Source organism: Crinia signifera, chromosome 8 (assembly GCF_055691185.1).
Source record: "Crinia signifera chromosome 8, ASM5569118v1, whole genome shotgun sequence".
Lineage (NCBI taxonomy): Eukaryota > Metazoa > Chordata > Amphibia > Anura > Myobatrachidae > Crinia > Crinia signifera.
This window is the reverse complement of record NC_139224.1, coordinates 156,405,707-156,694,064: the sequence shown is the minus strand read 5'-3', so window position 1 is coordinate 156,694,064 and position 288,358 is coordinate 156,405,707. Positions and strand designations below refer to the sequence as shown.

Genomic DNA, 288,358 nt, shown 5'->3' with positions numbered 1-288,358 from the left:
CTGGGAACTCAGGGAATAGACCCCGATACACCTATTAACAAGGCAAGAGCCCTTACAGAACTGAATAAGTTACAGCTTAGGAAGACCTGGAATGAGAAGGGAATAAAATCTGTTGGCCAATTGTACCTCAACCTGGAATTCAGATCCTTTCAGTCATTAAAACTTGAGTTATCCCTCCCAAATAAATATTTGTTTAGCTATATACAGCTGAGACATGCCTGCAATGCTCAATTCGTTCAGGACGGGCCCAGGATAGAATTATCATTAACCAAAAAATTGTTAACGAAATGTTCAAATAAACATGAAGTATCCTATCTATACAAGTCCTTGAGCCAGGAAATCCAAAAGGATAACCTATTAGAATTAAAGACTGCATGGGAGATGGACATTGGACCCATCTCGGCTGAACAATGGCAGGAGGCCCTGGAAAATGTATGTCTAGCAACTAATCAAATCAGCAGGCAACAGTCTCAGCTGTACATAGTTCACAGAACATATATGACAGCCGAACTGCTATATAGGATAGGAGGTAGGGAAGATGCGAAATGTCCAAAATGTACAACTAGCCCAGGAACATTCATGCATTTAATATGGGAATGCCCTAAAATAGCAGAATTCTGGGAATTAGTAATTAAAGAATTGGAGGATAGGGGGATCCCTAAGGAAAGTTGTACACCAGTAGCTTGTCTGCTGGCAATAATCGAGAGAGGATTCATGGACAGATATCTTAGACAGTTTACCATAATTGCTTTGACTCTGGCAAAGATATGTATAGCCAGGAAATGGCTCGCTAAAGAAAGCCCCGAGATAGAGGTCTGGAAAGCCCTGATGGACGCGACCATGCCCCACGAAAAATTCACTTACCTGGCAAGAGGGTCCGTAGCAACATATCATAAGATATGGAGCAACTGGAAGGTGTAAGAGGGATCCATTTATTATGTATAACCCACCACATAAATAGGGTGAAAGGAGGGCAACATAAAGGGTCGCAGGAGATTGAAGTAATTTTTTTTATAGCGCAATCCTCCACAACTTTAGGGTTTTTCTCACCTTTTGAGGAGGAGCCTTATAGATAATTGTTCTTAGTTTGGAACTCCCTCGAAGCTGGAATTCGATAGGAACTGCCGTAATGGATGATAATGGAGGGTAGAGGAATGCCGATCTAAAAAAGTGTGAATCGCATGGTGCGCTCCACGGTTGCCGACCAAAAGGAGGGAAATAAAGGCACACTAAATAACTCACTGCTAAATTAATACACGAGGAAGATATAAGAAGGCAAATATTTAAAGAAGCACATACATATTATAATTTAAACTTGTTTATTATTCAATAACTGCAACACAGGAGAGAAAGAAATAGACACAATACAAGACACTAAAACACTAATATATGTAAATAAAAGCAAAGCACAACGGCGTGTAGTATAGAGAAGTTAAAATAAATACAGAGGACGGATAATGGTGTAGCGCAGCTTGCGATAATGAAAGGGAGGTTTGTTAAGACTTATTATATGGTACTGAATAAAATGTATCTTACTGCTGATCACAGACTAATTTTTTAAAAGGTACATACTCCTGCATCCTATCTATTTTATGATGTATGTTAAAAGTAAAAAATACAATAAAGTTGAAATTAAAAAAAAAAACATCTGTATCCACTGCATCATACTATGTAATGCGACCAATCAGATGTCCCTCCCACCAGCTCCAGTCTCCTCTCATATTTCTGTACAGAATCCCTTTCCCATACACCTAATACAGCATGAAGGGGCTCAGTGAAGGTGGCAGTGTAGGTGTGTAAGTGTCTGATCATGTCACTCACAGAATAAAAGGACAGCTGTCCTGCCTCATAATCCACATACACCCTCACTCTAGCATAGGGAATACTGCCAGGTAACGGGATCTCCTTCCCATCATGTATCACTGAATACTCATCAGTCTCTCTATCCAAGCACCAAGACTTGTTATTACGTCCAATTATTGCCTGATCCCCTCTCCTGTCTATACTGGGATAACACATCCCCACACACCAGCTCTCTGACTTACTGACATCCACATCCCAGTAATGTCGCCCTGAGGAGAATCCCCTGGTGCCCAACACCTGAGGCTCATCCTGGAATCTCTCTGGTGTCTCTGGCTTTTTCTGTTTTATTGAAGACCTGGCTGCAGTTTTCATGTCACCTGATATAATTATATTTTTTCCAGCTGTGTTTACATCCAGTGATATGTCTGCTGGTGCCTGCACATAGAAACATACATTTATTCCTGTTATTAGATCAGATAATGTTTGTAATTTCACTGAGAGGAGACTCACATCCAGATCTCCCACTTGATGGTCATGCTCAATCTCTCCTGTACTCCCTTTCTCAATGCCCTCCTTCTCGCTGTTCTCCTCTGTGTCTCCCTCCACCGCCATCTCCTCCTCGGTCTCTTCACTATCCTGTTTTTGGTCAATAGTCATTGGATCAGTCATGGAACATGGCTCCTCTGTATCATACAAGTCACCTGTGTCTGGTTCCTGTAAGACAGTCATTGGGTCAGACATGTTACACAGCTCCTCAATCTGACACCTCTTCCTGGCAATCTCATCCTTCTTCATTTCCAGCTGCTGAATCAGATCGGAGACTGAGAGTGAAACACTCTCTTCCTGCCTAGAGATCTCATTCAGCACTCTCTTCTCTAGGACCTTCAGCTGTCTCCTGATGTTTCTAAACAGGGCAGTGATTGTCTCTGTTGAACCAGCTGCATTTTTCTGAGCTTCACACTTGCGTTTCTGCAGACTCTGGATACTTTTCTCAGTCTCGTCTCTATTTCTGGTCAGTTTCTGCAGAACATTTCTCAGTTTCTCCTTCTTCTTCTCAGAGGCCTCACCCAGCATCTCCACCACGTGCCCCCGATGCTCTCCGGCCAAACTGCAGGACACACAGATACAGACATTGTCCTCAGTGCAGAAATACTTCAAGATCTCTTTATGGAGGGAACATGTTCTCTTCTCCAAGGAAGTGGTGGGATCAACCAAGACATGTTCTGCTGACTTGTTGTGTGTCCTCCAATGTATATCACAGAGAGAAGCTTCACACTTCAGACAGACTTTAAGAACAGGTACTTGAGAGTGGACACAATAAGTGCAGAACATCCCAGTTCCCTCTTCTGGAATAGAGCGTACACGTTCTGCTATATTGCAGAGCTTTCTGTTTATCTCTAGTGCAGGACGATCCAGATACTCTGCTCTGCATTCTGGACAGGTAAAAACTGTAGTCCCTTCCTGTGTATCCAGCACACGATCAATACAGGCCCGGCAGAAGTTGTGTCCACATCTCAGGGTGACAGGATCTGTATAAATGTTCAGGCAGATGGAACAGTCCAGCTCCCGTCTCAGATCAGCAGACGCCATCGCTGGTAGCAGAAGAGAGAAATGAAAGTGAGTCTCAGACACTCAGAAATTAGAGGTCTCATAGGGGAAAGCCAATTGCCATCCCATTTAGCCCTAATGTTCATCCAAAAGTGCTCTCTACCCTATGGGGTAGTGAACACCTTTGAGCAAGATCCTGCCACCATAAAGTGCAAGATTGAATTCTCCCCATATCCTCAACAGAGGAAGGGAGATGTACCAAGCATTGTAGAGAGATAAAGTGGAGAAGTTTCCCAAAATAACCAATCGGCTTCAGGCATTTCATAGACTGTGCTAGAATTGACAGATGCGGATTGGTGGATTTGGACAACATTTCCACATTACCTCTCTCCAAGGCTAAATATATCTCCACCTGGGTGGGGTAAAACTTCCATATCAGGTAATACCTACAGGCAAAGCTAACCCATAAAGGGACAACATATAGAAGAATCTACTGAACGGGGATTAGGCAAAAGCTACTTAAATCAAAAAAACAGTAAAATAATTTGTTACGATTCTTCAATAATAATTTTTAATAACTAAAAATGGTTTGGTCTATTAAACATGTGGATTTTATGGACCTACTATATTTAGAATATTGGGAAATGAAAGCTATCTTCACATTTTCGTAAAGTTATAAAACAAGTAGCGGGGCTCCGATTAGATCATCGGCTAACGGAATGGATTTCCGGAATGAGCTAAATGAGTTTGAAAGGGGATCAATGTAGGATGGCTGATCGGAGGCATGTGTGTGAGAAGTATTGTGGATGTTATGAAGGTCCCTTAATCCACTGGGACTTTTGTGATTAATACGTGTAAGAGGAGCGGTCATTGCCGGAATGCACTTCGCCCTGGAAGACCTCAGCCAACCGCAACTGCAACCCATGGACCAGGGGTTACCACATGCATACAAGTTCCAAATGGCCACTAATGTGTTGGTTTAGACAAGAACACTTTGTAGGGAGGCCATGTACTTGGATAATATGGGTGAGCAGCTGTTTATAAACCTCCATTCACAAAGAAGAATGCAGCCGGTGTAAAGAACGCAAACACTGGAGAGTGGACCAATGGCAGCGAGTGTTATGGAGTGACAAATCACTTTGCAGATCAGGAGGAGGTGTTTAACGATTACCAGAAGAGTGTACAGTTCCTACAGTATAGAATGGAGGTGGTGGGGTTACGATGTAGGGCATAGGTCCACTAGTTCTACTGCATGGTCACATTTAGTGCTATTTTTGTAGGAAAATAGTTTCAGGAACTGTGGGCGGTGCAGAAGTGGGCGGTGCTGTGGGTGGAGCTACCAAATGGACAGGGTATTAACTTTTTTTTTAACACATAATTCCCTTAGCAGTGCCATAACAATGCCCCACAGCCAGTAGTGCAAGTCTAAAAAAAACAGTCAGCGGTACGGTGTAAGAATTTCCCAGCAGCACTGCAACTCAATGCTGTTGCTGCTGCTGTCGGGGAGTGGAGAGTCCGGTAACCCCCTGCTGTCTGTTTCCTCCGCCACTGCCCTTCTGAGGGGAGCGCATCTGTCCTTCCCCTCACTGTGTCCCTGTGACTGGGCTGTCGGCCAATCAAAGTTTTTGGGCCAGCTCCTGCTTGGCTGCTGGCCCGTGAGCTCTGAGTGGCTGCCTGCCCATGAGCCAATCAGGAGCCAGCCCGCAAGCTTTGATTGGCTGACGGCCCAGTCACAAGGACACAGTGAGGGGAAGCAGAGACATGCAATGCGCTCTCCTCCCATCCCCTCAAAAGGGAAGCGGCAGCCATGTCACTTCACCTGGTGCAGGAGGAGACAGACAGCAGGGCAGGTCGCAGAGGTTCCAGAACGCCGTTCCTGATGATGTAATTTTGGAGAAAAAAAAAAAGGAGTTTCAGGAATGGCATTCCGGGGCTTTCTGACCCAAAAATGTCCCTGGTCACATTACCTCTAAGTAGTATAGAGATGTTCGCTATAACTCTGTGCTCCCTACATTGTGGCAGTTCTATGACAATGTCACCTTTCATGTTTCCATGGTGACGCTGGACTCATATACAGAAAATACGATAACCTGCAAAGAACTGGCCAGCTCAGAATCCAAATTTTAACCCCATTTAGTGGTCAATCCTATTTGGTGCGGATGATTCGCGAGTGCGAATAATAACGGCACCAAGTGCACTGTACAGCGGCTGAATTTGCTTAAAAGCGCTCGCACCTCCATAGGGGTATGAGCAATTGTAAGCGAATTCGGCCCAGTGAAGGGTGTGAGATCGGGCTGAATCGGGTGCCGTTGCCTTGCACCCTTCAGACCTATTAAGATCGACCCATGAGTTTGAATTAAAAAGACAGGTGCGTTCTAGGCCGACTCGACCTTCTTCAATGTTACAGTTAGGCCGGGATGAATCAACGCTTACCGCTGCGCTGACATCCCGTTTTCGAGGCTTTTGTCCTTCTTCCTGATGTATCAATAATGTTTTATGTTTTTAATGTCGGCATTTTTAAAGTCTCGCAGTGGTTCAGCAGCGAAGTATACTTACATTGGTCTGAATGTAACCTGACGTCCTGTGAAATGTATAAAAAGTTGTGATGCCCTTTGTTGTTTCGCCAAGTTTGACTGGCGGTGTTGGTCTGGAGAGGAGGCGGAATCTGGGTGTAAGTTGGGTGTGTGTGGGGGGAAACATATCCCCCGGGTGCCTGAGCCAAGGGACAGCTACTTCGACGTGTGGGTGTCTGACCAGGGGCAGGAGGTCAGGATGCAAGACCTCTGCTGCCGGGAGCCTGAGCGGGTAGTGAGGCGGCATGCTGCGAGAGGTAGGGAGTGTGGGACCGGCGCCGGGTGTCAGACAGGGGTCTGAGCAATCTCCTGAAGGCTGGAGGGAGGAAGCAGTGCACGACTGCTGTCGGGTGTCGAGGGAGAACAGACACAAAAAAAAAATACGTAAAAATATCGGAGGAGGGCACAGTATACGCTGTCCAGAAAAAAAGAATACATAAAGAGGAAAGTCCCGCAAAACGGATGTGATACAGGCACAAAAAAAAACAGGTAACACCCACGAATATTGATACATCCCGGCCTTAGTCGCTGTACTACAAGACAAAACGGCAAAACCTACCACCGGCTGTTGTCCAGGAACTTGTAGGCCGTGTGCATAGAAGGGAGTCTGCAGTGGTCGCTGCACCTGGAGGACCTGCAAAATACATTCATCTATTTACTGTCAATGTCCAATCACTTTGTCTACATAGTGGCCCTTATTCTGGTCTGTGCGCGGAGCAATGTTGAGCATCTGCGCATGTGCAGATTCTTGGTGCGAGCGGGCAAGGCAAACTGCCAGTTGGCTGTCCTGTTCGCACCTAGCAGTGCGGGCGGGGTTCAGTGGTGAGGGGTCGTGCCCATGGGAATGCCCAGCGTTTCTGACCAGGAATCATTTGTTATTGGGAGCCAATTAACTTAACAAGATAATTTTTGGTACTTGTTTCCTAGCACGGCGCCACCGATTTTAATTGTATGCAATGCAAAAATCAGGTCAATCGCATCGCATGCAACCAAATTGCATGCAATGCGATTGACCCGACCGAGCCGATTTTTTACATTGGAACCAATGTTAAATGGTCTCTAAGACCCGATTTTACATTGGCCCCGATGTTAAATGCCCCCCAGACCCCGTTTTACATTGTATTGCCCCCCCCCCCCCCTGTTAACGCCACGATCAACGTGAACCCGAAGCGTGGTTAGCACAGCGAGCCCGCATAGGGGTGGCGAAGCACGTCCTCCAACCTTTTCATACCCCCACTATCCACGTCGGCTTGGAGTTGATTTTATATAGTGTGGCGAGCGCATCGAGCCACCGAGCCCGAAGCGCAGCGAGCCCTGCGAGGGGACGCACATAACTTCAGACGTATTACGCGTCCGCTTGCCACGCTTCACGGAGTGGAAGCTACACGGCCACCTACCCCATCCCCACTTGTCATTTTATTATCTATCTGTTTAATTAATAAAACCTCTTATATCACCCACATCATATTGTCTTCACCATAAGTTTAGATCCTACCTAGGGTTACATCATAGGTCATACTAAGAAGTGCTCCCAGATCACACCGGCTGTGTGAGCACTTCAGAAGGTGAGCGCAGCACCCCCCTGCCTGCATGGTGAGGAGTTTGTATAACCATGGCCTCAGTGCTGAGAGGCAGTAATGCTGTATGTGTATATTCAGAGATACGGGGCAGCACGGTGACATAAGGTGCCCACACACGGTGCTATTTTATCTTACCATGTGGCTCCCATGTACATCATATTGCAAATAGCATGTGCAGCAGGTACTTTGATCATAGCTCCCAACATGTTCCATGCCAGGAGGGGCACAATGCTCTGCCCCTGGGCTTCCCTCGGAATGTTTGAATGCCATCACCAGGTGGGTGTGGATCGCATTGTCGACAGCACTTAGGTCAACAGGTGTCTAGGTCAACATGTTTTTTTTTCTTTCTGTTTTTTGACCCAAATGTCGACAGTCGACATGGACACAGTTGGAAGTCAACCGCAGCCGCTCGCTATGCTAGTGATGCTTCGGGTACACTATTTTATTCTCCAACCACGCCCTAGTGGATGGTAGGGCATGAAATACGGCCTGTCGGCACATGTCGGCTCAAAAAAAACCAGTAAAAATAACCATGTCGACCTAGACACCTGTCGACCTAAGTGCGGTTGACAATACGACCATATTGGTGATGGTGACCACGCAGGTGATGGTAATCATGTATTTAGAGGGAAGTCCAGAAACAGAGCATTGTGTCCCTCCTGGAGAGGGTCATGTTGGGGGTATGCTTTTGAGATCTAGTCCAAAATGCACGTATGGGCAGCAATAGTGCTTAGTATTAGCAGTAAGGTCATGAGTTTAAGTCCTTGGACTATCGGTGACAAGTTTGTATGTTATCCCTGTGTTTGTGTCAGTTTCTATTGGGCACTACAGTTACCTCAGGGTTGCCTACCTGGCCCTCTCCATGAGGAAGAAAATACTCTGTTCCTGGTCTTCCCTGGTAATATATGATTACCAGCACATGTGGTGAAACACCGTTCTTATAGCTCCCCACAGGTGATGGCAATCATACATTACCAGGGAAGTCCAGGAACAGAGCATGTTCTCCCTCATGGAGAGGGTCAGGTAGGAAACACTGAGGTAACTGTACAGCACAGCAGCAGTGTGGAGGCTCCCACATTGCAGAGTACACATCACACCCACCCCCCGATTACTCCTGTCCCTGCTTTCTTCAACCCTTGGTGCAAGTGACCTCCATAAATAAAGACACCTACCTGTACTTATGTTACATATTATTTATATGGCACCCTCAGATTACAGGGAACCCCTCCCCCCTAATCACCACTCTCATGTGATACCTGTTCCCCAAGTCACCCCACTAATTTCTGTAAGCCAGCACCAGTCTCCCTGACCTCCATGAGCCAATTCTCCCACCTGCTTCTTTATTCCTGCTTCCACCATTTTTTTTTTAAATTCAATAATTTTTATTCACTTTTTTACATAGCAAACAATACGCCCCTCCCCCCCCCCCCCCCCCCACATGCATATATATGTCATAGGTAGTGACATAACAAACAAATTGGCAAAGTAAGGCATAGTCAACGTTTACATCGTGATGGCAATTATCAAATGAAAGCTAAGACAGTGTATTCTAAACATTCGCATTTCTCTGGCATAGTACAGGGTGTGTGGATACCCGAGGGCGCCTACTCGGGTAAAGTTGGTAAGAGCATCCCAGAGAAAATAAAGAAATGTTCACATACAAGGAGCATAATCGCCATTCACTTACGTGGTTTGTAACATTATATTAATATGCCAATAATGACTATGACAGCCAAATAGTTCAGCCCAATACTAATAAAGTAAATCAAAATAAACCTCCCCCCCCAAAAACCAAACCTCCCTTATAACCCCCCACCCTGTACTACCCAACCCCAACTAAGGTGTACTTGGATCCCTGAACTATACCCCCCCATCTAACTATGCTATCTTATGCTACCTAACTATTCTAACTGTTCCAAGTATGTTTGGCATGTGTTCCATATACGTAAAGCAATTTTGAGCATGCCGCAGGATGTATAAGATGGCAAGACAGGATTCTAGACATATTTACATGGTTATGCAAGTAGTTGTCCTGACAATATAATGGTGCATAGACCTCATAGGTTGTAGGGACATTACATGTGTACACATCGTTTACACATACATCAGCAGGTGCAACAGGTGTATCGTTGTCACAGGGGGGACCAATATTATCCCACTGTAAGCCAGTAAGTTTATTAAGAAGCCTGTCTGTAGCGGAGGTAATGACCTGCAGGATATGCTTCAATGAGGCTTCCATCTCAAGCCTAATACCAGGAGGGGACAGGGATGTAAAAGCAGTCCCACAGTCACAAGTTATCTCTGCAGTGATATATGGAGGCAAGCACGTTCCAGGGTTATAGGCAGATATCAGCAGAAAGCCGCCCCTCTCCTCCTTCAGCGATATCAGGATTTTTCAAGGGAAACAGTATATAGATATGGGTCTTAAAGGCACCAGTATAATGATCCCGGGCACCCCAGGCAGGCAGTCAATGGAGTGTGAACCGACCGTATCCACAGCTGACCCCCACTATAATATCAGGAGTTAATGCACTCACATATGGTCCATAGCGTTGACCACCAGTAGTGTCCAGGATTAGTAACAGCCAGGCACAGGAGAGACACTACAGATGTATTAAGGCGCCCCAGCCCGATCTCCACGCGGGCAAGATGGCGCCCGCCCTCCCTGCGCGGCCCGCAGCAGCACCCCCAAGACGGGAGCACTCCCTGCTCTCTCCGCTCCAATAACAGGGAGCAGCCGGCGTCAGCACCTCTCACCCGCCGTATCACCCGGGCAGGCAGCGCCGTCACAGTATCCCGGCGGTGAATGGAAAAGGACCAACGGCGTCTGACTCTCTGCTGTTGTGCAGGCCGCGGGCAGCGTCGTCCCCCGTCCAGCGGCCGGATAAGCCTTGAAGGTCACTGGCGGTACTGCTGGGCACAAGGCACTGTATCTTGCTCCCTGTGTGAGGGTCAGGGTCCCCGGCGGCAGCGAAAAAGGATATTATACAGGATCTATTGTTGGAGCTCAGGATATCTGCTGCCTACTCCATCGGCGTCCAGGCCACGCCCCCTCCCAGGCCACGCCCCCTCCTGCTTCCACCATTAGGGGCGCATTTATCATTCTATAGCGATCCCGGCGTGATGACAATGCCGGGCATTGCATTGCGGTATCATCTGATACCGCAGGAATTTATCATTCTGGGGGCGCAGGGACAGGGCTCCGATAGGAGCCCTTCCCTGCGAAGCCCTAACCCGGAAGCCGGAGAGTCAGCGCATGCACGGTTATGCGCTGACCCCCGCCGACCTTTCTGACCGCATTGCCCTGCTCGGGCAGTGCGAAGTGTAGCCATAGGCTACAATGGGCTATCGCCACATTAGAATGGCGATAGCCCAGGGGTGCGATGCCGGGCTGCCCGATGTTGATGCATCGGGCAGCTTCGCATCCCCCATAGAAACCTATGGGGGATGCGGCCGGCGTCGCTGCAGGGGGGCTGCAGCTGCGGTCCCCTTTAATACATTTCAGGGATACATAATATTACATTTCATAGACTTTAGTAGAATTGACAGAAGCGGATTGGTGGATTTGGACAACATTTCCACATTCCCTCTCTCCAAAGCTAGATATATCTCCACCTGGGTGGGGTAAAACTTCCATATCAGGTAATACCTACAGGCACAGTAACCCATAAAGGGACAACATATAGAAGAATGTACTGAACGGGGATTAGGCAAAAGCTACTTAATCAAATTACAGTAAAATCATTTGTTAAGTTCTTCAATAATTATTTTTGATAACTAAAAGGGGATTTTTGTAAGAACTTACCATTCAAACCCCTTTCTCTGAGTCCAGTCCGGTGACACAGCTCCACCTTGGGATGTAGAAGGGTCCGCAGGAGCCAAGGCACCTATAGCTGAAACCTTTCCTCTGGCTGCAGGCTCCTCCCCTTCTGCATCCCATCATGCTTCAGTTCATCTTAAAAAGCACAACTCAGTACAATGCCCGACATCTTATATGCACAATCATCTTACCATAACATGACACACATGCACGGCATGACTTACTTAGCGTAGGGGAGGGATCGCTGTGTCACCGGACTGGACTCAGAGAAAGGGGTTCGAACGGTAAGTTCTTACAAAAATCTCCTTTTCTCTTTCATAAAGTCCGGTGACAAGGCTCCACCTTGGGACGTTCACGAGCCGATATTATGGAAGGGTACACTCAGACTGCCAGTGCTGAAGAGTCTTCCAAACTGCACGAAGCTCAAATATATTTATTGGAAGTCTGGATTCCTGCTTGGACCAGAGACCCTGCCACCGATGGTGAAGGGAAACTGCCCCCCCCGCCCCAACCCCTGAGACTGGCGTTGGTCGTTATGACCACCCAGTCCCAAGCGCAAAGCAACCGCCCCAGCTGCAACGTCTCTATGTCTGTCCACCAAAATAAGGACTCCTTTGTCTCCTGAGAGAGAAGCAAACTTTCCTGTTTCATGGTCTTTGCATTTCCTGACCAGCAGGATAGAATGTTCCATTGAAAAATTCTGGAATGAAACCTGCCAAATTGAAGCATCTCGAAAGTTGCTACCATCTTGCCCAGGAGTTTCACTCCCTGCCAAACTGTAGGCCTGTGAGTCTGCAGTAACAGTAGGACTAACTGACGGATGTCCTTTGCTTTGGATTCTGGTAGGAAAAGTGGATTTTGGTCTTACCTGGAAAATCCTTTTTTCTGAATCCATGGTGGACACTGGGCCAGTGGGGTGTGGGTGGAGCTACAGCGACAGGCACCAAGGAGATTAAATTTCTTTGGGTGCAGCCCAGGCTCCTCCTCCTCCACGCCCCCCCTAGGCTTCAGTTGTTATAAAGCTAGCCCGGTAGGGACAGGAAGAGAAAGAGTAGAAACCATACATACTGAAGAGAATTCTTGCGATCAAGAAAAAAAAAGACAGAAAAAAACCCCTCTCATTGTCAGCCTTGTGCGTGAGGTGGGTGCCCAGTGTCCACCATGGATTCAGAAAAAAGGATTTTCCAGGTAAGACCAAAATCCACTTTTTTCTTTCATACTCATGGTGGACACTGGGACAGTGGGACGTCCCAAAGCTGTCCCCTCAAAGGGTGGGACGCACCTGAGCTGCACTGAGGACACGACGGCCAAAAGCAGAATCTGCTGTGGCAAACGTGTCGAATTGATAGAACTTTAGGAATGTGTGAGGCGAAGACCACGTAGCCGCTCGACACAATTGCTCTGCTGATGCCCCCTGACTGGCCGCCCAGGAGGATCCCACTGAACGAGTAGAGTGGGCCCTAATCGCAACCGGAACAGGCTTGTTTGCACTCAAATAAGCCTGCTTAATAGTTAGGCGCAGCCAGCGGGCCAGAGTCTGCTTCGAAGCCGGCCAACCACGCTTTGCCGGGTCATACAGCACGAACAGAGCTTCTGATTTGCGTAACTCTCTAGTACGACTGACATAAATCCGAAGAGCTCGAACTACATCTAGCGAGCATAACTCCGAGGAGTCCTCCGATGGAGAAAAGGCAGGAACAACAATATCCTGGTTTAAATGGAATCGTGTAACTACTTTAGGGAGAAAATCCTTCCGAGTCCTTAGAACAGCCCTATCCCTGTGAAAAATCAGGTAGGGTGAAACATGTGACAGTGCGGACAACTCCGACACACGTCGAGCAGAAGCAATTGCCAGCAAAAACAAAGTTTTCCAGGATAACCACCTTATGTCTACTGCATCTAAGGGTTCGAACGGTGCACCCTGAAGAGCTGACAGTACTAACGGTAAATCCCACGGTTGTGTGGGGGCAGAAACTGGGGGCTGAACATGTAAGACCCCCTGTAAGAACGTTTGAACAGCCATTCGTTTGGCGAGGCGTCTTTGGAAGAGTACCGAAAGCGCCGACACCTGCACCTTTAGGGATGCCAGACGCAATCCCAATTCCAGGCCCGATTGTAGAAAAGCTAAGACCCTGGAGAGCCGAAACTCCTGAGGCGACCAATTTTTCTGGTTGCACCAGGAGTAAAAAGCCCTCCACACTCTATGGTAAACCCGTGAGGATGAAGGCTTGCGTGCAGCCAACATGGTCTGAACTACTCCTGGAGCAAACCCTTTCTTCCTTAGGATCTGCTTTTCAATAGCCACGCCGTCAAAGCCAACGTCTGTAAGTCTGGATGTACGCACGGGCCTTGAGACAGCAAGTCCGACCTCTGAGGAAGAGGCCATGGAGGTTCCAGGGATAGTGCCAGCAGATCCGTGAACCAGCCTCTCCTCGGCCAGTATGGTGCCAGAAGTATAAACGTTGCTGGTTCCTGTTTGATTCTCCGGATGAGCCGCGGCAGGAGAGCCACTGGTGGAAAAACATATATCAGGGAGAAAGGCCAAGGGGCTGACAGGGCGTCTGTTAATGCTGCTCCTGGATCCCTTGAGCGAGCCCCGTACCGAGGTACCTTGTGGTTGTACCTGGACGCCATGAGGTCTATCTGGGGAAGGCCCCAGCGACCCACTATCTGATTGAATACCTCCTCGTGAAGGCTCCACTCTCCTGAATGTATGTCCTGCCTGCTTAGGAAATCGGCCTCCCAGTTTTCTATTCCTGGAATGTGAACTGCTGCTAATGCCAGAAGATGATCCTCTGCCCACTGAAGTAGAGGGAGTACCTCCCGTATTGCTGCTGCACTCCTGGTCCCGCCTTGGTGATTTATATATGCCACCGCCGTGGCGTTGTCCGACTGGACCTTCACCGCTTTGGACTGGACTAAGTGCTCTGCCTCCTCGAGGGCTCGGGAGATGGCCCTTATCTCCAAGATGTTTATGGGAAGCTTTGCTTTTCCCTTTGACCACCGACCCTGAAAAGAGTGTGGACCCAGGACCGCTCCCCAGCCCCTGAGGCTTGCATCTGTGGTCAGAATTTCCCACCTGTGGGCTGAGAACTGGCGACCCCTTCGCAGGTTTTCTGGGCGTAGCCACCAAGTAAGAGAGAGCCTTGTCCGAGTGGACAAGGGAAAAGTCTGAGTCTTGAGAGTCTGCTGTGAGCGGTTCCATCTCCGAAGCAGTTCCAGTTGTAGCTGCCTTGAGTGCAGCTGGCCGAACTCTACCATCTCGAAACAGGATACCAGCTTCCCCAGAATCTTCATACTGTGGTGCACTGATACCCTGTGAAGCTTCAAGAATGCTTTCAACATTACATGAAGGGAAGTGATCTTTTCTTCTGGTAGATAGACTCTTTCTGCTACTGTGTCTATCCGCGCTCCCAGGTGGATCATGTCCTGGACCGGGGTCACACTGGACTTTTTCCAATTGATGAGCCACCCGTGTGACTCCAGGAAGTTCACTGTGATCTGGAGGTGAGTCAGGAGAACTTCTTGAGACTGTGCAATGATGAGTAGGTCGTCGAGATAAGGGAGGATTCGAATCCCCTGGGACCTCAGGGCCCCCGCCATCACGGCCATGATCTTTGTAAAGACCCGTGGTGCCGTGGAAAGGCCAAACGGCAACGCCGTGAACTGATAATGGCAGTTCTGGATTGCAAATCTTAGGAAAGACTGGGATTCCTCCCTTATCGGGACATGCAGATATGCATCCCTGATGTCCAGGGATGTCATAAAGTCTCCCGGTTCTAGGGCCTGGAGAATTGACCTCAGGGACTCCATCCTGAACCTGGGTACCTTTATGGACTTGTTGAGGCTTTTCAGATTGAGGATGGGCCTGTAGGAACCATCCGGTTTCCCTACCAGGAAAAGTTTCGAGTAAAACCCTTTTCCCTGCTGACTGGTGGGTACCGGCACTATGACATTCCTGTCCAGGAGGGACCGAATGGACTCGGAGAGAGCTTGTGCTCTGTCCTGGTCCTGTGGCAGGCCTGTTTTGAAAAAGCGAGCTGGGGGTCGCCCCTGGAAGGGTAGTGAATACCCCTGCAGAATTATGGTATTGACCCATCTGTCTGATGAGGTCTTCTACCATATGTTGGAGAAATGCAGGAGGCGACCGCCCACTCGGAGATCCTGGTGGGCCGCCCCACCCTCATGCCGCGGGCTTTTCAGCCTGCTTGGGAGCCTGCCGGCGTCCTGTCCAGGACTGCCTTCCCCTTGTACTGGGGGCTCTCTTCTGCTGGGACGGTCTGGCCGAAGGCTGACCTCTACCCCTCCCCTGGGGTCGAAAGGAGCGAAAATTTACTGCCCTGCCTTTTGGAGGTGCAGATGGGAGGAACGCTGTTTTTGAAGTGGCCACTGTGGTCACTATCTTGTCCAGCTCTGGACCGAACAACACGCTCCCTGAAAATGGTAAGGCCTCTAAGGCTCTTTTAGAGTCTGCATCGGCATTCCATGTACGCAGCCAGAGGGCCCTGCGAGCCGCCACTGAGGAGGCCGAGATTCTAGAAGAGAGTGAGACAGCGTCCACTGCTGACTCCTCTAGATAAGTAGCCGCCTCTCTAATCAGGTCCACTGAGGACAGTAGTTCAGAGCGGCGTGTACCAGAAATTATGGCCTCCTGTAACTCATCAGCCCAGGAGGCTATGGCCCTCGATACCCAAGCTGAAGCCATTGCCGGGCGTGCAGAGACCCCTGCATTTATGAAAATGCCCTTTAAGCAATTTTCTATTTTTCTATCCATGGGGTCCTTCAAAGAGGCCACTGTGGGGATAGGTAACGTGGTGGTTTTTACCAACCTAGCCACATGGGCATCCACCTGGGGAGCCAATTCCCACTTACTGCGGTCAGCCGCATTAAAGGGGAAAAAAGACAGAAGGCGCTTGGAGACTAAAAACTTTTTGTTTGGATGAGCCCAGGCCTCTGACAAAACCCCATCCAAATCAGAACTGGGAGGAAATGATGCTAACTCCTTTTTCTTCTTTTTGAAGACCGGAGCATCCGATGATGCAGGCTGATCCTCCTGTATTTTAAGAGAGGAGCGGACAGCTTTTATAAGGGCATCAACCCTTGACTGAGTCATACGGTCCTCCTTAGAGGAATCTGGCTCATCTTCATCATCATCATCCACATCATTGTCATCGGTGCCAGCCCCACCTTCCTCATCTGTATCTCCATCGTCAGTATCATGAGAAACAGGCAGAGTCCTGCGCCTACCCGGTGCCTTCAGAATAGACTGAAGGGAGTTAGACACCTGTACTAAACCTTGTACAGAAGAAGATAAACCCTGAATCCAGGTAGGTTCTGGGGCAGGTACTGAGGACCCAGCCTGTGGTGTGGTCACTTCAGAAACAGACTTGTGCGGCCTGACTGCAGCTAACTGCGTGGCTAAGTCCCTCATTGCTGTGGACAGAGTTAATGCCCAAGCTGGCTCAGTAGCTTCCTGTACAGGATGCCTGGGAGGCGAGGGTGCATTTACAGAGCAACGGTCACACAAGCCCGGGTCTGTCTGCCTCTCTGAGGAGAAATTCTCCTTGCAATTGCCACATGTGTAAGCATGCAAAACAGGAGCAGTACCCTTAGAGGGTTTTGCTGTGGGCTTCCCCTTTTGTGACATTATTATAAGTCACCAGCCCCAACACAAATCTGACAATGACAGGCTGTCTATTCACAGACACACTGAAAAACACTCAAGCCCTAACCAATAAGCTAGGGTTAAGTGAAAAAATACAAGCACACAATATAACCGCTGTATCAGTGCTAAGAATAGCTTGATATCAGCGTTAGGGGAAAGATAAAGAAGAAAACCTGATCCCAGTGTCGCGGAGCAGGAGTCTGGGTGCACTTCTCCGTCTCAGCGCTGTGCCTGTAATGGCGCACAGACGCTGCGAAGGCGGGGAGAAGCAGAGCTGAGCGCGGGAAGCGTGATTGACAGCTCTGTATATCGGAGGCGGACGCTGGGGACGTAACCGCCTCCCCCTGGAACCCCAGTGCTATGCGCCTTAAAAAATGGCGTTCCCCATAAAACAAACACTGGTGGTCTAGCGGCCCACGGAAACGACCGGGTGCCTGCTGCCAGGACCAGCCGGGGGATGCACCCTTCCCCCGGCGGTATCGCCGCACGGCGTCCCGCTCATGCTGAGACAGGACCCGCTTACCTTCTGACTGTACGCGGCGCCCTCCGTGTGCTGTGAGGCGTCCGGTATCACGTCATAAGACTGGTGTGCCGGACTCAGTCAGGCAGGAGCAGCTGCTAAGTGGCGCTGTCTCCTGTAGGTAAAAATAATAAAACTAATAAAAATTAAAAACAAGGGCACGGAGCCCTCTCCTTAAGTACCTGTGCCTACCGGCACCAAGGAACAACTGAAGCCTAGGGGGGGCGTGGAGGAGGAGGAGCCTGGGCTGCACCCAAAGAAATTTAATCTCCTTGGTGCCTGTCGCTGTAGCTCCACCCACACCCCACTGGCCCAGTGTCCACCATGAGTATGAAAGAAAAAACCCTGTGTAAATGTCCAGTATTACCCCCAGAAAAAGTAATCTCTGAGATGGAATTAAATGGTATTTGGACATGTTTAGAACCCATCCCATGTCCTGCAAAAACTGTGTTGCTATGGACAGGTTTTCCACCAACTTATACTCCGACTCTGCTTTGAATAGCAGGTTGTCTAAGTATGGGATGATCACAATCCCCCTGAGTCTCAGTGACGCAGCAATTGCTGCCATCACCTTTGTGAATACCCTTGGCGCTGTGGCCAGACCAAAGGGTAGGGCCTGGAATTGTAAATGAGTCTCTCCTATCGCGAAGCGAAGAAGAGACTGATGTTCCTTGCATATTGGTATATGTAGCTATATCCTGGATGTCCACGGATGCTAAAAATTCCCCAGGCTCTATGCTGCCAAGCACTGAGCGGAGAGACTCCATTCAGAAATGATCCACCCATAGGTGTTGATTTAGGGATTTAAAATTTAAAATGGGTCTGACTGACCCGTCTGGTTTGGGTACCAAGAAGAGTATCGAATAAAAACCCTTCTTGTGTTCCTCCTGAGGGACCGGGACCACAACGCCTTTCTCCCAGAGAGCCGAGGCCGCTTCCAAAAGAACCGTGCGTGCCCTGGCGTCTTGTGGTAAAGGGGTTGGCAGAAATCTCTTTGGAGGACTCCCCGATATATATCCGATAACCTGTTGAGACAATGGACAGAACCCAATGGTCGGTTGTTGGAAGGTTCCACTTGTCCCGATACTGCAGGAGGCGACCCCCCACTCTGAGACCAGAACGGGGAGCCTGTACCCCGTCATGCGGAGGATTTATCCTCTCCTTTTGATCCTTGCTTCTTACTGAAGGCCCCAAATCTGGATTTGACAGCCCTACCTTTACCTGCCGGGAATCTATCTCTTCCCATCTGTCCTCTGTTGGAAGCACCGCCACGGAAGGAGGAGCGAAAAGTAGGTTTAAATGCTCCAAACTTAGAACCTAAGGCCTTAGCGGTGGTAGGCAAGAAGGTACTTTTACCCACCGTGGCCTGTTTAATAATGGCTTCCAGTTCAGAGCCAAAAAGCAATTCCCCTTTAAACTCTAGCATTTCCAGGGCTTTCTTAGATTCACTGTCAGCATCCCAGGCCTTCAGCCAAAGGGCTCGCCTTGATGACACAGAACTGGCGGAAACCTTGGATGCCATCTTGGCACCTTTCTCCCCAGCCTCAGTGATGTACTCTGCAGCACACCTGAGCTTTTCTGTCAGGAGATATGCCTTAGAAACAGGCCGCAGCTGATCAGCCAAAGCCTCAGCCCACTTAATCATAGCCTTCGCTACCCAATCTGAGGCAATAATGGGGCGGAGTGTAAATCCCACTCCCTCAAAAACAGCTTTTAGGCATCCTTCCACTTTCTTATCCACCGGATCTTTAAAGGCTGCACTACCTTGGACTGGTAATGCTGTGGCATTGGACAGTCTAGCCACCGGTGCATCCACCGCTCTTCGGGCATGGGATACATATTTGCATATCTCTTGGACATAGACACCTTTTTGTCAGGTACTTTCCAAGCCTCCCCTAACAAGAGACCATACCAGGGTCTGAAGGGAAAGTAAAAGCTTCTCTGCGCATTCTCTTAAAAATGCACTGAGCCTGAATCCTATCTTCCTCTGACAAGTCCAAAGCCTGTCTAACAACCAGGATAAGATCCTCAATGCCCGGGACTGATGCCTCAGCCTCTTCCCTATGGTCACCAGACAAATCATCTGCACACACTCCATCATCATCTGAATCAGCTGCTAACAGAGGTGTAACTGAAGGCCGTCTAGAGGAACTATCGGGGGTTTTTGAAATTTTTTCCATGAGTGCATTCATTTTATGCACCCCTTGCGCAGTGTCCTGAATGACTTGCAATAATACAGGGTCCCCTTGCGCGGGAGCAATGGACCCCCTAGAATTTTGGTAAGAAAAACTGGGGCCAGGAGACCTGATTGAATTGTCCCTCTGTCTATTTTGTGCCTCAACTGGGGGGCTGCAGCCCACGCTGGCTCTTGCTCAGACCCCTGGGTATGTGTATTGCCAGGCACAGACTTACAAGCAGGGCAAGGTTCCCCTTGGTTCATCTGTTCACATGCATATTTAACCCTGCAAAAACTGCAGTTTAAAGACATGTCCTGTGCCCCCCCTCTACAGCAGCAGCATCATCACCTGTGTCAGTCATGATTAACCCACAGTGCAAAATGTCAGGCAATGTACAAGACAGTATATACTGTTGTACTTAGCTGTCTGCTTGCTGTTCTGTACTTCTCAGCGTCAGCAGGGGTAGCGCTTCCAGGAGACTCCAAACTTGTGCGCAGCAACAGGTTCAGCCAGCTTCAGCTCACACAGAAAATGGCGCCAACACATGTGGGAAGGGACCAAGTCCCTGCTTCAGCGGGGTGGGAAGCCTGAATTGGCACCCTTTTCACCCTTTAGCCGCTCCCACAATCAAGTCTCCTCACCTCCTTGTGCCTCCCCTCTGCCGGGAAGACTTGGAGCCGTCCGGCTCCGCCGGACACCTGTGACAGCCTTCACTTCCCCGGAGGGATTTCGGGCTGTAAACCCTTCAAAGATGGCGGCCGCCATCGTGGCAGGTCCTTTCCCAACGATCCCCTTCTGCAAGGACCCGGATTCGGAGCGCTCCCAGGGCCCAGGCAAACCCCAGCAATGCTGGGGTTAAGCGCTGTGCAGCGGGTGCAGACAGACACCCCTGCACAAAGAGCGCTGACAGGACGCGCTTCTGACAGCCTCTGCTGCGCTGTCAGTGTGATTTGCATCTATTAGAAGCAACACACTGGCGTTAAAAACCTGCACTAACACAATTGTTAATAAAATAAGAAAAACCTAACTATCTTAGTGAAAAGCCATAATAAAAAAGCCGGCTACCACAGCAGCCGATCAGCCAAGCACCCACTCCTGTGGGCACCTAAAACTAACTGAAGCATGATGGGATGCAGAAGGGGAGGAGCCTGCAGCCAGAGGAAAAGTTTCAGCTATAGGTGCCTTGGCTCCTGCGGACCCTCCTACATCCCAAGGTGGAGCGGTGTCACCGGACTGGACGAAAGAGAAAAATGGTTTGGTCTATTAAACATTTGTGGATTATATGGATCTATTTAGAATATTGGGAAATGAAAGCTATCTTCACATTTTCGTCAAGTTATAAACGGGTAGCGGGACTCCGATTAGATCAACTGCTAACGGAATGGCTTTCCGGAATGAGCTAAATGAGTTTGAAAGGGGATCAATGTAGGATGGCTGATCGGAGGCATGTGTGTGAGATGTATTGTGGATGTTATGAAGGTCCCTTAATCCACTGGGGGTTTTGTGATTAATACGTGTGTCACGCTAGGGGTACCTTGTGGATCTGTCTGAGGCCTGGAGGTTGGGTGTTTGCGGCTTGAAGGAGACTGGAGAATAGCAGGTTTGATATAACTCTTTATTGTAGCACCAACATAAGAAGGCAAGACCATAAATGACACTGTAGATCAGAAAGCCCAGTGGAATACCTGGGTAACAACTGAGAGTCCAGAATGATGGGATTGATCCCAGAGTCTCTGTTAGCTTACTGGGGAAACAATGACTGACTGTGGGAGCCAACGGCAATGGGCAGTAGGAGACGGAAGTCAGCGACCTCCGATGACTGGCTGTAGACGCGGGTGCCGACAGCAGGGTGGAACCGCGTCAGCGGGCTGAAGGACTGACAGCAGGTGCAGATGCAGACAGCAGGATGGAGAAGCGTCAGCGGGCACGGAGGGCTGGCAGTAGATGCGAATGCATGCAGCAAGCTGGTGAGGCGTCAGCAGGCACAGAAGACTGGCAGTAGGTGCGGATGCAGACAGCAAGATGGTGAGGCGTCAGCAGGCACGGAAGACTGGCAGTAGGTGGAACTGGACCACAGGCAGACGTGATGGTGTGTCAATAGACACGCAGGACTGACGACAGGTGCAGCGGGCCAACAGCGGGAGTGGAGATGTGGCACGCAGGGCTGGCAGCAGGTGCAACTGGTTGACAGCAGGAGTGTAGATGCGTCAACAGGCACGCAGGGCTGGCAGCAGGTGCAGCTGGTCGACAGCAGAAGTGGAGATGTGTCAACAGACACGCAGAGCTGGTCAGCAGGTGCAGCTGGTCGACAACAGGAATGGAGATGTGTCAACAGACACGCAGGGCTGGCAGCAGGTGCAGCTGGTCGACAGCAGAAGTGGAGATGTGTCAACAGACACGCAGAGCTGGTCCGCAGGTGCAGCTGGTCGACAACAGGAATGGAGATGTGTCAACAGACACGCAGGGCTGGCAGCAGGTGCAGCTGGTCGACAGTAGAAGTGGAGATGTGTCAACAGACACGCAGGGCTGGAGAGACTGTAGCAAACCTGAAAGGGCTGGAGGCAGAATGCAATTTGCAAAGTCCAGGAAACAGGTGTGACGCTGTAAGGGCTGGGAGCAGAATGCAAATGCAGGTATCCAGGTATCAGGTGTTGAACTGTAGGTAACGAAGACAGGGATCAGGGATATCACAGGGCAAGGGCAGGAGCACAGGCTGAAGCTTCTTCCACAGGGATTGACAACAAAGCACTGGCGCTTGTATGCCCCAGAGGGCTCTGCTTTATCCCCCAGGGTAGATCTTGATTGGAGGAGTTGAACTGGAGCTCTGAACCATTGGCTGGCTACAACAACATGGCGGCGCCCGGACTGGAGACAAACAACCTTGGCTGGCTGTCATGCTGCATGCGCGTGCTGCAGGCCCCAGGAAGATGGTCGCGGCCGGGAGACCTAGACGCCGCGCTCCCCGTCCTGCACCCAGACGGATGGCCCGCAGGCCCCGCCGCCGGAGATGAACAGGTGAGCGGCGCGTCCTAACAGCGGCCGTGACAGCACCCCCCCCTTTTGAAGTGGACTCTGGACACTTCCATGGTTTTCTTGGATATTGTTGATGAAACTTACGGACCAAAGTGGGAGCATCGACGCGAGCAGCATCCACCCAGGATCGTTCCTCTGGACCGAAGCCTTTCCAGTCTACCAGATATTGGACTTGCCCTGAACGAACTCTTGAGTCCACAATTTTTTTAATTTCAAAAGCAACATCATGATGAGCCTGAGGCTGAGGAGACTTGGGTACTTTATTCTGGAATCGGTTTAATATCAATGGTCTCAATAACGAGATGTGGAATGTATTTGAAATTTTCAAAGAACGAGGCAACTGTAGCTTATAAGCCAAAGGCGAGATCACAGTAGTCACTGTATATGGCCCAATGAATCGAGGTGCAAACTTCATAGACGGGACTTTGAGTCTAATATTTTTGGTGGAGAGCCAAACTCTGTCTCCTACCTTGAGTTTCGGAGCTGCCCGTCTGTGCCGATCGGAGAATTTCTTGTAACGTTGGGAGGCTTTCTCTAATGAAGCATGAACATTCCTCCAGATGTTTGAGAAAAACCGGACAGACGAGTTAACTGCTGGTATGTCAAAAACAGGAAGATTTTGGAATTCTGGAACACGTGGGTTACGACCATAGACAATGAAGAAGGGAGTCTTTTCGGTGGAGGAATGATAAGAGTTGTTATGTGCAAATTCGGCCCAAGGCAGAAGCTCCTTCCAATTGTCTTGCGAGGAGGACAGATACAGATGTAAAAAGGCCTCCAAATCTTGATTTACTCTTTCTGTTTGGCCAATGGATTGCGGATGATAGGATGAGGAAAAGTTCAGCTTTACCTGTAAAGCACTACACAACGCTCTCCAAAACTTTGATACAAATTGTACCCCTCTGTCAGATACAATTTCTCTCGGAAGACCATGTAGACGGAATATTTCAGCTATGAATATTTGAGCCAATTTAGGAGCAGACGGAAGGCCTTTTAGTGGGACGAAATGTGCCATCTTGGAGAAACGGTCGATGACGACCCAGATCGTGTTGAACCCTTGTGACAGAGGCAGATCGGTGACAAAGTCCATCGATATGTGTGACCAGGGTGCCTCAGGTATGGATAATGGTTGAAGAAGACCAGCTGGTGCTTGACGAGAAGATTTGTGACGAGAACACTGGGTACAGGAAGCTATGAAGTCAGTGACATCTTTCCTCATGGACGGCCACCAGTATGCTCTTTTAATGAATTCTAACATTTTCTTTATACCGCAGTGACCAGAAAAACGAGAGGAGTGTGCCCACTGTAGCAAAGATGATCTGAGTCCAGTATCAACAAAAGTCTTTCCTCTAGGAATGGATACCACAGTAGTCTTGGCAAACACTGTGGGGCTTAAAACTGGGCTTATGGTACGATCTTCTGTGGAGGACGTGAAAGATCTAGAGAGTGCGTCCGCTTTGCCATTTTGAGACCCAGGACGGAAAGATAACACAAATTCGAATCTCGTAAAAAATAAGGCCCATCGGGCCAATCTGGGGTTCAGACACTGGGCGTTCTGTAAATATAACAAATTTTTGTGGTCCGTGATAACGGATATAGGAAACTTAGCCCCCTCCAACAGGTACCGCCATTCTTCAAAGGCCAATTTAATGGCTAGTAATTCTTGTTCACCAATGGGGTAGTTCATCTCGGCTGGCAAAAACTTCCTGGAGAAGAACCCACATGGGTGTAGGAGCCCGTCCTCAGACTTCTGTGAAAGTACAGCTCCAACCCCAACAGAAGAGGCATCTACCTCCAGGATAAACGGGCGAGAACAATCAGGCTGCAGAAGAATTGGAGCTGAAGTAAATACACTTTTTAGTTGTTGAAATGCTGCCACTGCTTCGGGAGACCACTTGGCAGGATTGGCTCCTTTGTGAGTCAACGCTGTGATGGGACAAATGATGGAAGAAAAATTTTTGATGAATTTCCTATAATAATTGGAAAAGCCAATGAAGCGTTGAACCGCCTTTAGGGTATGCGGTTGTGGCCAATCAAGGACTGCTTGCACTTTAGAAGGATCCATGCTTAACCCGGTACCTGAAATGATGTAACCCAGAAAAGGGACTGAAGATTTCTCAAATTCACATTTCTCCAATTTACAGTATAGCTGGTTGGATCGTAGTCGCTTTAACACTTCCTTCACGTGCTGACGGTGTTCCGGAATATTCTGAGAAAAAATAAGAATGTCATCGAGATAAACAACCACGGAATAATACAGTAAATCACGGAATAATTAATTCATGAATTCTTGGAATACTGCTGGGGCATTGCTGAGACCAAAAGGCATAACAAGGTACTCGTAGTGACCGTCTCTAGTATTAAAAGCTGTCTTCCACTCATCGCCTGCTCGGATACGGATAAGGTTATAGGCTCCTCTGAGATCCAATTTAGTGAAGACTTTAGCCCCTTTGATTCGGTCAAACAACTCAGTCACCAAGGGTAACGGGTACTTATTTTTGACTGTAATGTTATTCAGTCCCCTATAATCAATACAGGGCCTCAGACCTCCATCTTTCTTTTTAACGAAAAAGAATCCGGCTCCTGCTGGAGACGTGGAAGGCCGGATGAAGCCTTTTAATAAGTTCTCTTTAATATACTGGGACATGGCTTCCGTCTCTGGCAAAGAGAGTGGATAGGTTCGGCCCTTTGGAGGCATTTTACCTGGAATAAGGTCAATGGGACAATCCCAGCGCCGATGCGGAGGTAATTTGTCGGCTGAACCTTTACAGAAGACGTCGGAGAAAGCTTGATAGGCTTGAGGAAGAAGATCAGGAGACGTAGGCGAGGTGGACTGGATGCGCACTAATTCAGGAAGACAGGTATGACGGCAGTTCGTACCCCAGGACAGGACCTCCATAGTATTCCAATTGATTTTCGGAGAATGCTGCTGGAGCCATGGAAACCCCAACACTACAGGGTGATTCGCTTTTGGAATAATGAAAAAAGATAATTCTTCCTGATGCAATGCTCCAACTTGAATCTTGATAGGCAGAGTCCGATGAGTAATGGAGGCTTGAGGAATAAGACTCCCATCTACGGCAGATAACTGGAGTGGCTGCGAAAGTTTCTGAGAGTCCAGGCCATGATAGGACACAAACTGGGCTGAAATGAAATTGGCGGCTGCCCCAGAGTCCAGTAAAGCAGATACTGCGAGTGACTTGTTGGGTAACACCACCTGTATGGACAGCAAAGAGTCAGACATGATTGGAGAAGTTTCTACTCGTCCTAGGTTGGCCTCTCCGCAACCAACTAGGACCGGGAGTTTAACGGACGACGGGTACATTTGGCTAACAGATGACCAGATTCCCCACAATACAAGCATAAATTCTGTCGCCGTCTTCTTTGGCGTTCTTTGGGAGTTAGGCGAGTATGATTGATCTGCATAGGCTCATCAGAAGAATTTGGGGAAGGAGTAGACCCTAGGCGAGGAGAAACGGAAATAGACTTGCCTCGCTCTTGCCGGGATCTCTCTAGCTGACGCTCACGAAAGCGAAGGTCCAACCTATTGCAGAGCGATATGACCTCACCCAGCGAGGTAGGAAGATCTCGAGTGGCTAACTCGTCCTTCATGCGTTCAGATAATCCTGCCAAGAAAGTGGAAATTAGAGCCTCCTCATTCCATTTCAGTTCAGATGCCACAGTTTGAAAGTGGATAACATATTGAGAAACGGAGCGGGAGCCTTGACGAAGCCGCAGGATTTCTGAAGCAGCAGAGGATACTCGTCCCGGTTCGTCAAAAAATTTTCTGAATTGAGAAATAAAGTCGGAGTACTTGGAGAGCAGAGGGTCATTTCTTTCCCAGAGTGGGGAGACCCAGTCCAATGCAGAATCTGATAATAACGAGACAATGTAAGCCACTTTAACCCGATCAGAAGGAAAGTTCATTGGTTGCAGGGAAAAATGTACTTCACATTGATTGATAAACCCCCGGCAGGTACGAGGGGTACCATTATACTTAGAAGGGGTAGCCAATCGTAAAGACGGGGAGACAGTCTGAGACGGGGGATTTGAGGCTTGCCTTTGAGATATGCCTTGGAGTGCTTGAGTCACTTGCTGCTGGGATTCCTTCAGTGCTCGCAGCCGAGCGACCACATTTTGAAAGAACTCCTGGCTGGCGGACGGATCCATTGGGCCAGTGCTTACTGTCACGCTAGGGGTACCTTGTGGATCTGTCTGAGGCCTGGAGGTTGGGTGTTTGCGGCTTGAAGGAGACTGGAGAATAGCAGGTTTGATATAACTCTTTATTGTAGCACCAACATAAGAAGGCAAGACCATAAATGACACTGTAGATCAGAAAGCCCAGTGGAATACCTGGGTAACAACTGAGAGTCCAGAATGATGGGATTGATCCCAGAGTCTCTGTTAGCTTACTGGGGAAACAATGACTGACTGTGGGAGCCAACGGCAATGGGCAGTAGGAGACGGAAGTCAGCGACCTCCGATGACTGGCTGTAGACGCGGGTGCCGACAGCAGGGTGGAACCGCGTCAGCGGGCTGAAGGACTGACAGCAGGTGCAGATGCAGACAGCAGGATGGAGAAGCGTCAGCGGGCACGGAGGGCTGGCAGTAGATGCGAATGCATGCAGCAAGCTGGTGAGGCGTCAGCAGGCACAGAAGACTGGCAGTAGGTGCGGATGCAGACAGCAAGATGGTGAGGCGTCAGCAGGCACGGAAGACTGGCAGTAGGTGGAACTGGACCACAGGCAGACGTGATGGTGTGTCAATAGACACGCAGGACTGACGACAGGTGCAGCGGGCCAACAGCGGGAGTGGAGATGTGGCACGCAGGGCTGGCAGCAGGTGCAACTGGTTGACAGCAGGAGTGTAGATGCGTCAACAGGCACGCAGGGCTGGCAGCAGGTGCAGCTGGTCGACAGCAGAAGTGGAGATGTGTCAACAGACACGCAGAGCTGGTCAGCAGGTGCAGCTGGTCGACAACAGGAATGGAGATGTGTCAACAGACACGCAGGGCTGGCAGCAGGTGCAGCTGGTCGACAGCAGAAGTGGAGATGTGTCAACAGACACGCAGGGCTGGCAGCAGGTGCAGCTGGTCGACAGCAGAAGTGGAGATGTGTCAACAGACACGCAGAGCTGGTCCGCAGGTGCAGCTGGTCGACAACAGGAATGGAGATGTGTCAACAGACACGCAGGGCTGGCAGCAGGTGCAGCTGGTCGACAGCAGAAGTGGAGATGTGTCAACAGACACGCAGGGCTGGAGAGACTGTAGCAAACCTGAAAGGGCTGGAGGCAGAATGCAATTTGCAAAGTCCAGGAAACAGGTGTGACGCTGTAAGGGCTGGGAGCAGAATGCAAATGCAGGTATCCAGGTATCAGGTGTTGAACTGTAGGTAACGAAGACAGGGATCAGGGATATCACAGGGCAAGGGCAGGAGCACAGGCTGAAGCTTCTTCCACAGGGATTGACAACAAAGCACTGGCGCTTGTATGCCCCAGAGGGCTCTGCTTTATCCCCCAGGGTAGATCTTGATTGGAGGAGTTGAACTGGAGCTCTGAACCATTGGCTGGCTACAACAACATGGCGGCGCCCGGACTGGAGACAAACAACCTTGGCTGGCTGTCATGCTGGATGCGCGTGCTGCAGGCCCCAGGAAGATGGTCGCGGCCGGGAGACCTAGACGCCGCGCTCCCCGTCCTGCACACAGACGGATGGCCCGCAGGCCCCGCCGCCGGAGATGAACAGGTGAGCGGCGTGTCCTAACAGCGGCCGTGACAACGTGTAAGAGGAGCGGTCATTGCCGGAATGCACTTCGCCCTGGAAGACCTCGGCCAACCGCAACCGCAACTCATGGACCATAGAGTGCTAACCAGGGGTTACCACATGCATACAACTTCCAAATGGCCACTAATGTGTTGGTTTAGACAGGAACACTTTGTAGGGAGGCCATGTACTTGGATATTATGGGTGAGCAGCTGCTTATAAACCTCCATTCACATAGAAGAATGCAGCCAGTGGCGTAACAATAGCTCCGCAGACCCCGCGGTGGCTTGGAGGCGCTAGGTCAGTTTGGGCACTGGGGGTCTGTGGAAGCTATTGCCAGGGGTTAATGGGGCCACGGCTGCATCTGTCGCTGCTGCCAGGGTGCACTCTCCCTCCTTCTCTCCTCCTCACCGCTGCCGCCCAGTCCACTGCTGCCCGCAGGGAATTGCACAGCGCCTCCTGTTAGAATTTCACATTAAAAATGGCCGCCCCCTTACAGCAGACGGTTATTAAGGATGCTAGAGGAGGCGGCGACTCCTCTTGCATGCTAAATAACGGTCTGCTTTAAGGTGGTGGCCTTAGCAGGAGGAGTGCCGGGACTGCAAACAGGAGGATCTGCTGGTCCCAGCGGGCACAATGGAGCAGGGGTGAAGTGGTGAGGGGGGGGGGGGGGGGGTTAGTGGACCAATGGCAGCGAGTGTTATGGAGTCTATAACCAAAAATGTTGGCCCTGCGCTCACTTAAGGGAGTACCTGAATGATGAATGTTGTAATAAAGTTAGACTGTGATGCTAAAATCAGTTTGATACTGTCTATTATCACTAGGTGGCAGTACTGGTAAACATGTAGTGGCTGAAACATGTAAAAATCAAATATTTTATTTTATAATATTGGGTGATGTAAAACATACAAGAGCAATTAGTGATAGGGAGGGCCAGTGGGGATATGAGACAAGCAGTCTTTGAACTGAGGATGGTGAAGTGGTAAGGAGTCTTGTGTTGCAGGGAGCTGGCGTCAACAAGACCACGAGTGTTCTGGAGTGACAAATCACTTTGCAAATGGGTGTGGTATGGGACTCCGACAGTCGGGATCCCGACTGCCCGTACTCAGACAGCATGGCGAGCGCTCGCCACGCTGCGGGCACGGTAGCACCTAATCTATTCTCCCTCTATGGGGGTCGTGGACCCCCACGAGGGAGAATAGCGTGTGGCTGTCGGGCACCCGGCTGTCTGCGTTTTGATGTCGGGTAAATGACTGTCGGAATCCCGACTGGGAACCCATCCGGCACCCTTGCAGATCAGGAGGAGGTGTTTGTGGAACTGTGTGTGGGGCAGAAGTGGGTGGTGCTGCAGGTGGAGCTACCAACGGGGCGGGGCATCAACTGTTAGTGCCGGCCAGTTACACAATGCCTCCAATACCCGCAGCTAGATACACATATGACCCCAATAGTACCAGATATACATATGTCCCCAATAGTGCCAGATACACACATGCTCCCATGGTGCCAGGTATGCCCCCACAGTACCAGAAACACATATGCCCCCAATGTGTCAGAATTTCCCAGCATCAGTGCAACTCACTGCTGTTGCTGCTGCTGTTGGGGAGAGGAGAGTCCGCTGACCCCCTGCCGTATGTCTCCTCCTCCGCTGCCACTTCCCTTCGGAGGTGAGCTCATCGTGCTTCTCTCCTTCCCATCACTGTGTCCCTGTGACTGGGCCGTCAGCCAATCAAAGTTCACTGGCTGGCTCCTGATTAGCTGCCGGCCCGTGAGCTCTGATTGGCTTGCGGGCCAGTAGCCAATCAGGAGCTGGCCAGCGAGCTCTTATTGGCTGATGGCCCAGTCATAGGGACACAGTGAGGGGTAGGAGAGCTGCACAAAGCGCTCTCCTCCCATCCCCTCAGAAGGGAAGCAGCAGCCACGTCACTTCGCCAAGTGGAGGAGGAGATAGACAGCAGGGTAGGCCGCAGAGGTCCCGGAGCACTGTGACGTCATTTTGGAAAAGAGCTTCAGGAACGGAGTTCTGACCCAAAAAAGCCCTGGTCACATTACATCTAAGTAGTATACAGATGTTCTCTATAACTCTGTGTTCCCTACATTGTGGCAGTTCTACGACAATGCCACTTTTCATGTTTCCATGGTGACGCAAGACTCATATACAGAAAATGCAATAACTCGGATGAACTGGCCAGCTCAGAATCCAGATTTTAACCCCACTTAGGGGTCGATCCTATTTGTTGCGATTGATTCGCGAGTGAGAATCATCACAGTACCAAGCGCACTATACAGCAGGCTGAATTCACTTAAAAAGTGCTCGCACCTCCATAGGGGTATGAGCAATTGTAAGCAAAGTTGCCGGCATTTAAATACATGAAAATGGCACCCGAATGGCAGCTCGTGCCCTTATAGGACCTAATAGGATCGACCCGTCAGTTTGAATTAAAGAGACAGGTGCGTTCTAGGCCGACTCCACCTTCTTCAATGTCACAGTTAGTCGCTGTACTACAAGACAAAACAGCAAAACCTACCACCGGCTGTTGTCCAGGAACTTGTAGGCCGTGTGCAAAGAAGGGAGTCTGCAGTGGTGGCTGCACCTGGAGGACCTGCAAAATACATTCATCTAATTACTGTGAATGTCCAATCATTCTGTCTACATAGTGGCCCTTATTCTGGTCTGTGCGATCCCCCACGCATTTGCATGCCGCTTGGCACGAACGGGCATGGCGAACTGCCAGATGGCTGTCCTGTTCCCACGTAGCAGTGCGGGTGAGCTGGGGGTTCAGCGGCGAGGGATCGTGCCCATGGGAACGCCCAGTGTTTTATGGGTGTTCCAATGAAAATGTTGGGCGTCCCAAGTAAATGCGCCCGTGACGTGTGTGGGCAGCTGATGTCAGCGGATGTCTGCTGCCCGCCCGCTTCCCGAAGTATGATAGCGGGCGGGGGATGCCGGCTATAGAGCCAAGCAGGGGGAGGCTGCATAGGGAGCCGGGCAGGAGGAGGTTGACAGCGGGAGCAGCGTGCCGGCCAGGGAGGATGACGCTGGCTGCCGGGCAGCGGCAGGAGCCGGGAGGAACACAGATAACTTGAAAAAAAGCCCATACAGAATGACTAGCAAGCCATTGATTGGCTGAGACCTCTCTCAGCCAATCAGCGATTGGCTGAGAGAGGTCTCAGCCAATTAATGGCTTGCTAGTCATTCTGTATGGGCTTTTTTTTTTTTTCAAGTTATCTGTGTTCCTCCCAGCTCCTGCTGCTGCCCGGCAGCCAGCGTCATCCTCCCTGGCCGGCACGCTGCTCCCGCTGTCACCCTCCTCCTGCCCGGCTCCCTATGCAGCCTCCCCCTGCTCAGCTCTCTATTAGCCGGCATCCCCCGCCCGCTGATGACCCCCCCGCATGGCTCCCTCCTCCTGCAGCTCCCCGGGGACCGCATATGATAAATCCATGCGATTTATCATATGCAAACCTTGGCACATCAAGTGCCTAATCGTGTGTCCCCCTCCCGGGGAGCTGCAGGGTAAAATCAGGTCCGACTTGTCCTTAAGACAAGTCGGACTAATGTATGGGGGCCTTAAGTGTCAGGCTGCCCCATGACTCAACATTTTAGCCCCCCCCCCTTTAAAAAAAAAGAGAGGGAGCACAGGGAGAGATGGAGTGCAGAGAGTGTGAGAGAGAGGGATCACAGAGAGAGAGAGGGATTGCAGAGAGAGAGAGGGGGGGATCACAGAGAGAGGGGGGGGATCGCAGAGAGAGAGAGAGAGGTCCACATTTATCAACTAATATTTGCGGCGAAATCCCCGAAAATGGGTGTTTTGGGGGATTTAGCTGCAAATATTAAGTAACCCCCTAATGTATAAAAGGGGGACCGCTGCAGGAATCTCTGATCCCTGCTGCGACCCCCCCCCTGAAGCGCCGCCGGACGCATCCCCCATAGGTTTCAATGGGGGATGCAAAGCTGCCCGATGTATCAACATCGGTCAGCCCGGCTTCGCATCCCTGGGCTATCACCATACCGGGATGGCAATAGCCCATTGTAGCCCGGCAGCAGCGCGGTCAACTGGGCATGCACAGACCCCTCGGCTTCCGGTGCCATGCATCACAGGGACGGGCTCTTTTCGGAGCCCTGTCCCTGCGCCTCGCAGATGATACATTAATGCTGCTCAGACCAGGTATTTAAAACGTTTTTTGAAACGGGTCAGAACAAGTTTAACCCCTTTCACACCGCATGTAAATACCTGGTCTAAAGCAGGTTTGCGGTGTGAAAGCTACAGTGAAAAGCGGTAAAGCCCCCCCACCCCTCCCCCCCCCCGGCGCTGAGACACAGGCAGCAGCAGCACAGGGTGTGCTGATGATGAGAGGGACAGAAAGCAGGCAGCCATGGGGGGCATCACCTTACCATGTGCCCCCCTGCCCGCTCTCCATCAGCTGCACCGCTGGCTGCTCTCCATCCCTCTCATCATCAGCACACCCTGCGCTGCTGCTGCTGCCAATGTCGGACTGTCAGCCTTGTCTCTCCCACCACCACCCCACCGCAGAGGCAGCGGGACATCCACATCGTGCTCCCGCTGCCCGCACTCCGCTGCTGCCCCGCTCCGGAACTGGTAAGTCAGAGCAGACAGCCACCCGCACCTCAGCCAGAGCCGCCCGTCCTCCTCACCTCCTCGGCGCAGTGCAGCAGCCCCCCGCTCTCACCCTGGGCAGGGCAGGACACAGTGCCCCAGAGTTGCAGGGACCCCCTGCCCCCAGCGCGAACATTCCATTCCCTGCGTTGGGGTGGGGGCTGGGGGGAGAGGAGAATACCGTTTCAGTCCCGTTCTAGGCACCAAATAAACGGGTCTGACACAGGTAGGACCCTCCATATTTACCGTTTCCAAAAAACGGTAAAAAAAACGGCAATAAAACGGTATATATGTGCGGTCTGAAAGGGGCATAAGATGATTAAGATTTTACAATGCGATCCTGGGCGGTAATATTCCACCCAGATAGCATTGTAAATGATAAATGTGCCCCTGAGAGAGGGATCGCAGAGAAAGATTGAGAAAGAGAAGGAAAAAAAGGGGTCGCAGAGAGAGGGAGAGAGAATCCCCGAGTCATACTCTCCACATGCCCTATTCTATATTACAGACAGGGCAATTCGCGGCCATACCCCCAGAATCCGCGGGAACACCCGCGACGACGACAAACCCCCCCCCCCCCCCCCCCCCCGAAACTCGCGGGCTTTTCAATCCCCCCACAGAAGTACTTACTGTTGATGTCTGGGCTGGAACCACTGTTAAGGGAGGAAGGTGCTGCCAGGAGGAGAGGACAGAGGGAGGACAGTCCTGTCTGCGGAGCTTTCACTCAGGCTTCCAGCCGCTGCCAAAGGCCTGTGCTGGGTCACGTGTGTTATTCAGTCAGTGTGGTGGAGGGGGCGTGGCCACTGCTCTTCAGGCCAGTAGTAGGCATGACCGTCTTGTCTGGTTTATAGTGACAGGCTGCAACTGCTCTGTCTGACGGTAGGGGGAGCTGCAGCTACAGGGACTGTCTCCTGCAGGAACAAGAAAGGTGGATGTGTTATGGGCTGTGGGTTATAATAATTATGCTGGTGTACAAGATGTGTGTATGTTTGCTGTGTGTGTATATGCTGTATGTTATATATGTATAGTGTGCATGTATATTTGTGTACATGATGTGCGTGTCTCTATATCTCTCGAATATATGCGTGTATCTATCTATCTATCGATTCCAGGCGGTGCGGCACTCAGAAATAAATAGACAAACTCTGCATCATAGCTTTCAACGTTTTAATCTTAATTAGATTTTCGTCAGGATACAAATGAAATGTAACAATTGCTTACCTTATAACCCTCTGCCCCACGTGCAACGCCCATCTTCAGCCTAAAGGCCCCTATACATCGAGGCGATTTGGTCTGATTTCGGCCGATTGCGACCAATCGGGCCGTTAAGTCGGAACAAATCGCCTCTCCCTGACATGCAGTCGGGTCCTATGCGCGGTCCCATCCGTTCTGGGGCGGGCGGGAAGCAGGGACGCATGCGATCCATCACAACGGATCGCATGCGTCCCTGCCGCCGGGAAGGTCCCAGCGGCTCGCACGCTGACGGGTGTCCGTACACTGCTGCGAGACGTCGCAGGCAGTGTATGGGCACCTTAAGTATTGGCTTCCGATGTGGCGCAGAAAGGTGATGTCACCGTGGAGTTCCACGGCGCACGTCAATAGTGCAAGTTAAAACCATATAAATAATCTATCGGAGTTCTAGTAACAAATGTACAATGTTAACTGTATGTTAGGAAACAATACAATATAGATACAAATAATTAAAAGGCATACAGTACACGGATTAACCACAGCAGCCAATTATTAAACATAGATAGTGAGAATGTCTCGTTTAGACCCCGTGGAGTCACCACGTCTAAAGATCCATTCCACCTATCTGAGACTGGCCATCGGATGTTTGGCCTCGTCAATATGCCGGGCCACAGGATGCTCGCTTTTACCACTATTGATGGCTGCTCTAATAGTATTGCGATGTGCCGCCATCCTCTATAGATTTCCTCTGCGTTTTGCCTATGTAGCTCAATCCACAGGGGCATATAATGTGATATACAGTATAGGTACTTTCACAAGTCAGGTGGTGCCTAATAGTATATTTTTAAGTAAAAAATAGCGAGCATCCTGTGGCCCGGCATTTTGCCGAGGCCAAACATCCGCACTATGTCACCGTGCTGCCCCATATCTCTGTCTCTGTATATACACACGGACAGCATTACTGCCTCTCAGCACTGAGGCCATGGGTACACAAACTCCACACCATGGCAAAAACTGTGTAAAGTTTGTATATTCTCCCCATGCTTGTGTGGGATTCCACCGGGTACTCCCGTTTCCCCCCACAATCCAAAATTATACTGTTAAGTTAATTGGTTTAATAACAAATTTTATCAGTGAGCAACATGAAGATCAGAGTTTGGAATACAGTCCAAGTGATACTTTCCATAGTGTTACATATCACATATCCAAAGTATTTCTCAGATCAGTGTCCTAGCGATATGTTATCGGAGAGATGTGCATTGGCGTGAGTTAGCGTTCCTGATGCCCCATTGTCCGAGGAATGCCATTGGGATGTCGCAAGTGCTCCAAACTGGGTGTGAAGTAGACATTCAGACTATGGGCAGGTTCTAAATGTACAGTCAGAGGGGGATATTTACTAAGGCGGCTGATCCGCAGCACGAACGGGATCGGCTGAAAATACGCCCTGAGAACCCGTCAAATTTACGAAGCTGCCAATTTCTCAGGATTCGTATTTTCCGATGACAGGGCCGGCGCCACCACTAGGCAGTGTTAGGCATTTGCCTAGGGCGCCGGCCAGTGGGGGGCGGTAGTTGGGAGCAGGGCAGGAGGGAGAGCTGGAGGTCTGGCTTAGCGGGCAGGAGGGAGGCCTCGCAGTTCAGTCCTGGTGCATGTTAACTGACATCTTCCTCCACCCGCACCGCGTACAGCCGCTCAGCCGGGCAGCATCTGAGGGTGAGCCAAGTGCTCAGCGCTGCCCGGCTGAGCGGCTGTACACAGTGCTGGTGGAGGAAGTCAGGAAGATGTCAGTCACACTGCGCCGGGACTGAATTGCGAACCCCCCCGGAGCAGCACGGCGGCCTTACTCCTCCCCACCCCCCACCCGTGGAGCGCCTTGCACCGGCACTGTCCGATGGTGAAATCATTCATATTTTGCTGAGTTCCCAGCAGCCAAGTACGGGTGACCCTGAAGCATCAATCGGATCCGTGCGACGCGTCTGTGTAAAAAGAAATAAATAATTTAAAAATAAATGTTTTTACACACAGCAACGCGCATGGATCTGACCGTGCTGCTTCAGCCAAATATGCCTGGAAAATGTGCTCTATTTTTTCCATTCGTATTTTGAGCTGAATTCGCCGACTTTAACCAGATTAATCCTGCAAACTGTATATTTAGCAGCGCAAATACACCAACCTCCCTCTTTTTTGTCCTATTGACTTTAACCAGATTGTAAAGAAGACGATCTGATAGAACTCTATGGCCATTTGTGGATGAGTTCTATTGATGTTCTATTCATTTGTGAGGACGAATTCGGGGAGCTTCTGTGGCCAGGTGTGAGTGCTGGGTAGGAGATTGCATCCTTACAACCCCCGGGTGTAAAAATAACACCCAAAAATTCAGTGCTTGAAGTGTGCGTGTGTGGGCTTTGTGTGTATTAAGCTTTGTGCTTTGGATGTATTAAAGTTTTATTTTTCTTGTGTCTGTGTGTGTTTATTTGACTATTTTTCATACTGTGGAACTACAAGTGCCAGCGGGCCCTTTAATGCGCTGCATGCTGGGACTTGTGGTTCTCCAAGTCCCAGCTTGCGGGGGAGGCTTGCTGGGACTCATAGTTCCACAGTATTAAACAATGGTTTATTCTTTTTTTTTACACAAAGATCAGCCCGGTGGCCACCTCTCCAGGGCCATCGGGGACAGCACCAGGCTTCAGCCTGGTCAGGTAAGTCCTGGAGGGGGGGGACCCCTTTATTGGGGGGTCCCTACTCCCCCAGGGCCCCTGGCCAGGCTGACTGGTCAGAGGGCTGAATGCTTTGGCCGGGGGGACTTGTATAAAAAGTCTCCCCCCGGCTGTGGCATTACCCTGCTGGCTGGTTTGGCCTGGGGCTGGCTCCTAAAATACGGGGGACCCCTAGTCATTTTGTCCCCCATATTTTGGGAACCAGCCCCGGACCTGGAGCCCGGGGCTGGTTTTAAAAAAATATCGGGGAACCCCTATTTGCCGGGTTTCCTAATTTTTCAATACCAGCCCTGGCTCTTTCAGCCTGGTGCTGGTTACGGCTGTGGGTGGGGTATAACACACTGACAGTCGGGATTCCAACGGTCATTACTCCGACGTCGGAATCCTGACTGCACAGCGGGGGGAGCGCAATGAAGCCTCTTGCGGGCTCGCTGTGCTCGCCACCTATTTTATTCTCCCTCTATGGGGGTCGTGGACCCCCACGAGGGAGCAGTCGGGATTCCGACGTCGGAGTAATGACTGTCGGAATCTCGACTGTCGGGGAGCCGTCCGGCACCCACGGCTGCAGGGGGGGACCCCACGCCATTTTTTTTCCATTTATTTATTGATTTTTCGATTTTTTTTTAACACTGAATCCTGCACGGATCTGACTGATTCGTGCAGGCTAAAGCCAAATACGACAGGAAAATAAAGTGTATTTTCCTGCCATATTTGGCCAGCCATTCGTGGCCATTTCACGCCAATTAGCGGCCGTATTTTAAATATGGCCGCTTAGTAATCAGGAATCACGATTCTTTTGAATGGTGATTTCTGTCGTATTCTATCGATGGTGTAATCATTCGTATTTGTAAATACAAATACGAATGTCCCATCAATACGAATACGAAAATTCGTATTTTTTTACCAAAAATACAAATACGCCCCCAAAAAATCGTATTTTCGTATGAGAATACGATTTTTTTCCCCACAAATTTATCTTAGTAAATTTCCCCCATTGTGTCCACTCTCAAGTACCTGTTCTTAAAGCCTGTCTGAAGTGTGAAGCTTCTCTCTGTGATATACATTGGAGGACACACAACAAGTCAGCAGAACATGTCTTGGTTGATCCCACCACTTCCTTGGAGAAGAGAACATGTTCCCTCCATAAAGAGATCTTGAAGTATTTCTGCACTGAGGACAATGTCTGTATCTGTGTGTCCTGCAGTTTGGCCGGAGAGCATCGGGGACACGTGGTGGAGATGCTGGGTGAGGCCTCTGAGAAGAAGAAGGAGAAACTGAGAAATGTTCTGCAGAAACTGACCACCAAGAGAAAAGGGACTGATCTGAGTATCCAGAGTCTGCAGAAACGCAGGAGAGAATATCCAAAAAAAGCAGCTGGTTTACCAGAGACAGTCACTGCTCTGTTTAGAGACATCAGGAGACAGCTGGAGGACCTAGAGAAGAATGTTCTCAATGAGATCTCTAGGCAGGAAGAGAGTGTTTCACTCTCATGGTGTGTACACACGGCAGGATATGTCGTGAGATGCGAGTCCCGATGCGATCAAAACGCATCGGGACTCGCATCGCACGGCATGCATGCAGAGGGACAATTTAGACCAGTGGTCGCCAACCCATCGCTCGCGAGCTACTCTGCACCCGCCTGCCCGTCCCTCCATCGCCCACTGCCGCCTTCACCTGAGACAGACGCTATCACCTCTAGCACCTGACAGGGTGCACAGCGCTAGGCGCTCCCGGCACTTCCGGGTAGCGCTGCAGCGCTATGCTCACTATCAGATGCTAGAGGTGAAATATTACCTCTAGCGTCTGTCCCCCCCGCTCAGCCGCCCGTCCAGTCATCTCTGCTCCCCGGACACTACGCTTCCCCACAGCTACTCTGCTCCCCCCACAGGCTACGGTGCCCGGACACTCCGCTCCCCCGCAGCAAGAGGCAAGATGCTTAAAGGTTAAAACAGCCGCTGCCCAGACCAACAGACAGGCATCAATGACAGCTGCAGGGCATCCTCCCTCTGTCACTGTAAGCGTGTGCACTACATGTTTGGTGTCACATGTTTAGTCTGTCTTCTATATATGTGTGTGCATTTATGCATTTATATATGTATGTATTCTATGTGTGTGTATGCATGTGGTGTGTGTGTATATATATATATATATATATATATATATATGTATGTGTGTAGTACCATAAAAGTTAAATACGTTTTGAGGAGCATTTATTTTATGTTTTTAGAATTTAGATAATGAAAGGTGCAAGGTTGGTGAGGGGGATGGAAAGGTACAGGGGGGACAGAGAGGTGCAGGGGGGACAAAAAGGTGCAGGAGGTACAGAGAGGTGAAGGAGTTATGGGGGGACAGAGACATGCAAGGGTTACTAGGGGATGGAGAGGTGATGGAGAAGTGCAGGGGGGAAAGAGAGGTGCAAGGGGGATGGGGGCTGAAGGGGTGCAGGGTGGACGGAGATGTGCAAGGGTGATGGGAGTACGGAGAGGTGATGGGACGACATAGTTGTGCCACCTCGACATGCGGTAATCTGATCAATACTGTATTGTTTTGAAAAATGTCTCTATGGTCCTTAGAGAAGTTTTTCAACACAATGAAGTACCACGGTAGTAGGTCATGCCCCCCTTATTTCGGGCAGCTGTCCCTTCTCTAACTCCAGTGTTGGGAGGTATGTATGCGGCATATTGGACATTGCAGTGTGTGGCATATTGTGTCTGGGGCATTGCGGTATGTGGCATAATGTGTCGGGCATTACACTGGGCGGCATAATGTGTAAAGGGCATTTTTCGTTTATTAGGCAGATTTCTTTTTTTTTTTTTACTTTAGTAGCTCTTCAGGCAGATTATGTTGTCTCGAGTAGCTCACGCCCCAAAAAATGTTGGAGACAGATCACTGATTTAGACTATATAGTGCAGATCTGTATAGTGTAGTCTTGCCAGCTCTCTCTATTTCACTGATGATTTGCGACTCTTCTTCTAGGGGGGGCGGTTTGCTTTTTAATCTTGAACCTCTCCAGTCCTGGCCCCTCCTCTTCCCAGTCCTGACCCCTCCTCTTCCCAGTCCTGACCCCTCCCCTTGCACTCTATATTATATGGTGCAATAAGTAGGCACATTGGGGCAGATGTATTAAACCTGGCGAAGAGATAACCTGGAAAAAAAGTGGAAGGAGTTAACGTACCAGCCAATCAACTTCCAACTGTCATATTTCAAGCACTGCTGATTGGCTGGTGGGTTATCTCCTTCCACTTTTTCTCCAGTTTATCTCTTCGCCAGGCTTAATACATCTGCCCCATTGTGAGATTTGTCACCACCAGGCATGCCACATACTGAGTGCCCATGCCAGTGGTGGAGGGGTTAAGTGAGGGTCTGTGAGAAGTACGGCAGAGAAAGAGGAGAAACTGTGGGATAAAGTTTTACTATACCTGCTATGGTTGGAGAGAGAGGAGGCTGTGGTAGCGATGGAGTCATCTGACACCACAGAGCCCAGCTGCGCTTTGTCTGCAACTTCCCTACGTCACCTGCACGGGCTGTGTATATATGCATTGGGCTCCCCTGGTATACTCACCCCACCCTCAGCCTCCAGCTCCCGTGATACAGTGCAGTCAGAGTGGCCGCCCACCACAGTGACCACTATGAAGTCAGAACGCAGCCACTGGTGTGCGCGCTTCTGTCCCGCCCCCGGCCGCATTTCACCATTGTCACCTCCTGACCCGGTCACCGCTACCTCCGCCAACCTTGCACCCTACAGCCCTTAAATCCGCCCCTGCCCTCAGACGGCTACTGCAGCAATACTAATCGCATATTCTCTAACATATATGCGATTCCCCCTCCTTCTACCCGGCTGCTGCTCCGCCTACTCCTCCCTGCACCTGGAAGGGGATGTATAGTGCAGGGAGGAGGAGATCACTGGTCTGGGCAGCACAGCACTGTGCTGCCCAGACACAGGTGAGGGGGTGTTGGCGGGGGTCCATGCGGGGTAGCGGGGGTCCGTGTGGTGTGGCGGCGGGCCGTGATAAGAAGCCCATAGGCTTTTATGGGGTATCGACAGCTTTTGCTGGTGATACCCCCGCAACGAAAACCCGGCGTGCCAGTTTTCCTGCAAACCAAAATGCCAGTGCAGCCCTGAGAACCATACTACACATTTGCCAGTACCATGGCGGTGGCAGTGTAAGGGATTGCCATCCTTGCCATTGCCATCAATGGTTGCCATTGATGGCAATAGTGCAACTGCTCATCGATAGTAGCATACTGTGCAATGGTTGACCACCATTTTTTTTTTTTAACCTGTCAATGGTTGTCTATTTTTTTTTTGACTGATTGGCCTGTGGGCCAATTAAAACATGGGGTGGGGCTTCATGGGTATCAGGGATGGAGCTATGCTTCATGTCCAGGTCCCCTCTTTGGGGAACCCCCCCCCCCAAAAAAAAAAAACATATTTGTTTATGCTTGTCATTGATGCAGGGAAACCATCAGGGTTTCCAGCGCAGTTATAGAAAACCAGACACTGATCTCTATGGTAAATGGATCAGTCACATATATCAGCATTTGTTTAAAATAGGTTTTAAGCTGTTAGATAAATTACAACATTAGATTTAATATAAAGTTAAAGTTAAATGAAAGTCATATGACAAGGATGATACTGGTATATTAGTGATGTCACAGGGAAGGTACAGACAATATTAGTGATGTAACAGGGATGGTACTGTTAGCGTTAGTGATGTCACTGTGGATGATACATGTAACCTTAGTAATGTCACAGTGATGCTACAGGTAACATTAGTGATGTTACAAGGAAGGTACAGGTAACATTAGTGATGTCACAGGGAAGGTACAGGTAATATTAGTGATGTCACAGGGAAGGTACAGGTAACATTAGTGATGTCACAGGGAAGGTACAGGTAATATTAGTGATGTCACTGGGATGATACTGTTAGCATTAGGGATGTCACTGGGGATGATACTGGTAACGTTAGTTATGTCACAGGGATTGTACTGGTAACATGAGTGATGTCACAGGGAAGGTACAGGTAATATTAATGATGTCACCAGGATGTTTCAGGGAACAGTAGTGAATTCCTCAGGATAATACATGTAAAAGTAGTGATGTCATGGGGATGGTAGAGGCAAAATAAGTGTCATGGGACTGGTACTGTTATTATCTGTCGCAGACGCATCTTCTGCTTGGCCATGCTGCAGGGTCATCCAGAAGATATTATGTACAATACCATGTTGCTGACTACACCATTGTCCCCTGCATCATGCAAGTGTGTACTCCCCACATAATGCAGCGCTCAGTGCACTGTTGGATTGGCCGGCTACACATTGGGCCCAATTCAGAGGGGCTGTGAATTTGCAGCATGTCTGACAATCGAACGGCCGCGCATGCGCACTGTACGCTCTGTGCATGCGCGAGTCATCTGCCCAAAGGCAGCAATTAGAGGCTAGCCTGCCCTCGCTATTCGCAGGGTGGCTGACACCCTGCTGGGTTTTGGACGAGTACACGGGCGTTTGGAATGCCCAGAAAATGCTGGTGTTCCCCAGCTGTCAGGAGGTGGTCCGCTGATTTAATCAGCAGCCTTCGCAGTGCTTACTCAGCGCTACGAGTAGGGGAAATTATTCAATGGTGAATGATGTACCCCCTGTGTGCACAGCTACCTACACGTTTGCACCCGTGCACAGTGGTGGGGAAGTGCAGTGGATGTGTGTTTGGCAGAGCAGCGGCTACCTGCTCTGAATCAGGCCCATTGTTCAGGTTTTAAGGATATCCATGCTTGAGCACAGGTGACATAATTAGTACCTCAGCTTATTTTATTTAATCTGGACACATGCATGGATATCCTTAAAACCTGGACTGTAAAACAGTTTATTAAACTGCTGTAACTGCATTCACTGTCAGGGCTGAACAAAGCGGGAGCTAGGACCCAGGGAGTGTCAGCTCATCCCAGTGATCAGGAACACATGAGATGATTGGATAAATCAGATACAACCACTGACTGGTGCTGCCAGATAGAGCACTGCAGATTACTGAGCAGCTGTCCAGGTAAGAGCATACTGGTGTAATGTCAGACTATAGCCGTGTACACACGGGGGCGATAGGGGCTGATATCGCTGGGAATATGGTCGCTGACGACCATTTTGCCAGTGATGGGAGTGTGCCCCGGCGATAAATCGCCGTGTGCGCGCTCCCGTTTTCAGACCCATTCTAATCGCTGGTCGCAGGAGCTTGCTCCTGCGACCAGTTGATTACCTCTGCGGCTTCCCCGGCAGAGGTTCCTTCTCATCAGCGACCATCTCTGGTCGCTGATGAAAAGAAGACACTCAGCAATATATCTCCCCCCGTGTGTACACGGCTTTATGGTGGAAGCAGGAATAAAGAAGCAGGTGGGAGAATTGGCTCATGGAGGGCAGGGAGACTGGTGCGGGTTTACAGAAGTGGGGTGACTTGGGGAACATGTGTCACCTGAGAGCGTAGGTTTGGGAGGAGGGGTTCCCGCAATATGAGGGTGCCATATAATATGTAACATAAGTACAGATTGGTGTCTTTATTTATGGAGGTCACCAAAGGTTAAAGAAAACAGGGACAGGAGTAACCTGGGGGTGGGTTTGGTGTGTACTCTGCAATGTGGGAGCCTCCACACTGCTGCTGTGCTGTACTGTTACCTCAGGGTTGCCTACCTGACCCTCTCCATGAGGTAGAAAATGCTCTGTCCCTGGACTTCCCTGGTAATGTAGGATTGCCATCACCTGTGGGGAGCTAGGTCATTGATAAGAAAGGTGTTTCACCATAGGTGCTGGCAATCATACATTACCAGGGAAGACCAGGAACAGAGTATTTTGTCCCTCATGGAGAGGGTCAGGTAGGCAACGCTGAGGTAACTGTAGTGCCCGGTGGAAACCAGCACAAACACAAGGATAACATACAAACTTGTCACCGATAGGCCAAGGAATTAAACTCATGACCTTACTGCTAATACTACTGTAAGTGCTATTGCTGCCCATACGTGCGTTTTGGACTAGATCTCAAAAGCATATCCCCAACCTGACCCTCTCCAGGAGGGCCACATTGCTCTGCTCCTAAACTTACCTCTGAATGTATGATTACTATCACCTGCCAGGAAACACCTTTCTTATCACGTAACCCAGGCATGTCCAAATTATGGCCCTTCAGCTGTTGTGAAACTACAAGTCCCATCATGCCTTGTCGCAGTTTTGCTATTAGGGAATGCTAAAACTATGGCAAGGCATGCTAGGATGTGTAGTTTCACAACAGCTGGAGGGCCACAGTTTGGGCATGACTCACGTAACCTGTTCAAAACAGGTGATGGCAATCAAACATTCAGAGGGAAGCCCAGGAGCAGAGCATTGTGTCCCTCCTGGCATGGATCATGTTGGTATGATAACAGTACCTGCTGCACCCAAAAATGATCTTGTGAAGCTAATTGGCTCCCAATAACAAAAGATTCCTGGTCAGAAACGCTGGGCGTTCCCATGGGCACTGCCGAACCACGCCTTCACTGAAAGGTGCAAACAGGACAGCCAACTAGCAGTTTGCCGTTCCCGCTCGCACCAAGTGTCTGCACATGTGAAGACGCTTAACATTGCTCCCCCCTGCGAACACACGGGGGAGCGTACAGACCAGAATGAGGGCCACTATGTAGACAGAATGATTGGACATTGACAGTAAATAGATGAATGTATTTTGCAGGTCCTCCAGGTGCAGCCACCACTGCAGACTCCCTTCTTTGCAAACGGTCTACAAGTTCCTGGACAACAGCCGGTGGTAGGTTTTGCCATTTTGTCTTGTAGTACAGCGTCTAACTGTCACATTGAAGAAGGTCGAGTCAGTGTTGAACGCACCCTTTAATTCAAACTCACGGGTCGATCCTATTAGGTCTGAAGGGTGCAAGGTGCCATTCAGGTGCCGGTTTCATGTGTGTAAATGTGGGCAACGGCACCCGATCCAGCCCGATCTCGCCGATCTGGGGGGCATTGTTCATCTGGCACTGCTGGGGGCATTGTGTTTCTGACATTACTGTGGGTATTGGGGGCATTGTGTAACTGGCACTGCTGGTGGCATGTGTATATATGTTATTACTGGTGGCATAATGTGTGTATATAGGGCACTGCTGGGGGCATTGTGTATATATGGCACTGCTAAGGGAATTATGTTTTTTTTTTTATGCAACAGTTGGTAGCTCCACCCACAGCACCGCCCACTTCTGCTCTGCCCACAGTTCCTGAAACTATTTTCATACAAATATAGCACTAAATGTGACCTCATGCCTTGCCAAAGTTTTGCTATAAGGGAGTGTTAAAACTGTGGCAAGGCATGCTGGGATTTGTAGTTTCACAACATCTGGAGAGCCACAGGTTGGCCTGGCCTGCCCTACAGCATAACCCCACCACCTCCATGCTGTACTGTACACTCTCCTGGTAATCGTCAAACACCTCCTCCTGATCTGCAAAGTGATTTGTCACTCATAACACTCGCTGCCATTGGTCCACTATCCAGTGTTTGCGCTCTTTACACCATCTGCATTCTTCTTTGTGAATGGAGGTTTATAAGCAGCTGCTCACCCATAATATCCAAGTACATGGCCTCCCTACAAAGTGTTCTTGTTGAAACCAACACATTAGTGGCCATTTGGAACTTGTATGCATGTGGTAACCCCTGGTCCATGGGTTGCAGTTGCGGTTGGCCGAGGTCTTCCAGGGCGAAGTGCATTCCAGCAATGACCGCTCCTCTTACACGTATTAATCACAAAAGTCCCAGTGGATTAAGGGACCTTCATAACCTCCACAATACATCTCACACACATGCCTCCGATCAGCCATCCTACATCGATCCCCTTGCAAACTCATTTAGCTCATTCCAGAAATCCATTCTGTTAGCAGTTGATCTAATCGGAGCCCCGCTACCAGTTTTATAACTATATACAAAAATGTGAAGATCGCTGTCATTTTCACAATATTTTTAAACACCTAAATAGGTCCATATAATCCGCAAATAGACAAAACCATTTTAATTATTACAAATAATTATTGAAGAATGATTTTACTGTAATTTGGTTAAGTAGCTTTTGCCTAATCCCCTTTATGTACATTCTTCTATATGTTGTCCCTTTCTGGGTTAGCTGTGCCTGTAGGTATTACCTGATATGGAAGTTTTACCACACCCAGGTGGAGATATATCAAGCCTTGGAGAGGGCTAATGTGGAAATGTTGTCCAAATCCAGCAATCCTCTTCTGTCAATTCTAGTACAGTCTATGAAATGCCTGAAGCTGATTGGTTATTTTGGGAAACTTCTCCACTTTATCTTTCTACAATGCTTGGTACATCTCCCTTCCTGAGTTGAGAATTCAATCTTGCACTTTATGGCGGCAGGATCTCGCTCAAAGGTGTTCACTACCCCATAGGGTAGAGAGCACTTTTGGATGAACATTAGGGCTAAATGGGATGGCAATTGGCTTTCCCCTATGAGACCTCTAATTTCTGAGTGTCTGAGACTCACTTTCATTTCTCTCTTCTGCTACCAGCGATGGCGTCGTCTGATCTGAGACAGGAGCTGGACTGTTCCATCTGCCTGAACATTTATACAGATCCTGTCACCCTTAGATGTGGACACAACTTCTGCCGGGCCTGTATTGATCGTGTGCTGGATACACAGGAGGGGACTACAGTATTTACCTGTCCAGAATGCAGAGCAGAGTATCTGGATCGTCCTGCACTAGAGATAAACAGAAAGCTCTGCAATATAGCAGAACGTGTACGCTCTATTCCAGAAGAGGGAACTGGGATGTTCTGCACTGATTGTGTCCACTCTCAAGTACCTGTTCTTAAAGCCTGTCTGAAATGTGAAGCTTCTCTCTGTGATATACATTGGAGGACACACAACAAGTCAGCAGAACATGTCTTGGTTGATCCCACCACTTCCTTGGAGAAAAGAACATGTTCCCTCCACAAAGAGATCTTGAAGTATTTCTGCACTGAGGACAATGTCTGTATCTGTGTGTCCTGCCTTTTGGTTGGAGAGCATCGGGGGCACATGGGGGAGATGCTGGATGAGGCCTCTGAGAAGAAGAAGGAGAAATTGAGAAATGTTCTGCAGAAACTGACCACAAATAGAGACGAGACTGATAAAAGTATCCAGAGTCTGCAGAAACGCAGGTGTGAAGATCAGAAAAATGCAGCTGGTTTAACAGAGACAATCGTTACCATGTTTAGAGACATCAGGAGACAGTTGGAGGACCTAGAGAAGAGAGTGCTGAATGAGATCTCTAGGCAGGAAGAGAGTGTTTCACTCTCAGTCTCCGATCTGATTCAGCAGCTGGAAAAGAAGAAGAATGAGATTGCCGGGAAGATGTGTCAGATTGAGGAGCTGTGTAACATGTCTGATCCAATGACTGTCTTACAGGAACCAGACACTGGTGACTTGTATAATACAGAGGAGCCATGTTCCATGACTGATCCAATGGCTATTGACCAAAAACAGGATAGTGAAGAGGAGAAGGAGGGGAATACTCAGCAGAATGAGGAGGGGGAGGAGATCACTGGGAAGGATAATAGAGAGGAGAGTCAGAAAAATAATGAGCATGTCCATAAAGTAGGAGATCTGGATGTGGGTCTCGTATCAGCGAAATTACAAACATTATCTGATATAATAACAGGAATAAATGTATGTTTCTATGTGCAGACACCAGCAGACATATCACTGGATGTAAACACAGTGGGTGATTATATACTTATATCAAGTGACCTGAAAACTGTATCCTCATCTTCAATAGAACATAGTCAGCCAGAGACACCAGAGAGATTCCAGGATTATCCCCAGGTGTTGAGCACCAGGGGATTCTCCTCAGGGCGACATTACTGGGATGTGGATATCCATAAGTCAGAAGGCTGGATTGTGGGGATGTGTTATCCCAGTGCAGACAGGAGAGGGGATCAGGCACAAACTGGATGTAATAACAAGTCTTGGTGCTTGGATAGGACTTATGATGAGTATTCAGTGAAACATGATGGTGATGCAATCCCATTACCTGCCAGTATTCCCTATGATAGAGTGAGGGTGTATCTGGATTATGAGGCAGGACAGCTGTCCTTTTATTCTGTGTGTGACCTGATCAGACACTTACACACCTACACTGCCACCTTCACTGAGCCCCTACATGCTGTATTAGGTGTATGGGAAGAGGGTTCTGTACAGATATGTGTGGATAGTCTGGAGCAGTCAGGGAGAGGAATCTGATTGGTGGGACATTAGTGCGTAGAATGATGCAGCGGATACAGATGTATATATGTATATACAGACAGTGAGTCTGGTGCAGGGAATTGGTGTATAATTGTGTGGGCACTGCAAGTTGTGTATTCAGTGTTCCAGCAGCTGTGTGTCATGTCCAATGTTACCTGTTGTTCTATTCCTGACAGGGCATATATGTATCAGTCATACAGTCATGTGTATCAAACAGCGTAATATTTATATGTAACTGTAAATCCCAATGAGTATTCTTCAGTTATTTTTTAGTAATGTAGTTAATAAAGGTTCCAAAACTTTTCTGATATCTTGCATTTAATGTCTAAAGGCCCCCATACACTAGTCCAACTTGTCTGAAGGGCATGTCGGACCTGATTTCCCTTTAACTTCCCCGACAGGTTCCTGGGGGTCCCTTCATCTGATTTGGCATTTGAGCTGACATTTTTTGGGCAGTATTCAATGCTCCCGACTCTCCTCGTTTTTTTTTCCGGCTGTTTTCACTCCTGGCGGTGAATCTTTTTCACTGAAAATCTGATTTACCCTATTCAATGTTCACTGTTCGCCGAAAGCGAACAGTGAATGCCGGCCAGTTCTCCGTATCATGCTCGCTGCAATTCGCTGGTGTATTTCAATGGGGTTTTCACTGGGATTTGCAGAGAGTGTATTCAATGCTAGGATGGAGAACTGCTTTCAGCATGATTTTCGCCATGATGCACCGTTTTGCATTCGACATCTTTTTAAGGTGAACTGGAAAGTAATCTTACATGAATATATATTTAATTAATTTTTTACAATTTTTTTTCGCGTTCGCCGCAGGGGATAAAATTTGCCATCAGGGGCAGCGAGCCCCTGCGGCGTTGAAATCGCATTAGGGACACTGCCAGTGGCTGAACCACTTATGAATACTCCGGGTACTTACTGTAGTTTTTTTTATTTTTGCTTTGTATGAAACCTCACAAATGTTGTTTATGTCATCATGTATGTAATTACAAATGGGGCTGCTCCTGGCGATTCTATCACCGCTCCCGCCAGCTGCCATTGTCCGACAGAAGGGGGAGCGTGCACACTAGACTCTCTTGCCCCATTCTTTGGGAGCCTGTAGCAGCTCTCTGCCCCTCCCTGCCACTCTCCCTAGACGGGCAGGGAAGCTGCTCCTCACCGCGTTGCTGATGGGGACGTGCAAGCTGTCTGACATAGAGGGGTGTGGTATAGCTCACAGACAATGCGGCAAATGTATGAACTAGCTTTAAGTGCAAATACTGCACTTACTGCTACTTAACTAGGGGGATAACTTTTTTTTTTTCTTTTTTAAGGAATTACCAGCAGACCTAATATGCGCTAGCGGCAGCCCACCAATTACCGCTCAGCGCGGCTGTCCCCTTCAATCCTCCAGTAATTAGCAGCGCAGGTGACATATTGCCCATTAAGCCGCCTGGCTTCTACAGTGGCCCAGGGCTAGCATGTCCTATTCCCACGATACAAGTCATTATTTGGTACTTGTTTCCTAGCACGGCGCCACCGATTTTAATTGTAAGCCATCGGGTCGATCAAATCGCATGCGATGCGACGCGACCAACCCGATTTTTACATTGGAACCAATGTAAAATGGTCCCTGAGACCCAATTTTACATTGGACCCAATGTTAAATGCCCCCAGACCCCAATTTTCATTGTATACCCACCCTAATGGGTCAAATGCCCCTCCATTGTTAATGCCACCCCACGATCAACGCAAACCCGAAGCGTGGCGACCTTTTCATACCCCCACTATCCACGTCGGCGTGGAGTTGACTTTATATAGTGTGGCAAGCGCAGCGAGCCACCGAGCCCGAAGCATGGCGAGCGGACGCGCATTACTTCACAGGTATTACGCGTTCCCTCGCGGGGCACGCCACGCTTCGGGCTCGGTGGCTCGCCACACTACATAGTCAACTCCACGCCGACGTGGATAGTGGGGGTATGAAAAGGTCGTAGGACACGTACCGCTGCGCTCGCCACGCTTCGGGTTGGCGTTCATCGTGGGGTGGCGTTAACAATGGGGGGGCATTTGACATACAAATTACCCATCAGGGTGGGTATACAATCAAAAATCGGGTATGGTGGGCCATTTAACATTGGTTCCTATGTAAAATCGGGTCCATTGCATTGGTCGCATTGTATGCCATTATAATGGCATGCGATGGATCCGATTTTACAATTGTCGGGAAAGCCGCAAAAAAGCCCGAAATCGGGTTGGACGGGTCCCGTATGCGATGGGACCCGATGGGCGCCGTGCTAGGAAACAAGTACCCATTATTTTAATACATCTACTTCAATGTCTATTCAGATAGTCACTAGATATCGACACCAAAAGTTAGACCTGCAATAGTTAGACAGTGACAAAATATAAGGCCCCCATACACAATGCGATTTGGGCATGATTTCACCTGATTTGAATGAATCAGGCCGTGAAATTGGCCCAAATTGCACATATAGACATCCCGTCCGACCTGATGCACATTGGATTGGAGTCGGAAGGTCGAACAGGCTGCACGTAAGATTTGCTAAATCTTATGTGCAGCCTGGAGCCGGGCGGGGGACGACAGGGTGGGCGATTGGCTGAGAGAGGTCTCAGCCAATCAGTGGATGCCCATTCATTTGTATGGGCTTTTTTTTCAAGTGCTGCCCAGCAGCGGCTTCCCCTGCCCAGATTCCCTTCGCCAGCCCCCTTGCTCCCTCCGCCTGGCTCTCTGGTCATGGACATCCTCTGCCCACTGCCGTGCCCCGCTCCCTCCGCCTGCGGCTCCCCAGGAGTTGCATGTCTAATCACGTGTGACCCCTCCTGGGGGAGTTGCCGGGTCAAGTCGTACTAATGTATAGGGACCTTAAGACATGCATTAGTTAGACCGTGACAAAAGTAACAACACAAGTAAAATGTTGACATGGAAAATCAATATGTGTACATGTGTAAGTAGGGAAGCCAATCCTGGGACATTTTTTTTTTAATCCCGGGATTCGGGAATGAAAAATGCTCAATCCCTAAGGGATTGGCTTCCCTAAAAAAAAAAGGCCCCGCATGTTTACTTACATGGAGCCCGGTGGGTGGCTGGGCATGGTGATGTTGCCGGTGGGCGGGGAGCCGGGAGGGGTCGCCGGGAGCAGGGAGCCGGTGGTTTGGCAGGGTCTCCGGGAGCTAGCCAGCATGTCCAGGAGTCAGGACAGGAGCAGGCAGGAAGCCGGGTGGGGGAGAGAGTTCTCCGTGAGCCGGGTGGGTAGGCGGGGTCTCCAGGAGCCAGCCAGCAGTGCACGTTCAGGACACTTAGTGGGGCAGATGTATCAAGCCTGGAGAAGAGATGAACTGGAGATAACATAGAAGAAGTTAAAGCACCAGCCAATCAGCTGTGTTTGAAATATGACAGTTGGGATTTGATTGGCTGGTGTGTTATCTCCTTCCACTTTATCTCCACTTTATCTCTATTTTATCTCTTCTTCAGGCTTAATACATCTGCCCCAGTGTGTCTGTGCGTCCTGCGCAGCGTGACCTATGACCTCATCACGCTGCGCAGGGCCATGCTGCTGGGTACAGGGGAAGACGGGCAGCGTCTGAGCGATGCTCAGACACTGCCCGGCATTAGACTGCACATGCACAGTCTAATCCCGAAATCCTGGGATTGGATATATCAATCCCGGGATTGAAATCCCGGTGTTTTGGGGGCCAAATCCCGGGGTCCCGCCAATCCCGGGATTGGCCACCCTATGTATAAGGATACATGGCCTGATGTGCTCACCATACTTCGGGCACAGTGCGCTCAGCACACTAATCTATTCTCCCTCTATGCCCACTGGGATGGTAACACCCCAGAATGCCAGACCGGACACTACAAGCTGCAGAAAGCAGAGTCTGGCTTTCCGGGGGTGTCTTGTTCAGGCAGGAGGCTGCTGCAGAGTTTAAAATAAATAAATGTGGTGGCCGGGACACGACGGGAGAGATCTCCCCTTACCTTGTATCTTCGGAGGCAATTCAGGTTCGGCGGGCCTCCAGTCTCCGGTGGGCAGGAGATAGACGCTTCAATGAAAGAGACATATGTGGGTAGAATAACTCAGATTTATTGCAGGTTAGTTTCGGATCCAGACCACTGACCCCCTCGGCTGGGCAATAAGTGAAAGAATAAGGCACAATAATGACACAACAAATAATCACGCGACCTAATGTCGGCACATAGATATAAGAGGATTCGATACCATAAATACAATACTGCCTTCTACGGTTAACACGGTGAGTCGCTGGCTAACAGTGGCGAAACATCAATAGATCAGATTATACAGGTTTCCGCTGACCTAGATTGGCCGCAATAGCTTCCTGTGTTCTTAGTACCAGGTGGCCTGTAATGGGGTCAAACGCCCCCGCTTAAATATTATCACTGAACCGCTGGGTGCCACCGGTACTACCAACACTGAAGTTCTCTTCCGGATTCACGCCCCATGTCATGCATGAATTCTCCACATTAAGTACATACCATCACATATAACCAACACAGTAAAGAATAACTTTGGTTAACTGGTGCACCAGGGTACCCCCCTTCTATCAACAACCTGAGGTGATGTCACCATTTATATATCATTCAGTTTCGGCCGACCGGTGTACAGGGCGAATAGGAATGTCAATCCCGGGGTTTACTCGGTAATACGTGGGGTCTCTATGATTCCTTTTGAGCAGGACTGCAGAATTACTGAATCCGGCCACAGGGTGGCACTGTCCCATCACACATGTGGAAGTCTCTGTACCACCTGTACTTTGTACAGGGTACGGACTGTGAGGCAGGATGAAATTCCAAAAGGGCTGTGCTGTGCAACCTGCTAGTTCCTCCTAATGAACGGGATGTCCCTTTTGTCCAGCGCTTAGGTGAGACCGGGTTTAGGGTCTGAGGGAATGCTGGGTAGTGGCTTTGGACAGTGGGGGTACTCCGGGTAGGTCTTGCTGTGGGGAGCTAGTCGCGCGGGCACCAGGGGCTGGGTAATGGCTACCTGTCAGTATGGGGAGTGACAGTCGGTACCTGGAGGCTGGTCACTGGCGCAGGCTCCCGCCCGTCACGACCTCCAGCTCCAGGCGTCAGGTCCCCTCTTAGCTCTCTCCGACGGGCGACTTCTCTCTTGGCGGGGCTCACTAGTGGGGGCGCCACAGCCGCAGCGTTGCCCCACTCAGTGCGTCGCCGTCCGCCTTGCTGGTCTCCCTGTAGCGCTGGCGCTTCACTGGCGCCGGGACTTCACTCGGCAGGTGCCGGGGCTTCTCCTTCCCTCCGGGCGTTGGGACTCCTCTCCTCACGTCACACAACGGCTGCCGACTCTATCAGAGTTCTCCGGCGCTCTCCTCTCTCCGCTTACTCCTTCCCTCTGTTGCTCTCTCGGTCCTTCCCCCACACTCGTCCCTCCAATCAGGCCTCTCCTAGGCCTGTCAGTCACTTCAAAGGCGCGAAACCCCGGGGAGAAATTAACCCCGTGCATGCTGCTCCAGGGGCGCTGTTGGCATTAACCCCCTCACGTCCGTAGAAGGGGGATGTGGGGTTTGGACAGTTCTGGGGCACCACATTCACCCCCGGTTTAACGGATGCGTGTCCCCGCGCATCATAACACAACAGTTAATGTCTTTTTACGCTCACATGACGTTTACAACGGTAACACTGACGGTATTTTATAGTTGACAAAACATACAACAGGTTATGGAGAGGTATCTAATCCTGATACCGCCGGGGAAGTGTACCCCGAGTACTCCTTTCGGAGCGCCTTAGCTCGGGGGCCACCTCCTCGGCCGCGCGAGGCGCGATTAATTCAACTGGCGGCCTAGGCTGGGCTTGCCGCGGCATAATGGACCAGCCCACCATCATCAATAGCTCGAGAGGGTCAGTGGGCAGTGGAGGCGAGAGGACCGCTTCACCCTTCGGCTCTTCATCCCCATCATCCTTTGGTGCTTCCTTTAGCTTTTGGTCCGGTCTTAGGCGGAGCCTGCGCTGACTTCTGTGGGCCGATGCTGGAGGGGCACCGTCGAACTTCGAGGTCTGGCCACCAGCCACTATCAACATGGGTTCGGCTGCGTGCGAGTTCAGTCCCCGCTTGGGGTTCGCTTCGGTATGTGGCCGCTTCTTCCTCATTGGTTCACTCTGTACTCGAACCAGAGAGCTCTGTTGGCCCCATCCGTACGCTTTCCCATTACTTCCTTCTACCCCATCTTCTGTTTCTTCGGGGTACACACCACTCCATCGGGGTGGATCTTTTGGGGAGTAGTACCGTGGATGACTTCTGTGACTCGGGTAATTCCAACGGCGCTCTCTTCTTGTGGCATGTTGGGTACCTCTGACTGGAACGCCACCAGGGCCAGTGACGTCGGCTGCCCGGAGGCCCTTTCTTCCCCTGATGATGTTGAATTCCACCGGCTCTCCGGCCCCAAGACTTCGATAGGAATCTGTTGCATTCTTCTTCTCGATAGCTGTGAAGTGGACGAAGATATCCTTTGCTGCGTCAGCACAATTAATGAAACCGTATCCCCGTTGTACGTGAAACCAAACCACTCTTCCCTGGTTCTTCATGCGGGTTGGAGGGTGACGATCCGGGGTGGCAGATAACTTGCTTGCACCTATATAGCATTGTCTGCCGTAACAAGCCTGCCCATCTTCGGGAGCTGGACCTACGCTTCCTGGCCTCCCCGAGGCTCGGCCCTTGACCTCGGGGCGTTGGGGTTTAAAGCTTCATCCTGGTCGCAACCTCTCTCCGTGCTTCCGACCTCCTGGCTTCGGTAGTACGTCGGACGTCTCTGCCCATCCAACCGGTCGGGAGGCTGCCGTCCATACTCTCGGGGCGGTTCCCACCTTCTTCGGGCCGGACTTTGTCTTTCAGTTCTCCATCTCGGTTCTGCATAGCTCGGTGGCGGTGCGCTTGCCATCCGACGCATTTCTCTCTGCATCTCCGCCATCCCAACGGCCAGTTCCTCCATTTGTCTCTGGAGCGCCTGCATCGCGTCCCCGTCAGGCTGTTGGCCACCCTGTACCGCCAAGTCGTAGGGCCATTTCGCCTTCTCCGTGGCGCTGGCTGTGGCTCCGGTTGAGTTTGCTCCTTCTTTGAAGCCGATCAGTTCTGGATACTCCTCTTCCCTATTTTTGGGGTTACCAATGATAGCGAGGGCAGCCGTCTTGAAGTCCCGGAAGGTCTTGCCAGGTATCTGCGACCTCAGCAGCCGTAACTGGACCTTGACATTTTCTTGGGCCACCCCTTCTACAAATTGAACTGTTAGGGCCTCGTCGGCGTTTCGCACCTCTTCCGGGTCCACTGCCTGGATAGCCTTTAACGTCTCCTGTAGGCTCAGGGCATAGTCCCGTAGGGACTCATTTGGCTGTTGTTTGCGAGCATATAATTTCATCTTCAGCTCAGGGACGGTCTTTGTTTCAAATGTTGTGAAGATTTTCTTTAGCATGTCTGTCGCACTTTTTCTATCTTCCATTGGCCATGAGGCCACTTCTCTGCGCGCCGACCCAGTCAACTGCCCCATCAGCATTTCCACCTTCTGCTGTTCGCTAGGCTTATACATCCGGAACGTGGATTCTATGTTGTTCCTGAAGTCCGCAAATGGGGTTTTCTGTAGCTGATCCTCGTCTCCGCTATAGGTCGGAAGCCACGGGGCTCCGAAATAGTACGGCAGGGTGATGGCCGCGGCCGGTGTTGCATCCTCTGCGTCCTGTTCTTGATTCTGTGGGTTTGGCGGCTGTGCCGCCCCTCCGCCTTGTTGCTGCTCCATCTTTCACCGAGTTGTCGCTCTCCTGATGCACCCGGATCCTGTTCGGTGTGATGCCAAAAGAGATGTGGTGGCCGGGACACGACAGGGGAGAGATCTCCCCTTACCTTGTATCTTCGGAGGCAATTCAGGTTCGGCGGGCCTCCAGTCTCCGGTGGGCAGGAGATAGACGCTTCAATGAAAGAGACATATGTGGGTAGAATAACTCAGATTTATTGCAGGTTAGTTTCGGATCCAGACCACTGCCCCCCTCGGCTGGGCAATAAGTGAAAGAATAAGGCACAATAATGACACAACAAATAATCACGCGACCTAATGTCGGCACATAGATATAAGAGGATTCGATACCATAAATACAATACTGCCTTCTACGGTTAACACGGTGAGTCACTGGCTAACAGTGGCGAAACATCAATAGATCAGATTATACAGGTTTCCGCTGACCTAGATTGGCCGCAATAGCTTCCTGTGTTCCTAGTACCGGGTGGCCTGTAATGGGGTCAAACGCCCCCGCTTAAATATTATCACTGAACCGCTGGGTGCCACCGGTACTACCAACACTGAAGTTCTCTTCCGGATTCACGCCCCATGTCATGCATGAATTCTCCACATTAAGTACATACCATCACATATAACCAACACAGTAAAGAATAACTTTGATTAACTGGTGCACCAGGGTACCCCCCTTCTATCAACAACCTGAGGTGATGTCACCATTTATATATCATTCAGTTTCGGCCGACCGGTGTACAGGGCGAATAGGAATGTCAATCCCGGGGTTTACTCGGTAATACGTGGGGTCTCTATGATTCCTTTTGAGCAGGACTGCAGAATTACTGAATCCGGCCACAGGGTGGCACTGTCCCCTCACACATGTGGAAGTCTCTGTACCACCTGTACTTTGTACAGGGTACGGACTGTGAGGCAGGATGAAATTCCAAAAGGGCTGTGCTGTGCAACCTGCTAGTTCCTCCTAATGAACGGGATGTCCCTTTTGTCCAGCGCTTAGGTGAGACCGGGTTTAGGGTCTGAGGGAATGCTGGGTAGTGGCTTTGGACAGTGGGGGTACTCCGGGTAGGTCTTGCTGTGGGGAGCTAGTCGCGCAGGCACCAGGGGCTGGGTAATGGCTACCTGTCAGTATGGGGAGTGACAGTCGGTACCTGGAGGCTGGTCACTGGCGCAGGCTCCCGCCCGTCACGACCTCCAGCTCCAGGCGTCAGGTCCCCTCTTAGCTCTCTCCGACGGGCGACTTCTCTCTTGGCAGGGCTCACTAGTGGGGGCGCCACAGCCGCAGCGTTGCCCCACTCAGTGCGTCGCCGTCCGCCTTGCTGGTCTCCCTGTAGCGCTGGCGCTTCACTGGCGCCGGGACTTCACTCGGCAGGTGCCGGGGCTTCTCCTTCCCTCCGGGCGTCGGGACTCCTCTCCTCACGTCACACAACGGCTGCCGGCTCTATCAGAGTTCTCCGGCGCTCTCCTCTCTCCGCTTACTCCTTCCCTCTGTTGCTCTCTCGGTCCTTCCCCCACACTCGTCCCTCCAATCAGGCCTCTCCTAGGCCTGTCAGTCACTTCAAAGGCGCAAAACCCCGGGGAGAAATTAACCCCGTGCATGCTGCTCCAGGGGCGCTGTTGGCATTAACCCCCTCACGTCCGTAGAAGGGGGATGTGGGGTTTGGACAGTTCTGGGGCACCACATAAACCTGTCAGCAGCACGTGCGTGTATGGTGGCCGCGGTGCAAAATATGCTGAAACCCCCACCCCGCTGATAATTCCGGTCTTAATTGTATTTAACCCTTGGTGCAAGTGACCTCCATAAATAAAGACACCTATCTGTACTTTTGTTACATATTATTTATATGGCACCATCAGATTACAGGGAACTCCTCCCCCTAATCACCACTCTCATGTGACCCCTGTTCCCCAAGTCACCCCACTTATTTCTGTAAGCCAGTACCAGTCTTCCTGACCTCCATGAGCCAATGCTTCTTTATTCCTGCTTCCACCATTAGTCTGACATTACACCAGTATGCTCTTACCTGGACAGCTGCTCAGTACTCTGCAGTGCTCTATCTGGCAGCACCAGTCAGTGTGCAGTGGTTGTATCTGATTTATCCAATCACCTCATGTGTTCCTGATCACTGGGAAGAGCTGACTCTCCCTGGGTCCTAGCTCCCGCTTTGTTCAGCCATGGCAGTGAATGCAGTTACAGCAGTTTCCTAAACTCCTCTATTACAGTCCAGGTTTTAAGGATATCCATCCATGAGTCCAGATGGTTCAATAAAATTGACTGAGGTACTAATTATGTCACCTGTGCTCAAGCATGGACATCCTTTAAATCAGAACAATTGGGCTCATTCAGACCCGCTCAGTGCACTGTGAGTGTTTGGAGCTCAGCGAGCAGGTCGCCGCCGCCCTGGCAAACACACGCCCCCTGCACTTCCCCGCCACTGTGCACAGGTGCGAACGCATATGCAGCCTTGCACACAGTGGGGGGGACATCATTCACCATCAAATTATTTCGGCACTGCGAAGACCGTGGGGAGGAGACTGTTGATGACATCAGCGGCCCTCCCTCGAGATGACCGCGGAACGCAGGTGTTTTCTGGGCGTTTGAAAAATGGCCGCAGGGTGTACGCTCCCCAAACACCCACAGGGTGTCAATCGTCCTGCGATCAGCGAGCGAGCACTAGCCATCGCTTGCTGTCTTTGAGCAGATGACTCGATCATAAAGTGCGCATGTGTGGTCGTTTGATTATCAGACAGGCTGCAAGTTTGCAGCCCTTCTGAATTGGGCCCAATGTGTAGCCGGCTGATCCAATTGTGCTCTGAACTTTGTGTAGTGAATACACACTTGCACGATGCAGGGGACAATGTCGATGACGATGTCATGCTGTAGTCAGCAACATGGTATCGTACATAATATCTTCTGGATGAGCCTGCAGCATGGCCAACCAGAAGATGGCGTCTGCGACCGCAGAAGTGTACAATCGGGCTAACGCATTTTAAAGTATACACAATTTGTTGTTTCATTGTGCCTGGGAACAACAAATGAAGCACATGTATAGGGTTGGAGCATTGTTACCTGTACCTTTCACGTGACATCACTGTTATTACCTGTAGCGGGTTGGGGGATATGGAAGGGATACTGTCAGTGGCGTAGTGCCAAATTTGCGCCCCCCCCCCCCCCCCCTCATCCGTCCGTCCCTGTTCGTCTCCCCCTCCCCCCCTCTCTTACCTGTCCACGTTCCTGGCCGGGTGTAGGGGCCGCAGATCTACTTTGCACTCCTAGCCTCCTTCGGGCTCCGAGTTTTTATGACAAAATGGCCGCCCCCTTACAGCAGACCGTTTTGAAGGATGCTAGAGGAGGCCACTGCTGCCCCCTCTAGCATCTAAATACTGGGGCGGCCATTTTTTGAGGGACATTTTGTCATAAGGAGCTAGGAGGAGGCTAGGAGCGCCGATCCCGGCTGCTGGCTACAAATGGGGCATAGCTCCCGCATACCCCGGCGCCCACATCACTTAATTTTCCGCACGGTGGCTACGCCACTGGATACTGTTTACATTGTTCTGTGCATGCTCAAGGCTCCCAGGGCAGCTGCTGAGGGGGACATGTGTTTGTATAGTGAGCTGCTGCTGAGGGAAAGATTTATTTGGGTGTGGTAAGACTTGTTGACAGTCGGGATTACGACGGTAATCAACCCGACATCGGATCAACTGCTGGTAGGCCAACAGGAGGGCGAGCGCTACGAAGCCCCTTGTGGGCTTGCCACGCTGCGCTCACCACAGGTTCTATTCTCCCCCTATGTGGGTCGTGGACCCCCGTTGGGATCACAGCTGTCAGGCATTTAACAGTCGGGATTCCGATGTCAGACAAATGAAGATTGGAATGCTGACTGTAGGAGTGTCACCCGGCACCCATTTATTGTCCCTGTCCCAATATTAACAATACTAGTCCCGTGACACTTATGTTACCGCTACCATCACTATGACATCACTACTTTTACATGTACTATCCTGAGGAAATCATGACATGATGGGCTCGTGCAGGCGCACTATAATCTGCATCCATGCACAGTCCCTCGATAATCGATTGCCCAGTGAAATTGCAGCTGGGCAATCAGGTCTGAATAACCCCCAGCTTTACTGTGCGCTTTCCTCATTATCTGCTATACAGAAGTAGCCTTCGCTCAGCTATCCTGAGATGTGTATGCTGGGCTGCTTCAGGGCATCACTATATAACACTTAATTAGAGCTGTGTAACATTCCTATTGTTTGTCCCAACGCTCCTGACACCTGCAGTAGCTGCGCTGATCTATCCAACACTCCTGACACCTGCAGTAGCTGATCTGATCTATCCAACACTCCTGACACCTGCAGTAGCTGCTCTGATCTATAACACTCCTGACACCTGCAGTAGTTGCTCTGATCTATAACACTCCTGACACCTGCAGTAGCTGCTCTGATCTATCCAACACACCTGACACCTGCAGTAGCTGCGCTGATCTATCCAACACACCTGACACCTGCAGTAGCTGATCTGATCTATCCAACACTCCTGACACCTGCAGTAGCTGCGCTGATCTATCCAACACACCTGACACCTGCAGTAGCTGCTCTGATCTATCCAACACACCTGACACCTGCAGTAGCTGCGCTGATCTATCCAACACTCCTGACACCTGCAGTAGCTGCTCTGATCTATCCAACACTCCTGACACCTGCAGTAGCTGCTCTGATCTATCCAACACACCTGACACCTGCAGTAGCTGCTCTGATCTGTCCAACACACCTGACACCTGCAGTAGCTGCTCTGATCTATAACACTCAGGGCCGGCGCCACCACTAGGCAAATCTAGGCATTTGCCTAGGGCGCCGGCCACTGGAGGGTGGCATTTTGTGCCGCCCGGGTACCTGTCCTACGGCGCTGTCTATTTAAATCTGGCGGCGGAGGCAGCGGGGGTCCCTGCAGTCCATTAAAAATCTGGTCCACCCAACGTTTCTGACACCTGCAGTAGCTGCTCTGATCTCTCCAACACTCCTGACACCTGCAGTAGCTGCTCTGATCTATCAAACACTCCTGACACCTGCAGTAGCTGCTCTGATCTATCCAACACTCCTGACACCTGCAGTAGCTGCTCTCATCTATCCAACACTCCTGACACCTGCAGTAGCTGCTCTCATCTATCCAACACTCCTGACACCTGCAGTAGCTGCTCTGATCCATCCAACACTCCTGACACCTGCAGTAGCTGCTCTGATCCATCCAACACTCCTGACACCTGCAGTAGCTGCTCTTATCCACCCAACACTCCTGACACCTGCAGTAGCTGCTCTTATTTATCCAACACTCCTGACACCGGCAGTAGCTGCTCTGATCCACCCAACGCTCCTGACACCTGCAGTAGCTGCTCTCATCCATCCAACACTCCTGACACCTGCAGTAGCTGCTCTGATCTATCAAACACTCCTGACACCTGCAGTAGCTGCTCTGATCTATCCAACACTCCTGACACCTGCAGTAGCTGCTCTCATCTATCCAACACTCCTGACACCTGCAGTAGCTGCTCTCATCTATCCAACACTCCTGACACCTGCAGTAGCTGCTCTGATCCATCCAACACTCCTGACACCTGCAGTAGCTGCTCTGATCCATCCAACACTCCTGACACCTGCAGTAGCTGCTCTCATCTATCCAACACTCCTGACACCTGCAGTAGCTGCTCTGATCTATCCAACACTCCTGACACCTGCAGTAGCTGCTCTGATCCATCCAACACTCCTGACACCTGCAGTAGCTGCTCTGATCCATCCAACACTCCTGACACCTGCAGTAGCTGCTCTGATCCATCCAACACTCCTGACACCTGCAGTAGCTGCTCTCATCTATCCAACACTCCTGACACCTGCAGTAGCTGCTCTGATCTATCCAACACTCCTGACACCTGCAGTAGCTGCTCTGCTCCATCCAACACTCCTGCCACCTGCAGTACCGTGTTTCCCTGTTAATAAGACACTGTCTTATTTTTTTTTTCAACAAAAAACACTATAGGGCTTATTTTCGGGGTAGGGCTTATTTTAGTTAACATTGACCCTCCTTGTTTTATCCCCATCATGCCCCCAGTCCTGCTTTCACAGCCCCCAGTCCTCCTTTTCCACAACCATGCCCCCAGTCCTGCTCCTCACCTACGGGTACAGCACTTTCCAGTTCCAGTTCTTCTTGTTTTTCGCCTGCGCCGCTGCTCCCGCCGTGTACAGAAGCCGCATGATGTGTGCGGTGACATGATGCGCAGGGCACAATGCATCCCTGGGACCAGTAGCTTCTACGGTACAGTACTGTACAAGCAAGGCGGCGGTGAAGGGGGTTAGCGGGGTGGAGATGGGGTCATAAAAGTTAGTGCACGCACTCGGCTAAGGGAAATTTTGATAGGGCTTATTTTCGGTGTAGGGCTTATTTGGAGCAGTGTCTAAAATCAAGGGTAGGGCTTATTTTCGGGGAAACACAACACAGTAGCTGCTTTTATCCACCCAACACTCCTGACACCTGCAGTAGCTGCTCTGATCCATCCAACACTCCTGACACCTGCAGTAGCTGCTCTGATCTATAACACTCCTGACACCGGCAGTAGCTGCTCTGATCCATCCAACACTCCTGGCACCTGCAGTAGCTGCTCTGATCCATCCAACACTCCTGGCACCTGCAGTAGCTGCTCTGATCCATCCAACACTCCTGACACCTGCAGTCGCTGCTCTGATCTATCCAACACTCCTGACACCTGCAGTCGCTGCTCTGATCTATCCAACACTCCTGACACCTGCAGTAGCTGCTCTGATCTATCCAACACACTTTACCACTTCACTAGCTCTACTAGTGCGATGCCTTGGAGTGGTTTCTCTGAGCTGTTTTTTGGGAAATACCACAACCTAGACCTGAATCCTTAAGGCCCCCATACACTATGGGACTTCTCCTAGGTCAGAGGTGGCCAAAAGGTCGATCGCGATCATCTTCTAATGTGTAAAGCCCCCAGAAGTTTCAAATTTCTTCTGAAGCCTCTTCTGGCTTCTGCGTTCCCAGTAGTGCATTGCGCTGGTGCCACGGATGCACGGGTGACGTCACCGAGCACCAGTGCAGTACATCAGCAGGAACAAGGAGCTTTCATCAGGCCGGGCGGAAAGCTCTGCAGCAGGATGTCAGAGCGGCGGACACGGGAACTGGAAGTCAAAGTGGCGGCGGTGGTGGCTGAAGGCAAAGGGCATATCAGTCGACTCTACACAAAAGTGATTGAGGATTTTTTTAAAGGCGCTTTTTTTGTAATATGCCTAGTATGGTGGGGGTTAGGGGGGAGGGTGGGGTGGCAAGAGAGGAACAACTATTGATCCCAGCTGAATGTACTGTTGTTTTATGGCCCTTATATTTTCTATAAAAAGAAAAAAAAGTAACATTGCTGTTTTTTATTTTTTTTGGGGGGAGGGGGTTTAAGACACGATATACTGCCCCAGGGAATGGGGTTTTATTTAAAAGTGTAAGTTTGTGGGTAATTTGTCTGATATTTTTACATTATGTATAATACTGTCTCTGCACTGGGTGCATGAGAGCAGGAGGCTGTATAATAGTGGTATGTGGGCAAGACATTGATAAAAGTTGTGGCGCTGGTGCAGAGGACCATGGGGATACTTCTGGCTTCTGCCAGTGGGGGAACCTGCAGCGCGGCAGCCAGGGCCGGATTTCCCACCTAGGGGCAGCACCTTCTTGTGGCGGTACAGGATCCCCCATTCGCACGGGGGTCCGTGAAATGCGGGAGCGGGGTCACGGGGGTCCGCTGGGGGGAGGATTGCGGGAAGGGGGCCGGCTGGGTCCACAAATTGTGGGATGGGGGGGGCGCAGGGGTCCGGGAATCATAGGGGGGGGAGGTCCGCAAATCACAAGAGGTTGGGGGGGCGCGTGAATCGCGGGAAGGGGGGTCCGCAAATTGTGGGAGGTCTATGAATCGAGGGAGGGGGGGTTGCCGTGAATCGCGGGAGGGGGGGCGCGGGGATGCCGTGAATCAAGGGAGGGGGTGCGGGGGGCGTGAATTGTGGGAAGGGGGGGTCGCGGAGGGGTCTCAAATCGTGAGAGGGGGGAGGGCGTGGGGGAGTGCCGTGAATCACAGGGGGGGGGGGGGCGCGAATCTCGGGAGGGGGTGTCGTGGGGGTCAGAACCCGTGTCTGATGCTTTCACACGCTCCCCCATTATAAAATGAGTGACCCAACATTAACCTTTCTTTTAACCCCGGGTCGAATTGCCAGGTTGATTGACCCGGGTTATAAGCTTTGCCATGTCATAAACCCAGTAATTAACCAGGTCCGAGGTGCGATGTGAAAGGGGTATAAGTAAAGCAAAAACATAATGTAACTGTCTGGAAGAAACCATGCTGCCCTGCAGGGGGAGCAAGTACATTTATATGTGTTCTGTGCAGGGTAAATACTGTCTGGTTTTGCATGCAGCCCACAAATGTTAGACAGCTTTTTGTCTCTGCACAACACACCTTCCTCACCTGCAGTGACGCATGGGTTTGCCTGGTTGCTAACAAACATGAATCAGGCCCATAAGCCCTGTAAACACTAAATAAATCATAGTCACTCATGTTGGTCCTTCTGAACTATATAGTTTATAATATAGTCTATGCACAGGTCTTCAACCTGTGGCCCTCCAGATGTTGTGAAACTACATTTCCCAGCATGCCCTGACCGTTTTGGCATGCTGTTGTAGGAAAAAATGTGGCAATGCATGTTGGAACATGTAGTTTCACAACATCTGGAGGGCCATAGGTTGAAGACCCATGGGTGTATGCTCAATATCGTTAACGGCCTGCACATAGACAATGATACCCCACCCACCCCGTGATGCAGGCACATGGCAGGAAGGATGGTAAAGTCCTATTCCAATGCAGCCTATATAATCCAGTCCAGTCTCACTTCATTTCAGTCTGTTACCAGGGGACACGGTTTAAAGGTCGAAAGTCAATATGTCGACAGTAATTTGACTTTTGACCTAGATACTGTAGACCCTTTGAGTCACACCCATTACCAGCATGTCATTGGTTCCTCGGTCCTGTGCCCACAACACATGCCGATCCTTCTCTAGGTGACCGCTTTACCATAGAGATGTTTTATGTCTTCATACAGAAAAACCAGGACTGTCGCACCACAACAGCTACTGAGACAATAATGCAAGACACCAGAAACATTCCGGAACCTTTATTAGTTACATCACTAATAAATAACTGAAGTACACTCATTTATTAACTGAAGAATACTCATAACTTTCCAGCTACATAGAAATATTACGCTGTTTGATACACATGACTATGACTGATACATATTTGCCCTGTCAGAAATAGAACAACAGATAACGTTAGACATGACACACAGATGCTGGAACACTGAATACACAACTTGCAGTGCCCACACAATTATACACCAATTCCCTGCACCTAACTCACTGTCTGTATATACATATATACTGAACTTCTGTATCATTCTGTGTACTAATGTCCCACCAATCAGATTCCTCTCCCTGACTGGCCCAGGCTATCCACACATACATGTACAGAACCCTCTTCCCATACAGCATGCAGGGGCTCAGTGAAGGTGGCAGTGTAGGTGTGTAAGTGTCTGGTCAGGTCACACACAGAATTAAAGGACATAGAATAAAAGGACAGTTGTCCTGCCTCATAATCCAGATAAATCCTCACTCTATCATATTGAAGACTATCAGGTAATGTGATCGTCTTACTGTCATGTATCACTGAATCCCTATTATCACAAGTCCTATTCAAGCTCCAAGACTTGTTATTACATCCAATTTGTGACTGCTCCCCTCTCCTGTCCACACTAGGATAACACATCCCCACACGCCAGGTGTCTGCGTTACCGACGTCCACATCCCAGTAATGTCGCCCTGAGGAGAATCCCCTGGTGCTTAACACCTGAGGATAATCTTGGAATCTCTCTGAAGACGTGAATACAGTTTTCGTGTCTTCTGAGATAAGTATATCATTACCCGCTGTGTTTGCATCCACTGATATGTCTGCTGGTGCCTGCACATCGAAGCATACATTTATTCCTGTTATTATATCAGATAATATTTCTAATTTCATTGATATAAAACCCACATACAAATCTCCTACTTTATCGGCATCCTCCTTAAGTCTTTCACCCACCTCTCTATTCAACTTCTCAGTATCTCCCTCCTCCTTCTTAGTGCCCCTGTCTTCCTCCACCTGTTTTTGGCCAGTAGTCATTGGATCAGTCATGGAACATGGCTCCTCTGTATCAGACAAGTCACCTGTGTCTGGTTCCTGTAAGACAGTCATTGGATCAGACATGTTACCCAGCTCCTCAATCTGACACATCTTCCCGGCAATCTCATCCTTCTTCATTTCCAGCTGCTGAATCAGATCGGAGACTGAGAGTGAAACACTCTCTTCCTGCCTAGAGATCTCATTCAGCACTCTCTTCTCTAGGACCTCCAGCTGTCTCCTGAGGTCTCCAACGAGAGAAGTGACTGTCTCTGGTAAACCAGCTGCTTTTTTCGGATTTTTTCTCCTGCGTTTCTGCAGACTCTGGATACTCAGATCAGTCCCTTTTCTTTTTCTGGTCTGTTTCTGCAGACTCTGGATACTTTTCTCAATCTCGTCTCTATTTCTGGTCAGTTTCTGCAGAACATTTCTCAGTTTCTCCTTCTTCTTCTCAGAGGCCTCACCCAGCATCTCCACCACGTGCCCCCGATGCTCTCCGGCCAAACTGCAGGACACACAGATACAGACATTGTCCTCAGTGCAGAAATACTTCAAGATCTCTTTATGGAGGGAACATGTTCTTTTCTCCAAGGAAGTGGTGGGATCAACCAAGACATGTTCTGCTGACTTGTTGTGTGTCCTCCAATGTATATCACAGAGAGAAGCTTCACACTTCAGACAAGTTTTAAGAGCAGGTACTTGAGAGTGGACACAATAAGAGCAGAACATCCCAGTTCCTTCCTGTGGAATAGAGCGTACACGTTCTGCTATATTGCAGAGCTTTCTGTTTATCTCTAGTGCAGGACGATCCAGATACTCTGCTCTGCATTCTGGACAGGTAAAAACTATAGTCCCTTCCTGTGTATCCAGCACACGATCAATACAGGCCCGGCAGAAGTTGTGTCCACATCTCAGGGTGACAGGATCTGTATAAATGTTCAGGCAGATGGAACAGTCCAGCTCCCGTCTCAGATCAGCAGACGCCATCGCTGGTAGCAGAAGAGAGAAATGAAAATTAAAGTCTAAGGGTGGGATGTACTAAAGGGAAAATGTGGTAAAACTGGAGTTTTATTGCATTTTCCTATGTACCATTACCCGTCCGCCCCGTCTCCGCCGGGCAGGGTATCGCCACCTTTTGGTGGCGATACCCTATAGAAGCCTATGGGCTTCTGTTACCGCCCGCAGCCCGCCATCCGTGCGAGCCCCCCTCCCGTCCTCGATCGATCTCCTCCCCCGGCAGGTGTCACAGCCGGGAGGACATCCGACTGCAGGGGGAGGAGGAGACGCCGGGGACACTGACAGCCACCGGGATGTGACGGAGACCCCCGCAAACCACATTACAGGTATCGCGGGGGTCTCAGTCACCACACTCCGATGCTAGCCACATATGTTAGTACATATGCGGTAGTATTGCAGCGGCTGGGCGGAGATGTATATTAATACATCCCGCCCCAAGACACTCAGAAATCAGAAGTCTCATAGGCGAAAGCCAATTGCCATTCCATTTTGCCTCCCTGTTCACCCAAAAGTGCTCTCTACCCTATGGGGTAGTGAACAACTTTGAGCGAGATCCTGCCACCATAAAGTGCAAGATTGGATTCCCCCCATATTCTCAAAACAGGAAGGGAGATGTACCAAGCATTGTAGAGAGATGAAGTGTAGAAGTTTCCCAAAATAACCAATCGGCTTAAGGCATTTCATACAGTGTACTAGAATTGACAGAAGCGGATTGGTGGATTTGGACAACATTTCCACATTCCCTCTCTCCAAAGCTTAATATATCTCCACCTGGGTCCTTCCTTTACAAAAAACTTAATGTGTAACAGCCACTGCGGTGTATGGCGTAACATGTAATGGGCATCACGGTGTGTGGCATAACGTGTAATGGGCATTACTGTGTGTGATGTAACATGTAACTGGCATTATGGTGTGCACAAACAAGAATGATTTCACAAAAGGTTAAAAAAAAAAACAAAAAAAAAAAAACACATGAGGTGGTTGAAGGTGCGGGGCAGTGTCCGGGAATCTCTCAACACAAAAGTGGTAACCCATAAAGGGACAACCTATAGAAACATGTACTTTAGGGGGATTATGCAAAAGCTTCTTAACCAAATTACAGTAAAATCATTCTTCAATAATTATTTAATAATTAAACATTTATGGATTATATGGACCTATTTAGGAGTTTAAAAATATTGTGAAAATGACAGCTATCGTCACATTTTCGTAAAGTTATAAACGGGTAGCTGGGCTCCGATTAGATCAACTGCTAACGGAATGGATTTCTGGAAGAAGCTAAATGAGTTTGAAAGGGGATCGATGTAGGATGGCTGATCGGAGGCATGTGTGTGAGATGTATTGTGGATGTTATGAAGGTCCCTTAATCCACTGGGGCTTTTGTGATTAATATGTGTAAGAGGAGCGGTCATTGCCGGAATGCACTTCGCCCTGGAAGACCTCGGCCAACCGCAACCGCAACCCATGGACCAGAGAGTGCTAACCAGGGGTTACCACATGCATACAAGTTCCAAATGGCCACTAATGTGTTGGTTTCGACAAGAACATTTTGTAGGGAGGCCATGTACTTGGATATTATGGGTGAGCAGCTGCTTATAAACCTCCATTCACAAAGAAGAATGCAGATGGTGTAAAGAACGCAGACACTGGATAGTGGACCAATGGCAGCGAGTGTTATGGAGTGACAAATCACTTTGCAGATCAGGAGGAGGTGTTTGACGATTACCAGAAGAGTGTACAGTGCCTACAGTATAGAATGGAGGTGGTGGGGTTACGATGTGGGGCATACTGTAGGTCCACTAGTTCTACTGCATGGTCACATTCAGTGCTATTTTTGTAAGAAAGTAGGTTCAGGAACTGTGGGTGGGGCAGAAGTGGGCAGAGCTACCAAGGCAGGGCATCAACTGTTGCATAAACTACTTTATTTTTTAAACATAATGCCCTCAGCAGTGCCATATATACACATTATGCCACAAGTAATGCCATATATACACATGACACCTGTAGTGCCAGTTACACAATGCCCCAATACCCGCAGTAATGCCAGAAACGTAATGCCCCCAGCAGTGCCAGAAGAACAATGCCCCCCCCCCCCAAGCCACTGGTGCAAGTCTAAAAAAAAAAAAAACTCAGCGGTGCTGTGTGTGACCAAAAAATGGGTGTAGCCACATGGGGTGCGGCCAATGAAAATGGGGGTGTTATACACATATGCCCCCAATAGTGCCAGATACACATATGCCCCCACGGTGCCATGTATGCCCCCACAGTGCCAGAAACACATATGCCCCCAATGTGTAAGAATTTCCCAGCAGCAGTGCAACTCACTGCTGCTGCTGTTGGGGAGTGGACCCCCTGCTGTCTGTCTCCTCCGCCGCATCACGCGTCTGTCCTTCCCCTCACTGTGTCCCTGTGACTGGACCGTCAGCCAATCAAAGTTCGCAGGCCGGCTCCTGCTTGGCTGACAGCCCGTGAGCTCTGATTGACTGATGGCCCAGTCACAAGGACACAGTGTGCTCTCCTCCCATTCCCTCAAAAGGGAATCGGCAGCCGTCACTTCGCCCGGCAGAGGAGACAGACAGCAGGGCAGGTTGCAGAGGTCCCAGAAGCCGTTACTGATGATGTCATTTTGAAAAGAGCTTCAGTAATGGTGTTCCGGGGCTTTCTGGTCCACAAATATCCCTGGTCACATTACGTCTAAGTAGTATAGAGATGTTCTCCATAACTCTGTGCTCCCTACATTGCGGTAGTTCTAAGACAATGCCACCTTTCATGTTTCCATGGTGACGCTGGACTCATATACAGAAAATGCGATAACCCGCAAAGAACTGGCCAGCTCAGAATCCAGATTTTAACCCCACTGTGGGGTCGATCCTATTTGGTGCGGATGATTCGCAAGTGCGAATCATCACGGCACTGGGCGTACTATACAGCGGGCTGAATTCCCTTAAAAGTGCTCGTACCTCCATCGGGTTATAAGCAATTGTAAGCGAATTCGGCCCAGCGAAGGGTGCGAGATCGGGCTATATCAGGTGCCGTTGCCGACATTTACACACATGAAAATGGCACCTGAATGGCACCTCGCACCCTTCGGACCTAATAGGATCGACCCATGAGTTTGAATTAAAGAGACAGGTGCGTTCTAGGCCGACTCGACCTTCTTCAATGTCACAGTTAGTCGCTGTACTAAAAGACAAAACGGCAAAACCTACCACCGGCTGTTGTCCAGGAACTTGTAGGCCGTGTGCAAAGAAGGGAGTCTGCAGTGGTGGCTGCACCTGGAGGACCTGCAAAATACATTCATCTATTTACCGTCAATGTCCAATAATTTTGTCTACACAGTGGCCCTCATTCTGGTCTGTACGCTCCCCCGTGTGTTCGCACGGTTGAGCAATGTTGAGCATCTGCGCATGTGCAGACACTTGGTGCGAGCAGGCATGGTGAACTGCCAGTTGGCTGTCCTATTCGCACCTAGCAGTGCGGGCGGGGTTCGGCAGTGAGGGTTCGTGCCCATGGGAATGCCCAGCGTTTTTGCCCAGGAATCTTTTGTTATTGGGAGCCAATTAGCTTAACAAGATAATTTTTTGGATTGTGGGAGGAAACTCCACACAAGCACGGGGAGAATATACAAACTCCACAGAGTTATTGCCATGGTGAGGAGTTTGTATACCCATGGCCTCAGTGCTGAGAGGCAGTAATGCTGTACGTGTGTATATACAGAGATACGGGGACATAAGGTGCCCACACACGGTGCTATTTTACCTTGTGATGTGGCTCCCATGTACATCATATCGCAAGGTACAAAAAGTATGTGCAGCAGGTACTGTTATCATACCAACATGATCCATGCCAGGAGGGACACAATGCTCTGCTCCTGGGCTTCCCTCGGAATGTTTGATTGACATCACCAGTGGATGCGGATCGTACTGTCGACAGCACTTAGGGCAACAGTCATTAGGTTGACATGTGTCTAGGTCAACATGGTTTTTTTTTTACTGATTTTTTTTTACCTGAATGTCGACATGGACACAGTTGGAAGTCAACTGCAGCCGCTCACTACGCTAGCGATGCTTCGAGCACACTATTTTATTCTCCAACCACGCCCTAGTGCAGGGCTGGGCAACACCGGCCCTCCAGATGTTGATGAACTACACATCCCAGCATGCCTTGCATCAGTTTCAGCATGGCCACATAGCCAAACTAATGCAAAGCATCCTGGGATGTGTAGTTCACTAACATCTGGAGGGCCGGTGTTGCCCAGCCCTGCCCTAGTGGATGGTAGGGCATGAAAAACGGCCTGTCGGCTCAAAAACAGTACAAATAACCATGTTGACCTTCCGACCTAACTATGTGTACATACCCCCCAACATTTCCTTCTCCAGTAGGGACACATTGCTCTGCTCCTGCACTTCCCTCCTAATGTATGATTGCCATCACCTGTGTTAAAGCACCTTTCTTATCAATTAACCTGTTCAACACAGACGGCGGTAATCCTACATTAAGAAGTGCAGGAGCAGAGCATTGTGTCCCTCCAGGAGAGGGTCATGTTGGGAGGTATGTATGTCGACCTAAGTGCTGTTGACAATACGACCGTATCCCCACGCAGGTGATGGTAATCATACATTTAGATGGAAGTCCAGAAACAGAGCATTGTGTCCCTCCTGGAGAGGGTCATTTTGGGGGTATGCTTTTGAGATCTCGTCCAAAATGCACGTATGGGCATCAATAGTGCTTAGTATTAGCAGTAAGGTCATGAGTTTAAGTCCTTGGTCTATCGGTGACAAGTTTGTACGTTATCCTTGTGTTTGTGTCGGTTTCCATTGGGCACTACAGTTACCTCAGGGTTGCCTACCTGACCCTCTCCATGAGGTAGAAAATACTCTGTTCCTGGTCTTCACTGGTAATATATGATTACCAGCACCTGTGGTGAAACACCTTTCTTATAAGTTACCTAGCTCCCCACAGGTGATGGCAATCATACATTACCAGGGAAGACCAGGAACAGAGCATTTTCTCCCTCATGGAGAGGGTCAGGTAGGAAACCCTGAGGAGGCTCCCACATTGCAGAGTACACACCAAACCCACCCCCAGATTACTCCTGTCCCTGCTTTCTTTAACCTTTGGTGCAAGTGACCTCCATAAATAAAGACACCTACCTGTACTTTTGTTACATATTATTTATATGGCACCATCAGATTACAGGGAACCCCTCCCCCCTAATCACCGCTCTCATGTGACCCCTGTTCCCCAAGTCACCCCACTTATTCCTGTAAGCCAGCACCAGTCTCCCTGACCTCCATGAGCCAATTCTCCCACCAGCTTCTTTATTCCTGCTTCCACCATTAGTCTGACATTACACCAGTATGCTCTTACCTGGACAGCTGCTCAGTACTCTGCAGTGCTCTATCTGGCAGCACCAGTCAGTGTGCAGTGGTTGTATCTGATTTATCCAATCATCTCATGTGTTCCTGATCACTGGGAAGAGCTGACTCTCCCTGGGTCCTAGCTCCCGCTTTGTTCTTCCCTGGCAGTGAATGCAGTTACAGCAGTTTCCTAAATTACAGTCCAGGTTTTAACGATATTGATGAATGAGTCCAGATGTTTAAATTAAATTGACCAAGGTACTAATTATGTCACCTGTGCTCAAGCATGGATATCCTCAAAATCTGAATAATGGGCCTGATTCAGACCTGCTCCAAACACTCGCAGCCCAGCGAGCAGGTAGCCGCCCTCCCTGACAAACACACGCTCCCTGCACTTCCCCGTCACTGTGCACGGGTGCGAAAGCATATGCAGCCGAGCACACAGGGGGGACATCATTCACCATCTAATTATTTTCGCCTGTTCGTAGCACTAAGTGAGCCAGGACTGCAAAGGCCGTGGGAAGAAGGAGTCCACTGATGACATTAGCTGCCCTCCCTCTCGACGGCCAGGGTAAATAAGCATTTTCTGGCCGTTCCAAATGCCCGCAGGGTGCGTGGGACGCGTTAAGAAACCAAAAGGCTTCTATGCGGTTATTGCGGCTAGAGCTGACATAACTCCCCGTGGTGAAACCCTCGCAGGGGGACTTTATTGCATATCAAAATAACAGGGTTTTCACTGCATTTCCAGTTTAGTACATCCAGTGTGTGGTACTACAAGTCTCAGCAAGGCAGCACCACACATTACATAGGGAGTGCAGTATAGGGCCTCTCCCTATATCTCCTGTGTGTATCCTGCTTCCCCTGCATCTCTCCAGCCACCATATAACAGTAAGGGCCTGATTCATGTTTGTGATACCCCTTTCAGATCACAGTGTCGGGTCGGACCTGGGATCTTGATCTCTGGTCCAACCCAGAACCAACCCGGGTCCAATGCTTTCACATTAAAGCCATGTCCACCCATTATAAAATGGGCGACCCTGGTTGTAAACTTTGGTGCTCTCACACCACACCTCAGTCTGGGTCATCACTTCATTAAACCAGTAATTACCCGGGTCCAAGGTGCGATGTGAAAGGGGTGTACAGAAAGCAAAAACCATGCTGCCCTGCAGGGGGAGCAAGTACATTTATATTTGTTCTGTGCAGGGTAAATACTGGCTAGTTTTGCATGCAGCACAGAAATGTTAGACAGCTTTATCTCTCTGCACAACACACCTTCCCCACCTGCAGTGCATCATGGGTTTGCCCAGATGCTTGCTAACAAACATGAATCAGGCCCATAAGTCTCATACACACTATTCAGATCTGATACACAAATTTTTCTGAAAATGGACAAAACCATGTGCACTGCAGGTGGGGCAGATGTAACATGTGATGCAGGCACATGGCAGCAAGGATGGTAACGTCCCATTCCAATGCAGCCTATTTACTCCTATATACTCCAGTCTCACTTTATTTCAGTCTGTTACCAGGGGATACGGATGATAGGTCAACAGTCAATATTTCCACAGTAATTTGACTGTTGACCTAGATACTGTTGACCCTTTGAGCCACACCCGTTACCAGCATGCCATTGGTTCCCCGGTCCTGTGCCCACAACACATGCTGATCCCTGACAGAAGCGGGGTAGGTCTTCTCTAGGTGACCGCTTTACCATAGAGATGTTTTATGTCTTCATACAGAAAAACCAGGACTGTCGCACCACAACAGCTACTGAGACAATAATGCAAGATACCAGAAACATTCCGGAACCTTTATTAGTTACATCACTGATAAATAACTGAAGAACACTCATTTATTAACTGAAGAATACTCATAACAGTTACATAGAAATATTACGCTGATTGGTACAAATTACTTTATGAAAGATATATATTTGCCCTGTCAGGAATAGAACAACAGATAACGTTAGACATGACACACAGATGCTGAAACACTGAATACACAACTTGCAGTGCCCACACAATTACAGTATACACCAATTCCCCGCACCATCATTGTCTGTATAAATATACATAAAAACTTCTGTATCCACTACATCATTCTGTGCACTAATGTCCCACCAATCAGATTCCTCTCCCTGACTGCTCCAGACTATCCACACATATCTGTACAGAATCCCCTTCCCATACACCTAATACAGCATACAGGGGCTCAGTGAAGGTGGCAGTGTAGGTGTGTAAGTGTCTGATCATGTCACTCACAGAATAAAAGGACAGCTGTCCTGCCTCATAATCCAGATACACCCTCACTCTATCATAGGGAATACTGCCAGGTAATGGGATCATCTCACTGTCATATACCACTGAATACTCATCAGTCTCTCTATCCACGCACCAAGATGTGTTATTATATCCAATTAGTGACTCATCCCCTCTCCTGTCTATACTAGAATAACACACCCCCACACACCAGGTGTCTGCGTTACTGACGTCCACATCCCAGTAATGTCGCCCTGAGGAGAATCCCCTGGTGCTTAACACCTGAGGCTCATCCTGGAATCTCTCTGGTGTCTCTGGCGTTTTCTGTTTTATTGAAGACCTGGATGCAGTTTTCATGTCACCTGATATCATTATATTTTTACCCGCTGTGTTTATATCCAGTGATATGTCTTCTGGTGGATAAATGAGAAAATGAAGTAGCGCTTAACAATGAGGAATAATCAATGTAAAAAACATTTATTATGCATAGAACCATAAAAAATTAATTATAATAACATATACATATACATATAAATAAAAATAGGGGAATGGAATTTAATACCATTCCCCTATTTTTATTTATATGTATATGTTATTATAATTAATTTTTTATTGTTCTATGCATAATAAATGTTTTTTACATTGATTATTCCTCATTGTTAAGCGATACTTCATTTTCTCATTTATCCTCCTTTTTCAGGGACCTACTCAGTCCCTTAAAGTAGCAGCTTTCACTTGACATACACCCCATTGACAGCGCCCTCGGACTACCCTAGGGCAGTCCCCTTCTTGCATATGTCTTCTGGTGTCTGCACATAGAAGCATACATTTATTCCTGTTATTATATCAGATAATGTTTGTAATTTCCCTGAGATAAGGCCCACATCCAGGTCTCCTACTTGGCCATGCTCAGCCTCCTCTATATCCCCCTCCTCAATGCCCTCCTTCTCGTTGTTCTCCTCTATGTCTCCCTCCACCACCTTCTCCTCCTCTCTCTCTTCACTAGCCTGTTTTTGGACAATAGTCATTGGATCAGTCATGGAACATGGCTCCTCTGTATCATACAAGTCACCTGTGTCTGGTTCCTGTAAGACAGTCATTGGATCAGACATGTTACACAGCTCCTCAATCTGACACATCTTCACGGCAATCTCATCCTTCTTCATTTCCAGCTGCTGAATCAGATCGGAGACTGCGAGTGAAACACTCTCTTCCTGCCTAGAGATCTCATTCAGCACTCTCTTCTCTAGGTCCTCCAGCTGTCTCCTGATGTCTCTAAACAGAGCAGTGACTGTCTCAGTTGAACCAGCTGCATTTTTCTGAGCTTCACCCCTGCGTTTCTGCAGACTCTGGATACTTTTCTCAGTCACTTTTCTCTTGGTGGTCAGTTTCTGCAGAACATTTCTCAGTTTCTCCTTCTTCTTCTCAGAGGCCTCACCCAGCATCTCCACCACGTGTCCCCGATGCTCTCCGGCCAAACTGCAGGACACACAGGTACAGACATTGTCCTCAGTGCAGAAATACTTCAAGATCTCTTTATGGAGGGAACATGTTCTCTTCTCCAAGGAAGTGGTGGGATCGACCAAGACATGTTCTGCTGACTTGTTGTGTGTCCTCCAATGTATATCACAGAGAGAAGCTTCACATTTCAGACAGGTTTTAAGAACAGGTACTTGAGAGTGGACACAATCAGTGCAGAACATCCCAGTTCCCTCCTCTGGAAAAGAGCGTACACGTTCTGCTATATTGCAGAGCTTTCTGTTTATCTCTAGTGCAGGACGATCCAGATACTCTGCTCTGCATTCTGGACAGGTAAATACTGTAGTCCCCTCCTGGGTATCCAGCACACGATCAATACAGGCCCGGCAGAAGCTGTGTCCACATCTCAGGGTGACAGGATCTGTATAAATGTTCAGGCAGATAGAACAGTCCAGCTCCCGTCTCAGATCAGCAGACGCCATCGCTGGAAGCAGAAGAGAGAAATGAAAGTGAAAGTTTCTGACTCTCAGATATCAGTGGACTGGACTCATATTCTCCACACAGGGTGGGGCTGAGCTTATATTTCAGCTAGGGATGGCCATCGTTGCAATTGCCATCGATGGCAATTCTGCAACTGGCCATCTATAGTGCTAAACTATGCAATGGCTGACCATCGATATTTTTACATATTGATGGTCAGCCATTGTGTTTGATTGCTTGCCCAGTGGGTCAATCAAAACACAGGGGCGGGGCTTTGGATGGTTGCTGTTCCATCGATGGAGGGAAACCATCTGGTTCTCCCCCATCGATGGCAAAAGTATTCGACATCGGGCATGAACCATCAATGATTTTGAATCATCGATGCTCGATGGCCATCCCTAATTTCAGCTAATACTCATAGGTACAAGACAGTATTATGGACACAGCTAATCCATAAAGGAACAACATGCTAAAATATATTTGTTTGTTGGGAGGCTTGCCACCTAGCATCAGCACTGTAGGTTAGGTGCAAGCCTCCCAACAGAAAGTAGGGGCAAACACAGGATTTTTGTGAGGGGGTTACCTCCCACAATCCAAAAATATACTGGTAGGCCAATTGGTTCCCAACAAGCACTGCAGAATATGTGTGCACTATATAAAACACTGGTAATAAATAAATAATACTCCGAAAACAACTGAGATGACAGCCAGTGTGGTGCCGTCAAGAGAATTCTGTATGGTAGATGTAAATTGGCTACACTCACATGCTCCTGGTATGCAGTGGTTAGTGCCTACCAAACGTTGTCCATGAAAGGACAACTGATGATAGTTGACCCAGCGTCCGGGTAGCCCCACAGGAGAGCTACTACAACACAAATACCTCCCGGTAATACACAAGTTAATGCTAATCTCACAGATCTTTCAACACCTATTGATGAAGAGGGAAGGTCCATCATTAGGTCAAGATTTGTTGAAACTTCTACAAGCATGGTCAAAAGAGAGACATCCTACTACGAGGTATATTCAAGATGGTACTTGGTGGCGTTGCATTGCCATGGAAATTATGGGGGTGCCGGGGGTGGGCAGCTGATGTCAGCAGATGCAGTCGGCATTTAAATGTCTTGCAAAGCTGAGAAATTTGCAGCTTTGCAAGTCAACCAGAATAAGGTCCCATATTCCCAACATCTCCAGCTACTGTTGAAGTAATTGTGATGGGGAAGGTTCATTCCTACACACTCTATGGCCTTGTCCAACTATAAAAGTGTTTTGGAGCTAGGTCAGTGCAATGTTGTCTAGTATACTAGGCCTACCTCTGTCCAGTGATACTTCTGTGGCGATACTTTGTGCCCCGGTTACTGTATATCTGTTAGTCAGTTTATAGTCCATGTATGCAATGCAGACAAATCTTTGATTGACAAAAATTGGAAATGTTTGGTGGCTCCTTCACTGAATGTCCTGCATGCTCGTATCGTGTGTGGCCTCCATGGATTACATGATTACATCTCCTGACTGCAAAATAACGCCGTGAACACTTCTCACAACATATGGTTCTCAATCTTCCCCCCTCCCCTCCCCCCGGCCTGTTAGTATTTCCTTATTTTTTTACTTTTTTATTTTTATTATTTTTCAATATATGAGACCAGGCGGCCCTGTGGTTTTTGTGTCACCAAGGGACCTTTAGCTGGGTTTTTGTCTGTTTGTCTTTAAAAAAGTTTTTATTACTTATGTTCTCTGTACCAGGCGTCTACTGTTTTTGTAAATGCTGTATCTTTATAGTATTGTGGGCCTGATTCAGTACCGCTTAGCAAGCAGCTTAACCCAACCCATCGCACGTCCGAATGCCCAAACTGACCCCCCCCCCTGCCACTGAATCCCCGCGGTAACATGCCTGGGGATGTATGCGACCACATCCCCTCTCATGCAGCCAAAGGGGAGAGAAATCATTCGATGGTCACCGATCATCGAATGATTTCTCTCTCCATCAGAAATAAGTCACTCTAAACTGACGGAGTCCGATGAAAAGGGGGCGGGCGCTCACGTCATGTGATATCAGCCACCTGCCCCCAGCAGGCAATGGTCTGCCTGCATCCCCAGGGGAATGCCTAGCGTTTTCATGGGGACGCCTGTTTTTTAATTTCCAAAAATGTATTAATAATAATAAATTAAAAAAATGAATGCCTTTTTTTTAAATGTAATGCAATAATATAACAATAATAATAATAATAGTAATAATAATAATAATAATAATAAAACTGCACGTGACACATGACCCTCCGTCGCAGGTGGCAGAACAGCTCATTAATCCCTTTGGAGAAGACGATGATGACTTTGAAACCAACAGACTGATTGATAGGAATCTGCAAGTAAGAACATTAATGAATCGCAAAAATGTGACAGGAAATCAGGAGGGGTAAATTTACTAAGGTGAGAGTTTTTAGAAGTGAGATGTTGCCCCTAGCAACCAATCAGATTCTAGATATTATCCAAAAGGTGCTGGATACATGGTAAGTATCTGACTGGTTGCAACATCTCTCACTTCTAAAATCTCTCATCTTAGTAAATGTGCCCCAGAGTATCTGTGGGTGGGTGGGGGGGGGGGACTATTCATGAAGCCGTAAGTAACCACAAGTAACTGAACACAGGGCTTCTTACTAATTTGTTCTATTCAGGAAGTGGGTTACCATGGAGACGGTACTGACTTCTCCAGCGCCGGCCCACTCCATATTCCATACTGCTGCAGCTGGCAGGATGGGGAGGTAGTCACCTGAGGCGGGTGGGTATAAATGTACAAACTGCACCATGTCAGCCCCATCTCCTGCCCCTGGACCCATGGATAGTTGTATTTCCAATTATGGGGGTGAGGCAGTGGTCAAAGTGGGCCAGTATACAACGGTATGGTATACCGGCACTTCTCCACTGTGAGACTTTTTTTTTTTTAAAGTAATAGGAGTGTGCAGACTAGTGTCTGCACACTGCTATTACTATATGTAGCGTCGTGGGGGGTGTGGCCAAGACCGGCATGCAGTAGGAGCCAACATCGCACCCTCCGTCTGCCTGTCAGGCTCCGCTCCCGTCCTCCCAAAGGCCCGGACCACACGGCGCACCGGATCTGGCTCTCCTGACCCCGCTGCAGCGTCTGAACAAGACACAACACCCGCTGCTGCTCTCCCAGGACAGTGCTGTCCACAACAAGCTCAGTGAGCCGCCATTTTGGGCCTTCCACCGGACCCTATTACTTAGGTACCTGTGTAATACTAGGGGAGGTCCTGATCCCACCAGTCTCCCAGGGACAGTATATATAAGTCTGATACCCGCATGACCACAGCAGTGGCTGTATGCTGCATGATGTATGCTCTCCCTGGCGCTGTCCCTCCTTTTCTCATTCTCCTTGTCGCTGTCCCTCCTCTCTCGCTCTCCATCGCTGTCCCTCTTTGACTCTCTCCCCATCGCTGTCTCCCTCTCTCCCCATCATTGTCCGTCATTCTCTCTCCCCATCGCTGTCACCTCACCCCATCGCTGTCCCTCCTATCTCTTCCCATCCCTATCCCTCCTTCTTTCTCTTCCTGATGCTGTCTCTCCTTCTTTAGCTCCCCGACATTGTCCCTGGGTGGGGCCCTTTAAGTATTTTGCTATGGAGCCCATGTTCTAGTTACGCCCCTGGTGGTAGCTTCAGCTGTGTTTTAGCAGCCGTAAGCACCATAGAAGTGGCAGCTCGGCACAGCGGCCTGTGATGTCCACATTCTCATGGCTCTGCCCCTTATGCCTTATACACTAAAGGACAAGCCCCTTTTAAAGTGGTCACGCCCCTTTATATGTGACCACACCCCTTTTAAAATAGCCACGCCCCTTGCCCAGAGCGCGCACGCACCTTCGGCGCACGCATAATTACATCCTTATTTTTTGCCTACCCCCACTTCTAAATTTCCACTTCAAGCACTGGGGTGGGGCCTAATGATGTGACCTGTGTCCTGAGAGTGGGGGCAGTAGGACTGTCCATATTACATGTGTTCCTGGAATGAGTGGACACTGGGACTGTCTGTATTACAAGTAATGATAATGAGTGGACATCTAGATAGTCTGTAACACATGTGTCATTAGAGAGGGGATGCTGAGACCAGGAACGATAACGTATAGTCACACTGGGCAGCTGCCAACGGCCCCCCGATTTTAGGGGCCTTAGTTGAGCAGGGGTGACCTTGTGTATCCAGAACCTCTTTTGGGAGGGTGGTAGAGAATGCTGTCCAACCATTGTTAGTGTGAATTGCACATACTCAGAACCTCTCACTCTGCTGCCAGACAGTGAATGGCTGTCAGCATGCTGATTGGTGGATGGCTAGCACTATCTACCAATCAGAGTGCAGCATTCTCTACCTACCTCTCATCCTGCTGCCAGACAGTGAGAGGCTATCAGCATGCTGATTGGTGGATGACTGGACCTATCACAGTGCTGACAGCCAGTCACTGTTCGGAAGCATTAGGAGAGAAGGTGCAGGACTGCAGGAGGGGTAATTTATGGTGTTTTATGTATTTCCATGAATACGTTTGTAGGGACCCCAGTACATATCTTTGCCCAGAGTCTTCAATGCTGATAAGACGGCCCTGATTGAGACTGTCTGTATTACATGAATCCTGAAAGTGAGGGGACATGGTTACTGTAACAGGAGGTTAGTGTACTATTGGAATACAATAGATACATCATTAATTTTTGGGAAAGAAATCCACACAAACACAGGGAGAACATACAAACTCCACACAATTAGGGCCTTGTGGGAATCAAACCCAAGACCTCAAGAATGTGTAATAAAGTAATAATAACCATTACACCATCCATGCTGCAAGGAACTAAACCAGATGTTATCAGCATTGATTTGTATAAGGTCTTATGTGAATGCAGCAGCACACATTCATGGGGTACAGTACGCAAACCATTATTAACCCCAAGGTGTGCTAAAATATACCTACAGCTAATTAATTGGACTAAAAGGGTAAACATACTAGTTAAATCCATGCTTCCCACAGAACATCCAGAAAACCTGTACTGTTCAGAGGGCAGGTTTCATCCTTTGTTCTCTTCCAATAGGTCTCTCTCTTATCTGTGGATGACATGTACCAAAACCTGCCACCAATGGTAAAAGACAAGTACTGGGACGAGCAGAGTGCACTACCTCCCTATACCGTGGCAACAGCATCCGAAACCCTGAAACCATCCTTCATGGGCTCCACCTTCGACATGCGGTATGGACTCACTCTGTATCTGTATATTATACCCCTTTTACACCGCCGAAAAATCCGGGTCAGCAGCGGGTCAGACCCGGATCTTCGGCGGTGTAAATCCCTAACGCCGTGTCCCTTTACACGGGACTTCTACCCAAGTCCTGACCTGGGTAGAACACGGCTAGGACCTGGGTACATGAATGGGGAACGTCCAACCTGCAGACCACAGCGTCCGCAGGTTGGACGGGTTGTCAGCCTGACACTGACAGCCGGCGCTGCTGTCTGCTATACCCTGCAGACAGCAGCAGCGGCGGGGGAGGGAGGTGAGCGGATGCCTGTGTGCGGCATCCATTCACCTCCTGTGCGACAGCGGGGGGGGGGGGGGTGCGCGCGGGGACTGGGGGCAGCCCAGCAGCTTACCTTAGTGCTGGGATGCCCCCAGCAGCGTTGGGCGGTGATTGGCGCTTGGAGATGACATCATCCTGTCATCTCCAAACACCGGGGGCGGGGGCGCGGGGGGCGGGGGCGGGGGCGGGGGCGCGGGCCGTCCGCCCGGTGTAAATTGCACTAAACGCCGGGTCGCACCCGGCGTTTTGGTGTAAAAGGGGTATTAGGTAGAATGGAGAAGACAATGGCCCTTATTCTGGTTAACTCGCAAAGACAAATTCCTTTTCAAATGGACAAAACCATGTGCACTGCAGGTGGGGCAGATGTAACATGTGTAGAGTTAGATTTGGGTGAGGTATTTTGTTTCTGTGCAGGGAAAATACTGACTGCTTTATTTTTACACTGCAATATAGATCTCACTTTGAAGTAAAACCCCACCCAAATCTAATTCCAAATGTAAAGCGCAACGGAATATGCTGCGCCATATAATAAACTGTAAATAAATAATTATCTCTGCATAAGTTACATCTGCCCCTCCTGCAGTGCACATGGTTTTTTCCATTTGAGTAGGAATTTGCCGTTGCGAGTGAACCAGAATAAGGGCCAATTAGTAAAAGGCAATGAGTACTGGTTAATGATCCACATAATAATATGAAGTCTGAATACAGATTGGATATAATGATGAACATGCAGAATAGGGGTTATGTTATAAATTAGAGTTTGCTGCATCTTTCAGAAACTTTTGGGCATTCATTTTTATATTACTTTATAACTTAATTTTCTTATAAAAAACTGAGGCGTGCTGTATAGTCAAATCCTAGTTCATCTGTGATTGATACTTTGGGTCTTTCCCAAAAATGAAAAGGTGACCCAATAGTGGGGCTTTCGTTTTTAGTTCCTCCTTCCCCAAAGTTAGGGGAGTCTCTTTAATTCAGAACTCCCATAGGCCCATTTCCACCACAAGGCTCTTCTGGGACCACTTCCCTAGAGGTCTAGTCATCAGCCCCTCCTTGTGGCCACTCTTCTTACAATAATATCAGGAGATTATAATAAAATATGGTATGATAGGGATTGTAGTCTTTCAGGAACTACCGATAAATATCTTGGCCACTTAGTATTAAGGTCAGTAACAGAAACAGTTGTAGATTCAGCCTGGTCTAGGCGAGGGGCGACCCTAACCTTCTAATACAGGATACAGCCTGAGAGAGCACCCTCTGTAGGTCGGAGGCTGATACTGTAGCAACAGGGAATTAATAAACTGGGCAAAACTAAGAATGCAAAGGGTTCATGTGCAATTACTGGAAGGGCCACTATTTCATTCATGGAAGGGCCACTATTTAATTCATTGCACACACCGTATCAGTACCTACATTGGCAGGTATTCAATGCGGCCGGCGAGGGGGTTAAACAGCGAGGATTGCAGAAAACCAGCGATCCTCGCTGTTTAACCCCCTCGCCGGCCACTCGCCCTATTCAACCTTCTGGGGAAATCCTCATCGTCACAGGACGGCGAGGATTCCCACAAACAGCGAGACCCGCGGCTAATGCAGCGAACCCGCTGTATTTAGCCACGAGTCTCGCTGCTTCTGGAGCCGCATACGCCGGTTCCCCCTTGCTCAAAAAATGGAGCGAGGGGGAATTGGCGTATGAGGAGGGGTGCGTTGAATACTGACAGGGTGAGTGGTGACAGCGAGCAGGAAGCCTGCTCGCTGATGCCGCTCGTCCACGGCATTGAATACCCATTATCTCCTTCATATATTACTAATAAAATCTGCTTTGCAAATTTTCAGTCATGCATATATATATATATATATATATATATTGAAAAAGTCACATTTGTACCGAGATTAAGTTTTCATTGAATGTGTGTCCATTCTTTTCAGCATTGTTGGGGACTCCGAGCAGAGTCAGCAAGTGTCAGCCACTCCCAACCTCCCCCGAGCTCGCACTCCTATGCTCAGCCGCTTTCTGTCCTCCGCCGCTTCCCCTGCAGTGAGCATGAAAAACTTCATGGGCCGGGGTGCGCGGAACCACCACCTTGTCCGCTTCAGAGGGGATGGGTTCCCGTCTCCCAATCCAAATGCCCGTTACAGCGATCTTGACCCAGATGGACGCATTGATGAGGAGGAGAACACAGAGGATGAGAGTAGGGCCAGTGAGCCACCAACCCCTCAAGTCATGCCCAGGATTCCTCGAAGGCTTGAGGCCTCTGAGAAGCAGAAGAAGATGGAGCAGCCCAAGGTCCCTCTTATTCTAATCACTGTTGAGGAACCTTCTGAGGAGAACTTGGATCCAGACCAGACGGAAGAGTAAAGAGAGATGTCTACAGTGGTCATTAAACCTCTAGTAGAGATAGGAAACCTGTGGATCGCCTGGAAACAAACTGCGCAGCTATATACTATCTTTATTGAGTCGTTCAAATATTATTTACTGACAGTGACAAAATTCCCCTTCCAGGGAGGTAGACGTAGCTCAACGTTCTCTTCCGAATTGTCTAACTAGAGATTGTGAATGTAGAGTTGCCTGCAGGGTACCTGGGTGTGTAGTAACGGTCCCCTGCAATCTGTAGCCATTTGCACACTGGTGACTCATCTACTGGATACATTAGTGCACCTCATGTTTTTACCCCAATGTATTCAATCTATAGAAGTTTTATTACAAATCCATTGCTTCAATTGTTTGTTTCAGCAGACCCGTTATCTGTCCGAATCCAAATCACTTTCATACAGCAGTATCATGTTAGACCACATAGATTGTAAGCTTGCGAGCAGGGCCCTCCTACCTTTTGACTGTCTGTAAATACCGTTTGTTGTATCACTGTCGCCTTTTGTAAAGCGCAACGGAATATGCTGCGCTATATATGAAACTGTTAATAAAGTTACTTGTCTTGGACAGGAAACAGTTAATGACCCTTATATTAGATAAAACGTTTAATTACCCAAATTGTTATATCATATCCAGCAACAGGATTAACCATTGTTTTTACTACATTAATGACTGAGCTCTGAGATCTAATGGAGTAATTATAGGTGAAGTTCATTTTAACTAATTATTCCCGACAGCTGTAGTGGAAGAGCTATCAGCCAATGGAAATATGGAAGGGTGCTACACCCGGCCTCATCAGACTAAGGGGCGCATTTATCATTATAAAGCGATGCCGGCGTGATGACACCGCCGGCCATCGCATTGTGGTATCATCTGATACCGCCAGGATTTATCAAATTGAGGGCGCAGGGACAGGGCTCCGAAAGGAGCCCGTCCCTGCGAAGCCCTGACCCGGAAGCCGGGAGGTCAGCGCATGCGCGGTTATGCGCTGACCCCAGCCATAGGCTACAATGGGCTATCGCCATATCAGAATGACAATAGCCCAGGGGTGCGATACCGGGCTGCCCGAAGTTGATACATCGGGCAGCTTCGCATCCCCCATAGAAACCTATGGGGGATGCGGCCGGCGGCGGTGAAGGGGGGGATCGCAGCAGGGATCGGAGATTTGGGGATACTAAATATTTGCGGTAATCCGTTTTCGGGGATTTAACCGCAAATATTGCTTGATAAATGCGGCCCCAAGAGGCAAATGGGTATGGGTCGACACATGCAAGGGGTCGACCACTAAAGATCGGCACAGCTAAGGTCGGCAGGGTTGGAAGATTGATACAAGCATTAGGTGGACAATGGCTAGTCGACAGTCAAAAGGTCAAGATGAGTCTTTCACATTATTTTTGGCCCGAATGTCGACATAGTCGACATGGACACCGTTAAAGTGTACAGTGTCCCCTTGCATGCCTCGCTAGTCTCCTTCCACACCCCAGTGGATGGGTAGACACAGAGGCGTAGCGAGGGCGGTGCCGGTGGAGCACCAGCTCCAGGCGCAGGAAGCAATCATGGCGCCGCAGCCGTGCCAGCACCGCCATCTCGCCCGCTCAGGTGCCCAACTCAGTGCGGCTCCCCCGCCGGCTCCCCACTGCCCGCTGCATCCAGGAGACGTGGTATATTTAAAAGTCACTCACATCTCCCGCTGGACCGCGCTCGCGGTCCAGCAGCCACCAGTTGATTGGCTGCTGGACCGCGAGCGCCTATTGGCTAGCGCGGTCCAGCGAGAGATGTGAGTGACTTTTAAATAGCAGCACCGTGCACAGCGGGGAGCCGGGAGCGGGCAAGCCCGGCAACAGGGGGAGGGGGAGCGCGGAAAGCACCGCTGCTGCTTTGCCGGCTGTGGGTGGGGTGCACTAATCTCTGCACTATCCTCTCCCACCCGTGCACTATCCTCACCCACCCACCCTGCTGTGCACTATCCTCACCCACCCACCCTGCTATGCACTATCCTCACCCACCCACCTGTGCACTATCCTCACCCACCCACCCTGCTGTGCACTATCCTCACTCACCCACCCTGCTGTGCACTATCCTCACCCGCCCACCCTGCTGTGCACTATCACTCCCACCTTCCCTCCCTCCTCTGCACTATCATTTACTCACACCTTCCCTCCCTGTGAGCAAATTTCAGTCCCCCTTGGCATCGAGCATGAAGCCCCTGGCATTGAGCATGTAGGTAAGTGGCACTTACCCAAATGTTAAATGTGTAATGGGCATTACGGTTTGTTAAATAGTGTGCGATGGGCGTTGCGGTGTGTTAGTATGTGATTGGCGTTGCGGTGTGTTAGTATGTGATGGGCATTGCGGTGCGTTAGTATGTGATGGGCATTGCGGTGTGTTAGTATGTGATGGGCATTGCGGTGTTAGTATGTGATGGGCATTGCGGTGTGTTAGTATGTGATTGGCGTTGCGGTGTGTTAGTATGTGATGGGCATTGCGGTGTGTTAGTATGTGATGGGCATTGCGGTGTGTTAGTATGTGATGGGCGTTGTGGTGTGTTAGTATGTGATGGGCATTGCGGTGTGTTAGTATGTGATGGGCATTGCGGTGTGTTAGTATGCGACGGGCATTGCGGTGTGTTAGTATGTGATGGGCATTGCGGTGTGTTAGTATGCGACGGGCATTACGGTGTGTTATATAGTATGTAATGGGCATCATGTGTGGCCTTATGTGTAATTGGCATTATGGCTGTGGCTTTATGTGTAATTGGTATTACAAAGTTTGCTAAAATGTGCAATGGGCATTACGGTGTGTGGTATAATGTTGGGCCGTGCCCACTTTTCACGGAGCAGGAGCCTCACCTACTACAAATGGGGGGGGGGGCAAACATGCCCTTGCTCCGGGCGCCGTGGCACCGAGCTACACCACTGGGTAGGCATGAAATATCGCCTACCAGCGCAGAAAGCAATGAAAAGCTCATGTCGAACTAATACTTGTGCCGACCTCCCAATCATGTCAACCTATTTCATGTGTCGACCTAAGCCATGTAGACCTTCAGTGGTTGACCCAATGCAGGTCAACCTTGGGGGTAAATTTACTAAAGCTTCAAAAAACATAAATAGTTGATGTTGCCCATAGCAACCAATCAGATTAAGTCATTTTCTAAGATGCAATAGAGAAATGATAGACACAATCTTATTGGTTGCTATGGGCAACATCACCTTTTTTTCATTTTTAGAAGCTTTAAGAAATTTTAAGCCATTCGCAAAGGGGGGGGGGGCTGCACATGCGCATAATAGACCATGCGCAGTCCCCAAAACATCGATGATGAATGAATGAGAATCACCCCCGCGGTGAGTTATACCCCTTTCACATTGCAGCTAATTACCGGGTACAAGGTACCGGCTAGAGCTGGCGAAGCCCCGGCGGTGGGGCTTTAATGCCTATGAAAATGCGGTAAAAACCCCAATAATGGGGTTTTAACCGTATTTTTAGTTTAGTAAATCCAGTGTGTGGCACTATAAGTCTCAGCAAGGCAGCACCTCTCATTACATAGGGAGTGCAGTATAGGGCCTCTCCCTATGGCCCTTATTCTGGTTGGTGCGGTAATATCCGCGTGCGTTCGTGTCTGCGCATGTGCGAGCGGGACACACGGCCAAATTCTGCATGAAATGTGTACACTACGAACAGGGGGTGGAGAGGGGCGTGAAGGGCTATTTGGGCTCATTACCATATGTTTACACCCCGCGTTTCATGGGCGTTCCCATGAAAACGCTGGGCGTCCGTATGGTAATGCAGCCATGACGCACGTGTAGGGGGCGGACATATGACATTACAGGATGTCAGCTGCCCGCCCAGATCCCTTCTTTAGCACGGAGAAATGCCCGTGTGGTCTGAGGTTGCGGGAGCTGCCTGGCCACTCGGTCCTGCATTTGATGGTCTACGACCATCGAATGATGGGGGAGGTTCCAAGAGATGGAGGAGGTGTATCCGTAAGAAATACACACGTGCTCCGTGCGGTCAGCGGATTACCGCATTCGGACGGAGTGAGCGATCCGTACGAAAGGCGGGGTTTAGGACGCACGGTCCTGGCCGCATATTCGGCTCCGATCAGAATAAGGGCCTATATCTCCTGTGTGTATACTGCTTCCCCTGCATCTCTCCAGCCACCATATAACAGTAAGGGCCTGATTCAGGTTTGTGATACCCCTTTCACATGGCAATGCCGGGTCGGACCTGGGATCTTGATGTCGGGTCCATCCCAGAACCAACCCGGGCCGATGCTTTCACGTTAAACCCAGATCCGCCCATTATAAAAAGTACGACCTGGGTAGTAAGCTCTAGCGCCACACCTCGACCCGAGTCGTCACGTCATCAATCCAGTAATTACCAGGGTCCGAGGTGCGATGTGAAAGGGGTGTACAGAAAGCAAAAACATAAAGTAACTTTGTGTCTGGAAGAAACCATGTTGCCCTGCAGGGGGAGCAAGAACATTTATATTTGTTCTGTGCAGGGTAAATACTGGCTGGTTTTGCATGCAGCCCACAAATGTTAGACAGCTTTATCGTTCTGCACAACACACCTTCCCCACCTGCAGTGCCGCCCCCGATAATGCAGGCACATGGCAGCAAGGATGGTAAAGTCCCATCCAATACAGCCTATAATCTCCAGTCCAATAATGCAAGTTACCAAAAACATTTCAGAACCTTTATTAGTTACATCACTAATAAATAACTGAAGAACACTCATTTATTAACTGAAGAATACTCATAACTATAGAGTTACATAGAAATATTATGCTGTTTGATACACATGACTGTATGACTGATACATATTTGCCCTGTCAGTAATAGAACAGATAACATTGGACACGACACACAACTACTGTAACACTGAATACACAACTTGCAGTGCCCACACAATTATACACCAATTCCCTGCACCAGACTCACTGTCTGTATATACATATACTTCTGTATCCACTGCATCATATTATGTAATGGGACCAATCAGATTCCCCTCCCACCAGCTCCAGTCTCCTCTCATATTTCTGTACAGAATCCCTTTCCCATACACCTAATACAGCATGAAGGGGCTCAGTGAAGGTGGCAGTGTAGGTGTGTAAGTGTCTGATCATGTCACTCACAGAATAAAAGGTCATAGAAAAAAAGGACATCTGTCCTGCCTCATAATCCAAATAAATCCTCACTCTCTCATAGGAATCACTGACAGGTAACGGGATCGTCTCACCGTCATGTATCACTGAATGCGCCTTATCAGAAGTCCTATCCAAGCACCAAGACTTGTTATTCCATCCAATTTTTGACTGCTCCCCTCTCCTGTCTGCACTGGGATAACACATCCCCACACGCCAGGTGTCTGCGTTACCGACGTCCACATCCCAATAATGTCGCCCTGAGGAGAACCCCCTGGTGCTTAACACCTGAGGATAATCCCAGAATCTCTCTGGTGTCTCTGGCTGATTCTGTTCTATTGAAGACGTGAATACAGTTTTCATGTCTTCTGAGGTAACTATATTATTACCCGCTGTGTTTGCATCCAGTGATAGGTCTTCTGAAGCCTGCACATAGAAACATACATTTATTCCTGTTATTATATCAGATAATATTAGTAATTTCATTGATATAAGACCCACATCCAGGTCCCCTACTTTATTGGCATGCTCATTAGGTCTTCCACTTTCCTCTCTATTCAACTTCTCAATGACCGCCTCTTCATTCTTCTCAGTATCTCCCTCCTCCTTCTTAGTGCCCCCCTCTTCCTCCACCTGTTTTTGGCCAATAGTCATTGGATCAGTCATACAACATGGCTCCTCTGTATCAGACAAGTCACATGTGTCTGGTTCCTGTAAGACAGTCATTGGATCAGACATGTTACCCAGCTCCTTAATCTGACACATCTTCCTGGCAATCTCATCCTTCTTCATTTCCAGCTGCTGAATCAGATCGGAGACTGAGAGTGAAACACTCTCTTCCTGCCTAGAGATCTCATTCAGCACTCTCTTCTCTAGGTCATCCAGCTGTCTCTTGAGGTCTCTAAACAGGGCAGTGACTGTCTCTGTTAAACCAGCTGCTTTTTTAGGATTATTTCTCCTGCGTTTCTGCAGACTCTGGATACTTTTCTCAGTCCCCTTTCTCTTGGTGGTCAATTTCTGCAGAACATTTCTCAGTTTCTCCTTCTTCTTCTTAAAGGCCTCACCCAGCATCTCCACCACGTGTCCCCGATGCTCTCCGGCCAAACTGCAGGACACACAGATACAGACATTGTCCTCAGTGCAGAAATACTTCAAGATCTCTTTATGCAGGGAACATGTTCTCTTCTCCAAGGAAGTGGTGGGATCAACCAAGACATGTTCTGCTGACTTGTTGTGTGTCCTCCAATGTATATCACAGAGAGAAGCTTCACATTTCAGACAGATTTTAAGAACAGGTACTTGAGAGTGGACACAATAAGTGCAGAACATCCCAGTTCCCTCCTCTGGAATAGAGCGTACACATTCTGCAATATTGCAGAGCTTTCTGTTTATCTCTAGTGCAGGACGATCCAGATACTCTGCTCTGCATTCTGGACAGGTAAATACTGTAGTCCCCTCCTGGGTATCCAGCAGACGATCAACACAGGCCCGGCAGAAGCTGTGTCCACATCTCAGGGTGACAGGATCTGTATAAATGTTCAGGCAGATGGAACAGTTCAGCTCCTGTCTCAGATCAGCAGACGCCATCGCTGGTAGCAGAAGAGAGAAATGAAAGTGAGTTTCAGACACTCAGAAATTAGAGGTCTCATAGGGGAAAGCCAATTGCCATCCCATTTAGCCCTCCTGTTCACCCAAAACTGCTCTCTACCCTATGGGATCGTGAACACTTTTGAGTGAGATCTTGCAGTCATAAAGTGCAAGACTGAATTCCCCCCAAATTCTCAACTCAGGAAGGGAGATGTACCAAGCATTGTAAAGAGATGAAGTGGAGAAGTTTCCCAAAATAACCAATCAGCTTCAGCCATTTCATAGACTTTAGTAGAATTGACAGAAGCGGATTGGTGGATTTGCACAACATTTCCACATTCCCTCTCTCCAAAGCTTGATATATCTCCACCTGGGTGGGGTAAAACTTCCATATCAGGTAATACCTACAGGCACAGCTAACCCAGAAAGGGACAACATATAGGAGATTCTACTGAACGGGGATTAGGCAAAAGCTACTTAATCAAATTACAGTAAATTCATTTGTTACGATTCTTCAATAATTATTTTTAATAACTAAAAGGGTTTTTTTTGTAAGAACTTACCATTCAAACCCCTAAGTCCAGTCCGGTGACACAGCTCCACCTTGGGATGTAGGAGGGTCCGCAGGAGCCAAGGCACCTATAGCTGAAAATTTTCCTCTGGCTGCAGGCTCCTCCCCTTCTGCATCCCATCATGCTTCAGTTCATCTTAAAAAGCACAACTCAGTACAATGCCCGACATCTTATATGCACAATCATCTTACCATAACATGACACACATGCACGGCATGACTTACTGAGCGTAGGGGAGGGATCGCTGTGTCACCGGACTGGACTCAGAGAAAGGGGTTTAAACGGTAAGTTCTTACAAAAATCCCCTTTTCTCTTTCGTCCAGGCCGGTGACACAGCTCCACCTTGGGACGTTCACGAGCCGATATTATGGGAGGCTACGCTCAGACCGCCAGTTCTCATTACTGCCCGTCCAAATGAAGCGTCCTCCGACGCATACTCATGAAACCTGTAAAATTTGGTAAAGGTGTGAACAGAGGACCAAGTGGCAGCCCTGCACAACTGCTCCGCTGTAGCCCCATGACGCACAGCCCAAGAGGAAGCTACTGACCTGGTATTATGTGCATTAATCCGAGAAGGAACCGGTCTACCCACCTTGGTATAAGCAAAGGCAATCACTGACCTAAGCCACCTTGCAATGGTCTGCTTAGAAGCAGACTAGTAAAGAAAGAGAAGAATGTCCTTTTGTTAGGTGCACCTCAAAGAATAAGACTCTAAAATATAACTTTTAATTGTTCATTTATAAAAGGCTGCAAACATTTTAAAACCATATAACAAACAGGGGTGGGTACACACACATAAAAAATGGGGTGGCAGGCAGGTGTTTGCTGACAATACTCTTTAATAATACTGTGTGGGGTGACAGTACAGTGTGCGGGGCTACCACAGTATGTCCAATAGATCACTGTTTCATGCGGAAGCAAGTATAACTCCGCTGACAGAGTCTAGGTTGGTGCCCTCTTACAGGTAACTCGTTCTACCTTTTATGTAAAATAGGCCCTGAGGGAGCTTAACTGCGAAGCGCGTGCCGGCTAGCGGTGCGCAGGCAGTCCTGTTTTGCTGATTTATTATTTTTCATACAATGCATTTTGATTTATGTCTGAGCAGTGTGGAGACTCTATAGCCCTTATTAGGGCTTCTACCCACTGATGTGCTGATAGCAGAGACACCCCATACTGGGTCTCTATCATCTTATATAGTGAGGAAATCTCTTGGAGGTTTATATGCCCCTGCAGCATATATAGGGCGAATGATTAACCCCAGAGACACCACCAGTTGTACTACCTGCTGACCACACACTGACTCACCGGTGCCGAGATCTCTCTGATATTGATACGGAGTAGACACACCGTGCGAGCCAGTAGCGATACAGCTGATGCATTGCTTGTGATCAGAATAAACACAGCATTCTCAGCAGGTTTACACCACCTAAGCACATCGTGTTATTTTACATAAAAGTTAGAACGAGTTACCTGTCAGAGGGCACCAACCTAGACTCTGTCAGCGGAGTTATACTTGCTTCTGCATGAAATAGTGATCTATTGGACATACTGTGGTAGCCCCGCACACTGTACTGTCACCCCACACAGTATTATTAAAGAGTATTGTCAGCAAACACCTGCCTGCCACCCCATTTTTTATGTGTGTGTACCCACCTCTGTTATATGGTTTTAAAATGTTCGCAGCCTTTTATAAATGAACAATTAAAAGTTATATTTTAGAGTCTTATTCTTTGAGGTGCACCTAACAAAAAGGACATTCTTCTCTTTCTTTACATGTCCATAAGCCATGTCCTGTGGTAGCACACCCCTACAGTACGTACCCAAAATTGTTACACAGGGGTCCTCTCCATATTTCAGTCTTGTGCGATTACCCCAAACCCCCCCCCTTCCTTAGAAGCAGACTAACCTCTCTTATGCACATCATAGGGAACCAACAACAGATCTGTTTTTCGGATATCCTTTATCCTGTCCACGTAAATTCGCAAGTTGCGAACTACGGCCAACTTTCTTAATTTGGCCCTATTTTTGGCCCCTTCAGAAGGGGAAAATACCGGGAGCACAATCTCCTGGTTCAGATGAAAGGAGGACACTACTTTCGGCAAAAACGTAGGTACTGTTCGAAGCACAGCCCTATCCTCATGAAAAATTAAATGCGGAGATTTACAGGACAACGCTCCTAACTCCGAAAGCAATGGATAACAAAAACGTAAGTTTCCAAGACACATATTTAAGGTCAGCTGACATTAATGGTTCAAAAGGAGGACTCTGAAGTACAGACAGAACCAAAGATAAGTCCCACGGCTGAACCTCAGGCAGAAAAGCTATCCTTTTCTGGAAAAAGATGGATAAAGCAGGAAGCTGTACTTTCAGAGACTGTAAACCCAGTCCGATGAGAAACCATACTGTAGGAACTCCAATAATCTGGATACCTTGAATCTGGAGGTGTGACGCTTACACCACCTGATGTAAATCTTCCATACTCGGTGATAATTTGCAGCTGAGACTGGCTTACGAGCCCTAAGCATAGTCTGAATCACCGCATCAGAGAGACCCTTCTTTTTCAATAAGGTGGTCTCATAAGCCAGGCCGTCAAACTGAGCCAAGCAAGGTCCTGGTGAAGAAACGACCCTTGTCTCAGCAGGTCCTGACGAAGAGCAAGAGGCCAAGACTCCACTGATAACCTCAGAATGTCCGAGTACCACGACCTCTTGGGCCATTTTGGTGCTATCAGAATAGCTTGCACCTGCTGAGACCTCACTCGTTTCAACACCCTCTGTATCATTGGAAACGGAGGGAAGATATATACCAGGTGAAACTGCCAGGCGGTTGGGTCCCTGGTCCTGGAACAGAACTTCGGAACCTGACAGTTGTTCCTGGATGCCATTAGGTCCACCTCTGGGAGCCCCCAGTGACTCACAATTTCCTGGAATACCTCCGGATGCAAGCGCCATTCCCCCTACAGCAGATCCTCCCTGCTGAAGAAATCCGCCTCTACATTCCGGATCCCCGGAATGAAGACAGCAGACAGAACCGGAGTGTTGTTTTCTGCCCAGGTAAGGATCCGTGAGACTTCCTGCATTGCCATCTTGCTGCGAGTCCCGCCCTGATGATTCAGGTAAGCCACTGCCGTGGCATTGTGCGACTGTACTCAGATTGGAAGGCCTTTCAAACCATCCTCGGCCTGCTGAAGAGTCTTCCAAACTGCACAAAGCTCAAATATATTTATTGGAAGTCTGGATTCCTGCTTGGACCAAAGACCCTGCAACCGATGGTGAAGGGCAATTCCCCCCCAACCCCTGAGACTGGCGTCGGTCGTTATCACCACCCTGTCCCAAGAGCGAAGCGACCGCCCCAGCTGCAACGTCTCTATGTCCGTCCACCAAAGTAAGGACTCCTTTGTTTCCTGAGAGAGAAGCAAACTTTCCTGTTTCAAGGTCTTTGCATTTCCTGACCAGCAAGATAGAATGTTCCATTGAAAAATTCTGGAATGCTACCTGGCAAATTGAAGCGTCTCGAAAGTCGCTACCATCTTGCCCAGGAGTTTCACTCCCTGCCAAACTGTAGGCCTGTGAGCCTGCAGTAACAGTAGGATTAACTGACGGATGTTCTTTGCTTTGGATTCTGGTAGGAAAACCCTGTGTAAATGGGTGTCCAGTATTACCCCCAGAAAAAGTAATCTCTGAGATGGAATTAAATGGGATTTGGACATGTTTATAACCCATCCCATGTCCTGCAAGAACTGTGTTGCTATGGACAGGTTTTCCACCAACTTGTACTCTGGCTCTGCTTTGAATAGCAGGTTGTCTAAGTATGGGATGATCACAATCCCCCTGAGTCTCAGTGATGCAGCCATTGCTGCCATCACCTGTGTGAATACCCTTGGCGCTGTGGCCAGACCAAAGGGTAGGGCCTGGAACTGTAAATGAGTCTCTCCTATCGCGAAGCCAAGAAGAGACTGATGTTCCTTGCATATTGGTATATGTAGCTATATCCTGGATGTCCACGGATGCTAAAAATTCCCCAGGCTCTATGCTGACAAGCACTGAGCGGAGAGACTCCATTCAGAAATGATCCACCCATAGGTGTTGATTTAGAGATTTCAGATTTAAAATGGGTCTGACTGACCCATCTGGTTTGGGTACCAAGAAGAGTATCGAATAAAAACCCTTCTTGTGTTCCTCCTGAGGGACCGGGGCCATAACGTCTTTCTCCCTGAGAGCCGAGGCCGCTTCCAAAAGAACCGTGCGTGCCCTGGCGTCTCGTGGTAAAGGGGTTGGCAGAAATCTCTTTGGATGATTCCCCCTGAGATTTATCCAATAACCTGTTGAGACAATGGACAGAACCCAATGGTCGGTTGTTGGAAGGTTCCACTTGTCCCGATACTGCAGGAGGTGACCCCCCACACTGAGACCAGAACGGTGAGCCTGTACCCAGTCATGCGGAGGATTTATCCTCTCCTTTTGATCCTTGCTTCTTACTGAAGGCCCCAAATCTGGATTTGGCAGCCCTACCTTTACCTGCCGGGAATCTACCTCTTCCCGCCTGTCCTCTGTTGGAAGCACCGCCACAAAAAGGAGGAGCGAAAAGTAGGTTTAAATGCTCCAAACTTAGAACCTGAGGCCTTAACGGTGGTAGGCAAGAAGGTACTTTTACCCCCCGTGGCCTGTTTAATAATGGCTTCCAGTTCAGTGCCAAAAAGCAATTCCCCTTTAAACTCTAGAGTTTCCAGAGCTTTCTTAGATTCACTGTCAGCATCCCAGGACTTCAGCTAAAGGGCTCGCCTTGCTGACACAGAAGTGGCGGAAACCTTGGATGCCATCTTGGCACCTTCCTCCCCAGCCTCAGTGATGTACTCTGCAGCACACCTGAGTTTCTCTGCCAGGAAAAATGCCTCAGAAACAGGCCGCAGCTGATCAGCCAAAGCCTCAGCCCACTTAATCATAGCCTTCGCTACCCAAGCTGAGGCAATAATGGGGCGGAGTGTAAATCCCACTCCCTCAAAAACAGCTTTTAGGCATCCTTCCACTTTCTTATCCACCGGATCTTTAAAGGCTGCACTACCTTGGACTGGTAATGCTGTGGCCTTGGACAGTCTAGCCACCGGTGCATCCACCAACGGGACTCGCTCACACATATTTACATGCTCTTCGGGCATGGGATACATATTTGCATATCTCTTGGACATAGACACCTTTTTGTCAGGTACTTTCCAAGCCTCCACTAACAATGCGACCATACCAGGGTATGAAGGGAAAGTAAAAGCTTCTCTGTGCATTCTCTTAAAAATGCACTGAGCCTGAATCCTATCTTCCTCTGACAAGTCCAAAGCCTGTCTAACAACCAGGATAAGATCCTCAATGCCCGGGACTGATGCCTCAGCCTCTTCCCTATGGTCACCAGACAAATCATCACACTAGCAGAGGAGGTGCAACTGAAGGCCGTCTAGAGCAGTGGTTCCCAACCTGGGGTACTAGTACCCCTGGGGGTACTCTGCAGACCAGCTGGGGGTACTTGAAAATAATATTGGTAATGGCGGACAATGAAAAGGTCTTTTGATGGCTGAAGACCCATTGCCATGGAGACAAACCATGTTGTGTCATATGCCTGACCAGCAATCCACTGGGAGCTTCCCATGCTGCCCTCAGACATCAGCAGTTAACTGCTCAGCACTGACAAAAGGTAGAGGAAGCAGCGGCATTAATCCTACTGGTGTTAGTGGGAATCCTGGAGATAATACACAACCAGTGTCTAGACACAGAAGGGCATGATTCCTTGCTGTATACTACTCCTCCGCTCCTCCTTAATATAAGGACATGCATAAGGATCCGCATATCACTAAGTACTGTCCATATTTCAAAATGAGAGGGGGTACTTATCAATGAAAAGCCTAATCAAGGGGTACGGGAGAGAAAAAAAGGTTGGGAAGGACTATCAGGGTTTTTTTTGCAAACTTTTCCATGAGTGCATTCATTTTATGCACCCCCCTGCGCAGTTTCCTGAATGACCTGCAATAATATGGGGTCCCCTTGCGCGGGAGAAATGGACCCCATAGAATTTCGGGAGGAAAAACTGGGGCCAGGAGACCTGATTAAATTGTCCCTCTGTCTATTTTGTGCCTCAACAAGGGCATTCATAGACCTCCCCAATGATGCAGCCCACGCTGGCTCTTGCTCAGACCCCTGGGCATGTGTATTGCCAGGCACAGACTTACAAGCAGGGCAAGGTTCCCCTTGGTTCATCTGTTCACATGAATATTTAACCCCACAAAAACTGCAGTTTAAAGACATGTCCTCCGCCCCCCCCCCCCCCCTCTACAGCAGCAGCATCATCACCTGTGTCAGTCATGATTAACCCACAGAGCAAAATGTCAGGCAATGTACAAGACAGAATATACTGTTGTACTTAGCTGTCTGCTTGCTGTTCTGTACTTCTCAGCGTCAGCGGGGGTAGCGCTTCCAGGAGACTCCAAACTTGTGCGCAGCAACAAGTTCAGCCAGCTTCAGCTTACACTGCAGAGAGAGAAAATGGCGCCCGCACACAAGTGGGAAGGGACCAAGTCCCTGCTTCAGCGGGGTAGGAAGCCTGAATGGGCGCCCTTTTCCCCCCATTAGCCGCTCCCACAATCAAGACTCCTCACCTCCTTGTGCCTCCCCTCTGCCGGGATCACTTGGAGTTGTCCGGCACCACCAGACACCTGTGACAGCCTTCACTTCCCCGGAGGGATTTCAGGCTGTAATCCCTTCGAATATGGCATCCGCCATCGCGGGAGGTCCTTCCCCTTCTGCAAGGAGCCGGATCCGGAGCGCTCCCAGACAAACCCTGGGGTTAAGCGCTGTGCAGCGGGTGCAGACAGACACCCCAGCACACAGAGCGCTGACAGGACGCGCTTCTGTCAGCCTCTGCTGCGCTGTCAGTGTGATTTGCATCTATTAGAAGCAACACACTGGCGTTAAAAACCTGCACTAACACTATTGTTAATAAAATAAGAAAAACCTAACTATCTTAGTGAAAAGCCAGAATAAAAAAGCCGGCTGCCACAGCAGCCGATCAGCCAAGCACCCACTCCTGTATGCACCTAAAACGAACTGAAGCATGATGGGATGCAGAAGGGGAGGAGCCTGCAGCCAGAGGAAAAGTTTCAGCTATAGGTGCCTTGGCTCCTGCGGACCCTCCTACATCCCAAGGTGGAGCTGTGTCACCGGACTGGACGAAAGAGAAAAATGGTTTGGTCTATTAAACATTTGTGGATTATATGGATCTATTTAGAATATTGGGAAATGAAAGCTATCTTCACATTTTCGTAAACTTATAAACTGGTAGCGGGGCTCCGATAAGATCGACTACTAATGGAATGGATTTCCGGAATGAGCTAAATGTTTAAAAGGGGATTAATGTAGGATGGTTGATCGGAGGCATGTGTGTGAGATGTATTGTGGATGTTATGAAGGTCCCTTAATCCACTCTGCTTTCGTGATTAATACGTGTAAAAGGAGCGGTCATTGCCGGAATGCACTTCGCCCTGGAAGACCTCAGCCAACCGCAACTGCAACCCATGGACCAGAGTGCTACATCTGTCGCTGCTGCCAGGGAGCACTCTCCCTCCTTCTCTCCTCCTCACCGCTGCCGCCCAATCCACTGCTGCCCGCAGGGAATTGCACAGCGCCTCCTGTTAGAATTTCACATAAAAAATGGCCGCCCCCTCACAGCAGACGGTTATTAAGGATGCTAGAGGAGGCGGCGACCTCCTCTTGCATCCTAAATAACGGTCTGCTTTAAGGTGGTGGCCATTTTGCAAGTGATATTCTAGCAGGAGGAGTGCCGGTACTGCAAACAGGAGGATCTGCTGGTCCTTGCGGGCAGCAATGGAGCAGGGGTGAAGTGGGGAGGGGGGGGGGGGGGGATAGTGGACCAATGGCAGCGAGTGTTATGGAGTCTATAACCAAAAATGTTGGCCCTGCGCTCACTTAAGGGAGTACCTGAATGATGAATGTTGTAATAAAGTTAGACTGTGATGCTAAAATCAGTTTGATACTGTCTATTATCACTAGGTGGCAGTACTGGTAAACATGTAGTGGCTGAAACAGTGATGTAAAAAATCAAATATTTTATTTTATAATGTTGGGTGATGTAAAACATACAAGAGCAATTAGTGATAGGGAGGGCCAGTGGGGATATGAGACAAGCAGTCTTTGAACTGAGGATGGTGAAGTGGTAAGGAGTCTTGTGTTGCAGGGAGCTGGCGTCAACAAGACCACGAGTGTTCTGGAGTGACATATCACTTTGCAAATGGGTGTGGTATGGGACTCCGACAGTCGGGATCCTGACTGCCCATACTCAGACAGCATGGTGAGCGCTCGCCACGCTGCGGGCACGGTAGCACCTATTCTTTGTCCCTCTATGGGGGTCGTGGATGAAGTGCCAGATGAACAATGCCCCCCAGCCAGTGGCGCAAGTCTAAAAAAATACTCAGTGGTACTGTGTGTGACCAAAAAATGGGTGTAGCCCCATGTCACATGGGGTGTGGCCAATGAAAATGGGGGTGTGATACACATATGCCCCCAATAGTGCAGCACTAGATACACATATAACCGCAATAGTGCCAGATATACATATGTCCCCAATAGTGCCAGATACACATATACCCCCATGGTGCCAGGTATGCCCCCACAGTACCAGAAACACATATGCCCCCAATGTGTCAGAATTTCCCAGCATCAGTGCAACTCACTGCTGTTGCTGCTGCTGTCGGGAGAGTCCGGTGACCCCCTGCCGTATGTCTCCTCCTCCGCTGCCACTTCCCTTCGGAGGTGAGCTCATCGTGCTTCTCTCCTACCCATCACTGTGTCCCTATGACTGGGCCGTCAGCCAATCAAAGTTCCCGGGCCGGCTCCTGATTAGCTGCTGGCCCGTGAGCTCTGATTGGCTTGTGGGCCAGTAGCCAATCAGGAGCTGGCCAGCGAGCTCTTATTGGCTGATGGTCCAGTCACAGGGACACAGTGAGGGGTAGGAGAGCTGCACAAAGCGCTCTCCTCCCATCCCCTCAGAAGGGAAGCAGCAGCCACGTCACTTCGCCCAGTGGAGGAGACAGACAGCAGGGTAGGCCGCAGAGGTCCCGGAGCACTGTGACGTAATTTTGGAAAGGAGCTTCAGGAACGGCGTTCTGGCCCAAAAAAGCCCTGGTCACATTACATCTAAGTAGTATAGAGATGTTCTCTATAACTCTGTGCTCCCTACATTGTGGCAGTTCTACAACAATGCCACCTTTAATGTTTCCATGGTGACGCTAGACTCATATACAGAAAATGCAATAACTCGGATGAACTGGCCAGCTCAGAATCCAGATTTTAACCCCACTTAGGGGTCGATCCTATTTGTTGTGGTTGATTCGCGAGTGAGAATCATCACGGCACCAAGCGCACTATACTAAAGGCTGAATTCACTTAAAAAGTGCTCGCACCTCCATAGGGGTATGAGCAATTGTAAGCGAATTCGGCCTAGCAAAGGGTGCGAGATCGGGCTGAATCGAGTGCCGTTGCCGGCATTTAAATACATGGCAAAACAGAACCCGAATGGCACCTCGCGCCCTTATAGGATCGACCCGTGAGTTTGAATTAAGAGACAGGTGCGTTCTAGGCCGACTCCACCTTCTTCAATGTGACAGTTAGTCGCTGTACTACAAGACAAAACGGCAAAACCTACCACCGGCTGTTGTCCAGGAACTTGTAGGCCGTGTGCAAAGAAGGGAGTCTGCAGTGGTGGCTGCACCTGGAGGACCTGCAAAATACATTCATCTATTTACTGTCAATGTCCAATCACTTTGTCTACATAGTGGCCCTTATTCTGTTCTGTGCGATCCCCCGTGCATTTGCATGGGGGAGCAATGTTGAGTGTCTGCGCATGTGCAGACGCTTGGTGCGAGCGGGCATGGCGAACTGCCAGATGGCTGTCCTGTTCGCACCTAGCAGTGCGGGTGGGCTGGGGGTTCGGCGGCGAGGGGTCGTGCCCATGGGAACGCCCAGCATTTCATGGGCATTCCCACGTAAATGCCCCCGTGACGTGTGTGGGCAGCTGGCGTCAGCGGATGTCTGCTGCCCGTCCGCTTCCCGAAGTAGAGATGAGTTTCCCACCCCTTTGGGTCCCCGCTTCCCACCGCCTTGCTGATGGGGGCGCGCAAGCGAGTGACGGCGGGAGCCAATTAACTTAACAGTATAATGTTTGGGTTGTGGGGGAAACGGGAGCACCCGGTGAAACTCCACACAAGCATGGGGAGAATATACAAACTCCACACAGATATTGCCATGGTGTGGAGTTTGTGTACCCATGGCCTCAGTGCTGAGAGGCAGTAATGCTGTCAGTGTGTATATACAGAGACACGGGGCAGCACGGTGACATAAGGTGCCCACACACGGTGCTATTTTACCTTGCAATGTGGCTACTTTTGGACTAGATTGCAATGAGATGTAGTGGAAAACGCATGTATGGGCAGCAATAGTGCTTAGTATCGCTGCCTCACAGCAGTCAGGTCAGGAGTTTAATTCCTTGGACGAGAGAGAGAGAGGGGGAGATTCTCTAAGCTAGAAATGCGGTAAAAACCCCGTTATCGGGGGTTTTACCGCATTTTGGGATGCTGTACCGCGGCGGGGGGGCATCGCCAGAAAAATCTGGCGATGCCCCATAAAAGCCAATGGGCTTCTACCGCAACCTTCCGCCGCCCCGACCCGCACGGACCACCGCCGCCCCGCATCGCCCCCTCACCTGTGTCCGGGCAGCACAGAGCTGTGCTGCCCGGACCGGTGACCTCCTCCCTGCACTGATCCTCTTCCGGGCGGAGGAGGAGAGCCCCGCGCAGCAGCAGCAGCGCCGGGTGTGGGAGAGAGAGGTGAAATGAAATCGAGTTGAGCTGTTGCGCGTGTTATTGAAATAAGGCGTTTAACTCTATATGGATATTTAAGACAGCTGGATTAAGCGTATTTAATTCATAAATCCATTTGGTTTCGGTTTTCTTTAGTTCCGTACTAAGTCGCCTCCAAGCCAATGTCTCTGATTATTTTTTAAAGATTCATAATAACACACACAACAGCTCAACTCGATATCCTTTCATTTCACTACCTAACAAAAAACATGTGCTTGCCGCCTTTTATAATGACCACTTCCGAGAAAAAAAACTGTGTTTTTACAATTTTTAAATAAAGTTTTTCTAGTATAAATTATACAACCCCCCCGTAAGTGGCCAAAACATCCTTGACAAAGAGTTAGGGCTGTTTCACACAGTACGGTTCCTGCCGCACGGTGAAATCCCGTACGGTCAGGGAGCCGCGCTGCACTCAGAATTTTATAATGGCAGGGATGGCCACAGCCCGGCAGCCGTCCCTTCCAGTGGGGGGATCCGGCTGCAGCCGTGCGGCCGGGCCGTGGCCGTCCCGTGTGAATGGACACAATAGTGTCCATTCACAACTGCTGAGTGCGGCACGGCTCCCTGGCCGTACGGGATTTCACCGTGCGGCAGGAACCGTACTGTGTGAAACAGCCCTTATGGTGTGTACACAGTCGACATGCTGCCGTGCGATGCGAGTCCCGATGCGATCTGATGGCATCGGGACTTGCATCGCACGGCAGCATGTCGACGGTGTGTGGGAAAATGAAGGAGAGCATAGTATAGTACCTGCTGTCACCACTGGGTGCCGGGATGTCAGCGTGCTGCGACACCCGGGGCCGCGGCACATCAAACAGTCTTGTTGCCTGCCCTCACTATGTCGCTGCCGATTTGCGCTCACTCGGGAGCGCGCATAGGCAGCGCATCGGGCTCGCAAGCCCTCAATAGTACACAATCGGTATGCGATATGGCTTCCGATGTGCACTATATCGGCAACATCGGAAGCCATGTCGCACCCGTGTGTACACACCTTAAATCTTGAAACACATTGGTGGTTAGCCGGGAGCACCGATACCCTAACTCCGCTATCCGACCACAATTACTCAAAAAGAGTGTAAACATTTATGCAATTTGTTTTCAAATAAAAAAAAAAACCTTTTTTACAGGCAAAGCACAAATACCCATTGTTACATTTCATAGCGCTCCAATCTCTATATTTAACTACCCTATTACACGGAGCAGCTCAATACAAGCGCAATTGCACATATCCCATCCCTAGAGCATGTATCAACTAATATTTGGGGCAAAATAGTAAGTAACCCTGCTGCGATCCCCCCAGCAGCACCGCCAGACGCATCTCGGATGGCGATAGCCCATTGTAGCCTACTATGGGCTACACACAGCGGCAGTGCGGTCAGAGGGATCACACTCTCCACATGCCCTATTCTCTATTACAGAGAGAAGCAAATTGCGTCCCCCCACCACCCTGAAATTCGTGTGTACCCCTCCCCCACCCACGACCCCCCGAAATTCGCGGGTACCCCTCCCCCACCCACGACCCCCCGAAATTCGCGGGTACCCCTCCCCCACCCGCGAAATTCGCGGGTATTTCAACCCCCCACAGAAGTACTCACGGTTGAAGTCTGGGCTGGAACCACTGTGGGAGGAAGGTGCTGGCAGGAGGAGAGGACCGAGGAGCCACTGCACACAGTCCTGTCTGCGGAGTTTTCACTCTGGCTTCCAGCCGCTGCCAAAGGCCTCTGCTGGGTCACGTGTGTTATTCAGTCAGTGTGCTGGGTCACGGGTGTTATTCAGTCAGTGTGCTCTGGTGGAGGGGGCGTGGCTACTGCTCTTCAGGCCAGTAGGCAGGATAGTCTAGGAATGGCTATCGTTGCCTTTGCCATCGATGGTTGCCATCGATGGCAAAAGACCAACTAGCCATCGATGGTGTAATACCATTCATGGGATGACCATCGATGTTTTTACATATCGATGGTCATCCATTTTCTTTGATTGATTGATCTGTGGACCAATCAAAATATGGGGGGTGGGTGTCGGGGGCAGTGCTATGCTCCGTGTCCCGACACCTTGGGGAAACCGCAAAAACTGTGACATCGATGGTGGGAAACATTCTGGTTCTCCCCCATCAAGCATGGAAAACGGCCCAAAAGAGGAGGGTTTGAAATGGCCCGGTGTCCCAGTGGGCCAATCCGCCCCTGAATCATCTCATGTGTTCATGATCACTGGGAAGAGCTGACTCTCCCTGGGTCCTAGCTCCCGCTTTGTTCTGCCCTGACAGTGAATGTAGTTACAGCAGTTTTTTAAACTCTATTACAGTCCAGGTTTTAAGGATATCCATGCATGAGTCCAGATGGTTAAATCAAATTGACTGAGGTACTAATTATGTCACCTGTGCTCAAGCATGACTATCCTTAAAACCTGAACAATGGGCCTGATTCAGAGCAGGCAGGGTTGCATTTCCCACTAGGCACGTGCCTATGGGCGGCATCTGCTGGGGGCAGCATGGCATCCCCCCTTCTTGCGGGGGTCTGCGAAACACTGGAGGGGGGGGGGGGTCATGGAGGTCCGTGAAATGCGCAGGCAGGGTCACGAATCGCGGGAGGGGCGGTCGTGGGGGTCCACGGCTCCATATCCAGCAGTGACATCTCCTCCAGCACTGTGGAGGAGGAGAGGACAGGATGCCGCCTCCAGACCTGGGACTGTGACTGCTACATCAGCAGGTAGGGGGGTAGGGCATCAGCCTGTTACTTAAATCTGGCCCTGAGAGCAGGTAGAAGGACTTCCTCGCCACTGTGCATGGGTGCAAATGTGTATGTAGCTGTGCACACAGGGGGTACATCATTCACCATCAAATTATTTCCCCTGCTCGCCAGGACTCACTCGGCACTGCAAAGGCCATTGATGACATCAGTGGACTACCTCCTGGCGGCCGGGAACACCAGCATTTTCCTGTGTACTCCTCCAAACGCCAGCAGGGTGTCAATCACCCTGCGAGCAGCGAAAGTAAGCTAGCCTTCAGAGCACAGAGCCTACAGTCAAGGCCGCCGAGAGGGGAGGGGGCGGGTACATTTTACCTGGGCCCGGGCCTGTCAGTGGGGCCCGGGTCCAGACACACACACACACACACTTTAAAAAAATATATATATTTGGTGCGGGGTGGCCGGATCTGAAGGACTAGGAGCATGGGCCCGGGGTCAGCTGTGTTCGTGCGGCAGGGCGGCTGTGCCTCACACCAACTCACAGTGCGGAATATTCAGTGGTGGCTGGGGTGGGGGATGGTACAGGCTGCCCGCAGCCACACTGCCTGCCGGAAGCAAGCACAAGAATAGTGGCAGAGGATGGGCGGGCAGGTGCCAAACAGAATGGCAGGTGCTGCCGATTCTCTCACCCACAAAGCTATCTACAATTAAAGCTCCGTCAGATCCGCCTCTATGAGTGCTCCTCAGGCTGCAGACAGCAATGTGCACAATCACAAAGGTAATTTGCTGGGGGGCGGGGGGGGGGACAAGGAGACAAGTGTTAAGCCCCGTACACACGGGGGGAGATATATTGCTCAGCAATATATTCCTGAGCAATATATTGCCCAGTGTCTCCTTTGCATCAGCGACCTGAGATGGTCGCTGATGAAAAGGATCCTCTGCTGGGGGAGCCGCAGAGGTAATTAGCTGGTCGCAGGAGGAGCAGAAAACTGGAGCGCGCACCCGGCGATTTATCGCTGGTGCACACTCCAATCACTGGCAATATGGTCGCCTGCGACCATATTCGCAGCGATTATAGCCCCTATCGCCCCCATGTGTACACAGCATTATTGTTCTTTTATTTACCCCTAAAGGCCCCCATACACTACACAATTTGGGCCCGATTTCACCTGATTCTGGAGGATCAGGATGAGACATCGGGTGAAATTGCCCAAATCGTGTAGGGTATGACATCCAATCTGATCCGATGCGCGGTCCCGTGCGCATCGGATCAGATCTGGATGTCGGACGGTCTGCACATAAGATAAATCTTATGTGCAGCCGGCATTGAGCTGGTCTGTGGGCGTGGGGACCGGAGAGCAGGGTCCAGTCCATGTGTGATGAGAGAGGGTAGTCACCTAGCGGCAGGATAGGTGGCGGGGAGCGGGGTCCGGTCCAGCTCCAGGAGTGGTAGTGGGCTAGTGTGTGGACTGGAGACTAGGTAGCGGCAGCTGCAGGCGGGGAACACGGAGCGCACGGCGCATAATAACAGAGTCCGGGTAGCGGCGAGCGAGAGAATAGGAAACATCCTATTCAAAAGACCAATCAGCGTCCGCCCTGCCCGCCCAGTCTTTTGAATAGGATGTTTCCTTTTCTCCCGCTCGCCGCTACCCGGACTCTGTTATGCGCCGTGCGATCCGTGCTCCCTGCCGGCAGCTGCCGCTACCTAGTCTCAGCAGGACGTGCTCCCCTCCCGCAGCTGGACTGGACCCCACTCCCCGCCACCTTTCCTGCCGCTAGGTGACTACCCTCTCTCATCACACATGGACCGGACCGGGCCCTGCTCTCCGGTCTCTGGTCCCCGCTCCCCCAGACGGACCCTGACGCCCCCCCCCCCCCTGCAAGCTCCCCCAGACCCTGCTCTCCCACAGCTCCCCCCGGATTTACATGTGATCCGATTTATCACATGTAAAAAATGGCACATCAAGTGCCAAATCATATCAGGAGCTGCCGGGGGAGCTCAGGGGAAGTCGGGGCCGACATTAGGCCGACTTGTCCTTAGGACAAGTCGGCGTAGTGTATAGGGGCCTTAAGTAGTGCTGCAGACTAGGATGGATAGATAGATAGATAGATAGATAGATAGATGGCGCCAGTCCCTCCTACACTGACCCCGTCAGCTGGTTCCACCAGCGGGTTCAGCGGTGACTGACAGCCGCGATAGCGGGGCCGCCGTCATCAGAGCTGACGTCAACAGGGGATTCCCCTGTGTCTCTATCTGTATGCGATCAGCTGCCTAGTGCAGTGTGTACGTGGGCGGCAGACTGCTTGCTCCTATGGCAACAAGCCTTCTGCGCAGACACGGGGCAAGATAGATCACGGGTATGTGGAATGTGGGACATGGAGACAAGTGGTGAACTGACAAGAGTGTGAGCGCTGCCCTGTCTTAGCGGCAGCTGACTCGTGCATAGTGGGATGTGTGGAACTTAAACGGTTGCTGTCAGTTTGTTATAAAGGTGTTTAAAGCAACTGATGTCAACGAGGGGCTAAATATGGCACTGTTCACAGTGCAACCTCAGTCAAGTACTTAACTTATATGGGCTCCAAAGGCTGGTAGAGACTGTGGATCCCAATCAGGTCAGAACAGGATACCTAAGCCATAATTTTATCATGTACATATTAGGCTGGTACATGGAGTCATGCTCACCTTTAAAGTACACAGCGGTACTGTTTGTGCGCATAGATGTAGCAAGCCTGTATACAAACATTCCACACGAGATAGGCTTGCTACATCTACATCTATGTTTGTTTTATAATGTTTGTATACAGGCTTGCTACATCTATGTTCGTTTTATAATGTTTGTATACAGGCTTGCTTCTCGTGTGGAATGTTTGTATACAGGCTTGCTACATCTATGTTCGTTTTATAATGTTTGTATAAAGGCTTGCTACATCTATGTTCGTATACAGGCTTGCTTCTTGTGTGGAATGTTTGTATACAGGCTTGCTACATCTATGTTCGTTTTATAATGTTTGTATACAGGCTTGCTTCTTGTGTGGAATGTTTGTATACAGGCTTGCTACATCTATGTTCGTTTTATAGACGACTTGTTCCTCCTGTGGACGGGTGGTGAAGAGAAACTTCTGCAGTGCGTCTTCCACATCAGATTTTTGGTACCCTCTGTCAAGGAATTTCTTAGCCATTGTTGATAGGGCTTGTTCCAATTCATTGGGATCAGTGGTGATTCTTAGTACCCGTAATAATTGTGAGAACGGGAGACCACGCTTAAGTGGATCTGGGTGAAAGCTGCTGGCATGCAGTAGCGTGTTCTTATCAGATGATTTGTTATAGACGCTGGTGCTGAGTTTCCCCACTGCGAGCTTGATCATGACGTCTATAAAAATAATTGAAGTTCTGCTGAAGTTCAGGGTCAGCCTGATGGTTCCAGGGATGGTGTTTAGGTAATGAGTAAACGCCAGAAGGTTAACCTCCTCAAGCGCGAAGATCTACTGTCCACAGTACCAAAAAGAGGAGAACCTAAAGAAGCCAGGCTAAACTTCTGTAGCACCTATACCTTAGCCTCGAAGCATATAAAACAAAGATACAGGAACACTGGCATTTGATTTCCAGCGACCCGACCTTGGGACCTATGTTGCCTTCACCACCTCAATTTGCGTACAGAAGGGGCCCCAACCTTAAGGACAAGCTGGTCGTCACAGATAGGACACGGTCCATTGACAAAACCAACAGCTGGCTTATGAGAAAACCAGGGGTCTTTAGATGCACGGGATGCGTCAATTGTCCTTTTCTAACCCTGGGAAACAGCTTTACCAACCCCTTTGACCAAAAGGAATACAAATACATATATATGCTGGACTGCAACAGCAGATTCGTTATTTACATCTTAATGTGCCCTTGCAAAATGCTCTACGTGGGGAAAACCTCCAGAATGATGAAGGAACACTTGGGACAACACCGTTCCTCCATAAAAAAGAGCCTTGGCAGCTGCTGGAAGCCAGAGTGAAAGCTCCGCAGACAGGACTGTATGCAGTGGCTCCTCTGTCCTCTCCTCCTGCCAGCATCTTCCTCCCACAGTGGTTTCAGCCCAGACATCAACGGTGAGTACTTCTGTGGGGGGTTGAAATACCCGCGAATTTCGCGGGTGGGGGAGGGAGTACCCGCAATTTCGGGGGGGGGGGGGGGGTCGTGGGTGGGGGAGGGGTACACACAAATTTCAGGGTGGTGGGGGGTCACAGGGGTGCCCGCGAATTGGGGGGGTCGCGGGGGACGCAATTTGCTTCTCTCTGTAATAGAGAATAATAGGGCATGTGGAGAGTGTGATCCCTCTCTCTCTCTCTGACCCCTCTTTTTCCTTCTCTCTCTCTCTCTTGATCTCTCTCTCTGCGGTCCCTATCTCAGGGGCCCATTTATCATTGAATCTGCCAGGGACAGGGCACCGAAAAGAGCCTGTCCCTGTGATGCACGGAGCCGAAAATTGGGGGGGGGGTCTGCGCATGCTGACCGCACTGCCGCCGTGCAGTGTGGTGTGTAGCCCATAGGCTACAATGGGCTATCGCCATCCGAGATGCGTCTGGCGGTGCTGCAGGGGGGATCGCAGCAGGGTTACTTACTATTTTGCCGCAAATATTAGTTGACACATGCTCTAGGGATGAGATATGTGCAATTGCGCTTGTATTGAGCTGCTCCTTGTAATAGGGTAGTTAAATATAGAGATTGGAGCGCTATGAAATGTAACAATGGGTATTTGTGCTTTGCCTGTAAAAAAAGTTTTTTTTTTTTTTTGATAAAACAAATTGCATAAATGTTTACACTCTTTTTGAGTAATTGTGGTTGGTGCTCCTGGCTAACCACCAATGCGTTTCAAGATTTAAGGTGTGTACACACGGGTGCAATATGGCTTCCGATGTTGCCGATATAGTGCACATTGGAAGCCATATCGCATACCGATTGTGTAATATTGAGGGCTTGCGAGCCCGATGCGCTGCCGATGCGCGCTCCCGAGTGAGCGCAAATCGGCAGCGACATAGTGAGGCAAGACTATATAGTGCAGATCTGCACTATATAGAGTCTTTGTGCCTGAATACTCACTCACTATAGCTCCGGCGGCCAGAGGGAGAGGGGCTTCTCCTAGGGCTGCGCTGCAGGGCTGATGACCCGGCCGGAAGAAGTCCGCCTAAAGAGGAGGGCGGGGGGTGTGGCCTGATGTCTGCACGGCGGGGGGGGAAGCTGTTTGATGTGCCGCGGCCCCGGGTGTCGCAGCACGCTGACATCCCGGCACCCAGTGGTGACAGCAGGTACTATACTATGATCTCCTTCATATTCCCACACACGGTCGACATGCTGCCGTGTGATGCAAGTCCCGAGACATTGGCGTGGAGGCGACTTAGTACGGAACTAAAGAAAACCGAAACCAAATGGATTTATGAATTAAATATGCTTAATCCAGCGGTCTTAAATATTGATATAGAGTTAAACGCCTTATTTCAATAACACGCACAACAGCTCAACTCGATATCCTTTCATCTCTCTCTCATCCAAGGTATTAATCTCCTGACCCGATTGCTGTGAGGCAGCGATACTAAGCACTATTGCTGCCCATACATGCGTTTTCTACTACATCTCATTGCAATCTAGTCCAAAAGTAGCCACATCGCAAGGTAAAATAGCACCGTGTGTGGGCACCTTATGTCACCGTGCTGCCCCGTATCTCTGTATATACACACTGACAGCATTACTGCCTCTTAGCACTGAGGCCATGGGTACACAAACTCCACACCATGGTAGTAACTGTGTGGAGTTTGTATATTCTCCCCATGCTTGTGTGGAGTTTCACCGGGTGCTCCCGTTTCCCCCCACAATCCAAACATTATACTGTTAAGTTAATTGGCTCCCAATAACAAATGATTCCTGGGCAGACTACAGATGGAGCCGCCGTCACTCGCTCGCGCGCCCCCATCAGCAAGGCGGTGGGAAGCGGGGACCAAAGGCCGCCCACCCATCTCTACTTCGGGAAGCGGACAGGCAGCAGACATCCGCTGACGCCAGCTGCCCACACACGTCATGGCCGCATTTACGTGGGAATGCCCATGAATGCTGGGCGTTCCCATGGGCACGATCCCTTGCCGCTGAACCCCCAGCTCACCCGCACTGCTAGGTGGGAACAGGACAGCCAACTGGCAGTTCGCCATGCCCGCTCGCACCAAGTGTCTGCACATTCGGGTTCTGTTTTGCCATGTATTTAACCCCTTCCCGACTTTTGACGTACATTTACGTCATGGTCGGGATGTACTTCCCGACGCATGGCATAAATGTACGTCATGCATTTAAAGTGTCACCGCGTCTATAGACGCGGTGACAGAGGGGAGATGGCTGCTGTCCCTGACAGCAGACATCTTCCCTCATTGCCCAGGGGGGGCAGAGATGCCCCCCCCCCCCCCATCGGCGATCGCTGCGATTGGCTGTTCAAATGTGAACAGCCAATTGCAGCGTTTTCTGTGTTCTGTGTATAATTTTGTCTCTGCTGCCCCCTAGTGTCCAAAAAAATTAAAAGGAGGTTGAAATATTGATGGCAACATAAATTAGACATATGGTCTTTGTTAGTTATTAACTATTTTGAGTGGTATGATTATTTGTCTCACAAGCAGAAAATTTAACATTTTGCAAATCGCAAAATTTTCCATTTTTTTACGACATTTTGGTATTTTTCACAAATAAACACAGACTGTATCGACCAAAATTTACCACTAACTTAAAGTACAATGTGTCACGAGAAAACAATCTCAAAATCACTGGGATAAGTAAAAGCAATAAAAAGTTATCCCCACATAAAGTGATACATGTCAGATTTGAAAAAAAGGGCTCTGTCAGGAAGGCAAAAACAGGCTGCGGCGGTAAGGGGTTAAATGCCGGCAACGGCACCCGATTCAGCCCGATCTCGCACCCTTTGCTAGGCCGAATTCGCTTACAATTGCTCATACCCCTATGGAGGAGCAAGCACTTTTTAAGTGAATTCAGCCTGCTGTATAGTGCGCTTGGTGCCGTGATGATTCTCACTCGCGAATCAACCGCAACAAATAGGATCGACACATTGGGGGCATGTGTGTATCTGGCACTATTGGGGACATATGTATATCTGGCACTATTGGGGGCATATGTGTATCACACCCCCATTTTCATTGGCCGCACCCCATGTGGTATGTGGCTACACCCATTTTTTGGTCGCACACAGTACCACTGAGTATTTTTTTAGACTTGCACCACTGGCTGGGGGGCATTGTTCATCTGGCACTGCTGGGGGCATAATGTGTCTGGCATTACTGTGGGTATTGGGGGCATTGTGTAACTGTCCGGCACTGCTGGTGTCATGTATATATGGTACTGCTGGGGGCATTGTGTATATATGGCATTACTGGTGGCATAATCTGTGTGTGTATGGCACTGCTGGGGGCATTATGTTTAAAAAAAAAAGTTAATGTAACAGTTAATGCCCCGCCCCTTTGGTAGCTCCACCTGCAGCACCACCCACTTCTGCCCCACACACAGTTCCACAAACACCTCCTCCTGATCTGCAAGGGTGCCGGATGGGTTCCCAACAGTCGGGATCCCGACAGTCATTTACCCGACATCAAAACGCTGACAGCCGGGTGCCCGACAGCCACTCGCTATTTTCCCTCGTGGGGGTCCACGACCCCCATAGAGGGAGAATAGAATAGGTGCTACCGTGCCCGCAGCGTGGCGAGCGCTCGCCATGCTGTCTGAGTACGGGCAGTCGGGATCCCGACTGTCGGAGTCCCATACCACACCCATTTGCAAAGTGATTTGTCACTCCAGAACACTCGTGGTCTTGTTGACGCCAGCTCCCTGCAACACAAGACTCCTTACCACTTCACCATCCTCAGTTCAAAGACTGCTTGTCTCATATCCCCACTGGCCCTCCCTATCACTAATTGTTCTTGTATGTTTTACATCACCCAATATTATAAAATAAAATATTAGATTTTTTACATCACTGTTTCAGCCACTACATGTTTACCAGTACTGCCACCTAGTGTTATAGACAGTAACAAACTGATTTTAGCATCACAGTCTAACTTCATTCAGGTACTCTCTTAAGTGAGCGCAGGGCAGCGGCGTAACTACATTTTGGGCGCCCCCCGCCGTTAAAGGGAGGGCGCCCAGCCACTCACCCGCCCCTCTGCCCGCCGCACCAACCCCCGCAGTCTTACCTAGGTTCAGTACCCGCTGGTCCCGGCTCCCTTCTTCTGCTATGAGGACCCCAACAAAATGTCCGCCCCCATACAGCAGACAGTTTCAGAGAACTCTGTGCTATATGGGGGCGGCCATTTTGTGGTGGTCCTCAGCAGAAGAAGGGAGCCGGGACCAGCGCGTACTGAACACAGGTAAAGACTGGGGATGGGGGGGTTTGCGGGGGTTGGTGTGGCGGGCGGCGGGGTGTAACTATAGCACTGCAGCCCCCGGCGCCCGCACATGCATAGCGCCCCCCCGCGGTCGCGGGGGCTGCGGTGCTATAGTTACGCCACTGGCGCAGGGCCAACATTTTTGGTTATAGACTCCATAACACTCGCTGCCATTGGTCCACTATCCCCCCCCCCCTCCCCACTTCACCCCTGCTCCATTGCTGCCCGCAAGGACCAGCAGATCCTCCTGTTTGCAGTACCGGCACTCCTCCTGCTAGAATATCACTTGCAAAATGGCCACCACCTTAAAGCAGACCGTTATTCAGGATGCAAGAGGAGGTCGCCGCCTGAGGCAGCGGTGAGGAGGAGAGAAGGAGGGAGAGGGCGCCCTGGCAGCAGCAACACATGTAGCCGCTGCCCCATTAACCCCCGGCAATAGCTTCCACAGACCCCCAGTGCCCAAACTGACCTACCGCCTCCAAGCCACCGCGGGGTCTGCGGAGCTATTGTTACGCCACTAGCTGCATTCTTCTTTGTGAATGGAGGTTTATAAGCAGCTGCTCACCCATAATATCCAAGTACATGGGCCTCCCTACAAAGTGTTCCTGTCAAAACCAACACATTAGTGGCCATTTGGAAGTTGTATGCATGTGGTCCATGGGTTGCAGTTGCGGTTGGCCGAGGTCTTCCAGGGCGAAGTGCATTCCAGCAATGACCGCTCCTCTTACACGTATTAATCACAAAAGTCCCAGTGGATTAAGGGACCTTCATAACATCCACAATACATCTCACACACATGCCTCCGATCAGCCATCCTACATCGATCCCCTTTCAAACTCATTTAGCTCATTCCGGAAATCCATTACGTTAGCAGTTGATCAAATCGGAATCCTGCTACCCGTTTATAACTTTACGAAAATGTGAAGATACAGTAGCTTTCATTTTCACAATATTCTAAATAGATCCATATAATCCACAAATGTTTGTTAAACCAAACCATTTTTAGTTATTACAAATAATTATTAAAGATTGATTGTACTGTAATTTGGTTAAGTAGCTTTTGCCTAATCCCCGTTCAGTACATTCTTCTATATGTTGTCCCTTTATGGGTTAGCTGTGCCTGTAGGTATTACCTGATATGGAAGGTTAGCACCACCCAGGTGGAGATAGATCAAGCTTTGGAGAGAGGGAATGTGGAAATGTCCAAATCCACCAATCCGCTTCTGTCAATTCTAGTACAGTCTATGAAATGCCTGAAGCTGATTGGTTATTTTGGGAAACTTCTCCACTTTATCTCTCTACAATGCTTGGTACATCTCCCTTCCTGTGTTGAGAATATGGGGGGAATTCAATCTTTCACTTTATGCGGCAGGATCTCGCTCAAAGGTGTTCACTACCCCATAGGGTGGAGAGCACTTTTGGGTGAACAGGCGGGCTAAATGGGATGGCAATTGGCTTTCCCCTGTGAGACATCTAATTTCTGAGTGTCTGAGACTCACTTTCATTTCTCTCTTCTGCTACCAGCGATGGCTTCTGCTGATCTGAGACGGGAGCTGGACTGTTCCATCTGCCTGAACATTTATACAGATCCTGTCACCCTGAGATGTGGACACCGCTATTGCCGGGCCTGTATTGATCGTGTGCTGGATACACAGGAGGGGACTACAGTATTTACCTGTCCAGAATGCAGAGCAGAGTATCTGGATCGTCCTGCACTAGAGATAAACAGAAAGCTCTGCAATATAGCAGAACGTGTGCGCTCTATTCCAGAGGAGGGAACTGGGATGTTCTGCACTTATTGGGGGAAATTTACCAATATGAAAAACCTAGTTTTTGTATTGGTATTTCCCCTACGACTGCATACGACTGTTTCAGTCGTATGCAAAGTCGTGTTCCGGAGGGGAAATTACAAAGCAGTTATATATACGACTGCTTTGTAACCCTCCGATGTCGTATTCATTCGTATTAGCTGGCCATATATACGGCCGCTAATACGAATGTTTCTGGCAGTCTGCACGGATCAGTCAGATCCGTGCAGGCTGCAGAGTGTAAAAAAAAATAAATAGAAAAATAAATAAATATTTTAAAAAAAAACCGGCGTGGGGTCCCCCCCACAGCCGAAACCAGCACCAGGCTGACAAGAGCCGGGCCGGTAATTAAAAATCAGGGAACCCGACAAATAGGGGTTCCCCGATTTTTAACAACCAGCCCCAGGCTCCTGCTCTGGGGCTGGTTCCCAAAATACGGGGGACAAAATGAGTAGGGGTCCCCCGTATTTTAAGAACCAGCCCCAGGCAAAACCAGCCAGCAGGGTAATGCCACAGCCGGGGGGAGACTTTTTATGCAAGTACCCCCGGCCAAAGCATTCAGCCCTACCGACCAGTCAGCCTGGCCAGGGGCCCTGGGGGAGTGGGGACCCCCCAAATGAAGGGGTCCCCCCCCCTACAGGACTTACCTGACCAGGCTGAAGCCTGGTACTGTCCCCGATGCCCCTGGGCGGTGGGCATCGGGCTGATTTAAGTGTAAAAAAAAAGATTAAACTATTGTTTTTTACTGTGGCACTACAAGTGCCAGCAAGCCTCCCCAGCAAGCTGGGACTTGGGAGAACCACAAGTCCCAGCCTGCTGGACATTAAAGGGCCCGCTGGCACTTGTAGTTCCACAGTTAAAAAAATAGTACACAAAACACACTGACACAAATTTTAAATAAAAGTTTAATACAGACATCGCACACACACACACACTGATACTTACCTATCTTGATCCCGTCGGTAGGTCGCTGGCTCCGACGTCGGCATCCTGTCTGAAGAAAATCCATGGTGGACCTGTGGAAGGAAATCCTACTCACCAGGTCCTCCATGGATGGTCTTGTGTCTTCTGTCTTCTTTAACTGGGCTTATTTCTGTATCTTCTTTCTTCTTCTTTACGCTGCCGGCAGCACCCGGGACTTTCAGAGCTTCAGAGATGTTTCCTCCTCGACGTCTGGACTAAGAATGAATTCTAGCCAATCAGGAGACGACTTTACTGGCTCCTGATTGGCTAGAATTCATTCTTAGTCTAGACGTCGAGGAGGAAACATCTCTGAAGCTCTGAAAGTCCCGGGTGCTGCCGGCAGTGTAAAGAAGAAGAAGAAAGAAGATACAGAAATAAGCCCAGTAAAAGAAGACAGAAGACACAAGACCATCCATGGAGGACCTGGTGAGTAGGATTTCCTTCCACAGGTCCACCATGGATTTTCTTCAGACAGGACGCCGTCCCCGGAGCCGCTGACACCGGAGCCAGCGACCTACCGACGGGATCAAGATAGGTAAGTATCAGTGTGTGTGATGTGTGTATTAAACTTTTATTTAAAATTTGTGTCTGTGTTTTGTGTACTATTTTTTTAACTGTGGAACTACAAGTGCCAGCGGGCCCTTTAATGCCCAGCAGGCTGGGACTTGTGGTTCTCCAAGTCCCAGCTTGCTGGGGAGGCTTGCTGGCACTTGTAGTGCCACAGTAAAAAACAATAGTTTAATCTTTTTTTTGACACTTGAATCAGCCCGATGCCCACCGCCCAGGGGCATCGGGGACAGTACCAGGCTTCAGCCTGGTCAGGTAAGTCCTGGAGGGGGGGACCCCTTCATTGGGGGGGTCCCCACTCCCCCAGGGCCCCTGGCCAGGCTGACTGGTCGGTAGGGCTGAATGCTTTGGCCGGGGGTACTTGCATAAAAATTCTCCCCCCGGCTGTGGCATTACCCTGCTGGCTGGTTTTGCCTGGGGCTGGTTCTTAAAATACGGGGGACCCCTACTCATTTTGTCCCCCGTATTTTGGGAACCAGCCCCAGAGCAGGAGCCTGGGGCTGGTTGTTAAAAATCAGGGAACCCCTATTTGTCGGGTTCCCTGATTTTTAATTACCAGCTCCAGGCTCTGTCAGCCTGGTGCTGGTTTCGGCTGTGGGGGGGACCCCACGCCGTTTTTTTAATTAATTTATTTTATTTTATTTATTTTTACACCGCAGCCTGCACGGATCTGACTGATCCATGCAGGCTAAAACAAGAATACGACAGGAAAATGGGGTTCTATTTTTCTGCCGTATTTTCGTGGACAAAAGCAGCCGTATTTTCTGTACGGCTGCTTAGTAAATCAGGAACCACCATTCTTTTGAATGGTGATTTCGGTCGTATCCTAACGATGGTGTAGACATTCGTATTTGTAAATACAAATACGAATGTTCCATACCTAGGACTACGAATTGTTGTATTTTGGGGATAGAAAATCCCGAAAATACAAATTCGTAAAAAAAATGGTGTATTTCTCCCTACGAATACACCTTTTTTCTACGAATCCATATTAGTAAAGGTCCCCCATTGTGTCCACTCTCAAGTACCTGTTCTTAAAACCTGTCTGAAATGTGAAGCTTCTCTCTGTGATATACATTGGAGGACACACAACAAGTCAGCAGAACATGTCTTGGTTGATCCCACCACTTCCTTGGAGAAAAGAACATGTTCCCTCCATAAAGAGATCTTGAAGTATTTCTGCACTGAGGACAATGTCTGTATCTGTGTGTCCTGCAGTTTGGCCGGAGAGCATCGGGGGCACGTGGTGGAGATGCTGGGTGAGGCCTCTGAGAAGGAGAAACTGAGAAATGTTCTGCAGAAACTGACCGCCAAGAGAAAAGGGACTGAGAAAAGTATCCAGAGTCTGCAGAAACGCAGGAGAAAAAAATCCGAAAAAAGCAGCTGGTTTACCAGAGACAGTCACTGCTCTCGTTGGAGACCTCAAGAGACAGCTGGAGGACCTAGAGAAGAGAGTGCTGAATGAGATCTCTAAGCAGGAAGAGAGTTTTCACTCTCAGTCTCCGATCTGATTCAGCAGCTGGAAATGAAGAAGGGTGAGATTGCCAGGAAGAGGTGTCAGATTGAGGAGCTGTGTAACATGTCTGATCCAATGACTGTCTTACAGGAACCAGATACAGGTGTCTTGTCTGATACAGGGAAGCCATGTTCCATGACTGATCCAATGACTATTGTCCACAAACAGGTGGAGGAAGACGGGGGGGGGGGGGGGGGGGGCACTAAGAAGGAGGAGGGAGATCCTGAGAAGTTGAATAGAGAGGTGGGTGAGAGACTTAAGGAGGATGCCGATAAAGTAGGAGATTTGTATGTGGGTTTTATATCAGTGAAATTAGAAATATTATCTGATATAATAAAAGGAATAAATGTATGTTTCGATGTGCAGGCACCAGAAGACATATCACTGGATGCAAACACAGCGGGTAATAATATAGTTATCTCAGAAGACACGAAAACTGTATTCACGTCTTGAATAGAACAGAATCAGCCAGAGACAGCAGAGAGATTCCAGGATTATCCTCAGGTGTTAAGCACCAGGGCGTTCTCCTCAGGGCGAGATTATTGGGATGTGGACGTCTGTAACACAGACACCTGGCGTGTGGGGAGGTGTTATCCCAGTATAGACAGGAGAGGGGAGCAGTCACAAATTGGATGTAATAACAAGTCTTGGTGCTTGAATAGGACTCGTGATAATAGGGATTCAGTGATACATGACAGTAATGCCCCTTTCAGACCGCACTTTGGAAACGGTATATTGCCGTTTTTTTACCGTTTTAAAAAGGTAATCTGTGCGGTCTGAAAGGTGCAGATCCAATTAACCGGTTTAAAAATACCGTTTTTTCAAACCGGTTAAAATGGAGGGTCCTACCCGTTTCAGACCCGGTATTTTGTCATCAAAATCGGGTCTGAAACGGTATTTGTGACCCAGCGCAGTGAATATTTAATGAGTGCTCATTAAATATTCACTGCGCTTCACCCCCGCTCCGCCCCCCCGCACGCCGGTTAAATCCCCCCTCCTCCCGCCGGTTAACGTCCCCCCCCCCGGGTAACGTCCCGTCGTCGTTCCCCCCCCCCAGCGCTAACAAACCCCCCCGTGCAGCCGGTACCTCCTGCGACGCGTTGAGGATCCCGGCAGTATGGACGGATGCATTGCACTTGTAAAAAATAAAAGTGTCTTTTGGAAAATGGCTGCCCCATAGGAAAGCCCGTTTAAAAAAACTGTCTTTTGTATGGGGGCAGCCATTTTCCGAAAGTCACTTTTCTTATAAGAAAAGTGACTTTCGGAAAATGGCTGCCCCCATAGGAAAGACAGTTTTTTTAAACGGGCTTTCCTATGCAGCTATTTTCCGAAAGACACTTTTTTTTTACAAGTGCAATGCATCCGTCCATACTGCCGGGATCCTCAACGCGTCGCAGGAGGTACCGGCTGAACGGGGGGGGGGGGGGGGTCCTTTAACACATGGGGGTTGTGTGTGTGTTAACCCGTGGAGGGGGTGCCCGTGCCCGGTTGTGTTGTGTGTGTGTGTTAACGGGGGGGGTGCGGTTGTGTGTGTGTTAACCGGGGGGGGGGGGGCACTGAAGACCGCACTGGCTTTGACCCGGTTTTTGGAAAGCTTCCAAAAGCGGGGTCTGCCAGTGTAAAAAAAACGCCACTTAAACAGTAATATACCGGTTAAGAGATGCGGTGTGAAAGGGGTTTTACCTGGCAGACCCGTTTTTGGAAACGTTTTCAAATACAGGGTCAAAGCCAGTTATGCGGTCTGAAAGCAGCATAATACGATCACATTACCTGATAGTCTTGAATATGAAAGAGTGAGGATTTATCGGGATTATGAGGCAGGACAACTTTCCTTTTAGTCTATGTCCTTTAATTCTGCGTGTGACCTCACCAGACACTTACACACCTACACTGCCACCTTCACTGAGCCCCTGCATGCTGTATGGGAAGAGGGTTCTGTACATGTATGTGTGGATAGCCTGGGCCAGTCAGGGAGAGGAATCTGATTGGTGGGACATTAGTACACAGAATGATACAGAAGTTCAGTATATATATATATATATATATATATATATATATATATATATATATATATATATATACTCTTTACCTAGAAGGGCGCCCGCGATTGGAATCGCGGGTAAAAAAAATCGCAGTCATCGCGGGTAAATCGCGGGTACATAAAAATCTGCTGCCCGCGATTTTCCCATAGGGAACAATGTTAAAAAGGATGATTGACCGCGATTTTAATGTAAAATGCCTCAATGCCCGCGATTTTACCATAGGAATCAATGTTAAATGGGCTACAGAGCCCAAATAGGCACAATTAACCCTTAAATGTCCCCCCAAATTTTTAACGCCACCCCACGATCCACGCCAACCCGAAGCGTGGCGAGCGCAGCGAGCCCGCGAGGGGCGGCGGTACGCGTCCTCCGACCTTTTCATGCCCTACTATCCACGTCGGCGTGGAGTTGAGAATAGAATAGTGTGGCGAGCGCGGCGAGCGCAGCGAGCCCCGCGAGGGGACGCGGATACCTTCACAGGTAAACGCGTCCCTTCGCGGACTTCACAGGTGTCCGCGTCGCCACGGACACCTGTGAAGCCCGCGAGGGGACGCGTATAGCTGTGAAGGTATCCGCGTCCGCTCGCCACGCTTCGGGCTCGGTGGCTCACCACACTATTCTATTCTCAACTCCACGCCGACGTGGATAGTAGGGCATGAAAAGGTCGGAGGACGCAGGGAATTGGTGTATAATTGTGTGGGCACTGCAAGTTGTGTATTCAGTGTTACAGTAGTTGTGTGTCATGTCCAACATTGTTGTTCTATTTCTGACAGTGCAAATATACAGTATATCATTCATAGTCATTAGTACCAAACAGCGTAATATTTCAATAGTTATGAGTATTATTCAGTTATTTATTAGTGATGTAACTAATAAAGGTTCCGGAATCTTTCTGGGGTCTTGCATTATTGTCTCAGTAGCTGTTGTGGTGCGACAGTCCTGGTTTTTCTGTATGAAGACATAAAACATCTCTATGGTAAAGCGATCACCTAGAGAAGACCTACCCCACTTCTGTCAGGGGTCAGCATGTGTTGTGGGCACAGGACTGGGAAACCAATGACATGCTGGTAACGGGTGTGGCTCATAGCAGTGGCGTAACTATAGAGGGTGCAGGGGATGCAGCTGCTATGGGGCCCGGCGGCTTGGGGGGCCCGAGGACTTAGCAGCCCATCCCCTGCACCCTCTTGATGTTTTTTTTTTCTTATTTTTTTTAATCAAACTATCTGATTATTAAGCCGGGCAAGCCGCGGCAGCAGCTGGGGAGCAGGATATGCGTGGGACTCGGCAGCGTCTGTATGCAGGGGGGTGGGGGCAGGAGATGCCACCACCTGTGAGCTGTGGAGCAGGAGGCCATCATCCGACAGTGACTGCCGCTGTACACAGGGGAACAGCGAGGAGGCGGTATGTTGGGGAGCAGGAGGTTCCGTGGAACCAGTGTGCTGGGATTCAGAGTCCCGGCGGTGCCTCAATGCAGGCTGCGGGGATACAGGAGACCTGGCGGTGGCAATGGAGCGGGAGGCCTGATGGTAGCGGTGATACAGGAGACCCGGCGGCGACTGTGGAGTGGGAAGCCCGGCAGCGTTGGTGAGCAGGTCTCTTTGGGAGAAGCTGCTTATGAGACCCGGCACTGAAGTTACTGTCCCAGCCTGGCTCTCTCTAATCTCTCCCTCCCTCTATCTCCTGTGCTCCCTCCTCCTCTCTCAGCCCAGTGTACCCCTGTGGCTTTTCTCCCTCTCATGCTCGCCTACCCCCTTCCTCTTTCCTGTGCTTGCTCCCCGTCTCCTCTTTTAATCCCTCCCATGCTGCTATCTCCTCTTTCCCCATCCTGTGCTCCCCCCCTTCCTTTCTCCTCTGTGCTCCCTCCCTCTCCCTTCTGTGCTCTGCTCCCTCTATCCCCTGCAATCCCTCCAATGCTTCCCAACCGCTCCCTCTTTCCCCTGCTCTTTCTCTCTGTCCCCTCTGAAACCTCTCTCACTTCCCTTCCATGTATCTCATCTACAGAACATCCGGCGGTGAGCTGCACAGTAGGAGGCATGGCGGCAGTGGTGAGCAAGGAAGCAGGTCTCATCATGAGGCACTGATGAAGAGACCCGATACTAAAGAGAGGTGGTAACGGCTGGCTCATTAAATGCGTTCAAGGCAAAGTTGGACAAACATTTACTGGAGAAAAACATCCATGGGTACAAATAAGAAATATAATTTGTCTGTAAAATACCAGAACCTACCAAATCAGCAATGGATATCTATACCAGGTTGAACTAGATGGACGCAAGTCTTTTTTCAGCCTTACCTACTATGTAACTATGTAAAGGTGCACAGCCCTAACTGTAGGTGGAGGACAAGGGCCAGAACATGGTACCCTGTGGTGTAGGGGGGTTAAATAGGAAGTAAAAGATACCTGTCACAGCCTGACTCTCCCTATCTCATCTTTCTCTCCTGTGCTCCCGCTTTCCTCCTTTTCTCCCTCCCACGCTCCCTTACCTCATACATCTATTCCCTGACCTATATCTCTCCTCGTTCTCCCTCCAATTCTCCCCATCTCTGTCCCCACATATCCCCATGTCTCTCTTTCTATACTCTCTCTCCCTGGCACTGTCTCTATCTCTCTCCCTGATGCCTTCTCAATCCCCCTGACACTCTTAATTTATCTTGATACACTCTTTATTTCATTCTCCCGGACATTCTCTTGTGCGCTTGCTTTCACTCCTCCCTTTCTCCCTTGCAGTTTATCTTCTCTTTTTCTTCCTCACATGCTCCATCCCCTCTCACTCCTCTCTCATTTTTACTCATTCCCATGAAGCACTCTCTCTCTCTTTTCCATGCCCTCTTTGTTGCTCACTCTTTCTTCAGCCCCCTAAATCGCATAGTGACAATGGTAGTAGTGGGGGGGGGGGGGGGCCTTTCAAGATTTTGCTATGGGGCCCACATAGATGTAGTTATGCCCCTGGCTCAAAGGGTCAACTGTATCTAGGTCGACAGTCAAATTACTGTCGACATATTGACTTTCGACCTATCATCCGTATCCCCTGGTAACAGACTGAAAGTGAGACCGGACTGGAGTATATAGGCTGCATTGGAATGGGACTTCACCGTCCTTGCTGCCATGTGCCTGCATCACGGGGTGGTGGTGGTATCATTGTCTATGTGCAGGCCTCTAACCATATTGAGCATACACACTAGACTATATTATAAACTATATCGTTCAGAAGGACCAACATGAGTGACTATGATTTATTATATTACTTAGTGTTTACGGGGCTTATGGGCCTGATTCATGTTTGTTAGCGACCAGGCAAACCCAGCATGCACTGCAGGTGAGGAAGGTGTGTTGTGCAGAGAGACAAAGCTGTCTAACATTTGTGGGCTGCATGCAAAACCAGACAGTATTTACCCTGCACAGAACACATATAAATGTACTTGCTCCCCCTGCAGGGCAACATGGTTTCTTCCAGACAGTTACATTATGTTTTTGCTTTACTTATACCCCTTTCACATCGCACCTCGGACCTGGTTAATTACTGGGTTTATGACGTGGCAAAGCTTATAACCCGGGTCGATCAACCCGGCAATTCGACCCGGGTTAAAGAAAAAAGGTTAATGTTGGGTCACTCATTTTATAATGGGGGAGCGTGTAAAAGCATCAGACACGGGTCTGTTCTGGGTCGGACCCGGGACCAAGATACCAGGTCTGACCCACAGGGCCGGCGCCACCACTAGGCAAATCTAGGCATTTGCCTAGGGCACCGGCCACTGGAGGGCGGCATTTCGCCCCCCCCCCCCCTGTTCAAAAATGTTCATTTTTTACAGTTTTTCAGCACATTTTAATTTTTCCACAAAGCTGTAGGTGGTTCTGAGGACGAGAGCTCGCTCTCGAAAGTACTAAACCCTCAATACAGAATGTTTGTTTGACTATACAGTCTCTGAGTGCCTCCTTATTTGGAATACTACACTATACTATGGACTGGGCACCGGAGCAGCTGCGAATTTAGAGTGCCGGCATACAACCAAGAATATATATATATATATATATATATATATATATATATATATATATATATATATACATACATATATATATATATATACATACATATATATATACATATATATATATATATATACATATACACACACACATACACACCTCTGCATAACCCCCCCCCCCCCCACACACACACACCCTTCATAATTATTATAGCCCACAGCCCATAACACACCTACCTGCCTGTTGCTGCAGGAGACAGTCCCTGTATCACCCCCGGCCCACAGCTACACGTAAATAGGGTGACCAACTCATCCCTTTAACCCGGGACACATATTAATGACACAGGTTCTGTGGCAGTTTAAAACCAGGTGAAAGCCAGCCACAGAACCTGTATAATTAATATGTGTCCCGGATTAAAGGGATGAGTTGGTCACCCTACACGTAGACATGCCCGGGAGGAGCTGCTGCACGCGGCCTCTGCCCCTACCTTCAGACAGAGCAGCGGCAGCTGCCAACTGCTGAGGCTCAGTTTCAAATAAATAAAACTCAGGTAATCAGAAACTCCCCTGTGTGCGCATATGCCATACTTGCCTACCTGACCCTCTCCATGCAGGAGAAAATGCTCTGTTCCTGGACTTCCCTGGTAATGTAGGATTGCCATCACCTGTGGGGAGCTAGGTAAAGGTGTTTCACCACAGGTGATGGCAATCATACATTACCAGGGAAGCCCAGGAACAGAGCATTTTCTCCCGCATGGAGAGGGTCAGGTAGGCAAGTATGGCATATGGAGGCTGAGGTACAAAATATGCTTTGAAACCTCCACCCCTCTGATAATTCCGGTCTTAATTGTATTTAACCCTTGGTGCAAGTGACCATAAATAAAGACACCTATCTGTACTTTTGTTACATATTATTTATATGGCACCCTCAGATTACAGGGAACCCCTCCCCCCTAATCACCGCTCTCATGTGACCCCTGTTCCCCAAGTCACCCCACTTATTCCTGTAAGCCAGCACCAGTCACCCTGACCTCCATGAGCCAATTCTTCCACCAGCTTCTCCATTCCTGCTTCCACCATTAGTCTGACATTACACCAGTATGCTCTTACCTGGACAGCTGCTCAGTACTCTGCAGTGCTCTATCTGGCAGCACCAGTCAGTGTGCAGTGGTTGTATCTGATTTATCCAATCATCTCATGTGTTCCTGATCACTGGGAAGAGCTGACTCTCCCTGGGTCCTAGCTCCTGCTTTGTTCAGCCGTGACAGTGAATCCAGTTACAGCAGTTTACAGACCTGTGGCCCCTGCATTCTGCCTTGAAACATGTTCAGGGGATTAAACGGGTTGACTGATGTGAATGGTATTTAAACGGTATTTAAAATGGTAATCTACTGCAATGTGAAGGCTCAGACCCGTTTTAAATACTGTTTCAAAATACCGGTTTTTAAAACGTTTAGGCAGTGTGAAAGCGGTATAAGAGTATTGTTACCTGTACCTTCCATGTGACATCACTGTTATTATCTGTAGCGAGTTGGGGGGTATGGAGGGGGTACTGCTGTTTACATCGGCCTGTGCATGCTCAAGGGTTTCACGGCAGCTGCTGAGGGGGACATGTGTTCCCTGCAGTAATGCTGAAGCGGGTGTTTGGTGAGCTGCTGCTAAGGGAAAGATTTATTGGGGTGTGGTATGATTCCGAAGGTCATTAACCGAACATCGGAATCCCAACTGCCGGTAGTCCAACAGGAGGGCGACTGCTACAAAGTCCCTTGCAGGCTTACATTGCTGCGCTTGCCACAGGTTTTATTCTCCCCCTATGTGGGTCGTGGACCCCCACGAGGGAGAATAGCCTGTCAGTCAGGATCCCAACTGTCGGGCATTGAACAGTAGGGATTCCGCTGTCAGATAAATGACTGTCGGAGCGTCATCCAGCACCCATTTATTGTCAGTGTCCCAATATTAACAGTACCAGTCCCGTGACTCTTATGTTACCACTACCATCACCATGACATCACTACTTTTACACTATCCTGAGGAAATCACTACTGTTCCGTGAATCATCCCTGTGACATCACTAATGTTACCTGTACATACTCTGTGACATCACGTACGCTAAATAAGGTTAATGGTATCATCCCTGTCATATGACTGATGTTACATTTATCTTTATATTACAATGAATGTCATTTATTTGACAGCTTATAACCTATTTTAAACAAATGCTGATTTATGTGACTGATCCATTCACCATCGAGATCAGTGTCTGGTTTTCTATACAAAAACGTTCTCTCCTGGTGATTTGTGTAGGAAGAGAGAGTCTGGGTGAAGTTTTTTGACTCTCTCTTCCTACACAAATCACCAGAAGAGACCGTAAGTCCTGGGCTCAGGACCCACGGGACATCTCCCCTGGTGACACTTGTCAAGGAAGATCCCCTACTTTGGGGACCCCCTATAGGTGTAATTAAAACACCACTTACCACCGCACAAGGTACCCATTTTACCCCTAGGGTAATTAGGCGCCATTCTCCATTCCTTCCACGACACCAGAGTCTGGTGTTCATCCAAACACTTTTTATTTTGATTTAATAAACCTATATATTTTACTCATTCACTCTGCTTTCCTCTAATTTCTTTACATACCAACACTACTCACATTATCAACACAAGCAGGATAGCGCTTTCCCACTCCAAACATTTTTGTATTAAGCCTAAAAAAAGGGACTGGGATACCCTTAAGGGATAAGCAGCTCCTGTGACTAGGTTAGTAAAGCATACAGGCTGAGCGCAGTGTTAAAATCCTCACCTACGAACTTATCTGGTTTTCTATGGCTGAGCTGGAAACCCCGAACTCTATGGTAATGACAATGTCAAAAAACAATTGTGGTTACATTATGAGGGGTATTCAATGCCTCAGTGAGCGGCCGGCGAGGAGGGTTAAACAGCGAGGATTGCTGAAAACAAGCGATCCTCGCTGTTTAACCCCCGCGCCAGCCGCTCGCTCTATTCAACGTACTGGGGAAATCCTCGCCATCACAGGACGGCGAGAATTCCCCAAAACAGCGAGACCCGCGGCTACTGCAGAAAACTCGCAGTTTTTAGCCGCGGGTCTCGCTGCTTCTGGAGCCGCATCCGCCAATTCTCCCTCGCTCAAAAAACGGAGCGAGGGGGAATTGGCGGATGCGGAGGCTGTGTTGAATGCTGTCAGGGTGAGTGTTGACAGCGAGCAGGAAGCCCTGCTCGCTGTCACCACTCGCAAACAGCATTGAATACCTGCTTATGAGAGTGCGGTAGAGGGTCTGCAGAGACATAATGCACCACCGGGGTAGATGCAGATATGGTTACACACCATACTTGCCTACTTTTGAAAACTAGTTTCAGGGAGATTATAGTTGGTAGTATAATTTTGCACAGTGCCCCATTGAGGGGGCCTGTCACGCTTCGCCCAAAGAGCACGTCTAGTTCCAGAAATGGTGAGATTGTGAACGTGGCACCTAGAAGCGTGGGTGTGTTCTGCTACATCTGGGAGGAATCTTTTAAAATGACTTATATACAAATGTAGGTGAGCCCCAAAGCATTTAGTAAGAGCTACTATACTTGCTATAGTGCTGGGAAATGGTGCTGATGATTCAATCTAAATGTATCTGTCTCTCATTCCTTTTTTCCCCAAAAAATGTAACGGTGTAATGTGGGCTAGGTGACATGAGGGAGATTGCTAGGCTAATAAGGGAGAGAGGGAGATTGCTGCTATTTCAGGGAGTCTCCTGCAGAATGCAGGAGGGGAGGTATCTATGATGTAAGAGTGTAATGTGGGCTAGGTGACATGAGGGAGATTGCTAGACTAATGAGGGAGAGAGGGAGATTGCTGCTATTTCAGGGAGTCTCCTGCAGAATGCAGGAGGGAAGACAACTATGTTACACATTTGCCTTTTCTCTTTTTTATCACCTGTGTAGACTGATACATTTAAGGACCCCCAGGGGCAGTAGGCACCTCCCTTGATCCTGGGCCCTTCCCCACTAATCTTGGTAAGACCTTGATGATATAGGGGCCCATTTATAATGAATCTAATTTACAATGCAATCTGGGTAGAATGTTACTGCCCAGGATCGCATTGTAAAATGTGATCCCATCGGAGGTATGTATCATACCTGAGGGCGCAGGGACAGGGCACCGAAAAGAGTCCGTCCCTGCAAAGTCTCGAGGCGTGCGCATGCACGGTCATCGCTGACCCCCCGCCATCCGCACTGCTGCCGGAGTAGTGTGGTGTAGGGTTTTAACATAGTACAGGTGGGAAATTTTCTTCAAAGGAAAACAAGTAATAAAACACGAGGACATGCACTGAAACTGGAGGGAGGTAGGTTCAGGGGAAATGTTAGAAAGAATTACTTCACAGAAAGGGTAGTGGATAAGTGGAATAGCCTCCCATCAGAGGTGGTAGAGGCTAAGACAGTAGAACAATTTAAACATGCTTGGGATAGGCATATGAATATCATTACAAAGAAATAAGGATTAAAAAGGGTTGAGTTTACCTGAAGGGTAAAAAAAGGGGCAGACTAGATGGGCCAAATGGTTCTTATCTGCCGTCAAATTCTATGTTTCTATGTGTGTAGCCCATAGGCTACAATGGGCTATTGCCATGTCTGAATGGTGATAGCCCAGGGATGCAAAGCCAGGCTGCCCGATGTACAGACCTATTGGGGAGGCGGCCGGCGGCGGCGATGCAGGAAGGATCCCCCTTTGATACATTAGTGGGATACTGAATATTTGCAGCTAATTCCCTAAAACGTGTGTTTTTGGGGATTTAGCTGCAAATATAGTTCAATAAATGTGCCCCATAGTTATAAATAAAATACTCCAGAGGGGTCTCTATACTGGTTCGAAAAGGAGTTCCCTTCACGGCTGAAAATATTGTATCTGATCAGCGGGGGAGATATGTTTTCCTTAAATGCCGGTTAGGATCCTCGACCCTAGTAATAATGGCAGTATATGTGCCACCACCCTGGGATCCCTGTCATAATGATTTTAATAATATCCTGGATCCGATGATTGACAGGAAAAATGGGGGAGGCATAATCAGTTCAGCACGTAAAACAGGGTTTACTGACATGATCAAGGAGATGGGGCTGAGAGATGTCTGGAGGGAAAAATTCCCAGATAGACAACAATTCTCCTGTTTCTCCAGCTCCTATAGCACCTTCTCGAGGATTGATCTAGCCCTTGTTTCAGAAGAGTTGATCCCCAATATACAAGAAGTTGAATATTTGACGAGGGGAATATCAGACCACTCCCCGATTCTGCTTAAAATAGATATAGAAGACAAAAGGGGTTACTCATTCTGAAAATTAAACACCTTCTGGCTGACCCAGACTCAGTTTGGGGGGGATTAGAGATTGGGTGGAGTTTTTCGAAAAAAATATAGGATCGGCCCCGACAGAAGTAATCTGGGACACCTTCAAAGCAAACGTCAGGGGCACCCTAAATAAGGGAAATAGCCGGACTTAAGGCCTCATTTAGAGCCAAGGAGAGAGAACTATAGGTAAAAAGTCAAGATCTGGAAATAGAATATCTCCAGAACTCCAATGAGGAAAATAGGCAGAAATGGAGGGAGGCCCAGGAAGCATGGTTGCAATGCCTGACAGAGAAAGAAAAGTACCGAGAGCTATATGCTGGACATGTGAGGTACTTAGAGGGCGATAGGCCAGGAAGTTTTTGGCGGGCATTGCAAGACATGATAGAACTACTAATGTAGTAACAGAAATCAAGACAAGGGAGGGGAATTGTGTACACCAGACCCCAGAGGTAGTCGAAGAATTTCGACAGTTCTATTATCAATTATACCAGTCCCGTCAAAAACATACATTAATAGAAATACGGAATTATTTGGCCAGTATAAAACGACCAACTCTATAATTAAACTCAAGGGAATTACTGGAAGCCCCGATTAACTTGGGAGAGATACAAGAGGCAATCGCATCCATCCCGGCAGGCAAAGCCCCCGGGATGGATGGGATACCTCAGGAAATATATAAAAAATATAGCAATTTTTTTCTCTCCAAGGTTTTTGACTTTATTTAATGATATCTATACTCACAAATTGCCAGCATCCATGTCAGAGGCACTGATAACGGTAATTTTGAAGAAGGAAAAAGACCCTGGGGAGGTCGAATCTTACAGACCTATCTCCCTACTCACTAATGATGTCAAAATTCTGTCGAAGGTGCTATCAAAAAGATTGAATCAAGTACTGGGCGAGGTTATACACAGCGATCAAGCGGGGTTCATGCCGGGTAGATCCACAACCACTAATTTAAGGCGGATGTTTTTACATCTACAGGCCCATCGAGATGAGATGCAGGATGCGGCCGTAATCTCACTGGATGCGGCCAAAGCTTTTGATACAATAGAGTGGAGCTACCTGTGGGAAACCCTGGAATGGATAGGGGTCGGCCCAGTCTTTATTAATTGGATAAAATTATTATATCAATCCCCAGTTGCCAGAGTCTCCGTAAATAACTACATTTCCCCCCAATTCAAAATAGGCAGAGGCACACGGCAGGGATGCCCGCTGTCCCCTGGTCTCTTTGCCATTGCCGTAGAGCCCCTGGCATGCCTGATGAGAGAAAACCCAGACATTCGAGGGCTTACAATTGGCGAGAAGGAGGACCGGGTCGCCTTATATGCCGATGACATCCTCCTTTTTGTACAAAACCAGGTGGAGGCAATACCGGTGGTGGTAGGGATGGTAGAGAGATTCGGGGGATATTCGGGCCTCAGAATAAATTGGGCAAAGTCATGTATCTTGCCTTTACAGAGCCAGCGTCCACTGTCGAGCACGGCTGTGGCACCTTTGAGAAGGGTCCAGGAATTTAAGTATCTAGGCATACTGGGAACTCAGGGAATAGACCCCGATACACCTATTAACAAGGCAAGAGCCCTTACAGAACTGAATAAGTTACAGCTTAGGAAGACCTGGAATGAGAAGGGAATAAAATCTGTTGGCCAATTGTACCTCAACCTGGAATTCAGATCCTTTCAGTCATTAAAACTTGAGTTATCCCTCCCAAATAAATATTTGTTTAGCTATATACAGCTGAGACATGCCTGCAATGCTCAATTCGTTCAGGACGGGCCCAGGATAGAATTATCATTAACCAAAAAATTGTTAACGAAATGTTCAAATAAACATGAAGTATCCTATCTATACAAGTCCTTGAGCCAGGAAATCCAAAAGGATAACCTATTAGAATTAAAGACTGCATGGGAGATGGACATTGGACCCATCTCGGCTGAACAATGGCAGGAGGCCCTGGAAAATGTATGTCTAGCAACTAATCAAATCAGCAGGCAACAGTCTCAGCTGTACATAGTTCACAGAACATATATGACAGCCGAACTGCTATATAGGATAGGAGGTAGGGAAGATGCGAAATGTCCAAAATGTACAACTAGCCCAGGAACATTCATGCATTTAATACGGGAATGCCCTAAAATAGCAGAATTCTGGGAATTAGTAATTAAAGAATTGGAGGATAGGGGGATCCCTAAGGAAAGTTGTACACCAGTAGCTTGTCTGCTGGCAATAATCGAGAGAGGATTCATGGACAGTTAATAATTGCTTTGACTCTGGCAAAGATATGTATAGCCAGGAAATGGCTCGCTAAAGAAAGCCCCGAGATAGAGGTCTGGAAAGCCCTGATGGACGCGACCATGTCCCACGAAAAATTCACTTACCTGGCAAGAGGGTCCGTAGCAACATATCATAAGATATGGAGCAACTGGAAGGTGTAAGAGGGATCCATTTATTATGTATAGCCCACCACATAAATAGGGTGAAAGGAGGGCAACATAAAGGGTCGCAGGAGATTGAAGTAATTTTTTTTATAGCGCAATCCTCCACAACTTTAGGGTTTTTCTCACCTTTTGAGGAGGAGCCTTATAGATAATTGTTCTTAGTTTGGAACTCCCTCGAAGCTGGAATTCGATAGGAACTGCCGTAATGGATGATAATCGAGGGTAGAGGAATGCCGATCTAAAAAAGTGTGAATCGCATGGTGCGCTCCACGGTTGCCGACCAAAAGGAGGGAAATAAAGGCACACTAAATAACTCACTGCTAAATTAATACACGAGGAAGATATAAGAAGGCAAATATTTAAAGAAGCACATACATATTATAATTTAAACTTGTTTATTATTCAATAACTGCAACACAGGAGAGAAAGAAATAGACACAATACAAGACACTAAAACACTAATATATGTAAATAAAAGCAAAGCACAACGGCGTGTAGTATAGAGAAGTTAAAATAAATACAGAGGACGGATAATGGTGTAGCGCAGCTTGCGATAATGAAAGGGAGGATTGTTAAGACTTATTATATGGTACTGAATAAAATGTATCTTACTGCTGATCACAGACTATTTTTTTAAAAGGTACATACTCCTGCATCCTATCTATTTTATGATGTATGTTAAAAGTAAAAAAATAAAATAAAGTTGAAATTAAAAAAAAAAACATCTGTATCCACTGCATCATACTATGTAATGCGACCAATCAGATGTCCCTCCCACCAGCTCCAGTCTCCTCTCATATTTCTGTACAGAATCCCTTTCCCATACACCTAATACAGCATGAAGGGGCTCAGTGAAGGTGGCAGTGTAGGTGTGTAAGTGTCTGATCATGTCACTCACAGAATAAAAGGACAGCTGTCCTGCCTCATAATCCACATACACCCTCACTCTATCATAGGGAATACTGCCAGGTAACGGGATCTCCTTCCCATCATGTATCACTGAATACTCATCAGTCTCTCTATCCAAGCACCAAGACTTGTTATTACGTCCAATTATTGCCTGATCCCCTCTCCTGTCTATACTGGGATAACACATCCCCACACACCAGCTCTCTGACTTACTGACATCCACATCCCAGTAATGTCGCCCTGAGGAGAATCCCATGGTGCCCAACACCTGAGGCTCATCCTGGAATCTCTCTGGTGTCTCTGGCTTTTTCTGTTTTATTGAAGACCTGGCTGCAGTTTTCATGTCACCTGATATAATTATATTTTTTCCAGCTGTGTTTATATCCAGTGATAGGTCTTCTGGTGTCTGCACATAGAAGCATACATTTATTCCTGTTATTATATCAGATAATGTTTGTAATTTCACTGAGAGGAGACCCACATCCAGATCTCCCACTTGATGGTCATGCTCAATCTCTCCTGTACTCCCTTTCTCAATGCCCTCCTTCTCATTGTTCTCCTCTGTGCCTCCCTCCACCGCCATCTCCTCCTCGGTCTCTTCACTATCCTGTTTTTGGTCAATAGTCATTGGATCAGTCATGGAACATGGCTCCTCTGTATCATACAAGTCACCTGTGTCTGGTTCCTGTAAGACAGTCATTGGATCAGACATGTTACACAGCTCCTCAATCTGACACATCTTCCCGGCAATCTCATCCTTCTTCATTTCCAGCTGCTGAATCAGATCGGAGACTGAGAGTGAAACATTCTCTTCCTGCCTAGAGATCTCATTCAGCACTCTCTTCTCTAGGACCTTCAGCTGTCTCCTGATGTTTCTAAACAGGGCAGTGATTGTCTCTGTTGAACCAGCTGCATTTTTCTGAGCTTCACACTTGCGTTTCTGCAGACTCTGGATACTTTTCTCAGTCTCGTCTCTATTTCTGGTCAGTTTCTGCAGAACATTTCTCAGTTTCTCCTTCTTCTTCTCAGAGGCCTCACCCAGCATCTCCACCACGTGCCCCCGATGCTCTCCGGCCAAACTGCAGGACACACAGATACAGACATTGTCCTCAGTGCAGAAATACTTCAAGATCTCTTTATGGAGGGAACATGTTCTCTTCTCCAAGGAAGTGGTGGGATCAACCAAGACATGTTCTGCTGACTTGTTGTGTGTCCTCCAATGTATATCACAGAGAGAAGCTTCACACTTCAGACAGACTTTAAGAACAGGTACTTGAGAGTGGACACAATAAGTGCAGAACATCCCAGTTCCCTCTTCTGGAATAGAGCGTACACGTTCTGCTATATTGCAGAGCTTTCTGTTTATCTCTAGTGCAGGACGATCCAGATACTCTGCTCTGCATTCTGGACAGGTAAAAACTGTAGTCCCTTCCTGTGTATCCAGCACACGATCAATACAGGCCCGGCAGAAGTTGTGTCCACATCTCAGGGTGACAGGATCTGTATAAATGTTCAGGCAGATGGAACAGTCCAGCTCCCGTCTCAGATCAGCAGACGCCATCGCTGGTAGCAGAAGAGAGAAATGAAAGTGAGTCTCAGACACTCAGAAATTAGAGGTCTCATAGGGGAAAGCCAATTGCCATCCCATTTAGCCCTAATGTTCATCCAAAAGTGCTCTCTACCCTATGGGGTAGTGAACACCTTTGAGCAAGATCCTGCCACCATAAAGTGCAAGATTGAATTCTCCCCATATCCTCAACAGAGGAAGGGAGATGTACCAAGCATTGTAGAGAGATAAAGTGGAGAAGTTTCCCAAAATAACCAATCGGCTTCAGGCATTTCATAGACTGTGCTAGAATTGACAGATGCGGATTGGTGGATTTGGACAACATTTCCACATTACCTCTCTCCAAGGCTAAATATATCTCCACCTGGGTGGGGTAAAACTTCCATATCAGGTAATACCTACAAGCAAAGCTAACCCATAAAGGGACAACATATAGAAGAATCTACTGAACGGGGATTAGGCAAAAGCTACTTAAATCAAAAAAACAGTAAAATAATTTGTTACGATTCTTCAATAATAATTTTTAATAACTAAAAATGGTTTGGTCTATTAAACATGTGGATTTTATGGACCTACTATATTTAGAATATTGGGAAATGAAAGCTATCTTCACATTTTCGTAAAGTTATAAAACAAGTAGCGGGGCTCCGATTAGATCATCGGCTAACGGAATGGATTTCCGGAATGAGCTAAATGAGTTTGAAAGGGGATCAATGTAGGATGGCTGATCGGAGGCATGTGTGTGAGAAGTATTGTGGATGTTATGAAGGTCCCTTAATCCTCTGGGACTTTTGTGATTAATACGTGTAAGAGGAGCGGTCATTGCCGGAATGCACTTCGCCCTGGAAGACCTCAGCCAACCGCAACTGCAACCCATGGACCAGGGGTTACCACATGCATACAAGTTCCAAATGGCCACTAATGTGTTGGTTTAGACAAGAACACTTTGTAGGGAGGCCATGTACTTGGATATTATGGGTGAGCAGCTGTTTATAAACCTCCATTCACAAAGAAGAATGCAGCCGGTGTAAAGAACGCAAACACTGGAGAGTGGACCAATGGCAGCGAGTGTTATGGAGTGACAAATCACTTTGCAGATCAGGAGGAGGTGTTTAACGATTACCAGAAGAGTGTACAGTTCCTACAGTATAGAATGGAGGTGGTGGGGTTACGATGTAGGGCATAGGTCCACTAGTTCTACTGCATGGTCACATTTAGTGCTATTTTTGTAGGAAAATAGTTTCAGGAACTGTGGGCGGTGCAGAAGTGGGCGGTGCTGTGGGTGGAGCTACCAAATGGACAGGGTATTAACTTTTTTTTTAACACATAATTCCCTTAGCAGTGCCATAACAATGCCCCACAGCCAGTAGTGCAAGTCTAAAAAAAACAGTCAGCGGTACGGTGTAAGAATTTCCCAGCAGCACTGCAACTCAATGCTGTTGCTGCTGCTGTCGGGGAGTGGAGAGTCCGGTAACCCCCTGCTGTCTGTTTCCTCCGCCACTGCCCTTCTGAGGGGAGCGCATCTGTCCTTCCCCTCACTGTGTCCCTGTGACTGGGCTGTCGGCCAATCAAAGTTTTTGGGCCAGCTCCTGCTTGGCTGCTGGCCCGTGAGCTCTGAGTGGCTGCCTGCCCATGAGCCAATCAGGAGCCAGCCCGCAAGCTTTGATTGGCTGACGGCCCAGTCACAAGGACACAGTGAGGGGAAGCAGAGACATGCAATGCGCTCTCCTCCCATCCCCTCAAAAGGGAAGCGGCAGCCATGTCACTTCACCTGGTGCAGGAGGAGACAGACAGCAGGGCAGGTCGCAGAGGTTCCAGAACGCCGTTCCTGATGATGTAATTTTGGAGAAAAAAAAAAGGAGTTTCAGGAATGGCATTCCGGGGCTTTCTGACCCAAAAATGTCCCTGGTCACATTACCTCTAAGTAGTATAGAGATGTTCGCTATAACTCTGTGCTCCCTACATTGTGGCAGTTCTATGACAATGTCACCTTTCATGTTTCCATGGTGACGCTGGACTCATATACAGAAAATACGATAACCTGCAAAGAACTGGCCAGCTCAGAATCCAAATTTTAACCCCATTTAGTGGTCAATCCTATTTGGTGCGGATGATTCGCGAGTGCGAATAATAACGGCACCAAGTGCACTGTACAGCGGCTGAATTTGCTTAAAAGCGCTCGCACCTCCATAGGGGTATGAGCAATTGTAAGCGAATTCGGCCCAGTGAAGGGTGTGAGATCGGGCTGAATCGGGTGCCGTTGCCTTGCACCCTTCAGACCTATTAAGATCGACCCATGAGTTTGAATTAAAAAGACAGGTGCGTTCTAGGCCGACTCGACCTTCTTCAATGTTACAGTTAGGCCGGGATGAATCAACGCTTACCGCTGCGCTGACATCCCGTTTTCGAGGCTTTTGTCCTTCTTCCTGATGTATCAATAATGTTTTATGTTTTTAATGTCGGCATTTTTAAAGTCTCGCAGTGGTTCAGCAGCGAAGTATACTTACATTGGTCTGAATGTAACCTGACGTCCTGTGAAATGTATAAAAAGTTGTGATGCCCTTTGTTGTTTCGCCAAGTTTGACTGGCGGTGTTGGTCTGGAGAGGAGGCGGAATCTGGGTGTAAGTTGGGTGTGTGTGGGGGGAAACATATCCCCCGGGTGCCTGAGCCAAGGGACAGCTACTTCGACGTGTGGGTGTCTGACCAGGGGCAGGAGGTCAGGATGCAAGACCTCTGCTGCCGGGAGCCTGAGCGGGTAGTGAGGCGGCATGCTGCGAGAGGTAGGGAGTGTGGGACCGGCGCCGGGTGTCAGACAGGGGTCTGAGCAATCTCCTGAAGGCTGGAGGGAGGAAGCAGTGCACGACTGCTGTCGGGTGTCGAGGGAGAACAGACACACAAAAAAAAAAATACGTAAAAATATCGGAGGAGGGTACAGTATACGCAGCCCAGAAAAAAAGAATACATAAAGAGGAAAGTCCCGCAAAACGGATGTGATACAGGCACAAAAAAAAAACAGGTAACACCCACGAATATTGATACATCCCGGCCTTAGTCGCTGTACTACAAGACAAAATGGCAAAACCTACCACCGGCTGTTGTCCAGGAACTTGTAGGCCGTGTGCAAAGAAGGGAGTCTGCAGTGGTGGCTGCACCTGGAGGACCTGCAAAATACATTCATCTATTTACTGTGCCGTAAACTCATTTTGTCTACATAGTGCCCCTTATTCTGGTCTGTGCAGTCTGCAGTGGTGGCTGCACCTGGAGGACCTGCAAAATACATTCATCTATTTACTGTGCCGTAAACTCATTTTGTCTACATAGTGCCCCTTATTCTGGTCTGTGCGCTCCCCCGTGTGTTCGCACGGGGGAGCAATGTTGAGCATCTGCGCATGTGCAGACACTTGGTGCGAGCGGGAACGGCAAACTGCCAGTTGGCTGTCCTGTTCGCACCTAGCAGTGCAGGCGGGGTTCAGTGGTGAGGGGTCGTGCCCATGGGAACGCCCAGCGTTTCTGACCAGGAATCGTTTGTTATTGGGAGCCAATTAACTTAACAAGATCATTTTTGGTACTTGTTTCCTAGCACGGCGCCACCGATTTTAATTGTATGCAATTGGGTTGCAAAAATCAGGTCAATCGCATCGCATGCAACCAAATTGCATGCAATGCGATTGACCCAACCAAGCCGATTTTTTACATTGGAACCAATGTTAAATGGTCTCTGAGACCCGATTTTACATTGTATTGCCCCCCCCCCCCCCCCTGTTAACGCCACGATCAACTTGAACCCGAAGCGTGGCGAGCACAGCGAGCCCGCATAGGGGTGGCGATACGCGTCCTCCGACCTTTTCATACCCCCACTATCCACGTCGGCTTGGAGTTGTTTTTATATAGTGTGGCAAGCGCAGCGAGCCACCGAGCCCGAATCGTGGCGAGCGCAGCGAGCCCTGCGAGGGGACGCACATAACTTCAGACGTATTACACGTCCGTTCGCCACGCTTCGGGCTCGGGAACTCGCTGCACTCGCCACACTATATAAAATCAACTCCACGCCGACGTGGATAGTGGGGGTATGAAAAGGTCGGAGGACGCATACCGCTGCACTCGCCACGTTTCGGCGTTCATCGTGGGGAGGCGTTAACAATGAGGGTGCATTTGACATAAAAATTACCCATCAGGGTGGGTATACAATAAAAAATTGGGTATGGGGGGCCATTTAACATTGGTTCCTATGTTAAATCGGGTCCATCGCATTGGTCGCATCGCATGCCATTAAAATGGCATACAATGGATCCGATTTTACATAGGAATGTAACATTACATACAATGCTTACAATGTAAAATCGGGTCGGTCGCGTCAGTCGCATCGCATGCCATTATAATGGCATGCGATGGACCCGATTTTACATTTGTCGGGAAACTTAAAAAAAAGCCCGAAATCGGGTCCGTCGGGTCCCATCGCATATCTTAAGTTAAGGTATGCGATGGGACCCGATGGGCACCATGCTAGGAAACAAGTACCTAATTTTTGGATTGTGGGAGGAAACTCCACACAAGCACAGGGAGAATATACAAACTCCACACAGTTATTGCCATGGTGTGGAGTTTGTATACCCATGGCCTCAGTGCTGAGAGGCAGTAATGCTGTACGTGTGTATATACAGAGATACGGGGACATAAGGTGCCCACACACGGTGCTATTTTATCTTGCCATGTGGCTCCCATGTACATCATATTGCAAATAGCATGTGCAGCAGGTACTTTGATCATAGCTCCCAACATGATCCATGCCAGGAGGGGCACAATGCTCTGCCCTTGGGCTTCCCTCGGAATGTTTGATTGCCATCACCAGGTGGGTGTGGATCGTATTGTCGACAGCACTTAGGTCAACAGGTGTCTAGGTCGACATGGGTTTTTTTTTACTGTTTTTTTACCCAAATGTCGACAGTCGACATGGACACAGTTGGAAGTCAACCGCAGCCGCTCGCTATGCTAGTGATGCTTCGGGTACACTATTTTATTCTCCAACAACGCCCTAGTGGATGGTAGGGCATGAAATACGGCCTGTCGGCACATGTCGGCTCAAAAAAAACCCAGTAAAAATAACCTAGACAGCTGTCGACCTAAGTGCGGTTGACAATATGACCATATCCCCACGCAGGTGATGGTAATCATGTATTTAGAGGGAAGTCCAGAAACAGAGCATTGTGTCCCTCCTGGAGAGGGTCATGTTGGGGGTATGCTTTTGAGATCTAGTCCAAAATGCACGTATGGGCAGCAATAGTGCTTAGTATTAGCAGTAAGGTCATGACTTTAATTCCTTGGCCTATCGGTGACAAGTTTGTATGTTATCCCTGTGTTTGTGTTGGTTTCCACTGGGTACTACAGTTACCTCAGGGTTGCCTACCTGACCCTCTCCATGAGGGACAAAATACTCTGTTCCTGGTCTTCCCTGGTAATGTATGATTGCCAGCACCTGTGGTGAAACACCTTTCTTATCAATGACCTAGCTCCCCACAGGTGCTGGCAATCATACATTACCAGGGAAGTCCAGGAACAGAGCATTTTCTCCCTCATGGAGAGGGTCAGGTAGGCAACCCTGAGGTAACTGTACAGCACAGCAGCAGTGTGGAGGCTCCCACATTGCAGAGTACACACCAAACCCACCCCCAGATTACTCCTGTCCCTGTTTTCTTTAACCTTTGGTGCAAGTGACCTCCATAAATAAAGACACCTACCTGTACTTGTGTTACATATTATTTATATGGCACCATCAGATTACAGGGAACCCCTCCCCCCTAATCACCACTCTCATGTGACCCCTGTTCCCCAAGTCACCCCACTTATTTCTGTAAGCCAGCACCAGTCTCCCTGACCTCCATGAGCCAATTCTCCCACCTGCTTCTTTATTCCTGCTTCCACCATTAGGGGCGCATTTATCATTCTATAGTGATCCCGGCGTGATGACAACGCCGGGCATCGCATTGCGGTATCATCCGATACCGCAGGAATTTATCATTCTGGGGGCGCAGGGACAGGGCTCCGCTAGGAGCCCTTCCCTGCGAAGCCCTAACCCGGAATCCGGGGAGTCAGCGCATGCGCGGTTATACGCTGACCCCCTCCGACCTTTCTGACCGCACTGCCGCTCGGGCAATGCGAAGTGTAGCCATAGGCTACAATGAGCTATCGCCACATTAGAATGGCGATAGCCCAGGGGTGCGATGCCGGGCTGCCCGATGTTGATACATCGGCAGCTTCGCATCCCCCATAGAAACCTATGGGGGATGCGGCCGGCTGCAGGGGGGGATCGCAGTAGGGATCGGAGATTCCTGCTGCGGTCCCCTTTAATACATTTCAGGGATACATAATATTACATTTCATAGACTTTAGTATAATTGACAGAAGCGGATTGGTGGATTTGGACAACATTTCCACATTCCCTCTCTCCAAAGCTAGATATATCTCCACCTGGGTGGGGTAAAACTTCCATATCAGGTAATACCTACAGGCACAGCTAACCCATAAAGGGACAACATATATAAGAATGTACTGAACGGGGATTAGGCAAAAGCTACTTAATCAAATTACAGTAAAATCATTTGTTAAGTTCTTCAATAATTATTTTTGATAACTAAAAGGTTTTTTTTGTAAGAACTTACCATTCAAACCCCTTTCTCTGAGTCCAGTCGGGTGACACAGCTCCACCTTGGGATGTAGGAGGGTCCGCAGGAGCCAAGGCACCTATAGCTGAAACTTTTCCTCTGACTGCAGGCTCCTCCCCTTCTGCATCCCATCATGCTTCAGTTCATCTTAAAAAGCACAACTCAGTACAACATCACATATGCACAATCATATTACCATAACATGACACACATGCAGGGCATGACTTACTGAGCGTAGGGGAGGGATCGCTGTGTCACCGGACTGGACTCAGAGAAAGGGGTTCGAACGGTAAGTTCTTACAAATCTCCTTTTCTCTTTCGTCCAGTCCGGTGACACAGCTCCACCTTGGGACGATCACGAGCCGGTATTATGGGAGGGTACGCTCAGACCGCCAGTTCTCAACACTGTCCGTCCGAATGAAGCGTCCTCCGACGCGAACTCATGGAACCTGTAAAATTTGGTAAAGGTGTGAACAGAGGACCAAGTGGCAGCCCTGCACAACTGCTCCGCTGTAGCCCCATGACGCACAGCCCAAGAGGAAGCTACTGACCTGGTGGTATGTGCATTAATCCGAGAAGGAACCGGTCTACCCACCTTGGTATAAGCAAAGGCAATCACTGACCTAAGCCACCTGGCAATGGTTTGCTTAGAAGCAGGCCAACCTCTCTTATGCCCATCATAGGGAACCAACAACAGATCTGCTTTACGGATATCATTTATCCTGTCCACGTAAATTCGCAAGGCGCAAACTACGTCCAACTTTCTTAATTTGTCCCTATTTTTGGCCCCTTCGGGAGGGGAAAATACCGGAAGCACAATCTCCTGGTTCAGATGAAAGGAGGAAACTACTTTCGGCAAAAAGTAGGTACTGTTCGAAGCACAGCCCTATCCCCATGAAAAATGAAATGCAGAAATTTACAGGACAACGCTCCTAACTCCGAAAGCAATGGATAACAAAAACGTAAGTTTCCAAGACACATATTTAAGGTCAGCTGACATTAATGGTTCAAAAGGAGGACTCTGAAGTACGGACAGAACCAAAGATAAGTCCCACGGCTAAACCTCAGGCAGAAAAGCTATCCTTTTCTGGAAAAAGATGGATAAAGCAGGAAGCTGTACTTTCAGAGACTGTAAACCCAGTCCGATGAGAAACCATCCTGTAAGAACTCCAATAATCTGGATACCTTGAATCTGGAGGTGTGACGCTTACACCACCTGATGTAAATCTTCCATACTCGGTGATAATTTGCAGCTGAGACTGGCTTTCGAGCCCTATGCATAGTCTGAATCACCGCATCAGAGAGACCCTTCTTTTTCAATAAGGTGGTCTCATAAGCCAGGCCGTCAAACTGAGCCGAGCAAGGTCCTGGTGAAGAAATTACCCTTGTCTCAGCAGGTCCTGACGAAGAGGAAGAGGCCAAGACTCCACTGATAACCTCAGAATGTCCGAGTACCATGACCTCTTGGGCCAGTTCGGTGCTATCAGAATGGCTTGCACCTGCTGAGACCTCACTCGTTTCAACACCCTCGGTATCATTGGGAACTGAGGGAAACTGCCACTGAACCGTCATGGCATCCACCGCCCAGGCGGTTGGGTCCCTGGTCCTCAAACAGAACTTAGGAATCTGACAGTTGTTCCTGGATGCCATTAGGTCCTCCTCTGGGAGCCCCCAGCGACTTACAATTTCCTGGAATACCTCCGGATGCAAGCACCATTCCCCCTCCAGAAGATCCTCCCTGCTGAGGAAATCCGCCTCTACATTCTGGATCCCCGGAATGAAGAAAGCAGACAGAACCGGAATGTTGTTTTCTGCCCAGGTAAGGATCCGTGAGACTTCCTGCATTGCCATCCTGCTGCGAGTCCCACCCTGATGATTCAGGTAAGCCATAGCCGTGGCATTGTCCGACTGTACTCGGATTGGAAGGCCTTTCAAACCATCCTCGGCCTGCTGAAGAGTCTTCCAAACTGCACGAAGCTCCAATATATTTATTGGAAGTCTGGATTCCTGCTTGGACCAGAGACCCTGCCACCGATGGTGAAGGGAAACTGTCCCCCCCCCCCCCCAACCCCTGAGACTGGCGTTGGTCGTTATGACCACCCAGTCCCAAGAGCAAAGCGACCGCCCAAGCTGCAACGTCTCTATGTCTGTCCACCAAAGTAAGGACTCCTTTGTCTCCTGAGAGAGAAGCAAACTTTCCTGTTTCATGGTCTTTGCATTTCCCGAGCAGCAAGATAGAATGTTCCATTGAAAAATTCTAGAATGAAACCTGGCAAATTGAAGCATCTCGAAAGTCGCTACCATCTTGCCCAGGAGTTTCACTCCCTGCCAAACTGTAGGCCTGTGAGCCTGTAGTAACAGTAGGACTGGATTCTGGTAGGAAAACCCTATGTAAATGGGTGTCCAGTATTACCCCCAGAAAAAGTAATCTCTGAGATGGAATTAAATGGGATTTGGACATGTTTAGAACCCATCCCATGTCCTGCAAAAACTGTGTTGCGATGGACAGGTTTTCCACCAACTTGTACTCCGACTCTGCTTTGAATAGCAGGTTGTCTAAGTATGGGATAATCACAATCCCCCTGAGTCTCAGTGACGCAGCCATTGCTGCCATCACCTGTGTGAATACCCTTGGCGCTGTGGCCAGACCAAAGGGTAGGGCCTGGAATTGTAAATGAGTCTCTCCTATCGCGAAGCGAAGAAGAGACTGATGTTCCTTGCATATTGGTATATGTAGCTATATCCTGGATGTCCACGGATGCTAAAAATTCCCCAGGCTCTATGCTGCCAAGCACTGAGCGCAGAGACTCCATTCAGAAATGATCCACCCATAGGTGTTGATTTAGGGATTTCAGATTTAAAATGGGTCTGACTGACCCATCTGGTTTGGGTACCAAGAAGAGTATCAAATAAAAACCCTTCTTGTGTTCCTCCTGAGGGACCAGGACCACAACGCCTTTCTCCCAGAGAGCCGAGGCCGCTTCCAAAAGAACCGTGCGTGCCCTGGCGTCTCGTGGTAAAGGGGTTGGCAGAAATCTCTTTGGAGGACTCCCTGAGATATATCCGATAACCTGTTGAGACAATGGACAGAACCCAATGGTCGGTTGTTGGAAGGTTTCACTTGTCCCGATACTGCAGGAGGCGACCCCCCACTCTGAGACCAGAACGGGGAGCCTGTACCCCGTCATGAGGAGGATTTATCCTCTCCTTTTAATCCTTGCTTCTTACTGAACGCCCCAAATCTGGATTTGGCAGCCTTACCTTTACCTGCCGGGAATCTCTCTTCCCATCTGTCCTCTTTTGGAAGCACCCCCACGGTACTTTTAACCCCCCCCCCCCCCCCTCCGTGGCCTGTTTAATAATGGCTTCCAGTTCAGAGCCAAAAAGCAATTCCCCTTTAAACTCTAGCGTTTCCAGGGCTTTCTTAGATTCACTGTCAGCATCCCAGGCCTTCAGCCAAAGGGCTCGCCTTGCTGACACAGAACTGGCGGAAACCTTGGATGCCATCTTGGCACCTTCCTCCCCAGCCTCAGTGATGTACTCTGCAGCACACCTGAGCTTTTCTGTCAGGAGATATGCCTTAGAAACAGGCCGCAGCTGATCAGCCAAAGCCTCAGCCCACTTAATCATAGCCTTCGCTACCCAAGCTGAGGCAATAATGGGGCGGAGTGTAAATCCCACTCCCTCAAAAACAGCTTTTAGGCATCCTTCCACTTTCTTATCCACCGGATCTTTAAAGGCTGCACTACCTTGGACTGGTAATGCTGTGGCCTTGGACAGTCTAGCCACCGGTGCATCCACCAACGGGACTTTCTCCCACATTTTTACATGCTCTTCAGGCATGGGATACATATTTGCATATCTCTTGGACATAGACACCTTTTTGTCAGGTACTTTCCAAGCCTCCCCTAACAAGAGACCATACCAGGGTCTGAGGGGAAAGTAAAAGCTTCTCTGCACATTCTCTTAAAAATGCACTGAGCCTGAATCCTATCTTCCTCTGACAAGTCCAAAGCCTATCTAACAGCCAGGATAAGATCCTCAGAGACAGATGCCTCAGCCTCTTCCCTATGGTCACCAGACAAATCATCTGCACACACTCCATCATCATCTGAATCAGCCGCTAACAGAGGTGTATCTGAAGGCCGTCTAGAGGAACTAGGACTATCAGGGGTTTTTGAAAATTTTTCCATGAGTGAATGGAATTTTATGAACCCCCTGTGTAGTGTCCTGAATGACTAGCAATAATACGGGGTCCCCTTGCGCGGGAGCAATGGACTCCCTAGAATTTTGGGAGGAAAAACTGGGGCCAGGAGACCTGATTAAATTGTCCCTCTGTCTATTTTGTGCCACAACAAGGGCATTCATAGACCTCCCCAATGATGCAGCCCACGATGGCTCTTGCTCAGACCCCTGGGCATGTGTATTGCCAGACACAGACTTACAAGCAGGGCAAGGTTCCCCTTGGTTCTTCTGTTCACATGAATATTTAACCCTGCAAAAACTGCAGTTTAAAGACATGTCCTCCGCCCCCCCCCCCCCCCCCTCTACAGCAGCAGCAGCATCACCCGTGTCAGTCATGATTAACCCATAGTGCAAAATGTCAGGCAATGTACAAGACAGTATATACTGTTGTACTTAGCTGTCTGCTTGCTGTTCTGTACTTCTCAGCATCAGCGGGGGTAGCGCTTCCAGGAGACTCCAAACTTCAGCCAGCTTCAGCTCACACAGAAAATGGCGCCAACACATGTGGGAAGGGACCAAGTCCCTGCTTCAGCGGGGTGGGAAGCCTGAATTGGCACCCTTTTCACCCTTTAGCCGCTCCCACAATCAAGTCTCCTCACCTCCTTGTGCCTCTGCCGGGAAGACTTGGAGCCGTCCGGCTCTGCCGGACACCTGTGACAGCCTTCACTTCCCCGGAGGGATTTCGGGCCGTAAACCCTTCAAAGATGGTGCCGCCATCGCGGGAGGTCCTTCCCCCACGATCACCTTCTGCAAGGACCTGGATCCGGAGCGCTCCCATGGCCCAGGCAAACCCCAGCAATGCTGGGGTTAAGCGCTGTGCAGCGGGTGCAGACAGACACCCCTGCACAAAGAGCGCTGACAGGACGCGCTTCTGTCAGCCTCTGCTGCGCTGTCAGTGTGATTTGCATCTATTAGAAGCAACACACTGGCGTTAAAAACCTGCACTAACACAATTGTTAATAAAATAAGAAAAACCTAACTATCTTAGTGAAAAGCCAGAATAAAAAAGCCGGCTACCACAGCAGCCGATCAGCCAAGCACCCACTCCTGTGGGCACCTAAAACGAACTGAAGCATGATGGGATGCAGAAGGGGAGGAGCTTGCAGCCAGAGGAAAAGTTTCAGCTATAGGTGCCTTGGCTCCTGCGGACCCTCCTACATCCCAAGGTGGAGCTGTGTCACCGGACTGGACGAAAGTGAAAAATGGTTTGGTCTATTAAACATTTGTGGATTATTATTATTATTATAATTTTATTTATAAGGCGCCACAAGTGTTTCGCAGCGCCGTACAAAGAAAAAATACAAGGAGACAAAGCTTGGCATAACATTGAATAAATAACAAGAATACAGTACAAATAAAGAGCGCCACAGTTCAATACACATTACAGCTTGGATATAAGTAGTGAGGACTCAATCAACATACAACTAGAGGCTAGATGCCAATGATGGAGATGAGTATGCGGACAAAGATGGTCACTGAGTGTTGGAGTATAGGAGAGCTGTGAGTGACATGTGAAGAGAAGAGGGCTTTGACAACAGGAGGGAAGAGGGCCCTGCTCAGAGGAGCTTACAATCTAGTAGGAAGGGGAGACAGACAGATTACAAGAGGTGCAAGTAAGTGGGTGGTGGTTAGATAGCAGGATTTAAACAGGCAAGGGGTCGGAGAACCATCTGGTTTATGCAGTGGAAGGGTATGCTTTGATGAATAGGTGAGTTTTCAGTGCCCGTTTGAAGCTTTGCAAGGTCGGGGAGAGTCTAATGGAGTGAGGGAGTGCGTTCCACTGAAGGGGTGCAGTACGGGCAAAGTCCTGTACTCTAGCATGGGAAGCAGTGATCAGGGTGGAGGAGAGACGACAGTCGTCAGCCGACCGTAGAGGGCGGGAGGGTGTATGAATGGAGATGAGGTTAGAGATATATGGAGCAATGGAATTAGAGATGGCCCTGTATGTGAGTGTGAGGTGTTTGAAGAGGATTCTGTAGGGGAATGGAAGCCAGTGCAGAAGGGGAGTGGCAGAATTAGAGCGGCGGGAGAGGAAGATAAGCCTGGCTGCAGCATTGAGGACAGATTGGAGAGGAGCCAGTTGGGATTGAGCGAGGCCGGTGAGGAGAACATTGCAGTAGTCGGATTATATGGACCTATTTAGAATATTGGGAAATGAAAGCTATCTTCACATTTTCGTCAAGTTATAAACGGGTAGCGGGACTCCGATTAGATCAACTGCTAACGGAATGGCTTTCCGGAATGAGCTAAATGAGTTTGAAAGGGGATCGATGTAGGATGGCTGATCGGAGGCATGTGTGTGAGATGTATTGTGGATGTTAAGAAGGTCCCTTAATCCACTGGGGCTTTTGTAATTAATACGTGTAAGAGCAGCGGTCATTGCCAGAATGCACTTCGCCCTGGAAGACCTCAGCCAACCGCAACTGCAACTCATGGACCAGAGAGTGCTAACCAGGGGTTACCACATGCATACAACTTCCAAATGGCCACTAATGTGTTGGTTTAGACAAGAGCACTTTGTAGGGAGGCCCATGTACTTGGATATTATGGGTGAGCAGCTGCTTATAAACCTCCATTCACATAGAAGAATGCAGCCAGTGGCGTAACAATAGCTCCGCAGACCCCGCGGTGGCTTGGAGGCGCTAGGTCAGTTTGGGCACTGGGGGTCTGTGGAAGCTATTGCCAGGGGTTAATGGGGCGACGGCTGCATCTGTCACTGCTGCCAGGGTGGACTCTCCCTCCTTCTCTCCTCCTCACCGCTGCCGCCCAGTCCACTGCTGGCCGCAGGGAATGGCACAGCGCCTCCTGTTAGAATTTCACATTAAAAATGGCCGCCCCCTCACAGCAGACGGTTATTAAGGATGCTAGAGGAGGCGGCGACCTCCTCTTGCATGCTAAATAACGGTCTGCCTTAAGGTGGTGGCCTTAGCAGGAGGAGTGCCGGGACTGTAAACAGGAGGATCTGCTGGTCCCAGCGGGCAGCAATGGAGCAGGGGTGGAGTGGTGAGGGGGGGGGATAGTGGACCAATGGCAGCGAGTGTTATGGAGTCTATAACCAAAAATGTTGGCCCTGCGCTCACTTAAGGGAGTACCTGAATGATGAATGTTGTAATAAAGTTAGACTGTGATGCTAAAATCAGTTTGATACTGTCTATTATCACTAGGTGGCAGTACTGGTAAACATGTAGTGGCTGAAACATGTAAAAAATCAAATATTTTATTTTATAATATTGGGTGATGTAAAACATACAAGAGCAATTAGTGATAGGGAGGGCCAGTGGGGATATGAGACAAGCAGTCTTTGAACTGAGGATGGTGAAGTGGTAAGGAGTCTTGTGTTGCAGGGAGCTGGCGTCAACAAGACCACAAGTGTTCTGGAGTGACAAATCACTTTGCAAATAGGTGTGGTATGGGACTCCGACAGTCGGGATCCCGACTGCCCGTACTCAGACAGCATGGCGAGCGCTCGCCACGCTGCGGGCACGGTAGCACCTAATCTATTCTCCCTCTATGGGGTCGTGGACCCCCACGAGGGAGAATAGCGAGTGGCTGTCGGGCACCCGGCTGTCTGCGTTTTGATGTCGGGTAAATGACTGTCGGAATCCCGACTGGGAACCCATCCGGCACCCTTGCAGATAAGGAGGAGGTGTTTGTGGAACTGTGTGTGGGGCAGAAGTGGGTGGTGCTGCAGGTGGAGCTACCAACGGGGCGGGGCATCAACTGTTAGTGTCGGCCAGTTACACAATGCCTCCAATACCCGCAGCTAGATACACATATGACCCCAATAGTACCAGATATACATATGTCCCCAATAGTGCCAGATACACACATGCTCCCATGGTGCCAGGTATGCCCCCACAGTACCAGAAACACATATGCCCCCAATGTGTCAGAATTTCCCAGCAGCAGTGCAACTCACTGCTGTTGCTGCTGCTGTTGGGGAGAGGAGAGTCCGGTGACCCCCTGCCGTATGTCTCCTCCTCCGCTGCCACTTCCCTTCGGAGGTGAGCTCATCGTGCTTCTCTCCTTCCCATCACTGTGTCCCTGTGACTGGGCCGTCAGCGAATCAAAGTTCACGGGCCGGCTCCTGATTAGCTGCCGGCCCGTGACCTCTGATTGGCTTGCGGGCCAGTAGCCAATCAGGAGCTGGCCAGCAAGCTCTTATTGGCTGATGGCCCAGTCACAGGGACACAGTGAGGAGTAGGAGAGCTGCACAAAGCACTCTCCTCCCATCCCCTCAGAAGGGAAGCAGCAGCCACGTCACTTCGCCCAGTGGAGGAGACAGACAGCAGGGTAGGCCGCAGAGGTCCCGGAGCACTGTGACGTCATTTTGGAAAAGAGCTTCAGGAACGGCTTCATACACGGTCCGTTTAACGGATCCGTTTGGGACTTAAACAGCACACATCGGATCGCATCCCTTGTGCATGCACTGCGATCCGATACGATGTGTACCTAGTACAAAAAGTATGTGCAGCACATACTTTTTGTACCGTACAATGTGATGCGCGGGAGCGCGCATCGCATAGTACAGAACGGATGCCGGCGAATGGCTCCGTGTATGGGCACCTTAACTCTGTGCTCCCTACATTGTGGCAGTTCTACGACAATGCCACTTTTCATGTTTCCATGGTGACGCTAGACTCATATACAGAAAATGCAATAACTAGGATGAACTGGCCAGCTCAGAATCCAGATTTTAACCCCACTTAGGGGTCGATCCTATTTGTTGCCGTTGGTTCGCGAGTGAGAATCATCACGGCACCAAGCGCACTATACAGCCGGCTGAATTCACTTAAAAAGTGCTCGCACCTCCATAGGGGTATGAGCAATTGTAAGCAAAGTTGCCGGCATTTAAATACATGAAAATGGCACCCGAATGGCAGCTCGCGCCCTTATAGGACCTAATAGGATCGACCCGTCAGTTTGAATTAAAGAGACAGCTGCGTTCTAGGCCGACTCCACCTTCTTCAATGTGACAGTTAGCCGCTGTACTACAAGTCAAAACAGCAAAACCTACCACCGGCTGTTGTCCAGGAACTTGTAGGCCGTGTGCAAAGGGAGTCTGCAGTGGTCGCTGCACCTGGAGGACCTGCAAAATACATTCATCTATTTACTGTCAATGTCCAAACATTCTGTCTACATAGTGGTCCTTATTCTGGTCTGTGCGATCCCCTGCGCATGTGCATGGGGGAGCAATGTTGAGTGTCTGTGCATGTGCAGATGCTTGGTGCGAGCGGGCATGGCAAACTGCCAGATGGCTGTCCTGTTCCCACCTAGCAGTGCGGGTGAGCTGGGGGTTCAGCGGCGAGGAATCGTGCCCATGGGAACGCCCAGTGTTTTATGGGCGTTCCACGTAAATGCGCCCGTGACGTGTGTGGGCAGCTGATGTCAGCGGATGTCTGCTGCCCGTCCGCTTCCCGAAGTAGAGATGGGTGGGAGGCCTTTGGTCCCCGCTTCCCACCGCCTTGCTGATGGGGGCGAGCGAGCGAGTGACGGCGGCTCCATCTGTAGTCTGCCCAGGAATCATTTGTTATTGGGAGCCAAGTAACTTAACAGTATCATTTTTGGGTTGTGGGGGGAAACGGGAGCACCCAGTGAAACTCCACACAAGCATGGGGAGAATATACAAACTCCACACAGTTACTACCATGGTGAGGAGTTTGTATACCCATGGCCTCAGTGCTGAGAGGCAGTAATACTGTACGTGTGTATATACAGAGATACGGGGCAGCACGGTGACATAAGGTGCGGTGGTTGTATCTGATTTATCCAATCATCCAGGGGCGGATTGGGATGGAAAACCAGCCCGGGAAATCTGGGAAAGCAGAGCCGTGTTTTGAGGCTGGCAACAGGGGTGATCATTATGGGCAGTACCAGATTTAAGTGTCAGGCTGCCCCATGACTCAACATTTTAGCCCCCTCCCCCCCTTTTAAAAAAAAGAGAGGGAGCACAGGGAGAGATGGATTGCAGAGAGTGAGAGAGAGAGGGATTGCAGAAAGAGAGAGGGGGGGGCACAGAGAGAGAGAGAGAGAGATCCACATTTATCAACTAATATTTGCGGCAAAATCCTCGAAAATGGGTGTTTTTGGGGATTTAGCTGCAAATATTAAGTAACCCCCTAATGTATAAAAGGGGGACCTCCCTGAAGCACCGCCGGACGCATCCCCCATAGGTTTCAATGGGGGATGCAAAGCTGCCCGATGTATCAACATCGGTCAGCCCGGCATCGCATCCCTGGGCTATCACCATACCGGGATGGCAATAGCCCATTGTAGCCCGGCAGCAGCACGGTCAACTGGGCATGCACAGACCCCCCCGGCTTCTGGTGCCATGCATCGCAGGGACGGGCTCTTTTCGGAGTCCTGTCCCTGCGCCTCGCAGATGATACATTAATGCTGCTCAGACCAGGTATTTAAAACGGTTTTTGAAACGGGTCAGAACAAGTTTAACCCCTTTCACACCGCATGTAAATACCTGGTCTAAAGCAGGTTTGCGGTGTGAAAGCTACAGTGAAAAGCGGTAAAGCCCCCCCACCCCTCCCCCCGGCGCTGAGACTCAGGCAGCAGCAGCACAGGGTGTGCTGATGATGAGAGGGACAGAGAGCAGGCAGCCATGGGGGCATCACCTCACCATGCGCCCCCCTGCCCGCTCTCCATCAGCTGCACCGCTGGCTGCTCTCCATCCCTCTCATCATCAGCAAACCCTGCGCTGCTGCTGCTGCCAATGTCGGACTGTCAGCACCGTCTCTCCCACCACCACCCCACCACAGAGGCAGTGGGACATCGTGCTCCTGCTGCCCGCACTCCGCTGCTGCCCCGCTCCGGAACTGGTGAGTCAGGGCAGACAGCCACCCGCACCTCAGCCAGAGCCGCCCGTCCCCCTCACCTCCTCGGCGCAGTGCAGCAGCCCCCGCTCTCACCCCGGGCAGGGCAGGACACAGTGCCCCGGAGTTGCAGGGACCCCCTGCCCCCAGCGCGAACATTCCATTCCCTGCGTTGGGGTGGGGGCTGGGGGGAGAGGAGAATACCGTTTCAGTCCCGTTCTAGGCACCAAATAAACGGGTCTGACACGGGTAGGACCCTCCATATTTACCGTTTCCAAAAAACGGTAAAAAAAACGGCAATAAAACGGTTTATATGTGCGGTCTGAAAGGGGCATAAGGTGATTAAGATTTTACAATGCGATCCTGGGCGGTAATATTCCACCCAGATAGCATTGTAAATGATAAATGTGCCCCTGAGAGAGGGATCGCAGAGAAAGATTGAGAAAGAGAAGGAGGAAAAGGGGTCGCAGAGAGAGGGAGAGAGAATCCCCGAGTCATACTCTCCACATGCCCTATTCTATATGACAGAGAGAAGCAATTCGCGGCCATACCCCCAGAATCCGCGGGAACACCCGCGACGACCCCCACCCCCCCCCCGAAACTCGCGGGTTTTTCAATCCCCCCACAGAAGTACTTACTGTTGATGTCTGGGCTGGAACCACTGTTAAGGGTGGAAGGTGCTGCCAGGAGGAGAGGACAGAGGAGCCACTGCACACACACAGTCCTCCTGTCTGCGGAGCTTTCACAAAGGCCTGTGCTGGGTCACGTGTGTTATTCAGTCAGTGTGGTGGAGGGGGCGTGGCCACTGCTCTTCAGGCCAGTAGTAGGCAGGATCGTCTTGTCTGGTTTATAGTGACAGGCTGCAACTGCTCTGTCTGACGGTAGGGGGAGCTGCAGCTACAGGGACTGTCCCCTGCAGGAACAAGAAAGGTGGATGTGTTATGGGCTGTGGGTTATAATAATTATGCTGGTGTACAAGATGTGTGTATGTTTGCTGTGTGTGTATATGCTGTATGTTATATGTATAGTGTGCATGTATATTTGTGTACATGATGTGCGTTTCTCTATATCTCTCGAATATATGTATCTATCTATCTATTGATTCCAGGCGGTGCGGCACTCAGAAATAAATAGACAAACTCTGCATCATAGCTTTCAACGTTTTAATCTTAATTCGATTTTCGTCAGGATACAAATGAAATGTAACAATTGCTTACATTATAACCCTCTAACCCACGTGCAACGCCCATCTTCAGCCTAAAGGCCCCTATACATCGAGGCGATTTGGTCCGATTTCGGCCGATTGCGACCAATCGGGCCGTTAAATCGGACCAAATCGCCTCTCCCTGACATGCAGTCGGGTCCTATGCGCGGTCCCATCCGTTCTGGGGCGGGCGGGAAGCAGGGACGCATGCGATCAATCACAACGGATCGCATGTGTCCCTGCCGCCGGGAAGGTCCCAGCGGCTCGCACGCTGTCGGGTGTCCATACACTGCTGCGAGACGTCGCAGGCAGTGTATGGGCACCCTAAGTATTGGCTTCCGATGTGGCGCAGAAAGGTGATGTCACCGTGGAGTTCCACGGCGCACGTCAATAGTGCAAGTTAATACCATGGTAACAGATAAATAATCTATCAGAGTTATAGTAACAAATGAATGTACAATGTTAACTGTATGTTAAGAAACAATACAATATAGATACAAATAATTAAAGGCATACAGTACACGGATTAACCACTGCAGCCAATTATTAAACATAGATAGTGAGAATGTCTCGTTTAGACCCCGTGGAGTCACCACGTCTAAAGATCCATTCCACCTATCTGAGACTGGCCATCGGATGTTTGGCCTTGTCAAAATGCCGGGCCACAGGAAGCTCGCCAGTGGCGTAACTAGCTTTTGTGCGCCCCCCGCCATTAAAGGGAGGGCGCCCACCCACGCACCCCGCCGCACCACCCACCCACGCACCCCGCCGCACCAACCCCCGCCCGCCCCGCCGCACCAACCCCCGCCCACCCACCCCGCCGCACCAACCCTCGCCCGCCCCGCCGCACCAACCCTCGCCCGCCCTGCCGCAGCAACCCCCGCCTCACCGCCCATTCAATCCCCCCCAGTCTTACCTGGCTACGCTCAGTACGCGCAGGTCCCGGCTCCCTTCTTCTGCTATGAGGACCACCACAAAATGTCTGCCCCCATGCAGCAGACAGTTTCAGAGAACTATCTGCTACATGGGGGCGGACATTTTGTTGTGTCGCGGGGGCTGCGGTGCTATAGTTACGCCCCTGATGCTCGCTTTTACCACTATTGATGGCTGCTCTAATAGTATTGCGATGTGCTGCCATCCTCTCTTTAGATTTCTTCAACGTTTTGCCTATGTAGCTCAATCCACAGGGGCATATAATTTGATATACAGTTTAGGTACTTTCACAAGTCAGGTGGTGCCTAATAGTATATTTTTTAGTAAAAAATAGCGAGCATCCTGTGGCCCGGCATCGGGACTCGCATCGCACGGCATGCATGCAGAGGGACAATTTAGACCAGTGGTCGCCAACCCGTCGCTCGCGAGCTACTGGTAGCTCGCGGTAGCGATCCGGGTGGCTCGACCCCTCTGCGCCTGCCTGCCCGTCTCTCCATCGCCCACCGCCGCCTTCACCTGAGACAGACGCTATCACCTCTAGCACCTGACAGGGTGCACAGCGCTAGGCGCTCCCGGCACTTCCGGGTAGCGCTGCAGCGCTATGTTCACTATCAGATGCTAGAGGTGAAATATTACCTCTAGCGTCTGTCCCCCCCGCTCAGCCGCCCGTCCAGTCATCTCTGCTCCCCGGACCCTACGCTACCCCACAGCTACTCTGCTCCCCCCACAGGCTACGGTGCCCGGACACTCAGCTCACCCGCAGCAAGAGGCGAGATGTTTAAAGGTTAAAACAGCCGCTGCCCAGACCAACAGACAGGCATCAATGACAGCTGCAGGGCATCCTCCCTCTGTCACTGTAAGTGTGTGCGCTACATGTTTGGTGTCACATGTTTAGTCTGTCTTCTATATATGTGTGTGCATTTATGCATGTATATATGTATGTATTCTATGTGTGTGTATGCATGTGCTGTGTGTATATATATATATGTATGTATGTATGTATGTATATATGTGTAGTACCATAAAAGTTAAATACGTTTTGAGGAGCATTTATTTAATGTTTTTAGAATTTAGATAATGAAAGGTGCAAGGTTGGTGAGGGGGATGGAAAGGTACAGGGGGGACAGAGAGGTGCAGGGGGGACAAAAAGGTGCAGGAGGTACAGAGAGGTGAAGGAGTTATGGGGGGACAGAGACATGCAAGGGTTACTAGGGGATGGAGAGGTGATGGAGAAGTGCAGGGGGGAAAGAGAGGTGCAAGGGGGATGGGGGCTGAAGGGGTGCAGGGTGGACGGAGATGTGCAAGGGTGATGGGAGTACGGAGAGGTGATGGGGCGACATAGTTGTGCCACCTCGACATGCCGTAATCTGATTAATACTGTATTCTTTTGAAAAAATGTCTCTATGGTCCTTAGAGAAGTTTTTCAACACAATGAAGTATTGATTTGGTTACACCAGACTCCAGAGATGTATATCCCCCATAGCGGAAAAAATGGGGGACATGACCTCGCAGGAGTACCACGGTAGTAGGTCATGCCCCCTAATTTCGGGCAGATGTCCATTCTCTAACTCCAGTGTTGGGAGGTATGTATGCGGCATATTGGACATTGCAGTGTGTGGCATATTGTGTCTGGGGCATTGCGGTATGTGGCATAATGTGTCGGGCATTACACTGGGCGGCATAATGTGTAAAGGGCATTTTTCGTTTATTAGGCAGATTTCTTTTTTTTTTTTTTACTTTAGTAGCTCTTCAGGCAGATTATGTTGTCTCGAGTAGCTCACGCCCCAAAAAAGGTTGGAGACCACTGATTTAGACTATATTGTGCAGATCTGTATAGTGTAGTCTTGCCAGCTCTCTCTATTTCACTGGTGATTTGCGACTTTTCTTCTAGGGGGGGCGGTTTGCTGTTTAATCTTGAACCTCCCCCCTCCAGTCCTGGCCCCTCCTCTTCCCAGTCCTGACCCCTCCTCTTCCCAGTCCTGACCCCTCCCCTTGCACTCTATATTATATGGTGCAATAAGTAGGCACATTGTGAGATTTGTCACCACCAGGCATGCCACATACTGAGTGCCCATGCCAGCGGTGGAGGGGTTAAGTGAGGGTCTGTGAGAAGTACGGCAGAGAAAGAGGAGAAACTGTGGGATAAAGTTTTACTATACCTGCTATGGTTGGAGAGAGAGGAGGCTGTGGTAGCGATGGAGTCATCTGACACCGCAGAGCCCAGCTGCGCTTTGTCTGCTACTTCCCTACGTCACCTGCACGGGCTGTGTATAGATGCATTGGGCTCCCCTGGTATACTCACCCCACCCTCAGCCTCCAGCTCCCGTGATACAGTGCAGTCAGAGTGGCCGCCCACCACAGTGACCACTATGAAGTCAGAACGCAGCCACGGGTGCGCACGCTTCTGTCCCGCCCCCGGACGCATTTCACCATTGTCACCTCCTGGCCCGGTCACCGCTACCTCCGCCAACCTTGCACCCGACAGCCCTTAAATCCGCCCCTGCCCTCAGACGGCTACCGCAGCAATACTAATCGCATATTCTCTAACATATATGCGATTCCCCCTCCTTCTACCCGGCTGCTGCGGGGAGGGCTCCGCCTACTCCTCCCTGCACCTGGAAGGGGATGTATAGTGCAGGGAGGAGGAGATCACTGGTCTGGGCAGCACAGCACTGTGCTGCCCAGACACAGGTGAGGGGGTGTTGGCGGGGGTCCATGCGGGGCAGCGAGGGTCCGTGTGGTGTGGCGGCGGGCCGTGATAAGAAGCCCATAGGCTTTTATGGGGTATCGACAGCTTTTGCTGGTGATACCCCCGCAACGAAAACCCGGCGTGCCAGTTTTCCTGCAAACCAAAATGCCAGAGCAGCCATGAGAACCATACTACACATTTGCCAGTACCATGGCGGTGGCAGTGTAAGGGATTGCCATCCTGCCATTGCCATCAATGGTTGCCATTGATGGCAATAGTGCAACTGCTCATCGATAGTAGCATACTGTGCAATGGTTGACCACCATTTTTTTTTTCAACCTGTCAATGGTTATCTATTTTTTTTTTGACTGATTGACCTGTGGGCCAATCAAAACATGGGGTGGGGCTTCATGGGTATCAGGGGTGGAGCTATGCTTCATGTCCAGGTCCCTTCTTTGGGGAAACCCCCCAAAAACCATATTAGTTTATGCTTGTCATTGATGCAGGGAAACCATCAGGGTTTCCAGCGCAGTTATAGAAAACCAGACACTGATCTCTATGGTAAATGGATCAGTCACATGAATCAGCATTTGTTTAAAATAGGTTTTAAGCTGTTAGATAAATTACAACATTAGATTTAATATAAAGTTAAATGAAAGTCATATGACAAGGATGATACTGGTATATTAGTGATGTCACAGGGAAGGTACAGACAATATTAGTGATGTAACAGGGATGGTACTGTTAGCGTTAGTGATGTCACTGTGGATGATACATGTAAGGTTAGTAAGGTCACAGTGATGCTACAGGTAACATTAGTGATGTCACAAGGAAGGTACAGGTAACATTAGTGATGTCACAGGGAAGGTACAGGTAATATTAGTGATGTCACTGGGATGATACTGTTAGCATTAGGGATGTCACTGGGGATGATACTGGTAACGTTAGTTATGTCACAGGAATTGTACTGGTAACATGAGTGATGTCACAGGGAAGGTACAGGTAATATTAATGATGTCACCGGGATGTTTCAGGGAACAGTAGTGATTTCCTCAGGATAATACATGTAAAAGTAGTGATGTCATGGGGATGGTAGAGGCAAAATAAGTGTCACGTGTCTGGTACTGTTATTATCTGTCGCAGATGCCATCTTCTGCTTGGCCATGCTGCAGGGTCATCCAGAAGATATTATGTACAATACCATGTTGCCGACTACACCATTGTCCCCTGCATCATGCAAGTGTGTACTCCCCACACAATGCAGCGCTCAGTGCACTGTTGGATTGGCCGGCTACACATTGGGCCCAATTCAGAGGGGCTGTGAATTTGCAGCCTGTCTGACAATCGAACGGGTGCGCATGAGCACTGTACGCTCTGTGCATGCACGAGTCATCTGCCCAAAGGCAGCAATTAGAGGCTAGCCTTCCCTCGCTATTCGCAGGGTGACTGACACCCTGCTGGGTTTTGGATGAGTACAAGGGCGTTTGGAATGCCCAGAAAATGCCGGTGTTCCCCGGCTGCCAGTAGGTGGTCCGCTGATTTAATCAGCAGCCTTCACAGTGCTTACTCAGCGCTACGAGCAGGGGAAATTATTCAATGGTGAATGATGTACCCCCTGTGTGCACAGCTACCTACGCGTTTGCACCCGTGCACAGTGGTGGGAAAGTGCAGTGGATGTGTTTGGCAGAGCAGCGGCTACCTGCTCTGAATCAGGCCCATTGTTCAGGTTTTAAGGATATCCATGCTTGAGCATAGGTGACATAATTAGTACCTCAGCTTATTTTATTTAATCTGGACACATGCATGGATATCCTTAAAACCTGGACTGTAAAACAGTTATGGAAACTGCTGTAACTGCATTCACTGTCAGGGCTGAACAAAGCGGGAGCTAGGACCCAGGGAGGGTCAGCTCATCCCAGTGATCAGGAACACATGAGATGATTGGATAAATCAGATACAACCACTGCACACTGACTGGTGCTGCCAGATAGAGCACTGCAGAGTACTGAGCAGCTGTCCAGGTAAGAGCATACTGGTGTAATGTCAGACTATAGCCGTGTACACACGGGGGCGATAGGGGCTGATATCGCTGGGAATATGGTCGCTGACGACCATTTTGCCAGTGATGGGAGTGTGCCCCGGCGATAAATCGCTGTGTGCGCGCTCCCGTTTTCAGACCCATTCTAATCGCTGGTCGCAGGAGCTTGCTCCTGCGACCAGTTGATTACCTCTGCGGCTCCCCCGGCAGAGGTTCCTTCTCATCAGCGACCATCTCTGGTCGTTGATGAAAAGAAGACACTCAGCAATATATCTCCCCCCGTGTGTACACGGCTTTATGGTGGAAGCAGGAATAAAGAAGCAGGTGGGAGAATTGGCTCATGGAGGGCAGGGAGACTGGTGCGGGCTTACAGAAGTGGGGTGACTTGGGGAACATGTGCCACCTGAGAGCGTAGGTTTGGGAGGAGAGGTTCCCCGCAATATGAGGGTGCCATATAATATGTAACATAAGTACAGATTGGTGTCTTTATTTATGGAGGTCACTTGCACCAAAGGTTAAAGAAAACAGGGACAGGTGTAACCTGGGGGTGGGTGTGATGTGTACGCTGCAATGTGGGAGCCTCCACACTGCTGCTGTGCTACAGTTACCTCAGGGTTGCCTACCTAACCCTCTCCATGAGGGAGAACATGCTCTGTTCCTGGACTTCCCTGGTAATCAGGGCCGGATTAACAATGGGGCTGATGGAGCTACAGCTCCAGGCCCATTCTCCAAATAGGCCCATTCTGTAGCTGAGGACCAGAGCTTTCCAACGAGCCCAGACCCGTGTCGGTAGCCCCCCGGGAACCGGAGATACCGACAGGCAAACCTGGAACGTTTTCCCCATAGGATAACATGGGACCCGCTAATTCCGACCTCCACCCGGTTCCAACGGCTGCCAGTTCCCCCTCCGGCATCACAGAAGCTTGAGGTTGATCTCAGTCGAACCCAAATTGCTGGGCCTTCAATCTGATACCTGGTCCATATGGGTTCATTGGTTCTAGAGATATTGCGGGTAAACCAATTTTTTTTCATTTCTGAAATGTAATTTCATGGCTGTTCATGTTGTTTGACCGATTTCTCTGGAACCAAATGGCCTAGTTTCACGGGACCAACATCATTTGAAGCCTACATGTAAATGGGTCAGTTGGTTCCGAAGATGTAGCTGGTTGTTTAAAGGGGGGCGGGGGTTGTTTTCTCTCCCCCCACACAAAACAATGCAGGGACTAGGCTGGTGTAAAACGGTCCAGTCCGGGAATGTCCCTGCATGATCTTGGGGCCATATTCCCGGGTAAATCCCTGCATTTTCTGGTGTGAAAGGGGTATTATTTCAAATAGCCGGGACATGCAGTGCCCAGCTGTCAATGGCTGTCATTTCTGCCTGGCGGCGGCTATCCCCCAGTTCCCGCAAGCATGTATTCCCCCTTGGCAATGAGCATGTAATCCCACATGGCAATGAGCATGGAACCCCTGGCAATAAGCATGGAACCCCTGGCAATGAACATGTTGGTTAGCAACACTTAAGTAGCATCATTTTTCATAGGCATTATGGTGTTTGGCAAAATACGTAATGGAGAATATGGTGCTTGGCTTAACATGTAATGGGCATTATGGTGTAAATTTTTAATGCGCGCCTTCAGTGCGCAATGCCCCTATTTATGAAGCATATTGTGCATTATTGCTCAATCTGTTTGGTATAATAATGTGTATTTTGGCTCAATCCATGTGGCAAAATGTGTATTTTGCCTTAATCTGTGTGGCATAACGTGAATTTTGACTCAATCTGTGTGCCATAGTGTGAATTTTGGCTCAGTCAGTGTGAATTTTGGCTCATTCCATGTGGCACAATGTGTAAGAGGTAAGTACAGTATAAGGGGGTTACTATTGTGTTGCATGATTTGTATAAGTGGTATATGGTGTGGTAAATTTAGGTAGCCACATAAAAGGTGCTGAAATGTTGTCTACCAAGTTTCGGCTTTCAGTATTTTTTTTATGACTGGAGAGCCGCCTCACCTGCAAGTATTTTAGGACATCACCATCCTGCGGGTGCACCTTTGGAGGGCACCCGCCAATATATCTCCCTGCATTTTTCTTATGCCAGCCCCCTGCCTTTTCCAGGCATATATAATTAGTTGGAAGTATTTACACAAATACAGACACACCCATGAGCAGACCACCCAAACAGAACACTGGTCACGCCACCCCACATTATAAGGTGCTGGCCACAACCCCTATTATTGTGCATAATAGGCCATTGATAATTTTCAGCTCCAGGCCCATTTAGACCTTAATTTGGCTCTGCTGGTAATGTATGATTGCCATCACCTGTGGGGAGCTAGGTCATTGATAAGAAAGGTGTTTCACCACAGGTGCTGGCAATCATACATTACCAGGGAAGACCAGGAACAGAGTATTTTGTCCCTCATGGAGAGGGTCAGGTAGGCAACCCTGAGGTAACTAGTGCCCAGTGGAAACCGACACAAACACAGGGATAACATACAACCTTGTCACCGATAGGCCAAGGAATTAAACTCATGACCTTACTGCTAATACTACTGTAAGTGCTATTGCTGCCCATATGTGCGTTTTGGACTAGATCTCAAAAGCATATCCCCAACATGACCCTCTCCAGGAGGGACACATTGCTCTGCTCCTGAACTTACCTCTGAATGTATGATTACTATCACCTGCCAGGAAACACCTTTCTTATCACGTAACCCAGGCATGTCCAAACTATGGACCTTCAGCTGTTGTGAAACTACAAGTCCCATCATGTCTTGTCGCAGTTTTGCTATTAGGGAATGCTAAAACTATGGCAAGGCATGCTGGGATGTGTAGTTTCACAACAGCTGGAGGGCTGCAGTTTGGGCATGACTCACGTAACCTGTTCAAAACAGGTGATGGCAATCAAACATTCCGAGGGAAGCCCAGGAGCAGAGCATTGTGTCCCTCCTGGCTTGGATCATGTTGGTATGATAACAGTACCTGCTGCACATACTTTTTGTACCTTGCAATATGATATACATGGGAGCCACATTGCAAGGTAAAATAGCACCGTGTGTGGGCACCTTATGCCCCCGTATCTCTGTATATACACACGTACAGCATTACTGCCTCTCAGCACTGAGGCCATGGGTATACAAACTCCACACCATGGAAATAACTGTGTGGAGTTTGTATATTCTCCCTGTGCTTGTGTGGAGTTTCCTCCCACAATCCAAAAATGATCTTGTGAAGCTAATTGGCTCCCAATAACAAAAGATTCTTGGTCAGAAACGCTGGGCGTTCCCATGGGCACTGCCGAACCCCGCCCTCACTGAAAGGTGCAAACAGGACAGCCAACTAGCAGTTTGCCGTTCCCGCTCGCACCAAGTGTCTGCACATGTGCAGACGCTCAACATTGCTCCCCCATGCGAACACACGGGGGAGCGTACAGACCAGAATAAGGGCCACTATGTAGACTAAATGATTGGACATTGACAGTAAATAGATGAATGTATTTTGCAGGTCCTCCAGGTGCAGCCACCACTGCAGACTCCCTTCTTTGCACACGGCCTACAAGTTCCTGGACAACAGCCGGTGGTAGGTTTTGCCATTTTGTCTTGTAGTACAGCGACTAACTGTCACATTGAAGAAGGTTGAGTCAGTGTAGAACGCACTCATCGCTTTAATTCAAACTCACGGGTCGATCCTATTAGGTCTGAAGGGTGCAAGGTGCCATTCGGGTGCCGGTTTCATGTGTGTAAATGTTGGCAACGGCACCCGATCCAGCCCGATCTCGCCGATCTGGGGGGCATTGTTCATCTGGCACTGCTGGGGGCATTGTGTTTCTGGCATTACTGTGGGTATTGGGGGCATTGTGTAACTGGCACTGCTGGTGGCATGTGTATATATGTTATTACTGGTGGCATAATGTGTGTGTATATAGGGCACTGCTGGGGGCATTGTGTATATATGGCACTGCTAAGGGAATTGGTTTTTTTATGCAACAGTTGGTAGCTCCACCCACAGCACCGCCCACTTCTGCTCTGCCCACAGTTCCTGAAACTATTTTCATACAAATATAGCACTAAATGTGACCTCATGCCTTGCCAAAGTTTTGTTATAAGGGAGTGTTAAAACTGTGGCAAGGCATGCTGGGATTTGTAGTTTCACAACATCTGGAGAGCCACAGGTTGGCCTGGCCTGCCCTACAGCATAACCCCACCACCTCCATGCTGTACTGTACACTCTCCTGGTCAATCATCAAACACCTCCTCCTGATCTGCAAAGTGATTTGTCACTCATAACACTCGCTGCCATTGGTCCACTATCCAGTGTTTGCGCTCTTTACACCATCTGCATTCACAACTATCCTGAAGAAGCCCACCTCCGGGCGAAACTAGTTGATGTGAATTCCTGCACTCGCCCAGCGCCGTCCACGCAACGACAGCACCAGCGAGAGTCTGCCGGCAGACACTCACCCCAGCCTAAAGGTAAAGAGACCTGGACTGCCCATTTGGAAGTAGAAACAATTTTTATTGTGTATTGTACCTACATGCAATGATAAATGTCCCAGAATATGTTTTAATTTTGTGACAAATAAATTCTTTATTTATTCATCAATACTGTGCATGTGATATATAAAGCACCGTTTAAACACATAGCACACATAACATTAAGGCTAAGTGATACTGAGCGCAGGGTGGCACCTAAGGGTGCATATCGCATACCATATGGTTTCAGCCTGGTATCAGATTGAAGGCCCAGGGATTTGTGTTAGACTGAGATCAACCTCGAGCTTCAGTGATGCCGAAGGGGGAACTGGCAGCCGTTGAACTGGGTGGGGGTCGGAATTAGCGGGTCCCATGTTATCCTATAGGGAAAATGTCCCAGCTTTGCCTGGCAGTATCTCCGGTTCCCAGGGGACTAGAGACACGGGGCTAGGCTCGTTGGAAAGCCCCATCCCTCAGCTACAAAATGGGCTAATGGGTGGTCCTGTGCACCCCCGCCCCGGACCACCCCCTAGATTCGCCTATGGACACAACTTCTGCCGGGGCTGTATTGATCATGTGCTGGATACCCAGGAGGGGACTACAGTATTTACCTGTCCAGAATGCAGAGCAGAGTATCTGGATCGTCCTGCACTAAAGATAAACAGAAAGCTCTGCAATATAGCAGAACGTGTACGCTCTATTCCAGAAGAGGGAACTGGGATGTTCTGCACTGATTGTGTCCACTCTCAAGTACCTGTTCTTAAAGCCTGTCTGAAATGTGAAGTTCTCTCTGTGATATACATTGGAGGACACACAACAAGTCAGCAGAACATGTCTTGGTCGATCCCACCACTTTCTTGGAGAAGAGAACATGTTCCCTCCATAAAGAGATCTTCAAGTATTTCTGCACTGAGGACAATGTCTGTATCTGTGTGTCCTGCCTTTTGGTTGGAGAGCATCGGGGGCACATGGGGGAGATGCTGGATGAGGCCTTTGAGAAGAAGAAGGAGAAATTGAGAAATGTTCTGCAGAAACTGACCAGAAAAAGAAAAGGGACTGATCTAAATATCCAGAGTCTGCAGAAACGCAGGTGTGAAGATCAGAAAAATGCAGCTGGTTTAACAGAGACAATCGTTACCATGTTTAGAGACATCAGGAGACAGTTGGAGGACCTAGAGAAGAGAGTGCTGACTGAGATCTCTAGGCAGGAAGAGAGTGTTTTACAATCAGTCTCCGATCTGATTCAGCAGCTGGAAATGAAGAAGGATCAGTTTCCCCGGAAGATGTGTCAGATTGAGGAGCTGTGTAACATGTCTGATCTAATGACTGTCTTACAGGAACCAGACACTGGTGACTTGTATAATACAGAGGAGCCATGTTTCATGACTGATCCAATGGCTATTGACCAAAAACAGGATAATGAAGAGGGGAGTAATGAAGAGGAGAAGGAGGGGAATACTCAGCAGAATGAGGAGGGGGAGGAGATCACTAAGAAGGAGAATAGAGAGGAGAGTCAGAAAAATAATGAGCATGTCCATAAAGTAGGAGATCTGGATGTGGGTCTCGTATCAGTGAAATTACAAACATTATCTGATATAATAACAGGAATAAATGTATGTTTCTATGTGCAGACACCAGCAGACATATCACTGGATGTAAACACAGCGGGTGATTATATACTTATATCAGGTGACATGAAAACTGTATCCTCATCTTCGATAGAACATAGTCAGCCAGAGACACCAGAGAGATTCCAGGATTATCCTCAGGTGTTAGGCACGAGGGGATTCTCCTCAGGTCGACATTACTGGGATGTGGATATCCATAAGTCAGAAGGCTGGATTGTGGGGATGTGTTATCCCAGTGCAGACAGGAGAGGGGATCAGGCACAAATTGGATGTAATAACAAGTCTTGGTGCTTGGATAGGACTTATGATGAGTATTCAGTGAAACATGATGGTGATGCAATCCCATTACCTGCCAGTATTCCCTATGCTATAGTGAGGGTGTATCTGGATTATGAGGCAGGACAGATGTCCTTTTATTCTTTGTGTGACATGATCAGACACTTACACACCTACACTGCCACCTTCACTGAGCCCTTACATGCTGCATTAGGTGTATGGGAAGAGGGTTCTGTACAGATATGTGTGGATAGCCTGGAGCAGTCAGGGAGAGGAATCTGATTGGTGGGACATTAGTGCGTAGAATGATGCAGTGGATACAGATGTATATATGTATATACAGACAGTGAGTCTGGTGCAGGGAATTGGTGTATAATTATGTGGGCACTGCAAGTTGTGTATTCAGTGTTCCAGCAGCTGTGTGTCATGTCCAATGTTATCTGTTGTTCTATTCCTGACAGGGCAAATATGCATCAGTCATACAGTCATGTGTATCAAACAGCGTAATATTTCTATGCAACTGTAAATCCCAATGAGTATTCTTCAGTTATTTGTTAGTAATGTAGTTAATAAAGGTTCCAAAACTTTTCTGATATCTTGCATTTAATGTGTAAAGGCCCCCATACACTAGTCCAACTTGTCTGAAGGGCATGCCGAACCTAATTTTTCTTGAACTTCCCCGACAGGTTCCTGGGAGTCCCTTCATCTGATTTGGCTCACCGGATTTTTTACGGCTGTTTTCACTCCTTGCGGTGAATCTTTTTCACTGAAAATCTGATTTACCCTATTTAATGTTCACTGTTCGCCGAAAGCGAACAGTGAATGCCGGCCAGTTCTCCGTTTCATGCTGGCTGCAAATCGCTGGTGTATTTCAATGGGGTTTTCACTGGGATTTGCAGAGAGTGTATTCAATGCTAGGATGGAGAACTGCTTTCAGCATGATTTTCGCCATGATGCACCGTTTTGCATTCGACATCTTTTTAAGGTGAACTGGAAAGTAATCTTACATGAATATATATTAAAAAATTTTTAAAAAAATTTGCATTCGCCATCAGGGGCAGCAAGCCCCTGCGGCGTTGAAATCACATTAGGGACACTGCCAGTGGCTGAACCCCTTATGAATACTCCGGGTACATACTGTATGATAACATTAACTAAATCAAGTTTTTTTTTATTTTTGCTTTGTATGAAACCTCACAAATGTTGTTTATGTCATCATGTATGTAATTACAGAAGCATATACAGATGGGGCTGCTCCTGGCGATTCTATCATCGCTCCTGCCAGCTGCCATTGTCCGACAGAAGGGGGCGCGTGCGCACTAGACTCTCTTGCCCCCATTCTGTCGGAGCCTGTAGCAGCTCTCTGCCCCTCTCCCTACACGGGCAGGGAAGCTGCTCCTCACCGCGTTGCTGATGGGGACGTGCAAGCTGTCTGACAGAGGGGTGTGGTATAGCTCACAGACAATGCGGCTAATGTATGAACTAGCATTAAGTGCAAATACTGCACTTACTGCTACTTAACTAGGGGGATAACTTTTTTTCTTTTTTAAGGAATTACCAGCAGACCTAATATGCGCTAGCGGCAGCCCACCAATTACCGCTCAGCGCGGCTGTCGCCTTCAATCCTCCAGTAATTAGCAGCGCAGGTGACGTATATTGCCCATTAAGCCGCCTGGCTCCTACACTGGCCCAGGGCTAGCATGTCCTATTCCCACTACCAAGACAAGTCATTATTTGTTATTTGTTTCCTAGCACGGCGCCACCGATTTTAATTGTAAGCCATCGGGTCGATCAAATCGCATGCGACGCAACCGACCCGATTTTTTTACATTGGAACCAATGTTAAATGCCCCCAGACCCCAATTTTCATTGTATACCCACCCTGATGGGTCAAATGCCCCTCCATTGTTAACGCCACCCCACGATGAACGTCAACCTGAAGCGTGGCGAGCGCAGCGGTACGTGTCCTACGACCTTTTCATACCCCCACTATCCACGTCGGCGTGGAGTTGATTTTATATAGTGTGGCAAGCGCAGCGAGCCACCGAGCCCGAAGCATGGCGAGCGGACGCGCATTACTTCACAGGTATTACGCGTCCCCTCGCGGGGCACGCCACGCTTCGGGCTCGGTGGCTTGCCACACTACAAAAAGTCAACTCCACGCCGACGTGGATAGTGGGGGTATGAAAAGGTCGTAGGACACGTACCGCTGCGCTCGCCATGCTTCGGGTTGGCGTTCATCGTGGGGTGGCGTTAACAATGGGGGGGCATTTGACATACAAATTACCCATCAGGGTGGGTATACAATAAAAAATCGGGTATGGTGGGCCATTTAACATTGGTTCCTATGTAAAATCGGGTCCATTGCATTGGTCGCATTGTATGCCATTATAATGGCATGCGATGGATCCGATTTTACAATTGTCGGGAAAGCCGCAAAAAAGCCCGAAATCGGGTCGGTCGGGTCCCATCGCATACCTTAACTTAAGGTATGCGATGGGACCCGATGGGCGCCGTGCTAGGAAACAAGTACCCATTATTTTAATACATCTACCTCATTGTCTATTCAGACAGTCACTAGATATCGACACCAAAAGTTAGACATGCAATAGTTAGACAGTGACAAAATATAAGGCCCCCATACGCAATGTGATTTGGGCATGATTTCACCTGATTTGAATGAATCAGGCTGTGAAATCGGCCCAAATTGCACATATAGACATCCTGTCCGACCCGATGCACATTGGATTGGAGTCGGAAGGTCGAACAGGCTGCACATAAGATTTGCTAAATCTTATGTGCAGCCTGGAGCCGGGCGGGGGACGACAGGGTGGGCGATTGGCTGAGAGAGGATGCCCATTCATTTGTATGGGCTTTTTTTTTCAAGTGCTCCCGCTGGTGCTGCCCAGCAGCGGCTTCCCCTGCCCAGATTCCCTTCGCCAGCCCCCCTGCTCCCTCCGCCTGGCTCTCTGGTCATGGACATCCTCTGCCCACTGCCGTGCCCCGCTCCCTCCGCCTGCGGCTCCCCAGGAGTTGCATGTGATAAATCGCATGCAAAACTTGGCACATGAAGTGTCTAATCACGTGTGACCCCTCCTGGGGGAGTTGCCGGGTCAAGTCGTACTAACGTATAGGGACCTTAAGACATGCATTAGTTAGACAGTGACAAAAGTAACAACACAAGTAAAATGTTGACATGGAAAATCAATATGTGTAAGTAGGGAAGCCAATCCCGGGGCATTTTTTTTTTTAATCCTGGGATTTGGGAATGAAAAATGCTCAATCCCGGGATTGGCTTCCCTAAAAAAAAAAAAAGGCCCCGCATGTTTACTTACATGGAGCCCGGTGGGTGGCTGGGCATGGTGATGTTGCCGGTGGGCGGGGTGCCGGGAGGGGTCTCTGGGAGCAGGGAGCCGGGTGGGTAGGCAGGGTCTCCGGGAGACAGCCAGCATGTCCAGGAGTCGGGACAGGAGCAGGCAGGAAGCCAGGTGGGGGAGAGAGTTCTCCGTGAGCCGGGTGGGTAGGCGGGGTCTCCGGGAGCCAGCCAGCAGTGCACGTTCAGGACACTTAGTGTGTCTGTGCGTCCTGCGCAGCGTGACCTATGACCTCATCACGCTGCACAGGGCCGTGCTGCTGGGTACAGGGGAAGACGGGCAGCGTCTGAGCGATGCTCAGACGCTGCCCGGCATTAGACTGCACATGCACAGTCTAATCCCGAAATCCCGGGATTGGATATATCAATCTCGGGATTGAAATCCCGGTGTTTTGCGGGCCAAATCCCGGGATCCCGCCGATCCCGGGATTGGCCACCCTATGTATAAGATACATGGCCTGATGTGCTCACCATACTTCGGGCACAGTGCGCTCAGCACACTAATCTATTCTCCCTCTATGCCCACTGGGATGGTAAGGCCCAGAATGCCAGACCGGACACTACAAGCTGCAGAAAGCAGAGTCTGGCGTTCCGGGGGTGTCTTGTTCAGGCAGGAGGCTGCTGCAGAGTTTAAAATAAATAAACCTGTCAGCAGCACGTGCGTGTATGGTGGCCGCGGTGCAAAATATGCTGAAACCTCCACCCCTCTGATAATTCCGGTCTTAATTGTATTTAACCCTTGGTGCAAGTGACCATAAATAAAGACACCTTTCTGTACTTTTGTTACATATTATTTATTTGGCACCCTCAGATTACAGGTAACTCCTTCCCCCTAATCACCACTCTCATGTGACCCCTGTTCCCCAAGTCACCCCACTTATTTCTGTAAGCCAGCACCGGTCTCCCTGACCTCCATGAGCCAATTCTCCCACCAGCTTCTTTATTCCTGCCTCCACCATTAGTCTGACATTACCCCAGTATGCTCTTACCTGGACAGCTGCTCAGTATAGAGATGGGTCGTCCGCGAACGAACCGGATCTTTTGAACGGATCCCATTAAAGAACGAATGATGCGCCAATCCCAAAAAGGTGATCCGTTTCAGTTTACAATGCATTTTCCTGATCTCAGTGCTGTGGCAGCTAAGATGTACTACCTCTGTAGACTGAGTACAGTGCTGTGACTACAAGTGATAGAAAGATTAGCTGCTGGCTGTTAACACAAGGGGGGACTGGTCCGACACTCCTCTCGCCTTGTAGCAGATATCCGTGAGCCTGGGTAAAACCGAGGGCGAGACAAGGGCAAGGTCAATTCGCGAAAATGAGTGATGTGCTTTAGAAAAAACAAGAGAATTGGGTGGCGTCTGGGTTTTTAATACGCCAAGCATCCCGCAGGCCAAGCGACAAAATATAATTGGCAAAGGTTGAGGGTCGGTCACCTGGAGAGGCAGAGCCGGGAGGCCGCCACCTATCCAGGCGGCCAGGCCACGGTTCATTCGATTGTTGAAGTCCCCGAGACATATGACAGGTGTATCGGGTGACTGAGCTACAAAGGTAGCCGCTTGACTCAAGACCTCGTAGTTGAAGGGAGGAGGGAAAAAGGGCTGTGAATAGAGCCTACAATTTAGAAATACGTATCTGCCCAAGGCGTCTGTTTTAATGGAGATTCACTGATTTTTTAATTAGTATTGAAACCCCCTAGAATGAGTGGTATGGGAAGCATGATAGACCCATGCCACCCAGGGCCTACGCAGTGAAAGTAACCTGTTACCCTCCAAGTGGGTCTCTACCAAGCAAGTGATATCTGAATTATACTTTCTAACCAACCGAAGCACCAGGGAGCACTTGACTCTGTCATTAATCCCACGTATGTTCCAAGTTAGTATAGTAAGGTGCGTCATTTAGAGTAGAAGCAAAACATATAACGTTGAGGATAAACATTTAGTAGGCAGCCGCTCCAGACCGCGTGATACAACATTTCCACCAACCCAGCCAACCATACACATAGCCGTAACATGTTAATACCAGTTGCATGATAGATAGGAGAAAAATAAGGAATTTGGTACTTACCGGTAATTCCCTTTCTCCGAAGCAGCAGGGGACACTGCAGTATTCACGTGTGGGATAGAGTGGGTGCATTGGTGGAGTCGGCACTTTAAGTGAAAATTTGAATGTGGCTGGCTCCTCCCCCCTCTATTCCCACCCGGACCCCAGTCTTAGAAAAACCGTGTCCGAGAGAGTTAGAGGTAGACCACCGAAGGAACCTACTTACAACAAAACCAACATTAATGACAACAATCATTCGATTCACAACACATAAATCTGTCAACAGACTTAAATTTAACAAGCCCGCTAAAAACTGAAATCAAACAGGACTGCTGAACAGCTACGGCAGGAAAAAAACAAAACCCAAACTCAGCGCTGGGAGGGCGTGCAGTGTCCCCTGCTGCTTCGGAGAAAGGGAATTACCGGTAAGTACCAAATTCCTTATTTCTCCTACCAGCAGCAGGGGACACTGCAGTATTCACGTGTGGGATAATACCAAAGCACTACACCCGGGAGGGCGAGCGCTGAGGATCCTGCAAAACAGCTCTGCCAAAAGATGACTCCTCTCTGGCAAACCTGTCAAATCTGTAAAACTTCGCAAAGGTGTTGGAGCCCACCCAGGTGGCAGCTCTGCAAACCTGCGAAATAGATACCCCTCGGGCTGCCGCCCACGAGGTGCTGACCGATCTAGTAGAGTGTGCAGAAATGCGTGACGGAACCTGCATACGAGCCCTCGCGTACGCCTCCTTAATAGTCAAGCACAACCACCTGGCCAAAGATTGTTTAGATGCCGGCCATCCCTTCCTTTCTGCACCATAGAGAACAAACAAACTCTCAGTCTTCCTAAAAGACGCCGTTCTGTCCACATAGACACGTAACGCCCTTACCACGTCCAATGACTCCGCGGAGCCTGACAGAACCGGGACCACAATCGGCTGATTCACATGGAACCTTGAGACCACCTTCGGAAGGAAATTAGGTTTAGTCCTAAGTTCTGCTCGGTCTCTATGAAAAACCAGAAACGGAGGGTGACAAAGCAACGCCCCCAGTTCTGAAACCCTCCTGGCCGAAGCAAGGGCCAGAAGCATAACCGTCTTCAAAGATAAATACTTGAGATCCGCTCCCTCGAGAGGCTCAAATAAGTCAGACTTCAGGAACTTCAAGATCAAATTCAGGTCCCAAGGCTCAAACGGTGGAATGAAAGGGGACTGCAGCCGCAGGACCCCCTTCAAAAAGGTCTGCACTTCTGGAATAAGTGCCAATTTACGGTTAAAGAAAATCGATAATGCCGAAACCTGGACCTTAAGAGAGCTCCAACGCAGCCCCCTGTCCAAACCCGACTGGAGGAACTCCAAAAACCGAGAAAGTCGAAAGACCGCTCTTTCCACCTTCTTCTGTTGGCACCATGCCACATAAGCCCTCCAGATCCTGTGATAATGTGCAGAGGTGACCTCCTTCCTAGCCTTTAGCATGGTGGGAACCACCGACGCCGGGATTCCCCTCCTTTTTAACAGGTCGGCCTCAATAGCCACGCCGTCAAACGCAGCTGCATCAAGCCTGGGTAGGCGAATGGTCCTTGCTGCAACAGATCTTCCCTGAGAGGTAGACGCCACGGAACGTCTGCCTGTAGACCCTTCAGATCCGAGTACCAGGCCCGTCTCGGCCAATCTGGAGCTATCATTATTACAGACGCTGATCCCTTTTTTATCTGCTTGAGAACCCTCGGTATCAAAGGAAACGGGGGAAAAACATAGATCAGCTCGAAATCCCAAGGGATTGATAAGGCGTCCACCGCCACCGCTGCTGGATCCCTCGACCTGGCACAGTAGAGGGGAAGTCTGTGATTCAGCCTGGATGCCATCATGTCCATCTGGGGAGTGCCCCATCTCCGAGTTATCATATCGAAAACCTCCGGATTCAAGGCCCATTCTCCTGGGTGAAAATCCTGGCGACTGAGATAGTCCGCCTGCCAGTTCTCCACCCCCGGAATGAACACTGCTGAGAAATTGAGGGCAAAGGCCTCCGCCCATTCTAGAATTGGCCGAACCTCCTTCATTGCTGCCCTGCTCTTGGTTCCCCCCTGGCGGTTTATATATGCGACAGCCGTCGCATTGTCCGATTGTACCATAATCGAACGGCCCCTGATCAAGCCGTGGGCCTGGAACAACGCCAGTCTGATGGCCCTGAGCTCCAACACATTTATGGACAACTTCGCCTCTTGCATGGACCACCTTCCTTGAAAGGTATGGTTTAGGGTCACCGCCCCCCAACCTGTCAAGCTGGCATCCGTCGATAGAATGGTCCAGTCGCAGGGCTTGAAACTGCGGCCCCTCAACAGATGTTGAGTGGACAGCCACCAATTTAGAGACAGCCGTGCTTCCCTGGACAAAAGAATCTTCTTGTGGATCTGCAAATGGGACCCTGACCACTGGGACAGAAGGTTTCCCTGGAAAGTTCTGGTATGAAACCGACCATAGGGTAGAGCCTCGAACGCGGCCACCATCATGCCCAGTAAACGAGTGCAAACGTGAGCCGACACTCTGCGAGTAGCGAGGACCTGACGAACCATCCTTTGTATGGCTGTGATCTTTTCCATGGGAAGCGAAACAGTCTCGTTCTCTGTATCCAAGATGAGTCCCAGGAACTTTAATCTTTTGGACGGAGTTAAATGTGATTTCCTGAAATTTAGGACCCAACCAAGATCTGTCAAGAATCTGCATGTGACCAAAGCATCCTCGACCAACTTTTCCCGGCTTGTAGCCTTGATCAACAAGTCGTCTAAGTACGGGATAATTGTAATACCCCTGAGTCTGAGAGCTGCAACCATGCACGCCATAATCTTGGTAAACACTCTGGGCGCCGATGACAGGCCAAACGGCAGAGCCCTGAATTGGTAGTGGCAATCGTTTATTGCGAACCTCAAAAACCTCTGGTGCGGGACCCATATGGGAACGTGCAGATATGCGTCCTTTATATCTAGCGACATCAAAAATTCTCCGCCCTCCAGGGACGCCACTACTGACCGAATGGACTCCATCTTGAATCTCTGATAGCAAATGTACAGATTTAGATCTTTTAAATTCAAAATTGGTCGCACCGAGCCGTCCGGCTTGGGCACCACAAAAACGCTTGAGTAGAAACCCCTTCCCTGCTCGTGAGCCGGAACTGGAATAACTACTCCTGAATCCAGAAGACCTTGAACTGCTCCAAAAAGAGCCTGTTTTGTTTCCTCGAGTTTGCAGCTTGTATCCTTGCGATATTATGTCCAATACCCACGCATCTCTGCAATGGGTCTTCCACATTTCGACAAACAGCAGCAGACGCGCACCCACAGTGGGACTCCCCACGTGAGCTGCGAGCCCGTCATGCCACTGGCTTGTCCGTGGGCTTGGGATCCTGTCTTCTAACAGCGGCAGAGGCGGCTGGAGCAACTCTTGCCCCTCTACCCCTGCGCCCTCTGAAAGAGGAAAAACCTCCTCTGGATCTACCTCGACCACTGGAGGAACCACGAAAGGCCCGAAAGGAAGGCCCCATGAACTGCCTCTTTGGAGCCGGAGCAGAGGATGGTAAAAAAGCTGATTTACCCCCTGTGGCCTGAGATATGAGCTTATCCAGCTCAGACCCGAACAACGTCTCCCCTGCAAACGGCAACGCTTCCACTGCTTTCTTGGTCTCCGCTTCTGCTTGCCAAGACCTCAACCAAACTGTACGCCTGGCCACCACAGCTGAGGCAGAAACTCTAGCACCTAGAGACGCCACATCCGAAGATGCCTCTCCGATATACGTCGATGCATCCTTGATGCACTCCGCCAAGGATAACAAATCCTCCCTAGGAGAGTCCTGCTCCAGACCTGAGATAAGCTGAGTAGACCACACCTCCATGGCCCTAGCCACCCAGGCGGAGGCCATCGCCGGTCTCAGTAATACCCCCGCAGTAGTGAAAATAGTTTTTAAAGTAGTGTCCAACCTGCGATCCGGAGCCTCCTTAAGGGAAACCGCCCCTGGAACCGGAAGCGTGGTCTTCTTAGAGAGCCTAGACAGAGAAACATCAGGAGACGGGGGAATCTCCCACCTTCCCCTGGACTCTGGATTAAACGGATACAACGACTTAATCCGAGAAGAAATCTGAAATTTCTTGTCTGGAACTTTCCAAATATCAAGCAACGGGTTGTCCAGCTCCGCAGAATCTGGAAAATACAGAGGCTTCTTTTGAGTCCGTCCAAAGATAGACACCTGGGGAGGGACTTGTGTCTCCTCTAAATTAAGGGTAGTTCTAACAGCCCTAATGAGACCATCCACTCCCTGAGCCTCCTCTTCATCAAGATCAGTCTCTGGAGGGTCCTGAGTTGCAAGCACCTCCCCCTCCTCAAGAAATTCAAAACCTTCATCCTCATCCTCATCCTGAGGCAAATATAAAGCAGCCGGCGCCTTTCTCTTAACCACGGCTGGCGAAGGGATCTTTTTCTGCACAGATTCCGCTAAGGACTGTGACAGAGAATCTACTGAATTGATAAGCGTCTTTGCCCAACTTGGTTCAGACGAAGCAAGCCTAGTGAGCTGAGATTGTAACAACTCCCTATCCTTTCTAGACGCCATCAATTCAGCAGTCAAACCTGCTAATACATTTTGAAAAGGATCCACAGCAATCTGCGGAGGCTGAGGGGACAAAACAGGAGCAGAAGATTTTGCCACAGCATAACACTGCTCACAGAGAGAAACACCCTTCACATGCTGGGTGTATTGCCCCTTGCAGGTTTTACAAGAATACAATTTAACTGCAGCCTTGGAAGAAGTTTTTCCAGCCATAACTGCCCACAGTCCTATAATGTATACCAAATAGTAACAAATTAGGACACTCAAACACACCCACACACCAGTTCAAACAGACACAAGATAGCCCTGAATACCAATTTGCAGCCCAGGGCCCGGGTGTCCACAGGGAGGGAGCAGCCACAACCCTCCCGATATGTGTGTGTGTGTTAAACAACCCTTCCACTACTTACAGTACCCCTGTAGCGTAGGAAGGTAGCGCTCAGTAGCCTCGCAGGAACCAGAGGACCGGGTCTGCAGACTCTCCTCCTTGCAGCCGCACCGCTCACCCGCACGCCGACAGCAATGGCGACTGTGCAGAGAAGTTCCTCCCACAAGCCACTCGCGTCTTCAGCGCGCTGCCGGCGGGGAGCGGTGACGTCATCGCACACGAAAACCCGGCGCGAGCTGCTCAGCCAGCGCGCCAACCTGGCCGCCCCCTCTCCCGGCGCCTAGCGCCTCCAACACCGCTCTGGAACGGGGGGAACTGCCGTGGACCCGTAACGCAAGCCGCAAGCAGCTGCGGCGGGTCCCCGGAGCCGACGCTCCGGTGGCTGAGAACTGGAGGAACACTGCAAGCAGTGTCGACCAGCCTCTCCAGAGCTCCTACTCGACACAGGCAGACCCTATCCGCGGTGCTGCCTGTGCTACACACAAACTTGTAAAAAAACAAAAATAAAATAAACAAAAGCCTAGTCTCCTCAGGAGACAGTGCCTGGAGTACCGACTCCTCCGGCACTTTTTCTAAGACTGGGGTCCGGGTGGGAATAGAGGGGGGAGGAGCCAGCCACATTCAAATTTTCACTTAAAGTGCCGACTCCACCAATGCACCCACTCTATCCCACACGTGAATACTGCAGTGTCCCCTGCTGCTGGTAGGAGAAAGAAAGAAAGGAGAAAAAGAAAGAAAGAAATAGTACAATAAAGACATAAACAACCCATTACAACATACCCCCACCCCGTATACCTTCCCGAACTGCGGCATACAGTACTTATCTCCATAAACCAATTGAACTATAGAAAAAAAACAAAACCAGGGATATAGAGAGAGAGAACCGGAATATCCCTTTAAGAGCTATCAAGTAATAACTACCAATGCTAAGCAGGGGAACTCCCCGGCCATATGTAGTACTATTCGAATCCACAGCAACACACCTACAAAGAGGCCTAACACCCATTCTGGATACATGCCCCGTACATATAGATAGATACAACAGCTATACATTATATAGGAATATGTCACAATGTTAGTGTATCGCTGACAGTACCGGAGTTACTGAGCGATAGACAGATGATATTAAACTATAGGCCAAAGGGATACTGTAGAACTTCCCGGGGTATTAAACACATAGTCGTCACACCAGATAATTGATGGGTCAGTTAGGTGCCAACTGCCTAGCATCAGGTGCGAAGCGGTCCAGCCAGGACGCCGCTTCACGAGGGCTGCTGAAGAACTTTGTTTCACCGTCCACCACCACTCGCAGCCTGGCCGGGAACAGCATAGAGTAAGGTAGATTCAGGTCACGCAGCCTACGCTTCACTGGCACAAACAAGGCCCGTTCCTTTTGCACCTCCATGGTGAAGTCCGGAAATGTAGAGAGACCGTCACACCATTTCTACTCATAGGACCCTTGGTGCGGTTCAGCCTAAGAACCGTGTCCCGATCGTTGTAATGCAGAAATTTAGCAATAAATGTCCTGGGAGGGGCCCCCGGGGGAAGTGGACGAGTGGGAATCCTATGGGCCCGTTACACCACAAACTGAGGAGTAAAGGAGTCTTTCCCAAATAATTCCACAAGCCAGGCCTCCAAAAAGGATTCGGGTGAGGAACCCTCCTCCTTCTCTGGTAGGCCAACAAACCTCATGTTGTTTCTTCTCAAGCGGCCCTCCATGTCCATGAGTTTACTCTGTATATTCACAACTTGTTGTGACAGGGTAGAGACCGTGGTCTTCATGGGGTTAACGCCATCTTCCACTGTAGATACGCGTGTCTCCACTTCCCCCACACGTTCACGGATACGTTGCACATCTTGTCTAAGCAACGATAAATCACACTGTACTTTTTCAATTTTGTCCGACAGCCTCTTTTCGCTGTTAGCAATAGCCTCCAAAACCTGTTGAAAGGGGTCAGAAACAGGTGGAGCAACATTAGTGGGCTCATGCTGACCAACCGGTTCTCCAGGACCAGGCGGGCTGTCCACATTGGAGGCAGACGAGTTCTGTGTTTCGGGGCCCCTTGTGAACTTTGCGAGCTTCACTGCAGCAGTATTGTGGTGGTGTTGTTTCACCATGATTAATAAATTTAGGCGCACAAGGTTGTCTGTGCACGAGCTGGAACACACACTCAGTCACTAGCAGGAAGTGATAGGCCTGAATCTATGAAGAAGTGCAGCCTATGTAAAAGGAGGGAATGTGCACTCCAGTCAGCCCCCACCAGGTCCAGACATGTAACGTGCCACCAGTCACAGGGCCATCCACCACAATATATATATATATATATATATATATATATAGTGATGGGTGTCAAAAGAACACTGCCAGCACAAAACAGTCCACAGGCTATGGAGGTGAGGCAGCTGCGTGTCACAGTGCTGTATTTGTACTATGTGCTTTTTTTTCCACTGAGTGCTGTACTTCCATGCAGCTCCCAAGATGGCCGCCGGAGCTCCAGAGAACCTCCAACCCAGCAGGCCAGGCTCACTATACGGGCACCAGGATCGAGGAGCTGGAGGAGAGGGGACCACCATGCGGCAGCCAGGGATCACAGGCCAACTCTTTCCCCGATCCCCGGCACTCACCCACCCGCTCGGCGTCGGAGACAGGAGGCGCGTCCAGCTGGATGTGCAGAGGCTGAGGCAGAGAACAGGCGGCAGGTATTCGCCAGGTTCCGCCGGCCCCGGGGTCGGTCGTGCAGGGTCACGGGCAGCTTGCGGGATGTAGCAGACACCAAGGCAGCAGCTGGGACGTGATAGGCATCGTTACCCAGACTCAGGATGAGTTATAAGGATGGGTGGCCGGGGAGCTCCAACAGCACACTTCCTACCCGCTTGCCGCCGTAGCCACGCCCCACAAGTATTATTTTTTAATTAAATTAGATATAGCAGCCTAGTATGTACACTTAGGCAGTAGCACTGCCAGTGGCAACAGTGGACTGAGTAACTAAATTATACTGACAGATTTAGTGCAGGCAGCAGCAGTGGACTATATAATATAATGAATGGTACTTGTGTATTTTGGCGGCGCCCATCGCATACCATAAGGCATGCGATGGTATGCGATGCGACGCGAGATCGCGCGATATTGTACAATGTCATACAATTTTAAAATTGTATGACATTGTATATGGCATACAATGCGATGCGATTAAACATTGTATAAGCACCCTAATGGGTGCTTACAATGTTAAATGCACCCCCACGCCACCCCCCACTATAAACATGAACCCGAAGCGTGGCGAGCGCAGAGGGGCGACGGTACACGTCCTCTGACCTTTTCATACCCCCACTATCCACGTCGTCGTGGAGTTGAGAATAGAGAGTATGGCGAGCGCAGCGAGCCACCGAGCCAGAAGCGTGGCGAGCGCATGCGGATACCTGTGAAGCCCGCGAGGGGACTCCGATACCTGTGAAGGTATCCGCGTGCGCTCGCCACGCTTCGGGCTCGCTGCGCTCGCCACACTTTCTATTCTCAACTCCACGCCAACGTGGATAGTGGGGGTATGAAAAGGTCGGAGGACGCGTTGTTGCCGCCCCTCGCGGGCTCGCTGCGCTCGCCACGCTTCGGGTTCACGTTTATAGTGGGGGGTGGCGTGGGGGTGCATTTAACATTGTAAGCACCCATTAGGGTGCTTAACCCCTTCCCGACATTTGACGTACATTTACGTCATGGCCGGGATGTACTTCCCGACACATGGCGTAAATGTACGTCATGGCTTTAAACTGTCACCGCGTCTATAGACGCGGTGACAGTTTAAACATGTCTGCTGTCCCTGACAGCAGACATGTCCCTGCATGCCCAGGGGGGGCTGCGATGCCGCCCCCCCGTCGGCGATCGCTGTGATTGGCTGTTCAGTGTGAACAGCCAATTACAGCGTTTTCTGTGTCACCGGCGAATAACGTTCGCCGGTGACACAGGGATCGGTGGTGATTGGTGCTGTAAAGTACAGCACCAATCACCACGGGGTGTAAGGGTGACACTGGTGTCACCCCACCTCACCCAACCCGCCCCCAAAGGCCGTGATTGGTTCGTCGGACCGACGAACCAATCACAGCCATGGAGGGTGATTTAAACTAACGGTGACTGCACTGCAGACGCCATTCCGGTCTGGAATTGCGTGCAGTGCGGTCACCGTGCCTATCTGCCGCGATATACTGACCTGATCCTTGCAAACACTTACCTGATCACTGCTTGTAGCGTTCCTGGATCTTGTTACTTCTTGTGACTTCCTGTGTTGTGCTGTGCTGTGTTGTGCTGCTGCAGTGTGTTCGAGTTATAGATAGAGAGAGATAGAGAGAGAGAGAGAGATAGAGAGGGCTAGTGACAGAGAGTGCTATATTTTGTGCTGCTGCAGTGTGATAGAGTTATAGATAGAGAGAGATAGAGAGATAGTGACAGATTGTGCTATATATTTTTTATATATATATACAGCTGTACTGCGTGTGCAACTGACTGCTGCCCCCCCCTTTTGTGCGGATCAGTATAAATTAACTGATCAGCAACTTTTTGGGGGCGCAGGTTTTTTTTTTTATATATATACCTGTCAGTGCTGCTGCTGCAGTGTCATAGAGTGATAGATAGTGAGAGATAGAGAGATAGAGAGAGATAGTGATAGAAAGTGCTATATTTTGTGTCTGCTGCCCCCCTTTTGTGCACCCCCAGCAACTTTTTGGGGGTGCAGGGGTTATTTTTTTATACATATAACTGTCAGTGCTGCTGCTGCAGTGTCATAGAGTGATAGATAGAGAGAGATAGTGATAGAGAGTGCTATATTTTGTGTCGGCTGCCCCCCTTTTGTGCACCCCCAGCAACTTTTTGGGGGTGCAGGGGTTATTTTTTATATATATAACTGTCAGTGCTGCTGCTGCAGTGTCAGAGTGATAGATAGTGAGAGATAGAGAGAGATAGAGAGAGATAGTGACAGAGAGTGCTATATTTTGTGTCTGCTGCCCCCCCCTTTTGTGCTGATCACTATATCTGAGGTGATCAGCAACTTTTTGGGGGTGCAGAGGTTTTTTTTTTATATATACCTGCCAGTTGCACTGTCAGTTGCACCAAAGGTTGTGCACCTGCTGCCCCTCACTGGTAATCAGTGTCGCATCACTGATCACCTTTTTTTTTTTTTTTTTTGAGGGTGCTGTGGGGTATTTTTTTAATTTTTTTTGATCAAATTTTTTTGATCAAATTCCTGTTGCCTTTGAGCGCTGTTCAGTGACGGACGTTACTGACCAACATCTGTGCTCAATTTTTGGCGCAGGACCTTTTTTTTTTTTTTTTTTTTTCTGCACTACATACACACTACACACTACATACTACATACTACATTGAAATAAAGTTTGTACCCCCCCTACACTATACACGTGTTGAAACATTTCACTACCAGAAACACAAAAATAAAAATGGCATCCCAAATGTCATCCCAGTCATCCAGAAGAATGTATTCAGCGGAGGAGGCATATGCCATGCTTGCCTCTGACTCTGACACAGCCAGTGAGGCAAGCGGGGAATTTGAAGGATTCATCTTAAGCTCCTCTTCCTCCTCTAGTGATGAGGGACCCCCTCAAAGACGCCCCCGTAGAGCAGCTGAGACCCCCCCCCCCAATAATTGATCTCTTATGGACCCCACCACCAGACAATTTTGAGCCCCAGGTTCCTGAGTTTTTGGCCATCCCAGGAATCCAATTTGATTCCACAGGTCTCAGAGAAATTGACTTTTTCAAATTATTGTTCTCTGATGATTTTATAAATTTAATGGTGGACCAAACTAATTTATATGCCCACCAGTTTATTGCTTAAAACCCCACGTCATCATTTGCTAGGTGGACCCCTGTAGATGCAGTAGAGATGATGACGTTTTGGGGTCTGGTGTTTCATATGGGCATAGTAAAAAAGCCAGAAATTAGGCAATATTGGAGTACAGATGTTCTGTACAGCACCCCACTTTACCGTATGGCCATGACCCGGACTCGTTTTGAGTTAATCCTTAAATTTTTGCATTACAACGATAATGCACAGTGCCCACCCAGAGATGATCCCACCTTTGACCGGCTATTCAAAGTCAGGCCGGTCATTGATCACTTCAGTGCCAAATTTGAAGAGATGTACATCCCAGATAAATTCATTTGCATAGACGAGTCCCTTATACATTTTAAAGGAAGGGTTAAATTCCACCAGTACCTTCCCAGTAAGAGGGCAAGGTATGGCATAAAAATGTATAAGCTGTGTGAAAGCACCTCAGGGTACACCCACAGGTTTAGGGTATATGAAGGGAAGGATTCAAGAATTGAACCGCCTCCCTCGTAGGTGTTAGTGGAAAAATTGTCTGGGATTTAGTGCACCCCTTCCTGGATAAAGGTTATCACCTCTATGTGGATAACTTTTACACCAGCATCCCCCTGTTTAAGGCCCTTGGTTCAAGAGGTACAGCAGCTTGCGGTACTGTGCGCAAGAACCAAAGAGGCCTCCCAAAAACGCACATTGCCCAAGTAATGAGAAGGGGTGAAAGCAGGGGAATATGCACCGAAAATATGTTGTTGGTCAAATATAAGGACAAGAGGGATGTCCTTATACTGACAACAATTCAAGGAGACAGTACCACCTCCGTCCCTGTACGAGGTACCAGTACCCACACCTCAAAACCTAATTGTATCCTGGATTACAATAGGTACATGGGCGGAGTGGATCTTTCAGATCAGGTACTGAAGCCGTACAGTGCCCTGCGGAAAACAAAAATCTGGTACAAGAAGCTGGCCGTGTATATCATCCAGATGGCACTGTATAACGCTTACGTGCTATTCCGTTCTACCAGCCAGAGGGGGACATTTATGCACTTTCAAGAGGAAGTCATAAAGGGCCTAATATTTGGGAACCAGCAGGCAGAGGGCCCCAGTACTTCTAGTACTGGCCCCCGTATTGTACCAGGGCAGCATTTTCCTGATGAAATCCCCTCCACTGGAAAAAAGGGCAGGACACAAAAAAGGTGCAAAGTTTGCTATAAAAAGGGAATAAGAAAGCAAACTATTTTCCAGTGTGACACTTGCCCCGACAAACCCGGCCTATGTATAAAGGAGTGTTTTAAAATATACCGCACATCTATGGATTATTAGGTTCATAATTTCACCGTGCTTCGGGGGTCTTGCGAATGCCACATAGCACCCACCATTCATTCCACCAGAATCTGAGCCGCAAAATCCAAAAATCACTCCTTCCCTTCTGAGTCCTGCCATGCACCCAACTGGTATTTTTTGGTCATATGTGAGGCATTGCCGTACTCGGGAGAAATTGGGGCACAGATTTTGGGGTGCTTTTTCTCCTTCATACCTTCTGAAAATGAAAAATTTTGAGCCAGAACTGCATTTTTATGTAAAAAAAATGTAATTTTTCATTTTCACTGCCCAGTTGTATCAAAATTGGTGAAACCCCTGGGGGTTTGAAATGTACACTATACCCCTAGATGAATTCCCTGAGGGGTGTAGTTTGCAAAATGGGGTCACTTGTGGGGGGTTCCACTGTATTGGTGCTTTGGGGGTCTTGCTAATGCGACATAGCACCCACCAACATTCCACCAGAATCTGTGCTGCAAAATCCAAATATCACTCCTTCCCTTCTGAGTCCTGCCATTTTTTGGTCACACATGAGGCATTGCCGTACTCGGGAGAAATTGGGGCACAGATTTTGGGGTGCTTTGTCTGCTTCATTCCTTGTGAAAATGAAAAATTTTGAGCCAGAACTGCATTTTTGTGTAAAAAAAATGTAATTTTTCATTTTCACTGCCCAGTTGTACCACAATTGGTGAAACCCCTGGGGGTTTGAAATGTACACTATACCCCTAGTTGAATTCCCTGAGGGGTGTAGTTTGCAAAATGGGGTCACTTGTGGGGGGGTTCCACTGTATTGGTGCTTCGGGGGTCTTGCTAATGCGACATAGCACCCACCAAAATTCCACCAGAATCTGAGCTGCAAAATCCAAAAATCACTCCTTCCCTTCTGAGTCCTGCCATGCACCCAACTGGTATTTTTTGGTCACATGTGAGGCATTGCCGTACTCGGGAGAAATTGGGGCACAGATTTTGGGGTGCTTTGTCTCCTTCATTCCTTGTGAAAATGAAAAATTGAGCCAGAACTGCATTTTTGTGTAAAAAATGTAATTTTTCATTTGCACAGCCCAGTTGTATCAAAATTGGTGAAACCCCTGGGGGTTTGAAATGTACACTATACCCCTAGATTAATTCCCTGAGGGGTGTAGTTTGCAAAATGGGGTCACTTGTGGGGGGGTTCCACTGTATTGGTGCTTCGGGGGTCTTGCTAATGCGACATAGCACCCACCAAAATTCCACCAGAATCTGAGCTGCAAAATCCAAAAATCACTCCTTCCCTTCTGAGTCCTGCCATGCACCCAACTGGTATTTTTTGGTCACATGTGAGGCATTGCCATACTCGGGAGAAATTGGGGCACAGATTTTGGGGTGCTTTGTCTCCTTCATTCCTTGTGAAAATGAAAAATTGAGCCAGAACTGCATTTTTGTGTAAAAAATGTAATTTTTCATTTGCACAGCCCAGTTGTATCAAAATTGGTGAAACCCCTGGGGTTTTGAAATGTACACTATACCCCTAGATGAATTCCCTGAGGGGTGTAGTTTGCAAAATGGGGTCACTTGTGGGGGGGTTCCACTGTATTGGTGCTTCGGGGGTCTTGCTAATGCAACATAGCACCCACCAACATTCCACCAGAATCTGAGCTGCAAAATCCAAAAATCACTCCTTCCCTTCTGAGTCCTGCCATGCACCCAAATGGTATTTTTTGGTCACATGTGAGGCATTGCCGTACTCGGGAGAAATTGGGGCACAGATTTTGGGGTGCTTTGTCTCCTTCATTCCTTGTGAAAATGAAAAATTTGGAGCCAGAACTGCATTTTTGTGTAAAAAAATTATTTTCATTTTCACTGCCCAGTTGGACCACAATTGGTGAAACCCCTGGGGGTTTGAAATGTACACTATACCCCTAGATGAATTCCCTGAGGGGTGTAGTTTGCAAAATGGGGTCACTTGTGGGGGGGTTCCTAACTTTTAGCATCTTATGGTGCCTAGAAACCTACATGGTGCCTAAAAAATAATCTCATAAAAAGGAGGCTCCAAAATCAAGTAGGTGCTCCTTCTATTATGAAGCCTGTGGTTTGGTCAACGTGCACACTAGGGCCACAAATAGGATATTTATGAAAACAAAAGAATTGGGGGAATCAATTTTTAGTCACATTTCTCTAGTAAAATCTACTGTGTTCCTTAGAAAAATGTATTAAAATTGCAAATCTGCAAAAAAAATGAAATTTTGAAATTTCACCTACACTTTGTTTTAATTCCTGTGAAACACCTAAAGGGTTAACAAACTTCCAAAATGCTGTTTTGAATACTGTGAGGGGTGCAGTTTTTGAAATGGCATCATTTATGGGGGTGTCTCACATACAAGTCCCTCAAAGTCACATCAGAACTGAACTGGTCCCTAAAAAAAAAAAAATCAGTGTTTGAAATTTTCTTGAAAATTTGCTATTCATATTGTAAGCCTCCTAGTGTCCAAAAAAATTAAAAGGAAGTTGAAATAATGATGGAAACATAAAGTAGACATATGGTCTATGTTAGTTATTAACTATTTTGAGTGGTATGATTATTTGTCTCACAAGCAGAAAATTTAACATTTTGCAAATTGCTAAATTTTCCATTTTTTTACAACATTTTGGTATTTTTCACAAAAAAACACAGACTGTATCGACCCAAATTTACCACTAATTTGAAGTACAATGTGTCACGAGAAAACAATCTCAAAATCACTGGGATAAGTAAAAGCAAAAAAAAAGTTATCCCCACTTAAGTGATACATGTCAGATTTGAAAAAAAGGGCTCTGTCAGGAAGGCAAAAACATGCTGTGTCAGGAAGGGGTTAAAAGCACCCTTTAGGGTGCTTATACAATCTTTCATCGCATAGGGGGCAAAAATCGCGTTGCATTGCATGCCATCGGGTGCATGGCATGCGATGCGATTAAAACATTGCGTGATGGACATCGAGGGCGCCGCCAAAATACACAAGTACCTAATGAATTATTAGATATAATATTACAGCACCAGAGGTAGACCGCACAGAGGAGACAGTAGTACTACAAGTACACAGTTAGACTACACAGCAGCATTGAGAGACAGCCCCAGCGAATAAAAAATATTGCGTTCAAGGTCAAACTCAAGTTTAAGCCCCAGCAGCAGCACCAACACACCCTCTCCCAACCCACTACTAGACTGGAGTGAAGATGGCGGGCACGGCAGCCGCTATTTAAAGCCTCACGAAATCCAGCGCCGGGCGAAGGCGTGCTGCCTTGCTGAGACTTATAGTGCCACACAATGGGAGTGCAGTATAGGGCCTCTCCCTATCTCCTGTGTGTATACTGCTTCCCCTGCAGCTCTCCAGCCACCATATAACAGTAAGGGCCTGATTCATGTTTGGGATACCCCTTTCACATGGCAATGCCGAGTCGGACCAGGGATCTTGATCTCTGGTCCAATCCAGAACCAACCCAGGTCCAATGCTTTAACATTAAACCCAGGTCCGCCCATTATAAAAAGGGTGACCCAGGTTGTAAACTTTGGTGTTTTCACACCACACCTCAACCTGGGTTGTCACGTCATCAACCCAGTAATTACCCGGGTCCGAGGTGCGATGTGAAAGGGGTATACAGAAAGCAAAAACATAATGTAACTGTCTGGAAGAAACCATGTTGCCCTGCAGGGGGAGCAAGTACATTTATATTTGTTCTGTGCAGGGTAAATACTGGCTGGTTTTGCATGCAGCACACAAATGTTAGACCGCTTTATCTCTCTGCACAACACACCTTCCCCACCTGCAGTGCATCATGGGTTTGCCCGGTTGCTAAAAAACATGAATCAGGCCCATAAGCCCCATACACACTAAGTAATATTATAAACCATAATCAATAATGTTGGTCCTTCTGAACGATATTGTTTATAATATCATGTAGTGTGTATGCTCAATATCGTTAACAGCCTGCACATAGATGCCATCGATAACACCATCGATAACACCACCACCCCCCTCCCCTCCCCGTGACGCAGGCAAATGGCAGCAATGATGGTAATGTCCCATTCCAATGCAGCCTATATACTCCAGTCCAGTCTCACTTAATTTCAGTCTGTTACCAGAGGATACAGATAATAGGTCAACAGTCAATATGTCGATGGTAATTTGACGGTCTATTGACTGTCGACCTAGATACTGTAGACCCTTTGAGCCACACCCGTTACCAGCATGTCATTGGTTCCCCAGTCCTGTGCCCACAACACATGCCGATCCCTGACAGAAGCGGGGAAGGTCTTCTCTAGGTGACCGCTTTACCATAGAGATGTTTTATGGCTTCATACAGAAAAACCAGGACTGTCGCACCACAACAGCTACTGAGACAATAATGCAAGATACCAGAAACATTCCGGAACCTTTATTAGTTACATCACTAATAAATAAATGAAGAATACTCATTTATTAACTGAAGAATACTCATAACTATAGAGTTACATAGAAATATTATGCTGTTTGATACACATGGCTGTATGACTGATACATATTTGCCCTGTCAGGAATAGAACAACAGATAATGTTGGACATGACACAGCTGCTGGAACATTGAATACACAACTTGCAGTGCCCACACAATTATACACCAATTCCCTGCACCAGACTCACTGTCTGTATGGATAGATAGATAGATAGATAGATAAGTGGCCCCTATAATGCGCTTAGGAGAGCAGCACCTCTATAGTACCCTGCTGTCAGTGAAGGTACGGGGGGGAAAGAAATAGAAAAAGAAATAGGGGTGCGCTTGATGTACCACTTAGTGGCTATACATACAATAAGTAAAAAACGTATTTTTCATAAAAGCAGAACAGCATTTATTATAGGTTCATCCAACAGTAAAAGAATCTTTCATTTGTTCAGAATTTTTCAGAAGTGTGCCACATACACTGTGAATCGGGGCCGCGGATTCACAGTGTATGTGGCACACTTCTGAAAAATTCTGAACAAATGAAAGATTCTTTTACTGTTGGATGAACCTATAATAAATGCTGTTCTGCTTTTATGAAAAATACGTTTTTTACTTATTGTATGTATAGCCACTAAGTGGTACATCAAGCGCACCCCTATTTCTATATATATATATATATATATATATATATATATATATATATATATATATATATATATATATATATATATATATATATATGGGAAGCGGTCATCTATTAGAATGAACTTAGGTCTACAGTCATTAGGTCAACCCCACTAGGTCAACTGGCAGGAAGGTCGACCTGATTTAAGGTTGACATGGCCCAAGGGCAACATGACTTTAGGTCGAATTTGCATAAAGGTCAACATGAGGAAGGTCGACTGGTCATAAGGTCGGCATGGGGCTTTTCACTGTTTTTTGAGCCAACATGTGCCGACAGGCGGTATTTCATGCCCTACCATCCACTAGGGCGTGGAGGAGGTTATTAAAGCTGTGGCGAGCGAAGCGAGCCACCGTGCCCAATGCATTGCGAGCGAAGCGAGCGATGCGAGGGTCCGATTCTCATTGCCAACTGTGTCCATGTCGACTGTGTCGACATTCGGCTCAAAAAACAAGGAAAAACCCATGTCGACCTTATGACCTGTCGACCTTCCTCATGTCGAACTTTATGCAAATTCGACCTTAAGTCATGTCGACCTTGGCCCATGTCGACCTTAAATCAGGTCGACCTTCCTGCCAGTCGACCTAATGGAGTCGACCTAATGACTGTAGACCTAAGTTCATTCTGACAGATGTACCGATTCCATATATATATATATACACTGTACTTCTGTATCATTCTGTGCACTAATGTCCCACCAATCAGATTCCTCTCCCTGACTACCCCAGGCTATCCACACATATCTGTACAGAACCCTCGTCCCATACACCTAATGCAGCATGAAGGGGCTCAGTGAAGGTGGCAGTGTAGGTGTCTAAGTGTCTGATCATGTCACACAAAGAATAAAAGGACAGCTGTCCTGCCTCATAATCCAGATACACCCTCACTCTAGCATAGGGAATACTGCCAGGTAACGGGATCTCCTTCCCATCATGTATCACTGAATACTCATCATAAGTCCTATCCAAACACCAAGACTTGTTATTCCATCCAATTTGTGACTGCTCCCCTCTCCTGTCTATACTGGGATAACACACCCCCACACACCAGGTGACTGACTTACTGACGTCCACATCCCAATAATGTCGCCCTGAGGAGAATCCCCTGGTGCTTAACACCTGAGGATAATCCTGGAATCTCTCTGCTGTCTCTGGCTGATCATCTTCTATTGAAGATGTGAATACAAATTTCATGTCTTCTGAGATAAGTATATCATTACCTGCTGTGTTTACATCCAGTGATATGTCTGTTGGTGTCTGCAAATAGAAACATACATTTATTCCTGTTATTATATCAGATAATGTTTGTAATTTCCCTGAGAGGAGACCCACATCCAGATCTCCCACTTTATGGTCATGCTCATTATAACTTTCAGCCTCCTCTGCATCGTCCTTCTCAATGCCCTCCTTCTCGTTGTTCTCCTCAGTGGCTCCCTCCACCACCTTCTCCTCCTCGCTCTCTTCACTATCCTGTTTTTGGTTAATAGCCATTGGATCAGTCATACAACATGGCTCCTCTGTATCATACAAGTCACCTGTGGCGGGTTCCTGTAAGACAGTCATTGGGTCAGACATGTTACACAGCTCCTCAATCTGACACATCTTCCTGGCAATCTCATCCTTCTTCATTTCCAGCTGTTGAATCAGATCGGAGACTGAGAGTGAAACATTCTCTTCCTGCCTAGAGATCTCATTCAGCACTCTCTTCTCTAGGTCCTCCAACTGTCGCTTGATGTCTCTAAACAGGGCAGCGATTGTCTCAGTTGAACCAGCTGCTTTTTTCTGAGCTTCACCCCTGCGTTTCTGCAGACTCTGGATACTTTTCTCAGTCTCGTCTCTATTTGTGGTCAGTTTCTGCAGAACATTTCTCAGTTTCTCCTTCTTCTTCTCAGAGGCCTCACCCAGCATCTCCACCATGTGCCCCCGATGCTCTCCGGCCAAACTGCAGGACACACAGATACAGACATTGTCCTCAGTGCAGAAATACTTCAAGATCTCTTTATGCAGGGAACATGTTCTTTTCTCCAAGGAAGTGGTGGGATCAACCAAGACATGTTCTGCTGACTTGTTGTGTGTCCTCCAATGTATATCACAGAGAGAAGCTTCACACTTCAGACAGACTTTAAGAACAGGTACTTGAGAGTGGACACAATAAGAGCAGAACATCCCAGTTCCTTCCTGTGGAATAGAGCGTACACGTTCTGCTATATTGCAGAGCTTTCTGTTTATCTCTAGTGCAGGACGATCCAGATACTCTGCTCTGCATTCTGGACAGGTAAAAACTATAGTCCCTTCCTGTGTATCCAGCACACGATCAATACAGGCCCGGCAGAAGTTGTGTCCACATCTCAGGATGACAGGATCTGTATAAATGTTCAGGCAGATGGAACAGTCCAGCTCCCGTCTCAGATCAGCAGACGCCATCGCTGGTAGCAGAAGAGAGAAATGAAAATTAAAGTCTAAGGGTGGGATGTACTAAAGGGAAAATGCGGTAAAACTGGAGTTTTATTGCATTTTCCTATGTACCATTACACGTCCGCCCCGTCTCCGCCGGGCAGGGTATCGCCACCTTTTGGTGGCGATACCCTATAGAAGCCTATGGGCTTCTGTCACCGCCCGCAGCCCGCCATCCGCGCGAGCCCCCCTCCTGTCCTCGATCGATCTCCTCCCCCGGCAGGTGTCACAGCCGGGAGGACATCCGACTGCAGGGGGAGGAGGAGATGCCGGGGACACTGACAGCCACCGGGATGTGACGGAGACCCCCGCAAACCACATTACAGGTATTGCGGGGGTCTCAGTCACCACACTCCGATGCTAGCCACATATGTTAGTACATATGCGGTAGTATTGCAGCGGCTGGGCGGAGATGTATATTAATACATCCCGCCCCAAGACACTCAGAAATCAGAAGTCTCATAGGCGAAAGCCAATTGCCATTCCATTTTGCCTCCCTGTTCACCCAAAAGTGCTCTCTACCCTATGGGGTAGTGAACAACTTTGAGCGAGATCCTGCCACCATAAAGTGCAAGATTGGATTCCCCCCATATTCTCAAAACAGGAAGGGAGATGTACCAAGCATTGTAGAGAGATGAAGTGTAGAAGTTTCCCAAAATAACCAATCGGCTTAAGGCATTTCATACAGTGTACTAGAATTGACAGAAGCGGATTGGTGGATTTGGACAACATTTCCACATTCCCTCTCTCCAAAGCTTAATATATCTCCACCTGGGTCCTTCATTTACAAAAAACTTAATGTGTAATAGCCACTGCGGTGTATGGCGTAACATGTAATGGGCATCACGGTGTGTAGCAGAACGTGTAATGGGCATTACTGTGTGTGATGTAACATGTAACTGGCATTATGGTGTGCACAAACAAGAATGATTTCACAAAAGGTAAAAAAAAAAAAAAAAAAACACATAAGGTGGGTGAAGGGGCGGGGCAGTGTCCGGGAATCTCTCAACACAAAGGTGGTAACACTAGGCACAGCTAATCCATAAAGGGACAACATATAGAAAAATGTACTTTAGGGGGATTATGCAAAAGCTTCTTAACCAAATTACAGTAAAATCATTCTTCAATAATTATTTTTAATAATTAAACATGTATGGATTATATGGACCTATTTAGGAGTTTAAAAATATTGTGAAAATGACAGCTATCGTCACATTTTCGTAAAGTTATAAACGGGTAGCTGGGCTCCGATTAGATCAACTGCTAACGGAATGGATTTCTGGAAGAAGCTAAATGAGTTTGAAAGGGGATCGATGTAGGATGGCTGATCGGAGGCATGTGTGTGAGAAGTATTGTGGATGTTATGAAGGTCCCTTAATCCACTGGGGCTTTTGTGATTAATATGTGTAAGGGGAGCGGTCATTGCCGGAATGCACTTCGCCCTGGAAGACCTCGGCCAACCACAACTGCAACCCATGGACCAGAGAGTGCTAACCAGGGGTTACCACATGCATACAACTTCCAAATGGCCACTAATGTGTTGGTTTCGACAGGAACATTTTGTAGGGAGGCCATGTACTTGGATATTATGGGTGAGCAGCTGCTCTATTCACAAAGAAGAATGCAGCGCAGCACTTAAGATGGTGTAAAGAGTGCAAACACTGGATAGTGGACCAATGGCAGCCAGTGTTATGAGTGACAAATCACTTTGAAGATCAGGAGGAGGTGTTTGACGATTACCAGAAGAGTGTACAGTTCCTACAGTATAGAATGGAGGTGGTGGGGTTATGCTGTGGGGCATAGGTCCACTAGTTATACTGCATGGTCACATTCAGTGCTATTTTTGTAAGAAAGTAGGTTCAGGAACTGTGGGTGGGGCAGAAGTGGGCAGAGCTACCAAGGCAGGGCATCAACTGTTGCATAAACTACTTTATTTATTTTTTAAACATAATGCCCTCAGCAGTGCCATATATACACATTATGCCACAAGTAATGCCATATATACACACACATGACACCTGTAGTGCCAGTTACACAATGCCCCAATACCCGCAGTAATGCCAGAAACGTAATGCCCCCAGCAGTGCCAGAAGAACAATGCCCCCCCCCCCCCCAAGCCACTGGTGCAAGTCTAAAAAAAAAAAAAACCTCAGCGGTACTGTGTGCGACCAAAAAATGGGTGTAGCCACATGGGGTGCGGCCAATGAAAATGGGGGTGTTATACACATATGCCCCCAATAGTGCCAGATACACATATGCTCCCACGGTGCCATGTATGCCCCCACAGTGCCAGAAACACATATGCCCCCAATGTGTAAGAATTTCCCAGCAGCAGTGCAACTCACTGCTGCTGCTGTTGGGGAGTGGACCCCCTGCTGTCTGTCTCCTCCGCCGCATCACGCGTCTGTCCTTCCCCTCACTGTGTCCCTGTGACTGGACCGTCAGCCAATCAAAGTTCGCGGGCCGGCTCCTGCTTGGCTGACAGCCCGTGAGCTCTGATTGACTGATGGCCCAGTCACAAGGACACAGTGTGCTCTCCTCCCATTCCCTCAAAAGGGAATCGGCAGCCGTCACTTCGCCCGGCAGAGGAGACAGACAGCAGGGCAGGTTGCAGAGGTCCCAGAAGCCGTTACTGATGATGTCATTTTGAAAAGAGCTTCAGTAATGGTGTTCCGGGGCTTTCTGGCCCACAAATATCCCTGGTCACATTACCTCTAAGTAGTATAGAGATGTTCTCTATAACTCTGTGCTCCCTACATTGCGGTAGTTCTACGACAATGCCACCTTTAAAGTTTCCATGGTGACGCTGGACTCATATACAGAAAATGCGATAACTCGCAAAGAACTGGCCAGCTCAGAATCCAGATTTTAACCCCACTGTGGGGTCGATCCTATTTGGTGCGGATGATTCGCGAGTGCGAATCATCACGACACTGGGCGTACTATACAGCGGGCTGAATTCGCTTAAAAGTGCTCGTACCTCCATCGGGTTATAAGCAATGGTAAGCGAATTCGGCCCAGCGAAGAGTGTGAGATCGGGCTGAATCGGGTGCCGTTGCCGACATTTACACAGATGAAAATGGCACCAAAATGGCACCTCGCACCCTTCGGACCTAATAGGATCGACCCATGAGTTTGAATTAAAGAGACAGGTGCGTTCTAGGCCGACTCGACCTTCTTCAATGTCACAGTTAGCAGCTGTACTAAAAGACAAAACGGCAAATCCTACCACCGGCTGTTGTCCAGGAACTTGTAGGCCGTGTGCAAAGAAGGGAGTCTGCAGTGGTGGCTGCACCTGGAGGACCTGCAAAATACATTCATCCATTTACCTTCAATGTCCAATAATTTTGTCTACACAGTCGCCCTCATTCTGGTCTGTGCGATCCCCCGTGTGTTCGCACGGTTGAGCAATGTTGAGCATCTGCGCATGTGCAGACACTTGGTGCGAGCGGGCATGGTGAACTGCCAGTTGGCTGTCCTGTTCGCACACGGTGCTATTTTACCTTGTGATGTGGCTCCCATGTACATCATATCGCAAGGTACAAAAAGTATGTGCAGCAGGTACTGTTATCATACCAACATGATCCATGCCAGGAGGGGCACAATGCTCTGCTCCTGGGCTTCCCTCGGAATGTTTGATTGACATCACCAGGTGGATGCGGATCGTACTGTCGACAGCACTTAGGGCAACAGTCATTAGGTTGACATGTGTCTAGGTCGACATGGTTTTTTTTTTTACCTGAATGTCGACATGGACACAGTTGGAAGTCAACCGCAGCCGCTCACTACGCTAGCGATGCTTTGGGCACACTATTTTATTCTCCAACCACGCCCTAGTGCAGGGCTGGGCAACACCGGCCCTCCAGATGTTGATGAACTACACATCCCAGCATGCCTTGCATCAGTTTCAGCATGGCCACATAGCCAAACTAATGCAAAGCATCCTGGGATGTGTAGTTCACTAACATCTGGAGGGCCGGTGTTGCCCAGCCCTGCCCTAGTGGATGGTAGGGCATGAAAAACGGCCTGTCGGCACATGTCGGCTCAAAAACAGTACAAATAACCATGTTGACCTTCCGACCTAACGATGTGTCCATACCCCCCCAACATTTCCTTCTCCAGTAGGGACACATTGTTCTGCTCCTGCACTTCCCTCCTAATGTATGATTGCCATCACCTGTGTTAAAGCACCTTTCTTATCAATTAACCTGTTCAACACAGATGGCGGTAATCCTACATTAAGAAGAAAGTGCAGGAGCAGAGCATTGTGTCCCTCCAGGAGAGGGTCATGTTGGGAGGTATGTGTGTCGACCTAAGTGCTGTCGACAATACAACCGTATCCCCACGCAGGTGATGATAATCATACATTTAGATGGAAGTCCAGAAACAGAGCATTGTGTCCCTCCTGGAGAGGGTCATTTTGGGGGTATGCTTTTGAGATCTAGTCCAAAATGCACGTATGGGCAGCAATAGTGCTTAGTATTAGCAGTAAGGTCATGAGTTTAAGTCCTTGGTCTATCGGTGACAAGTTTGTATGTTATCCCTGTGTTTGTGCCGGTTTCCATTGGGCACTACAGTTACCTCAGCGTTGCCTACCTGACACTCTCCATGAGGTAGAAAATACTCTGTTCCTGGTCTTCCCTGGTAATATATGGGACCAGCACCTGTGGTGAAACACCTTTCTTATCAATGACCTAGCTCCCCACAGGTGATGGCAATCATACATTACCAGGGAAGACCAGGAACAGAGCATGTTCTCCCTCATGGAGAGGGTCAGGTAGGAAACACTGAGGTAACTGTACAGCACAGCAGCAGTGTGGAGGCTCCCACATTGCAGCGTACACACCAAACCCACCCCCAGGTTACTCCTGTCCCTGCTCTCTTTAACCTTTGGTGCAAGTGACCTCCATAAATAAAGACACCAATCTGTACTTTTGTTACATATTATTTATATGGCACCCTCAGATTACAGGGAACCCCTCCCCCCTAATCACCGCTCTCATGTGACCCCTGTTCCCCAAGTCACCCCACTTATTTCTGTAAGCCAGCGCCAGTCACCCTGACCTCCATGAGCCAATTCTCCCACCAGCTTCTCCATTCCTGCTTCCACCATTAGTCTGACATTACACCAGTATGCTCTTACCTGGACAGCTGCTCAGTACTCTGCAGTGCTCTATCTGGCAGCACCAGTCAGTGTGCAGTGGTTGTATCTGATTTATCCAATCATCTCATGTGTTCCTGATCACTGGAAAGAGCTGACTCTCCCTGGGTCCTAGCTCCCGCTTTGTTCTTCCCTGGCAGTGAATGCAGTTACAGCAGTTTCCTAAATTACAGTCCAGGTTTTAAGGATATGTATCGATGCATGAGTCCAGATGATTAAATCAAATTGACCAAGGTACTAATTATGTCACCTGTGCTCAAGCATGGATATCCTCAAAATCTGAATAATGGGCCTGATTCAGACCTGCTATAAACACTCGCAGCCCAGCGAGCAGGTAGCCGCCCTCCCTGACAAACACACGCTCCCTGCACTTCCCCGCCACTGTGCACGGGTGCGAATGCATATGCAGTCGAGCACACAGGGGGGACATCATTCACCATCAAATTATTTTCGCCTGTTCGTAGCACTGAGTGAGCCAGGACTGCAAAGGCCGCGGGAAGAAGGAATCCACTGATGACATTAGCTGCCCTCCCTCTCGACGGCCAGGGTACATAAGCATTTTCTGGCCGTTCCAAATGCCCGCAGGGAACGTGGGACGCGTTAAGAAACCAAAAGGCCGGTTTCACACACTCCGGCTCCTGCCGGACGGTGAAATCCCGCACGGCCAGGGAGCCGTGCCGCACACAGTAGTTTATCATGGAGGGGATGGCCACAGCCCGGCAGCCGTCCCTTCCAGTGGCGGGATCCAGCTGCAGCCGTGCGGCCGGGCCGTGACCGTCCAGTGTGAATGGACACAATAGTGTCCATTCACAACTACTGTGTGCGGAACGGCTTCCTGGCCGTGCGGGATTTGACCGTCCAGCAGGAGCCGGAGTGTGTGAAACCGGCCAAAGGCTTCTATGCGGTTATTGCGACTAGAGCTGGCATAACTCCCTGTGGTGAAGCCCTCGCAGGGGGTCTTTATTGCATATCAAAATAACAGGGTTTTCACTGTATTTCCAGTTTAGTACATCCAGTGTGTGGTACTATAAGTCTCAGCAAGGCAGCACCACACATTACATAGGGAGTGCAGTATAGGGCCTCTCCCTATATCTCCTGTGTGTATACTGCTTCCCCTGCATCTCTCCAGCCACCATATAACAGTAAGGGCCTGATTCATGTTTGTGATACCCCTTTCAGATCACAGTGCCGGGTCGGACCTGGGATCTTGATCTCTGGTCCAACCCAGAACCAACCCGGGTCCAATGCTTTCACATTAAAGCCAGGTCCACCCATTATAAAATGGGCGACCCTGGTTGTAAACTTTGGTGCTCTTACACCACACCTCAGTCTGGGTCATCACTTCGTTAAACCAGTAATTACCGGGGTCCGAGGTGCGATGTGAAAGGGGTGTACAGAAAGCAAAAACATAAAGTAACTCTGTGTCTGGAAGAAACCATGCTGCCCTGCAGGGGGAGCAAGTACATTTATATTTGTTCTGTGCAGGGTAAATACTGGCTAGTTTTGCATGCAGCACAGAAATGTTAGACAGCTTTATCTCTCTGCACAACACACCTTCCCCACCTGTAGTGCATCATGGGTTTGCCCAGTTGCTTGCTAACAAACATGAATCAGGCCCATAAGTCTCATACACACTATTCAGATCTGATATACAAATTTTTCTGAAAATGGACAAAACCATGTGCACTGCAGGTGGGGCAGATGTAACATGTGATGCAGGCACATGGCAGCAAGGATGGTAACGTCCCATTCCAATGCAGCCTATTTACTCCTATATACTCCAGTCTCACTTTATTTCAGTCTGTTACCAGGGGATACGGATGATAGGTCAACAGTCAATATTTCCACAGTAATTTGACTGTTGTCCTAGATACTGTAGACCCTTTGAGCCACACCCGTTACCAGCATGTCATTGGTTCCCGGTCCTGTGCCCACAACACATGCCGATCCCTGACAGAAGCGGGGTAGGTCTTCTCTAGGTGACCGCTTTACCATAGAGATGTTTTATGTCTTCATACAGAAAAACCAGGACTGTCGCACCACAACAGCTACTGAGACAATAATGCAAGATACCAGAAAAATTCCGGAACCTTTATTAGTTACATCACTAACAAATAACTGAAGAACACTCATTTATTAACTGAAGAATACTCATAACTATAGAGTTACATAGAAATATTACGCTGATTGGTACAAATTACTTTATGAAAGATATATATTTGCCCTGTCAGGAATAGAACAACAGATAACGTTAGACATGACACACAGATGCTGAAACACTGAATACACAACTTGCAGTGCCCACACAATTACAGTATACACCAATTCCATGCACCATCATTGTCTGTATAAATATACATAAAAACTTCTGTATCCACTGCATCATTCTGTGCACTAATGTCCCACCAATCAGATTCCTCTCCCTGACTGCTCCAGGCTATCCACACAAAAAAATGTACATAATCCCCTTCCCATACACCTAATACAGCATACAGGGGCTCAGTGAAGGTGGCAGTGTAGGTGTGTAAGTGTCTGATCGGGATGCGGTCATCTATTAGAATGAACTTAGGTCTACAGTCATTAGGTCGACCCCACTAGGTCGACTGGCAGGAAGGTCGACCTGACTTAAGGTCGACATGGGCCAAGGTCGACATGACTTAAGGTCGAATTTGCATAAAGGTCGACATGAGGAAGGTCGACTGGTCATAAGGTCGACATGGGTTTTTCACTGTTTTTTGAGCCGACATGTGCCGACAGGCGGTATTTCATGCCCTACCATCCACTAGGGCGTGGTGGGAGAATAAAATAGTGTGCCGAGCGCAGCGAGGCACCGTGCCCGAAGCATTGCGAGTGAAGCGAGCGATGCGAGGGTCCGATTCTCATTGCCAACTGTGTCCATGTCGACTGTGTCGACATTCGGATAAAAAAACAGTGAAAAACCCATGTCGACCTTATGACCAGTCGACCTTCCTCATGTCGACCTTTATGCAAATTCGACCTTAAGTCATGTCGACCTTGGCCCATGTCGACCTTAAGTCAGGTCGACCTTCCTGCCAGTCGACCTAGTGGGGTCGACCTAATGACTGTAGACCTAAATGCAGTCTGACGAATGATCCCATTCCGTCTGATCAGGTCACACACAGAATAAAAGGACAGCTGTCCTGCCTCATAATCCAGATACACCCTCACTCTATCATAGGGAATACTGCCAGGTAATGGGATCATCTCACTGTCATATACCACTGAATACTCATGATAAGTCCTATCCACACACCAAGATGTGTTATTATATCCAATTAGTGACTCATCCCCTCTCCTGTCTATACTAGAATAACACACCCCCACACACCAGGTGTCTGACTTACTGTCATCCACATCCCAGTAATGTCGCCCTGAGGAGAATCCCCTGGTGCTTAACACCTGAGGCTCATCCTGGAATCTCTCTGGTGTCTCTGGCTGACTCTGTTTTATTAAAGACCTGGCTGCAGTTTTCATGTCACCTGATATAATTATATGGTACTTGTTTCCTAGCACGGCCACAACGATCATGATCGTGGGCATCGTGAGGAAAAATCGCGGCCATCGCAAGCACTAAAAAATCGGGTGCGATGGCCGCGACGCGATGCCCGCGATTTCCCCATAGGGAACAATGTTAAATGCCTCAATTTAGCCACGATGCCCCCGATTTCCCATAGGAAACAATGTTAAATGGGTCAATTTACCCAAATCATCATAGGGAACAATGTTAAATGGGCCATAAACCCCCCAAAACACCCCTGAACAGTGAAATGTCCCCCCAAAAGTACTTTACGCCACCCCACGATCAACGCGAACCCGAAGCGTGGCGAGCGCAGCGAGCCCGCGAGGGGCGGTGGTACGCGTCCTCCGACCTTTTCATACCCCCACTATCCACGCCGGCGTGGAGTTGAGAATAGAATAGTGTGGCGAGCGCAGCGAGCCACCGAGCCCGAAGCGCGGCGAGCCCCGCGAGGGGACGCGGATACCTGTGAAGCCCGCGAAGGGACGCGTTTACCTGTGAAGGTATCCGCGTCCCCTCGCGGGGCTCGCTGCGCTCGCCACGCTTCGGGCGCGGTGGCTCGCTGCGCTCGCCACACTATTCTATTCTCAACTCCACGCCGACATGGATAGTGGGGGTATGAAAAGGTCGGAGGACGCGTACCGCCGCCCCTCGCAGGCTCGCTGCGCTCGCCACGCTTCGGGTTCGCGTTGATCGTGGGGTGGCGTAAAGTACTTTTGGGGGGACATTTCACTGTTCTGGGGTGTTTTTGGGGCTTTCTGGCCCATTTACCATTGTTCCCTATGATGATTTGGTGAAATTGAGGTATTTAACATTGTTCCCTATGACAAATCGGGGGCATCGCGGGTACATTGAGCCATTTAACATTGTTTCCTATGGGGAAATCGTGGGCATCGCGTCTGGACCATTTAAGCCTTTTTTAGCCACATACGACGCGACCGACGCGATTTTGACTTTTTTCAATGCATTTCAATGGGAAAATCGGGGGCATCGCGTCGGTCGCGTCGTATACCACTAATAATGACACCCGATGCCCGCGATTGTGGCCGTGCTAGGAAACAAGTACCAATTATATTTTTACCCGCTGTGTGATATGTGATATGTCTGCTGGTGTCTGCACATAGAAACATACATTTATTCCTGTTATTATATCAGATAATGTTTGTAAATCCCTGAGATAAGGCCTACATCCAGGTCTCCTACTTGGCCATGCTCAGCCTCCTCTAAATCCCCCTTCTCAATGCCCTCCTTCTCGTTCTCCTCTATGTCTCCCTCCACCACCATCTCCTCCTCTCTCTCTTCACTAGCCTGTTTTTGGACAATAGTGATTGGATCAGTCATGGAACATGGCTCCTCTGTATCATACAAGTCACCAGTGTCTGGTTCCTGTAAGACAGTCACTGGGTCAGACATGTTACCCAGCTCCTCAATCTGACACATCTTCCTGGCAATCTCATCCTTCTTCATTTCCAGCTGCTGAATCAGATCGGAGACTGAGAGTGAAGCACTCTGTTCCTGCTTAGAGATCTCATTCAGCACTCTCTTCTCTAGGTCCTCCAGCTGTTGCCTGATGTCTCTAAACAGGGCAGTAATTGTCTCTGTTGAACCAGCTGCTTTTTTCTGAGCTTCACCCCTGCGTTTCTGCAGACTCTGGATACTTTTCTCAGTCTCGTCTCTATTTGTGGTCAGTTTCTGCAGAACATTTCTCAGTTTCTCCTTCTTCTTCTCAGAGGCCTCACCCAGCATCTCCACCATGTGCCCCCGATGCTCTCCGGCCAAACTGCAGGACACACAGATACAGACATTGTCCTCAGTGCAGAAATACTTCAAGATCTCTTTGTGCAGGGAACATGTTCTTTTCTCCAAGGAAGTGGTGGGATCAACCAAGACATGTTCTGCTGACTTGTTGTGTGTCCTCCAATGTATATCACAGAGAGAAGCTTCACACTTCAGACAGACTTTAAGAACAGGTACTTGAGAGTGGACACAATAAGTGCAGAACATCCCAGTTCCCTCCTCTGGAATAGAGCGTACACGTTCTGCTATATTGCAGAGCTTTCTGTTTATCTCTAGTGCAGGACGATCCAGATACTCTGCTCTGCATTCTGGACAGGTAAATACTGTAGTCCCTTCCTGTGTATCCAGCACACGATCAATACAGGCCCGGCAGAAGTTGTGTCCACATCTCAGGGTGACAGGATCTGTATAAATGTTCAGGCAGATAGAACAGTCCAGCTCCCGTCTCAGATCAGCAGACGCCATAGCTGGTAGCAGAAGAGAGAAATGAAAGTGAAAGTTTCTGACTCTCAGATATCAGTGGGCTGGACTCATATTCTCCACACAGGGTGGGGCTGAGCTTATATTTCAGCTAGGGATGGCCATCGTTGCAATTGCCATCGATGGATGCCATCGATGGCAATTCTGCAACTGGCCATCTATAATGCTAAACTATGCAATGGCTGACCATCGATATTTTTACATATTGATGGTCAGCCATTGTGTTTGATTGCTTGCCCAGTGGGCCAATCAAAACACAGGGGCGGGGCTTCGGGGGTGTCGGGGGGCGAAGTTATGCTCTGTGTCCCGGCACTTTGAAAAAAAAAAAAAGCAAAACATCGTTTTGCTGTTCCATCGATGGAGGGAAACCATCTGGTTCTCCCCCATCGATGGCAAAAGTATTCGACATCGGGCATGAACCATCAATGATTTTGAATCATCGATGCTCGATGGCCATCCCTAATTTCAGCTAATACTCATAGGTACAAGACAGTATTATGGACACAGCTAATCCATAAAGGAACAACATGCTAAAATATATTTGTTTGTTGGGAGGCTTGCCACCTAGCATCAGCACTGTAGGTTAGGTGCAAGTCTCCCAACAGAAAGTAGGGGCAAACACAGAGTTTTTGTAAGGGGGTTACCTCCCACAATCCAAAAATATACTGGTAGGCCAATTGGTTCTCAACAAGCACTGCAGAATATGTGTGCACTATATAAAACACTGGTAATAAATAAATAATACTCCGAAAACAACTGAGATGACAGCCAGTGTGGTGCCGTCAAGAGAATTCTGTATGGTAGCAGTGGTGTAGTTAGGTGCCATGGCGCCCGGAGCAAGGGCATGTTTTGCGCCCCCCCTCCCCCCCAATATGTCATAGGTGAGGCTCCTGCGCAGTGAAAAGTTGGCACAGACCAACATTATACCACACACCGTAAAGCCCATTGCACATTTTAGTGAACTTTGTAATTCCAATTACACATAAGCCCACACATGATGCCCATGACATACTATATAACACTCCGCAATGCCCATGACATACTATATAACACTCCGCAATGCCCATGACATACTATATAACACACCGCAATGCCCATGACATACTATATAACACTACGCAATGCCCATGACATACTATATAACACACCGCAATGCCCATGACATACTATATAACACTACGCAATGCCCATGACATACTATATAACACACCGCAATGCCCATGACATACTATATAACACTACGCAATGCCCATGACATACTAGATAACACTCTGCAATGCCCATGACATACTATATAACACTACGCAATGCCCATGACATACTATATAACACTCCGCAATGCCCATGATATACTATATAACACACCGCAATGCCCATGACATACTATATAACACTCCGCAATGCCCATGACATACTATATAACACACCGCAATGCCCATGACATACTATATAACACTCCGCAATGCCCATGACATACTATATAACACACCGCAATGCCCATGACATACTAGATAACACTCTGCAATGCCCATGACATACTATATAACACTCCGCAATGCCCATTGCATACTATATAACACTCCGCAATGCCCATTACACATTTGACACATAAGTGCCACTTACCTAGATGCTCAATGCCAGGGGCTTCATGCTCAATGCCAAGGGGCTTCATGCTCGATGCCAAGGGGGACTGAATTTGCTCGTTGCCCAGGGGTGCAGAACTGTGCAGCAGCCCGCTCCCGGCCGCTGTGCAGCAAGGTGGGAGGATGGGTGCAGCAGGGTAGTAGGGTCTGTGGGTGGGTGCAGCAGGCTGGGAGGGTTGGTTGGTGCCGCAGGGTGAGTGGGTGCAGCAGGGTGGGATGGTTGGTGGGTGCAGCAGGGTGGGTGGGTGTGTGCTTGCAGCAGGGTGGGTGGGTTAGTGCAGCAGGGTGGGTGGGTGCAGCAGGGTGGGCGGGTTGGTGCCGCAGGGTGGGTGGGTGCAGCAGGGTGGGACGGTTGGTGGGTGGGTGCAGCAGGGTGGGTGGGTGTGTGCTTGCAGCAGGGTGGGTGGGTTTGTGCAGCAGGGTGGGTGGGTGTCTGCTTGCAGCAGGATGGGTGAGTTTGTGCAGCAGGGTGGGTGGTTGCAGCAGGGTGGGTGGGTGGGTTTGTGGAGCATTTGGGTTTGTGCAGCAGGGTGGGTGGGTTTGTGCAGCAGGGTGGGTTTGTGCAGCTGGGTGGGTGTTTGGTTGCAGCAGGGTGGGTGGGTTTGTGCAGCAGGGTGGGTGGGTGCGCGGGTGATGCAGGGTGGATGCAGCAGGGTGGGAGGGTGCACCTTACCTCACCCCTCCCCCTGCTGTGCTGTGCTGCGTCGCGTCCACCCCTCCCTCCCCTCCTCCTGGCTCCCCGCTGTGTCCGGGAGAGAGACGCGCACTGCTGCTATGTAAAATTCATATCTCCCGCTGGACCGCTAGCCAATAGGCGCTCGCGGTCCAGCAGCCACCAGTTGATTGGCTTTTGGACCGCAAGCGCCCATTGGCTAGCGGTCCAGCGTGCGGGAGACGTGTTGTGAATTTTACATAGCCGCCACAGCAGCACGTCTCTCGCGGGGGAGCGGGCGGGCGAGCTGGCAGTGCCGGCACAGCTCCGGCGCCAGGCTAGCTTCCTGCGCCCGGAGCGTGTGCTCCGCCGGCTCCGGGCTCGCTACGCCTCTGTATGGTAGATGTAAATTGGCGACTCTCACATGCTCCAAATGATGGGGTGTTCCTGGTATGCAGCGGTTAGTGCCTACCAAACGTTGTCCATGAAAGGACAACTGATGATAGTTGACCCAGCGTCCGGGTAGCCCCACAGGAGAGCTACTACAACACAAATACCTCACGGTAATACACAAGTTAATACTAATCTCACAGATCTTTCAACACATATTGATGAAGAGGGAAGGTCCATCATTAGGTCAAGATTTGTTAAAACTTCTACAAGCATGGTCATAAGAGAGACGTCCTACTACGAGCTATATTGAAGATGGTACTTGGTGGTGTCGCATTCCCATGGAAATGATGGGGGTGCCGGGGGCGGGCAGCTGATGTCAGCAGATGCAGACGGCATTTAAATGTCTTGCAAAGCTGAGAAATTTGCAGCTTTGCAAGTCAACCAGAAAAAGGTCCCATATTCCCAACATCTCCAGCTACTGTTGAAGTAATTGTGATGAGGAAGGTTCATTCCTACACACTCTATGGCCTTCTCCAACTATAAAAGTGTTTTGGAGCTAGGTCAGTGCAATGTTGTCTAGTATACTAGGTAGGCCTGCCTCTGTCCAGTGATACTTCTGTGGCGATACTTTGTGCCCCGGTTACTGTATATCTGTTAGTCAGTTTATAGTCCATGTATGCAATGCAGACAAATCTTTGATTGACAAAAATTGGAAATGTTTGGTGGTTCCTTCACTGAATGTCCTGCATGCTCGTATCATTTGTGGCTTCCATGAATTACATGATTACATCTCCTGACTGCAAAATAACGCCGTGAACACTTCTCACAACATATGGTTCTCAATCTTCCCCCCTCCCCCCGGCCTGTTAGTATTTCCTTATTTTTTTACTTTTTTATTTTTATTATTTTTCAATATATGAGACCAGGTGGCCCTGTGGTTTTTGTGTCACCAAGGGACCTTTAGCTGGGTTTTTGTCTGTTTGTCTTTAAAAAAGTTTTTATTACTTATGTTCTCTGTACCAGGCGTCTACTGTTTTTGTAAATGCTGTATCTTTATAGTATTGTGGGCCTGATTCAGTACCGCTTAGCAAGCAGCTTAATCCAACCCGTCGCACATCCGAATGCCCAAACTGCCCCCCCCCCTGCCACTGAATCTCCGCGGTAACATGCCTGGGGATGTACAGTATGCGACCACATCCCCTCTCATGCAGCCAAAGGGGAGAGAAATCATTCGATGGTCACCGATCATCGAATGATTTCTCTCTCCATCAGAAATAAGTCAGTCTAAACTGACTTTTATTTCCGACGGAGTCCGATGAAGAGGGGGCGGGCGCTAACGTCATGTGATATCAGCCGCCTGCCCCCAGCAGGCAATGGTCCGCCTGCATCCCCAGGGGAACACCTTTTGTTTTCATGGGGACGCCTGTTTTTTAATTTCCAAAAATGTATTAATAATAATACATTTAAAAAATGAATGCCTTTTTTTTAAATGTAATGGAATAATATAACAATAATAATAATAATAATAATAGTAATAATAATAATAATAATAATAATAATAATAAAACTGCACGTGACACGTGACCCTCTGTCGCAGGTGGCAGAACAGCTCATTAATCCCTTTGGAGAAGACGATGATGACTTTGAAACCAACAGACTGATTGATAGGAATCTGCAAGTAAGAACATTAATGAATCGCAAAAATGTGACAGGAAATCAGGAGGGGTAAATTTACTAAGGTGAGAGTTTTTAGAAGTGAGATGTTGCCCCTAGCAACCAATCAGATTCTAGATATTATCCAAAAGGCGCTGGAAACATGGTAAGTAGGTAAGTACAGGGGCGGATTGGGAAATAAAACCAGCCCGGGAAATATCTCGCAGCAGCCCTAAACGGGGGGGTGGGGGGTGGTGGGGGTGATGTTGCGCGCCGCAGGCGTGCCCAAATTTTTTGGGGGCGTGGCCTATTGGTGTGGGCGTGGCCTATTTCACCATGCCCCATTTTTGCATATACATATACATTATACATATGCCGCACACCGTGATGCCCATTATACATATGCCGCACACCCTGATGCCATTATACATATGCCGCACACCGTGATGCCCATTATACATATGCCGCACACCCTGATGCCCATTATACATATGCTACACACCGTGATGCCCATTATACATATGCCGCACACCGTGATGCCCATTATACATATGCCACACACCCTGATGCCCATTATACATATGCCACACACCCTGATGCCCATTATACATATACCACACAGTGTGATGCTCCATTATACATATGCCGCACACCGTGATGCCCATTATACATATGCCACACACCCTGATGCCCATTATACATATGCCACACACCCTGATGCCCATTATACATATACCACACAGTGTGATGCTCCATTATACATATGCCGCACACCGTGATGCCCATTATACATATGCCACACACCGTGATGCCCATTATACATATGCCGCACACCGTGATGCCCATTATACATATGCCGCACACCGTGATGCCCATTATACATATGCCGCACACCGTGATGCCCATTATACATATGCCGCACACCGTGATGCCCATTATACATATGCCACACCGTGATACTCCATTATACATATGCCACACACCGTGATGCCCATTATACATATGTCACACACCGTGATGCTCCATTATACATATGCCGCACACCCTGATGCCCATTATACATATGCCGCACACCGTTATGCCCATTATACATATGCCGCACACCGTGATGCCCATTATACATATGCCGCACACCCTGATGCCATTATACATATGCCGCACACCGTGATGCCCATTATACATATGCCGCACACCCTGATGCCCATTATACATATGCCACACCGTGATACTCCATTATACATATGCCACACACCGTGATGCCCATTATACATATGTCACACACCGTGATGCTCCATTATACATATGCCGCACATCCTGATGCCCATTATACATATGTCACACACCGTGATGCCCATTATACATATGCCACACACCGTGATGCCCATTATACATATGTCACACACCGTGATGCTCCATTATAATATGCCGCACACCCTGATGCCATTATACATATGCCGCACACCGTGATGCCCATTATACATATGTCGCACACCGTGATGCCCATTATACATATGCCACACCGTGATACTCCATTATACATATGCCACACACCGTGATGCCCATTATACATATGTCACACACCGTGATGCTCCATTATACATATGCTGCTCACCGTGATGCCCATTATACATATGTCACACACCGTGATGCTCCATTATAATATGCCGCACACCCTGATGCCATTATACATATGCCGCACACCGTGATGCCCATTATACATATGCCGCACACTGTGATGCCCATTATACATATGCCACACCGTGATACTCCATTATACATATGCCACACACCGTGATGCCCATTATACATATGTCACACACCGTGATGCTCCATTATACATATGCTGCTCACCGTGATGCCCATTATACATATGTCACACACCGTGATGCTCCATTATACATATGCCACACACCGTGATGCCCATTATACATATGCCACACCGTGATACTCCATTATACATATGCCACACACCGTGATGCCCATTATACATATGTCACACACCGTGATGCTCCATTATACATATGCCGCACACCCTGATGCCCATTATACATATGTCACACACCGTGATGCCCATTATACATATGCCACACACCGTGATGCCCATTATACATATGTCACACACCGTGATGCTCCATTATAATATGCCGCACACCCTGATGCCATTATACATATGCCGCACACCGTGATGCCCATTATACATATGCCGCACACCGTGATGCCCATTATACATATGCCACACCGTGATACTCCATTATACATATGCCACACACCGTGATGCCCATTATACATATGTCACACACCGTGATGCTCCATTATACATATGCTGCTCACCGTGATGCCCATTATACATATGTCACACACCGTGATGCTCCATTATAATATGCCGCACACCCTGATGCCATTATACATATGCCGCACACCGTGATGCCCATTATACATATGCCGCACACTGTGATGCCCATTATACATATGCCACACCGTGATACTCCATTATACATATGTCACACACCGTGATGCTCCATTATAATATGCCGCACACCCTGATGCCATTATACATATGCCGCACACCGTGATGCCCATTATACATATGCCGCACACTGTGATGCCCATTATACATATGCCACACCGTGATACTCCATTATACATATGCCACACACCGTGATGCCCATTATACATATGTCACACACCGTGATGCTCCATTATACATATGCTGCTCACCGTGATGCCCATTATACATATGTCACACACCGTGATGCTCCATTATACATATGCCACACACCGTGATGCCCATTATACATATGCCACACACCCTGATGCCCATTATACATATGCCACACACCCTGATGCCCATTATACATATACCACACAGTGTGATGCTCCATTATACATATGCCGCACACCGTGATGCCCATTATACATATGCCACACACCGTGATGCCCATTATACATATGCCACACACCGTGATGCCCATTATACATATGTCACACACCGTGATGCTCCATTATACATATGCCGCACACCGTGATGCCCATTATACATATGCCGCACACCGTGATGCCCATTATACATATGCCACACACCGTGATGCCCATTATACATATGCCACACACCGTGATGCCCATTATACATATGCCGCACACCGTGATGCCCCTTATACATATACCGCACACTCTGATTCCCATTATACATATGCCGCACACCGTGATGCCCATTATACATATGCCACACACCGTGATGGGTTGCCAGCCAATAGCAGCACACATTTACATGCCAACCCCCCCTCCCTGCACATATGAACATGTCACCCCCCCCCCACACACACACACACACACACACATATTAACATGTTACACAGTACACACACCCCTCCCAAGCACATTAACATATAATGCCCATCCCCAGCCCACATTACATACCTGGCTGGCTTGCTGTAGAACTGCTCCTGGCTCTGCCCATGCCTGGCTGGCTCTTCCAGTGTATGGCTGTGGCTGCCAGGCTGCTGCTGCTGCTATAGGGTGGATAGTAGAAGGGTGGGCGGCGCTGCACACTACTCATTAATTCTGCCGCCCATCCTGTTTTGAAAACTTGCGCTGCCTGCTGGGGAGGGATCAATTCAACAGCATCGCTGATGCTCAGAGGGGCCGCGGGAGCTGCTGCGTGCGGCCGCGCATGCGCACCAGCGCTCCCGCGGCCATCTTAGTTGTAGGCACGGGATGCACGGGATGAGGCTGGCCGCGGCCATCTTAGTTGTGGGCAAAAGTGCTGTGGTCGCGGCCGCTAACCGTGGGGATAGCGGTCGGGTGGTCCGCGGCCCAGCCAGGGGGGACGAGCGGCCGCTACATGGCTGAAATGGGCCGGCCCACCGGGAAATAGCCCGGTTTCCCGGTGGGCCAATCCGCCCATGGGTAAGTATCTGATTGGTTGCAACATCTCTCACTTCTAAAATCTCTCATCTTAGTAAATGTGCCCCAGAGTATCTGTGGGTGGGGGGGGGGGGGGGACTATTCATGAAGCCGTAAGTAACCACAAGTAACTGAACACAGGGCTTTTTACTAATTTGTTCTATTCAGGAAGTGGGTTACCGTGGAGATGGTACTAACTTCTACAGCGCCGGTCCACTCCATATTCCATACTGCTGCAGCTGGCAAGATGGGTAGGTAGTCACCTAAGGCGGGTGGGTATAAATGTACAAACTGCACCATTTCAGCCCCATCTCCTGCCCCAGGACCCATGGATAGTTGCATTTCCAATTATGGGGGTGGGGCAGTGGTCGAAGTGGGCCGGTATACAACGGTATGGTATACTGGCACTTCTCCACTGTGAGACTTTTTTTTTAAGTAATAGGAGTGTGCAGACTAGTGTCTGCACACTGCTATTACTATATGTAGCGTCGTGGGGTGTGTGGCCAAGACCGGCATGCAGTAGGAGCGTCCCGCAGCGGCCCTGCAGCATCGTGTGTGAGCTGCCATCATCCCTCCCTCCGTCTGCCTGTCAGGCTCCACTCCCGTCCTCCCAAAGGCCCGGACCACACGGCGCACCGGATCTGGCTCTCCTGACCCCGCTGCAGCGTCTCAACAAGACACAACTGCTCTCCCAGGACAGTGCTGTCCACAACAAGCTCAGTGAGCCGCCATTTTGGGCCTTCCACCGGACACTGGGCCTTATTTTGGTTCATTCTTTCTGACAAAATCCTTCTTAGATGGACAAAACCATGTGCAGTGCAGGTGGGGCTGATGTAACATGTGCAGAGAGAATTAGATTTGGGTGGGGTTTTACTTCAAAGTGAGATCTATATTGCAGTGTAAAAATAAAGCAGTCAGTATTTACCCTGCACAGAAACAAAATAACTCACCCAAATGTAATTCTCTCTGCACATGTTACATCTGCCCCCCTGCAGTGCACATGGTTTTGTCCATCTAAGAAGGATTTTGTCAGAAAGAATGAACCAAAATAAGGCCCACTATTACTAAGGTACCTGTGTACTACTAGGGGAGGTCCTGATACCACCAGTCTCCCAGGGACAGTATATAAGTCTGAAACCCGCATGACCAGGTCCACAGCAGTGGCTGTATGCTGCATGATGTATGCTCTCCCTGGCGCTGTCCCTCTTTTTCTTATTCTCCTTGTCGCTGTCCCTCCTCTCTCACTCTCCATTGCTGTCCCTCTTTCACTCTCTCCCCATCGCTGTCTCCCTCTCTCCCCATCATTGTCCGTCATTCTCTCTCCCCATTGCTGTCACCTCACCCCATCGCTGTCCCTCCTATCTCTTCCCGCCGCTCTCACCTTCCCCATTGCTGGACCTCCCTCTCTCCCCATCCCTATCCCTCCTTCTTTCTCTTCCTGATGCTGTCTCTCCTTCTTTAGCTCCCCGACATTGTCCCTGGGTGGGGCACTTTAAGTATTTTGCTACGGAGCCCATGTTCTAGTTACACCCTGGTGGTAGCTTCAGCTGTGTTTTAGCAGCAGTAAGCACCAAAGAAGTGGCAGCTCGGCACAGCGGCCTGTGATGTCCACATTCTCATGGCTCTGCCCCTTATACACTACAGGACAAGCCCCTTTTTGAGTGGCCACGCCCCTTTATAGGTGACCACGCAACCTTGCCCCGAGCGCACCTGCACCTTCGGCGCGCGCATAATTACATCCTTATTTTTTGCATACCCCCACTTCTAAATTTCCACTTCAAGCACTGGGGTGGGGCCTAATGATGTGACCTGTGTCCTGAGAGTGGGGGCAGTAGGACTGTCCATATTACATGTGTTCCTGGAATGAGTGGATACTGGGACTGTCTGTATTACAAGTCATGATAATGAGTGGACATCTAGATAGTCTGTAGCACATGTGTAATTAGAGAGGGGATGCTGAGACCAGGAACGATAATGTATAGTCACACTGGGCAGCTGCCAACGGCCCCCCGATTTTAGGGGCCTTACTTGAGCAGGGGTGAGCTTGTGTATCCAGAACCTCTTTTGGGAGGCTGGTAGAGAATGCTGTCAGTCCAACCATTGTGAGTGTGAATTGCACATACTCAGAACCTCTCACTCTGCTGCCAGACAGTGAATGGCTGTCAGCATGCTGATTGGTGGATGGCTAGCACTATCTACCAATCAGAGTGCAGCATTCTCTACCTGCCTCTCATCCTGCTGCCAGACAGTGAGAGGCTATCAGCATGCTGATTGGTGGATGGCTGGACCTATCACGGTGCTGATAGCCAGTCACTGTTCGGAAGCATTAGGAGAGAAGGTGCAGGACTGCAGGAGGGGTAATTTATGGTGTTTTATGTATTTCCATGAAAACGTTTGTAGGGACCCCAGTACATATCTTTGCACAGAGTCTTCAATGCTGATAAGACGGCCCTGATTGAGACTGTCTGTATTACATGAATCCTGAAAGTGAGGGGACATGGTTACTGTAACAGGAGGTTAGTGTACTATTGGAATACAATAGATACATCATTAATTTTTTGGGAAAGAAATCCACACAAACACAGGGAGAACATACAAACTCCACACAATTAGGGCCTTGTGGGAATCAAACCCAAGACCTCAAGAATGTGTAATAAAGTAATAACCATTACACCATCCATGCTGCAAGGAACTAAACCAGATGTTCTCAGCATTGATTTGTATAATGTCTTATGTGAATGCAGCAGCACACATTCATGGGGTACAGTACGCAAACCATTATTAACCCCAAGGTGTGCTAAATATATCTACAGCTAATTAATTGGACTAAAAGGGTAAACATACTAGTTAAATCCATGCTTCCCTCAGAACATCCAGAAAACCTGTACTGTTCAGAGGGCAGGTTTCATCCTTTGTTCTCTTCCAATAGGTCTCTCTCTTATCTGTGGATGACATGTACCAAAACCTGCCACCAATGGTAAAAGACAAGTACTGGGACGAGCAGAGTGCACTACCTCCCTATACCGTGGCAACAGCATCCGAAACCCTGAAACCATCCTTCATGGGCTCCACCTTCGACATGCGGTATGGACTCACTCTGTATCTGTATATTTATTCTGGTTAACTCGCAAAGACAAATTCCTTTTCAAATGGACAAAACCATGTGCACTGCAGGTGGGGCAGATGTAACATGTGTAGAGTTAGATTTGGGTGAGTTATTTTGTTTCTGTGCAGGGAAAATAATGACTGCTTTATTTCTACACTGCAATATAGATCTCACTTTGAAGTAAAACCCCACCCAAAACAAATTCCAATTGTAAAGCGCAACGAAATATGCTGCGCCATATAAGAAACTGTAAATAAATAAATAATTATCTCTGCACAAGTTACATCTGCCCCTCCTGCAGTGCATATATGGTTTTGTCCATTTGAGTAGGAATTTGCCGTTGCGAGTGAACCAGAATAAGGGCCAATTAGTAAAAGGCAATGAGTACTGGTTAATGATCCACATAATAATATGAAGTCTGAATACAGATTGGATATAATAATGAACATGCAGAATAGGGATATGTTATAAATTAGAGTTTGCTGCATCTTTCAGAAACTTTTGAGCATTCATTTTTATATTACTTTATAACTTAATTTTCTTATAAAAAACAGGCGTGCTGTATAGTCAAATCCTAGTTCATCTGGGATTGATACTTTGGGTCTTTACCAAAAATGAAAAGGTGACCCAATAGTGGGGCTTGGGTTTTTAGTTCTTCCTTCCCCAAAGTTAGGGGAGTCTCTAATTCCGAACTCCCATAGGCCCATTTCCACCACAAGGTTCTTCTGGGACCACTTCCCTAGAGGTCTAGTCATCAGCCCCTCCTTGTGGCCACTCTTCTTACAATAATATCAGGAGATTATAATAAAATATGGTATGACAGGGATTGTAGTCTTTCAGGAACTACCGATAAATATCTTGGCCACTTAGTATTAGGGTCAGTAACAGAAACAGTTGTAGATTCAGCCTGGTCTAGGCGAAGGGCGACCCTAACCAGTGGCGTAACTATAGTGGGTGCAGGGGGTGCACTTGCTATGGGGCCCGGCGGCTGGGGGGGCCCGCGGGTCCAGCATGCTACCCCCTGCACCATTCAGATGTTTTATATATATATTTATAATTTTCTAGTGGTGTAGAGCCGGGACTGGCGCCAGTATGACCGGCGGTCACTGACCCTGTGTGTGCGCACACTGCGGGGGGGGGGGGGGGGGGCGGGAGAATGCTGATGCAGGCACAGCAGCCGGCAGGGGTTTCCAGGTGTCTGCAGCATTGATGTCAGGCAACGGCTGTCAGGGAGGGGATGTCCGGTGAGTCCGGGTAGCGGCGGCGGCCGGGGGGGTGATGTCCGGATGACGCTGATGTCTGGCACCGGCCAGCGGAGTGATCCGTGGGACAGCTAATGCCTGCCGGGTAGTTGCGCGAGGGGAGAAGGGAGGTGTCCGCGCCTGGCCAGCAGAGCCTCATGGCCACCTTTACTTAAGCGGCAAATAGGGGACATGACCATGGCCCAGCCAGGACACACAGTGACCGCAAATGGCGGACTGAGGTGGCAATTATCTCCTGGTCTGCCAGCATGACCAGAGAGTCGAGAGCCTCTCTATAGTGGCAGCCTGTCAGCCAGGAGATTTCCGAGGAGCAGCTGCAGGCAGTCTGAGGTAAGGAAAAGTTTTTGTTTATGTCTATGTAAATGTGATTACCCCACTTGTATGTATAATGTAAAATAATTTATTATATGTAAATATGTAATTGGTGATTATTGGTGTTGGTTACTCGAGCGTAATTGCTGTCCAGCGTCTCCGTATCCCCCCAGCCCCTTCCTATCCCCCAGTGTCTTTCTCCCCACCACCTAGGGTCTCTCTACCCGCTCTCCACCACCTAACGTCTCCTTATTCCCTCCCCACTGCCTAGCATCTCACTATCCCCTCCACCTAGGGTCTCTCTATCCCCTCCCTACTGCCCTGTGTCTCACTGTCCCCTCCCTACTGCCCTGCATCTCACTGTCCCCTCCCTACTGACCTGCGTCTCACTGTCCCCTCCCTACTGCCCTGCGTCTCACTGTCCCCTCCCTACTGCCCTGCATCTCACTGTCCCCTCCCTACTGCCCTGCGTCTCACTGTCCCCTCCCTACTGCCCTGCATCTCACTGTCACCTCCCTACTGTCCTGCATCTCACTGTCCTCTCCCTACTGCCCTGCATCTCACTGTCACCTTCGTACTGCCCTGCATCTCACTGTCACCTTCGTACTGCCCTGCGTCTCACTGTCACCTTCCTACTGTCCTGCGTCTCACTGTCACCTCCCTACTGCCATGTGTCTCACTGTCCCCTCCCTACTGCCCTGCGTCTCACTGTCCCCTCCCTACTGCCCTGCGTCTCACTGTCACCTCCCTACTGCCCTGCGTCTCACTGTCACCTCCCTACTGCCCTGCGTCTCACTGTCACCTCCCTACTGCCCTGCGTCTCACTGTCACCTCCCTACTGCCCTGCATCTCACTGTTACCTCCCTATTGCCCTGAATATACCTGTCCCCTCCAGCAGATGAAAACTTGTACTGTACCACATTATGGTGGTAAAGGGGTAAGCCTGCAGTGCAGAGTGAAGGGTTAATCAGCCATCTTGTTTCTCTGTCTTATAGTTTGTGTTCCTGCTTATCTCAAGAAGTTATGTTCTGGCTTGTTTCCAGTACTCGCCTGCTATCATGTACTTTGTAACTTTCCTCAGAAACTGTACAGCCTGTGATTTCTCATAACTAACGAATACTACACACTCCCCTATAAGGCGACGTATAAGCCACCCCACCTAGATGCTGTTATTTCCCTACCTCTGCACCAAATATTAACCAATCATGTAATTGAACCAGCGCCGTATGGCATGTATAAATATGTTGTTTTTGTCATTATTAAATTAGAGTTAAACCTTGTATCTGTGGTCCTCGTTACTGGTCATATCATATGAGGTTACACTCTCACGGAGCTCTAAGGGGTCTTCACACTGAGGTCAAATAAGGTAATGAATATATAAGGAATCGATACATCGGCACATGATCGATCTTCCTTCAAATGGGGGCTCGGCCGCGGGATTCGAAGTTCATTCCTACACGGTCGTCAGCAGACTCCAAAAGTCTACTCTGAGACCGCTGTGAGGTTACGGACAAACTCGATCCTGAACCTATGACTCTATCCCCGGGGGATATCGGATGTCAGTTCATAGAAGTTAAAATCTTCTATCTTTGTTTTGTGTACACACTGATCTAGGATCAGATACCGTACTTGGAGTACGAAGAGACCACGGGTCTTTATCCAAATAGAACCTCATTTTGAACACCCACTATTTCATTGGCCAAATTTCCTTACTATGTTTAGTTTGAAGTATAAGTTTTTCTTATTTCAATATCCTTGTGTGATTGGTAAGTATACACACTTGTGATATCTGTATTTCTTTGTAAACCGTGCGGCTGGTAAGTTCACGCACACTAATCTCACCACTTGTCCCATTTGATTACTGTATGCCAACAGACTTGCGGACTTTATGCTCTCCTTCTTGGAGTAACGCAACGTGAGGCTTCATATACAGTTCTCATAATCAGAACCACTAGACTCTATCCACTGTCACGTAGACAGTCTGTGGTCCCTACTAACAAAATCATTATACATTTAAAACTATATGAGATGTCTAAAGTGAATACATAATTCTGAAAAGTGGGCAGACAAAGACCAACCCTCACAGCCTGCTGCAACAGGTTGTACCTGCCTTTCTGTGATGACGCCCCTGGTCTGCACACTTTCAATTTTTCACGCTCTCATATCATAGTCACATATGTCACATCCTAGACACCCACAAATAGGAACCTGTGAAGATTGTCAGTGTAGTATAGTGCTTTGGTACCACAACCCTGAAAGAGACGATTATTGGCCGAAATTAGTATCTGCCAATAGTGAACTTATAAGGTTCAAATCTACACTCACGTCCTTTTCTAACGGCACTGTTGTAGAGGCGGTCCTTGTATTAGGTTGCCATCTGCGCACGGACGTTATACAAAAATACATTGATCAACCATACCCTTTCTTTGTGACGGATATACCAATTAATCTCTTCAATTATCCAGTTATCTGTCCCAAATCAATAGAGCAGATTCACCAACTACCTGAAAGTAGTCAGATACTATATTTCTTAGACTTCAGTGAAGATTATAGTCACCAACAACAGATAAAGAAGTGGAAACTATTTTCACAGAAACATCAGAAACAAACTCACAATAAACATGGGTTCAAAACAAAGTAAAATGACTGTAACATATCCACCTCCCCTACCTAACGAGACATGTAAAGATTACGTAGCCCGTAACTCACCCACTAATTATTTTTTAATCAACTCATGGATAGATAATCTAGCGGGATGGACTGAAAATTGTGGGAGCGAGGATGCATTTCCCAGAGATGGCAGCAATTACCCCTATTACATGGAAATGGTTAAAGGATTGTGTCTTGGAGACAAACAAGCCTGGCCATGGTATGATGCTGATCCGTCTTGGGACATGAAATACATGTCTGCAGGAGGTGAACAATGGCTCACCATTGCCCCCTTCTGGCATGACACCACAATCACCAAGAAACAAAGACAAATAAAACTCATATCTAAATCTTTACATGACAAAGAGGAGAAGAGAATTAAGAAGGTTGTTAAAATATTATCACCACCCCCTTATAGCCCAGTCTATCCCTCATTGACAGATACTGACCTGATGGCCATTAGTCACCAGGTTCTATACCCCAGTGCACCACCCCCCAATCCTGGTGTACCGGGGTCTGGTACAATACCTTCAGGACAAGTACCACCTGTTAATAACGTCATACCCCCTGTAAACCAACAACTAGGAGAAGAATCTGACACTGACGACGAAACCCCTAAAACAGAACCTACTGAGGAGGAATTGGAGGAATTAATAAAAGATGCCACAGAGATGCTTAAACATAAACAACAACAAAAGACCAGAAAATCAGCTGATGATTCCATTATAAATCCACAGTCACTAAGTAGTATTAGTAGGGCCAGTAGAAAAATCACCAAAATAGAAGTAACTGATAACAGAACCTCCGGAGACGATGATTCTGCCTCCGGAGCCTCTGCCTCACGTTTTCTTGCCCCCTTCATGACCATAGGAGACCAACTCCTCATCAAGGCTATGGACCTTGAGGAATTAAATAAGATAATTAAACATTGTCCCAAACCTCATGTCAGTCCCACTGGCACTGTAGCATACCTCAAAAAGGCTTGTACAGGCCGTAACTATACACATGATGACATCATATTAATTATTGACAACGTCACTGACCACAACTCCAAATGGGATTGGAAAAACGTAAAAACCATCGTCGACTGTCCAGCTAAAATGTCCACTAAGGATTATCCTTTAAACAAAACAGACAGCGTAAAAACCATGTGGGAAGAAATAAGTACAGAAATGACAAAAGTATTTAAAACCAAGTCTTCCCTGCCTGTCGCAGTGGCCTGTAAACACAAGGCAACTGAGACAGTCACTGAATTTTGGAAAAGATTCAAGAAATGTTGGTCTGAGGAGGCTGGTTTAGACCCTGGAATGGATACACTCCTCATCTCCACATTTATTAATAACTTACACTCATCTATTATCACCACTGTCAAACAGAGTGTCTCTACCTGGACCTCTGACAACATCACTCAATTTAGTGATCACTTGTATGAAAAAGAATCAGCAGGATGTTTTGACATGAAGAAGACTCCTGTCACTTCTACTCACAACTTCCAGAACAACAATAGGGGCCCACCCAATGGATCAAATAGGGGACTCCCACAGAACAACCACAGGAGACCTCACAGGCCCCCTCAAGGTCAACCGTTCCGTACACCACCATATAACAGGGATTATAATAACACTGGCACAGTCCCTAAACAGACAACTTGTTTTAACTGTGGCCAAAACACACACTGGGCTAGGGACTGTCCATTCCCTTCCCAGAAACCACAACAACCTTACACACAAAGGCCCCAACAAGGACTGTCCCGATCAGGTTCTACACCAGTTCAAGACCATGTGCGATTCAGAGTGGACTGGTCTGACCCTACCCACTGACGGGGCCCGGAGGAGGGTATCCCATCTTTTGCACAGTTCACTACTCATTGGGAAGATTCACCCCTCATCACATTGTATGTAGATGATAAAAAACTGTCTTTTCTCGTGGACAGCGGGGCCACCACCAGTGTTTTGTGTTCTCTTAACTATGATGGTGAACTGCAAAAGACTACTCCTTCAATGGGAATCAACGGGATACCTACAGACACTTACCTGACTGACCCAGTTATCATACGTTCTGACAAGGGAAAACACTTAGGGATGCACCAATTCAGGATCATCCCAGAATGTCCTGTTAACTTACTAGGCCGTGACTTGTTTAGTAAATTCCACATCTCCATCTCACCCTCTCCACAAGGAAGTGGGCTCCAAGTCACCTCCCCACACTTTGTGTCACTACAAAATACTCTGGATAGCTCACTTGATCAAATTGATGATAGAATTTGGGCCACTGGCCCTTATGACACTGGTTTCGTACCATGCACACCCTACAAAGCCAAACTCAAACCAGACACACAGCCAGTGTTCTGTAGACAGTACCCACTTTCATCTGAAAAGATAGAAGGTCTTAGACCCATGATACAAGAATTCCTTGAACAAGGCATACTCCGATACGTCATCTCACCTTACTCGACACCCATCAACCCCGTTGCCAAGGCTGACGGTGCTGTCAGGTTCGTACAGGACTTGAGAAAAGTAAATGACCTCATTGTCCCTATTGCACCTATAGTACCAGATGTAAACTCACTCATCTCAGCAATCCCTGCAAACGCAACCCACTTTAGTGTCATCGATTTGAAAAACGCATTTTTTAGCATTCCTATAGACACAGAGACCCAATTACTATTTGCCTTTTCATTTGAGGGTAAACAATTAACCTGGTGTCGTTTACCCCAAGGCTATATTGACTCTCCAGTGGTCTATAGCATAGTCCTCCAAGCCACATTGGCTCCCTGGCACCCCCCCCATGGTTCTGTCCTGCTACAGTATGCAGATGATCTGCTTCTCTGTAGTACCACCGAGGAGGCCAGCCGGTTAGATGGAATTTCATTGTTAAACTGGTTATCAGAATGTGGACACAAGGTGTCAAAAGCAAAACTGCAATGGTGCAAAATGAATGTCAATTATCTGGGTTTTGTACTCTCTGAGGGAGAAAGGAAAATCAGTCCACAACGCATACAGTCTGTATTGGGCCTGGTCACCCCAACTACCCAGAAGGATATGCTGTCTTTCTTGGGTATGGTAAATTACTGCAGACAGTGGATTTCTGATTGTTCCTACTATGATAACATCTTGAGACAATGTACACTCAAGGACAAACCCAAGGTTATAGAATGGTCGGATGTAATGTTTTCTGCATTTGCAAAGTTAAGAGAAATGTTGGTAAAGAGTCCCGCGCTCGGCCTCCCGGATTATCTGTTAACATTCCATTTATTTGCAAGGGACACATGTACGACTATGGCGGGTGTGCTCACCCAACTTCACGGAGGCAAAATGCGCCCTGTCGCATTTTTTTCAAAAGTAATGCCTGTCACTGTGCAAGGAATGCCAGCTTGTCTTCGAGCCCTGGCTGCCTGTGCAATGGTTGTTGAGATGTCTACCACATTAACACTAGGACACCCTACTGTGTTACATACCACACATAACGTCCTTTCCATTCTCAATGGCCTACACACACAACACATGTCAGCTCAAAGACTCAGTGGTTATGAAGTACTCCTACTTAGTAACCCTTCTCTCACCATTAAATATGCAACAAATTCTGAAGGTCCGGTCCCCGTACTCAATGCCCTTTTGGGACTAAGAGGCCCTGACGACGAGGCACCTCCTCAACACGATTGTGCATTGACTATTGACTCAGAAACTTCGCCCAGAACAGACATGTACACTATACCTGTCCCGAACGCTGACACGATCTTTGTCGACGGTTCTTGCAGTCGACCAAATGACAACACATACCAAGCAGGCTATGCGGTAGTTAAGCTTCCTGATATCACTCTTGAGGCAAAGGCAGTTCCCTTACAATCAGCACAGGCTGCAGAGCTCATTGCACTCACCAGAGCATGTCACCTATATTCAGGCAAACCTGTAACAATCTACACGGACTCCAAATACGCCTACGGTGTTGTCCATGACCATGGTATGATCTGGCAACGCCGAGGATTCACAGGTGCTGATGGAAAAGGCATATCCCATGCCCAACTCATCACTGACCTGTTGCACGCAATTACCTTGCCATCACAACTCGCCATTCTCCATTGTAAAGCTCACACTGGAGGAAAAGACGACATCAGCAGAGGCAACACCTTGGCTGACGCCGCTGCTAAACGAGCTGCCACTACAGAAACTTACAACCTCATTCTTGCTATCATCTCACCACCATCACTAGATGATACCTATTTACTCACAGAATTACAGGCGGCTGCCTCTAACTCTGATCTTTCAGACTGGACATATCCAATTTTGCAGAAGAATCCACGGACTGGATTAATCTGCAAAGAGGGGAAACCATGCATTCCCCAAACCAGTGCTTCACTGTTCATAGCACATTACCACGGAGTGGGACACCATAGTATAGTCACAACCACCCTACTCCTCTCAAACGATTTCTACATCACAAATGTGAAAGAACTTATTAAACAATACATCAGTAGGTGTATAATATGTCTCAGAAACAACCCAAATAACCCAGACAAAGCAAGACACCAACACTTAGAATACCCAACCACTCCATTCACTCACCTGCAAATAGACTTTACACACATTAACAATGCAGGCAAACAGGAATATGCCCTCGTCATTGTCGACATGTTCTCACGATGGCCCGAGGCATACCCCACAAAGTCAGAAGACGCAAAAACCGTAGCCCGCATACTCACGCGTGAAATCATTCCGCGATGGGGATGCCCGCTCCAAATCAATAGTGACAAAGGCTCAGCCTTTACGGCCAAAATTACTGCAGAATTGGTCAAAGCTTTACAAATAGAATGGAAGTTTCACATTCCATATCACCCTCAAAGTTCTTGTATCGTGGAACGCATGAACCGTACCGTCAAAGACAAATTACGTAAAGCCACGGGAGGTACATTCGCTAAATGGAAACAAATCCTCCCTATTGTATTGGCTGAAATAAGAATGACGCCACAAAAAACTCTAGGATACTCCCCCTTCGAAATACTAATGGGTAGGCCTTTTCCCACACCCTGGGCAAAGAAACCACTGGTTACAACTAAGGGAGATCTAGACGTAATAAGAGAAGAGTACGTTAGATCCCTAATAGAGAAACTTAATGAGTTAGAGCAAAATGTTATCTTTAAGAATCCTTCTCATCCACAGTTACCCACTCACCCATTCAGGGTTGGAGACAAGGTCGTAGTGAAGGTACTGCCGAGAAACAAGCACCCTGGAGACTTCACCTACGGACCAGAGACGGAAGTGGTCGCAGTCACCAGGACGGCTGTCCTCACAGACGAAGGACCAACGTGGATCCATGCATCCAGAGTGAAGAAAATTCCACTCCCACCGCAGATCGACACCGATCCCGACGCTGATCCAGAGAATTACACAGACGGGACGAGAGAGGTGATAACGGGGGCAGACAGCCCTGACCTCCAACAGGACGAGGTACTAACGGGAGTCAGTGACTCTGACTTCCAACCTGGAGAAGACCTGCCGGCTGGAGGTGACGAGGAATCAGGGGTACAACATTCTGAAGCCGAGGACGACGCTACAGGATATGACTCCCCCCACCTTAGCCCTAGTGACTTTACTCGGGCTTGTTCTTTATAATTGTTTTGCTGAAGTTGATATAACCCAAAATGATGGACGCTTTACCTTCTGGTATAATTCTTCTAGCACGACTGTCGCTACTTTTATTTTTTCTTATTGTGATATTGTACCTTGCTCAAACAATCAAGGCGGGAATCGGGGAGAACCACCGCTGCCATGGCTGTGTAATGTCCACCACGCACCACACGCAGTAAGTCACGTGTATATCTGTGTCACCAGCACTTACTGGGGAGATTCTTGCAACTCATGGGGGGCTGTTGGGTGGAACACTAGAGCAGATACCACTGTCTTTGAGAGCAGCCAAGACTGGGGATATCGCCCCGATGTTGGCCTCCAGAAATGGTCCCATGGTCGATCCTTACTAACCCGTATGTCCCTACGAAAAAGGGGCACTTGCAATAGCCAATTTATCATTAACCTAGAAAACCCGGCCCCCGGCGATGCCGGACTATATGTCATGAGTAAATATCAATCAGGAGAAAGCGGGGGCCCAAGGGGAAGATTCCATTTAAAAGACATGTATGATAACCCAGAATACACCGCCCTCAAAGCCACTGTAAAACCTAAAACACCACCATCATTCTTTAAACCACATGTCACTACTTTTAATGAAATGTTAGCCATTAACAACCCCACTTACGAAGACACTATATCCATAGAGACTGGATCATCTGACGTAAACTATTGGTTAGAATGGATGAAGTATAATGCCCGCAAGGTTAATCAAACTGATTGCTATGTATGTGGAAAGTCCAGACCCCATTTAGGTACTGTACCCATACGCATACCTCCCGATCAGGATAAGTGCTTTTTTAGTTTATACACTGATACCATAGTGGAAGAGGCCAAATGTGAACAATGGAAAAAGGAATACCCCATTATGACAAAGAATACCAACCCTGGTAGTACCATAACTATTTACCCCGGTAATTACACTTGTTATTTCTCTAATAGTACTGATCAAAATGTTATACAATTGAAATTATTTCCTGACGGGTATTGTGCTGAACGAAGAAATATCAGCTCACCCACCATGAAGAAATCATTAGGCGATATCTATTTTATCTGTGGAGATATGAAATTAAGGACAAAACTAAATAGCCCTTGGAAAGGAGAATGTGCCCTGGCAAAGATTATCATGCCCATTCACATCCTCCCAGCCAACCTTCCTCAACCTCCTCCCACAGGCAACACAAACACACACTCTAGAGCTAAGAGAGATGCCCCCAAGGAAAGTTTCGATCCACACATATATATCGATACTATTGGTGTCCCTCGGGGAGTTCCAGATGAATTTAAGGCTCGAGATGAAGTCGCTGCCGGCTTTGAGTCTCTAATTCCCCAAGTGACAATCAATAAGAACGTGGACTGGATAAATTATATATATTATAATCAGCAGCGCTTTGTTAATGATACTAGAGATGCTTTAAAGGGTATTGCTGAACAGTTAGAAGCCACTTCTCAAATGACTTTTCAGAATCGTATGGCTTTAGATATGATGCTTGCCGAGAAAGGAGGAACCTGTGTGTACATAGGTAAGGTTGATGGATGCTGTACTTATATCCCAGACAACACAGGTCCTAATGGGAAAACTACCATAGCTATTAAACATCTAGAAGATTTATCCATCGAACTCAAGAAGAACTCAGGTGTCACGGACCCCTGGAGTAGCTGGTTTGGATGGTTAAACGATTGGAAACACGCACTAACACAAATAGGCATGTTTATCCTCATTGTAATTATTGTACTTATGATAGTAGGATATTGTGTCTTTCCCATATGCAAGAAGATTGGTTCCAAGTACCTGGATAATGTAACACCTGCTATGTACACTGATCTCGCCAAAAGCCCTCCCTCACCAGAAGATTATGGTGAATATGTCAAAATTCACCGTACCAAACAAGATGCCATCTACAAGAATCAAATTGTCTAAAAAGGACATTGATTCTAAGAGGGGATTGAAGGGTTAATCAGCCATCTTGTTTCTCTGTCTTATAGTTTGTGTTCCTGCTTATCTCAAGAAGTTATGTTCTGGCTTGTTTCCAGTACTCGCCTGCTATCATGTACTTTGTAACTTTCCTCAGAAACTGTACAGCCTGTGATTTCTCATAACTAACGAATACTACACACTCCCCTATAAGGCGACGTATAAGCCACCCCACCTAGATGCTGTTATTTCCCTACCTCTGCACCAAATATTAACCAATCATGTAATTGAACCAGCGCCGTATGGCATGTATAAATATGTTGTTTTTGTCATTATTAAATTAGAGTTAAACCTTGTATCTGTGGTCCTCGTTACTGGTCATATCATATGAGGTTACACTCTCACGGAGCTCTAAGGGGTCTTCACACTGAGGTCAAATAAGGTAATGAATATATAAGGAATCGATACATCGGCACATGATCGATCTTCCTTCACAGAGTATGTTTTTTTTCTTTTATTTGGAGGCCGATGTGTTTTTTTCATGGGGGGGCCCTTTCAAGATTTTTGCTATGGGGCCCACAAAGCTCTAGTTACGCCCCTGACCCTAACCTTCTAACACAGGATACAACCTGAGAGAGCACCCTCTGTAGGTCGGAGGCTGATACTGTAGCAACAGGGAATTAATAAACTGGGCAAAACTAAGAATGCAAAGGGTTCATGTGCAATTACTGGAAGGGCCACTATTTCATTCATGGAAGGGCCACTATTTCATTCATTGCACACACCGTATCAGTACCTACATTGGCAGGTATTCAATGCGGCCGGCGAGGGGGTTAAACAGCGAGGATTGCAGAAAACCAGCAATCCTCGCTGTTTAACCCCCTCGCCGGCCACTCGCCCTATTCAACCTTCTGGGGAAATCCTCGCCGTCACAGGACGGCGAGGATTCCCCCAAACAGCGAGACCCGCGGCTAATGCAGCGAACCCGCTGTATTTAGCCACGAGCCTCGCTGCTTCTGGAGCCGCATACGCCGGTTCCCCCTCGCTCAAAAAATGGAGCGAGAGGGAATTGGCGTATGAGGAGGGGTGCGTTGAATACTGACAGGGTGAGTGGTGACAGCGAGCAGGAAGCCTGCTCGCTGACGCCGCTCGTCCACGGCATTGAATACCCCCCATTATCTCCTTCATATATTACTAATAAAATCTGCTTTGCAAATTTTCAGTCATGCTTTTATATATATATATATATATATATATATATATATATTGAAAAAGTCACATTTGTACCGAGATTAAGTTTTTATTGAATGTGTGTACTTTCTTTTCAGCATTGTTGGGGACTCCGAGCAGAGTCAGCAAGTGTCAGCCACTCCCAACCTCCCCCGAGCTCGCACTCCTATGCTCAGCCGCTTTCTGTCCTCCGCCGCTTCCCCTGCAGTGAGCATGAAAAACTTCATGGGCCGGGGTGCGCGGAACCACCACCTTGTCCGCTTCAGAGGGGATGGGTTCCCGTCTCCCAATCCAAATGCCCGTTACAGCGATCTTGACCCAGATGGACGCATTGATGAGGAGGAGAACACAGAGGATGAGAGTAGGGCCAGTGAGCCACCAACCCCTCAAGTCATGCCCAGGATTCCTCGAAGGCTTGAGGCCTCTGAGAAGCAGAAGAAGATGGAGCAGCCCAAGGTCCCTCTTATTCTAATCACTGTTGAGGAACCTTCTGAGGAGAACTTGGATCCAGACCAGACGGAAGAGTAAAGAGAGATGTCTACAGTGGTCATTAAACCTCTAGTAGAGATAGGAAACCTGTGGATCGCCTGGAGACAAACTGCGCAGCTATATACTATCTTTATTGAGTCGTTCAAATATTATTTACTGACAGTGAAAAAATTCCCCTTCCAGGGAGGTAGACGTAGCTCAACGTTCTCTTCAGCATTGTCTAACTAGAGATTGTGAATGTAGAGTTGCCTGCAGGGTACCTGGGTGTGTGGTAACGGTCCCCTGCAATCTGTAGCCATTTGCACACCGGTGACTCATCTACTGGATACATTAGTGCACCTCATGTTTTTACCCCAATGTATTCAATCTATAGAAGTTTTATTACAAATCCATTGCTTCAATTGTTTGTTTCAGCAGACCCGTTACCTGTCCGAATCCAAATCTGTCACTTTCATACAGCAGTATCATGTTAGACCACATAGATTGTAAGCTTGCGAGCAGGGCCCTCCTACCTTTTGACTGTCTGTAAATACCGTTTGTTGTATCACTGTCGCCTTTTGTAAAGCGCAACGGAATATGCTGCGCTATATATGAAACTGTTAATAAAGTTACTTGTCTTGGACAGGAAACAGTTAATGACCCTTATATTAGATAAAACGTTTAATTACCCAAATTGTTATATCATATCCAGCAACAGGATTAACCATTGTTTTTACTACATTAATGACTGAGCTCTGAGATCTAATGGAGTAATTATAGGTGAAGTTCATTTTAACTAATTATTCCCCACAGCTGTAGTGGAAGAGCTATCAGCCAATGGAAATATGGAAGGGTGCTACACCCGGCCTCACCAGACTAAGGGGGCGCATTTATCATTATAAAGCGATGCCGGCGTGATGACACCGCCGGCCATCGCATTGTGGTATCATCTGATACCGCCAGGATTTATCAAATTGAGGGCGCAGGGACAGGGCTCCGAAAGGAGCCCGTCCCTGCGAAGCCCTGACCCGGGAGGTCAGCGCATGCGCGGTTATGCGCTGACCCCAGCCATAGGCTACAATGGGCTATCGCCATATCAGAATGGCGATAGCCCAGGGGTGCGATGCCGGGCTGCCCGAAGTTGATACATCGGGCAGCTTCGCATCCCCCATAGAAACCTATGGGGGATGCGGCCGGCGGCGGTGAAGGGGGGGATCGCAGCAGGGATCGGAGATTTGGGGATACTAAATATTTGCGGTAATCCGTTTTCGGGGATTTAACCGCAAATATTGCTTGATAAATGCAGCCCCAAGAGGCAAATGGGTATGGGTCGACACATGCAAGGGGTCGACCACTGAAGATCGACACAGCTAAGGTCGGCAGGGTTGGAAGATTGATACAAGCACTAGGTGGACAATGGCTAGTCGACAGTCAAAAGGTCAAGATGAGTCTTTCACATTATTTTTGGCCCGAATGTCGACATAGTCGACATGGACACCGTTAAAGTGTACAGTGTCCCCTTGCATGCCTCGCTAGTCTCCTTCCACACCCCAGTGGATGGGTAGACACAGAGGCGTAGCGAGGGCGGTGCCGGTGGAGCACCAGCTCCAGGCGCAGGAAGCAATCATGGCGCCGCAGCCGTGCCAGCACCGCCATCTCGCCCGCTCAGGTGCCCAACTCAGTGCGGCTCCCCCGCCGGCTCCCCACTGCCCGCTGCATCCAGGAGACGTGGTATATTTAAAAGTCACTCACATCTCCCGCTGGACCGCGCTCGCGGTCCAGCAGCCACCAGTTGATTGGCTGCTGGACCGCGAGCGCCTATTGGCTAGCGCGGTCCAGCGGGAGATGTGAGTGACTTTTAAATAGCAGCACCGTGCACAGCGGGGAGCCGGGAGCGGGCAAGCCCGGCAACAGGGGGGAGGGGGTGTGCGGAAAGCACCGCTGCTGCTTTGCCGGCTGTGGGTGGGGTGCACTAATCTCTGCACTATCCTCTCCCACCCACCCTGCTGTGCACTATCCTCTAACACCCACCTGTGCACTATCCTCACCCACCCACCCTGCTGTGCACTATCCTCACTCACCCACCCTGCTGTGCACTATCCTCACCCACACACCCTGCTGTGCACTATCCTCACCCACCCACCCTGCTGTGCACTATCACTATCACTCCCACCCTCCCTGCTCTGCACTATCACTCCCACCTTCCCTCCCTCCTCTGCACTATCATTTACTCACACCTTCCCTCCCTGTGAGCAAATTTCAGTCCCCCTTGGCATCGAGCATGAAGCCCCTGGCATTGAGCATGTAGGTAAGTGGCACTTATGTGTTAAATGTGTAATGGGCATTACGGTTTGTTAAATAGTGTGCGATGGGCGTTGCGGTGTGTTAGTATGTGATGGGCATTGCGGTCTGTTAGTATGTGATGGGCATTGCGGTGTGTTAGTATGTGATGGGCATTGCTGTCTGTTAGTATGTGATGGGCATTGCGGTGTGTTAGTATGTGATGGGCATTGCGGTGTTAGTATGTGATGGGCATTGCGGTGTGTAAGTATGTGATGGGCGTTGCGGTGTGTAAGTATGTGATGGGCGTTGCGGTGTGTTAGTATGTGATGGGCATTGCGGTGTGTTATATAGTATGTAATGGGCATCATGTGTGGCCTTATGTGTAATTGGCATTATGGCTGTGGCTTTATGTGTAATGGGTATTACAAAGTTTGCTAAAATGTGCAATGGGCATTACGGTGTGTGTAGTATAATGTTGGCCGTGCCCACTTTTCACGGAGCAGGAGCCTCACCTACTACAAATGGGGGGGGGGCAAACATGCCCTTGCTCCAGGCGCCGTGGCACCTCGCTACAGGCATGAAATATCGCCTACCAGCTCAGAAAGCAATGAAAAGCTCATGTCGAACTAATACTTGTGTCGACCTCCCAATCATGTCAACCTATTTCATGTGTCGACCTAAGCCATGTCGACCTTCAGTGGTCGACCCAATGCAGGTCAACCTTGGGGGTAAATTTACTAAAGCTTCAAAAAACATAAATAGTTGATGTTGCCCATAGCAACCAATCAGATTAAATCATTTTCTAAGATGCAATAGAGAAATGATAGACACAATCTTATTGGTTGCTATGGGCAACATCACCTTTTTTTCATTTTTAAAAGCTTTAAGAAATTTTAAGCCATTCGCAAAGGAGGGGGGGGGGGCTGCACATGCGCATAATAGACCATGTGCAGTCCCCAAAACATCGATGATGAATGAACGAGAATCACCCCCGCGGTGAGTTACCCCCCTTTCACATCGCAGATAATTACGGGTACAAGGTACCGGCTAGAGCTGGCGAAGCCCCGGCGGTGGGGCGTTAATGCCTATGAAAATACGGTAAAAACCCCAATAATGGGGTTTTAACCGCATTTTTAGTTTAGTAAATCCAGTGTGTGGCACTATAAGTCTCAGCAAGGCAGCACCTCTCATTACATAGGGAGTGCAGTATAGGGCCTCTCCCTATGGCCCTTATTCTGGTTGGTGCGGTAATATCTGCGTGCGTTCGTGCTGCCGATGTTTTGTGTCTGCGCATGTGCGAGTGGGACACACGGCCAAATTCCGCATGAAATGTGTACACTACGAACAGGGGGTGGAGAGGGGTGTGAAGGGCTATTTGGGCTCTTTACCATATGTTTACACCCCGCGTTTCATGGGCGTTCCCATGAAAACGCTGGGCGTACGTATGGTAATGCGGCCGTGACGCACGTGTAGGGGGCGGACATATGACATTGCCGGATGTCAGCTGCCCGCCCAGATCCCTGCTTTAGCACGGAAAAATGCCCGTGTGGTCTGAGGTTGCGGGAGCTGCCTGGCCACTCGGTCCTGCATTTGATGGTCTGCGACCATCGAATGATGGGGGAGGTTCCAAGAGATGGAGGAGGTGTATCCGTAAGAAATACACTCGTGCTCCGTGCGGTCAGCGGATTACCGCATTCGGACGGAGTGAGTGATCTGTACGAAAGGCGGGGTTTAGGACGCACGGTCCTGGCCGCATATTCGGCTCCGGCAGCACCGATCAGAATAAGGGCCTATATCTCCTGTGTGTATACTGCTTCCCCTGCATCTCTCCAGCAACCATATAACAGTAAGGGCCTGATTCATGTTTGTAATACCCCTTTCACATGGCAATGCCGGGTCGGACCTGGGATCTTGATGTCGGGTCCATCCCAGAACCCGGGCCGATGCTTTCACGTTAAACCCAGGTCCGCCCATTATAAAAAGGACGACCTGGGTAGTAAGCTCTAGCGCCACACCTCGACCCGAGTCATCAATCCAGTAATTACCAGGGTCCGAGGTGCGATGTGAAAGGGGTGTACAGAAAGCAAAAACATAAAGTAACTTTGTGTCTGGAAGAAACCATGTTGCCCTGCAGGGGGAGCAAGAACATTTATATTTGTTCTGTGCAGGGTAAATACTGGCTGGTTTTGCATGCAGCCCACAAATGTTAGACAGCTTTATGGCTCTGCACAACACACCTTCCCCACCTGCAGTGCCGCCCCCGATGATGCAGGCACATGGCAGCAAGGATGGTAAAGTCCCATCCAATACAGCCTATATTCTCCAGTCAAATAATGCAAGATACCAGAAACATTTCAGAACCTTTATTAGTTACATCACTAATACATAACTGAAGAACACTCATAACTTTACAGTTACATATAAATATTACAAAACACAATGGGTGATCTTTAGGCGCTGTATCTTCCTTTTCTTTTCTTTGCAGTATATTCAATCCCTGCGTCTTGATGTTCAAAATAGGACACTGTCAACTGACCTGTAATCAGTGCCCTATGTGCACATCAAGGTTTCTTTTTGCTTTCGCACGGTATCAGCTGGACATCAATTCACACTCCCACACTTCTGATTACTAATAGGATAGAACTCACCAAGGGTCAGAGCCCTATGTTCATCAAAAGGTTTCTTTTGGGGATAGGGTCCGTATACCACAGGAATCACCGATATCCACTCCAGTTGGTAAGGTAATGCACTTTATTCCATACACCAACACTCCAAATACGATAAAAAAGTCCACACAGAGGAATACACCTGGCACTTTGCAAGTTTAGATGGGTAGCTCTCCAATCCGGATAGAAAGTTTTCCCACAGCCGAAGATGACAAACAGCAGAAAACTGTGCAAGAGTAATCCAGGTGATCCACCTCCTCCCACCAACGCGTTTCAGGCTATTACTAGCCCTTTTTCAACACCTTGAAAAAGGGCTAGTAATAGCCTGAAACGCGTTGGTGGGAGGAGGTGGATCACCTGGATTACTCTTGCACAGTTTTCTGCTGTTTGTCATCTTCGGCTGTGGGAAAACTTTCTATCCGGACTGGAGAGCTACCCATCTAAACTTGCAAAGTGCCAGGTGTATTCCTCTGTGTGGACTTTTTTATCGTATTTGGAGTGTTGGTGTATGGAATAAAGTGCATTACCTTACCAACTGGAGTGGATATCGGTGATTCCTGTGGTATACGGACCCTATCCCCAAAAGAAACCTTTTGATGAACATAGGGCTCTGACCCTTGGTGAGTTCTATCCTATTAGTAATCAGAAGTGTGGGAGTGTGAATTGATGTCCAGCTGATACCGTGCGAAAGCAAAAAGAAACCTTGATGTGCACATAGGGCACTGATTACAGGTCAGTTGACAGTGTCCTATTTTGAACATCAAGACGCAGGGATTGAATATACTGCAAAGAAAAGAAAAGGAAGATACAGCGCCTAAAGATCACCCATTGTGTTTTGCTATATTTGTTCAGGATTTTAGGAGTCTTGGGGTGTATCTAGGGCTGCAGTGTCTGGAGCGCGGTCATTATTCTATAAATTCTGTTATTGTACATATAAATATTATGCTGTTTGATACACATGACTGTATGACTGATACATATTTGCCCTGTCAGTAATAGAACAGATAACATTGGACATGACACACAACTACTGTAACACTAAATACACAACTTGCAGTGCCCACACAATTATACACCAATTCCCTGCACCAGACTCACTGTCTGTATATACATATAAACATCTGTATCCACTGCATCATATTATGTAATGCAACCAATCAGATTCCCCTCCCACCAGCTCCAGTCTCCTCTCATATTTCTGTACAGATTCCCTTTCCCATACACCTAATACAGCATGAAGGGGCTCAGTGAAGGTGGCAGTGTAGGTGTGTAAGTGTCTGATCATGTCACTCACAGAATAAAAGGTCATAGAAAAAAAGGACATCTGTCCTGCCTCATAATCCAAATAAATCCTCACTCTATCATAGGAAGCACTGGCAGGTAACGGGATCGTCTCACTGTCATGTATCACTGAATGCGCCTTATCAGAAGTCCTATCCAAGCACCAAGACTTGTTATTATATCCCATTTGTGACTGCTCCCCTCTCCTGTCTGTACTGGGATAACACATCCCCACACGCCAGGTGTCTGCATTACCGACGTCCACATCCCAATAATGTCGCCCTGAGGAGAATCCCCTGGTGCTTAACACCTGAGGATAATCCCAGAATCTCTCTGCTGTCTCTGGCTGATTCTGTTCTATTGAAGACGTGAATACAGTTTTCATGTCTTCTGAGATAACTATATTATTACCCGCTGTGTTTGCATCCAGTGATAGGTCTTCTGATGCCTGCACATAGAAACATACATTTATTCCTGTTATTATATCAGATAATATTAGTAATTTCATTGATATAAGACCCACATCCAGGTCCCCTACTTTATTGGCATGCTCATTAGGTCTTCCACTTTCCTCTCTATTCAACTTCTCAATGACCGCCTCTTCATTCTTCTCAGTATCTCCCTCCTCCTTCTTAGTGCCCCCCTCTTCCTCCACCTGTTTTTGGCCAATAGCCATTGGATCAGTCATACAACATGGCTCCTCTGTATCAGACAAGTCACCTGTGTCTGGTTCCTGTAAGATAGTCATTGGATCAGACATGTTACCCAGCTCCTCAATCTGACACATCTTCCTGGCAATCTAATCCTTCTTCATTTCCAGCTGCTGAATCAGATCGGAGACTGAGAGTGAAACACTCTCTTCCTGCCTAGAGATCTCATTCAGCACTCTCTTCTCTAGGTCATCCAGCTGTCTCTTGAGGTCTCTAAACAGGGCAGTGATTGTCTCTGTTAAGCCAGCAGATTTTTTCGGATTTTTTCTCCTGCGTTTCTGCAGACTCTGGATACTTTTCTCAGTCTCATCTCTTTTTCTGGTCAGTTTCTGCAGAACATTTCTCAGTTTCTCCTTCTTCTCAGAGGCCTCATCCAGCATCTCCACCATGTGTCCCCGATGCTCTCCTGCCAAACTGCAGGACACACAGATACAGACATTGTCCTCAGTGCAGAAATACTTCAAGATCTCTTTATGGAGGGAACATGTTCTCTTCTCCAAGGAAGTGGTGGGATCAACCAAGACATGTTCTGCTGACTTGTTGTGTGTCCTCCAATGTATTTCACAGAGAGAAGCTTCACATTTCAGACAGATTTTAAGAACAGGTACTTGAGAGTGGACACAATAAGTGCAGAACATCCCAGTTCCCTCCTCTAGAATAGAGCGTACACATTCTGCAATATTGCAGAGCTTTCTGTTTATCTCTAGTGCAGGACGATCCAGATACTCTGCTCTGCATTCTGGACAGGTAAATACTGTAGTCCCCTCCTGTGTATCCAGCAGACGATCAACACAGGCCCAGCAGAAGCTGTGTCCACATCTCAGGGTGACAGGATCTGTATAAATGTTCAGGCAGATGGAACAGTTCAGCTCCTGTCTCAGATCAGATGACGCCATCGCTGGTAGCAGAAGAGAGAAATGAAAGTGAGTTTAAGACACTCAGAAATTAGAGGTCTCATAGGGGAAAGCCAATTGCCATCCCATTTAGCCCTCCTGTTCACCCAAAACTGCTCTCTACCCTATGGGATCGTGAACACTTTTGAGTGAGATCTTGCAGTCATAAAGTGCAAGACTGAATTCCCCCCAAATTCTCAACTCAGTAAGGGAGATGTACCAAGCATTGTAGAGAGATGAAGTGGAGAAGTTTCCCAAAATAACCAATCAGCTTCAGGCATTTCATAGACTTTAGTAGAATTGACAGAAGCGGATTGGTGGATTTGGACAACATTTCCACATTCCCTCTCTCCAAAGCTAGATATATCTCCACCTGGGTGTGGTAAAACTTCCATATCAGGTAATACCTACAGGCACAGCTAACCCAGAAAGGGACAACATATAGAAGAATGTACTGAATGGGGATTAGGCAAAAGCTACTTAATCAAATTACAGTAAAATCATTTGTTACGATTCTTCAATAATTATTTTTAATAACTAAAAGGTTTTTTTTGTAAGAACTTACCATTCAAACCCCTTTCTCTGAGTCCAGTCCGGTGACACAGCTCCACCTTGAGATGTAGGAGGGTCCGCAGGAGCCAAGGCACCTATAGCTGAACATTTTCCTCTGGCTGCAGGCTCCTCCCCTTCTGCATCCCATCATGCTTCAGTTCATCTTAAAAAGCACACTAGGATACACAACTCAGTACAATGCCCGACATCTTATATGCACAATCATCTTACCATAACATGACACACATGCACGGCATGACTTACTGAGCATAGGGGAGGGATCGCTGTGTCACCGGACTGGACTCAGAGAAAGGGGTTTAAACGGTAAGTTCTTACAAAAATTCCATTTTCTCTTTCGTCCAGGCCGGTGACACAGCTTCACCTTGGGACGTTCACGAGCCGGTATTATGGGAGGGTACGCTCAGACCGCCAGTTCTCATTACTGCCCTTCCAAATGAAGCGTCCTCCAACGCGTACTCATGAAACCTGTAAAATTTGGTAAAGGTGTGAACAGAGGACCAAGTGGCAGCCCTGCACAACTGCTCCGCTGTAGCCCCATGACGCACAGCCCAAGCGGAAGCTACTGACCTGGTATTATGTGCATTAATCCGAGAAGGAACCGGTCTACCCACCTTGGTATAAGCAAAGGCAATCACTGACCTAAGCCACCTTGCAATGGTCTGCTTAGAAGCAGACTAACCTCTCTTATGCACATCATAGGGAACCAACAACAGATCTGTTTTTCGGATATCCTTTATCCTGTCCACATAAATTCGCAAGTTGCGAACTACGTCCAACTTTCTTAATTTGGCCCTATTTTTGGCCCCTTCAGAAGAGGAAAATACCGGGAGCACAATCTCCTGGTTCAGATGAAAGGAGGACACTACTTTCGGCAAAAACGTAGGTACTGTTCGAAGCACAGCCCTATCCTCATGAAAAATTAAATGCGGAGATTTACAGGACAACGCTCCTAACTCCGAAAGCAATGGATAACAAAAACGTAAGTTTCCAAGACACATATTTAAGGTCAGCTGACATTAATGGTTCAAAAGGAGGACTCTGAAGTACAGACAGAACCAAGGATAAGTCCCACGGCTGAACCTCAGGCAGAAAAGCTATCCTTTTCTGGAAAAAGATGGATAAAGCAGAAAGCTGTACTTTCAGAGACTGTAAACCCAGTCCGATGAGAAACCATACTGTAGGAACTCCAATAATCTGGATACCTTGAATCTGGAGGTGTGACGCTTACACCACCTGATGTAAATCTTCCATACTCGGTGATAATTTGCAGCTGAGACTGGCTTACGAGCCCTAAGCATAGTCTGAATCACCGCATCAGAGAGACCCTTCTTTTTCAATAAGGTGGTCTCATAAGCCAGGCCGTCAAACTGAGCCGAGCAAGGTCCTGGTGAAGAAACGACCCTTGTCTCAGCAGGTCCTGACGAAGAGCAAGAGGCCAAGACTCCACTGATAACCTCAGAATGTCCGAGTACCACGACCTCTTGGGCCATTTTGGTGCTATCAGAATAGCTTGCACCTGCTGAGACCTCACTCGTTTCAACACCCTCGGTATCATTGGGAACGGAGGGAAGATATATACCAGGTGAAACTGCCAGGCGGTTGGGTCCCTGGTCCTGGAACAGAACTTCGGAACCTGACAGTTGTTCCTGGATGCCATTAGGTCCGCCTCTGGGAGCCCCCAGTGATTCACAATTTCCTGGAATACCTCCGGATGCAAGCACCATTCCCCCTCCAGCAGATCCTCCCTGCTGAAGAAATCCGCCTCTACATTCCGGATCCCCGGAATGAAGACAGCAGACAGAACCGGAGTGTTGTTTTCTGCCCAGGTAAGGATCCGTGAGACTTCCTGCATTGCCATCCTGCTGCGAGTCCCGCCCTGATGATTCAGGCAAGCCACTGCCGTGGCATTGTGCGACTGTACTCAGATTGGAAGGCCTTTCAAACCATCCTCGGCCTGCTGAAGAGTCTTCCAAACTGCACAAAGCTCAAATATATTTATTGGAAGTCTGGATTCCTGCTTGGACCAAAGACCCTGCAACCGATGGTGAAGGGCAATTCCCCCCCAACCCCTGAGACTGGCGTCGGTCGTTATCACCACCCTGTCCCAAGAGCGAAGCGACCGCCCCAGCTGCAACGTCTCTATGTCCGTCCACCAAAGTAAGGACTCCTTTGTTTCCTGAGAGAGAAGCAAACTTTCCTGTTTCAAGGTCTTTGCATTTCCTGACCAGCAAGATAGAATGTTCCATTGAAAAATTCTGGAATGCTACCTGGCAAATTGAAGCGTCTCGAAAGTCGCTACCATCTTGCCCAGGAGTTTCACTCCCTGCCAAACTGTAGGCCTGTGAGCCTGCAGTAACAGTAGGATTAACTGACGGATGTTCTTTGCTTTGGATTCTGGTAGGAAAACCCTGTGTAAATGGGTGTCCAGTATTACCCCCAGAAAAAGTAATCTCTGAGATGGAATTAAATGGGATTTGGACATGTTTATAACCCATCCCATGTCCTGCAAAAACTGTGTTGCTATGGACAGGTTTTTCACCAACTTGTACTCTGGCTTTGCTTTGAATAGCAGGTTGTCTAAGTATGGGATGATTACAATCCCCCTGAGTCTCAGTGATGCAGCCATTGCTGCCATCACCTGTGTGAATACCCTTGGCGCTGTGGCCAGACCAAAGGGTAGGGCCTGGAACTGTAAATGAGTCTCTCCTATCGCGAAGCGAAGAAGAGACTGATGTTCCTTGCATATTGGTATATGTAGCTATATCCTGGATGTCCACGGATGCTAAAAATTCCCCAGGCTCTATGCTGCCAAGCACTGAGCGGAGAGACTCCATTCAGAAATGATCCACCCATAGGTGTTGATTTAGAGATTTCAGATTTAAAATGGGTCTGACTGACCCATCTGGTTTGGGTACCAAGAAGAGTATCGAATAAAAACCCTTCTTGTGTTCCTCCTGAGGGACCGGGGCCATAACGTCTTTCTCCCTGAGAGCCGAGGCCGCTTCCAAAAGAACCGTGCGTGCCCTGGCGTCTCGTGGTAAAGGGGTTGGCAGAAATCTCTTTGGATGATTCCCCCTGAGATTTATCCAATAACCTGTTGAGACAATGGACAGAACCCAATGGTCGGTTGTTGGAAGGTTCCACTTGTCCCGATACTGCAGGAGGCGACCCCCCACACTGAGACCAGAACGGTGAGCCTGTACCCCGTCATGCGGAGGATTTATCCTCTCCTTTTGATCCTTGCTTCTTACTGAAGGCCCCAAATCTGGATTTGGCAGCCTTACCTTTACCTGCCGGGAATCTACCTCTTCCCGCCTGTCCTCTGTTGGAAGCACCGCCACGGAAGGAGGAGCGAAAAGTAGGTTTAAATGCTCCAAACTTAGAACCTGAGGCCTTAGCGGTGGTAGGCAAGAAGGTACTTTTACCCCCCGTGGCCTGTTTAATAATGGCTTCCAGTTCAGTGCCAAAAAGCAATTCCCCTTTAAACTCTAGAGTTTCCAGAGCTTTCTTAGATTCACTGTCAGCATCCCAGGACTTCAGCCAAAGGGCTCGCCTTGCTGACACAGAAGTGGCGGAAACCTTGGATGCCATCTTGGCACCTTTCTCCCCAGCCTCAGTGATGTACTCTGCAGCACACCTGAGTTTCTCTGCCAGGAAAAATGCCTCAGAAACAGGCCGCAGCTGATCAGCCAAAGCCTCAGCCCACTTAATCATAGCCTTCGCTACCCAATCTGAGGCAATAATGGGGCGGAGTGTAAATCAAACTCAAAAACAGCTTTTAGGCATCCTTCCACTTTCTTATCCACCGGATCTTTAAAGGCTGCACTACCTTGGACTGGTAATGCTGTGACCTTGGACAGTCTAGCCACCGGTGCATCCACCAACGGGACTCTCTCACACATTTTTACATGCTCTTCGGGCATGGGATACATATTTGCATATCTCTTGGACATAGACACCTTTTTGTCAGGTACTTTCCAAGCCTCCACTAACAATGCGACCATACCAGGGTCTGAAGGGAAAGTAAAAGATTCTCTGTGCATTCTCTTAAAAATGCACTGAGCCTGAATCCTATCTTCCTCTAAGTCCAAAGCCTATCTAACAGCCAGGATAAGATCCTCAATGCCCGGGACTGATGCCTCAGCCTCTTCCCTATGGTCACCAGACAAATCATCACACTAGCAGAGGAGGTGCAACTGAAGGCCATCTAGAGCAGTGGTTCCCAACCTGGGGTACTAGTACCCCTGGGGGTACTCTGCAGACCAGCTGGGGGTACTTGAAAATAATATTGGTAATGGCGGACAATGAAAAGGTCTTTTGATGGCTGAAGACCCATTGCCATGGAGACAAACCATGTTGTGTCATATGCCTGACCAGCAATCCACTGGGAGCTTCCCATGCTGCTCTCAGACATCAGCAGTTAACTGCTCAGCACTGACAAAAGGTAGAGGAAGCAGCGACATTAATCCTACTGGTGTTAGTGGGAATCCTGGAGATAATACACAACCAGTGTCTAGACACAGAAGGGCACGATTCCTTGCTGTATACTACTCCTCCGCTCCTCCTTAATATAAGGACATGCATAAGGATCCGCATACCACTAAGTACTGTCCATATTTCAAAATGAGAGGGGGTACTTATCAATGAAAAGCCTAATCAAGGGGTACGGGAGAGAAAAAAAGGTTGGGAAGGACTATCAGGGTTTTTTTTGCAAACTTTTCCATGAGTGCATTCATTTTATGCACCCCCTGCGCAGTTTCCTGAATGACCTGCAATAATATGGGGTCCCCTTGCTCGGGAGAAATGGACCCCATAGAATTTCGGGAGGAAAAACTGGGGCCAGGAGACCTGATTAAATTGCCCCTCTGTCTATTTTGTGCCACAACAAGGGCATTCATAGACCTCCCCAATGATGCAGCCCACGCTGGCTCTTGCTCAGACCCCTGGGCATGTGTATTGCCAGGCACAGACTTACAAGCAGGGCAAGGTTCCCTTTGGTTCATCTGTTCACATGAATATTTAACCCCACAAAAACTGCAGTTTAAAGACATGTCCTCCGCCCCCCCCCCCCTCTACAGCAGCAGCATCATCACCTGTGTCAGTCATGATTAACCCACAGAGCAAAATGTCAGGCAATGTACAAGACAGAATATCCTGTTGTACTTAGCTGTCTGCTTGCTGTTCTGTACTTCTCAGCGTCAGCGGGGGTAGCGCTTCCAGGAGACTCCAAACTTGTGCGCAGCAACAAGTTCAGCCAGCTTCAGCTTACACTGCGGAGAGAGAAAATGGCGCCCGCACACAAGTGGGAAGGGACCAAGTCCCTGCTTCAGCGGGGTAGGTAGCCTGAATGGGCGCCCTTTTCCCCCATTAGCCGCTCCCACAATCAAGACTCCTCACCTCCTTGTGCCTCCCCTCTGCCGGGATCACTTGGAGTCGTCCGTCACCACCAGACACCTGTGACAGCCTTCACTTCCCCGGAGGGATTTCAGGCTGTAATCCCTTTGAATATGGCGTCCGCCATCGCGGGAGGTCCTTCCCCTTCTGCAAGGAGCCGGATCCGGAGCGCTCCCAGCCAAACCCTGGGGTTAAGCGCTGTGCAGCGGGTGCAGACAGACACCCCTGCACACAGAGCGCTGACAGGACGCGCTTCTGTCAGCCTCTGTTGTGCTGTCAGTGTGATTTGCATCTATTAGAAGCAACACACTGGCATTAAAAACCTGCACTAACACTATTGTTAATAAAATAAGAAAAACCGAACTATCTTAGTGAAAAGCCAGAATAAAAAAGCCGGCTGCCACAGCAGCCGATCAGCCAAGCACCCACTCCTGTATGCACCTAAAACGAACTGAAGCATGATGGGCTGCAGAAGGGGAGGAGCCTGCAGCCAGAGGAAAAGTTTCAGCTATAGGTGCCTTGGCTCCTGCGGACCCTCCTACATCCCAAGGTGGAGCTGTGTCACCGGACTGGACGAAAGAGAAAAATGGTTTGGTCTATTAAACATTTGTGGATTATATGGATCTATTTAGAATATTGGGAAATGAAAGCTATCTTCACATTTTCGTAAACTTATAAACTGGTAGCGGGGCTCCGATAAGATCAACTGCTAACAGAATGGCTTTCCGGAATGAGCTAAATGAGTTTGAAAGGGGATTAATGTAGGATGGCTGATCGGAGGCATGTGTGTGAGAAGTATTGTGGATGTTATGAAGGTCCCTTAATCCACTGTGCTTTCGTGGTTAATACGTGTAAAAGGAGCGGTCATTGCCGGAATGCACTTCGCCCTGGAAGACCTCAGCCAACCGCAACTGCAACCCATGGACCAGAGTGCTAACCAGGGGTTACCACATGCATACAACTTCCAAATGGCCACTAATGTGTTGGTTTTGACAGGAACACTTTGTAGGGAGGCCCATGTACTTGGATATTATGGGTGAGCAGCTGCTTATAAACCTCCATTCACAAAGAAGAATGCAGCCAGTGGCGTAACAATAGCTCCACAGACCCCACGGTGGCTTGGAAACGCTAGGTCAGTTTGGGCACTGGGGGTCTGTGGAAGCTATTGCCGGGGGTTAATGGGGCCGCGGCTACATCTGTCGCTGCTGCCAGGGAGCACTCTCCCTCCTTCTCTCCTCCTCACCGCTGCCGCCCAGTCCACTGCTGCCCGCAGGGAATTGCACAGCGCCTCCTGTTAGAATTTCACATAAAAAATGGCCGCCCCCTCACAGCAGACGGTTATTAAGGATGCTAGAGGAGGCGGCGACCTCCTCTTGCATCCTAAATAACGGTCTGCTTTAAGGTGGTGGCCATTTTGCAAGTGATATTCTAGCAGGAGGAGTGCCGGGACTGCAGACAGGAGGAAATGCTGGTCCCAGCGGGCAGCAATGGAGCAGGGGTGAAGGGGTGAAGTGGTGAGGGGGGGGGGGGGGGATAGTGGACCAATGGCAGCGAGTGTTATGGAGTCTATAACCAAAAATGTTGGCCCTGCGCTCACTTTAGGGAGTACCTGAATGATGAATGTTGTAATAAAGTTAGACTGTGATGCTAAAATCAGTTTGATACTGTCTATTATCACTAGGTGGCAGTACTGGTTAACATGTAGTGGCTGAAACAGTGATGTAAAAAATCAAATATTTTATTTTATAATATTGGGTGATGTAAAACATACAAGAGCAATTAGTGATAGGAAGGGCCAGTGGGGATATGAGACAAGCAGTCTTTGAACTGAGGATGGTGAAGTGGTAAGGAGTCTTGTGTTGCAGGGAGCTGGCGTCAACAAGACCACGAGTGTAATGGAGTGACAAATCACTTTGCAAATGGGTGTGGTATGGGACTCCGACAGTCGGGATCCTGACTGCCCATACTCAGACAGCATGGTGAGCGCTCGCCACGCTGCGGGAACGGTAGCACCTATTCTTTTGTCCCTCTATGGGGGTCGTGGATGAAGTGCCAGATGAACAATGCCCCCCAGCCAGTGGTGCAAGTCTAAAAAAATACTCAGTGGTACTGTGTGTGACCAAAAAATGGGTGTAGCCCCATGTCACATGGGGTGTGGCCAATGAAAATGGGGGTGTGATACACATATGCCCCCAATAGTGCAGCACTAGATACACATATAACCGCAATAGTGCCAGATATACATATGTCCCCAATAGTGCCAGATACACATATACCCCCATGGTGCCAGGTATGCCCCACAGTACCAGAAACACATATGCCCCCAATGTGTCAGAATTTCCCAGCATCAGTGCAACTCACTGCTGTTGCTGCTGCTGTCGGGAGAGTCCGGTGACCCCCTGCCGTATGTCTCCTCCTCCGCTGCCACTTCCCTTCGGAGGTGAGCTCATCGTGCTTCTCTCCTTCCCATCACTGTGTCCCTATGACTGGGCCGTCAGCCAATCAAAGTTCCCAGGCCGGCTCCTGATTAGCTGCTGGCCCGTGAGCTCTGATTGGCTTGTGGGCCAGTAGCCAATCAGGAGCTGGCCAGCGAGCTCTTATTGGCTGATGGCCCAGTCACAGGGACACAGTGAGGGGTAGGAGAGCTGCACAAAGCGCTCTCCTCCCATCCCCTCAGAAGGGAAGCAGCAGCCACGTCACTTCGCCCAGTGGAGGAGGAGACAGACAGCAGGGTAGGCCGCAGAGGTCCCGGAGCACTGTGACGTAATTTTGGAAAGGAGCTTCAGGAACGGCGTTCTGGCCCAAAAAAGCCCTGGTCACATTACATCTAAGTAGTATAGAGATGTTCTCTATAACTCTATGCTCCCTACATTGTGGCAGTTCTACAACAATGCCACCTTTAATGTTTCCATGGTGACGCTGGACTCATATACAGAAAATGCAATAACTCGGATGAACTGGCCAGCTCAGAATCCAGATTTTAACCCCACTTAGGGGTCGATCCTATTTGTTGTGGTTGATTCGCGAGTGAGAATCATCACGGCACCAAGCGCACTATACTAAAGGCTGAATTCACTTAAAAAGTGCTTGCACCTCCATAGGGGTATGAGCGAATTCGGCCTAGCAAAGGGTGCGAGATCGGGCTGAATCGAGTGCCGTTGCCGGCATTTAAATACATGGCAAAACAGAACCCGAATGGCACCTCACGCCCTTATAGGATCGACCCGTGAGTTTGAATTAAAGAGACAGGTGCGTTCTAGGCCGACTCCACCTTCTTCAATGTGACAGTTAGTCTCTGTACTACAAGACAAAACAGCAAAACCTACCACCGGCTGTTGTCCAGGAACTTGTAGGCCGTGTGCAAAGAAGGGAGTATGCAGTGGTGGCTGCACCTGGAGGACCTGCAAAATACATTCATCTATTTACTGTCAATGTCCAATCAGTTTGTCTACATAGTGGTCCTTATTCTGGTCTGTGCGATCCCCTGCACATTTGCATGGGGGAGCAATGTTGAGTGTCTGCGCATGTGCAGACACTTGGTGCGAGCGGGCATGGCAAACTGCCAGTTGGCTGTCCTGTTCGCACCTAGCAGTGCGGGTGGGCTGGGGGTTCGGCGGTGAGGGGTCGTGCCCATGGGAACGCCCAGCATTTCATGGGCATTCCCACGTAAATGCCCCCGTGACGTGTGTGGGCAGCTGGCGTCAGCGGATGTCTGCTGCCCGTCCGCTTCCCGAAGTAGAGATGGGTTTCCCACCCATTTGGGTCCCCGCTTCCCACCGCCTTGCTGATGGGGGCGCGCGAGCGAGTGACGGCGGGAGCCAATTAACTTAACAGTATAATGTTTGGGTTGTCGGGGAAACGGGAGCACCCGGTGAAACTCCACACAAGCATGGGGAGAATATACAAACTCCACACAGATATTGCCATGGTGTGGAGTTTGTGTACCCATGGCCTCAGTGCCGAGAGGCAGTAATGCTGTCAGTGTGTATATACAGAGATACGGGGCAGCACGGTGACATCAGGGGTGAAATGTAATAGGATGAGAGATTCAGAAAGTTAGAGATTTGGTAAGAAATCTCCAGTTTTTTTAAAGTGGCAATCATTGACACAGCAAAATCACACTGGTTTTGCTGTGTAAATGATTGCCACTTTAAAAAAACTGGAGATTTCTTACCAAATCTCTCACTTTCTGAATCTCTCATCCTATTACATTTCACCCAAGGTGCCCACACACGGTGCTATTTTACCTTGCAATGTGGCTACTTTTGGACTAGATTGCAATGAGATGTAGTGGAAAATGCATGTATGGGCAGCAATAGTGCTTAGTATCGCTGCCTCACAGCAGTCAGGTCAGGAGTGAGAGTGAGAGTGAGTGAGTGAGAGATTCTCTAAGCTAGAAATGCGGTAAAAAGCCCGTTATCGGGGGGTTTTACCGCATTTTGGGATGCTGTACCGCGGCGGGGGGGCATCGCCAGAAAAATCTGGCGATGCCCCATAAAAGCCAATGGGCTTCTACCGCAACCTTCCGCCGCCCCGACCCGCACGGATCACCGCCGCCCCGCATCGCCCCCTCACCTGTGTCCGGGCAGCACAGAGCTGTGCTGCCCGGACCGGTGACCTCCTCCCTGCACTGATCCTCTTCCGGGCGCAGGGAGGAGGAGAGCCCGGCGCAGCAGCAGCGCCGGGTGTGGGAGGGAGGGGGGAGCCGCCGGGACCTGCTGGGACCCGGCTACTCTCACCGCAAAGGAAAGCTCTTAACGCAAGAGCTGTCCTTTGCTATAATTATCGCATATGTTAGAACATATGCGATAATTATAAATGCGATGGGCGGCAAAGGGGGTGGAGATTCTTAGATAATCTCCGAGAGAGAGAGAGAGAGAGAGAGAGAGAGAGAGAGAGAGAGAGAGAGAGAGAGAGAGAGAGAGAGAGAGAGAGAGAGAGAGAGAGAGAGAGAGAGAGAGAGAGGTGAAATGAAAGGATATCGAGTTGAGCTGTTGTGCGTGTTATTGAAATAAGGCGTTTAACTCTATATCAATATTTAAGACAGCTGGATTAAGCGTATTTAATTCATAAATCCATTTGGTTTCGGTTTTCTTTAGTTCCGTAGGGCCTTATTTTGGTTCATTCTTTCTGACAAAATCCTTCTTAGATGGACAAAACCATGAGCACTGCAGGGGGGCAGGTGTAAAATGTGCAGAGATAATTAGATTTGGGTGAGTAATTTTGTTTCTGTGCAGGGAAAATACTGGCTGCTTTATTTTTACACTGCAATATAGATCTCACTTTGAAGTAAAACCCCACCCAAATCTAATTCTCTCTGCACAAGTAACATCTGCCCCACCTGCAGTGCACATGGTTTTGCCCATCTAAGAAGGATTTTGTCAGAAAGAATGAACCAAAATAAGGCCCTAAGTCGCCTCCAAGCCAATGTCTCTGATTATTTTTTAAAGATTCATAATAACACACACACACACACACACACACACACACACACAACAGCTCAACTCGATATCCTTTCATTTCACTACCTAACAAAAAACATGTGCTTGCCGCCTTTTATAATGACCACTTCCTTTTTTAACATGACCACTTCCGAGAAAAAAAACTGTGTTTTTACAATTTTTAAATAAAGTTTTTCTAGTATAAATTAGACTCCCCGGCAGTGGCCAAAACATCCTTGACAAAGAGTTATGGTGTGTACACAGTCGACATGCTGCCGTGCGATGCGAGTCCCGATGCGATCTGATGGCATCGGGCCTTTCATCGCACGGCAGCATGTCGACGGTGTGTGGGAACATGAAGGAGAGCATAGTACTATACCTGCTGTCACCACTGGGTGCCGGGATGTCAGCGTGCTGCGACACCCGGGGCCGCGGCACATCAAACAGCTTCCCCCCCCACCGTGCAGACATCAGGCCACACCCCCCGCCCTCCTCTTTAGGCGGACTTCTTCCGGCCGGGTCATCAGCCCTGCAGCGCAGCCCTAGGAGAAGCCCCTCTCCCTCTGGACGCCGGAGCTATAGTGAGTGAGTATTCAGGTACAAAGACTATATAGTGCAGATCTGCACTATATAGTCTTGCCTGCCCTCACTATGTCGCTGCTGATTTGCGCTCACTCTGGAGCGCGCATAGGCAGCGCATCGGGCTCGCAAGCCCTCAATAGTACACAATCGGTATGCGATATGGCTTCCGATGTGCACTATATCGGCAACATCGGAAGCCATATCGCACCCGTGTGTACACACCTTAAATCTTGAAACGCGTTGGTGGTTAGCCGGGAGCACCGATACCCTAACTCCGCTATCCGACCACAATTACTCAAAAAGAGTGTAAACATTTATGCAATTTGTTTTCAAATTAAAAAAAAAAACCTTTTTTACAGGCAAAGCACAAATACCCATTGTTACATTTCATAGCGCTCCAATCTCTATATTTAACTACCCTATTACACGGAGCAGCTCAATACAAGCGCAATTGCACATATCCCATCCCTAGAGCATGTATCAACTAATATTTGGGGAAAAATAGTAAGTAACCCTGCTGCGATCCCCCTGCAGCACCGCCAGACGCATCTCGGATGTCGATAGCCCATTGTAGCCTACTATGGGCTGAACACAGCGGCAGTGCGGTCAGAGGGATCACACTCTCCACATGCCCTATTCTCTATTACAGAGAGAAGCAAATTGCGTCCCCCGCGACCCCCCCCCATTTCGCGGACGACCCCCCACCACCCTGAAATTCGTGTGTACCCCTCCCCCACCCACGACCCCCCGAAATTCGCGGGTACCCCTCCCCCCGAAATTAGCGGGTACCCCTCCCCCACCCGCGAAATTCGCGGGTATTTCAACCCCCCACAGAAGTACTCACCGTTGAAGTCTGGGCTGGAACCACTGTGGGAGGAAGGTGCTGCCAGGAGGAGAGGACAGAGGAGCCACTGCACACAGTCCTGTCTGCGGAGCTTTCACTCTGGCTTCCAGCCGCTGCCAAAGGCCTGTGCTGGGTCACGGGTGTTATTCAGTCAGTGTGCTGGGTCACGGGTGTTATTCAGTCAGTGTGCTCTGGTGGAGGGGGCGTGGCTACTGCTCTTCAGGCCAGTAGGCAGGATAGTCTAGGAATGGCCATCGTTGCCTTTGCCACCGATGGTTGCCATCGATGGCAAAAGACCAACTGGCCATCGATGGTGTAATACCATTCATGGGATGACCATCGATGTTTTTACATATCGATGGTCATCCATTTTCTTTGATTGATTGATCTGTGGACCAATCAAAATATGGGGGAGTGGGTGTCGGGGGCGGTGCTATGCTCCGTGTCCCGGCACCTTGGGGAAACCGCAAAAACTGTGACATCGATGGTGGGAAACATTCTGGTTCTCCCCCATCAATGTCAAAACTATTCGACATCGCCATAAACCATCGTTGATTTCTAATCATCGATGGTCATCCCTAGGATGGTCTGGCCCGGAAAGCATGGAAAACGGCCCAACAGAGGAGGGTTTGAAATGGCCCGGTGTCCCAGTGGGCCAATCCGCCCCTGAATCATCTCATGTGTTCATGATCACTGGGAAGAGCTGACTCTCCCTGGGTCCTAGCTCCTGCTTTGTTCTGCCCTGACAGTGAATGTAGTTACAGCAGTTTACAGTCCAGGTTTTAAAGATATCCATGCATGAGTCCAGATGGTTAAATCAAATTGACTGAGGTACTAATTATGTCACCTGTGCTCAAGCATGACTATCCTTAAAACCTGAACAATGGGCCTGATTCAGAGCAGGCAGGGTCGAATTTCCCACTAGGCACGTGCCTATGGGCGGCATCTGCTGGGGGCAGCATGGCATCCCCCCTTCTTGCGGGGGTCCGCGAAACACTGGAGGGGGGGGGGGGGGTCGTGGAGGTCCGTGAAATGCGCAGGCAGGGTCACGAATCGCGGGAGGGGCGGTCGTGGGGGTCCACGGCTCCATATCCAGCAGTGACATCTCCTCCAGCACTGTGGAGGAGGAGAGGACAGGATGCCGCCTCCAGACCTGGGACTTCTACATCAGCAGGTAGGGGAGTAGGGCATCAGCCTGTTACTTAAATCTGGCCCTGAGAGCAGGTAGAAGGACTTCCCCGCCACTGTGCATGGGTGCAAATGTGTATGTAGCTGTGCACACAGGGGGTACATCATTCACCATCAAATTATTTCCCCTGCTCTCCAGGACTCACTCGGCACTGCAAAGGCCATTGATGACATCAGCGGACTACCACCTGGCGGCCGGGAACACCAGCAGGATGTCAATCACCCTGCGAGCAGCGAAAGTAAGCTAGCCTTCAGAGCACAGAGCCTACAGTCAGGGCCGCCGAGAGGGGAGGGGGCGGGTACATTTTACCTAGGCCCGGGCCTGTCAGTGGGGCCCGGGTCCAGACACACACACTTTAAAAAAAAAAAATTATTTGGTGCGGGGTGGCCGGATCTGAAGGACTAGGAGCATGGGCCCCGGGGTCAGCTGTGTTCGTGCGGCAGGGTCAGCTGTGTCTATGCAGCTGCGGCTGTGCCTCACACCAACTCACAGTGCGGAATATTCAGTGGTGGCTGGGGTGGGGGATGGTACAGGCTGCCCGCAGCCACACTGCCTGCCGGAAGCAAGCACAAGAATAGTGGCAGAGGATGGGCGGGCAGGTGCCAAACAGAATGGCAGGTGCTGCCGATTCTCTCACCCACAAAGCTATCTACAATTAAAGCTCCCTCAGATCCGCCTCTGAGTGCTCCTCAGGCTGCAGACAGCAATGTGCACAATCACAAAGGTAATTTGCTGGGGGGCGGGTGGAACAAGGAGACAAGTGTTAAGCCCCGTACACACGGGGGGAGATATATTGCTCAGCAATATATTGCTGAGCAATATATTGCCCAGTGTCTCCTTTGCATCAGCGACCTGAGATGGTCGCTGATGAAAAGGAACCTCTGCTGGGGGAGCCGCAGAGGTAATTAGCTGGTCGCAGGAGCAAGCTCCTGCGACCAGCGATTACAATGGAGCAGAAAACGGGAGCGCGCACCCGGCGATTTATCGCTGGTGCGCACTCCAATCACTGCCAATATGGTCGCCTGCGACCATATTCCCAGCGATTATAGCCCCTATCGCCCCCATGTGTACACACCATTATTGTTCTTTTATTTACCCCTAAAGGCCCCCATACACTACACAATTTGGGCCCGATTTCACCTGATTCTGGAGGATCAGGCTGAGAAATCGGGTGAAATTGCCCAAATCGTGTAGGGTATGACATCCAATCTGATCCGATGCGCGGTCCCCGTGCGCATCGGATCAGATCTGGATGTCGGACGGTCTGCACATAAGATAAATCTTATGTGCAGCCGGCATTGAGCTGGTCTGTGGGCGTGGGGACCGGAGAGCAGGGTCCAGTCCATGTGTGATGAGAGAGGGTAGTCACCTAGCGGCAGGAGAGGTGGTGGGGAGCGGGGTCCGGTCCAGCTCCAGGAGTGGTAGTGAGCTAGTGTGTGGACTGGAGACTAGGTAGCGGCAGCTGCAGGTGGGGAGCACGGAGCGCACGGCGCATAATAACAGAGTCCGGGGTAGCGGCGAGCGGGAGAATAGGAAACATCCTATTCAAAAGACCAATCAGCGTCCGCCCTGCCCGCCCAGTCTTTTGAATAGGATGTTTCCTATTCTCCCGCTCGCCGCTACCTGGACTCTGTTATGCGCCGTGCGATCCGTGCTCCCTGCCTGCAGCTGCCGCTACCTAGTCTCAGCAGGACGTGCTCCCCTCCTGCAGCTGGACCGGACCCCGCTCCCCGCCACCTCTCCTGCCGCTAGGTGACTACCCTCTCTCATCACACATGGACCGGACCCTGCTCTCCGGTCTCTGGTCCCCGCTCCCCCTGATGCCCCCCCCGCCTGCAAGCTCCCCCAGACCCTGCTCTCCCACAGCTCCCCCCGGATTTACATGTGATCCGATTTATCACATGTAAGAAATGGCACATCAAGTGCCAAATCATATCAGGAGCTGCCGGGGGAGCTCAGGGGAAGTCGGGGCCGACATTAGGCCGACTTGTCCTTAGGACAAGTCGGCGTAGTGTATGGGGGCCTTAAGTAGTGCTGCAGACTAGGATAGATAGATAGATAGATAGATACTCACTCACCCAATCTCCGTAGCAGGCAGACAAAGCAAGTAGGGACCAGCACTCGTTTGTGGATGAAAAATTAATATTGTATTCACAATGCAGGCATCTTTATACAAACATTGCGTACAGCTGACCCAACAGCCGTTTCAACCAGGGGTTCTGGTTTTCGTCAGGGGTGACACATACTGAAAGTAGTGGACATATAAATACGTGAAAAAAGGGCGCCAGTCCCTCCTACACTGACCCCGTCAGCTGGTTCCACCAGCGGGCTCAGCGGTGACTGACAGCCGCGATAGCGGGGCCGCCGTCATCAGAGCTGACGTCAACAGGGGATTCCCCTGTGTCTCTATCCATATGCGATCAGCTGCCTAGTGCAGTGTGTACGTGGGCGGCGGACTGCTTGCTCCTATGGCAACAAGCCTTCTGCGCAGACACGGGGCAAGATAGATCACGGGTATGTGGAATGTGGGACATGGAGACAAGTGGTGAACTGACAAGAGTGTGAGCGCTGCCCTGTCTTAGCGGCAGCTGACTCGTGCATAGTGGGATGTGTGGAACTTAAACGGTTGCTGTCAGTTTGATATAAAGGTGTTTAAAGCAACTGATGTCAACAAGGGGCTAAATATGGCACTGTTCACAGTGCAACCTCAGTCAAGTACTTAACTTATATGGGCTCCAAAGGCTGGTAGAGACTGTGGATCCCAATCAGGTCAGAACAGCAGGGCCGGATTTGTGCCTAGGCCCGTGAGGCACCGGCCTCAGGGCGGCACCAATTAAGGGCGGCAGGCAGGCTGACATTCTGTTAAATAGCAGCATGGCACAGCGGGTGGGCAGCGGCAAGTGACAAGCGTCGCCGCCGCAGACACAAATTATCATATGTTGGCGGCAGCGCCGCTCGTCACCCGCCACTGCCCACCCACTCTGCCATGCACATTACATCACCACTTAGTGGCTGGGTCCGTTGGTCCCCCTGCGCGTCCGGAAATGGCTCAGGCTCACTGCTGCCGGCTCCCGCCCATTGGCTACTCTATACACACACACAGTCTATTGGCTGCTGTGTATCCAGCAGCTGAGCAGAGCGGCGCGCAGATCCTCCCTGCGCTCAGTCAGTCACAGTGTGAGAGAGACTGACAGAGACACTATACTAATAAGTGCCTCCCTCCCTCCGGGTCCTCCATACAGTGAGCAGTCCAGAGTGCTTAAGAAAATATTGAGGTGGGCTACACTCAGTTAAATTTTTATGAAATATATAAATAACAATGTATATACATATATGATTACATTAAAATAGAAGGGGAGGGGGGGGGGCACAAAAATGTTGTGCCTAGGGGCGGCCTGACCCCTAAATTTGCCCCTGCAGAACAGGATACCTAAGCCATAATTTTATCATGTACATATTAGGCTGGTACATGGAGTCATGCTCACCTTAAAAGTACACAGCGGTACTGTTTGTGCGCATAACTGTAGCAAGCCTGTATACAAACATTCCACACGAGATAGGCTTGTCTGCACGAGATAGGCTTGCTACATCTATGTTCGTTTTATAATGTTTGTATACAGGCTTGCTACATCTATGTTCGTTTTATAATGTTTGTATACAGGCTTGCTTCTCGTGTGGAATGTTTGTATACAGGCTTGCTACATCTATGTTCGTTTTATAGACGACTTGTTCCTCCTCATCTGATAAGAACACGCTACTGCATGCCAGCAGCTTTCACCCAGATCCACTTAAGCATGGTCTCCCGTTCTCACAATTATTACGGGTACTAAGAATCACCACTGATCCCAATGAATTGGAACAAGCCCTATCAACAATGGCAGAAATTCCTTGACAGAGGGTACCAAAAATCTGATGTGGAAGACGCACTGCAGAAGGTTAACCTCCTCAAGCGCGAAGATCTACTGTCCACAGTACCAAAAAGAGGAGAACCTAAAGAAGCCAGGCTAAACTTCTGTAGCACCTATACCTTAGCCTCGAAGCATATAAAACAAAAGATACAGGAACACTGGCATTTGATTTCCAGCGACCCGACCTTGGGACCTTTGTTCCCTTCACCACCTCGATTTGCGTACAGAAGGGGCCCCAACCTTAAGGACAAGCTGGTCGTCACAGATCGGACACGGTCCATTGACAAAACCAACAGCTGGCTTATGAGAAAACCAGGGGTCTTTAGATGCACGGGATGCGTCAATTGTCCTTTTCTAACCCTGGGAAACAGCTTTACCAACCCCTTTGACCAAAAGGAATACAAATGCAGATATAGGCTGGACTGCGACAGCAGATTCGTTATTTACATCTTAATGTGCCCTTGCAAAATGCTCTACGTGGGGAAAACCTCCAGAATGATGAAGGAACACTTGGGACGGTGTTGTTCCTCCATAAAAAAGAGCCGTGGCAGCTACTGGAAGCCAGAGTGAAAGCTCCGCAGACAGGACTGTATGCAGTGGCTCCTCTGTCCTCTCCTCCTGCCAGCACCTTCCTCCCACAGTGGTTTCAGCCCAGACATCAACGGTGAGTCTGTGGGGGGTTGAAATACCCGCGAATTTCGCAGGTGGGGGAGGAGTACCCGCGAATTTCGGGGGGTCGTGGGTGGGGGAGGGGTACACACGAATTTCAGGGTGGTGGGGGGTCACGGGGGTGCCCGCGAATTGGGGGGGGTCGCGGGGGACGCAATTTGCTTCTCTCTGTAATAGAGAATAATAGGGCATGTGGAGAGTGTGATCCCTCTCTCTCTCTCTCTCTGACCCCTCTTTTTCCTTCTCTCTCTCTCTCTTGATCTCTCTCTCTCTCTGCGGTCCCTATCTCAGGGGCCCATTTATCATTGAATCTGCCAGGCCCAGGGCTCCGAAAAGAGCCTGTCCCTGTGATGCACGGAGCCGAAAATCGGGGGGGGGGGAGGTCTGCGCATGCTGACCGCACTGCCGCCGTGCAGTGTGGTGTGTAGCCCATAGGCTACAATGGGCTATCGCCATCCGAGATGCGTCTGGCGGTGCTGCAGGGGGGATCGCAGCAGGATTACTTACTATTTTGCCGCAAATATTAGTTGATACATGCTCTAGGGATGGGATATGTGCAATTGCGCTTGTATTGAGCTGCTCCGTGTAATAGGGTAGTTAAATATAGAGATTGGAGCGCTATGAAATGTAACAATGGGTATTTGTGCTTTGCCTGTAAAAAAAGTTTTTTTTTTTTGATAAAACAAATTGCATAAAGGTTTACACTCTTTTTGAGTAATTGTGGTCGGTGCTCCTGGCTAACCACCAACGCGTTTCAAGATTTAAGGTGTGTACACACGGGTGTGATATGGCATTCCGATGTTGCCGATATAGTGCACATCGGAAGCCATATCACATACCGATTGTGTACTATTGAGGGCTTGCGAGCCCGATGCGCTGGCGATGCGCGCTCCCGAGTGAGCGCAAATCGGCAGCGACATAGTGAGGGCAGGCAAGACTATATAGTGCAGATCTGCACTATATAGTCTTTGTGCCTGAATACTCACTCACTATAGCTCCGGCGGCCAGAGGGAGAGGGGCTTCTCCTAGGGCTGCGCTGCAGGGCTGATGACCCGGCCGGAAGAAGTCCGCCTAAAGAGGAGGGCGGGGGGTGTGGCCTGATGTCTGCACGGCGGGGGGGGGGGAGCTGTTTGATGTGCCGCGGCCCCGGGTGTCGCAGCACGCTGACATCCCGGCACCCAGTGGTGACAGCAGGTACTATACTATGCTCTCCTTCATGTTCCCACACACGGTCGACATGCTGCCGTGCGATGCAAGTCCCGATGCCATCAGATCGCATCGGGACTCGCATCGCACGGCAGCATGTCGACCGTGTGTACACACCATTACTCTTTGTCGAGGATGTTTTGCCCACTGCCGGGGAGTCTAATTTATACTAGAAAAACTTTATTAAAAAATTGTAAAAACACAGTTTTTTTCCTCAGAAGTGGTCATGTTAAAAAAGGAAGTGGTCATTATAAAAGGCGGCAAGCACATGTTTTTTGTTAGGTAGTGAAATGAAAGGATATCGAGTTGAGCTGTTGTGTGTGTTATTATGAATCTTTAAAAAATAATCAGAGACATTGGCGTGAAGGCGACTTAGTACGGAACTAAAGAAAACCGAAACCAAATGGATTTATGAATTAAATACGCTTAATCCAGCTGTCTTAAATATTGATATAGAGTTAAACGCCTTATTTCAATAACACGCACAACAGCTCAACTCGATATCCTTTCATTTCACCTCTCACACCTCTCTCTCTGCGATCCCTCTCTCTCTCTCATCCAAGGTATTAATCTCCTGACCTGACTGCTGTGAGGCAGCGATACTAAGCACTATTGCTGCCCATACATGCGTTTTCCATTACATCTCATTGCAATCTAGTCCAAAAGTAGCCACATTGCAAGGTAAAATAGCACCGTGTGTGGGCACCTTATGTCACCGTGCTGCCCCGTATCTCTGTATATACACACTGACAGCATTACTGCCTCTTAGCACTGAGGCCATGGGTACACAAACTCCACACCATGGCAATATATGTGTGGAGTTTGTATATTCTCCCCATGCTTGTGTGGAGTTTCACCGGGTGCTTCCGTTTCCCCCCACAATCCAAACATTATACTGTTAAGTTAATTGGCTCCCAATAACAAATGATTCCTGGGCAGACTACAGATGGAGCCGCCGTCACTCGCTCGCGCGCCCCCATCAGCAAGGCGGTGGGAAGCGGGGACCCAAAGGGGTGGGAAACCCATCTCTACTTCGGGAAGCGGACGGGCAGCAGACATCCGCTGACGCCAGCTGCCCACATACGTCACGGGGGCATTTACGTGGGAATGCCCATGAATGCTGGGCGTTCCCATGGGCACGATCCCTCGCCGCCGAAACCCCAGCCCACCTGCACTGCTAGGTGGGAACAGGACAGCCAACTGGCAGTTCGCCATGCCCGCTCGCACCAAGTGTCTGCACATGCGCAGACACTCAACATTGCTCCCCCATGCAAATGCACGGGGGATCGCACAGACCAGAATAAGGGCCACTATGTAGACAAAGTGATTGGACATTGACAGTAAATAGATGAATGTATTTTGCAGGTCCTCCAGGTGCAGCCACCACTGCAGACTCCCTTCTTTGCACACGGCCTACAAGTTCCTGGACAACAGCCGGTGGTAGGTTTTGCCATTTTGTCTTGTAGTACAGCGACTAACTGTGACATTGAAGAAGGTGGAGTCGGCCTAGAACGCACCTGTCTCTTTAATTCAAACTCACGGGTCGATCCTATTAGGTCCTATAAGGGCGCGAGGTGCCATTCGGGTTCTGTTTTGCCCTGTATTTAAATGCCGGCAACGGCACTCGATTCAGCCCGATCTCGCACCCTTTGCTGGGCCGAATTCGCTTACAATTGCTCATACCCCTATGGAGGTGCGAGCACTTTTTAAGTGAATTCAGCCTGCTGTATAGAGCGCTTGGTGCCGTGATGATTCTCACTCGTGAATCAACCGCAACAAATAGGATCGACCCCTAAGTGGGGTTAAAATCTGGATTCTGAGCTGGCCAGTTCATCTGAGTTATTGCATTTTCTGTATATGAGTCCAGCGTCACCATGGAAACATGAAAGGTGGCATTGTCGTAGAACTGCCACAATGTAGGGAGCACAGAGTTATAGAGAACATCTCTATACTACTTAGATGTAATGTGACCAGGGCTTTTTTGGGCCAGAACGCCGTTCCTTAAGCTCTTTTCCAAAATTACGTCACAGTGCTCCGGGACCTCTGCGGCCTACCCTGCTGTCTGTCTCCTCCTCCACTTGGCGAAGTGACGTGGCTGCTGCTTTCCTTCTGATGGGATGGGAGGAGAGCGCTTTGTGCAGCTCTCCTACCCCTCACTGTGGGCCTTATTTTGGTTCACTCCTTCTGGCAAATTCCTTCTTAGATGGACAAAACCATGTGCACTGCAGGGGGGCAGATGTAACATGTGCAGAGAGAATTAGATTTGGGTGAGTTATTTTGTTTCTGTGCAGGGTAAATACTGGCTGCTTTATTTTTACACTGCAATATAGATCTCACTTTGAAGTAAAACCCCACCCAAATCTAATTCTCTCTGCACATTTTACATCTGCCCCGCTGCAGTGCACATGGTTTTGTCCATCTAAGAAGGAATTTGCCAGAAGGAGTGAACCAGAATAAGGCCCCGTGTCCCTGTGACTGGGCCATCAGCCAATCAGAGCTCACGGGCCGGCAGCTAATCAGGAGCCGGCCCGGGAACTTTGATTGGCTGACGGCCCAGTCATAGGGACACAGTGATGGGAAGGAGAGAAGCACGATGAGCTCACCTCCGGGAAGGGAGGCAACGGAGGAGGAGACATACGGCAGGGGGTCACCGGACTCTCCTCTCCCGACATCAGCAGCAACAGCAGTGAGTTGCACTGATGCTGGGAAATTCTGACACATTGGGGGCATATGTGTTTCTGGTACTGTGGGGGGCATACCTGGCACCATGGGAGCATGTGTGTATCTGGCACTATTGGAGACATATGTATATCTGGTACTATTGGGGTCATATGTGTATCTAGCTGCGGGTATTGGAGGCATTGTGTAACTGGCCGGCACTAACAGTTGATGCCCCGCCCCTTTGGTAGCTCCACCTGCAGCACCACCCACTTCTGCCCCACACACAGTTCCACAAACACCTCCTCCTGATCTGCAAGGGTGCCGGATGGGTTCCCGCAGTCATTTACCAGACATCAAAACGCTGACAGCCGGGTGCCCGACAGCCACTCGCTATTTTCCCTCATGGGGGTCCGAATAGAATAGGTGCTAGCGTGGCGAGCGCTCGCCATGCTGTCTGAGTACGGGCAGTCGGGATCCCGACTGTCGGAGTCCCATACCACACCCATTTGCAAAGTGATTTGTCACTCCAGAACACTCGTGGTCTTGTTGATGCCAGCTCCCTGCAACACAAGACTCCTTACCACTTCACCATCCTCAGTTCAAAGACTGCTTGTCTCATATCCCCACTGGCCCTCCCTATCACTAATTGTTCTTGTATGTTTTACATCACCCAATATTATAAAATAAAATATTTGATTTTTTACATCACTGTTTCAGCCACTACATGTTTACCAGTACTGCCACCTAGTGTTATAGACAGTAACAAACTGATTTTAGCATCACAGTCTACCTTTATTACAACATTCATCATTCAGGTACTCTCTTAAGTGAGCGCAGGGCAGCGGCGTAACTACATTTTGGGTGCCCCCCGCGCCGTTAAAGGGAGGGCGCCCAGCCACTCACCCGCCCCTCCGCCCGCCGCACCAACCCCCGCAGTCTTACCTAGGGTTCAGTACCCGCTGGTCCCGGCTCCCTTCTTCTGCTATGAGGACCACATCAAAATGTCCGCCCCCATACAGCAGACAGTTTCAGAGAACTCTGTGCTATATGGGGGCGGCCATTTTGTGGTGGTCCTCAGCAGAAGAAGGGAGCCGGGACCAGCGCGTACTGAAAGACTGGGGATGGGGGGGGGTTTGCGGGGGTTGGTGTGGCGGGCGTCGGGTGTAACTATAGCACTGCAGCCCCCGGCGCCCGCACATGCATAGCCCCCCCCCCCCCCGCGGTAGCGGGGGCTGGGGTTCTATAGTTACACCACTGGCGCAGGGCCAACATTTTTGGTTATAGACTCCATAACACTCGCTGCCATTGGTCCACTATCCCCCCCCCCCCCCCCCCCTCACCACTTCACCCCTGCTCCATTGCTGCCCGCTAGGACCAGCAGATCCTCCTGTTTGCAGTACCGGCACTCCTCCTGCTAGAATATCACTTGCAAAATGGCAACCACCTTAAAGCAGACCGTTATTTAGGATGCAAGAGGAGGTGGCCGCCTGAGGCAGCGGTGAGGAGGAGAGGAGAAGGAGGGAGAGGGCGCCCTGGCAGCAGCAACAGATGTAGCCGCTGCCCCATTAACCCCCGGCAATAGCTTCCACAGACCCCCAGTGCCCAAACTGACCTAGCGTTTCCAAGCCACCGCGGGGTCTGCGGAGCTATTGTTACGCCACTAGCTGCATTCTTCTTTGTGAATGGAGGTTTATAAGCAGCTGCTCACCCATAGCAGCTGCTCACCCATAATATCCAAGTACATGGGCCTCCCTACAAAGTGTTCCTGTCAAAACCAACACATTAGTGGCCATTTGGAAGTTGTATGCATTTGGTCCATGGGTTGCGGTTGGCCGAGGTCTTCCAGGGCGAAGTGCATTCCGGCAATGACCGCTCCTCTTACTCGTATTAATCACAAAAGCCCCAGTGGATTAAGGGACCTTCTTAACATCCACAATACATCTCACACACATGCCTCCGATCAGCCATCCTACATCGATCCCCTTGCAAACTCATTTAGCTCATTCCGGAAATCCATTACGTTAGCAGTTGATCAAATCGGAGTCCTGCTACCTGTTTATAACTTTACGAAAATGTGAAGATACAGTAGCTTTCATTTTCACAATATTCTAAATAGATCCATATAATCCACAAATGTTTGTTAAACCAAACCATTTTTAGTTATTACAAATAATTATTGAAGATTGATTGTACTGTAATTTGGTTAAGTAGCTTTTGCTTAATCCCCGTTCAGTACATTCTTCTATATGTTGTCCCTTTATGGGTTAGCTGTGCCTGTAGGTATTACCTGATATGGAAGGTTAGCACCACCCAGGTGGAGATAGATCAAGCTTTGGAGAGAGGGAATGTGGAAATGTCCAAATCCACCAATCCGCTTCTGTCAATTATAGTACAGTCTATGAAATGCCTGAAGCTGATTGGTTATTTTGGGAAACTTCTCCACTTTATCTCTCTACAATGCTTGGTACATCTCCCTTCCTGTGTTGAGAATATGGGGGGAATTCAATCTTTCACTTTATGGCGGCATCATCTCGCTCAAAGGTGTTCACTACCCCATAGGGTGGAGAGCACTTTTGGGTGAACAGGCGGGCTAAATGGGATGGCAATTGGCTTTCCCCTGTGAGACATCTCATTTCTGAGTGTCTGATGCCCCTTTCAGACCGCACTTTTAAAACGGTAAATTGCCGTTTTTTTACCGTTTTAAAACGGTAATGTGTGCGGTCTGAAAGGTCCAGTCCCTCTTAACCGGTTAGAAAAAAAATGCCGTTTTTTCGTTTTTTTTCTGAACCGGTATTTTAGCGCAAAAATCGGCTCAGAAACGGTATTTAGGACCCAGCCAATGAGCTGGGTCCTAAATTCAGCACAGTGAATACTTAATGAGCGCTCATTAAGTATTCACAGCACTGGAGCCCCCCCCGCGCGTGTCGACACCCCCCGCGCGCGTGTCGACGGCCCCCCGCGCGTGTCGGCGCCCCCCCCCCCCCCCGTGTCGACTTACCCCGTGCCGGTATCTCCGTTGTGGTTCCCGGCACTGCAGCTCAGTATGCTCGGAAAGCACTTATGAAAAAAGTGTCTTTCAGAAAATGGCTGCCCCCCATACGGAAGACAGTTTTTTTAAACAGGGTTTCCTATGGGGCAGCCATTTTCTGGAAGACACTTTTTTCATAAGTGCTTTCCGAGCATACTGAGCTGCAGTCCACAACGGAGGTACCGGCACGGGGTAAGTCGACACGGGGGGGGGGGCGCCGACACGCGGGGTGGGGTGGGGGGGCGTCGACATGCGCGGGGGGCGTCGACATGCGCGGGGGGCGTCGACATGCTCTCGGTCGACACGCGAGGGGGGGGGGAGCTGCACGGAGGGGAGGGCTGAAGGCTGCACTGGCTTTGACCCTGTATTTGGAAAGTTTCCAAAAACGGGTCTGCCAGTGTCAAAAAATCGGCACTTAAACGGTAATATACCGTTTAAGTGCTGCGGTGTGAAAGGGGTTTTATCTGGCAGACCCGTTTTTGGAAACGTTTCCAAATACAGGGTCAAAGCCAGTTATGCAGTCTGAAAGCAGCATGAGACTCACTTTCATTTCTCTCTTCTGCTACCAGCGATGGCGTCTGCTGATCTGAGACCGGAGATGGACTGAACTGCACATTTATACAGATCCTGTCACCCTGAGATGTGGACACAGCTTCTGCTGGGCCTGTGTTGATCGTCTGCTGGATACACAGGAGGGTACTAAAGTATTTACCTGTCCAGAATGCAGAGCAGAGTATCAGGATCGTCCTGCACTAGAGATAAACAGAAAGCTCTGCAATATAGCAGAACGTGTGCGCTCTATTCCAGAGGAGGGAACTGGGATGTTCTGCACTTATTGGGGGAAATTTACCAATATGAAAAACCTAGTTTTTCGTATTGGTATTTCCCCTACGACTGCATACGACTGTTTCAGTCGTATGCAAAGTCGTGTTCCGGAGGGGAAATTACAAAGCAGTCATATACAACTGCTTTGTAACCCTCCGATGTCTTATTCATTCGTATTAGCTGGCCATATATACGGCCGCGAATACGAATGTTTCTGGCAGTCTGCACGCATCAGTCAGATCCGTGCAGGCTGCAGAGTGTAAAAAAAAAAAAAAATAGAATAAATAAATAAATATAAAAAAAAAAAAAACGGCGTGGGGTCCTCCCCACAGCCGAAACCAGCACCAGGCTGACAGAGCCGGGGCCGGTTATAACAAATCAGGGAACCCGACAAATAGGGGTTCCCCGATTTTTAACAACCAGCCCCAGGCTCCTGCTCTGGGGCTGGTTCCCAAAATACGGGGGACAAAATGAGTAGGGGTCCCCCGTATTTTAAGAACCAGCCCCAGGCAAAACCAGCCAGCAGGGTAATGCCACAGCCGGGGGGAGACTTTTTATGCAAGTCCCCCCGGCCAAAGCATTCAGCCCTACCGACCAGTCAGCCTGGCCAGGGGCCCTGGGGGAGTGGGGACCCCCCCAATGAAGGGGTCCCCCCCCTCCAGGACTTACCTGACCAGGCTGAAGCCTGGTACTGTCCCCGATGCCCCTGGGCGGTGGGCATCGGGCTTATTCAAGTGTAAAAAAAAGATTAAACTATTGTTTTTTACTGTGGCACTACAAGTGCCAGCAAGCCTCCCCAGCAAGCTGGGACTTGGAGAACCACAAGTCCCAGCCTGCTGGGCATTAAAGGGCCCGCTGGCACTTGTAGTTCCACAGTTAAAAAAATAGTACACAAAACACACTGACACAAATTTTAAATAAAAGTTTAATACACACATTACACACATACTGATACTTACCTATCTTGATCCCGTCGGAAGGTCGCTGGCTCCGGTGTCGGCGGCTCCAGTGTCGGCGTCCTGTCTGAAGAAAATCCATGGTGGACCTGTGGAAGGAAATCCTCCTCACCAGGTCCTCCATGGATGGTCTTGTGTCTTCTGTCTTCTTTTACTGGGCTTATTTCTGTATCTTCTTTCTTCTTCTTTACGCTGCCGGCAGCACCCGGGACTTTCAGAGCTTCAGAGATGTTTCCTCCTCGACGTCTGGACTAAGAATGAATTCTAGCCAATCAGGAGCCGACTTTACTGGCTCCTGATTGGCTAGAATTCATTCTTAGTCCAGACGTCGAGGAGGAAACATCTCTGAAGCTCTGAAAGTCCCGGGTGCTGCCGGCAGCGTAAAGAAGAAAGAAGATACAGAAATAAGCCCTGTAAAAGAAGACAGAAGACCCAAGACCATCCATGGAGGACCTGGTGAGTAGGATTTCCTTCCACAGGTCCACCATGGATTTTCTTCAGACAGGACGCCGTCCCCGGAGCCGCCGACACCGGAGCCAGCGACCTACCGACGGGATCAAGATAGGTAAGTATCAGTGTGTGTGTGATGTGTGTATTAAACTTTTATTTAAAATTTGTGTCAGTGTGTTTTGTGTACTATTTTTTTAACTGTGGAACTACAAGTGCCAGCGGGCCCTTTAATGCCCAGCAGGCTGGGACTTGTGGTTCTCCAAGTCCCAGCTTGCTGGGGAGGCTTGCTTGCACTTGTAGTGCCACAGTAAAAAACAATAGTTTAATCTTTTTTTTACACTTGAATCAGCCCGATGCCCACCGCCCAGGGGCATCGGGGACAGTACCAGGCTTCAGCCTGGTCAGGTAAGTCCTGGAGGGGGGGACCCCTTCATTGGGGGGGTCCCCACTCCCCCAGGGCCCCTGGCCAGGCTGACTGGTCGGTAGGGCTGAATGCTTTGGCCGGGGGGACTTGCATAAAAAGTCTCCCCCCGGCTGTGGTATTACCCTGCTGGCTGGTTTTGCCTGGGGCTGGTTCTTGAAATACGGGAGACCCCTACTCATTTTGTCCCCCATATTTTGGGAACCAGCCCCAGAGCAGGAGCCTGGGGCTGGTTGTTAAAAATTAGGGAACCCCTATTTGTCGGGTTTCCTGATTTTTAATTACCGGCTCCAGGCTCTGTCAGCCTGGTGCTGGTTTCGGCTGTGGGGGGGGACCCCACGCCGTTTTTTTTTATTTATTTATTTTATTTTATTTATTTTTACACCACAGCCTGCACGGATCTGACTGATCCGTGCAGGCTAAAACGAGAATACGACAGGAAAATGGTGTTCTATTTTTCTGCCGTATTTTCGTGGACAAAAGCAGCCGTATTTTCTGTACGGCTGCTTAGTAAATCAGGAACCACCATTCTTTCGAATGGTGATTTCTGTCGTATCCTAACGATGGTGTAGACATTCGTATTTGTAAATACAAATACGAATGTTCCATCCCTAGGACTACGAATTGTTGTATTTTGGGGATAGAAAATCCCGAAAATACAAATTCGTAAAAAAAAGGTGTATTTCTCCCTACGAATACACCTTTTTTCTACGAATCCATATTAGTAAATGTCCCCCATTGTTTTCACTCTCAAGTACCTGTTCTTAAAACCTGTCTGAAATGTGAAGCTTCTCTCTGTGATATACATTGGAGGACACACAACAAGTCAGCAGAACATGTCTTGGTTGATCCCACCACTTCCTTGGAGAAGAGAACATGTTCCCTGCATAAAGAGATCTTGAAGTATTTCTGCACTGAGGACAATGTCTGTATCTGTGTGTCCTGCAGTTTGGCCGGAGAGCATCGGGGGCACGTGGTGGAGATGCTGGGTGAGGCCTCTGAGAAGAAGAAGGAGAAACTGAGAAATGTTCTGCAGAAACTGACCGCCAAGAGAAAGGGGACTGAGAAAAGTATCCAGGGTCTGCAGAAACGCAGGAGAAAAAATCTGAAAAAAGCAGCTGGTTTACCAGAGACAGTCACTGCTCTCGTTGGAGACCTCAAGAGACAGCTGGAGGACCTAGAGAAGAGAGTGCTGAATGAAATCTCTAGGCAGGAAGAGAGTGTTTCACTCTCAGTCTCCGATCTGATTCAGCAGCTGGAAATGAAGAAGGATGAGATTGCCAGGAAGATGTGTCAGATTGAGGAGCTGTGTAACATGTCTGATCCAATGACTGTCTTACAGGAACCAGATACAGGTGACTTGTCTGATACAGAGGAGCCATGTTCCATGACTGATCCAATGGTGGAGGAAGAGGGGGGGGGGCACTAAGAAGGAGGAGGGAGATCCTGAGAAGTTGAATAGAGAGGTGGGTGAGAGACTTAAGGAGGATGCCGATAAAGTAGGAGATTTGTATGTGGGTTTTATATCAGTGAAATTAGAAATATTATCTGATATAATAAAAGGAATAAATGTATGTTTCTATGTGCAGGCACCAGAAGACATATCACTGGATGCAAACACAGTGGGTAATAATATACTTATCTTAGAAGACACGAAAACTGTATTTACGTCTTCAATAGAACAGAATCAGCCAGAGACACCAGAGAGATTCCAGGATTATCCTCAGGTGTTAAGCACCAGGGCGTTCTCCTCAGGGCGAGATTATTGGGAAGTGGACGTCAGTAACACAGACACCTGGCGTGTGGGGATATGTGATCCTAGTGTGGACAGGAGAGGGGAGCAGTCACAAATTGGATGTAATAACAAGTCTTGGTGCTTGAATAGGACTCGTGATAATAGGGATTCAGTGATACATGACAGTAAGACGATCACATTACCTGATAGTCTTCAATATGAAATAGTGAGGATTTATCTGGATTATGAGGCAGGACAACTGTCCTTTTATTCTATGTCCTTTAATTCTGTGTGTGACCTGACCAGACACTTACACACCTACACTGCCACCTTCACTGAGCCCCTGCATGCTGTATGGGAAGAGGGTTCTGTACATGTATGTGTGGATAGCCTGGGGCAGTCAGGGAGAGGAATCTGATTGGTGGGACATTAGTACACAGAATGATACAGAAGTTCAGTATATATGTATATATAGACAGTGAGTCAGGTGCAGGGAATTGGTGTATAATTGTGTGGGCACTGCAAGTTGTGTATTCAGTGTTACAGTAGTTCTGTGTCATGTCCAACATTGTTGTTCTATTTCTGACAGTGCAAATATACAGTATATCATTCATAGTCATTAGTACCAAACAGCGTAATATTTCTATGTAACTCTATAGTTATGAGTATTCTTCAGTTATTCATTAGTGATGTAACTAATAAAGGTTCCGGAATGTTTCTGGTGTCTTGCATTATTGTCTCAGTAGCTGTTGTGGTGCGACAGTCCTGGTTTTTCTGTATGAAGACATAAAACATCTCTATGGTAATGCGGTCACCTAGAGAAGACCTACCCCGCTTCTGTCAGGGATCAGCATGTGTTGTGGGCACAGGACTGTGGAACCAGTGACATGCTGGTAATGGGTGTGGCTCAAAGCAGTGGCATAACTATAGAGGGTGCAGGGGATGCAGCTGCTATGGGGCCCGGCGGCTTGGGGGGCCCGAGGACTTAGCAGCCCATCCCCTGCACCCTCTTGATGGTTTTTTTTTCTTATTTATTTTTCATCAAATTATCTGATTATTAAGCCGGGCAAACCCCGGCAACAGCTGGGGAGCAGGATATGGGTGGGACTCGGCAGCGTCTGTATGCAGGGTGGTGGGGGCAGGAGATGCCACCACCTGTGAGCTGTGGAGCAGGAGGCCATCATCCGACAGTGACTGCTGCTGTACACAGGGGAACTGCGAGGAGGCGGTATGTTGGGGGAGCAGGAGGTTCCGTGGAACCAGTGTGCGGGGATTCAGAGTCTCGGCGGTGCCTCAATGCAGGCTGCGGGGATACAGGAGACCTGGCAGTGGCAATGGAGCGGGAGGCCTGATGGTAGCGGTGATACAGGACACCCGGCGGCGACTGTGGAGTGGGAAGCCCGGCAGTGGTGAGCAGGGGAGCAGGTCTTTTTGGGAGACGCTGCTTATGAGACCCGGCACTGAAGTTACTGTCCCAGCCTGGCTCTCTCTAATCTCTCCCTCCCTCCCTCTATCTCCTGTGCTCCCTCCTCCTCTCCCAGCCCAGTGTACCCCTGTGGCTTTTCTCCCTCTCATGCTCGCCTACCCCCTTCCTCTTTGCTGTGCTTGCTCCCCGTCTCCTCTTTTAATCCCTCCCATGCTGCTATCTCCTCTTTCCCCATCCTGTGCTCCCTCCCTCTCCCTTCTGTGCTCCGCTCCCTCTATGCCCTGCAATCCCTCCAATGCTTCCCCACCGCTCCCTCTCTCTGTCCCCTCTCAAACCTCTCTCACTTCCCTTCCATGTATCTCATCTACAGAACATCCGGCGGTGAGCTGTGCAGTAGGAGGCATGGCGGCAGTGGTGAGCAAGGAAGCAGGTCTCATCATGAGGCACTGATGAAGAGCCCAATACTAAAGGTGCACAGCCCTAACTGTAGGTGGAGGACAAGGGCCAGAACATGGTACCCTGTGGTGTAGGGGGGTTAAATAGGAAGTAAAAGATACCTGTCACCCTATCTCATCGTTCTCTCCTGTGCTCCCTCTTTCCTCCTTTTCTCCCTCCCACGCTCCCTTACCTCATACATCTATTCCCTGACCTATATCTCTCCTCGTTCTCCCTCCAATTCTCCCCATCTCTGTCCCCACATATCCCCATGTCTCTCTTTCTATACTCTCTCTCCCTGGCACTGTCTCCATCTCTCTCCCTGATGCCTTCTCAATCCCCCTGACACTCTTAATTTATCTTGATACACTCTTTATTTCATTCTCCCTGACATTCTCTTGTGCGCTTTCACTCCTCCCTTTCTCCCTTGCAGTTTATCTTCTCTTTTTCTTCCTCCCATGCTCCATCCCCTCTCACTCCTCTCTCATTTTTACTCATTCCCATGAAGCACTCTCTCTCTCTTTTCCATGCCCTCTTTGTTGCTCACTCTTTCTTCAGCCCCCTAAGTCGCATAGTGACAATGGTAGTGGGGGGGGGGGGGGGGCCCTTTCAAGATTTTGCTATGGGGCCCACATAGATGTAGTTATGCCCCTGGCTCAAAGGGTCAACTGTATCTAGGTCGACAGTCAAATTACTGTCGACATATTGACTTTCGACCTATCATCCGTATCCCCTGGTAACAGACTGAAAGTGAGACCGGACTGGAGTATATAGGCTGCATTGGAATGGGACTTCACCGTCCTTGCTGCCATGTGCCTGCATCACGGGGTGGTGGTGGTATCATTGTCTATGTGCAGGCCTCTAACCATATTGAGCATACACACCAGACTATATTATAAACTATATCGTTCAGAAGGACCAACATGAGTGACTATGATTTATTATATTACTTAGTGTTTACGGGGCTTATGGGCCTGATTCATGTTTGTTAGCAACCAGGCAAACCCATGCGTCACTGCAGGTGGGGAAGGTGTGTTGTGCAGAGACAAAAAGCTGTCTAACATTTGTGGGCTGCATGCAAAACCAGACAGTATTTACCCTGCACAGAACACATATAAATGTACTTGCTCCCCCTGCAGGGCAGCGTGGTTTCTTCCAGACAGTTACATTATGTTTTTGCTTTACTTATACCCCTTTCACATCGCACCTCGGACCTGGTTAATTACTGGGTTTATGACGTGGCAAAGCGTATAACCCGGGTCGATCAACCCGGCAATTCGACCCGGGTTAAAAAAAAGGTTAATGTTGGGTCACTCATTTTATAATGGGGGAGCGTGTAAAAGCATCAGACATGGGTCTGTTCTGGGTCGGACCCGGGACCAAGATACCAGGTCTGACCCACAGGGCCGGCGCCACCACTAGGCAAATCTAGGCATTTGCCCAGGGCGCCGGCCACTGGAGGGCGGCATTTCGCCCCCGCCCCCCCCCCCCCCCCTGTGCCACGGGGTTAAAAATGTTCATTTTTCACATTTTTTCAGCACATTTAAATATTTCCACAAAGCTGTAGGTGGTTCTGAGGATGAGAGTTCGCTCTCGAAAGTACTAAACCCTCAATACAGAATGTTTGTTTGAATATACAGTCTCTGAGTGCCTCCTTATTTGGAATACTACACTATACTATGGACTGGGCACCGGAGCAGCTGCAAATTTAGAGTGCCGGCATACAACCAAGAAAATATATATATATATATATATATATATATATATATATATATATATATATACATATACACACACATACACACACCTCTGCATAACACCCCCCCACACACCCTTCATAATTATTATAGCCCACAGCCCATAACACACCTACCTGCCTGTTGCTGCAGGAGACAGTCCCTGTATCACCCCGGCCCACAGCTACACGTAGATAGGGTGACCAACTCATCCCTTTAACCCGGGACACATATTAATGACACAGGTTCTGTGGCAGTTTAAAACCAGGTGAAAGCCAGACACAGAACCTGTATAATTAATATGTGTCCCGGTTTAAAGGGATGAGTTGGCCACCCTACACGTAGACATGCCCGGGAGGAGCTGCTGCACGCTGCCTCTGCCCCTACCTTCAGACAGAGCAGCGGCAGCTGCCAACTGCTGAGGCTCAGTTTAAAATAAATAAAACTCTGTCCTCTGCACTGATCGGCGGGCGGGCGGGCGGGCGGGGGGGGGGGGGAGTTTCCAGGTAATCAGAAACTCCCCTGTGTGCGCATATGCCATACTTGCCTACCTGACCCTCTCCATGCAGGAGAAAATGCTCTGTTCCTGGACTTCCCTGGTAATGTATGATTGCCATCACCTGTGGGGAGCTAGGTAAAGGTGTTTCACCACAGGTGCTGGCAATCATACATTACCAGGGAAGCCCAGGAACAGAGCATTTTCTCCGGCATGGAGAGGGACAGGTAGGCAAGTATGGCATATGGAGGCTGAGGTACAAAATATGCTTTGAAACCTCCATCCCTCTGATAATTCCGGTCTTAATTTTATTTAACCCTTGGTGCAAGTGACCTCCATAGATAAAGACACCTACCTGTACTTATGTTGCATATTATTTATATGGCACCCTCAGATTACAGGGAACCCCTCCCCCCTAATCACCACTCTCATGTGATACCTGTTCCCCAAGTCACCCCACTTATTTCTGTAAGCCAGCACCAGTCTCCCTGACCTCCATGAGCCAATTCTCCCACCTGCTTCTCTATTCCTGCTTCCACCATTAGTCTGACATTACACCAGTATGCTCTTACCTGGACAGCTGCTCAGTACTCTACTCTGCAGTGCTCTATCTGGCAGCACCAGTCAGTGTGCAGTGGTTGTATCTGATTTATCCAATCATATCATGTGTTCCTGATCACTGGGAACTTGGAAGAGCTGACTCTCCCTGGGTCCTAGCTCCTGCTTTGTTCAGCCGTGACAGTGAATCCAGTTACAGCAGTTTACAGACCTGTGGCCCCTGCATTCTGCCTTGAAACGTGTTCAGGGGATTAAACGGGTTGACTGATGTGAATGCTATTTAAACGGTATTTAAAATGGTAATCTACTGCAATGTGAAGGCTCAGACCCGTTTTAAATACTGTTTCAAAATACCGGTTTTTAAAACGTTTAGGCAGTGTGAAAGCGGTATAAGAGTATTGTTACCTGTACCTTCCATGTGACATCACTGTTATTATCTGTAGCGAGTTGGGGGGTATGGAGGGGGTACTGCTGTTTACATCGGCCTGTGCATGCTCAAGGGTTTCACGGCAGCTGCTGAGGGGGACATGTGTTCCCTGCAGTAATGCTGAAGCGGGTGTTTGGTGAGCTGCTGCTAAGGGAAAGATTTATTGGGGTGTGGTATGATTCCGAAGGTCATTAACCGAACATCGGAATCCCAACTGCCGGTAGTCCAACAGGAGGGCGACCGCTACAAAGTCCCTTGCAGGCTTACATTGCTGCGCTTGCCACAGGTTTTATTCTCCCCCTATGTGGGTCGTGGACCCCCACGAGGGAGAATAGCCCATCAGTCAGGATCCCAACTGTCGGGCATTGAACAGTAGGGATTGCGCTGTCAGATAAATGACTGTCCGAGCGTCATCCAGCACCCATTTATTGTCAGTGTCCCAATATTAACAGTACCAGTCCCGTGACACAGGTTACCACTACCATCACCATGACATCACTACTTTTACACTATCCTGAGGAAATCACTACTGTTCCGTGAAGCGTCCCTGTGACATCACTAATGTTACCTGTACATGCTCTGTGACATCACGTACGCTAAATAAGGTTAATGGTGTCATCCCTGTCATATGACTGATGTTACATTTATCTTTATATTACAATGAATGTCATTTATTTGACAGCTTAAAACCTATTTTAAACAAATGCTGATTTATGTGACTGATCCATTCACCATAGAGATCAGTGTCTGGTTTTCTATACAAAAACATTCTCTCCTGGTGATTTGTGTAGGAAGAGAGAGTCTGGGTGAAGTTTTTTGACTCTCTCTTCCTACACAAATCACCAGAAGAGACCGTAAGTCCTGGGCTCAGGAACCACGGGACATCTCCCCTGGTGACACTTGTCAAGGAAGATCCCCTACTTTGGGGACCCCCTATAGGTGTAATTAAAACACCACTTACCACCGCACAAGGTACCCATTTTACCCCTAGGGTAATTAGGCGCCATTCCCCATTCCTTCCACGACACCAGAGTCTGGTGTTCATCCAAACACTTTTTATTTTGATTTAATAAACCTATATATTTTACTCATTCACTCTGCTTTCCTCTAATTTCTTTACATACTGTACCAACACTACTCACATTATCAACACAAGCAGGATAGCGCTTTCCCACTCCAAACATTTTTGTATTAAGCCTAAAAAAAGGGACTGGGATACCCTTAAGGGATAAGCAGCATATGTGACTAGGTTAGGAAAGCATACAGGCTGAGCGCAGTGTTAAAATCCTCACCTACGAACTTATCTGGTTTTCTATGGCTGAGCTAGAAACCCCGAACTCTATGGTAATGACAATGTCAAAAAACAATTGTGGTTACATTATGAGGGGTATTCAATGCTGCAGCGAGCGGCCGGCGAGGGGGGTTAAACAGCGAGGATTGCTGAAAACCAGCGATCCTCGCTGTTTAACCCCCATGCCGGCCGCTCGCTCTATTCAACGTACTGGGGAAATCCTCGCCGTCACAGGACGGTGAGAATTCCCCAAAACAGCGAGACCCGCGGCCACTGCAGAAAACTCGCAGTTTTTAGCCGCGAGTCTCGCTGCTTCTGGAGCCGCATCCGCCAATTCTCCCTCGCTCAAAAAACGGAGCGAGGGGGAATTGGCGGATGCGGAGGCTGTGTTGAATGCTGTCAGGGTGAGTGTTGACAGCGAGCAGGAAGCCCTGCTCGCTGTCACCACTCGCAAACAGCATTGAATACCTGCTTATGAGAGTGCGGTAGAGGGTCTGCAGAGACATAATGCACCACAGGGGTAGATGCAGATATGGTTACACACCATACTTGCCTACTTTTGAAAACTAGTTTCAGGGAGATTATAGTTGGTAGTATAATTTTGCACAGTGCCCCATTGAGGGGGCATGTCACGCTTCGCCCAAAGAGCACGTCTAGTTCCAGAAATGGTGAGATTGTGAACGTGGCACCTAGAAGCGTGGGTGTGTTCTGCTACATCTGGGAGGAATCTTTTAAAATGACTTATATACAAATGTAGGTGAGCCCCAAAGCATTTAGTAAGAGCTACTATACTTGCTATAGTGCTGGAAAATGGTGCTGATGATTCAATGTAAATGTATCTGTCTCTCATTCCTTTTTCCCCCAAAAAATGTAACGGTGTAAAGAGGGCTAGGTGACATGAGGGAGATTGCTAGGCTAATAAGGGAGAGAGGGAGATTGCTGCTATTTCAGGGAGTCTCCTGCAGAATGCAGGAGGGGAGGTATCTATGATGTAAGAGTGTAATGTGGGCTAGGTGACATGAGGGAGATTGCTAGACTAATGAGGGAGAGAGGGAGATTGCTGCTATTTCAGGGAGTCTCCTGCAGAATGCAGGAGGGAAGACAACTATGTTACACATTTGCCTTTTCTCTTTTTTATCACCTGTGTAGACTGATACATTTAAGGACCCCCAGGGGCAGTAGGCACCTCCCTTGATCCTGGGCCCTTCCCCACTAATCTTGGTAAGACCTTGATTATATAGGGGCCCATTTATAATGAATCTAATTTACAATGCAATCTGGGTAGAATGTTACTGCCCAGGATCGCATTGTAAAATGTGATCCCATCGGAGGTATGTATCATACCTGAGGGCGCAGGGACAGGGCACCGAAAAGAGTCCGTCCCTGCAAAGTCTCGAGGCGTGCGCATGCACGGTCAGCGCTGACCCCCCGCCATCCGCACTGAGTAGTGTGGTGTAGGGTTTTAACATAGTACAGGTGGGAAATTTTCTTCAAAGGAAAACAAGTAATAAAACACGAGGACATGCACTGAAACTGGAGGGAGGTAGGTTCAGGGGAAATGTTAGAAAGAATTACTTCACAGAAAGGGTAGTGGATAAGTGGAATAGCCTCCCATCAGAGGTGGTAGAGGCTAAGACAGTAGAACAATTTAAACATGCTTGGGATAGGCATATGAATATCATTACAAAGAAATAAGGATTAAAAAGGGTTGAGTTTACCTGAAGGGTAAAAAAAGGGGCAGACTAGATGGGCCAAATGGTTCTTATCTGCCGTCAAATTCTATGTTTCTATGTGTGTAGCCCATAGGCTACAATGGGCTATTGCCATGTCTGAATGGTGATAGCCCAGGGATGCAAAGCCAGGCTGCCCGATGTACAGACCTATTGGGGAGGCGGCCGGCGGCGGCGATGCAGGAAGGATCCCCCTTTGATACATTAGTGGGATACTGAATATTTGCAGCTAATTCCCTAAAACGTGTGTTTTTGGGGATTTAGCTGCAAATATAGTTTAATAAATGTGCCCCATAGTTATAAATAAAATACTCCAGAGGGGTCTCTATACTGGTTCGAAAAGGAGTTCCCTTCACGGCTGAAAATATTGTATCTGATCAGCGGGGGAGATATGTTTTCCTTAAATGCCGGTTAGGATCCTCGACCCTAGTAATAATGGCAGTATATGTGCCACCGCCGTTCTGCTATGACGTCTTGAAGGCAGCTGCAGAATTCTCTGCACTCCACCCTGGGATCCCTGTCATAATGATTTTAATAATATCCTGGATCCGATGATTGACAGGAAAAGTGGGGGAGGCATAATCAGTTCAGCACGTAAAACAGGGTTTACTGACATGATCAAGGAGATGGGGCTGAGAGATGTCTGGAGGGAAAAATTCCCAGATAGACAACAATTCTCCTGTTTCTCCAGCTCCTATAGCACCTTCTCGAGGATTGATCTAGCCCTTGTTTCAGAAGAGTTGATCCCCAATATACAAGAAGTTGAATATCTGACCAGGGGAATATCTGCTTAAAATAGATATAGGAGACAAAAGGGGTTACTCATTCTGGAAATTAAACACCTTCTGGCTGACCCAGACTCAGTTTGGGGGGATTAGAGATTGGGTGGAGTTTTTTGAAAAAAAAATATAGGATCGGCCCCGACAGAAGTAATCTGGGACACCTTCAAAGCAAACGTCAGGGGCACCCTAATAAGGGAAATAGCCGGACTTAAGGCCTCATTTAGAGCCAAGGAGAGAGAACTATAGGTAAAAAGTCAAGATCTGGAAATAGAATATCTCCAGAACTCCAATGAGGAAAATAGGCAGAAATGGAGGGAGGCCCAGGAAGCATGGTTGCAATGCCTGACAGAGAAAGAAAAGTACCGAGAGCTATATGCTGGACATGTGAGGTACTTAGAGGGCGATAGACCAGGAAGTTTTCTGGCGGGCATTGCAAGACATGATAGAACTACTAATGTAGTAACAGAAATCAAGACAAGGGAGGGGAATTGTGTACACCAGACCCCAGAGGTAGTCGAAGAATTTCGACAGTTCTATTATCAATTATACCAGTCCCGTCAAAAACATACATTAATAGAAATACGGAATTATTTGGCCAGTATAAAACGACCAACTCTATAATTAAACTCAAGGGAATTACTGGAAGCCCCGATTAACTTGGAAGAGATACAAGAGGCAATCGCATCCATCCCGGCAGGCAAAGCCCCCGGGATGGATTGGATACCTCAGGAAATATATAAAAAATATAGCAATTTTTTCTCTCCAAGGTTTTTGACTTTATTTAATGATATCTATACTCACAAGAAATTGCCAGCATCCATGTCAGAGGCACTGATAACGGTAATTTTGAAGAAGGAAAAAGACCCTGGGGAGGTCGAATCTTACAGACCTATCTCCCTACTCACTAATGATGTCAAAACTCTGTCGAAGGTGCTATCAAAAAGATTGAATCAAGTACTGGGCGAGGTTATATACAGCGATCAAGCGGGGTTCATGCCGGGTAGATCCACAACCACTAATTTAAGGCGGATGTTTTTACATCTACAGGCCCATCGAGATGAGATGCAGGATGCGGCCGTAATCTCACTGGATGCGGCCAAAGCTTTTGATACAATAGAGTGGAGCTACCTGTGGGAAACCCTGGAATGGATAGGGGTCGGCCCAGTCTTTATTAATTGGATAAAATTATTATATCAATCCCCAGTTGCCAGAGTCTCCGTAAATAACTACATTTCCCCCCAATTCAAAATAGGCAGAGGCACACGGCAGGGATGCCCGCTGTCCCCTGGTCTCTTTGCCATTGCCGTAGAGCCCCTGGCATGCCTGATGAGAGAAAGCCCAGACATTCGAGGGCTTACAATTGGCGAGAAGGAGGACCGGGTCGCCTTATATGCCGATGACATCCTCCTTTTTGTACAAAACCAGGTGGAGGCAATACCGGTGGTGGTAGGGATGGTAGAGAGATTCGGGGGATATTCGGGCCTCAGAATAAATTGGGCAAAGTCATGTATCTTGCCTTTACATAGCCAGCGTCCACTGTCGAGCACGGCTGTGGCACCTTTGAGAAGGGTCCAGGAATTTAAGTATCTAGGCATACTGGGAACTCAGGGAATAGACCCCGATACACCTATTAACAAGGCAAGAGCCCTTACAGAACTGAATAAGTTACAGCTTAGGAAGACCTGGAATGAGAAGGGAATAAAATCTGTTGGCCAATTGTACCTCAACCTGGAATTCAGATCCTTTCAGTCATTAAAACTTGAGTTATCCCTCCCAAATAAATATTTGTTTAGTATATACAGCTGAGACATGCCTGCAATGCTCAATTCGTTCAGGACGGGCCCAGGATAGAATTATCATTAACCAAAAAATTGTTAACGAAATGTTCAAATAAACATGAAGTATCCTATCTATACAAGTCCTTGAGCCAGGAAATCCAAAAGGATAACCTATTAGAATTAAAGACTGCATGGGAGATGGACATTGGACCCATCTCGGCTGAACAATGGCAGGAGGCCCTGGAAAATGTATGTCTAGCAACTAATCAAATCAGCAGGCAACAGTCTCAGCTGTACATAGTTCACAGAACATATATGACAGCCGAACTGCTATATAGGATAGGAGGTAGGGAAGATGCGAAATGTCCAAAATGTACAACTAGCCCAGGAACATTCATGCATTTAATACGGGAATGCCCTAAAATAGCAGAATTCTGGGAATTAGTAATTAAAGAATTGGAGGATAGGGGGATCCCTAAGGAAAGTTGTACACCAGTAGCTTGTCTGCTGGCAATAATCGAGAGAGGATTCATGGACAGATATCTTAGACAGTTTACCATAATTGCTTTGACTCTGGCAAAGATATGTATAGCCAGGAAATGGCTCGCTAAAGAAAGCCCCGAGATAGAGGTCTGGAAAGCCCTGATGGACGCGACCATGTCCCACGAAAAATTCACTTACCTGGCAAGAGGGTCCGTAGCAACATATCATAAGATATGGAGCAACTGGAAGGTGTAAGAGGGATCCATTTATTATGTATAACCCACCACACAAATAGGGTGAAAGGAGGGCAACATAAAGGGTCGCAGGAGATTGAAGTAATTTTTTTTATAGCGCAATCCTCCACAACTTTAGGGTTTTTCTCACCTTTTGAGGAGGAGCCTTATAGATAATTGTTCTTAGTTTGGAACTCCCTCGAAGCTGGAATTCGATAGGAACTGCCGTAATGGATGATAATGGAGGGTAGAGGAATGCCGATCTAAAAAAGTGTGAATCGCATGGTGCGCTCCACGGTTGCCGACCAAAAGGAGGGAAATAAAGGCACACTAAATAACTCACTGCTAAATTAATACACGAGGAAGATATAAGAAGGCAAATGTTTAAAGAAGCACATACATATTATAATTTAAACTTGTTTATTATTCAATAACTGCAACACAGGAGAGAAAGAAATAGACACAATACAAGACACTAAAACACTAATATATGTAAATAAAAGCAAAGCACAACGGCGTGTAGTATAGAGAAGTTAAAATAAATACAGAGGACGAATAATGGTGTAGCGCAGCTTGCGATAATGAAAGGGAGGTTTGTTAAGACTTATTATATGGTAGTGAATAAAATGTATCTTACTGCTGATCACAGACTAATTTTTTAAAAGGTACATACTCCTGCATCCTATCTATTTTATGATGTATGTTAAAAGTAAAAAATAAAATAAAGTTGAAATTAAAAAAAAAAAACATCTGTATCCACTGCATCATACTATGTAATGCGACCAATCAGATGTCCCTCCCACCAGCTCCAGTCTCCTCACATATTTCTGTACAGAATCCCTTTCCCATACACCTAATATAGCATGAAGGGGCTCAGTGAAGGTGGCAGTGTAGGTGTGTAAGTGTCTGATCATGTCGCTCACAGAATAAAAGGACAGCTGTCCTGCCTCATAATCCACATACACCCTCACTCTAGCATAGGGAATACTGCCAGGTAACGGGATCTCCTTCCCATCATGTATCACTGAATACTCATCAGTCTCTCTATCCAAGCACCAAGACTTGTTATTACGTCCAATTATTGCCTGATCCCCTCTCCTGTCTATACTGGGATAACACATCCCCACACACCAGCTCTCTGACTTACTGACATCCACATCCCAGTAATGTCGCCCTGAGGAGAATCCCCTGGTGCCCAACACCTGAGGCTCATCCTGGAATCTCTCTGGTGTCTCTGGCTTTTTCTGTTTTACTGAAGACCTGGCTGCAGTTTTCATGTCACCTGATATAATTATATTCTTTCCAGCTGTGTTTACATCCAGTGATAGGTCTTCTGGTGTCTGCACATAGAAACATACATTTATTCCTGTTATTAGATCAGATAATGTTTGTAATTTCACTGAGAGGAGACCCACATCCAGATCTCCCACTTGATGGTCATGCTCAATCTCTCCTGTACTCCCTTTCTCAATTCCCTCCTTCTCATTGTTCTCCTCTGTGCCTCCCTCCACCGCCATCTCCTCCTCGGTCTCTTCACTATCCTGTTTTTGGTCAATAGTCATTGGATCAGTCATGGAACATGGCTCCTCTGTATCATACAAGTCACCTGTGTCTGGTTCCTGTAAGACAGTCATTGGATCAGACATGTTACCCAGCTCCTCAATCTGACACATCTTCCTGGCAATCTCATCCTTCTTCATTTCCAGCTGCTGAATCAGATTGGAGACTGAGAGTGAAACACTCTCTTCCTGCCTAGAGATCTCATTCAGCACTCTCTTCTCTAGGTCCTCCAGCTGTCTCCTGATGTTTCTAAACAGGGCAGTGATTGTCTCTGTTGAACCAGCTGCATTTTTCTGAGCTTCACACTTGCGTTTCTGCAGACTCTGGATACTTTTCTCAGTCTCGTCTCTATTTCTGGTCAGTTTCTGCAGAACATTTCTCAGTTTCTCCTTCTTCTTCTCAGAGGCCTCACCCAGCATCTCCACCACGTGCCCCCGATGCTCTCCGGCCAAACTGCAGGACACACAGATACAGACATTGTCCTCAGTGCAGAAATACTTCAAGATCTCTTTATGGAGGGAACATGTTCTCTTCTCCAAGGAAGTGGTGGGATCAACCAAGACATGTTCTGCTGACTTGTTGTGTGTCCTCCAATGTATATCACAGAGAGAAGCTTCACACTTCAGACAGACTTTAAGAACAGGTACTTGAGAGTGGACACAATAAGTGCAGAACATCCCAGTTCCCTCTTCTGGAATAGAGCGTACACGTTCTGCTATATTGCAGAGCTTTCTGTTTATCTCTAGTGCAGGACGATCCAGATACTCTGCTCTGCATTCTGGACAGGTAAAAACTGTAGTCCCTTCCTGTGTATCCAGCACACGATCAATACAGGCCCGGCAGAAGTTGTGTCCACATCTCAGGGTGACAGGATCTGTATAAATGTTCAGGCAGATGGAACAGTCCAGCTCCCGTCTCAGATCAGCAGACGCCATCGCTGGTAGCAGAAGAGAGAAATGAAAGTGAGTCTCAGACACTCAGAAATTAGAGGTCTCATAGGGGAAAGCCAATTGCCATCCCATTTAGCCCTAATGTTCATCCAAAAGTGCTCTCTACCCTATGGGGTAGTGAACACCTTTGAGCAAGATCCTGCCACCATAAAGTGCAAGATTGAATTCTCCCCATATCCTCAACAGAGGAAGGGAGATGTACCAAGCATTGTAGAGAGATAAAGTGGAGAAGTTTCCCAAAATAACCAATCGGCTTCAGGCATTTCATAGACTGTGCTAGAATTGACAGAAGCGGATTGGTGGATTTGGACAACATTTCCACATTACCTCTCTCCAAGGCTAAATATATCTCCAACTGGGTGGTGCTAACCTTCCATATCAGGTAATACCTACAGGCACAGCTAACCCATAAAGGGACAACATATAGAAGAATCTACTGAACGGGGATTAGGCAAAAGCTACTTAAATAAAAAAAAAACAGTAAAATCATTTGTTACGATTCTTCAATAATTATTTTTAATAACTAAAAATGGTTTGGTCTATTAAACATGTGGATTATATGGACCTACTGTATTTAGAATATTGTGAAAATGAAAGATATCTTCACATTTTCGTAAAGTTATAAAACAAGTAGCGGGGCTCCGATTAGATTAACTGCTAACGGAATGGATTTCCGGAATGAGCTAAATGAGTTTGAAAGTGGATCGATGTAGGATGGTTGATCGGAGGCATGTGTGTGTGAGAAGTATTGTGGATGTTATAAAGGTCCCTTAATCCACTGGGACTTTTGTGATTAATACGAGTAAGAGGAGCGGTCATTGCCGGAATGCACTTCGCCCTGGAAGACCTCAGCCAACCGCAACCCATGGACCAGAGAGTGCTAACCAGGGGTTACCACATGCATACAAGTTCCAAATGGCCATTAATGTGTTGGTTTCAACAAGAACACTTTGTAGGGAGGCCATGTACTTGGATATTATGGGTGAGCAGCTGCTTATAAACCTCCATTCACAAAGAAGAATGCAGACGGTGTAAAGAACGCAAACACTGGAGAGTGGACCAATGGCAGCGAGTGTTATGGAGTGACAAATCACTTTGCAGATCAGGAGGAGGTGTTTAACGATTACCAGAAGAGTGTACAGTCCCTACAGTGGTGGGGTTATGCTGTGGGGCATAGGTCCACTAGTTCTACTGCATGGTCACATTCAGTGCTATTTTTGTAGGAAAATAGTTTCAGGAACTGTGGGCGGTGCAGAAGTGGGCGGTGCTGTGGGTGGAGCTACCAAATGGACAGGGCATAAACTTTTTTTTATTTTTTTTTAACACATAATTCCCTTAGCAGTGCCATATATACACAATGCCCCCAGCAGTGCCATATATAGACATTATGCCACCAGTAATAACATATATACACATGCCACCAGCAGTGCCAAATGAACAATGCCCCACAGCCAGTAGTGCAAGTCTAAAAAAAAACACTCAGCGGTACGGTGTAAGAATTTCCCAGCAGCAGTGCAACTCAATGCTGTTGCTGTCGGGGAGTGGAGAGTCCGGTGACCCCCTGCTGTCTGTTTCCTCCGCCACTGCCCTTCTGAGGGGAGCGCATCTGTCCTTCCCCTCACTGTGTCCCTGTGACTGGGCTGTCGGCAAATCAAAGTTTGTGGGCCGGCTCCTGCTTGGCTGCTGGCCCGTGAGCTCTGATTGGCTGCCTGCCCATGAGCCAATCAGGAGCCAGCCCGCAAGCTTTGATTGGCTGACGGCCCAGTCACAAGGACACAGTGAGGGGAAGCAGAGACACGCAATGCGCTCTCCTACCATCCCCTCAAAAGGGAAGCGGCAGCCATGTCACTTCACCTGGTGCAGGAGGAGACAGACAGCAGGGTAGGCCGCAGAGGTTCCAGAACGCCGTTCCTGATGATGTAATTTTGGAGAAAAAAAAAAAAAGGAGTTTCAGGAATGGCATTCCGGGGCTTTCTGACCCAAAAATGTCCCTGGTCACATTACCTCTAAGTAGTATAGAGATGTTCGCTATAACTCTGTGCTCCCTACATTGTGGTAGTTCTATGACAATGTCACCTTTCATGTTTCCATGGTGACGCTGGACTCTAACGGCACCAAGTGCACTATACAGCGGCTGAATTTGCTTAAAAGCGCTCGCACCTCCATAGGGGTATGAGCAATTGTAAGCGAATTCGGCCCAGCGAAGGGTGTGAGATCGGGCTGAATCGGGTGCCGTTGCCTTGCACCCTTCAGACCTATTAAGATCGACCCATGAGTTTGAATTAAAAAGACAGGTGCGTTCTAGGCCGACTCGACCTTCTTCAATGTTACAGTTAGGCCGGGATGAATCAACGCTTACCGCTGCACTGACATCCTGTTTTCGAGGCTTTTGTCCTTCTTCCTGATGTATCAATAATGCTTTATGTTTTTAATGTCCGCATTTTTAAAGTCTCGCAGTGGTTCAGCAGCGAAGTATACTTACATTGGTCTGAATGTAACCTGACGTCCTGTGAAATGTATAAAAAGTTGTGATGCCCTTTGTTGTTTCGCCAACTTTGACTGGCGGTGTTGGTCTGGAGAGGAGGCGGGACCTGGGTGTAAGTTGGGTGTGTGTGGGGGGAAACATATCCCCCGGGTGCCTGAGCCAAGGGACAGCTACTTCGACGTGTGGGTGTCTGACCAGGGGCAGGAGGTCAGGATACAAGACCTCTGCTGCCGGGAGCCTGAGCGGGTAGTGAGGCGGCATGCTGCGAGAGGTAGGGAGTGTGGGATCGGCGCCGGGTGACAGACAGGGGTCTGAGCAATCTCCTGAAGGCTGGAGGGAGGGAGGAGTGCACGACTACTGTCGGGTGTCGAGGGAGAACAGACACACAAAAAAAAAAAAATACGTAAAAATATCGGAGGAGGGCACAGTATACGCAGCCCAGAAAAAAAGAATACATAAAGAGGAAAGTCCCGCAAAACGGATGTGATACAGGCACAAAAAAAACAGGTAACACCCACGAATATTGATACATCCCGGCCTTAGTCGCTGTACTACAAGACAAAACGGCAAAACCTACCACCGGCTGTTGTCCAGGAACTTGTAGGCCGTGTGCAAAGAAGGGAGTCTGCAGTGGTGGCTGCACCTGGAGGACCTGCAAAATACATTCATCTATTTACTGTCAATGTCCAATCACTTTGTCTACATAGTGGCCCTTATTCTGGTCTGTGCGCGGAGCAATGTTGAGCATCTGCGCATGTGCAGATGCTTGGTGCGAGCGGGCAAGGCAAACTGCCAGTTGGCTGTCCTGTTCGCACCTAGCAGTGCAGGCGGGGTTCACTGGTGAGGGGTCGTGCCCATGGGAACGCCCAGCGTTTCTGACCAGGAATCGTTTGTTATTGGTAGCCAATTAACTTAACAAGATAATTTTTGGTACTTGTTTCCTAGCACGGCGCCACCGGTTTTAATTGTATGCAATCGGGTTGCAAAAATCAGGTCAATCGCATCGCATGCAACCAAATTGCATGCAATGCGATTGACCCGACCGAGCCGATTTTTTACATTGGAACCAATGTTAAATGGTCTCTGAGACCCGATTTTACATTGGCCCCAATGTTAAATGCCCCCCAGACCCCATTTTACATTGTATTGCACCCCCCCCCCCCCCCTTGTTAACGCCACGCCACGATCAACGTGAACCCGAAGTGTGGTGAGCACAGCGAGCCCGCATAGGGGTGGCGAAACGCGTCCTCCGACCTTTTCATACCCCCACTATCCACGTCGGCTTGGAGTTGATTTTATATAGTGTGGTGAGCGCAGTGAGCCACCGAGCCCGAATCGTGGCGAGCGCAGCGAGCCCTGCGAGGGGACGCACATAACTTCAGACGTATTACGCGTCCGCTCGCCACGCTTCGGGCTCGGTAATTCGCTGCACTCGCCACACTATATAAAATCAACTCCACGCCGAGGTGGATAATGGGGGTATGAAAAGGTCGGAGGACGCGTACCGCTGCACTCGCCACGCTTCGGCGTTCATCGTGGGGAGGCGTTAACAATGGGGGTGCATTTGACATAGAAATTACCCATCAGGGTGGGTATACAATCAAAAATGGGTATGGGGGGCCATTTAAGATTGGTTCCTATGTAAAATCGGGTCCATCGCATTGGTCGCATCGCATGCCATTATAATGGCATACAATGGATCCGATTTTACATAGGAATGTAACATTACATACAATGCTTACAATGTAAAATCGGGTCGGTCGCGTCAGTCGCATCGCATGCCATTATAATGGCATGCGATGGACCCGATTTTACATTTGTCGGGAAACTTAAAAAAAAGCCCGAAATCGGGTCCGTCGGGTCCCATCGCATATCTTAAGTTAAGGTATGCGATGGGACCCGATGGGCACCATGCTAGGAAACAAGTACCTAATTTTTGGATTGTGGGAGGAAACTCCACACAAGCACAGGGAGAATATACAAACTCCACACAGTTATTGCCATGGTGAGGAGTTTGTATACCCATGGCCTCAGTGCTGAGGCAGTAATGCTGTATGTGTATATTCAGAGATACGGGGCAGCACGGTGACATAAGGTTCCCACACACGGTGCTAATTTATCTTGCCATGTGGCTCCCATGTAGATCATATTGCAAATAGCATGTGCAGCAGGTACTTTGATCATAGCTCCCAACATGATCCATGCCAGGAGGGGCACAATGCTCTGCCCCTGGGCTTCCCTCGGAATGTTTGATTGCCATTACCAGGTGGGTGTGGATCGTATTGTCGACAGCACTTAGGTCAACAGGTGTCTAGGTCGACATGTTTTTTTTTCTTTCTGTTTTTTGACCCAATTGTCGACAGTCGACATGGACACAGTTGGAAGTCAACCGCAGCCGCTCGCTATGCTAGTGATGCTTCGGTTACACTATTTTATTCTCCAACCACGCCCTAGTGGATGGTAGGGCATGAAATACGGCCTGTCGGCACATGTCGGCTCAAAAAAATCCCAGTAAAAATAACCATGTCGACCTAGACACCTGTCGACCTAAGTGCGGTTGACAATACGACAATCACGCAGGTGATGGTAATCATACATTTAGATGGAAGTCCAGAAACAGAGCATTGTGTCCCTCCTGGAGAGGGTCATGTTGGGGGTATGCTTTTGAGATCTAGTCCAAAATGCACGTATGGGCAGCAATAGTGCTTAGTATTAGCAGTAAGGTCATGACTTTAATTCCTTGGTCTATCGATGACAAGTTTGTATGTTATCCCTGTGTTTGTGTCGGTTTCCATTGGGCACTACAGTTACCTCAGGGTTGCCTACCTGGCCCTCTCCATGAGGTAGAAAATGCTCTGTTCCTGGTCTTCCCTGGTAATGTATGATTACCAGCACCTGTGGTGAAACACCTTTCTTATCAATGACCTAGCTCCCCACAGGTGATGGCAATCCTACATTACCAGGGAAGTCCAGGAACAGAGCATTTTCTCCCTCATGGAGAGGGTCAGGTAGGAAACCCTGAGGTAACTGTACAGCACAGCAGCAGTGTGGAGGCTCCCACATTGCAGAGTACACATCACACCCACCCCCAGATTACACCTGTCCCTGCTTTCTTTAACCCTTGGTGCAAGTGACCTCCATAAATAAAGACACCAATCTGTACTTATGTTACATATTATTTAGGTACTTGTGGAGTATCACGGCTCCCACGATGTGCATCGCATGCGATTTTGCACTGAAATGCATCCAAATGCATTGAAATGTGCAGCAAACATGTTAAATGCCCCCAAATGTCATTTTTCAGTGTACCACCCCCACTATCAACGCCAACCCGAAGCGTGGCGAGCGCAGCGAGCCCGCGAGGGGCGGCGGTACGCCTCCTACGACCTTTTCATACCCCCACTATGCACGTTGGCGTGGAGTTGAGAATAGAAAGTGTGGCGAGCGCAGCGAGCCACCAAGCCCGAAGCGTGGCTTCACAGGTGTCCGCTCGCCACGCTTCGGGCTCGGTGGCTCGCTGCGCTCGCCACACTTTCTATTCTCAACTCCACGCCGACGTGGATAGTGGGGGTATGAAAAGGTCGTAGGACGCGTACCGCCGCCGCTCGCCACGCTTCGGGTTGGCGTTGATAGTGGGGGTGGTACACTCTGAAAAATGACATTTGGGGGCATTTAACATGTTTGCTGCACATTTCAATGCATTTGGATGCATTTCAGTGCAAAAACGCATGCGATAGCATCGCATGCGATTTGATTGCATGCGATGCGATCGCATGTAATTTTTGCTAAAAATAGCTAAAAACCGGTAAAAATCGCATCTCATCACATGCCACTACATATGGCATGCGATGGGAGCCGTGATACTCCACAAGTACCATTATTTATATGGCACCATTAGATTACAGGGAACCCCTCCCCCCTAATCACCGCTCTCATGTGACCCCTGTTCTCCAAGTCACCCCACTTATTTCTGTAAGCCAGCACCAGTCTCCCTGACCTCCATGAGCCAATTCTCCCACCTGCTTCTTTATTCCTGCTTCCACCATTAGGGGCGCATTTATCATTCTATAGCGATCCCGGCGTGATGACAATGCCGGGCATCGCATTGCGGTATCATCTGATACCGCAGGAATTTATCATTCTGGGGGCGCAGGGACAGGGCTCCGATGGGAGCCCTTCCCTGCGAAGCCCTAACCCGGAAGCCGGAGAGTCAGCGCATGCACGGTTATGCGCTGAACCCCGCCGACCTTTCTGACCGCACTGCCCGAGCAGGCTATCGCCACATTAGAATGGCGATAGCCCAGCGGTGCGATGCCGGGCTGCCCGATGTTGATACATCGGGCAGCTTCGCATCCCCCATAGAAACCTATGGGGGATGCGGCCGGCGTCGCTGCAGGGGGGGCTGCAGCTGCGGTCCCCTTTAATACATTTCAGGGATACATAATATTACATTTCATAGACTTTAGTAGAATTGACAGAAGCGGATTGTTGGATTTGGACAACATTTCCACATTCCCTCTCTCCAAAGCTTGATATATCTCCACCTGGGTGGGGTAAAACTTCCATATCAGGTAATAACTACAGGCACAGATAACCCAGAAAGGGACAACATATAGAAGAATTTACTGAACGGGGATAAGGCAAAAGCTACTTAATCAAATTACAGTAAAATCATTTGTTAAGTTCTTCAATAATTATTTTTGATAACTAAAAGGGGATTTTTGTAAGAACTTACCATTCAAACCCCTTTCTCTGAGTCCAGTCCGGTGACACAGCTCCACCTTGGGATGTAGGAGGGTCCGCAGGAGCCAAGGCACCTATAGCTGAAACTTTTCCTCTGGCTGCAGGCTCCTCCCCTTCTGCATCCCATCATGCTTCAGTTCATCTTAAAAAGCACAACTCAGTACAATGCCCGACATCTTATATGCACAATCATCTTACCATAACATCACACACATGCATGGCATGACTTACTGAGCGTAGGGGAGGGATCGCTGTGTCACCGGACTGGACTCAGAGAAAGGGGTTAGAACGGTAAGTTCTTACAAAAATCTCCTTTTCTCTTTCATCCAGTCCGGTGACAAGGCTCCACCTTGGGACGTTCACGAGCCGATATTATGGAAGGGTACACTCAGACTGCCAGTGCTGAAGAGTCTTCCAAACTGCACGAAGCTCAAATATATTTATTGGAAGTCTGGATTCCTGCTTGGACCAGAGACCCTGCCACCGATGGTGAAGGGAAACTGCCCCCCCCCCCACCCCTGAGACTGGCGTTGGTCGTTATGACCACCCAGTCCCAAGAGCAAAGCAACCGCCCCAGCTGCAACGTCTCTATGTCCGTCCACCAAAGTAAGGACTCCTTTGTCTCCTGAGAGAGAAGCAAACTTTCCTGTTTCATGGTCTTTGCATTTCCCGACCAGCAGGATAGAATGTTCCATTGAAAAATTCTGGAATGAAACCTGCCAAATTGAAGCATCTCGGAAGTTGCTACCATCTTGCCCAGGAGTTTCACTCCCTGCCAAACTGTAGGCCTGTGAGCCTGCAGTAACAGTAGGACTAACTGACGGATGTCCTTTGCTTTGGATTCTGGTAGGAAAACCCTGTGTAAATGGGTGTCCAGTATTACCCCCAGAAAAAGTAATCTCTGAGATGGAATTAAATGGGATTTGGACATGTTTATAACCCATCCCATGTCCTGCAAAAACTGTGTTGCTATGGACAGGTTTTCCACCAACTTGTACTCCGACTCTGCTTTGAATAGCAGGTTGTCTAAGTATCGGATGATCACAATCCCCCTGAGTCTCAGTGACGCAGCCATTGCTGCCATCACCTTTGTGAATACCCTTGGCGCTGTGGCCAGACCAAAGGGTAGGGCCTGGAATTGTAAATGAGTCTCTCCTATCGCGAAGCGAAGAAGAGACTGATGTGCCTTGCATATTGTTATATGTAGCTATATCCTGGATGTCCACGGATGCTAAAAATTCCTCAGGCTCTATGCTGCCAAGCACTGAGCAGAGAGACTCCATTCAGAAATGATCCACCCATAGGTGTTGATTTAGGGATTTCAGATTTAAAATGGGTCTGACTGACCCGTCTGGTTTGGGTACCAAGAAGAGTATCGAATAAAAACCCTTCTTGTGTTCCTCCTGAGGGACCGGGACCACAACGCCTTTCTCCCAGAGAGCCGAGGCCGCTTCCAAAAGAACCGTGCGTGCCCTGGCGTCTCGTGGTAAAGGGGTTGGCAGAAATCTCTTTGGAGGACTCCCCGATATATATCCGATAACCTGTTGAGACAATGGACAGAACCCAATGGTCGGTTGTTGGAAGGTTCCACTTGTCCCGATACTGCAGGAGGGGACCCCCCACTCTGAGACCAGAACGGGGAGCCTGTACCCCGTCACGCGGAGGATTTATCCTCTCCTTTTGATCCTTGCTTCTTACTGAAGGCCCCAAATCTGGATTTGGCAGCCCTACCTTTACCTGCCGGGAATCTATCTCTTCCCATCTGTCCTCTGTTGGAAGCACCGCCACGGAAGGAGGAGCGAAAAGTAGGTTTAAATGCTCCAAACTTAGAACCTGAGGCCTTAGCGGTGGTAGGCAAGAAGGTACTTTTACCCCCCGTGGCCTGTTTAATAATGGCTTCCAGTTCAGAGCCAAAAAGCAATTCCCCTTTAAACTCTAGCGTTTCCAGGGCTTTCTTAGATTCACTGTCAGCATCCCAGGCCTTCAGCCAAAGGGCTCGCCTTGCTGACACAAAACTGGCGGAAACCTTGGATGCCATCTTGGCACCTTTCTCCCCAGCCTCAGTGATGTACTCTGCAGCAAATCTGAGCTTTTCTGTCAGGAGATATGCCTTAGAAACAGGCCGCAGCTGATCAGCCAAAGCCTCAGCCCACTTAATCATAGCCTTCGCTACCCAAGCTGAGGCAATAATGGGGCGGAGTGTAAATCCCACTCCCTCAAAAACAGCTTTTAGGCATCCTTCCACTTTCTTATCCACCGGATCTTTAAAGGCTGCACTACCTTGGACTGGTAATGCTGTGGCATTGGACAGTCTAGCCACCGGTGCATCCACCGCTCTTCGGGCATGGGATACATATTTGCATATCTCTTGGACATAGACACCTTTTTGTCAGGTACTTTCATAGGCCTCCAC

General features: G+C 48.8%; 11 protein-coding genes, 1 long non-coding RNA gene and 1 pseudogene across 13 annotated transcripts; 3 read left to right on the top strand and 10 right to left on the bottom strand.

Moving 5' to 3' along the window:
- Nucleotides 1-1,302: 1,302 nt before the first annotated feature.
- Nucleotides 1,303-4,048, bottom strand: LOC146027165 (E3 ubiquitin-protein ligase TRIM39-like). Its single transcript, XM_083158123.1, has one exon. The coding sequence runs from the start codon at nt 3,391-3,393 to the stop codon at nt 1,663-1,665; it is 1,731 nt and encodes a 576-aa protein (XP_083014249.1). The 5' UTR covers nt 3,394-4,048; the 3' UTR covers nt 1,303-1,662.
- Nucleotides 4,049-44,703: 40,655 nt separating this feature from the next.
- Nucleotides 44,704-48,437, top strand: LOC146027164 (E3 ubiquitin-protein ligase TRIM39-like). Its single transcript, XM_083158122.1, has 2 exons — nt 44,704-44,775; nt 46,533-48,437. The coding sequence occupies exon 2, from the start codon at nt 46,535-46,537 to the stop codon at nt 48,242-48,244; it is 1,710 nt and encodes a 569-aa protein (XP_083014248.1). The 5' UTR covers nt 44,704-44,775; nt 46,533-46,534; the 3' UTR covers nt 48,245-48,437.
- Nucleotides 48,438-65,151: 16,714 nt separating this feature from the next.
- On the bottom strand, nt 65,152-67,269 carry LOC146027307 (E3 ubiquitin-protein ligase TRIM62-like). The gene is made up of 4 exons (XM_083158238.1): nt 66,811-67,269; nt 66,172-66,699; nt 65,916-66,081; nt 65,152-65,195 (listed from the first exon to the last, which is right to left on the bottom strand). Exons 1-4 carry the CDS (start codon nt 67,267-67,269, stop codon nt 65,152-65,154), a joined length of 1,197 nt encoding a protein of 398 aa, XP_083014364.1.
- A 7,292-nt stretch (nt 67,270-74,561) lies between these two features.
- Nucleotides 74,562-75,574, bottom strand: LOC146027305 (tripartite motif-containing protein 14-like). The gene is made up of 2 exons (XM_083158237.1): nt 75,559-75,574; nt 74,562-75,360 (listed from the first exon to the last, which is right to left on the bottom strand). Exons 1-2 carry the CDS (start codon nt 75,572-75,574, stop codon nt 74,783-74,785), a joined length of 594 nt encoding a protein of 197 aa, XP_083014363.1. The 3' UTR covers nt 74,562-74,782.
- A 110-nt stretch (nt 75,575-75,684) lies between these two features.
- On the bottom strand, nt 75,685-76,878 carry LOC146027304 (E3 ubiquitin/ISG15 ligase TRIM25-like). Its single transcript, XM_083158236.1, has 2 exons — nt 75,921-76,878; nt 75,685-75,812 (listed from the first exon to the last, which is right to left on the bottom strand). Exons 1-2 carry the CDS (start codon nt 76,876-76,878, stop codon nt 75,685-75,687), a joined length of 1,086 nt encoding a protein of 361 aa, XP_083014362.1.
- A 5,089-nt stretch (nt 76,879-81,967) lies between these two features.
- LOC146027163 (bestrophin-4-like) lies at nt 81,968-84,908 on the top strand. The gene is made up of 2 exons (XM_083158121.1): nt 81,968-82,111; nt 84,361-84,908. Exons 1-2 carry the CDS (start codon nt 81,981-81,983, stop codon nt 84,788-84,790), a joined length of 561 nt encoding a protein of 186 aa, XP_083014247.1. The 5' UTR covers nt 81,968-81,980; the 3' UTR covers nt 84,791-84,908.
- Nucleotides 84,909-89,668: 4,760 nt separating this feature from the next.
- On the bottom strand, nt 89,669-104,748 carry LOC146027162 (E3 ubiquitin-protein ligase TRIM39-like). The gene is made up of 3 exons (XM_083158119.1): nt 104,612-104,748; nt 101,804-101,878; nt 89,669-91,534 (listed from the first exon to the last, which is right to left on the bottom strand). Exon 3 carries the CDS (start codon nt 91,530-91,532, stop codon nt 89,778-89,780), a length of 1,755 nt encoding a protein of 584 aa, XP_083014245.1. The 5' UTR covers nt 91,533-91,534; nt 101,804-101,878; nt 104,612-104,748; the 3' UTR covers nt 89,669-89,777.
- A 28,408-nt stretch (nt 104,749-133,156) lies between these two features.
- LOC146027161 (E3 ubiquitin-protein ligase TRIM39-like) lies at nt 133,157-135,531 on the bottom strand. The gene has a single exon (XM_083158118.1). It carries the CDS (start codon nt 135,246-135,248, stop codon nt 133,518-133,520), a length of 1,731 nt encoding a protein of 576 aa, XP_083014244.1. The 5' UTR covers nt 135,249-135,531; the 3' UTR covers nt 133,157-133,517.
- A 15,682-nt stretch (nt 135,532-151,213) lies between these two features.
- LOC146027160 (uncharacterized) lies at nt 151,214-247,963 on the bottom strand. Its single transcript, XR_014454705.1, has 3 exons — nt 247,785-247,963; nt 194,564-194,638; nt 151,214-151,248 (listed from the first exon to the last, which is right to left on the bottom strand). It is a non-coding gene; the product is annotated as an uncharacterized LOC146027160 (long non-coding RNA).
- On the bottom strand, nt 181,550-191,304 carry LOC146026900 (E3 ubiquitin-protein ligase TRIM39-like). The gene is made up of 2 exons (XM_083157950.1): nt 189,636-191,304; nt 181,550-181,866 (listed from the first exon to the last, which is right to left on the bottom strand). The coding sequence occupies exons 1-2, from the start codon at nt 191,302-191,304 to the stop codon at nt 181,829-181,831; spliced, it is 1,707 nt and encodes a 568-aa protein (XP_083014076.1). The 3' UTR covers nt 181,550-181,828.
- Nucleotides 213,519-227,224, top strand: LOC146027157 (bestrophin-4-like). Its single transcript, XM_083158117.1, has 2 exons — nt 213,519-213,638; nt 226,748-227,224. Exons 1-2 carry the CDS (start codon nt 213,529-213,531, stop codon nt 227,175-227,177), a joined length of 540 nt encoding a protein of 179 aa, XP_083014243.1. The 5' UTR covers nt 213,519-213,528; the 3' UTR covers nt 227,178-227,224.
- LOC146027158 (E3 ubiquitin-protein ligase TRIM39-like) lies at nt 232,889-281,851 on the bottom strand (annotated as a pseudogene). The gene is made up of 2 exons (XR_014454704.1): nt 281,780-281,851; nt 232,889-234,955 (listed from the first exon to the last, which is right to left on the bottom strand). The product of XR_014454704.1 is annotated as an E3 ubiquitin-protein ligase TRIM39-like (transcript).
- On the bottom strand, nt 276,972-278,963 carry LOC146027303 (E3 ubiquitin-protein ligase TRIM39-like). The gene has a single exon (XM_083158235.1). It carries the CDS (start codon nt 278,700-278,702, stop codon nt 276,972-276,974), a length of 1,731 nt encoding a protein of 576 aa, XP_083014361.1. The 5' UTR covers nt 278,703-278,963.
- Nucleotides 281,852-288,358: the final 6,507 nt, after the last annotated feature.

Excerpts from the sequence above, each read along its gene's own strand:
- LOC146027165 (XM_083158123.1), bottom strand. The coding sequence starts at position 3,393 with ATGGCGTCTGCTGATCTGAGACGGGAGCTGGACTGTTCCATCTGCCTG.
- LOC146027164 (XM_083158122.1), top strand. The coding sequence starts at position 46,535 with ATGGCGTCGTCTGATCTGAGACAGGAGCTGGACTGTTCCATCTGCCTG.
- LOC146027307 (XM_083158238.1), bottom strand. The coding sequence starts at position 67,269 with ATGGCGTCTGCTGATCTGAGACGGGAGCTGGACTGTTCCATCTGCCTG. Across the intron at positions 66,700-66,810 it reads ATTTCTGCACTGAGGACAAT|AAACTGACCAGAAATAGAGA; the intron begins GTCTGTATCTGT and ends AATGTTCTGCAG. Across the intron at positions 65,196-65,915 it reads TTACTGGGATGTGGACGTCG|CTGTTGTGGTGCGACAGTCC; the intron begins GTAACGCAGACA and ends TTGTCTCAGTAG.
- LOC146027304 (XM_083158236.1), bottom strand. The coding sequence starts at position 76,878 with ATGGCGTCTGCTGATCTGAGACGGGAGCTGGACTGTTCTATCTGCCTG. Across the intron at positions 75,813-75,920 it reads TATTGTCCAAAAACAGGCTA|GAGACCTGGATGTGGGCCTT; the intron begins GTGAAGAGAGAG and ends ATGGCCAAGTAG.
- LOC146027163 (XM_083158121.1), top strand. The coding sequence starts at position 81,981 with ATGTACCAAAACCTGCCACCAATGGTAAAAGACAAGTACTGGGACGAG. Across the intron at positions 82,112-84,360 it reads GGCTCCACCTTCGACATGCG|CATTGTTGGGGACTCCGAGC; the intron begins GTATGGACTCAC and ends CATTCTTTTCAG.
- LOC146027162 (XM_083158119.1), bottom strand. The coding sequence starts at position 91,532 with ATGGCGTCTGCTGATCTGAGACAGGAGCTGAACTGTTCCATCTGCCTG.
- LOC146027161 (XM_083158118.1), bottom strand. The coding sequence starts at position 135,248 with ATGGCGTCTGCTGATCTGAGACGGGAGCTGGACTGTTCCATCTGCCTG.
- LOC146026900 (XM_083157950.1), bottom strand. The coding sequence starts at position 191,304 with ATGGCGTCTGCTGATCTGAGACGGGAGCTGGACTGTTCCATCTGCCTG. Across the intron at positions 181,867-189,635 it reads ATTAGGTGTATGGGACGAGG|CGCTCAAAGGCAACAGGAAT; the intron begins GTTCTGTACAGA and ends GTCACTGAACAG.
- LOC146027157 (XM_083158117.1), top strand. The coding sequence starts at position 213,529 with ATGGTAAAAGACAAGTACTGGGACGAGCAGAGTGCACTACCTCCCTAT. Across the intron at positions 213,639-226,747 it reads GGCTCCACCTTCGACATGCG|CATTGTTGGGGACTCCGAGC; the intron begins GTATGGACTCAC and ends CTTTCTTTTCAG.
- LOC146027303 (XM_083158235.1), bottom strand. The coding sequence starts at position 278,702 with ATGGCGTCTGCTGATCTGAGACGGGAGCTGGACTGTTCCATCTGCCTG.